The sequence below is a fragment of the Dermacentor andersoni genome, chromosome 8, assembly GCF_023375885.2.
Source record: "Dermacentor andersoni chromosome 8, qqDerAnde1_hic_scaffold, whole genome shotgun sequence".
In the NCBI taxonomy this organism is placed as follows: domain Eukaryota; kingdom Metazoa; phylum Arthropoda; class Arachnida; order Ixodida; family Ixodidae; genus Dermacentor; species Dermacentor andersoni.
Window position 1 is genome coordinate 11,321,941 of NC_092821.1, and position 243,793 is coordinate 11,565,733.

At 46.7% G+C, this 243,793-nt stretch overlaps 1 protein-coding gene, 1 long non-coding RNA gene and 1 pseudogene across 2 annotated transcripts; all 3 read left to right on the top strand.

Moving 5' to 3' along the window:
* The first annotated feature begins 15,280 nt into the window (after positions 1–15,280).
* LOC129383618 (uncharacterized) lies at positions 15,281–17,991 on the top strand. The gene is made up of 2 exons (XR_008611483.1): positions 15,281–15,515; positions 16,929–17,991. It is a non-coding gene; the product is annotated as an uncharacterized lncRNA (long non-coding RNA).
* Positions 17,992–72,736: 54,745 nt separating this feature from the next.
* On the top strand, positions 72,737–73,666 carry LOC140219972 (uncharacterized; annotated as a pseudogene).
* Positions 73,667–117,919: 44,253 nt separating this feature from the next.
* LOC126526664 (dermonecrotic toxin SPH-like) lies at positions 117,920–240,883 on the top strand. Its single transcript, XM_050174529.3, has 7 exons — positions 117,920–118,038; positions 138,197–138,297; positions 183,703–183,934; positions 202,006–202,137; positions 204,180–204,305; positions 215,548–215,776; positions 240,483–240,883. Exons 2-7 carry the CDS (start codon positions 138,217–138,219, stop codon positions 240,613–240,615), a joined length of 933 nt encoding a protein of 310 aa, XP_050030486.1. The 5' UTR covers positions 117,920–118,038; positions 138,197–138,216; the 3' UTR covers positions 240,616–240,883.
* The last annotated feature ends 2,910 nt before the right edge of the window (positions 240,884–243,793 follow it).

A 243,793-nucleotide genomic window follows, 5' to 3' on the forward strand; every position in this document is an offset into this window, starting at 1 on the left:
GCGTACATTTGAGCCAACTTTTTGTACTGTTGTCTAGAAGGCCTGCAGTGACAGCAATGTAATCAATGTCTAGCTGGGTATAAAGCATTTATATCGAAAGCAGCGTTTTAGGCTCACTCTTTTAGAAAAAGAAAATGTGCCTTAGAAGGCGGCATAAAAGAGTACATGAAAAACGCATCTTTCACCCTCTGGATAAACAATGCCCCTTGTAGATTTCACTGTTGTGCGCCATGGTGTTTGTGGACGGGCCAATTTAGTTGACGTTGAGGTAAAAGCGTAAAAATATAATTCTATATCAGCAACGCCAACGTGCACTCCATCCTTCTGTGTTTGACAGACGCTTGACTTTCGGCTTGGTAACCTCCCCCGAGGGTAAAAATGATGCAGTTGACGTGATGTGCCTATTTACGTTTCAGCTCCTATGTGTTAGCTGCAGTCCACAATATGCAATCAAATAAATATACATAGGTGGGCACACATGAAGAAATGCGCTTGCGCTGCGTGTAATCTATTATTTTGTCATGTTTTGTTTTGGACTTTGCGCAGAGCTTAACTTGCCACAGCTGTCACGCTGTGCTATCGTTGAATAAGCAAATTTTTTGCTGTTAAACTACTCAGTCATTACAGTTGCACTGTGCGTAGGGGCGCTGCTGTCCCACCTTGAATACACGATTGTAGATTATTCTTAAACGAATGTCATCAGGCATGCTTTTAAAGGGGCAATGCAAGAAATATAGCTATCGTGCATTACATAAAATTCATGTTTCCTGCTGCCAAAGTCACGCTTCTCCAATCATCAACTGAGCAGGCCGCTGTTGTTCATTTGATGCTACTTATACGTAGCAAAACGCCCTTTTCCAAAGGCAAAAGAATTGCTGTTGCTATTCTTGCGACTGACTATTTTACCCATTATTTGTATTTGTATCAATAAAAAAGGTTATCGAGACAACCTGCAATAGTAACAATAGCTTTAACAAGACGACGATGACAAGCTAGATAGATGACAGAGTAAATTTAGAGCATACAGCCGGCTAACATTGTGCCAAGGGCAAACAAACAGGACACCTGTTTCTGCTGCTGCTGTATGAACATTTCTTCAATTCCAGCATTGTGTGTACGGATTCCAGTATGCCTGAATCACGATTACTTGTGAATCTACGCTGCTGATGATAAATGACACAGCAGATGGTTGAGCACCTTAATCGAGAAAGCGTATAAGCTGGGTTGGAAACAGTGTGCAGAATAAAAAGATAATGTTCAACAGTGCAAGAGACCAAGCATTTCGAATTGATGAACAGCTTCAGAATCAGTGCATGAGCGCACTTATGTGTGAGTGGGCATCCGACCAGCTATAACAACATGGCTGAAAGGCTGCGTTTTTTTGTCCTGGAGGTCGTGCTTGCGATAATCACCCCATTGTCGCCCCTTACATCTGGTGGCCAAGCCTACTCGCCTACAGCGTCGTACAATCCCACCAGCGGTCAAGGCAAGTGTGGCGACATCTGCTTGCACTCATACCTGAAGTTTCTTATTCCGGAACAGTTCGTCAATTCAATACTTTTTTAGGCAACGGACAGTAAGCGGATCGGTCTATATTTTTTAGTCTTTGGCGTACCCTTTATTATGGATTAAGATTATGTTGGCGTTCTTCCAAGATTCCGGTACGCTCGAGGTCATGAGGCATTGCGTATGCAGGGTGGCCAGTTTTTCTAGAACAATCTGCCCAGCATCCTTCAACAAATCACCTGTTACCTGATCCTCGCCAGCTGCTTTCCGCCTTTGCATAGCTCCCAAGGCTTTCTTTACTTCTTCCGGCGTTACTTGCGGGATGTCAAATTCCTCTAGACTATTCTCTCTTCAATTTTCGTCGTGGGTGCCACTGGTACTGTATATATGTTTATAGAACTCCTCAGCCACGTGAACTATCTCATCTATATTAGTAATGATATTGCCAGCTTTGTCTCTTAACGCATACATCTGATTCTTGCATATTCCTGATTTCTGCTTCACTGCTAAGGCTTGCTCCGTTCCCATTCTCCATTAAGGGGCCCACATACACAACTTCGCTGGTCATCCTTCTTGACGGAGGGGAAGGGCACTGTTTTCTTTTTTCATCTGGAGTGAAACTTGAAGAAAATGTAACTGTTTTCGGTTCATTCTGGCCATATTTTATAGTTTTTCATCTATGTATTGCCTCCACTTGTGCCTGAATGTTGCTAACTCATTTGTAGATACACATCTTACTCCGATTTTAGAAGCGACAATAAATAGTAGAGTTTTAAACGTATCTCATCTGGAGGCAGAAATGTAAGCAATGTACTCGTAAGTCTCTGAAATGGTTCTTTCTTTTCTTTTCGACGTATGTTTCGCTGTCAAAGTAATGGATCTATTCCTATCTCTGTGGTCACATTTATTCGTACTTGTTGACATAGGTGTATTCTAAATGATATATTGCTTCTTGCATGTACTTCCGCAACGTGAATGTAGATTCATGGATATACATTTCAATCCAAAGGCTTTCTTACTACTACAGTGGTTTGTTACAAGCGTTTTATTTATAATAAAGGGGTATAGATGAACCGTTGTTCATGAGGCGCTGGGCTGTGTTGCGAGAAATTGGGAACTAGCATAGGACAAGTTAAAATCGAGCGGAGGAAGACGTCTCAAAAATAAATTATACGAACTTCCCCATTCCCTTTTTCCTCCACGGCTCCTCCTATACCTCTTCAATTAATGAAACATTGCGGGACGTATAGCTGCGGGTTGACTGGTTATGTTGTTACGCCAGTGCTGGAGAAAGGCTCTCAGGTTTATGTGGAGGCGAATCGTTGACTCCCGTTCCGTTGTGGCATCTCAAACAGCCATCAATAGATGTGTCTCGCCCGTTATGACAAGAAATGTTCCTTTTGGAAAAATGTGCCCAGCTCGCAGGTATCAGGCCAATTCCCATTATTATTCGCCTTAGACAAACTTCAGCCTTTGGCATTGGTGGGCCGCCTTCAGTATCATAATTCTAAGCGTCAGAATTGTCTGACACTTTTTCTTATGAGCAATTCTAGTGGAAACGCTTTATGTAAATATGGGCCCACTGCCCATATTCACAATGCCTCTTTTTAGTGCAAATTGTTTCGCAAGGCAGCTGAGGAAAACAAATGTTACTGGTACTGCCCAACACATTAGAGCCCTCTGAGTTTAGTCAACTAAATATTAGCCTCTGAATTTTCAGTAAACGTTGTTTATGAGTTGGCCATTAAGACAAGCACGCGCAAAAATACCAAATATCTTTTAGGTGCAAACAAGAGACACTGGAGAAAAAGAATGCCATACATAGGACTGGTGCTACTTTCAACTGTTTATTCGACAACTTCGACATGAAATATATAAGAGAAAGGCACATAGGCAGATGCGTTTATGAAAGAAATACAATATATGGGTATGTAAATAAGAAATGTCTGACTACTTCATATGCGCGTCAAGGTATACTCTTTTGTATACATACCTAACAAAGGCTCGTTGATGGAACCTTCGCCCCTCTTATGTGATGTGCTTCCAGTATCAAGCGGGCCTGTTCACTGTAGCTTTTACTATGAGTGTGCGTTACAAATAAGCCCTCATATATTGCGCAACTGTTCACGTGATCTGCCAAATGCTCCGTCTTTTTATTATTCAAAGTGTGCTCTCTATATTGGTCATTCACACACCTTCCTGTTTGACCTTTATATATTTTTCCACAGTTCAAAGGAACATCATACACAACTCCACTGGTGCAGCTTAGATAGGGCAAAAGATGATTCTTTCAGCAACCTCGTTCGTTTCAGCTGCTGTGGCTATGCAAGGAGAAAGTCGGTAGAGTTTGTTGAGCGCAGAGAAAACCACTCCAACGTCGTGCGTATTCGAGACCTTCATGTGTATTTCATGTGGACGTTGTCGAATATACAGTTGAAAGTGGCACCTGTCCTGTGTAGGACCTTCCTTTCGTGCCATGTCTCTTGTTGGCGCCTTAAGATTATTTGTGAAGTATGCATTAACTAGGTCCACAGGTAATTTTTCTAACGCAAACAAATACGGCGTTTCAGTAAGTCTTTGCAGCATAGTCAAGGCTACGAGACCTGCAAGGTCAGATTATGATTCAGCGAGATATAGTGCCACATCTCATTACCCGATCCTTGACTAAAGGGCCTTAACAAGTTCTCTAGTCGGCAGTTGCACGGCCACCGGACCTGCTGTGGTTGCTTAGTGGGTACGGTGTTGGGCTGCAAAACACGAGGTTGCGGGATTGAATCCCAGTCATGGCGGCCGCATTTTAATGGAGGCGAAATGCGAAAACACCTGCCTACCTAAATTTAGGTGCACATTAAAGAACACCAGGTGGTCAAAATTTCGGGATTCTCCCACTACGGAGTGCCTCATAGTCAGATCATGGTTGTGGTAAGTAAAATGCCACAATTTAAATTATATAACGTCCGCCGGATACAAAAAAACGGCCGTGGCTTAGCTTGGTTAAGCCTGGTGATTGCGAAGCAAAGGTGTTATTCTCGGATCGGCTGGTAGTAATTGAGTAAATATACTCAGTAATGCCTGAGAGGAGCGGGAGTTAGGCCGCCGTTGGTGGCTACCGCCTCGCCTCGCGACGGCGTGAGATGGGGTCCCGTTTTTACACAGCTGGTGTGATGTCACACCGACCGTAGCGCCCCTGGTGAGAGGAGCAGGAGTTAGGCCGCCGTTGGTGGCTACCGCCTCGCCTCGCGACGGCGTGAGATGGGGCCCCGTTTTTACACAGCTGGTGTGACGTCACTCTAGGTCACGTGGTGTGACGTCACGCAGCGAGGTCACGCTAAAGGTCAATGGTGCCTACCACCGCCTGGCCACGGAACGGGCTGAAGTGCGACCTAAAGTAGTACTGCTTCGCAATAAAAAATGTGCGGCCTACCGTGTGCATCGAAAATGATGTCTTCTGCCGTGGCGCCACCATCAGGGACTGTTGTCTGGGATGGGCGTGGCGTCAGGAACGCGCTTCGAACGCCGTCGCCCGTGGAAGCCGACGCATCCCATCCCCGAACACTAGCGCCGTTTGGCCCAGCCAAGTGGCCGAGAATGCAACTACGGCTGTCACGTTGGCTGCCATTGCGGCCCGCCTGACGCGACAGGCCAGACGTTTTCCAGTGGCCGCAGCAGTCACTAGAAGCTTCTCCGTAGAACGCACCTACGGTTGTCTGCGCGATTTTGCTTCGTTATTTATCATTTGTACTGAGGGCCTGAAAATGATGTTCTCGACTTCTTCGAAATAAAACATGCGAACAACATTAAAAAATAGCACATCGCAGCCGATAAGAGAATAATTTGTTATTTAAAGATGTACAAAAAATAAATTCTTCTGGCAGTGAAACTAAACTCATACATGTAGTCGGCACAGCCTGAACAACACGGAGGACTCCCTCCTGGGTAGAGTTTCGTCCTTCGCGACAATGGCGTCCGCAAACTGGCTTGTGTGGTATCGTTCTAAGCTGACCTGTTATACGAAAGTACGAAACAGTCGGCGCTCAATAACGCTGGATCAGTTCCGAAGGAGTGCGATAAATATGCGTGAGATCTGAATATAAAAATGCCTGGACTTACTCACACAGAGAGCGTACCGTGTACAAGCGGTTGTTACTAAAGGTATCGAGAGATGACCTCCCCATCCTGGGCGACACACTAGCCGAGTGCCCGTTCTGAATTCAGCGCTTCCGCCCCCTCCGCCAACCTGCTACACCTCCGTATATTCGAATTGCTTAAAGACACCTACTTTTTCGTTGTCGTGGAGTGAGTAAGGAGCGACTGTTCTACCGCTGCCAAAGCGGATGTGGAATGGAACGTGCACAGCGTTCGTTTGCGGCCGTTATCTGTCCTGCAGCGGTCACCATTAATAGTCGACACGGCGCTGAAAGACAACTTGCGATGTCCTCACCCCCCTGATTGGTCGACGAAGCCTGTAGCGTCTAGAGCGCTGCGGAAAATTACTGAAACTGAATATATTAGAATTTTACACCATGTGGCGAAATGGTCTCGGCAAGATTTCTGCGCAGCCTGCGCCTCATCATAGTCGAACCTGGCGAAGCACGGCGGCGTGCTGCACTGCGTTGCCGATAAAGAACACGCCACATCAGCGGCACCGCCTAGCGCCAGCGAAAACGAAGCTAAACAAAGCGGAATGCGTGGCTTGGAAAACACACTTGCTAACTTGAAGTACGAGGCGTCAGTACGACCAAGTGCTCATGCTGCTGCGGCAAAAAATCGCCCTGCTTTTTGTATGTTGCGATTCGTTCCTCAGTTAAAGCAACATCCCACTTTAGTGACCCGGACGACGGACATAACGCATCGCCATGGACGACCGGGAGGCCCTTCAACAACAGATCGAACTACTCCAGGCAGCTGCAGAAACAGCAGGAGATGATCCAAAATCAACAGCAGCAGCTTAAGGAGCAGCAGTACCAACTCAATGTTGCCATGCACCAGCATCCTGGCTACGCCAACGCAACACCGACCACGCCTACTGGCACCGCTGAAGACGTCAGAACCCTTGCAGTCAGCATCCCGCACGCTGCTTCGCTTGGCGTCTGCCGTGTCGCCGTCAAGCTCTCGCCGTTTTGGGCGGACACGCCTTAGGTATGGTTGGCGCAAGTGAGGCCCCTTCTCCCTGGCGCCAATCACCCAAGACCGAATGCGTTGGGATTACGTCGTCACCCACGTGGAAACCCGCTACGCCAACGAGGTCTGGGATATCATCGCCAACCAACCAGTGGCAAACCTTTATCAGCGCCTCACAAGTGAACTCACCCGCCGCCTATGAGTGTCGGAAGACCAGAAGGTGCGACAAATTATGGAGTCCGCACAGCTCCCCGAGTGCAAATCTTCGCACTTCCTCCGTCACATGCATGTTCTTGCGGGCAACACGCAATGGCACGATTCTCTCCTGCGAACACTATAGCTTCCACGATTGCCACCACACGTCCAGGCCATTCTGCACGCCCAGCTTACGCTACCTAAGACAAGCTTGCCGAGATCATTGACTGCGTCATCAAAATCTCTTTGCCGCCGCGTCGCCCCCATCCAGGGCGTCTCCGCACCGCTGGATACCACAGAGCTTGCGCACCGAATCGACGATATCAGCCGACAGCTAAACTCCATTCAACGGCGCCTGGATCAGCGCCCACCTGCGCGCCCCCACTGCCGCGCGCAGAGCCGTTACTGTAAAATCGGCTAAACGCAGTAGCCTGGTCAAACCGGCCGATGCTACTACCATCGATGCTTCGGGGACAGTGCCGGGCAATGCGGACCACCCTGTTCCGCAGGATATCACTTAAACGCCAACGGCAGCTCGTAGGCACGGCTGCGAAGTGCCAACCTGGAGGCCACCGCATCTTCGTCACCAATCATATCACAAGGCAGCGGTTCCTTGCCGACTGCGGCTCTGACACTAACTGTTATCCACAAGCTCATCTTCAAGGTCCCCTCGATTTACGTCTTTCGAGCACAGCGTGGCAAACCGGTGCAGTTTGAAAACCTGCGGCTCGCTCCGTCGGCACATCCAAGATCCTACGCCGGGACTTCCATTGCAACTTCTGCATCGCCGACGTGATCGAGCCAATCTTCGGCTCAGACTTTTTGGTACACTGCAACCTCCTTCCAGACTGCTGCCGCGACTGATTCATCAGCACGATAATGGGGCTTCCTTCGCTAGCCCTGCGCATGACCACCCACCAGCCCAGCATTAATAATTCGGGGTCGAAATTACTTAGCCACACCACGTCATTCCCGCCGAATTTCCCGGTGTGACGCCTCGCGTGGGGCTGCCACGGGATGTGCGACTGTGATAAGGAGATGTGGGCCCAGGCCTCAAGCACACAGGGATGGCACAATGAACACAGAGAAGCTTTAATAACACGGGGACGGGACTAGGATAACGTACACGATAACACACACACAGTTCCCTTCATGAGTGTCTGTCACTTAGGTATGGTCAAGCTAAGCGTCAATATAGGAAGGCGTCCGATAGCGCGTCGGTATCACACACTCACGGCACGAAGAGGCGCAAAGATGAGTCTGGAGCAGCGAGTCGCGCAGGGGCTGAAGGCCGGGGCGGATGCCCGGCACACGACGAGCCACTCGCGTGACAGCTGGGTCGGGACGTCTGCCCGCCACAGGGTAGACCGTTCGGAAGGCTCAGCTGCACCGGAACATGCCGGCGTCGGATGCTCGCCCAGCAGTGGAGCAGGCCGGTTGAAGCCCAAGGACAGCCCGGCCTGTTCTGCCAGCACACCCAGGAACACCGGCCTTGGGTAGATGACTGCTCGGCTCGTTCGGAAGGCCAGCCCACGCAGCTCAAGCAGCTCGCATGGCTGCCGTCTCCGCCCAGACACCGGTCCTTCTCTTTCTCTTCGCCCGTCGCCGCCGCACAGCAGTCACGCGCATTCGGCAGCGACATTCAAATAGTCCAAACTCCTATCACATTTCCCCCCAAGTTCAAGAAGTCGAGGAGGGTAGCACTACGGAGTATCACAAGTCACACAGTTCAAATTATTACTCTCATGACACATTAGTCCGTGTGCGTAGCTGTTCTACTTAGATAGTCTGCACCCACATTATCACATCCACGAATATACTCCACATGAAAGTCATAATCCATAAGGAGTAAACTCCAACGTAGTACGCGACTGTTGACGTGCTTCGCCGAATTTAGTATCGCAGCGGTTGGTGGTCGCACTGCAGGGTGAATGGTTTACCGTAAAGGTACACATGAAATTTCTGTACAGCGCCCACACTATGGCGAGGCGCTCCCTCTCAATTGTGGAGTAGGCAGCTTCACGTGGCAAAAGCTTCCGGCTAGCGTAGGACACGGGATGCAAACGCCCGTCGGGTGCTTGCAAAAGAACTGCTCCGAGACTTCTCGACTTCAACTTTGAGCCGCTGATCCATAGTCAGTTGATTCGAAATGGCAATGTCTTTTGATGTCTGCGTTCCGACGAGTGAGGGGTAAAGCGGCGTTGTCTCTCCAAGCTTTAGACCTGTCGCGTCATCTCTACCCAGTGGGGCGCGTCCGACTAAATGGCGCGGCACCGTTCGTTGACAGACGTCGCACGATTTAACAAACCGTTTCGTCTCCGACTGGACCCCTGGCCAGTAAAATTCAGCAACAATTCGATCCACCGTTCTCGTCGCACCCTGGTGACCGGCGAGGATCCCTTCATGAGCGAACTTCATGACCATCCCCCTGAGATCTTTTGGCACCACTAGCTGATCTAGTATTTCCCACCTGACGCTGTGTGCTTCCTGTATAAAATGTCATCATTTAAGTAATATTCGCTTGCGCGGCCATCCGCGACCATAATCTTGCCGACCTTTTCGAAGCATCTCCTCAGAGACCCATCGTTCCTCTGTAAAGCTTTTAATTTGCCTTGCTGTATTCCAGTGACTGCGGATGGCGAGACTGGCAGTGTAAGCAGTGACCGTATCTTCATTTCCTTTGTCACAGCAACGAGCTCGGTACGAGACTCGTAGTCTTCTGTATGTCTCGAGGAGGCGACTGTGTTTTTAGCTGTGGACAACGTTTGGCCCTCTACGTCTGGTAGCTCTGCTTGAGCGGTGGATGACATCCGGTTGGCAGGGTAACTCGTCTTGTCGCTCTTATGTTTCAGCGGAGACCATGAATTGGCCGGGTCATCAGGTGCACGGGCACCTTCAATGTTTCCCAATACCACATCATACAGAGGGTCTCGCATACATTTAACTCGCGCGACGCCTGTAAAGAATGGACTGTCTAAGTATACTATCGCTTCCGGTAAGTAGTGAATTGTGCGGTCCAGCAACATTACTGGACTTTTTGTTCCTGTCATTTTGTCCTCAGGTACCAAAGAGAGTCGCACGACCACGGTATTGCAGCCAGTGTCTCGTAAGACAGACACCGGTTGTGATTCGAGAAAGCCTCTTCCCACTGGCAGATTTCCACTGTCACATCTGGGGCCTTGTCGCATTAACGTCATGGTGACTATTGGGACCGTTTCGCCACCTTGAAGCACTACGTATCCGCCACCATCTTCTGTCGGCTTTTCGGCTTGCGACGGAGCCAGAATACACGAAGCTTTTCCTTGATTTTCCCTTCTTGAGGCTTCACCTCCTTGTCCCTTTCTGCTGGACCATCCGCGACCTGTAGAGTTCTTTTTAGTCCGGGACCAGCACCCCGAAGCTCGATGTCCTGCTTTATCACAAAGGCAGCACCGATTAGTTGCGCGCGGCATCGCCGTTGGAGGCTCAGTCTTGCGAGCAGAGTCTAACACGGCCTCCTTGGATAACTTTTCTCTACCTAGATTGGTCAGGTTTTGCGCCTCTGTAAAACAATCGGCATTCTTTGACAACATAGCGAGAGTCTTACAGTTCCTTTCTTTCAGGAACACTTGCAGCGACGCAGAACATCTTCTCAAAAACTGTTCAGCAATCATGGTGTCCCTGAGGGAGTCGAAGGTCCTCTCAATATGGGACATTTCAAGCCACTGGTCAAAGTAGCCCGATATTCTACCTACATATTGTAGGCCAGTCTCATTGTCTTCGGGCTTTGCGTTTCGAAACTTTTCTCGGTATCCCTCAGCGGTGCACCGAAAGCGCTGAAGGAGAGTAGTCTTCAGCTGGTCGTAGTCTAGGGCTGCATTAGAATCAAGCCGTCCTATGACCGTCAACGCTTCTCCTGTCAGGCAGAGGCTGAGGGAGAGTGCCCGTTTTGTGCGGGGCCATTCCTGACTTGTTGCCACTCGCTCAAAACGTTGCAAGTAGGTGTCTAAATCATCCCGGGCTTCGCTAAACGGCGGGATCAACTTATGAGGACTGAATAGCTCAGGAGCCGCCCTAGTAACCGACTGTTCCGTAGTTCTGTCACTCTGTGTGCTTTGTGCGCCAGCAGTCTTTTCCTGGAGCTCGATCTTGAGCTTTAGCACCCGTTCTTCCGCTTCTAATCGTAGACGCTCTTGTTCTGCCTGCGCTTTCGCATCCTCCCGATGTTGGGCGCGCTGGTCGCGTTCCCTCACGATTTCTGTATCAATCCAACGCTTTAACTCTGCTCCTGTCATTCCTAGCTCTTTCCCTATGACGTACAACCTCTCAATCTCCATCGCTCCTCCTGTGCGTTTGAAAATCCTGGCAGGCTCGCCAAAATTTGTGATAAGGAGATGTGGACCCAGGCCTCAAGCACACAGGGATGGCACAATGAACACAGAGAAGCTTTAATAACACGGGGACGGGACTAGGATAACGTACACGATAACACACACACAGTTCCCTTCATGAGTGTCTGTCACTTAGGTACGGTCTAGCTAAGCGTCAATATAGGAAGGCGTCCGATAGCGCGTCGGTATCACACACTCACGGCACGAAGAGGCGCAAAGATGAGTCTGGAGCAGCGAGTCGCGCAGGGGCTGAAGGCCGGGGCGGATGCCCGGCACACGACGAGCCACTCGCGTGACAGCTGGGTCGGGACGTCTGCCCGCCACAGGGTAGACCGTTCGGAAGGCTTAGCTGCACCGGAACATGCCGGCGTCGGATGCTCGCCCAGCAGTGGAGCAGGCCGGTTGAAGCCCAAGGACAGCCCGGCCTGTTCTGCCAGCACACCCAGGAACACCGGCCTTGGGTAGATGACTGCTCGGCTCGTTCGGAAGGCCAGCCCACGCAGCTCAAGCAGCTCGCATGGCTGCCGTCTCCGCCCAGACGCCGGTCCTTCTCTTCCTCTTCGCCCGTCGCCGCCGCACAGCAGTCAAGCGCATTCAGCAGCGACATTCAAATAGTCCAAACTCCTATCACAGCGACACAACACTGTACACTACAGCCGGACCACTCTACGGCCTCCGGTTTTCTGCCGTACTGGTCACATTCTTCCAGACCGACTGGGCATCGCCAAAACAGAGTTCGAAGCGATGCTTCGCGAATGAATCGCCTGCCCCTGCGCATGCCCGTAGGCCTCGCCGCTCTGTCTTGTTCTGGAGAAGACCGAAAGGTGGCAACCCTGTGGGAAATACCGTGCCCTATGCCGAAAGGTACCCCATTGCCGAAAGGTACCCCGTCCACCGCATACCGGACTTCGCCCACCGCATACATACATGGCTGCCACGTCTTATCCGTGCTAGACTTGGTGAAAGCCTACATCCAGATACCCGTCAATCTGCACGATGCACCGAAAACTGCCTTCATTACCCCCTTCACGGACTTCTCCAGCTTCGCTTTTGGGACCTAGCTTACGCGACGCGTAGGCAACACCTGGCGTCCCTTCACATTCTTCTTCGAGAAACTCTACAATCGGAAGGCGTTTCTGTCCTCGGTCAGCTCCACCGACAGAACTACGACTTCCAAGTAGACAAAACGGGTAGCTTGCTACAGAGAGCTTCCCGCCGTATACCAAAGTAGATCAGCCATTTCGCCACATTCTCGAAGCACAGCACTGCACAATTTACGACCAGAAACCTCTAACCTACGTCTTCTCGCACCACCGTGACAATCTTCCGGCGGTCTGGCACAACCAGCTCTCCTTGATGGTCCAGTTTACCAACGACATCCAGCATATCAGCAGGAAAGTCAAGGTGGTCGCCGACTCGCTTTTACTTCTGTCAGCTATGAGCTTTTCGTCGATAACAGCTGACATCCTCGCTAACGATCAAACGGCGTACGCCGCTTGACCCTTAGTGTGGGTATTCGCTACAGTTGGAACAAGTCCCCATACCTCGGTCGGCAACCGCTATCTACTGCAAATTGTCCACAGGACAAGCTGGTCACTACCTGCCCCCGTCCGATCGCTGAGGCCTCTTCAATCGGCTGCACAACCTGAGCCATCCCGGCATCCGTGCCTCTACATGCCTTGTGGCCGACCGCTACGTCTTGCCCTATATGCAGCATGACTGCTGCACCTAGGCACTCTCCTGCATCCAATGCCAATGTGCCAAAGTCCCCAGGCACGACACTTCTCTGCTCGGAGCATCCCCTCAGACCTCTGGCCGGTTTCAGCACGTCCACGTCGACATCATAAAAACGTTCACCCAGCCGGACCTTTTCGCTACTGCCTCATTGCCATCGATCATATACTCGATGGCCGAGGCAGGGCCCCTCGAGAGAATTACCGCGGAAGACCTCGCGTTGGCCTTCTTCACTGGCTGGATCTCTTGCTTCGGCTCCTCTCGGCGCGTCAGAACCGATCAAGGATGACTGTTTGAATCTCAACATTTCAGGCTACTCGGGCTACTCACCATCGGGTGTGATCACTTGAGGACCACCAGTTACCACCCTTGTGCCAATGGGATGATGGAGCGCTTCCACGAAGAACTCAAACCAGCTATCATGTGTCACCGGGACCTCAGCTTGGCTCGAGCTATCCCAGCCATCACCCTAAGTCTTCGTGCCACCTTCAAGGCTGGACGTTCAGGCTACAACCGCAGGGCTAGGCTTGGCCCGCAGGAACCACTCCATCTCCCAGGTGAATTGCTGAGTGCACTACTGTCCAACACCGCCACACCAGATCCCACCGATTTCGTCGGCCGGCTGCGACGCACCAGCACCGCTCCCCGCCCGTCACGTGCAGTGCATCACTGCAAGCCTACGCCCTCCGCTATTAAGGTGCTGGCAACAGCACACATGCTTCACTGAGCGAAGACACAGTCCGCCGGCATTTTCAGCCACTTTATAACGGACCCTGCCGGGTTGTCCATCGCGACTACAAAAATTTCGATCCTGCACGTGAACTGGAAGGACGTCCGCGTCTCTATTGACCGGCTGAAACCAGCTTAGGTTAAACTTCTGACGAACCAGGAAATCCCAGCGCGCCGTAAGGCATGCATCCACAACAGCGGACATCGCAACCTGCTCCAGTCACAAGACGTCATTGACATCGGGTACGCTTCATGGATTTTTACAAGCCCTCAGGGCTTTCTACTACGCGGGAGGGGGTAGTGGGTGATGTGGCGGCGCGCTCTCCACAACATTTCTATGCTGCCTACACCTCGCCATGGTCCGCGCCGGAGAAGCACGGCTGCGTGCTGCACTGCGTGGTCGTTAAAGGGACATGAAAGCGAAACAATAACTCAGTTTAGACTAATGAAGTATTGTTTAAGAACCCTGCAGGGAGTCATTTCAGAAAAGGAGTTTGATTATTAGATGAGAAAATGAAGGTCCAAGTATCATTATTTGAATTTCGCGCCGAAACCCCAGCCCCGCTACGTCATCGTGACGTCAGGTATTCCAAAGTATGTTTTCGCATTTGGGCCGCGTTGGCTGAGTAAAGGTTCCCGAAACTTGTCATGTTTGATAATTGGTTCCTTTAGAACACAATGTAGTAAATGTGTACCGCTATATATAATTAGCAGGCCCTAGAAGATGCCATCAATATCCAAGACGTCACAGCTCCCAGGTGGGGAAACTTAAGTAGGCGTCGCCACCCGTATTTCATTCTTCCGCTTTTTCTCGTTTACCAAACGTCTTATCGCTGTATGAGTGGTGTTTTTGGTGTTGTAGAACGGTAATTTACTGATGCAGAAGAAATCATTTGTCACTTTAGTGTCCCTTTAAGGAACAACGCTACCGCCGCGGCACCACCTAACGCCGCTGACACGAAATCTACAAAAGACAGGCTGCGTGGCTTGAAAAACACACTTGCTAGCCAGACGCTCAAAGTGGCGGTACGGTCAGCTTCCACTGCGGCTGAGGCAATAAGTGCCGTCCTTTTTCTATGTTAGGATTCGTGCGTCAGTGATCGCAACATCCAACAACCCTATCCTCATTGTCAATTCTTAGACGCATCCTTCCCTCAAATTTCTTTCCCTCAGCAGAGCAGCAGGCTAGAGGAGTATGGGCACTTCCTCAATAAATTATCATATCTCACTGGAGCTTCGCTACAGATTATTTCCAGAATTTGTTTAAATCTGTACAATTATTTTGTAACTATTGACTACAAGGGGTCCATAGTACTTTTATTATGCAGCGCTGAGGTTTTTGGAAGTTATGCGTTTTCTCGTTAATTACTGTCCAGTTACGCAAATGAACTTCAAGCGGTCCGTACAACTATGAACCTTCATTTTTTTCCCTCCGCAGTGGAACCGGAAGGAAAACGGGAAAGAAAGTTTCCGTTCAACACTCTAGAGGCATAGTGTTCCTGTATATGCTCCAGGAACACTATAGAGGCAAGGCCCGGTTTGCCACCTTTTCGTAAGGAAGCGAAGTTTCAGGGTGGGGATTGCAGAATTGGTCAACAGAGGCCGCTAAGAGCCTGGCAGGGAGCCCCGATGTTCTCGCGCCGCTCCCTGCAGGCGCACTACAAAATTGGATTTACCTGCACTTTATTTACATCCGTGAGGAGCTGTGGTTACGAGTGAGAAATGTGCGGACGTTCGGTGCTTTGTCTTTGCTAAGGTACTACGAGGGAGAAAGTTGTTTGCTCCGTTCGGCCCTAGCCGAGCCCGCAGCACATTATCGACAGAATGCGTGGCTGGCGCGGCGAAGAAGCCGTGGCGGAGGTGAGTTTGTTGTGTTTTGTGGCGGCCGTAGCATATGAAATTCTGATAGTCGCAGGGGGATACGTTTAAAAGTGAGATGTGTTTTCGGATTGCATTAAAGACGAAGCGTTACTTCGTGCCGATGCATTGGTCATTGTGTCGTTGAACGTACCGCACAATTAAGGAGGTTCGTGCGAGCACGGAAACAGTTTAAAAGTCCAGCTCTTTGTATGTAAAAGTCAAAAATTTAGAGGACGCTTAAGCTTCGCCTTTAAGAGTGCAACGTGGTAGCAGTGAAATATCCCTGAGTGCTTCTCACATTTCCCAGCAACTGCAGCGTATGTAGCCGTAATTTTTACCGGCCAACGCTCGCGCCAAATTTTATGCGCGAAGGCGTAGAAAGGCGGCCTGTTGCGTAGGATACCATCGGCGGTCTATGATTGTCGAAACGCTGGAAAAGGGGTTTGTTTGAGTTTTGGCGTAACAGAACTATGTTTTCTCGTATAACGAAATTACAATCCTAGAGCTATCATTTCTGTAATTTGTGTGTATGTCATACTTCACTATTTTCCTACGTATGTTAGCTTGAAAGATACAATTAGTTCAGTAAGTTCTTTGCGCCACATGGAGGGCCTCGGTATGTGTGGTTTGCCGAAATGACGTCTGATGCCAACACCGGATTTCCTGCGACACCAGCTCCTTAACGCTAAAGCGTTAAAACTGGCCCTCGCTAAGCACTTTATTACCCGTAGGTCATTGTGATAGCTGTACAATACTGGCAAAGCGTAACGCCGTGCCGACGCTTCGATGAATTGAAACACATTGAAACACCTCGCCATGTACTATTTTATAGCGGTTTATAGACTCTTGTCAAAGCTGTCAAGCAACACCACTAGACTACGTGATACTGATTCGTAGTTCGTCTGAGGCGTGTGCGTGTTCGTATATAATCTAGGAAGGCGTATCCAATTCCCGTTACAATATTGTATGCGGGGCGTGCTATTGTTGGGAAACAAGCGCTCAAATTACCACAGCTAGCTCCGTAATATCTCTGATAGCCTGACAGTCCATTTATTAGGCGCCTCTGTGTTTGTAGTGCGAGAGGAGACGTGATGGCAGGCGCTGCGATTATCACACAGTGACAATGGCCCCTTTACACTTTTGGTATGGTTCACCGCCACTTTTTGCGTATTGTCAACCTCATAACACTGCTGCATTGCGGAGAAGTTTACAGTACGGAACAGCATTATACCGTGCTCGAGCCCTCTGTTCAGTGACGGCGGATAAACTGATACACGTTCAGTAGCTTTTGTCGATCTTTACACCTCTTTATTGAATGAAAATGATAGCGTACGCCTGTGTCCGTGAGTTAAAAGATTGGTAAAAACCTCGTGCACTTGATGTGCGTAAAAATAGGAACCTTTATTCATGCAGGTGTCCATGCCCCTGTAGGAATCTACCGTTCAGTGGTGACTCTTTGGAGCTGGATCCAGCCTTAAACACCGCCGTCCCATGAGCCGCAATGTTGGAACTGAAAAGAACACTCCAATGCTGATATATACACCTTATTGTCAGTGCGTGATTTGTGGTTAGCCAGCACTGCACTAAACAATGAGTCCTAATACGCAGCCTTTTGTATTTTGTTTTTCTTTATGCGCAATAAAGGCTGTATTGTATTGTATAGTATATTACGAGGCGAACAGGAGAGCAAAAGGTGAGAACGAGATGAGGCAGTACTGCCTTCACCTGTTTATTGAAATCGTGTTTATTGTTTGTGTACCGTCCGTGCACTCACTTTGTTATTTCAAAGTTTTGTTCCCTTTGGTCTTTTATATTATTTCGAATCTGTAAAATCTGGCCGAATGCATGTGTATCAGAGTTTTTCTTCCATAAGATTGAATCGTACATTTCACTTCGATATAGCCGGCACACTTCCCAAACCACAGGATACTACTCGTGTTTCAATGCAAACGGGCACTGTGGATTCACATATTTTTATGAGACACCTAATTCTTCCTTCTGCTCGCTCTTGTTACTAATGCATTCTCCAGCAGCTACTGTACTTGTTTCTCTGCACATGTATCCCGATGCAATGGCAAGAGCCAGAACAATTCGTGTGATGCTCGCCCTTCAGACAAATGCTTGGTGCGACACACACTAGCGTGAGAAAAAAAATCACATCATGGGAATTGTTTCCTTTCATGCCATATAGCACTGTGCCTGGCAGGCATGAAATATTGCCACTGTATAAAGGCACTAAGCCAAAGCAGTGAAGTTGGCATGCGAGTTCTTTGTTTTAGTCGCTCCTGACATCTAAATTGAGCCTCCCCTTGTGCACCAATAAAGGTGCAAGCACCGTCTCTGCGCCTACTATCCACGTTCACAACGAAGGCGCGAAATCCAACTGCAAGGCACCAAATCGCCTACCAGCACCTGCTCAGTGCCTACTATACCAACTGTGTCATTCTGGGTGACATAAAATTTTTAGTATTCTTCATTACTGTAGAAAAGTGAATATCTTCACGTCCTAGAATACTACTAGACCTTTACTTTGACACTGTTCGTCACTGTGCAAAGCAAAAGCTCTTGAGCCGAAAAACATGTATAGCGCAAATGTTAACGTGCTCAGGTGGGCAATGTAGTGCGTTTGATTTTTCCGATGCTCCACCCCATTTGTGGTATGCTTGCACTATAACATGCACAAAATGACAAGCACAACCAAACAAGGAAATAGCTAGCCTATCACAGTTGTCTATAATATCACGGTATTTGAAAACTTGGGACAATTTATTTATGGGATGGCTGATGGCATCCCGGCTCATCATATCACCCTTGTAGTGACAGCAGTGATGCTACATATGTGTACAGGAAGAGTAGTCTTGTCGGACTGTGGTGCTTTACATGCACCCATCTTCAAGCACACATATGTCATTGCACGTCACCTGTGTCAATATAAAGATACTGCAGATGGTGAGCAATGTGCATGCATATGGCACTGACTTCGTCCCTTTGGGAAGTCGTCTTCATATTGTATAATGTGGTGAAGGTAAATGGCTTTAAAGCAATGTCTGTATTTGGGTTTTTTATTTACTTGCGAAGTGATTTTTAAGAGAAATGGAAGAGATAAGTGCAGTGCCGTAACTGTGTCTCACAGGAGGACACCCCAACAGCACTGCACGGGGAAGGGGTATGGAGAGAAAAAAAAAACACCTACTGTTGCTAACAGAAATAGTGTCTTCTGCTTAGCCAAACGACTGTGAAGGTTGCAAGGGAATGTTGGGCAACTTTTCATAACGGTCAGCATAAAACTGTAAAAAACTTTTTTCTGGTTTGCATACATGAAATCAACAACAAAAAAGCTACACAGACTCAAGGCTAGCTTATTTTACAGCTCTACATAGCCTTTACTGCTTAGACCAGGCAAGTCGCATTGGTCATGCGACCTATAGCTGTGGCATGCATTTTGCTGTAGTTATTACTTGTGTGCCTATATAACCTTTGTTTGAAAAATATTTTTAGTCGCCTTCTAAGAAGTTTACGTTGTCGGTACATGCATAATCACTAAAATTGCTTGGTCTTCAAGTAAAACAAGTGAAAGCTTTCTGAATAGTAGCATCTATCCACATGAAATATGTAGTGGTGCTGACCTGTAGAAGACCACACAATAACGAAATTATTGAGGCTGTGAGAGAATGTTGTGTGAGAGATATTTTGAATTTTGAATAGATGATAAATTTAGGTGGACTGACAAGCTGAAGCTTGTGCAACACATACAACATAAGGTATTTGCACAAGACTTTCATGTTGGCCTAGTTTCTACTCGGTATTCTAGAACGAAAACAGTGCAAACTTATTGGAAGAGGAAACGAGACAAATACGGCACTGACTTGTGACTTAATGCAGTTAAATCTCGATATAACGAGGTCGGTAAAATCAGCAATGTGCTTTGTTATATCGAAATTGTGTTGTATTGAAATTTGGCCTTTTATGCAAGCACAGTCACCGATTGACTTGTCTTACTCGGAAAGGGGCCACAGAATTTTCCGAACAGACAAACGTAAAAGGCAAATTTGAATGAGACAATAATTCCTTTTGACAATTTAGGGAGTCAGCGACAAATGACATGGTATTATGCCACGCAGACGATATCTTCACATTGGCGGTACAGATTAAGCGAAGCCACCCACGCTTTCACGCGCAATCCACCCAAACAGATGATATCGTCGACCGGACTGGCATGACGCTATAATAAAAAGCGCCGGAGGCGGAGAGCGAATGCTTCGTCTGCATCTCGCTCCAACGGGTCACCAAAACTCGAAATTATGCAGATTCAGAAGTGGTTTTATTTAGGCATGAAATGAGTTACATAAATTTGTCCAAACAGGAGGAGGGCCCTTAGTCAGAGAGTGAATGGGGACCTCCTATGGTAGTGAATGTAGGAAATTTAATTAAAGCAGCAAACACCGGTCGCGAAATCAAACAATAAGATCCATCGCAGGCAAAAAGAGAAACAAAGAGCAGCAACTAAACGCCACAATTAAACAAGGCAAAAAGCAAATGTATTTCAACACTCCTAAGCAGTTGTCGGGTAGTTACAGGGTGAAAAATACTAAAATCAAACGAAAAAAAGAAAACCTACAGAAGTCGCATCCATTTTCAGCAACGTAAAAGAGCCCCTGATGAGATGCACTTCATCAAGAAAAGGTTGTGTACAGGCAGGTATGATAGAGAGCAGGACAACAAAAAGAGAGAGAGAGAGAAATAAACTTTATTGTTAGACCAGGCTTCTTGAGCCCAAAGGTGGGTGGCCTCCTAAGTCCAGGTAGCCATGGCTCGCTGCCGCCGCCCGAGCCCTGTTCACCAACCGCAGCTTCAAAACAACAACAAAAGAAATAACCACAATTATGCAGAATATGGCATGGGTGCGAGGAAAGTTTTCAGTTATGTTTTGAATTTGCCATTTGATGAAGAGCTTGTGATTGGCGGTGATATGGTATTCTAGAGACGGATTCTGGTGAAGTATGTTTGTTGCCATAGTTGGTACGAACAGAGGGTAAAATGAAATTCTGATTATGCGCAAACGTTGTCAAGTCAGTATTCCCTAAGCTGGATTGAGTGATGATGAGCAGATGAAGCTTATTGTTGATTTCATTGAATACTAATTATACGTGAACTCGTTTATATATCACGGGCGAGCGCTTTTTACCGTCTAACAAATGGTATCGCTCAGCGCACCACGCGCCTGCATGTATCAGAAGTTTCTGGAATGTTAACGAGGCTTCCACCCGCTGTCTGTTATCACCGAAACTTGTGTAATCTTATTTATTTATTTATTGCATGTATGCGCGACGCGAATCGTGTAGAACTTTCTGGACAACACGCGGGCACCAGCGATTACTCTGGAACGTCCGATGGCTAATGTATAAAAGCTGACGCGGTTGACCCGCAGATCACATTTCGACGATCCCCGACTTTGTTCGCCGCTGTCACCGTTCTTTTAGTGTAGCCTTTTGTTGAAGGCACAGGTTCGCAAAATAAAGTTAGTTTCGTCTTTCACAGCGTTGCTACTATGATATTTACGGTCACAACCACATGACATCTGGTGGAAATGCTTTGCGTTCATTTACCGGACGCCCCCTCAAAGCCCTTACCCAAGCCCGAGCGCGGAAGGCAACACCAACGTCGCCAAGTATCAGCTAGGCAGCCGCAGGCTGCAAGGACTGCCCCCGGAGCACGGACTTTTGCCTGGGACGACCAGAAAGATCGTCGCCACGTCAACCCCAATGGCAGCCCTGGCGTCCCCCATCGTGCTGAAGCAGCCCAGGGAGCCTCCAGCCTTCCGCGGTCAACATTTGAAGATCCGGAAAGCTGGCTTGAGACGTACGAGGGGGTCGCTACATTTAACCGCTGGAACAGTGACGACAAGCTGCATCATGCCTTTTTCGCATTAGAGGATGCCGCCAGGACGTGGTTCGAGAATCGAGAAGCCACCTGAACGAAGTGGGAGCTGTTCCGAAGCGGCTTCCTGAAGACATTTACAAGCGTCGTGCGAAAAGAGCGAGCCCAAGATCTAGAAACCAGAGCGCAGCTGCTCAATGAGACGATCGCGATCTTGTCGGAGGAGTTGGGCCAACTATACCGCCTATACCGTCTATACCGCCACGTCGACCCGGAAATGTCTGAAGAGAAGAAAGTCCGCCTACTCATGCGTGGTGTGAAAAGAACTTTTCGCAGGAATGGCACTTAACCCACCGATGACCGTTGACGAGTTTCTTTGCGAGGCCACGAGCTTCGAGACGATAGTGTAAATGCGGAACCGGCAATTCGGCCGCCGCACGGACTCAACAAAGTACGCCGGAGTTCAATCACTGGCCACCGACGACCTACGCGAGACTATCAGAGCGGTGGCGAGGGAGGAGCTTCAGCAGCTGTTCCCTTCATCGCAGCCTCAAGTGTCCTCAATAGCCGAAATTGTCAAAGAAGAGCTTCAGCGATCGCTTGAAGTTCCTGAGGTGCCACCACGATCACCGCAGGGCCAGCCGGGAGCGATGGCCTACGCGGCCTTCGCCCTCCATCAAGGTCCTCCTGCGCGACCGCACCAGAGCCCTTTAACGCCGCAATTTCGTCGTACACCACCACCGCCGCCAGTACGCCCACCCGTTGCCCAGCGCAGCTACGCGTCGAAGACGGACATTTGTCGCACCGCTGACCACATCCCGCTCTGCTACCATTGCGGCGGAGTCGGCCATCTTAACCATCCGTGCCCATACCGCAAGTTCGGTTTGCGAGCGTTCGCCGTCAACGCAGCGCGCTCCCGCGAAGGTGAATGCCCTCGTGACATGGCCGACTACCTCGCCGCTACTCAGTGGAGCCCTCAACGACCATCCCGTTTGCCGTCACCAGGCCGCTACCTGTCGCGGCAGCGCCGTCCATACACTGGCTCAGCCCGGGACCGCTCAGTGAGCGCATACCCGGAAAACTAAAAGCAGCAACCGATGGAGGTGAGGTTGCTCTTCATCGAACTGATGAAGATCCACCACCGCCGACGTAGACGCCGAAGTGACTACGTCGAAGAAATAACAACGAAACTACGCCGTCCCGACGAAGTCTGGGAGCAAAGGACACTTAGAATTAGTCCATCAGCATGTTCCACTCCAGCGCGTTTATTCTCATAATCAAGCCCCCTGGTATAACAGGTTTCTTAATATGCTCTCAAATAGGAAGAGACGCCTTTTTCGCACCGCTAAACGGACGAAAAAGCCTGCACATTGGCTTGCATATAAAAACGCTGCCTCTAACTACTCAATTACAGCTAAAAATACTAAGCACACATTTTTTAGCAAAACCCTGCCATTATTACTAAAAACCAATCCAAAGTGCTTTTGGAGCATAGTAAAATGCAAACGTCGAAATAAGATTGCATTAACACAATCTGGTAGTCAGGTGTCCAGCTATCTTCGCGCAGACGTCTTGAACAGCGCGTTTGTGCAATCATTTTCCTCTCCCGCACCTAACAACGAATGTCCCGTCCTACAGGACTGTAACTTTCCTCCTATGGACCCTATTATATTTGATGCAACAGGAATTAAAAAAATAATCGAAAATTTGAATATTACTTCCTCCTGCGGTGTCGATGAAATCACCACCAAATTTTTAATTAGCACAGTTGAATATTCGTCTATCATATTGCAATATCTATTCTCGCAATCGTATAACTCTGGGATGCTTCCGCTAGATTGGAAAACAGGAAAAATCATTCCCATACACAAATCGGGTGACACTCATAATCCATTTAATTATAGACCGATTTCTCTTACCTCAGTGCCTTGTAAAATTATGGAGCATGTAATCTACACGCATCTCATTAACTTCCTTGACGACAATAATTTCTTTACTCCTCACCAACATGGGTTTAGAAAAAACTTCTCTTGCGAAACACAGCTTGTGACATTTACAAACGATTTACACTCTAACCTTGACGCAGGCTTCACGACGGACTGTATTTTTTTGGACTTCGCTAAGGCATTTGACAAGGTGTGTCACGCTCTACTCTTACACAAACTAAGCATTTTAAACATGGACCCTACACTACTTAAGTGGATCTGTAGCTTTCTTACATCGCGCGTTCAGTTTGTTTCTGCTAATGAATGTACTTCCTCTCTAGTCCCTGTCGGCTCAGGCGTCCCTCAAGGATCTGTCCTGGGCCCACTTTTGTTTCTTATATACATTAATGACTTACCTATTAATATTTCATCAAAGATATGTTTATTTGCAGACGATTGTGTGATATACCGCAAAATTTCCAATAACTGCGATGTAACAGCTCTACAAACCGACTTAAATAAAATAACTGATTGGTGCAGCACGTGGAAAATGCAACTTAACATTAAGAAGTGCAAGACTATGAGGGTTTCTCGTACTAACTCTAGTTCTCCAAATTATTCTCTCACTAATATATCACTTGAATGTGTCACCTCGTATCGTTATTTAGGAGTGACCATAACTAACAATTTGTCTTGGAAAACGCATATTGATATCATAGTGTCCAAAGCTAACCGTACTTTAGGGTACCTGCGCCGAAATTTTTCTCGTGCACCATCATCATTAAAACAATTACTATATACCACTTACGTTCGCTCGCAACTTGAGTATGCTTCATCAATATGGGATCCCTGGCATTCAACACTAATACATACGCTGGAAGCTATACAAAACCGTTCAGCCCGTTTCATTTTAAATAACTTCAATCGGACAGCAAGCGTAACACACATGAAATGTTTATTAAACCTGCCTCTCTTATCCGACCGCCGAAAACACTCACGCATTTCTCTTTTTCGCAAAATCTATTATCATAACACCTTTTTACACACTCTTTGGATCAGGCCAGCACCCTTCATTTCTTCTCGCCGTGATCATAACCAGAAAGTTAGCATATCTCATTTCAATACTATCATGGGCGCAAATTCATTCTTACCAAAGACTAGCAAAGACTGGAACAGCTTATCCCCTTCATTAACAGGTATAATTAATCCACTTATGTTTAGAAAAGCACTTGAAAACGAACTTTTGTAATATACTTACCATTTGTCTTGCCTATGTGTATGTACCTTTCTTTATTGCAGCGTTTTCATCAGTTTTCATCAGCATCATGATCAAAAAGTTAACAATGCATTTTGTAAATCTACTGTACATATTATGTTTTTTTTTAATCCCTTTACCATTGTGTACATCACAGTTGTATTTATCTTTTGTACCTCTGCTTATTATCATCGGATGTCAACTCAAAATTTGGAATTGTTACTGCCGTTATTTATCTTTCTTTGAGTTACTTTTACCGATGTTTACTTTGTACTTTCTTAGCCCCTCCCCTCTATAATGTACTATGTACCTTGAGGGTAAAATAAATGAAATGAAATGAAATGAAAGGATACGCTGACGAACGATGACCTGACGACGCCACGTACAAGCCACAGGTCAACCAGACGCAGCCATGTTCGGACAGCAAGACCTAACTGTAACGCAAGACAAAGAACCACCGACCTTGACGTGCTTCTCGACGGCCACGCAGTCACTGGTTTAGTAGACACAGGAGCCGATTACTCCGGCATGAGTGGACCCATCGCAGCCCAGTTGCAAAAATTAAGTCTGCAGGGGAAGGCCCTCAAATTCGGACCGCTGGAGGACACCTCATCACGCCGACTGGAATCTGCACGGCACGAATTACCCTTCATGACTGGATCTACCCTGCTACCTTCGTTATCCTCCAACACTGTTCATGAGATGTCATTCTCGGCATGTACTTCCTGAACCAACACGGTGCAAATCATCAAGTTGAAGCCGAAGTCGATAACGCTGTCAGAAGATCAAACGATACTGCCGGGGAGCTCTCGTCGTTGCCACGCCTTGAGTGTGCTCGAAGACCAAAGGAGCATCTCGCCTCGCACCACCATTTTTATTTCCTTGGGCACCAAAACATCCGCTGACATAGAAGGCGTCGTTGAGGGCGACGAACGTCTACTGCTCGATCTAGAAATTTGCGTCGTAAAAAGAATCGCTCGACTCAACGGAGGGAAAGCGGAAGTGATGCTAAATATTTTCAGCCAGGATTTTAAGCCCATTAGCAAAGGCGCGATAATCGCGTTTACCGAGGAAATTGTGCAAACCAGCAATGCCTTTGTCCTCACGGATTCTGCCGCATCTACCACGATGACCATAGTTTCCGAACCAGACTTCGACATTAATCCAAGTCTCCCCATGAGCAGGGAGCTACAGCTCAGAAGCCTTCTCCGACGATATGAAGACGGCTTTTTGACGTCATGGAGGGCCCGACGAACACCAGTCGCAAAGCACCGCATAATAGCCGAAGAGTGTGCTCGACCATTCTGCCAGAGCCCTTAACTAGTTTCGACGCGAGAACGTGAAGATATAAGACAAGTCGATGAAATGCTGTGCGACCACATAACCCAGCCGTCGAAAAGCCCGTAGGTATCTTGTGTTGTCTTGGGGAAGAAAAACGACAGAACCCTACGTTTCTGCGCCGATTGTCGTCGACTGAACAAGATCCCTAATAAGGACGTATGCCCCCTCCCAGGTCATAGATGGCGCATTGGAACCGCTCTGTGACGCTAAATATTTGTCGTCAACGGATCTCAAGTCTGGCTACTGGCAATCAGAAATTCAGGAGTGAGATCGCGAATAGAACTCCTGCATCACGCCAGACGGCCTCTACGAGTTCAAGGCCATGCCATTTGGACTGTGCTCGGCGCCTGCAACGCTCCAGCGCACCTTGGACTTGCTGTTAACAGGGTTAACAGAGATTGGAAGCAATTATCAGTGTTAACAATTGTTTCGTCGCCTGCATAAAGTAAGCATTCTGAACTCGTAGTAGAAGCTCACCAATCATTTATTCATTATGAAAAGAAATGGGCCCAGAATGGAACCTTGGGTACTCCTATACTTGTTACATTAGGTCTCGACTTATAACCTAACAGACAAACAGCATGACTTCCGTTGAGCAAGTATTTTTTGTTAATGAGAGTGCGGGACCAATTATGCTTATTGCGTCAAGCTTGACAAAAAAATCTGGTTATTGATAGTGTCGAATCCTTTGGTGAAATCTACAGATCATCAGCCATTATCATCATCAGCCTGGCTACGCCCCAGGGCAAAGCCCTCTCCCATACTTCTCCAACTACTCTGGTCATGTGCTAATTGTGGCCATGGTGTCACTGCAACCTTCTTAATCTCATCCGCCCACCTAACTTTCTTCCACTCCTTGCAACGCTTCCCTTCTCTTGCAATCCAGTCCGCAAACCTTAAAGGGACACTAAAGTGAAAAATGATTTCTTCTGCATCAGTAAATTACCGTTATACAACACCAAAAACACCACTCTTACAAGGATAAGACGTTTGGTAAGCCAGAAAAAGCGCAAGAACGAAATACGGGTGGCGACGCCTACTTAAGTTCCCGCACATGGGGACTGTGACGTCTTGGATTTTTATGGCATCTTCTAGGGCCTACTAATTTATATATACCGGTACAGAACAACTACATTGTGTTCTAAAGGAATCAAATATTAAACACGGCAAGTTTCGGGAACCTTTATTCCGCCAACGTGGCGCAAATGCGAAAACATACTTTGGAATGCCTCACGTCACGCTGACGTACCGGCGCTGCGGTTCGGCGCGAAATTCAAATAGTAATGCTTGTACCTTCATTTTCTCATCTAATAATCAAACTATTTTTATGAAATGACTGCCTGCAGGGTTCTGAAACCATGCTTTATTAGTCTAAACTGATTTATTGTTTCGCTTTAGTGCCCCTTTGATGACCATCGGTTATCTTCCCTCCTCATTACATGTCCTGCCCATGTCCATTTCGTTTTCTTGATTTCAACTAAGATGTCATTAACTCACGTTTTTTCCCTCAACCAATCTCCTATTTTCTTATCCCTTAACGTTACACCCATCATTCTTCTTTCCATAGCTCGTTGCGTCGTCCTCAATTTTAGTAGAACCCTTTTCGTAAGCCTCCAGGTTTCTGCCCCGTAGGTGAGTACTGGTAAGACACAGCTATTATACACTTTTCTCTTGAGGGATAATGGCAACCTGCTGTTCATGATCTGAGAATGCCTGCCAAACGCACCCCAGCCCATTCTTATTCTTCTGATTATTTCCATCTCATGATCCGGATCCGCCATCACTACCTGCCGTAAGTAGATGTATTCCCTTACCACTTCCAGTGCCTCGCTACCTATTGTAAATTGCTGTTCTCTTCCGACACTTAAACATTACTTTAGTTTTCTGCAGATTAATTTTTAGACCTACTCTTCTGCTTTGCCTGTCCAGGTGAGTGAGCATGCATTGCGATTCGTCCCCTGAGTTAATGAGCAACGCAATATCATCAGCGAATAGCAAGTTACTAAGGTATTCTCTATTAACTTTTATCCCCAATTCTTCCCAGTCCAGGTCTCTGAATACCTCCTGTAAACACGCTGTAAACAGCATTAGAGCGATCATATCTCCCTGCCTGATGCCTTTCTTTATTGGGATTTTGTTACTTTCTTTATGGAGGACTACGGTGGCTGTGGAGCCGCTATAGATATCTTTCAGTATTTTTACATACGGCTCGTCTACACCCTGATTCCGTAATGCCTGACTGCTGAGGTTCCGACAGAATCAAACGCTTTCTCGTAATCAATGAAAGCTATAATATATATATATATATATATATATATATATATATATATATATATATATATATATATATATATATATATTGTCACGTGGTGGTGACGTTAAGAACACAGTAGCAATACTGTGAAAGGCATAACAAGATTTTATTGGGCGAACCTGTGCCCACAAAACAGGCTTCACTTATAGCACAACGAAAGCGGCGAACACAGTCGGCGATCGTCGAAAATCTGATCAGCGGGTCAAGCGCGTCGGTTTTTATACAGCAGTCGTCGAATGTTCCAGCCTAATCGTCCGTAACCGCGTGCCTTCCACAAAGTTCTACACCATTCGTGTCAGGCGAATAAGCCAGATAACACAAGGTTCGGCGACAACAGACAGCCAGGTATCGATAACTTTCCAGAAACTTCGGATACATGCAAGCGCGTCCCGCGCTGCACGATAAGATTTGTTAGGCGGCGAAACGTGGTCGACCGATAAATATAAGTACACGTGTCAATACCCCCCTCCTAAATAGCATCGTCCCGATGCTACAAATATAAGAGAGCGAAACACAAAAGGACACTTATTAAACACAATTACCAAAACAACGAAAAGAAATCAAGTCCAAAGGTCAGTTACGCGAAGTCCCAAAGTTCGTCAACGCTGGTGGTACGGCTTGAGTCGCACAACGTGGAAAATTTCAGGTCGTGAGTGGCGCCGCTGTGACAGCGAAATGCCGTCTGGCACGACCTCATAGTCCAGTGCGCCAATACGTCGGATGATCTTGTACGGTCCGAAATAGCGACGCAAGAGCTTCTCGCTCAGTCCTCGTCGGCGTATAGGGGTCCAAACCGAAACACGGTCACTGGGCTGGTATTCGACAAAGCGTCGTCGGAGGTTGTAGTGTCGGCTGTCGGTCCTCTGCTGGTTCGTGATCCGCAGGCGGGCGAGCTGTCGGGCTTCTTCGGCGCGCTGGAGATAGCTAGCGACGTCAAGATTTTCCTCGTCAGTGACGTGCGGCAGCATGGCGTCGAGCGTCGTCGTCGGATTCCTGCCGTAAACCAGCTTAAACGGCGTGATCTGTGTTGTTTCTTGCACCGCCGTGTTGTAAGTGAATGTTACGTACGGCAGGACGGCATCCAAGGTCTTGTGTTCGACGTCGACGTACATTGCTAGCATGTCGGCGAGGGTTTTGTTCAGGCGCTCCGTGAGACTATTCGTCTGCGGATGGTAGGCAGTTGTCCTTCTGTGACTTGTCTGGCTGTATTGCAGAATGGCTTGGGTGAGCTCTGCTGTAAAAGCCGTTCCTCTGTCGGTGATGAGGACTTCTGGGGCACCATGTCGCAGCAGGATGCGCTCGACGAAAAATTTCGCCACTTCGGCTGCGCTGCCTTTTGGTAGAGCTTTAGTTTCAGCGAAGCGGGTGAGGTAGTCCGTCGCCACGACGATCCACTTATTCCGGGATGTTGACGTCGGAAACGGCCCCAACAAATCCATCCCAATCTGCTGGAATGGTCGACGAGGAGGTTCGATCGGCTGTAGTAATTCTGCTGGCCTTGTCGGTGGTGTCTTGCGCCGCTGACAGTCTCGGCATGTCTTGACGTAACGGGCGACGTCGGCGGTGAGACGCGGCCAGTAATACCTTTCCTGTATCCTCGACAGCGTCCGGGAGAATCCGAGGTGCCCAGCGGTTGGGTCGTCGTGTAGAGCGTGCAGTACTTCTGGACGCAGCGCTGACGGTACAACAAGAAGGTAGCTGGCGCGGACTGGTGAGAATTTCTTCTTCACGACCAGGTTGTTTTGTAGCGTGAACGAAGACAACCCGCGCTTAAATGCCCTAGGGACAACGTCGGTGTTCCCTTCCAAGTACTCGACGAGGCCTTTTAACTCCGGGTCTGCTCGCTGCTGTTTAGTGAAGTCTTCCGCGCTTATTATTCCAAGGAAGGCGTCGTCGTCCTCGTCGCCTTGCGGTGGGGGATCGATGGGGGCGCGTGATAAGCAGTCGGCGTCGGAGTGTTTTCTTCCGGACTTGTATATTACCGTGACGTCATATTCTTGTAGTCTGAGGCTCCACTGGGCCAGCCGTCCTAAAGGGTCCTTTAAGTTAGCTAGCCAACACAACGCGTGATGGTCGCTGACGACTTTGAATGGCCTGCCATAGTGGTAAGGGCGGAATTTTGCTGTAGCCCAAACGATGGCGAGGCATTCCTTTTCAGTCGTAGAATAATTGCTTTCCGCTTTTGACAGCGACCGACTAGCATAATATGTCACCCGTTCAAGTCCGTCTTTCCTCTGGACTAGGACGGCACCGAGGCCTAGGCTACTGCCGTCAGTGTGGATTTCAGTATCGGCGTCCTCGTCGAAGTGTGCAAGTACCGGCGGCGACTGCAGGCGTCGTTTGAGTTCTTGAAATGCGTCGGCCTGCGGCGTTTCCCACTTCAACTCGACATCACATTTCGTTAGATGTGTTAGCGGCTCCGCGATGCGTGAAAAGTCCTTGACAAAGCGCCTATAGTAGGCACACATGCCAAGGAATCTGCGCACTGCCTTCTTGTCGATTGGCTGCGGGAACTTTGCGATGGCGGCTGTCTTCTGCGGGTCGGGGCGTACTCCAGATTTGCTGATGACGTGGCCTAGGAATAGAAGCTCATCGTAAGCGAAGCGACACTTTTTCGGTTTCAGAGTGAGCCCTGATGACTTGATGGCCTCTAATACTGTCGCAAGCCGCTTAAGGTGATCGTGGAAATTTCCGGCGAAGACGACGACGTCATCCAAGTAAACAAGACAGGTCTGCCACTTGAATCCTGCTAAAACCGTGTCCATCACGCGCTGGAACGTTGCAGACGCCGAGCACAGTCCAAATGGCATAACCTTGAATTCAGAGGCCGTCTGGCGTGATGAAGGCGGTCTTTTCGCGATCCCTTTCGTCGACTTCTATTTTTCAGTAGCCAGACTTGAGGTCCTTCGATGAAAAGTATTTAGCATTGCAGAGCCGATCCAATGCGTCGTCTATCCGTGGGAGGGGGTATACATCTTTCTTCGTGATTTTGTTCAGTCGACGATAATCGACGCAGAAACGTAGGGTTCCGTCCTTTTTCTTCACTAAAACAACTGGAGACGGCCACGGGCTTTTCGACGGCTGGATGATGTCGTCGCGCAGCATTTCGTCGACTTGTTGTCTTATAGCTTCGCGTTCTCGCGGCGAAACTCGGTAAGGGCTCTGGCGGAGTGGTCGAGCGCAATCCTCGGTAATTATGCGATGCTTGGCGACTGGTGTTTGTCGAATCCTCGATGACGTCGAAAAGCAGTCTTTGTATTGTCGAAGCAGACTTCTGAGCTGTTGCTGCTTAATCACGGGGAGACTTGGATTTATGTCGAAGTCTGGCTCGTGAACTACGGTCGTCGGGGTAGATGCAACAGAATCCGAGAGGACAAAGGCATCGCTGGTTTCCTGAATTTCCTCGATGTATGCGATCGTCGTGCCCTTGTTGATGTGCTTGAACTCCTGGCTGAAGTTTGTCAGCTTTACTTTCGTATTTCCTCCGTGCAGTCGAGCGATCCCTCTTGCGACGCAAATTTCACGGTCGAGCAGTAAACGTTGGTCGCCTTCGATGACGCCTCCTACGTCAGCGGGTGTTTCGGTGCCGACCGAAATAACAAGGCTGGAGCGAGGCGGGATGCTCACTTGATCTTCGAGCACACTTAAGGCATGGTGACTACGAGAGCTCTCCGGCGGTATCGCTTGATCTTCAGACAGAGTTATCGACTTCGACTTCAGGTCGATGACTGCACCGTGTCGGTTTAGGAAGTCCATGCCGAGAATGACCTCGCGTGAACATTGTTTGAGGATAACGAAAGTGGCAGGGTAAGTCCGGTCATGAATGTTAATTCTTGCCGTGCAGATTCCACTCGGCGTGATGAGGTGTCCTCCAGCGGTCCGTATTAACGGGCCTTCCCATGCAGTCTTAACTTTCTTCAATTGGGCTGCAATGGGTCCACTCATGACGGAGTAATCGGCTCCTGTGTCTACTAAGGCGGTAACTGCGTGGCCGTCGAGAAGCACGTCGAGGTCGGTGGTTCTTTGTCTTGCGTTACAGTTAGGCCTCGGCGTGGGATCACGGCTGCGTCGAGTTGACCTGTGGTTGGTACGTTGCGTCGTCAGGTGGTCTTTCTTCTGCGTGTTCTTTCCTGCCAGACTTAGTCGGGACGGCGGTGTGACGTCGTTGTTATGTCGTCGATGTAGTCTTTTCGGCGTCTTCGTCGGCGGCGGAGGATCTTCGTCAGTTCGACGAACAGCAACCGCACCTCCATCGGTTGCTGCTTTTAGTTTTCCGGATGTGGGCTGACGGACCGACCCCGGGCTGGGCCAGTGTATGGTCGGCGCTGTGGCGACAGGTAGCGGCCTGGTGACGGCGAACGGGACGGTCGTCGAGGGCTCCACTGAGTAGCCGCGAGGTAGTCGGCGATGTCACGAGGGCGTTCACCTTCCCGAGGGCGCGGTGCGTCGACGGCAAACCCTCGCAATCCCACGTCGCGGTATGGGCATCGGCGGTACACATGGCCGGCTTCGCCGCAGTGGTAGCAGAGCGGGCGGTGGTCGGGGGCTCGCCAAATGTCCGTCTTCCTCGCGTACCTGCGCTGGGCGATGGGTGAGCAACAGTCGCGTCTGAGCTGCGATCGGAGAAGGTCACGTTGCTCCTCGCTCTGACGACTTCGCCTCGATCGCCACCACGTGTTTCGGCGTCGCACATGTTTGCGCCCGCTTAGGAGCACGTTGCCGCGCTTTTCGCTGCTTTCGGCTTTCTTCCCGCACGCGAGAAGAGGCCTCGGCAGCACAATATGGAGTTTCGGCCACCAGGCGAGCCGCCGCCACGCGTCCGCCATCGACGCCATGCCAGCTTGAGCCGGCTCACACTCGGCCCCGCGACCCTCGATGAGCTCCGGGCAAGGGAGGACCTCGAGCGTCGCGCCACTCGCATGCTGGGTGAGTGGCTACGTGTACGGGCCCCCTCGTTGAAGATCCCTGCAGTTCCCCCCGTGCCTACGACCGCACCGGCAGCCCCAGCGGCAATTTCGGCGCCATCCGAGAACGGCCCTTGCGTGCAGGAAACCCACGCTGAGGTACCGCTTCCCCTCTCGGAAGACGAAGAAATGGACTTGACCAGTTCTCGGAAACGCGCCCGCGAGAGCGAGGATGACGAACCTGCCGGGCCACGCAAGCAGCCGCCGAGCGTTCCCCCCTGCACCGTCTCCGAGCTCCAACTTCCATCCGACCCTGCCACCCGTGTAACAGCCGTCGTCTCTAATGCACCACTCCCCGTCGTTGCACCCCAACTGTCACAGACGCCAGCTGCCGCAGACGAAAACGCCGCCGCAGTGCTCTCTGAGCGTTCAGTCCCTACTAAGCCCGGCCGAAAAAGGAAGCGACGCTTCCGCCAGTTTGCCGAGCTCATCACGGATGCGCCGCAAAACGCACATGCCTACCCTGACAATGCCGCCGACACTGTGCTCTTCCGTCCCATCGGCCGCAAAAACAACTTTTTGAAGCTGTCTAGTGACCTTATCGCCGCCCAACTTTGCCGCATTGATGGCGTCAAACGCGTGCGAGTCAACTTTCGCCGTAACGTGGTTGCGGCAGACTCTGTGCCCGGTGCGGACCTGTCCCGCTTGCTGGATGTACGGGCCATCGCGGACATACCAGTGAAGGCGAAAGCTCTCGGCAAGCACTCTTGCGTCGGCGTCCTTTTCGGCGTGACAGCTCCTTTGACAACGACACACTGAGGGACAACATAGAGGCTCCCGTTCCCGTTCTCTCCTGTTCCCGCAACGGCGCAAACGTGAGCGTCACCTTTGCCGGCAACGTCGTCCCCACGGACGTACTTCTCTTCAAGCAACGACGGCTCGTGCGACCTCGTCTGCCACGCCCACTCCAGTGCGACCGCTGCGGTGTGTACGGCCATGCCGGCGCCACTTGCTCCTACGACGCCCGTTGCCTCCGCTGCGGAGGTGGTCACGCGACAAGCGACTGCGCCGCGCAGCACCCCGCGTGCGTAAACTGCAAAGGCCGCCATGCAGCAACCGAGCCGCGCTGCCCACACTGGCAGCTCGAAAGGAAAGCAGCCATCCTGCTAGCCTCCTCCGAGCAGCCCATGACTCGGAAGAAGGCGCTCGAGCTGGCCAAAGCTCGCGTCGCGCAACCTGAGCATCGTCAGCATCAGCAGAACGTGCCCCGCCCTTCAGCGACGGTACAAGCTGGCGTGTCGTTCAGCGATGCTTTACGTGGCCGCAGCGTCAATCCCGCCGCGCCGGAAACCACGCCGCCTCCCGCAGTTGCCCCTGTTGGCGACCCGAGGGACGCCCTGATCGCGGCGCTCGCAGCAGCTCTGCGGGCGCTCATGGAGACCGCCCCGCACATGGACGACGCGGTGCGACAGATGTGCACCGCGGCCCTGGCCGCACAGCAGTCCCTGCCTCGTCATGGCTAGCCGAGCAGCGAAACGTCGGCCGCGCATACTGCAGTGGAATGTCCGCTCGATGCGCCGCCGGCACCCGGAGCTTTGCCAGCTTCTTCTCCTGCACGAGTACGATGTGCTCGCGTTGCAGGAGACACACGTACGCGACGGGGAGTGCAACCTTCCGGGCTTCGTCGCCTACCACAGTGCCGTCACGTGCGAACTTCAGTCTTGTGCCGACGTTCCGTGCCGCGATCCACTCCACCCCCCCGGCCGCTCTCGAGCGTCTGTTTATGTGCGTGCGCGCCTTGGTCAAGCCGCCGTCTCTGTGTCCGACATCGTTCCCACCTCCGTGGAGTGCGTGGCTGTGACTGTGCGCGTTGGGGGGGTCGACACTTGTGTCGCCAGCGTGTACGTCCAGCCCGTGCAGCGATGGGATACCTCTTTCGTGGAGAGCCTCGCCGCGCGCATCGACGGTGACTGTGTTGTGTGCGGCGACTTTATCTCTCACCACACGGCATGGGGCAGCAGCCGCTGTGAGCCTAACGGCAGGAACCTGCTGAACTCTATCAACTCCTCTGGTCTGCTGATCATCAACTCCGGCAGTCCCACTTTCGTGCGTCGGAATGTGCGCGGGAGTGTGATAGACTTATCGCTGGTGAGCGAACGGTGCCATTACGAGTGGGTACGCAGCCCTGACACGCAAGGATCGGATCATTATCCGATCTCGCTTGACCCTCTCGGCCTCTGCCGCGACCGGATCCGCACCTACCGCATCACGGACTGGTCTCTCTTCAGGACGCTGTGTGCCACGCCTCCTCCTGTCAACACTGACTTCCTTTCGCACATCTCAAGCTGCGTTGCCGCCGCGACCAAGTCATGTACGGTGCCCGCTGGAACGCCGGCGCCCGACATGAAACTTTTGAACTTACGCGCGGTACGTCGACGCGCCGAACGCCGCGCCATCAAAAGCGACAAGGTGGAGCACTGGACTCTTTACAACCGCCTTGACGCCGCGTGCCGTCGTCATGCCCGGCAGCGCCGCAATCAGAGCTGGCAAAGTCTCTGCCTCTCCTTGGAGGACACTCGCGATAAAGCCCGCCCCTGGCGCATCCTCGCCGCCCTGTTCAGTCCCAAGATCCCCCGCCGCCCTGCACTCTCCATCGCAGTGGCTCAGGGCTTGAGTGCCGAGCAGTTGGCCGAACTGTTCGCGGATACGTTCGCCCCGCCGTCTGTGTGCCCTGTCACAGCCGCCGTCGAACTTCCGCCGCACAACATGGTTGAACGCCTCGCTCCTATGCGCTACTTCCCAACGAGCGCAATTATGGAGCATGTAGAAGTGTTGTGTTCTGCTGAGTTCACGATGAGCGAGTTGCGCATCGTCTTGAACAAGCACAAACGCCGCTCCGCTCCCGGTTCCGACGGCGTTACTCATCAAGTGCTCAGGAACATCGACGCAGCTCAACTTCCCTCACTCTTCGAGGTTTTCAACTCCGTCTGGCGCAGCGGCATCATCCCCGCCAACTGGAAAGAGGCGATCGTCGTTCCCATTCTGAAGCGCGGCAAACCAGCCTCGAACATCAGCTCCTATCGCCCAGTATCGCTGACCTCGGTACCCGGCAAAACGATGGAGTCGATGGCTTTGAACCGACTCGAATGGATCGCCTCCGCCCTCGACGCTCTTGCCCCGGAACAGAGTGGCTTCCGCCGACTCCGCTCGACAGCTGATTCCATCGCGGACGTTGTCGCCACTCTCGAGCACGCTGCGAGCCGCCACGAAGCCGCATACCTGGTGCTGCTCGATGTCGAACGCGCGTTTGACGGCCTCCCGCACGGCACCATCATCCAAGCGCTTCGCGAGCTGCGCATCACCGGCCGCCTACTGGACTATGTGTCGGCCTTTCTTAGCGACCGAACACTCAGAGTGCGTGTTGGCAACGCGCTCAGCACCCCCCGCAGCGTGACCGCTGGTGTTCCTCAGGGCAGTGTTCTTAGCCCCTTTCTATTCAACTTGGCGCTTGCAAGGCTCCCCGATTTCATCCCGAAGCTGACAGCCTTCGAAGTCCGCGTGGCGATTTACGCCGACGACATCGCTCTTTTCGCTTCCGGGCCCACGGACTATGGCTACCAAGTGCGGCAATCACTGCAGTCTGCTATCAACGCCGTGGACGAATACCTCACCAGCGTGGGGCTTCAGCTCTCGGCGTCTAAAACCGAGGCGCTAATGATCCACCCCCGTGCTAGCCGTGCTCGCTCCGAAGTGCCCACGCTCTCGCTGCGCGGAAGCCCCCTCCCGTGGCAGAGAAAAGTTCGCTACCTGGGCCTTCACATCGACTGCCGCCTGAACTTTAATGCGGCAACCACACAGCTCTGCAGGGACGCCAGGAAAGTTGCAGGCGCCGCACGCTCCCTGCTCGCCCGTGGCCGCGGCTGCACACCGCATCTTGCGCTCCGAGTTTATAACTCGATCGCTACTTCGCGAGCGCTCTACGCACTCCCGCTCACCAATGCCAGTGCAGCCAACTGGAGGGCCGTTGACGTCGAACACCGCACTGCAGTTCGCCAGATGTAGGCGCTTCCCCGCTTCTCGCAAGTGGGGGCAACTCTCGCCGAAGCGGGAAACTGGCCGCCCTCACTTCGTGCGAGGAAACAGGCGCTTCACCACATCGAGCGCCTGCAACGGTCGCCACAGGGCCAGTCTCTCGTGTGCCGCCTCCACACCCTCGAGGGCTCGTGCATGGGTCAGCATGCCACCGACTTCAGCGCCCGCATCGCGTCTCTGCCGCAACTGCTCCCCTTGCCGCCATCGCCGCACGCCTCCCCGCTCCTTGACGTTAACACCAGCGTCCCGGGCGTCACGAGCAAGCGCCGAACAGCACTGTGTGCCATGCAACAGGAGACGGCTGCATTGCTTCACGAACACCTACGTGATCGCCTCCTGGTCTTCACTGACGGCTCTGTCTCCAGTGATGGTTCCGCTGCTGCCGCGTGCACGGCACCGGACATCCCTGCGTCGCGTCAGTGCCGCCTCCGTTTCCCTGCCTCATCAACAGTCGCCGAACTCGCGGCCATTGACCTCGCGGCTGACCTTCTTTACGAGTGCGGTGCTTCGTCTGCTGCGATCCTCACGGACTCGCGCGCGGCTCTGTACATGCTGCGGAAAGACTATGCCGGTCTCCCACTTGTGCAGCGCGTGGGATCGAAACTGCGCCATGTCGTTAATCAGGGCTGCGACTTGGTTTTGCAGTGGGTCCCCGCGCACATTGGCCTGCCCGGAAATGAAGCAGCTGACGCCCTCGCGAAGCAAGCTCTCGCGGCTCGCTTCCCCCTCGCCACCTCTGTCTCCCGCTTCGACGTGGCCAGGACGACTATCACGCGCACCCTCCGCGCGCATCACCCTGACTCACGTGTTGCGGCGGGGACACCCCCTCGCCTCCTCCCCCGCGCCGGCCTCTCCCGCTGGGACCGCTCCTTTCTTCTCCGTCTCCGCGTCGGCTGCTACAGCACGGCCGCCCGATCGTACAGACTGCGCGGAACTGGCAGCCCCGCATGTGCGGAATGCGGCGAGGATGAGACTCTCGCACATCTCCTGCTGCGATGCCCATCGTTCGACGCTGAGCGCACCGCGCTCTGTACATCCTATCGTCGAGTGGGTCTACCCTGCAACACGGAGACAGAACTCCTATTTCCCGCAGCCCACGCCTCCATCGCCAAGAGAGCGTTTGCTGCCCTTCTCGACTTTTTTGTCGAAACACAACTGAGAGCGCGGCTATAAGCCCCGCATTGCTTCTTCTTTTTCAACCCTCTTGTCTTTTTTTTTTTTCCGCTCTCTTTCATTCTCTCTCTAATCTTTTTCTCCCCACTTCCCCTACCCTGTGCAGTGCTGTTGAGGTGTCCTCCTTTGAGAGACAGTTACGGCACTGCACTTCTCTCTTCCCTTCACCTAATAATCACTACACACACACACATACACACACGCGATGGGTGAGCGTGCTGGCGGCGGCGGCGGTGGATGACGGAATTGCGGCGTTGCAGGGCCCTGGCGCGGTCGCGGAGGGGGACCTTGACGGCGTGCGACGGCGGCGTAAGTCATACCTTCTGGCTGGGGCTGCGGTATTTGTGGTTGCACCTCAGGAACACCAAGCGATCGGTGCACCTCTTCTTTCACGATGTCGGCGATTGAGGCCACTTGAGGCTGCGACGATGGCAAGACCTTGCGCAGTTCTTCGCGCACAATGGCCCTGATGGTCTCGCACAGATCGTCCGCGGCCAGTGATTGAATTCCGGCGTAGCTTGTCGGCTTGGTGCGTCGGTCGAATTGCCGGTTCCGCAATTCCAGTGTCTTCTCGATGCTCGTCGGCTCACGAAGAAACTCGTCGACGGTCTTCGGTGGGCTTCTTACCATACCGGCGAAAAGTTCCTCCTTTACACCACGCATCACTAGGCGTACTTTCTTCTCCTCGGACATTTCTGGGTCGGCGTGGCGGAACAGACGGCTCATTTCCTCAGTGAAGATCGCGATCGTCTCATTCGGCAGCTGCGTTCTGGTCTCCAGTAGAGCTTGGGCTCGCTCTTTTCGCACGACGCTTGTAAATGCTTGCAGGAAGCCGCTTCGGAAGAGGTCCCACGTCGTCAAGGTGGCTTCTCGATTCTCGAACCACGTCCTGGCGGCGTCCTCCAATGCGAAATAGACATGTCGTAGCTTGTCGTCGCTTGCCCAGTTGTTAAGCGTAGCGACCCTCTCATGCGTTTCCAGCCAGCTTTCCGGGTCCTCAAATGTGGAACCACGGAACGTCGGTGGTTCCCTGGGCTGCTGCAGCACAATGGGGGACGCTGGGGCTGCCATTGGGGTTGCCTTGGTCACAATCTTCTTGGTCTTCTCCGGTAGAAGTCCGTGCTCCGGGGGCAGCTGTTGAAGACGGCGGCTTGCTCGATGGTCCGGGACTACGTTGGTGTTCTCTTTGCGGTCCGGGCTTGGATCACAGCTTGTCGGGGGCGTCCGGTACATGAACAAATAGCACCTCCACCAGATGTCACGTGGTGGTGACGTTAAGAACACAGTAGCAATACTGTGAAAGGCAAAACTAGATTTTATTGGGCGAACCTGTGCCCACAAAACAGGCTTCACTTATAGCACAACGAAAGCGGCGAACACAGTCGGTGATCGTCGAAAATCTGATCAGCGGGTCAAGCGCGTCGGCTTTTAAAGAACAGTCGTCGAATGTTCCAGACTAATCGTTGGGACCCACGTGCCTTCCACAAAGTTCTACACCATTCGCGTCAGGCGAATAAGTAAGATAACACAAGGTTCGGCGACAACAGACTGCGGATAGAAGCATCGATAACTTTCCAGAAACTTCGGATGCATGCAAGCGCGTCCCGCGCTGTGCGATTAGATTTGTTAGGCGGCGAAACGTGGTCGCCCGATAAATATAAGTACACGTGTCAATATATATATATATATATATATATATATATATATATAGGTGTTCCTGATCCTGTATGCGATTACCTACAGTAAGCTCATCGGTCTATATTTCTCCGAGTCATTGGCTTCCCCTTTCTGATGGATTAAGATTATGTTGGCGTTCTTCCAAGATTCCTGTACGCTTATGCTAATGAGGCATTGCGTATACAGGGTGGCCAGTTTTTCTAAACAATCTGTCCACCATCCTTCAACAAATCTGCTGTTTCCTGATCCTCCTCGGCTGCCTTCCCCCTTTGCATATCTCCCAAGGCTTTCTTTACTTCTTGCGGCGTTACTTGTGGGATGTCAAATTCCTCTAGACTATTCCCTCTTCGATTATTGTCGTGGGTGCCATGGTACTGTACAAATCTCTATATAACTCCTCAGCCACTTGAACTATCCTAACCATATTAGTAATGATATTGCCGGCTTTGTCTCTTAACGCATACATCTGATTCTAGTTTCTTCACTGCTGTTAGGCTGCCTCCGTTCCTGAGAGCCTGTTCAATTCTTTCCATATTATACTTCCTTATGTCAAATGTCTTACGCTTGTTTCATAACTTGGAAAGTTCTGCCAGTTCTGTTCTAGCTGTAGGGCTAGGTAGTTTCATACATTGGCGTTTCTTAATCCGATATTTCGTCTCCTGCGATAGCGTACGGGTATCCCGCCTAACAAAGTTACCACCGACTTCCATTGCATACACCTTAGTGATGCCCATAAGGTTGTTGTTCATTGCTTCAAAGCTAAGGTCCTCTTCCTGAGTTAAAGCCGAATACCTCTTCTGTAGCTTGATCCGGAATTCCTCTACTTTCCCTCTTACCGCTAACTCATTGAACGGCTTCTTGAGTACTAGTTTCTTCCGTTCCCTCGTCAAGTCTAGGCTAATTCGAGTTCTTACCATCCTATGGTTACTGCAGCGCACCTTGCCGAGCACGTCCACATGTTATATGATGCCATGGTTAGCGCAGAGTATGAGGTCTATTTCATCTATTTTTTTATGAGGTTTTTTCCTGTCTCGCCATTCGGGCTCCTTCACATCCACTGTCGGCTGTCGCGCTTGCGCAAGAAAGTATTCATTATCCGGATATTATTTCGTTCAGCAAACTCTACTAATAACTCTCCCCTGCTATTCCTAGAGCCTATGCCATATTCCCCTACTGACTTTTCTCGAGCCTGCTTCTTGCCTACCCTGGCATTGAAGTCGCCCATCACTATAGCGTATTTAGTTTTAACGTTGCGCATCGCTGATTCCACGTCTTCAAAGAAGCTTCTGACTTCCTGGTCATCATGACTGGATGTAGAGGCGTGGACCTGTACGCCCTTCAATTTTTACCTCCTGTTAAGTTGGGCAACAAGACCTGCCACACTCTCATTAACGCTATAGAATTCCAGTATGTTACCAGCTGTCTCCTCATAAATCAGCAATCCAACTCCTACTTCTCGTCTCTCCTCTAATCTCCGATAGCACAGGACGTGCCCGCTTTTTAGCACTGTATATGCGTCTTTTGTCCTCCTAACCTCACTGAGCCCTATTATATCCCATATACTGCCGGCTAATTCCTCCAATAGCACTGCTAGACTCGCCTCAGTAGATAAGGTTCTAGCGTTAAACTTTGCCAGTTTCACATTCCAATGGCGGCCTGTCGAGACCCAGAGAGTTTTAGCACCCTCTGCTACGTCAGAGGTCTGGCCGCCGCCGTGGTCAGTTGCTTCGCAGCTGCTAGGGACTGAGGAGCGGGGTTTGATTGTTGTATTCATATAGGAGGTTGTGGCCAAGTACTGCACCAGGGTGGTCAATCCTGCTCTGGTGAGGGAGGGCGCTGCAGATTTTGGTCACCGGGATCAGGCTGCTCTCCGGGCCTGTTTATGCAATTTTATCAATACGCGGATTTTTTTTAATCCGGTGGAAAATAGCGCGGCACCGGGATTTGAACCACAGTCCTCTTGCACGCGAGGCGGATGCTTTACCCTACGCCACCGCTGCACCTGCATAGAAATGCATAGTAGCCACCATCAATTGCTTTCTTTAGCACTTCAGTTAAAATGCAACCTCCAATAGTAAGCGCTCGGGAAGATAGCTTACATGATACCGGGCCGTTTCGGCGCGCCGACTCTTTGCATACGCCGTAGATTACCTCTCAAGCAGACTGCGCGGCTGCGCATCCACTCACTCGCACTCACAGCCATGCACCTCCACGGCCAAATGCGCGCACATTGAACAAGGCTAAGAAACCGAGACGCGCGCCAACTTGTCTCCCACTCCGCCAGCCCCTTCACTCGTTACTGCGACCTCGCTCCCCTCCCCTGTTTTCATTTGCTCGCGCGGGAAAGCGGCACCCGTGAAGCCAACGTCTTTCTCTCACCATTGCACGCTTTCACTCGCACCTAAATCACACCGCGGGTGGGGCGGGACGCAGTTGGTGCGGCTCCACTTCAACGTTCGCTCGTGTTCCGCGGCGCGCGAGTTGAGAGGTGCATTTGCGAACAGCCATTTGTAATTTAATCCTTTGACCATCTGCGTCCGCAGATGTTTCTGTTTATTGTCTAGGTATTAATTTGTGGCGTCAGTGAAATTTTGTTATAGTGAAATCACATAAAACGCACTTCGTTATATTGAGGTCCTAAATACACCGTGTTCTATGGACAAGAGGTTAAGAAACTTGAAATACTTGGTTATATTGAGAATATTGTGATATTTAGGTTCGTTATATCTAGGTTTGACTGTTTTTCTTTTGTATGTGGTCAAATATACGCACAAAAAAGATGGGGTTCAAGGCAGGGGCAACAAGAACACAAAATTGAAAGTGGAATATAAGACAGGAGTGAAATACCTAAACCGAGGCAGCAAACCATATTTGAAACAATAAACAGGAATGGTAGGGGAGCTGTGGTGCCCTTGACAGGTGCAACAACCACTCCAATGTTGAAGTATCTTTTGAATGTCTTAATAACTTCCGCTGTTTTCATTCTGAATGGGCAAATGCAACTCCATTCATTTACGAACAGACACGCATTTTCGCCAAAAGACAAAGCCCACTACTTCTAGTTCTTCCTAGGTGGCGGAAACAAAATAGCATTTCGTTTAATTAGTATTGAAGCAGAGTTCCAATAACTGCACCATGAAATAGTTCATTTGTTCACCTTGAGCAAGGCAGTTATTAGCTGGTATATTGTCAATATTTGTTTATCATGTACCGGTGATAACCTGCTGATCGTGGTGATAATGGAGTTAGAAAGTTGTTGCGACAACTCACAAAGCTTGAAAAGGAAAATAGTTATTGCATTGTTTCATGCACCATTTCCACACTCCGAGTCTTTATTCCAGACATGCATACACATGAAAACGCCTGAGAAGGGAAACAGCCACCAATTTGAAGCTTGAGGTTGCTCCCTTCCTCCATGTGTACATTGCTGCAGCGGTACGCATAAAAAACAGACAGCACAGAGCAAATATATTATGCTGCACGCCGTGCAGCATAAAATGAACCATAAAACAAATACAATAACATTTCATTGTAGACATTTATTTTAAATAAAAGAGAAGTAATGACAGGGCAATGCGCAAAGTTTGAATGTAACGATAGATATCTCCAAGGAAGTTATAAGAAATTTCATGCTAAGGCTAAGTCACACCTGTTTATAAAGAAAGCAAAGTATATTTTAGAGTTTTGAAGAGCGTAGTTCGTACGTGGGTGAGACACAGACCAGTATTCGTGGCTTCCTGTAGGGTAGCAGTGAATGTTCTTGGGGAAGTTAGCAACTTCGGATAAATATAATGTTACGTGTGGAAAGACACAGATGAAAGAGGCTATATACAGGCTATTTACACTGGAGCCAGACCGCCAGGCCGACACTCGCTCGCGCCATGGGCACATACCCACTTCGTCGTCCTTCTCGCGGCGGCTCATCCCTCGAGCATCGCTCGATGATATCGTAATACTACCCCCCGGCGGCAAAAGCGCCGTCACGGTGCTGGTAAATATCCAAGGCGCGTGGAGACTTGTAGGGTTTGAGTCGGGCGACGGCGACAATGTGACTGGTTGTCACAGCGGAGGACGTAGTGGCCGTAGCTAGAACGATTTCATAGGTGACATCGCTCACTTGGCGGAGCACGCGATATGGGCCTGTGTAGCAGGAAAGCAGTTTTTCACACAGGCCAACTTTACGCGATGGTGACCAAAGCAACACGAGGGTGCCGGACACAAAATGGAGATCACGGTTACGGAGATCGTAGCGTTGCTTTTGTTTTCCTTGAGGGACTTGTAGACGAGCGCGCGCAAGTTGGCGAGCATAGCCAGCATGGGCGATAGCATCACGGGCATAAGCACTAGTTGAAGCTGTGGTGGACGGAAGCACAGTGTCCAGTGGTAGCGTCGGTTCACGGCCATACAAGAGGTATAAAGGCGAAAAGCCAGCAGTTTCGAGACGGGAAGAGTTGTACACAAAGTAATCTAAGGTAGAGCCTGGTCCCAGTCACGAAGGTCATCTGAAACATATTTGGAAAGCATGTCTGTAAGGCTGCGGTTCAAACGCTCACTGAGGACGTTCGTTTGAGGTTGTTAGGAGGTGGTAAGTTTATGCTGTATTGAGCAGGCACGCATGATGTCGTCAATGACTTTGGCTAAGAACGTGCGGCCACGGTATGTTAGCAATTGACGCGGAGCACCATGTTACGTATTGATAATGTTACGTGTAGCTGAAGCCCAATGCTATGTACAATTTATTTACAGGGATGCTAACGGAAGGCCAGAATGGCGACGATATATCAAGCGGACCCACGCCGTCTTCCTCATCTTCAGTGCAGCCACACTGTGGCGGCTGTTCCGTAGCATCACCCCCGGCAGTAGAAGCACCACCCCGGTGCTTAATCTACACATCCGCGGTGAAACGTGTGTGGTATGGCTTTAGTTTCGCCACGTGAACGATGTCACTTGCAGCCGACGATGACGCTGAGAGGTCGGCGGGGATGACTACATACGTGACATCGGTCACTTGTCGCACCACACGGTATGCGCCAGTGTAGCGCGACAGCACCTTTTCGGAAAGGCCCACACGTCGAATGGGTGACCAGAGACGCACCAGAAAACCCAGAGTAAAGTGCACGTCGCGATGGTGGTAATCATAGAGGCGTCTCTGATGCTCATGTGAAGCTTCGAGACGGGTGCTTCGAGCCATCACCTTGAACTGATAAAGGCCGTCAGGGGTAACAAATGCAGTCTTCTCTCTGTCCATGTCGTCGACGGATATCTGCCAGTAGCCGCAGCGCAAGTCGATAGAAGAAAAATAGGTGGCACCGTACAGGCAGTCTAGAGCGTCATCAATACGTGGCAAAGGGTACACGTCCATTTGTGTGATTTTGTTCAGGTGGAGATAATCTACACAAAACGCCACGTTCCAGCCTTCTTTCTCACAAGTACGACGGGAGAAGCCCAGGGTCTACAGGAAGGCTCCATAATGTACTTTGCAAGCATCTTTTTGACTTCCTGTTGGATAACAGCTCGTTCTGACGCAGAAACACAATATGGACGTCGGTAAATAGGGTCCGCATTGCCAGTGTTTATGCGATGGGTCACGACGGACGTTTCACCTAAGGGTCGATTGTCAAAGTAAAGAATGTCGCGTTAGCCTTCAAGAACGCGGCAAAGAGCTCCAGCTTGAGCAGGTGTAAGGTCAGAGGAAACCATCTTCTCAATGTCGACGTCAGTACCCTGCGATGACGTCACGGTATGGGCTGAGCTGTGACGATCTTCCACTGTGAATGGCTCGATCTCATCATCCTGCAAAGCGCTAATTATAGCCAATGAAATCGCCTGAAGCAGAACTTGCGTGGTTAGCGCGAAATTGACAAGGGGAAGGCAGGCGCGGTTGCCAGTAATTGTCAGCACAGTGTGCGGCACGGTAACACCATGTGCAAGTATAACTGCCAGAATTGGTGCGGCAACGTAATTACCGTCAGGTACAGCTGGTGAGGACAAGTAGACGTGTGTCAGAGAGTGAGGCGGTAGGCAAATAAAATCCATGCAGCTCAAACGGCTTGGAGGCGGGTCCACAGGGCCGGCAAGAAGAGGCAAGTCAAGGCGAAGGGAGCCGGCCGAGGAATCAATGAGGGCAGAATGATTGGCAAGAAAATCCAGAACGAGAACGAGTTCGGGAGGGCTATGCTCGATGACGGTGAAGAGAACGACGGTGTGTCTGTCAGCAATGGTGAGTCGGGCAGAGCACATGCCAACAATAGCGACAGTCCCTCCGTCGGCGACTTGTACAACTCGGTTAGGGGCGGGCGTCAGAACTTTCTTGAGCCGGCGGCGAAGAGCAGCACTCATAATGGACACATGCGCCCTTGTGTCAATCAACGCGCACACAGGAACATTGTCGACGAGAACGTCCCAAAGATTGTTGTTCGTGGGTAATGTGAAGCGAGGATTTCGTGCTAATGTCGTCATTGCAGTTTCACCTCCAGAAGCTGCACTGTCTAGTTTTCCGGTCGGGGGTGCGGCGAGTAGGTCGGAGAAGGAGCATGGCGAGACGGGGGCGAGCGAGATTGACGACGGGAGAGAGAAGGCGAGCGGCAGTAGTGGGGTCGTCTCAAAGGTGTCGCAGGGTCAGATGATGGAGCGGGCATAGAAGGGGCGAAGGAAAAGGATGCGCTAGAGGGGCCAGGGTGGTAATTAGGAGAATAGCGTGTCGGAGAAGTTCAGCGGCTGCGGCAGTGGCGAGCGACATGTCCAATGCGCCGGCAGTTAAAATAGATCGGCTTGTCGTCGACGGTTCGCCATTCGGAGGGGTTGCGCTGTCCATAAGAGTAAGAAGAGCGCGGTGGGGCCGTGCGTGGAGAGAGAGATTCCGAGCATACGGAACGAATGGAGTGCAGGCCGACGTTGGACAACTCTTGACGGACGACGGCCTGGATCAAGGAGATTGTGACTGGAGAATGATCAGGTGGCGGGAATGAAGGGGCCGCCGGTTGTGCCACTTCGACCTCACGACGAATGATGCGGGTCAAGTTGTAACATCGCGACGGCTGGTGGAAGAGGTCCTCACAGGATGACGTAGCAGCTGTGTTGGGAAGTCGCGTGATGTACTGGGATACCCGGCGGCTTTTAGCATGCTCGAAACGGCGGCACCCCTTGAGGATCGTATCGATGCTGGTGACGTTCGTAAACACCAGTAAATTGAAGGCGTCGTCAGCAATGCCTTTGAGAACGCGATTAACCGTATCGTCCTCAGACTGGTCGGGTCAGCCTTGGCACAAAGGGCCAAGACGTCGAGAATGTACGACATGTAGGACTCGGTGGACGTCTGTACACGTATGGAAATGGCTTTCTTGGCATTGACTTGGCGACCGAACTAATTGCCAACAAGGTCGCGGAGCTTCTCTTCGAAGAGATCCCAGCGCGAGATCTCCTCTTCGTGAGTCTGGAATTATGCATGTGGAGCTCCGTCGAGGTAAAAAAGAACGTTCGCAAGCATAATGGTCGGATCCCACCTGTTACTGGTGCTGACACGTTCGTATAAGCGGAGCCAGTCGTCAACATCAGGACTGCCGACTCCGTTGAAAACACCAGGATCCCGAGGGGGGGAAACGGCGACGTAGGTGGGGGCTGCAGGCCTAGACGGTTGTGTAGATGAAGTGCCGCCAGCAGGAGCCGAAGTTGCACTGTCGCCGTTGCGACCGCTGCGAAGCTCCATGACGGGTACGGGGAACGTCCGCCTCCACCAAATTTATGTTACGTGTAGCTGAAGCCCAATGTTATATACAAGTTATTTAGAGGGACGCTAACGCAAGTAAAAATGGCGACGCTATATCAAGCGGGCCCACGTCGTCTTCCTCCTCCTCCGTGCAGCCACACTGTGGCGGCTGTTCTGTAGCAAAATCATGCAGGGGGAAGTCCGCAGCATCGGTTGCGCAACTTGTCGGAAGAGTGCGGGTTACGGCGTAGCGGGTCGCGTAGTCCGCCGCCACTGCAACCCACTTGTTGCAACCAACCCGAGAAGGTCTAAGCCGACACGATGGAAGGGCTCGGCAGGGATGTCGAGCGGTTGCAGGGAACCAGCGGGGAGCTAGGAAGGCGACGTAACGTCGTCCGGAACGGGCAAGGCCCGGCCAGAAAAAAACGGCGGCGTACACAACCATGGGTTCGAGATACGCCGAGGTGTCCTGCCGTTGGTGCGTCGTGAAGCTCTTCTAGAACGGTTGAGCGGAGGTGCTTAGTATGACAAGTAGGAAGTCGGAGCCATCCGGATGAAGATTACGACGGTACAGAGTACCGTCGCGGAGGACGCAGAGGCTTAGAGTGGCATCGGCCGGAGAGTGTTCAAAACGGTCGATGAGTGCTCTGATGTAGGCGTCACGACGTTTCTTGTGGGCGAAATGATCAGCTGCGATACAGAGAATACGCAAGCAGCACTGGTAATATTGGAGGAGTCAGGGTCGTCAACAGGGTAACGCGACAAGCTGTCAGCGTCTTGGTGCAGGTGGCCAGACTTGTAGACCACGGAATATGAAAATTCTTGTAGCCTCAAGTCCCATTGACCAAGCCGGCCTGTAGGATCTTTTAGCGATGAGAGCCTGCAGAGAGCATGACGCTCAGTGACTACGCAAGAAGGGCGAACGTAAAGGTTAGGACGGAACTTGGCAACTGCCCAGACTACAGCAAGGCATTCTCTTTCCGTAATGGAATGGTTGCGCTCCGATGGTGTGAGGAGGCGGCTCGCATAAGCAATAACGCGATCTTGGCCACGCTGACGCTGGGCTGACGCTACGTCATGACCGCTGGCATCTGTGCGCAATTCTGTAGGGACATGATGGTCGAAGTGGGCGAGGATGGGTGGTGAGGAGAGAAGAGTGACGAGACGAGAGAAGGCATCGGCTTCTGCTGTACCCAACGAGAATTGTACGCCTTTCTTCAAAAGATTAGTGAGGGGTCTAGCAATTGCTGCAAAATCTTGAACAAAACGACGGAAGTACGAGCATAGGCCTACAAAACTTCGAATGTCTGCGGCTGTCTTCGGAGCCGGAAACTCTCGGACAGCGCAAGTTTTGTCGGGATCAGGCTGTACTCCGGAAGCGTCAACGAGGTCGCCCAGAACAACAATTTGGCGGCGGCCGAAACGACATTTGGACGAGTTAAGTTGCAGCTTCGCGTTTCGAAATAGATTAAGTATAGCTGCTAGACGCTCAAGGTGAGTGTCGAACGTGGGCGAGGAGACGATGACGTCGTCGACGTAGCAGAAATATGTGGACTATTTGAAACCTCGGAGCAAGGAGTTCATCATGCGCTCAAAAGTGGCAGGGGCGTTGTATAATCCAAGTGGCATTACATTAAATTGGTATAGGCCACCAGGTGTGATGAACGCGGTTTTTTCTCTCTACCATATCGTCAACAGCAATCTGCCAGTATCCAGAACTATGATCAATAGAAGAGAAATAGCTGGAACCGTGTAGGCAGTCAAGGGCGTCGTCGATACGTGTGAGCGGGTAGACGTCTTTCTTAGTAATGTTGTTCAGAGGACGGTAGTCTACACTGAAGCGTCACGTGCCATCCTTCTTCTTAACCAACACTACAGGTTACGCCCAGGGACTCGAAGAAGGCTCAATGATGTTTTATTTAGCATTTTGTTCACTTCACTTTGAATTACTCGGCGTTCCGACGTAAAAACTCGATACGCTCGTCGGTGAAAAGGAGTAGCATCGCCACTAAGAATCCGATGCTCCGTAGGACGATAATACTTGGTAAAGGTCTTCAGCCTGCGCAGAATACAGGTCCGTCGCAACCATTTTCTGTATCTTGGGATCGGCGGCCAAGGCTGGCACGATGTGCCTGTTAAGCTCGCAAGAAGCATCGGTCGATAAAGTTGCCACGTGATGGTCGCCGAGAAAATCAGCGTTGGTAAATTCGTTGGCAATTCGTTGGCAAATTCTGCCTTCCGTTAGAATTTGCTTTCCCAATTCAAAGTTAAAGATCGGCAGGAAAGTGCGGTTCGCAGTAGTAGTAAGTATACTGTGAGGCACGGTAACGTCATACGGTAGTGGAATGTCGGGCAGAGGAGTGACGAGGTACTCGCCATCAGGGACTGGTGGGGAAGACAAGAGCTCAATATAGGCTGTTGATTTTGGCGGCAGGCGAATAAAGCCGGTGGCGCGTAGGCGGCACTGGAGTGCGTCAGAAGGTTCTGCGAGAATCGGCAACTCAAGGCGAAGGGTACTGGCAGAGCAGTCAATAAGAGCAGAATGCGCGGAGAGAAAATCGAGGCCGAGAATGAGGTCGTGGTGGCAATGAGCAATCACGATGAAGAAGGCAGGAGTGTGGGGGCCGGCGATGCTAACACGTGCCGTAAACATGTCGATGATAGGCACAGTACCGCCATCCTCAACGCGGACGACGCGTGCCGACGGTGGGATGAGGAGCTTATTCAGTAGTCGTCGGAAGGCAGCCCTCATAATAGAAAGATGTGCACCTGTATCGATGAGTGCCGTGACAGGATAGCCATCAACGTCAATGTCAAGAAGGTTTTGGTTCGTATGTAACGTGAGCAGAGGATTTGAGGGCAGGGTGGAAAACGCAGCTTCACCTCCAGAAGCTGCAGTGCTTAGTTTTCCGGCTGGATCCGGGAGGCGATAGGCTACGGAGAGAAGCGACGGGGTTGGGGTGAACGAGACTGATGGCGTCGAGGTTAGTGCGAGCAGCTGAAGCGAAGGTTCGGGGCAGTAGCGTCAGCGGCAGTAGGTTCATGGCGCGTGTCATAGGGAACAGAAGGTCCAAAGGGGCGGGAATGAACGGCGGTGTTTGTCCGAGGAGGTGGTGGCCATTGCTTGCGGCAGTGACGAGCGACGTGGCCGATGCGACAGCAGTACAAGCAGATTGGCCTGTCATCAGAGGTACCCCATTCGGACGGGTTCCGGCGAGATCTTGCAGAAAAGGACTGCCGGGGACGAGGAGGGCTGCTAGAGAACTGGGGAACCGTGGGTGGACACGATGAACACACGGAGGTTGAGACACACATTCTCAAATTCTTGTCTGACGATGGCCTGAATCAACGCAATCGTGGTTGCTGGTGGATAGGGAGGCATCGCGGAGAAAGCTGGCGAACAGGCGGCTTCGAGCTCGCAGCGGACAATACGGGTTAGGTCGTCGTAGGGGGTGGTCTGACGCGGTCGACCCTCACATGTCGACGTAGCAGCCGTGTTGGGTAGCCGCGTGATGTAATGTGTGATACGGGGGCTCTTAGCTTGTTCAAGGCGACGGCATTCTTTGTTGATGGCGTCGATAGTCGAGACTTGGCCGAAAACAAGCAAACTGAAAGCATCGTCGGCGATGCCGTTTAGAACATGTGACACTTTATCTGCTTCGGACATAGCAACGTCAGCTTTGCGGCATAGAGCCAAGATGTCGAGGATGTATGAAACGTACGGCTCTGTAGATGTCTGAAGACGAGGCGCAAGAGCCTTTCTCGCGGTAGCCTTGCGCCCAATGGAGTCGCCGAACAGTTCTCTGAGCTTTTCTTTGAAACTGTCCGAACTGGTTATCTCGTCGTCATGCGTTTGGTGCCACACGCGTGGGGTGCCGCCGAGATAAAGGGTGACATTGGCCAGCATGATCGTTGGGTCCCACCTGTCATTAGCACTGGCGTGTTCATAGAGCTTGATCCATTCATCAACGTCCTCTCCCTTCAGGTCAGAGAACACACCAGGGTCGCGATTTTGCGCAACCCTGATGATTGGAGCAGTCGGACAAGCCGAAGCCGTTGCAGAGGCTGTCTCGTCACCGGGAGGCATGGTGACAAGCTCGATGTACCGACCACTCCGGCGTTCCGTAGTGAGGACGGGGATCGCTGACCTCCACCAGAATGTTAGGTGTGGAAAGACACAGATGAAAGAAGCTGTATACAGGCTATTTACACTGGAGCCAAATCACCAGGCCGACACTCGCTCGCGCCAAGGGCACAGACCCACTTCGTCGTCGTTCTCGCGGTGGCTCGTCCCTTGAGTATCGCTCGATAATGTCGTAATAATATTATGCTGCGTTAAATCTGTCGTTTGTGTAGCTGTAAAAGATGGTAATGACACGTGTTGGATAATCGCATGATGCGAGAGGTGGTAAGCAGTGATTCCTATTTTGTTCTGTAAAACACGGCAGCAACTGGTTTAGGCGCAATCTTCTGCATAACCGAGACCTTCATGATGCTTGTCTGTGTAGTACTGCTTCACACCAAAGTACAATATTACAATTGCAATTCAAATATTACTTCATAACTCAAGCTTTGCTTTTACGTGTAATAAATAAAAAAAAAACATTTCTAATGATTCCCTACACGGGCAAGCTTACCCTCCAGGTACTCAGTGTGAGCTTCACATAACATAAATTCATTGAAATGTAAACCCAGCGTATTGACTGCCTTTGCGACTTCTAAAGCGCTTCCTTCTAAGGTATGAGTAGCGCTTAAAGAAAGAGCTTGATTTCTAGCTCTGAGAATATGGCTTTTGTTTTGTTGGAATTTATAAGTAGATAACGTTTCACAGACAAAGAGTGCAGCTTGTCCAATAGATAACTGCCTGCCGCCAGTGTAAGCAACCACTCTTTCCAATATGCATATTTTGTGCATTTATTATTTCACATTTTCTGTGTTGCCTTTGGTTGGTCATTATAGTTTAAAACGCGAAAATAAATAAGAGTCACACCAGCATTGCCGCTGAAAAATGACATCACCCTGGGCTGCTTATGATAAACAAACGCCTCTGGGGAACACAAATTGCAAATCTAACACTCTACCGTCGCCTACTTTCAGAATAAACAAAGCTGACCTTCAAATGCATCGTCTGCTTGTTTCTGCTAACTGTCACCAAATATTGTACATACATGCTCAACATTGTGCTCCCACGAATAGAGATGTCTTGAAGAGAAGAAAGCCCGAAGGTTGTTACTCGATTGCTACTCGATTGCCAAATATATAAATGGTTCGCCAATTATTGTATGCTAACAATTAAAGAAAAATGTTCAATGTAGTTAGTGAAGCCCCGCGTGATTGTCAACGCAATATAATTTATCAGTTGTTTCATATAACAGGTGCAATAAATCTTGGCAATTAAGGGACAGGCTTTAAAGCACAGGGTCGAAATTATTTACCTACCATCGAAATATACAAAGCAAGGTGTTCATGCAGCAACGCTAATAAATTTTGCGTTTCAACGCCTTAAACTGCAGAAAATGCTAAATGCGCAATAAAGTCCAAAGCAAAACAGCAAGTTGCATTGTTAGTAGGGCATGAAAGATAATTATAAAGGCTCAATTACAGGCAAGAATTGGGGCTCGTTCTTTTTAAATTATTTTATATTAAAGAAGCACCAAAGAAGCAGCCTACCGTCTTCTTTGGTGAAGATAGCCTTGGCCCGACCGCCGCCGATTTCAACTTATCTCCGTTCGACTACGTAATCACGGACTGTCCAATCCTACTGGTATCCAACGCTGTGACGTCAGCGCCTGCGGCTATAAGAGCAGCACCGCTGGCCGCTTTCTTCAGTGGGCAAGGTGACAGCAACGCCGCAACCATGCTTAGACGAATTCTGCTCTTTGTGCAGGTGTGTCACTTCAATAATGCTTACTGCATTCGATCTGACGACCCCTTTTTGTGGCTGCTGCCCTGCCTACGATGCTGCAATTCCTGTTTTGAGTACATTTCGAAAGAGCTTGTGCATCTTGTTAGTAGCCTTTTGTTGAGTGGTGATTTTGAGACGAACCCAGGACCTCCTTGAAGGAACCCTCAAGCCAACACAGAGCTAAACTCGCAATCCGGATGCGCCCCCTACCCTCGATAGGTCGCCAGCAGCGGTTGCTGACACTCACAACGTTGGTGATATGCTTGCTCAGCTCCTCGCTGGCCAGAACCGAATTGCGCAAGATATTGCTAATCTTAAAACTTCCGTTGACTCCCGTTTCAAGGCCTTTGAAAGCCGTCTAGCTTCACTTGAATCTTCATCCTCGGCCTCTGGCTTTGTGTCTGATGACGTGCAAAATAAAATTCTGGCATTAACAGCCACAGCGAACAGGCTTGTCACGCAGAATGATGAATTGGAAGCATGTCTCAGTCAAAACAACTTCAAGGCTGTTTCTTTACTTCTCGAGGACTTAGACAATCGCATGACGGCAGCGGTTAACGCCCCTGCGGTCAGCGACCTGTGCACCAAACTACAGGCAGAGGTGACTTCGCTTTCGACAACTGTGACACGGCTACTTTCCAAGAATGATGAACTAGAAAACAGGTCCCGTCGCAACAATATAATTCTACACGGTCTTAATGAACCGGCTGGCGAAACTCACGAAACATTATTAGGTAATGTTTCACGGCTATATTCTGAGACATTAATGATGCAATGTCCGTCCATTGAACGGTGTCACAGGATTGGTCGGCCTCGGGAAGGCTACCGGCGCCCCGTAATAATGAAGTTCTTGAGTTTCCAGGAAAAGCTTCAGATCTTCAAAAATGCCACTAAACTCGTAAATTCCGATCTGCGCTTCACCGATGACGTGTCTTCAAATGTGAGATCTGTTCGCAAAAAGCTCTGGGAGGCCTCTGGTTCATTTGGCGACAAAGGTTGTGTTGTAAAAATGCGCTATGATCATGTCTTTATTAACAAGATTCGCTATCACTGGGATCACTTGTCTAACTCAATGGTGAAATTTTCCAGTAATTCCTTTCGCTCCTCATCTGTGCCTTTAGTTAGCAACTGTGCCGATGCCAGCAGCCATACGGCATCACCGTCATCGCATCTTTGACCAGCTCCCACATCGCTTGATTGCCTTCGTTTACTCAATCTTAATGCACGAAGTATCACCAATAAATTTCCTGCCTTCTTATCTCTTATTCACTTGTACTTTCCTCACGTTGTTGCTATCACGGAAACGTGGCTACACAATGGGATTTTCGACTCGCAATTCACTCCACCGGACTATATCGCAATTCGGACGGACAGACAGAACAGCAAGGGGGGCGGCGTCGCCATTTTGCTTCGGTCTGTTCCTAGGATTTTCCGTTCTTCCAGCTCCTCTAGATACGGAGTCAGCCTGTTGCAAACTTTACTTGGAAAAAAAGCATTTTGTAATCGGCGCTTTCAATCAGCCCCCGGTAACAACGGTGGACTCGCTTCAAGCAATCGAAACGTTCATGCACATGCACAACCTAGGTCCTTCCAACTTTATTTGTCTGGGCGATTTCAATGCACCGGGCATTCATTGGCCCTCTCTATCGACATGCGGTCATGGTGGCTCTTTTGATAAAGAACTTTTAAATTTTAGCCTGAATTTGGGGCTTACTCAGATCGTTTGCGAGCCTACCAGGCAGAATGCTCTTTTGGACTTGGTCTTTCTTAGCTCGAACCTCACCGCGAATGATTACACTTCTGAAGTGGTAGAAGGCATTTCTGATCATAAGGCTGTTTTTGTTTCCCTTCCGTGCATTGTTCCTAAACCATCCTTCCTTCTTACTACATTTCGCGATTTCAATCACGCTGACGACACCTCTATTTTCGATACATTGGCTGATGCCTTCGATACCTTCGAAACATTCAGCATATCAAGTGACGTGAATGTTCTCGTCACATATTTTGAAGATATTGTCATGTCATGTATCGAACACTTCATTCCCATCAAAACAAAAAATGAAAAATGCTAAAATCCCTTGGATGAACAGAGATATACTACATCTTTCACGTCATGTTCGCAGGCTTAGACGCTTGAAGGACTCCCATAACCCCGTACACACTGCTAGGTTAGCTAAGGCGAAGGAAGATCTTTGTGCAAAAACCAAATCAGCCAAAGATTTTTTTTTTATAGCGTGCAGCTACCGCTTCTGTTGAAAAGTAACCCGCGCAAATTCTGGGGATCCATTTTTCCTCGTGACAACTCTTGTACGTCCTTATGTCTGAAGAACGAAATGACTAGTGATTCACTATTAATCTCCAACGCCTTCAACGCATACTTTAAGTCCGTTTTTATTTGCGATAATCATATTGTTCCTCCTTTTCCAAACATTCATCAAACTTGCCCCATTAATGATGTCTTAGCGCAGAAGGTGTCTTAAACCTCATACTAAATCTTGATACAAAGAAAATTGAAGGGCCTGATGGAATCCCGAATTTGTTTCTCGTTCGGTATGCCTTATGGACTTCACAATACCTTACTCTTATCTTCAATAAATCACTTACTTCCGGCATAGTACCTTCATCATGGAAGATGGCTAAGGTGCTCGCATTAGATAAGTCAGGTAGGAAGCAGCATCTTCCTAACTACCGGCCAATATTTTTAACACCATATTCATGCAAAATTAAAAAAAAAGTTAAATTAAATTATGGGGTTTTACGTGCCAAAACCACTTTCTGGTTATGAGGCACGCCGTAGTAGAGGACAACGGAAATTTCGACCACCTGGGGTTCTTTAACGTGCACCTTAATCTAAGTACACCGGCGTTTTCGCATTTCGCCCCCATCGAAATGTGGCCGCCGTTGCCGGGTTTCGATCCCGCGACCTCGTGCTCAGCAGCCCAACACCATAGCCACTGAGCAACCACGGCGGGTATTCATGCAAAATGCTAGAGCATATAATATACAAACACATTATGGAATTCCTTGAATCAAATAACATTCTCTCTAATGTACAACATGGATTCAGACGCGGTTTTAGCACCATAACACAACTTCTCGAGTTCACGCATGATATAGCTTCTAACCTGGATAAGGGATTTCAAATTGACGCTATATTCATAGATTTTTCCAAAGCTTTCGATACCGTACTTCACTCAAAACTACTGTCCAAAATAAATGCCATTCTTAACAACCCTCAATTAGTGAACTGGATAGAAAGTTTTTGGTCTCACCGCACTAAATTCGTAAGCTTTAACTACATCAATTCTTCGGTGGTGGATGTGTCATCAGGCGTCCCTCAAGGCTCGATCCTCGGACCTCTACGTTTCTTACTATATATTAATGATTTGCCACACGAGATATCTAAAATTCGAATGTATGCAGATGACTGCGTATTGTATGACATCATTTCATCTCCCTCTGAGCATGCTCGCCTTAGTGAATCATTCGTCAGATATTCTAAATGGTGTGAAACATGGCAAATGAATATTAACTTCCGTAAGACTGTCGTTATGTCCTTCTCTAATAAAGCTAACCCGTTCCTTTTCAGCTACGGATTTAATGATAATTTAATTCAGCGCGTTTCTGAATATAAATATCTTGGTCTCACGTTCACCACTAACCTGTCCTGGTCAAAGCACATTGATTCCATTACGACTAAAGCTCTACAAAAACTCGGTTATTTACGTCGTACTCTGTCTAATTCTCCGCGCGACACTAAATTACTGTTATATAAAACTCTTGTTCGCCCTATACTTGAGTATGATAGTATCGTTTGGAATCCCTACAAGCAGTACGAAATAGACAGAGTTGAGGCCATACAAAGGAAAGCCATTACATTTGTCTACCGACGTTATGACCACCAGTTCTCACCATCGTCAGCCATGTCTTCACTCAACCTGACATCTCTCGCCGACCAGCGACACGTTAATTCTTTAAAATTTTTTCATGGCATTATTCACTGATCTTTTCGCCTCTCCAGTAATGAATATATCACCTTTGCAAAAATCTCTTCTAGTGGGAGACATCACGCGCTTAACATTACACCGTTTTTTGCACGCACTAATACTTTTAAGTATAGCTTTTTCCCTAAGACAATTGAAGCATGGAATTCGCTACCAGGAACCAACCGTTCTCTCCCATTAAATGAATTCTTGTCTGTACTCCCTCAACACTGCGCCTAAACTTTCTTTGTTGCCTATTGTATTTCTTTCTTGCATTGTATTATCCACTCCTGCTATAGCCCCAGCAGGGGCTGCAGTATGTGTAAAAAAAACAAAAAAATAAATAAATATTCACTCTACAATATGTGCATTAAACAATATGAGGGAGTGGCAAGGAAAAAAGAGGGGAGGGGCACGATCAGCGGTCGCCCCGGCTGCCGGGATGCCAAGGGATGCCACTGGGTGCGCGTAAGGTTATAATTTCTCTGAAGAAACTTTCTGGTCAGAGTTTGTCTTGCCGTGCAAAGAAGGCTATGTGCTAATACAGATTGCATTCTGTGTTCCGAGAGGCTAGGCAAATTTCATGTTTGGCAACTTTAAACACACAATTACTATGGCTACGAATGTCTTGTGGACTTGTGTGTGTTGGTCACTGTGTCAATGCAGAGATAAAGAAACACTTGTCATCTTTGGGTGCTTTTGGGGCAACTGCCAGCGCATAGAAGGGAACGTAGATGCTATCTAAACAGAGAGATACCGATTTTGTTCAGTCAGCACAACCAGAACAAAATGGAAATATTTGAGGCAATATGTTGAAGGGGAAGAGGACAACTACACTAAATCCACCAGCTACATTTAGTGGAGAAGAATTATGGTTTATACAAGAGCACACCGTTCTTTTGTTTAGATTCCTCGCGAGATAGTTTTCTATTTGCTAGTTTTTGTTACTTCAGTTCTGTGACTTCTTACAAGGTACCCCCCACAAAAAAAAAAGAAGAACACAGGCTATCTTGAGAAGCATGATGAACATCACAAACACCAAGATGGCAGTGAATACCACCCTGAAAGAAATAAGCAATAAGTTCAAAGAAACACATGGTGAACTCATAGAACACCTAAACAAGGCTTATGTTAACACAGAACAGACATCAGATACATCACATACGGACACCGCTTCGTGGACATACCGAGGTATATAAAACAACAAACTCGATAGCCCCATAATGGTGCCACAGGCTTTGATTCGCAACCTAAACCACGACACATTCGCTCAACGGACGGACTTTTTTACCGACAACGTATGGAACCCTGGGTGAGCTATAGCCTCCCCTTTCAAAAATTCCACGTCCGCCGCCAAGGTCTGTGAGGGGTGGCGCTGGCTAACACTCCCATGATTCTACTAGGAAACATAAATACACAAGAAAGTGGATGGGGAAACGGTGCCGCGGTGGCTCAATATGTAGAGCAACGCACGCGAAATGCGAAGGTTCTGGGATCGTTCCCCTCCTGCGGCAAGTTGTTTGTCGCCCACTTTCATTTCCATTGATTTATCGCTTCTTTATTTCATTTATTAAGCAAAAGTAATTTGCCCTGTGTTGTCATTGCTGTCATTGTTTGTTGGCTTCTCATGATATTGTGACATGCTGACGAAGAAGATGTTTTCATCTTGGTCGGAAGAAGACGACGCTCTGTACTTCACGCACTGTCTACCATCTTGTCAGCTGCTACAATTATTATAAATATCCTTTAAATATACGTCTCACTGTTTTTAACCCCGTAACGTTTTTGGTGGGGGTTGCGGGATAATTATCAAGATGGATTTACGCAGCGGGAGCTCCTTGTCTGCATCTACAATGCCAGCTCAAGGTGAGGATGCTTTAGGCTAGTCGGCACCCACGCGCACCGTTATTCTAGCACAACCCCGCGACCCAGGAACCTTTTCTGGCACCGACGATACTGATGTTGAAGACTGGCTTCAGCTATATGAGCGGGTGAGCGCCAGCAACCACTGGGACCAAACCATCAAGCTCGCCAATTTGATATTTCACCGCGCGGGCACGGAACGCGTCTGAATTCAGACCCACGAGGAGGAACTTACCAGCTGGGACATTTGTAAACAAAAGCTCAAAGATTTGTTTCGCAAGCCGGTTGGACGTCAGGGCGCCGCCCAAAAAGACCTCGCTTCGCGTGTCCAGACGTGCACTGAATCCTTCCTCAAGTACATCCAGGAAGTGCTCCGTCTGTGCCGCAAGGAGGATCCGAAGTTGTCCGAACCTTCTAAAGTTGCACATGCCATTAAGGGCATAGCAGATGATGCCTTCTATCTCATTGTATTCAAGAATTCTTCGACTGTGCACGCCATTATTACCGAATGCCGGCGGTTTGAAGAAGGCAAGACCTGCCACATTGTCCAGCCATTTCCCCGCCTTCCCGACACGGCTGCTACGTCCACCTGTGAAGTCCCCCGCAGTATGCCAACGCCCAATCGCTCTAATGACATCCTACATATCATCCGACGCAAAATAGAAGCCGCATCTCCTGTCACGACCCCAACCCACGGCCCCGACAATTGCCAGGCGACCGTGATCCAGTCCGTCGTGCGCCAAGAATTGGCCAACGTTGGCTTGACCAACGTCTGCTCAGTAAATAGGCCTGACTACACTGCGTCCAGCACTGTCATATGCACCCATAGCCTGAATGCCTCAACGCCGTATCACAACCCGGCAGAATGGCGTACTCCAGACGGCAGGCCTCTATGCTTCACTTGTGGCCGTATGGGCCATATTTCACGTCACGGCAGTCTTCATGGAATTCGACCCCCTGGTCCTACCTCCCATCCCACGGCCCTCATGCTGCTCCTTGGTTCTCCCCGCAATACGCAGCCAGTAAATGCTGGCGACACTGCTCTGCTTACCCACTCTAGCCGCTCTCCTTCGCCACGTGGCCGCTTCTCCCGATCACACCCATCTCGTCGATCACCGTCCCCTAGCTCCTTCCGTCGCAACCTTCCGGAACACTAACGGGTGCAGCACCTGGAGGTGATGCTGCCAAGCCGACCAGACGAAAAAATTCTCTTCTCACCTTGCCCACACATCAAAACCTTATTAAAGTGAACGTGGATGGTGTACCTGTTACGGCTCTGACTCACACTGGCGCGCACGTATCTGCGATGAATGCTCAGCTTCGGAATCGTCTCAAGAAAGTCCTTACTCCAGCCCCGTCGCGTGTGGTCCAAGTCGCCGACGGTGGAACACCAGCCATTATTGGCATATGTCCGGCTCGCGTGAGTTTCACCGGACAACATACTTCTGTTTCATTTTATGTTTTGCAGCACTGGCCCTCACGACCTCATCGTGGGCCTTGACTTCCTGTCTACGCATTCCGCTTTGATAGACTGTTTTACTGGTGTTGTGAAACTCGATGTACGTGGTGCTATTGACCCTCCCGATATTCCTCCAATACGGCTATGTTCCACTGATCATATTCGCCTCCCTCAGAGTGCCGTTACCTACATAGGTGTCTCCCCCGTTCCACCTGTACCAGACGGTGACTACATCGTATCCCCTAATCCGGATGTCCTGCTCTCGTACAACGTCGCTTTTCCTCACACCCTCATAGCATTTCGGATATGTCCAGCCTTCCGCTTGTGAACTATGGACTTCGGACTTTGTACATAAGTACTCCCGCGCGGAATATCCCTGGCGCAAATAACGCCAGCTAGAGACTACCACATTTTGGCTTTAACTTGTGACAGCTCCTCGCGTACAACTCTTGCTTCGCCCCCTCTCCCTGCAGTCTTGAATGCCCCAATAAATATGATTGCTCCCTACCTTCCGCCCCAGCGTGCTCAAGAACTATGTTGCCCTCTTGCCTCATACTGGGACATATTCTTCCTTGGAGAGCGCCCTCTATGACGAATATCGGTCGTAAAACATCGAATAAACACTGGTGATGCAAGCCTGATCCATCGGAGACCCTACCGCGTCTCGCCTTCTGAGCGACACATCATCTAACTTGAAGTTGACAAGATGCTTTCTCGAGACATCATCGAACCTCCTTGCAGCGCATGCGCATCCCCTGTTGTAATACTTAAAAAGGACAACAGTTGGCGATGTTGCGTCGAGTATCGACACCTCAACAAGGTAACAAAGAAAGACGTCTATCCGCTATTACGCATTGATGATGCCCTGGATTGCCTGCATGTAGCACAATAATTCTAGTCCATCGGCCTTAGCTCCGGATAGTGGCAAATTGCCGTCGATGAAGTGGACCGCGAGAAGACACTTTTTATTACTCCCGATGGCCTGTATTAGTTCAAAGTGATCTCTTTCGGTTTATGTGATGCCGCGGCCAGATTTGAACGAATGATGGACGCCCTCCTACACGGTCGCAAGTTGTCCATCTGCCACTGTTACCTGGACGACGTGATCGTTTTCTCTGCGATTTTTGCGACACACCTCGAACACATATCGATGATCGTATCTGTTTTCTGCCGGGAGGGGGTACAACTAACTTCGTCCAAGTGCTACTTGGGTCTTCGTGACATTTCTGTGCTCGGGCATCTCGTCGATACTTCTGGTGTACACCCTGATCACGATAAAATAAGGGCAGTGAAAGACTTTCTCGTACCAACCTGTGCCAATGATATTCCCAGCTTCTTGGACCTTTGTTCCAACTTCCGTCGGTTTGTCCGAAATTTTGCGAATGCTGCGCGCCCCCTCAATCAGCTCATCAAGGAAGACGCTGCATTCATTTGGGGCCCTGAGCAAGTTGGTGCTTTCACCAAGCTGATTGGGCTGCTTACGTCCCCGCCCATTTCCTCTCACTTTGATGCGTCAGCTCCAACAGAAGTCCGTACCGATGCCAGTGACCATGGTAATGGAGCTGTCTTAGCACACAAACAAGAGAGAGAACGTATTATTACCTACGCCAGCCGCCTTCTTTCGTATGCTGCGCGCCATTATTCTATCACAGAACGCGAGTGTCTGGCTCTCGTTTGGGGAGTGGGGAAATTCCGCCCCTATTAGTACGGCCGCCGATTCACAGTCATCACTGATCACCACGTTCTGTGTTGACTTTCGTCCCTCAAATATCCTCCAGGCCACTGGGCTCTGCACCTTCACGAATACAACTAATCAGTTGTATACAAGACCGGCCAGTTACATCAAGATGTGGTGTGCTTGTCGCGCCATCCTGTCGATCCTTCTGACTTGTCTGTGGCCGGCATACCTGTCGCCGCTCTCTCTGGCTGGTTTTCGCGATATTGGAGCCGAAAACCGTCGGGAAGCCTCCTTGCAACACCTTAGTGAACAGCTCACTTCAACGATGTCCGATCCTTTCATTCGTACGTTTGAACTTCAAGATGGTATATTGTGCCGCTATAGCATGCGCCCGGATGGCCCTGACCGACTCTTCTTTGTGCCTGAGCATCTGGGTAAGACTGTTTTCGCCCAGCTTCATGATGTACAGACTTCCGGCCATGTTGGCATGTCACGGACTTATGACCCCGTTCGTTGGCGCTTCTTTTGGCCTGGCCTATACCGTGACGTCTGTCATTCTGTCGCTGCGTGTGACCTTTGTCAAAGACGCAGAAAGCCGACCACACTCCCGGCTGGTCGCCTTCAAGCATTGACGTGCCATCAGAACCATTCTTTCGTGTAGGTGTTGATCTTTGAGGCCCTTTTCCTACGTCTGCTTCAAGAAACAAGTGGATTGCTGTAGCAACAGACTACGTCACCCGATATGCAATCACACGGGCTCTTCTGACAAGCTGTGCAACCGATGTCACCGACTTCCTCCTAGAGAACATCATCCTTCACCACGGCGCCCCTCGACAGACCCTCACCGACCGACGCCGCTACTTTCTTTCTTGTTTCTTTGTGCTTTCTACTTTGCTTCGACGCGCTACTTTCATGCGCGACTAAACACCAAGCTTGCTACTGCTTACCACGCACAAACAAACGGTCTAACCGAGCGCCTTAACCGCACCTTGACATGCTGTCCGCCTATGTCTCCGCTGACCATCGCGACTAGGACGTTGCGCTGCTGTTCGTTACTTTCGCCTATAATTCCACCCGCCATGATACCACAGGCTTCTCTCCATTCTTGCTCTTGTTTGGCCGCAACCCTACGCTACCTGTCGACACCGCTCTGCCTGTTACTCGGAATTCCACATCCTAGTACACCCGTGAAGCCATACTGAAACCAAAAGAAGCACGCCATATTGCCCGACGTCGACTTGTGGAGTCGCAGGACAATCAGCGGCGCTTATATGACGCCCGCCATCGTAACGTCCATTACACACCGGGCGCCCTGATTCTCCTTTGGTCGCCGTCGCGACGCGTTGGCCTCTCGGAGAAGTTACTTTCCCGCTACTCTGGCCCTTACCGTGTCTTGCAAGTAACCGACGTCACGTACGAAATCGGCCCTCTTGAGCCAACCGTGACTCTGCATCGTTTGGACGTGGTGCACGTCGCGCGTCTTAAGTTGTATCACTCGCCCGTTTCCTAACCAGCCCCGAGCCGGTGCTTCAGCCGTCGCGGGTCATGTGACACGCTGACGAAGAAGATGTTTTCATCTTGGTCGGAAGAAGACGACGCTCTGGACTTCACGCGCTGTCTACCATCTTGTAAGCTGCTACAGTTATTTTAAATATCCGATAAGTATACATCTGACTGTTTTTAACCCCGTAACAATATGATTAATAAAAAATCAGGCCCCTCGGTTAATCCTCTTTCTTCTCCTTTATTACCTAATTCTTGTCTCATTTAGTGTGGTTTTGTGCGCAATGAACTTCCACCAAGTGGCCCAAATTTCCCTGTTGCAGCATTGCCTCGTTATTTAAGAATGAGTTTTGCCAGTTTTAGCGAAGCACTCATTCCACCTCAAGTCCAGCTGTAACATGATTGTGCAGACAATGCTTGATAGATCTGTAAACAGGCCAGAGCTAGTTGCTTCGAATAAAGAGCACAAACGAAAACACGGGGACAGACAAGATGAAGCACTGGCTTCAAACTATTTGCCGTTGTGAATTGGTAGACTTCTACCTCCTGCCTGCACTGCTTTGTTATTCCAGGCAATCACAGTCACTGTTCTCTCCGAGAGCACGCACATTCTTTTTCTCTTGAAGCTACACCATTTTTGTAGCCTCATTAGTTTTGACAGCAGGGATGTTAAGGGGTACTTCACGGTGGTGAAGCCGACGGCTTGTGGCAGCGTTACCGGTATTGAAAGTCAATTAATGAACCAGCAATGCATCTTGCATCAGTATCCCTGAATCTCCTTTGAAATGCTATCTTGAAGAGTTACAGAAAAAAAGTTACCTTGCATTTGCCTCACGCGAACAGACCTGAGCGTTTATCTTGGTTCGTTTCCCCCGTCCTCCAGTTTGGTGGTCAGCTAGGAGGCACAGAAATTGACAAACATATTGCCCATTTCGCATACAGGCCTTTTGGCTTAAATCAACTTTAGTTTTGGCTGAAATTGCACAACTAGCGTCTCGTCCGCGATGGCTTCGGCGTCCGTGGGCCTGCAGGGGATCCCTCTTTCTGCTAATATAGGGGGTCTCATTTCATCATCGCCAGTGCGTCCAAGCGTCCTGCGAGTCTGCTGTTGTTGCCGGGTAAGAAGGACCACTTTACGTTCAATTTACCACAAGGCACCACGTCTATTCGTGAAATTATTGGTAACGAAAGGGCTTAAGTTTATATAATTTTAAACCGAAACACAGGTATCTGTACAAAGCTAGAATATACTGAAGCACATGAAAATGATCAAGTAAAGCGAAGGAATTGTACTAGATATAGCGAAAAATTTGCAGTCTTGGGCAGATTTCAAAGAGTTGCAAGAGATGATCCCTAGTAATTCCAAGTGGTGTGAAAACTTTTTTATAAGCATTGATGTCCTTGATGTATAAGCTGCTCAGATTAGGACACATCTGCGATTCTTTATATTTTGTGGAAGGGTTGTAAAACCTTGAAGTATGGAGCTGTTCTATGTGCGCCTTCAATTTATTTAGGCATGTATGTTTATTTAGCCTGCTCAATGCTAAGATCTCTTATCCTCGGAACAGTGCATTCAGGCATGCCTTATGTCACGCACTACTGTAGCCCTCAAAACAGTGTTTTGAACCGTGTGCAATACAGGCGCGATCGTACCTACTCGCCAACATTCCCCCTCCCTTCTTTTTTTTTTTTCAGCAGAGAGGGATAGAGGTGGAGCTTTGATGAAGAATCATGTCCTTCACTCTTGGCCATTATCAATTAATAATTTTGATAGAAAAAATGCATGTTGATAAAGTATTATGTCGTTTGTTGATTCATTCAGTTCTATGCATACACACTTGTTGTATGTGCTATCCCCACATGAATAAAGGGATGCTGAAACGATTTTTAGCATTGTGTACAAATGCATCGAGTTGGTAGGGTAAGTCGTTCTGATGAACCAGAGAAAGATTTAAGTTCTCTGAGTAAAGTGGATAATTCATTATTGCGATTTGAAGGTCTGCATTGTTAAGAGATGAGAGCATCACCACTTTCAGTGTTTTCAGCTGCCTTTACTCAATTTAAGCAGAACGGGTGAGTGATGTCACTCAAGTGAGCAATCAGATTGCCTCCCCGCACGACATCATCAGGAATTCTTAAAACAAGCAGCCCCATCAAGCTAAAATTTAATAACATACTCACACATACTAATTTGCTCACTTATAAAAATAAATACAATAAATACATAAAGCAGAAATAAAGAAGCTCGACATATGGATGTTCATTGAAAGCAATGACACACTTGTGCCTCAGAATTCAAATCATCTGCTAAAGCTGCAGTTGTCTGTACATGTATGTTTGGGCATGCATGCGAGAGAAAGAGGGGAATATTGAGTTTCCTTAAAAAAGTTGGCTCTTTTAAAGATGTGTGAAGCAGCAGGTGAAGGGGACAATGAATGCGACAAAGGTTAACGATATTACAGCGCTGATAGCAGCTCATCGAATGTGTAGGGGTTCCACATGAAAAATAGGTCTATTAATACATATTATTTTGCAAGCAGAAAGATTGATGGTACCAGCACTGCGCAGTGCTCATCTTCATGCATTACGGACGTGTGCAGAGAGTAAGCTGCAGCGAATGCACGCATGAGAATAGTGAGTGCATCCATATAAACTTGTTGAGGCTGCAATCACCGCAATAACGTGTTGAAATGTCTGAGAGAGAGATGCGAAGACACAATGTTCACATCAACCGCCCGACACGTCTCTAAGGAGGCAGGACATCGCCATGGCATCAGAATAGAAAACTGGAAGGGAATGCCACCGCATGAGAGTAGGGATATTTTTTGTAACTGATCTATTAAAATGCACTCACACAAAATATTTGAGATAAAGCACTCCAGGCAATATACCCTTTATGTGCAGGCAACAATTTGGGGCTCAACAAAAACCATTTCAGGGACTATGTTTGACAAACTTTGTCTCTTTGAGTAGGATGTGTAGGGCCTGCTCAACTATTACAAGCATAGTCAAATGGAAAGCTAGCGTTTTCAGTAAATGAGAAAAATGTACAAAATGCATACATGTAAAGTGGCAGTAAATTTGATTTCAGTGTGGTAAAGTCGGGAGGTCCGAACGGCCACAAATGTGCTATGGTTGGTGGCATGCCGCATATCAGGAGAAAGTGAGGTCTAAAGTGGCGCCACACAGACGTGAAAAGGGGTTTATATATAAATTTACATGAATTACAAGAAGGGCTCTTTGGCCAACTATATCTGTCTTTTTATGTCTGCACCTAACCCACAACACTCGAGCTCCGTTTTCTGTCGAGTTCATTTCCTCTTGCAGTCGTCGAGGGCATTCACTGTTCTTCTCTGCCAATCAGCAGCCGTTGAACCATTTGCAAAATCCCGCTCACAACGTCGCATCATTCTGTCGGATTCCGCCTAAAACTAAAACGTTGCGTGATTGCCCCCGCATACGAGGTAACCACGTGGCAATTTGGGAACCTCAAGTCGACGCAGTTCCGACGGAAGTCCTCGACGTTGGTGCCTTTCATCATTTAGTGGGCTCATCACTACGGCCAGGTTGTCAGCTCTGCGTGGTAGAACAGACGAAGATACAAACAATGACTGCACCTTTAGTCTCCAATAACGCTGATTTAGTTTTCAGCGCCCTGGCCTTCAGAAAACGACGTAGCGTGAATAGCGCTCCAATGCTTCACATCTGCCGGTGAAGCATCCTTTGTCCCGAGAGAACGCCAGGCATAAAGCAGAATTATTGTGTTTAGTAAACATATTTTAACCGACTGCATCTGTTCATTTGGCCGTGTTCGCAACCTTTGAAGCACGACCTACTTATACCTTTTCAGAGGCACACATCGAGAGAGCTTTTTACAGATGGTCTGGAAGGGTGTGCACATGTGTATGAGCTTGTACTCGCAAGTTGTTCCTGAAAGGGAGAAATCGCCATGCTCTTTACTAAAATCTTGCAAAAAAGGAAAATTGTACAGGTTTTTTAAAAAGAATGCTTCATAGTTGAAGAAAAATGCATTCTCGTTTTGGGTTTGAAGTTGCAACCAAGGCTTTTCCATGGTGGTCGCTCTACCAGCTGAGCTAACCAGGAAAGTGGCAAATTATAGAGCACGGCCTAATAAACACACATCTTTAAGTCAAGGCACGTATAATATGTCAAATCAGTTCTGCAGAAGGCCGCAAGGCAACAGGAGATACATGTAAAGGAAAATTGTCAACTACCCCAAAGAAATAGCAACAGAACAGGGGTTTCGAAAGCTGCAGGACAGAGCAAGCAATTACGCGAGTTTCCAGGTTTCCTGTGGCATGCAATGTAATATTAATTAGCTTGTAGCTGGAAGACAGAATTATCCACAGGCAAGGTATCTTACCGTATTCAAAGGGGCCCTGAAGCACTTTCTAACAAATCGTAGAATGAAACCATTATTAAACTACGTCACCTCATGAATCTGCTGCCGCAAAACTTTTCGTATATTTCAAGCACAACTTAACTAAGACACGGTTGTCAGATCGATGAGTCGCTTGCTCTATTCCTTCAATTACACTAGCATGCTGGAAGCTACATGGGGGAGACAGCAAGCTAGTACAATAGAGCAATGCCGCACCCAGTGGTTCAATGACACAGTGGCGAGACGACTCATAGCGGCTTCGGCATCTATGCTACGCTTATTTCCTCAATGCCACACGCAACAGACACAGAAATACTCAACTGTCGTGTGTAGATGGAGTATGCAAAGATGAACCGGCTTTTCTGTCTTTTTGAGACTGCAGACCTATATATTTTTCATTTATTTACATCAAATAAGCAACAATTGTATTACTGAAAATGTTGTCGCTATTGCGAAATCAGTCAATAGCTGTTTTCGGTGCTGCTGCTTGCGATGACAATGCATGAAGACATTGCGGAAGCGACAGCAAGCGATTTTTTGCTATCTTTAACATGAGATTCTAACTTACCTTGTGCATGCACTGTAATAATATTTGGCTCGCGTGTTTTCAGGGGCCTCGTTACTAGATCGAGAATGTTTTCTTATTATCGTATTTATCGCATTTCAGTACCCGTTTAAGTCGTAGGGTTATATGCAGACTTGCACATGGTACAGAAGAAACGTAACCAATTTCAAATAATAGAATTCTGGGGCTTTACGTGCCGCAACCTTTATCTGTATATGAGGCACGCCGTAGTGGAGGACTCTGGAATCATTTTGACCTCCTGGGGATGAATGTTTGCTTTCGTGCCCCTAATGCACGGGACATGGCCATCTTTGCATTTCGCCGCCATCGAAATGTGGCCGCCGCGGCCGGGATTTGATGGAGTGACTTCGTGTTTAGCTGCGCAACTTCATAACCACTAAGCCATCACAACGGGTACCAATTACAATTATCTCACACAACAATGTTTGATTAGTTATCAATTACTGCCCAGTGAAAGTAATTGAATTGCTAAACATCAGCCAATTATTTGGAGTCTACTATCCTCTTAACTTTGATAACATTACACAGGCACCGTATGTGAACCAAGCTCGGCTGGCGCATTTATTGTGTCCTGTGCCCTTCATACATTTCTTATCTTTACTAAAAATCGTTTAAAAAATTGCACATTCCCTAGTTTTTGCATTAATACATCAGCAGTGACGCGGATAACGTGCTCTATGCTGGCTCTGGGGAGCGAGGCGGCGTAGCAACGTACGGACATATAGCACACAAGGCTGCCATTGCTCATTGTCTGGGTCCTCTTTGAAGCGCCGGTCTTGAAGAGGGCTTCTGTATTGTTGCGCTAATGAAAACCATTAAAAATTGTCCATAGCTCATAGAGCAGGCAAAGATGAAAAGAAACCGTTTCTAGGACTGAACCGTTTCCTAGGACTGAACAGTTCAATTTTGTGGCATTAAAAGAGAGCTTTGTCGGTGTTTAGCTATGAGAAGAAAAAATGGCTCTCACATTGGTCTTTGTCTTGCCTGTGGCTTTTTTTCCTTCATAGGCGGCATCAGCAATGATACAACAGCAGACGTGACAGCCCATAGACAGTAACCATTGAGTGGTGGTTTGTGAACATGAATTGTGCTCACAAATGCACACTCTTCCGGAAATTCTAAGAAATATTGAAGCGGTGGTCGTTAAACAGTCCTTGCCCTTCAAGCGAGGGCATCGTTTAGTACTGCGACAGATATACATAAATTTCGCTCGCGTAGCCTGTCAATGCACAAGTACTGGTAGAGAGTATCTCTAGATACATCTAACACCATCTGGAAGCCCGTAGGCTGTTTTAGCAACTATCGTTCCAACAAAAAGACTACCTCTAGCACAAACTATTGCACTTGAGGCATCGTTTACCTTAGACCAACCAGAATTCATCTAATATGTTAGCACTAGATATTTATAGCTGTGTTACCACGGATTTTACAACAGGTGAGTGTCCGCATACATTATTTCAGTCTGGGAACCACAGCCTTTCGCCGACTGCAACCGACAACACAACTTTACCTGCTGCGTGACTGTGTCTTAGAATAATTAGCTACCTTAGAGTGCTTTTGCATCAAGATTGTACTGTCCAGCCAATAGCGCCTTACTACAAGAAACTACTTAGAAGCTACCAAGTCCACGCACGGGGGTACGAATACATTGCTGAAGAACATTTTATGCGTACTCCACGCAGACGTTCAATGGGCAGCAAAAACTGCACACGCACCTGCAAGCTTCTCCGATGGCATTGTGTGCGGTAGATGGCGATAATTTTCTTAGAAAATCAAACAAAGCCAACGTGCTTAGTAAATACCGGGCGATGCGAACCGAAATCAAACGAGAACTGCAGCAATAATTCTGGTTTGAATTTAACTTTTCGTCATGGTCCCGAGTGCAAGACGATGTTGATCATATGCAGCCGTATGTCGATAAAGCATGTCGTCAGTTGAGATTAACAATAAATATTGGCCTTGCGACGAAAGTCGCCGCAAATTGGCGCAGGGGCAGTAACGGTTTGCCTACCTCTGGGTATGACGCGTATACAAACATTCGCACCAATATATGTTGAAAAATTTCTAGAAGTTCCCAAAATACTTGTAGCTTAGACAAATATATTTGTTAGCACTGCGTTATGAATAACAGCACAAGAAAGCTTCGAGCTCCAACTACTTCAACATTGAAAGCCAAACAAGAAGCCACCATGAGACCTTTCCTGCAGAAAGCAGGTGGCGTTTCGAGCAGCGAAAAATAGAAACAGAGACTATTTTTGCATCATTTTGCAGTATAGTGAACTCGAATATTCTTGTTCACTGTAGTTTGCAGAAAGTATTTCAATACGCTGCCACTGCGAAAGCGTCCAATGTTGGCGAAGCGTTCACTACGGGCTGTACTTTGCCGAGCAGGGGACGATGCCGGCAATCTGAAATGTTCAAACTAGCCGAGCTACGCTGCCTAACTGGTGAGAAACTACGATATAAATAAGCCAGCGGGGCGACACGCAAAAGTGAGGTAAATATATTTATTGCTCGCTACTTTAAGCACATAATCACGTATCAGTGACGAAGGTACATGATGTCAGATGGTAGTTGCACAGTGGAATCTGCCCGAGGAGGCATGCACGAAGTAAAGACGAGTTACATTACAGCCTTGGCCTCAACGCAGCACACCTACAGAGCCTATACCTCTAACAAATTTCTTTAAAAGGTAATAAAGGTAGAAAACAATAAATTAGAAGCTCATTCAACACGCTTGAAGTAAACCTTTGTAGTAACTTGAATAATATTGTTGCACGGTGCTGTGGAATCACACTTAACACTGGTAAAAACATATTACCTCGCAGGACACGTAAGAAATCAATGCTACTTAATACATATTACTTAGAATCATCACTTTATATAAGAAAAAGCAGCTGCTAATGTCTAGAGAAAAGCGGCTAGATTAATACTTAACATCTCTTTCCCCTAACTAAATAAAGGCAATTAAGGACATGCAACTGTTCAAGCTAAGCATAAAGGAAGATCCAGAAAGCTTATAATACTTATGAGATTTATGATGTGTCCATCACCATAAATGCTAACATTCTTAATATGCATGCTCAACCTGTTTGCCACAGAAGTGTCTCTTACTGTATTGTGATCCCAGTCCGCAAGCATTATGTCATTGGTACATACCTCTTCGCTGGTGAAGTCAAAGGGGAGCTAAGCACCCAAGTAAAGCTTTGTTTGGTGATGTCTCGCTGAATTGTGCAAAGCGAATGAACTAATTAGACTGACGCCATAGCAAATACGAGCACAAGTACACAACAGGAGGGCCTGTAAATTGCCGCAGGTTCACAAAAATCATAGGACATCAGGTGTTGTATCGTCATGGCACCGCACGTGCCTATAAAGCTGGGCGCACCTGCTGTAATCACTTTCTTCCCTTACTCTCTATTTGTTCCTTCCCCTCTTTCTTGCTGTGCGCTATATATTGCACGCGATACCCGTCATAAACGTTCTTTGCTCGGTTGATGTTCTTGGGAGTACGTGGTCAATTCAGTGGCGACGAGGATGGGCTGAGCCTGCCGACCCACCAGCAACACCCCGGTAGCCATGGCCGGATACGCAAGCCCACCGCAGTTCGAGAAAGCCACGGACCACTGGCCGGCATAGCTAGTGCGGCTAGAAGCTTTCTTCGAAGGTAACGGCATCACGGAAGAAAAGAAGAAGCGAGCATTGCTCGTAGCAGGGCTGAGCACTCACACGGTGGCCGTCGTTAGTGGACGCTGCGCGCCAACAAAGGTGAACGAGCTGTAGTACAATGAAGCACTCGACATACTGCAGAAGAATGTTTGGCCCAGGCCGAATGAAATAGCCCAATACTACAATTTTTTCTCACGCAACCAGATGCCAGGAGAGCCAGTCAGATATTTTCTTGTAGCCATTCGGCAATTGGCGGATACCTGCAACTTCGGCACTTCACTTGACAGGATGCTCCGGGACCGTATAGTTTGTGGCTTGCAAGACAACTCGGTACGTTATCAACTGCTTTCGAAGGCATCCTTAACAAGAAGCGAAGCAGAGGAAATCGCCTTAGCAGTGGAAATGGCGGAAGAAAACGTGAAGACGTTGAAGAGTGCGCCTGAAGACGAAGGCGTACACATGTTCAGAAACATGTATGCACGACGTGAAATTCGGCCACCATGCTTCAGGTGTGGAAAAACAGGGCACGACCCCAGAACCTGCCGGTTCCGCTCGGCGAAGTGCTACCGGTGCCAGCAGCGCGGTTATGTTCGCAAGATGTGTCCCGGACAAGCAGACAGCAGAACGAGGGAACCGTTCACGTGGCCACACCAGCAAATTATTGTCGTGCATCCGTCAGCAGGAAACTGCAACGATTCGGGATCAGAAGCTCTGTTCCTCGTTGAAACGGCAGATAATTTCGTTGGAAACACTCACACCGTAAGGGCACTAATGTGCACTCTGTTTTGGAATGCAATAGCGATCAAGAACCTGGCAACGAATGAACCTGGCAACGTTTAACGCTAGAACGTTATCTAGTGAGGCGAGTCTAGCAGTACTATTGGAAGAATTAGAGGGCAGTAAATGGGATATAATAGGGCTCAGTGAAGTAAGGAGGCCAAAAGAAGCATATACAGTGCTCAAAAGCGGGCACGTCCTGTTCTACCGGGGCTTAGCGGAGAGACGAGAACTAGGAGTCGGATTCCTGATTAATAAAAATATAGCTGGTAACATACAGGAATTCTATAGCATTAACGAGAGGGTGGCATGTCTTGTTGTGAAACTTAATAAGAGGTACAAAATGAAGGTTGTACAGGTCTACGCCCCTGCATCTAGTCATGATGACCAGGAAGTCGAAAGCTTCTATGAAGACGTGGAATCGGCGATGGGTAGAGTGAAAACAAAATACACTATACTGATGGGCGATTTCAATGCCAAGGTAGGCAAGAAGCAGGCTGGAGACAAGGCAGTGGGGGAATACGGCATAGGCACTAGGAATAGCAGGGGAGAGTTATTAGTAGAGTTCGCGGAACAGAATAATATGCGGATAATGAATACCTTCTTCCGCAAGCGGGATAGCCGAAAGTGGACGTGGAGGAGCCCGAACGGCGAGACTAGAAATGAAATAGACCTCATACTCTGCGCTAACCCTGGCATCATACAAGATGTGGACGTGCTCGCTAAGGTGCGCTGCAGTGACCACAGGATGGTAAGAACTCGAATTAGCCTAGACTTGAGGAGGGAACGGAAGAAACTGGTACATAAGAAGCCGATTAATGAGTTAGCGGTAAGAGGGAAAATAGAGGAATTCCAGATCAAGCTACAGAACAGGTATTCGGCTTTAACTCAGGAAGAGGACCTTAGTGTTGAAGCAATGAACGACAATCTTGTGGGCATCATTAAGGAGTGTGCAATAGAAGTCGGTGGTAACTCTGTTAGACAGGATACCAGTAAGCTATCGCAGGAGACGAAAGATCTGATCAAGAAACGCCAATGTATGAAAGCCTCTAACCCTACGGCTAGAATAGAACTGGCAGAACTTTCGAAGTTAATCAACAAGCGTAAGACAGCTGACATAAGGAAGTATAATATGGATAGAATTGAACAAGCTCTCAGGAACGGAGGAAGCCTAAAAGCAGAGAAGAAGAAACTAGGAATTGGCAAGAATCAGATGTATGCGTTAAGAGACAAAGCCGGCAATATCATTACTAATATGGATGAGATAGTTCAAGTGGCTGAGGAGTTCTATAGACATTTATACAGTACGAGTGGAACTCACGATGATAATGGAAGAGTGAATAGTCTAGAGGAATTCGAAATCCCACAAGTAACGCCGGAAGAAGTAAGGAAAGCCTTGGGAGCTATGCAAAGGGGGAAGGCAGCTGGGGAGGATCAGGTAACAGCAGCTTTGTTGAAGGACGGTGGGCAGATTGTTCTAGAAAAACTGGCCACCCTGTATACACAATGCCTCATGACCTCGAGCGTACCGGAATCTTGGAAGAATGCTAACATAATCCTAATCCATAAGAAAGGGGACGCCAAAGACTTGAAAAATTATAGACCGATCAGCTTACTGTCCGTTGCCTACAAAGTATTTACTAAGGTAATCGCAAATAGAATCAGGAATACCTTAGACTTCTGTCAACCAAAGGACCAGGCAGAATTCCGTAAAGGCTACTCAACAATAGATCATATTCACACTATCAATCAGGTGATAGAGAAATGTTCGGAATATAACCAACCATTATATATAGCTTTCATTGATTATGAGAAAGCGTTTGATTCAGTCGAAACCTCAGCAGTCATGGAGGCATTGCGGAATCAGGGTGTAGACGAGCCGTACGTAAAAATACTGAAAGATATCTATAGCGGCTCCACAGCCACTGTAGTCCTCCATAAAGAAAGCAACAAATTCCCTATAAAGAAAGGCGTCAGGCAGGGAGATACGATCTCTCCAATGCTATTCACAGCATGTTTACAGGAGGTATTCAGAGACCTGGATTGGGAAGAATTGGGGATAAGAGTAAATGGAGAATACCTTAGTAACTTGCGCTTCGCTGATGATATTGCCTTGCTTAGTAACTCAGGGGACCAACTGCAATGCATGCTCACTGACCTGGAGAGGCAGAGCAGAAGGGTGGGACTAAAAATTAATCTGCAGAAAACTAAAGTAATGTTTAACAGTCTCGGAAGGGAACAGCAGTTTACGATAGGTAGCGAGGCACTGGAAGTGGTAAGGGAATACATCTACTTAGGACAGGTAGTGACTGCTGATCCGGATCATGAGAGTGAAATAATCAGAAGAATAAGAATGGGCTGGGGTGCGTTTGGCAGGCATTCTGAGATCATGAACAGCAGGTTGCCATTATCCCTCAAGAGAAAAGTTTATAACAGCTGTGTCTTACCAGTACTCACGTACGGGGCAGAAACCTGGAGGCTTACGAAAAGGGTTCTACTTAAATTGAGGACGACGCAACGAGCTATGGAAAGAAGAATGATAGGTGTAACATTAAGGGATAAGAAAAGAGCAGATTGGGTGAGGGAACAAACGCGGGTTAATGACATCTTAGTTGAAATCAAGAAAAAGAAATGGGCATGGGCAGGACATGTAATGAGGAGGGAAGATAACCGATGGTCATTAAGGGTTACGGACTGGATTCCGAGGGAAGGGAAGCGTAGTAGGGGGCGACAGAAAGTTAGGTGGGCAGATGAGATTAGGAAGTTTGGAGGGTCAACATGGCCACAATTAGTACATGACCGGGGCAGTTGGAGAAGTATGGGAGAGGCCTTTGCCCTGCAGTGGGTGTAACCAGGCAGATGATGATGATGAGCGATCAAGATGCAGCTGGACACAGTGTCCCCGGTTTCCATCATCACTTGGCCCACCTACGTACAGCATCAAGATGCCTGGCCGAAACTACAAGAATAGCCGCTCAAGTTGTCATGCTTCCTCAGACCACTGCCTGTGCGTGGCCAGTTACACCTCGACGTTTCCTTGGGTTCGAAGATTACGAAAGCCACATTAGCGGTGCTGAGTTGTTCCGGGCGGAACCTGTGTGGCCGGGACGTCATGACAGCGCTGGACCTTCTTGGGGAGCCGGTGCTCAGCGCAACGCAGGAAGGTGAGAGTGCAGCGATTTGTGATGTTGGCAGTGGCGTTCAAGTCTTGTTAGAAGAATTTTCCGACGTGTTTCGACCCGAGTTAGGGCTCATAAAGGGACCGCTCGCCCGTTTGCCATTGCGGGAAGATGCTGTTCCTCGGTTCTGTAAGGCGCGGCCAGTGCCGTACGCGTAGCGCTCGTAAGTGGAGGCCGAAATTGATCGGTTAGTTGAAAATGAAATTCTTGCCCCGGTCGCACACTCGGAGTGGGCGGCACCCGTGGTGGCGGTGGTAAAGCGTAACGGAAATATTCGGTTATGCGGCGTTTTCAAAACTACTGTCAACCAGGCCTGCCATACGATCCAGTATCCTCTCCCGCGCATAAAGGACATCATGGCGACGTTAAACAGCGGTGAAGTTTTGCAACTATCGATCTCCGGGACGCCTACAATCAAACTGCCTTAGACGAAGAATCGCAACTGCTCACGACGGTGAATACACAGAAGGGCCTTTTTTGCTTCACACGCCTTCCGTTCGGAGTAGCCTCTGCGCCAGCGCTATCTCAGCAACGCATGGAAACAATTTTGCAAGGACTGCCCGGAGTACAGGTCTATTTCGACGACGTAATCATTGCAGAAAAGCGGAATGACGTTGCCACCTTACGCCGAGTTCTGGGAAGGTTCCGCGAGTTCGGGGAGCGACTGAATCGGGAGAAGTGAAGATTTCATGAGAATGAGGTTGATTTTTTAGGTTACAAAATCAACGATAAGGGCGTGAATGCCAAAAGGGAAAGTCTTGAGGCAATTCTGGACGTCCGCACACCCACGGGAGTGCCCGAGTTAAGGTGATTTTTGGGTCTGGTCACCTATTACCAAAAGTTTCTACCGCAGGCAGCCACGATCCTTGCCCCTCTGTACGAACGATTGCACGCCAGGACGGAGTGGAAGTGGGGCATTGCTCAGCAGCAGGCGTTCCAAGAGGTCAAAGCACTGATAAGTAAAGCAGAATTTCTTCCCCATTACGACCGGGACAAACATTTAGTACTAGAATGTGACGCTCCATCAGTCGGCATTGGAGCCGTCCTTTCTCACGGCACAGCTGAGGGGATGAGGCAACCCATTGGATTCCGCTCCCGCATACTGACAGAAGCAGAGCGGAAGTATTCGCAGCTTGAAAAGGAAGCCCTGGCATTAGTGTTTGGAGTGGCGAAATTGCGGGCATATTTGTTGGGTAGGAAATTTACACTTCTGACTGATCACAAGCCATTAGTCAGTATTTTCAATCCAGATAAGCCGGTTCCAGCCATGGCAGTCGCTCGCATACAACGGTGGGCCCTCCAGTTGAGCACCTACTCCTACATCGTCCAGTTCAATGACGGCAAGGCAAATGTTCCGGCTGATACACTCAGCCGCCTGCCACGGGCAGCACTGTGTGCATCAGCTGAGTGCACCTCTTATTCCTTTCGGAACGCGGGAGCCTGTGGCAATTCATAAAAAAATTCAGTTGCGTTCGGCATATTAATGCATCTTTTAGGCGGTCACGTAACTTTGACGCGGTCAGTTTTCGAGGCTTTTGTGATGTCGCGCGACACGCAGGTGAAGTGGGTGCAGCCCGAATATTTTTGATCAGTAGCCAAGGGATAATGGGGAAAAGGCGTCGAATCAATAATAATTATTTTTCTTTTGTTCGGTCAGTTTTCGAGGGTTTTGTGATGTCGCGCGACACGCAGGTGAAGTGGGTGCAACCCGAATATTTTTGACCAGTAGCCAAGGGATAATGGGGAAAAGGCGTCGAATCAGAAATAATTATTCTTCTTTTGTTCGGTCCAATCATATATAATCAGTGTGTACGCGTCAGATCAGATGGGGAGCTATCGCGGTTTTACGTGACGTCGCGTGACAGACAGGCGAGGGGGACCGGGGTTCAAAAATTTTTGACCAATCGCACAGGGCTGATTGCAGAATTGGAATAGAAAAGTTTGAAATAGCTTTACGTTATAGCGCCCAAGAATTCGAACACTTTTTTATTATGGTTGACAATTTACATACTGCTCGCTCCAGGTTTGTTCAGCGTCGGCAAGACCATGAAATATCAAATTTCACGCCTCAATATATACCTGCCAATTCACCAAGGAGTGCTTGAAAGTATTACTGCAATCTGTTAAACTGCCAAATAGGTTCTGCATTTCTCAAGCACGTCCGCAGGATTTATTTTCGCGGTGTGTCCAACCCAAAGCAACTTTTCTACGCAAATGAGGGGAATGAGGTACCGTTACTGGTAGAAATGGGAATAATACCCAAAGACGTATAAACCGGCAAAAGAAAACCTAAATAAGGTGTGCCTCGCAGGCACGCCTGTGCGAAACACTTTTACTTGACAAACAAAGAGCCACATCAAATGGACTCGCGCAGAAAGAAGCAGGAAGAACACTGTCTTGAAAAAGTAAGCAAGCGAAAGTGTAAAATAATGACCTAGTAGCGTTTTCTTTAATTAACTTTGGAAAAGTTATAGAGAAATGTATATGTGTATGTAGTTTTTTTATCATTCGTTTACTGCTCTACGAAGTTGACTGCGAAAACCGACTTGTATTGTTATTTGGGAAGTTGCGTAACCATGCGTGGCCAATAGTCCCATACACCCGTGTAGAGCTCAGGACCCTGCGGTTGTAGACGTACGGCGCTCACCGCGAAAGGTTAGAAAAACATAGTCACACCATACAAGCGGCCGCGTAAGGCGGCTCGACTGGTAACTGTAGCAGCCTCGTTAAAAACATGCAGAGTCATTCTCCATTTCCGGCAGCATTTTGTCCACTTCCTTTTAAATAAAAAGAGGATGCTCTATAAATATTTTCGCAAACGACATGTAACTTTGTTAATTTTCGCTCTTCCTTTCTGCGTAGCTGTTGCCTAGGCTTTCTCCCTTACTGCATCGCTTAATTTCTCAGGCAAGGAGGCAAGGCCCCCTCTGCGCACTTGCCTGCTATTTCTGTCAACCGTTTGCAAAGCTCATCGAAGTTGTCTGATTTTTCTTCAAGTTTAACTAGTCTTTCTTTATACCGCTGATCTTTCTTTCCTGTTCTTTTGCCCATTTCTAATAGCCTTCACGTCAGCATCTAGCTGATTTCGTGCATTCGAACTTTGGAGGGAACGAGCATGTACATCTTATAGTAATTAATACAGGATTTTTATCTCTTCTGCAGGATTTTCCAGTAAGGTTTCCATGTCAATTGAGTTCTCTGAAAGCGTGTTAGAGTCGGGTTCAACTTCAACATCACCGCTTCGTAAAAGCGATAAAATTATACAACAACAATCACACACTATTTCGCACAACACTTGTGGCCACCGTAGTATTAAGTATAGGTCATCAGAACCTTGTGAGGTCCAGAGTAATGCTGTGTGATACGAAATAGCTCACTGGGCCCCTCGGTTAACCCCTTTCTTTTCGTTTATTACATAACGAGGGTTTCGAATCCGGCAACATTCATGCCTTCAGGTAGTATGTGTGGGTTTTTTGACCGCTTGCCTTCACCTAAAAAGATCACGTTCTCGTGACGCCTGCGGCAGAAAAGGCGTTCTATGTCCGCCGCCAAGGTCTGTACAACCTTCGCGAAATGCGAAGGTTGTGGGTTCGGTTCTCACCTGCGGCAAGTTGTTTTTTCATCCACTTTATTTCCCTTAATTTATCGTTTCTTTATTTCATTCATTAAGCATAAGTAATTCCCCCCTATGTGGTCCTTGGTGTCAGTGTTTGTTGGCTTCTTAAAATAGCTCACCAGTATTATGCACTTTTGAAAGATAGTCAATATTTATGGAAGGCATATCTTAAGGTCTTTCATGATTATATACGTTGATATTCGACACAGCTTCAACAACATATATATGTGCTTTCTATAACGACGTCCATACCTTTTAAGAATTGGTCTATGGACTTTTAATGTAGACAATAAACATAGGTTCAACAACGCTCCATTCAACATTGATTATTGACATTCAACATGAATCCAACAATAGACCAATGACTTCTACGATTAGAATGCATCAATGATGTTTATTTTTTTACAATACCCGACTTGCCCAAAGGGAATTAAGTAAGGGGGTTTAATTATTGCAATCAAAGTGCAAGTCAATTCGCAAGCAACAGTGCCACAAAGCAAGTGAACAAGAAACGCAACACAAGAAAATCTTTTAGCGAACTAAGCAATAAAAGAGCGTTAGACTGCAAGTGGTCAAGAATACACAACACATTGCAATATCAACAAAGAACCTAAGTGACAAAACCGTGTTACAGCACCTTTGAAGAAAAATCAACTCAAAGTTGTGGTGACTGTCAGACTGCAGACGGATAGTGTCACCATAGGCAGGACCACGGTCCAATCCCGGTGCTCAGCGGAAGTATGCATCGACAGCGTGTCAACTAGCCTGTCAACTAGCGTGTAATTGATACTTCATTAAGGTCGTTGCGTGTTTGTGTTGTGTCTAGCAGGAGCGAGTAGCGTAAGAGATGACACTGGAGAGAAAGCGGTGAGAGAAGTCCGGGAAAAGTAATTGAGGATAGCCATATTGAACGTCGACGCCATGTTGAATAAAGCCTGCAACTTCAGTTGCTCAGCCGCCAAAAAGGCTTGAGTAGTAGCATACCGCTGGGCCTATTTGGTAACCACAGCGATAGACACACACTTTGCGGAAGTAAACAGAGGAAAAGGACGTAGTGAGTTGGCTGCCCTTTTCGAGCTCTGGCACAGTTTGAAAAATGAATGTGGCGAACTATGATGCACAAAATAGTATATGTCAACCCAAATGAATCAGCGTGGTCATACTTGCGCGACACGCCATGGAGGCCTGCCACCAAGACATCATGAAGTTGCAGCGATGAGAGTTTCCATTGGGTACTTGAGAATAAAAACGAGCACATCAGAGACGTCCGAGGGACATTTCTAGGGTTCAAGAGCACATCCCCCCCCCCCCCCCGACAGAAAAATCACAAATGTAAGCTTACGAATAGGGACATCATAAGATCGAGCACGACGGCGCTTGTTGATCTTGTTTAGGATGACGTCAGCATTTCATTCAGCGTTTATTTCTCAGAAAATGAGTTGAAGTTCCGCTTATTTGCATCACAATGGCAGGTGTAATCAGGCAAACATTGACAGCATTTCATTAGAGAGCACCTGTCTACTCTGTGGAGATTACGTATGACAATGACAACAAACACAGAAAGCTTTGCTTACATCGATTCGCACATACATGGGACCCACATAATTTTTTTTGCTGTCAATTTATATGCTTAAGAATGGCGCTCATTGACGCAATATTTCCATTCATAGTGAGCAAAAACGGCTGTCGTATCCACAGTAGATTTGATTTAAATGGCTTTAATCCCATGGACATTATATCGTTGCCAACTTCCGTGGGATTGGAGTCGTCAAAATGGGATACAGTTGACAGGGAAATCAGGAGGTTGATGAACGGCAAGAAGGCGGAAGCTTGCACAAGACCTCAGGGATATAAAATGACTTTTTGAGCAGCTTGGTCAGGGGGCCACGCAATGGTTTCCACGTCTATTAAAAGTCCTCCAAAATATGAACAGAGGCCGACAAAAATGCGGGTATTTTAGGAAAGGTGAAACCGCTGGAAATTTCAGGACAGCATGAGCCTTAAGATAAAGGATGACCTAAAAATAAGAAAACATAACGCTGACAGGGTGGCCAAATTCTGGCCCAAATAAATCGGCTGTTGAAGCAGTTCAGCTGAAACGCAATGGTGCGAAATAAGGCGAGAATGTCGGCAAGTGTTGAACAAAGGTCCAGTATGTCATGTGGCCGACGCCAGCGCTCGGCAGCTGTCAAGCGACTGCACGTATTAGCGAGATGCCTGGTCGTCAGTAGTTACAGTATGATTCGGGTCTGGAATATTGGACACGGACTCCATCACATTGAATACAGTGCATTCTATGGTGTAATTCTTCGACAGATGGTACCGATTATCGCGCAATGAGGATGGGAACAAATGGTCTCACGTGCCGGCTGTCACCTTCCTCCTACTGCCAACATTCCTTCCCCTCCGTAGTTGCTCAGCTTTTATTGGATTCGGCTGCTAATCACGAGGTCTCGGGATCGAATCCCAACCACGGCAGCCGTATTTCAATGGGTGTGAAATGCGAAAACCCGCGTACTTAGGGTTAGGCGCACGTTACAAATCCCAAGTGGTCTATTATTCCCGAAACCTCCACTACGGCGTGCCTCATAATAAAATCGTGGTTTTGGCAAGTAAATCCTCGTAATGTGTTATGTAACATTCGGTAAGGATGTCCTGGGCAGTCGCACAGCACTTGAATACAATGAAGTGTCAGGAGTTGCGCGTGAGGTCTTTGAATATGTCATCATCATCATCATCATCAGCCTGGTTACGCCCATTGCCGCGCAAAGGCCTCTCCCATACTTCAACAACCCCGGTCACCTACTAACTGTGGCCATGTCGTCCCTGCAAACTTCTTAATCTCATCCGCCCACCTAACTTTCTGCCACACCCTGCTACGCTTCCCTTCCCTTGGAATCTAGTCCGTGTATAATAGCTGTGTCTTACCAGTACTGACCTACGGGGCAGAAACTTGGAGGCTTACGAAAAGGACTAATTAAATTGAGGACCACGCAACGAGCTATTGAAAGAAGAATGATGGGTGTAACGTTAAGGGATAAGAAAAGAGCAGATTGTGTGAGGGAACAAACGCGAGTTAATGACATCTTAGTTGAAATCAAGAACAAGAAATAGGCACGGGCAGGACATGTAATGAGGAGGGAAAATAACCGATGGTCATTAAGGGTTGAATATGTGGATAGCCTTTAAAGCATTCGATAGCTCCCAGTCTACATTGCGGCTATATAATAAAGGCGGAACGGCAACATGGTACTGAATGTGGAGAACATACAAATCCCGCATATATTACTGCACAATAGTTTTAAATAGCGTTCTTGCTTCATGCACGTGGATAACCGCCATAGGAGACTACTTTGGAAACTAACTGCAAGTACGATCTATGTCGCACCCAAGGGTGTACCTAGCCTGGTGGCCAGTAAATGTGGCCTAATATTGCGAGCAGCTTCGGCCATAGCATGCTAACGGATGACGACACAGACTGAAGTGACTAGCGCAAGAGTGGACAGGGGACACTAAAGACGCTACAAGGACAAGCGCCCAGTTGGAAGTTTGCGCTTATTCTTGTCGCCTCTTTAGTGTCCCGTGTCCACTCTTGTGCTAGTCACTTTAGCATGGAATACCAACTAGCCCGGTCTCACACCCTGCGACCACACAGGGATAGTTTGCTCAACTCTTGTTTCGTGACTTTTGTGTCAAGGTGAAAAACCAACATATCCCTCTATATGTCTTAATACTTAAGCACATCTAGATTTGCAGCTGCGGCGGTAGCCCATGAGTGCGCATTGGAAAGTCGCTAGTGAAATAATTGTCTGCACCTTAACGAATTCGATAGGGGAAAATCAAAATCCGTCCACGAAGAACCGTCCATGAAGAAAAAGAAAAAAAAAGAAAAGGAAAAAAAAGAACCGCATCAAAAGCCCAGAATCAACAATTGCTCGTCGCGAGTAAACGCTGGATGACGAGTAATTTCCAGGCGACGAGCGAACACGCTTGATCAAGAACACTGATAACGCTGGCGCGACAAGCACTGTGGCGAAATTCAATGCGTAGGGATAGCTTCTACTTTTTAAATTTTTGTTCGGTTGACGTCATCACGCGTCACCGCGGGAAGTTTGAAAAGGATGAGGTGAGTACGCCACGTGGTGGCACTCACGTGAACTAAACCCTTGTGTCCAGAAAAGCTGGATAAGATATGATTTTCGAAACGATGTTGTACGCTACTAAACTATGAGATGGATTCTAGAAAGCTAGCCAGGTTTGTGAAAACTACATGCTCTAATAATTTACATCAGCTACTTGTAAATGATATGAGGCGATAATTAGGAGGTGAATTCCTGGGGCCAGATTTATAGATTGGAACCACCTTCCCAATTTTCCATTCCTTTGGAAGCTCACATGTGTTAAGGGATTGTCGGAACATTTTTGTTAGTATTATGGAACTAAAGAGGCTAGTGCTTTTAAGGAATTTGCTGTTAATGCAGTCGTAGCCAGGTGATGAATGCTACGATAAAATATATATTAACTTGTTCATTCCGTGTACCTCAACAATCACTGGATGTATTGGTAAGTATTCTTGTTGGTATGCGATAGGAAATTCAACATTGGCAGTTTTCGAAAATTGACCTGTGAATTATTCATTAAGAATGGTCGCGCATATGTTCTCAGGAGCAACATTTTCACATAAATCTTCTAATGAAATAGCATTGTTATTTCTTGAGTTTACTATTTGGCAAAACTTTTAGGATTTGTTTTTAGTATTTCAGGTAGTGTGCTGGCTGAGTAGTTGTCTTTAGCAGTTTTTAAAACTGCTATATAAATATCTGAGGCGGATTTATAAGTTGCCCAGCGCGCGTCAGCAGGGGATGACTTTGCTAAGTTGTAGAAGTGCTTTTTTTGGTTGGATAAGCGTTTTAGATGACCAGAGTACCATGGCGCTTGCGCATTTGAAGTGATTGTCCGGTTTGGGTCCATATCTCAGTTAATCTGTGAACTGTATGTGTGAAGAAATCCCAGTTAGATTCAACTGAAAGATCATCAAAGTTTTTTACAAAAGTGGCGACATGGCTTCAACCCTTATGTATTGTTGACTGCTGACGCAGATTGGCCTCATTGACGTTCTTGTGTCGGCATCAGCATACGCAGGCGGCGAAGCCCGACTGCAAGTGCACTGTGATGTATTGCCTTTTACGTGGCTCTGGGACCAGCAGACGTGCCCGGGGCTCGCTGAATGTGACTTCTGCCCACTTCACGAATGGCAACTGTGTGCCCTGGGAAACGCTGGTGGTATCCTTCAGCTACAAATGCCTCGAAGCGGCACTACGACGACGGGGCGCGGAACCGGCGACATGGCATCAACCCTTATATATTGTTTACTGTTTTCGCAGGTTAGTCACAAGCACTATTCTTCGATGAGTGTTTGCATTGCTTTGCCGGTTCCACCCCAAACTCTGTTTTTCTTGAGTTCAAAGCAGTGTGTTTTTTTGAAGTCGCGGAGGGTGCTCGTACGACGTAAGCTTGTTTGGAGGCGTTCCGCTTTCTATTTACTAATTTTGCTGCTGTGCGGAGGCAATATAAAGCCGAATCTAGGGCCCGATACTGCACAGTTTGAACGAATACTTGGAGGCCAAAACAATATTTAAAAAGCTGTCAGCAATGGAGAACAAGTTCTCTGCTGAAATAGAAGAACTGAAAGCACGTATTGTGTCATTAGAAGAAACAACCGGACGAGTGGATGATATTCGTTCTTCACTGGCTAACGTTGAGGCACAGCAGCGTCAGAATCAGGCAATATTGTCGGCTTTTGGTTCAATAATTGACGATATTCAGAATCGTCAAAGGCAGGATAATCTACTTTTTTGTGGTTTCAAGATAGTGATACTGACGAAAACTCAACTAAATGAAGTGAACTTTTCTGAAACCTGTGCACCACTTAACTGGAACTTAATGCTGTTGGAATTGCAGGATAGGAACCTATCGAGCAGATAAATCACGCCCAATTATAGTGAAGTTTTCCTCTTTCAAAGGACGCCAGCAATTGTTACATAATGCACGCAAGGTAAAGGGCACGAACTATAGCAATTACGAAGATTTTCCACGCGTGGTGAGGAGTAAAAGAAGCTGTTTAAGGAATTTTGCGAAACAGAATCGGCACGAAGGTATAAAAGCAGAACTAAAGTTCGATACCTTGTCCATGGACAACAAACGCGGTCAGATTGATAGCGTGACCAGCAAAGTGGAGCAGATGTACCATCACCAGTGACTAACATAAAAGAAATGCTCAGCGTTTTGGTGATAAACTGCAGGACCATAAGAAGTGAAGTCGATTCTTTCGATATGCTTCCTAGATCAGTTGAGTCATCAATAGTTATTGGCACCGAGTCATGCTTGGACTCGAGCGTCTTAAATTCTGAAGCTTTTCTAGATGGCTATCATTGTTTCAGACGCGATCGAGGAGCAAGAGGGGGAGGGGTATTTATTATTGTTAGCTCAAGCTTATCGTGTGTACCACTGGAAGGTTCTAAAGCCAATCGTGAGTATGTTTTTTGCAACGTGAGGGTATCATCATCATCATACAACCAGCTTCTTCAGCTGTCTGCTTTCCTTCATACGCTTGAAAACGATATTATAATACTAGGGGCAGATATTAATCTTCCGGGTATAGACTGGTCGTGCGATGACCTTGTGGCGTCGCTCACTGACCATGTGTATTCTGCATTGTTGGATCTCGTCTGTGATTTTACGTTTCAACATTAAATTCGTGATCCATCACGGAGCGACGGCACAGGTCACGTACTTAATCTGCTCTTATGTAATGTCCCGAACATTTTAATAAATGTGAATGTACTTCTCGGCTTAAGTGACCATTGTGTTTTTACTGCTGATATAAATGTTCAATATGTGTCCGTGCCGAAGAAGGAACCCAGAAATATTTACGTGTATAACAGGACTGATTTTGGAGCTATAATTTCGGCGTTTGAGTCGTATTTTCCTACCTTTGATGCATTAGTTCATGAATTGAGCATTGAAGAGTTACGGAAGCTGTTTAAAGACAAGCTGTTTGAATTGCGCGATAGATTTGTTCCCACTCATGTTATTTCATCTAAATGGTCAAAAGATAAGCCTTGGTTTAATCATCAGCTGCGCCACTAATACAAAAAATTGGGAGAGCTTATCTTACGTTTCAGAAAGCGAAGTCCCAGAATACTTGGTTAGAACTAAATGTTTGAAAAAAGCTTTCAGAGTCTTGCTGAGCAGGCCAAGCATACTTATTTCGAAAACAATCCTTGGTGTGAAGTTGCTCAAAGATTCCGGCGAGTTCTGGAGATTTGTTAGGTGTAACGGTAAAGAAAACAATTCTATGCCCCCCTTCAAGAGCTCTGAAACCGTAATTAATGCTGATAAAGAAAAGAGAAACTTTTTAGAAATTTTTTCTTGTCAGTGTTTAGACTAAAGCGTTCTCCACTCTTAATGTGATATGCCAAATGGACATTAAACAAATGCCTGAGGTTATATTTGGTGTAGGTTTGCGTAAATTACTACAGAAGATGAAGCCGACGATCGCTTCTGGCCCTGAAGATATTCCGGCAGCGATTCTTAAAAACTGTTCTGGAATGTTGTGCTTTTACTTTTCTCGGTTATTTACAAAGTGTTTATCTGAGTCTTGTTTACCGCGTGAGTGGAAGCTGGCACGGGTTGTACCCATTCACAAATGCGGATCGAGAAGTGCCGTTGAGAACTACAGACCGGTATCTTTAACAAGTACACATTGAAGGTAATGGAACATATAATTTATACTCCAATCATGTCGCATTTAGTAAAGCACAATATTCTAAGCTCTAGTCAACATGGTTTTCGACAAGGTTTTTCACACTCTACACAGTTAGTAGAATTCTTTCATGATCTGGCCTCGGCAATAGACAAAAATAAAATAATAAACTGCATATTTCTAGATTTCAAAAAAGCCTTTTATGTCGTTGCACATGATCTTCTCATCCGAAAACTTAGGGCTTACAAATTGGACAACAGTGCCATAGCTTCGATTGCCGAATATCTTCGTGCAAAAGAGCATTCTGTGGTGCTGAACGGTTTTTCTTCCGTATATGTTCCAGTTACCTCAGGTGTTCCTCATGGATCAGTTTTAGGTCCCCTTTTATTTCCACTCTTTATTAATGATATTGAAAGTGACCTTACGTCTTCATTTAGAATGTTTGCCGATGACTGTGTCATTTTCAAAGCGAGAGATAACGCAAATGACATTTCATTATTATAGACAGATTTAGACCTTATAGGAAGATGGTGCAATGCGTGGGAAATGTCACTAATTGTTGAAAAATGTGTTGACGTCACTTTTTTAAGTAAGCACGCATTTCAGTCATGCACTTATACCTTGAGTAATATGGCATTAAAACGCTTGACGAATACAAATATTTAGGAATTTTATTGATGCCTGACTTCAGATGGAACAGGCACATTGCGCATATTAAGAATAAGGCAATACGTTCATTGGGATTCCTCCCCCGTAACTTCAGTCAGATACCGAATAAATTAACATAGCAATTTTATTTCACTTATGTTCGTAGTTTAGTTGATTACGGTTGTAATTGTTGGGATCCGTACACGGCTGATCTCACGGAACAGCTTGAAACAGTGCACAATAGAGCAGCTAGGTTTGTTCTTAATAACTACAGTAGAAAATTAAGTAGGACAGAAAGTAAAATTAAATTATCGTGGCAAGCATTAAAACAACGGCGAAAAAAACCTGAAGTTGAAATTTTTTCACGCTGTTTATTATTCAAATACAGGGTTTGTGAGAGATAGATATATTAAGTCGCCTGCTTATACGTTGTCGAGGCGCGACCCTGCGCTGAAAGTCCGCGAGTTTCCTTTCAGGGGTGACGTCTCTAGGTATTCTTTTTTTGTTCAGTCTATAAGAGAATCGAATGCTCTTTCGCCTGACATTGTTAATATCGAAAACAATGAGGCGTTTTATCGCGCTTTATGTATTTATGTATTTCACTTTGCAGCAGGCTCCCCGCAGGGGCGTCTGCGTCAGCAGGCGTTTGGTGTGTTGCGACACCACGTACCCGAGCACACGAGGGTTGGACCCTCCCGCGTGTAGCCGTGCGCGGCTTAGCCGTGTCCGGGGAAAGGGGGATCCTGGGGGTTGAGCCGATGCCGGGTGTTTGGACCTTTAAGGCCCCCCGGCGGAGGCAACACACCTCTTTGGCCTCTGCTTCACGTAGACGGCACCCCCGGACTGACCCACCCGGGGGAAATCGGTAGTTGCCTTTTCCTGTCTCTCTCTCCCTACAACCTTCGTCTTTCCCTTACTTTCCACCTTTCCTGTCTTCTTCTGGCTTCTTTTCATTCCGATTTTCCAGGCAGCAAGGGTTAACCTTGTGTGAATAGCCAACCTTGGTTATTTCATATTTGGTTATAGTGGTAATGTACAGCTGGCGTTTGCAGGCAGTGTTTCACAGGTCCTGCAGCGTCCCCTTGTAGGACTCCATGGTGGGTGGCTGGCGTTACTGCCGAAATATCACATATATTTATGGATAGCTCCTTTCCTCAACTCCCTGATCGCCCTCAGAAAAGAGGGCGCACCGATGAAGTCTTTCAGTTTTTCGGACGTCAAGTCCACAACTTCCCACGTTTCCATGTAGTTCACTCGGAAACACCAGGCAAACCAGTACGCACCATTTCACCTTTCATTGTATCAAAGACCCTGACTGATGTTTTTGGAGCCGGTTATAAGGCGACCAGGATGGCAAGCGGTGATCTCCTCCTGGAGCTCCGCGATAAGAAGCAATACGAGAAACTGCCTAAGCTAGTGTCATTTGGGGATCACCAACTAACAGTAACCCCGCACCGTACTATGAACACCACCCGCGGCGTTGTGTCGGACGATGACTTGCTCGAGCTCACTGAGGCTGAACTCTTGGAGGGCTTCAGTGAACAGAATGTAATCAATGTCAAAAGAATTAAGATGAGGCGAGATGGCAAAGAAATCCAAACCAAGCACTTGATAATCACCTTCGGATCAAGTGTCCTGCCCGAATCAATCGAGGCAGGGTATATCAAGCTCCGTGTTAGGCCATATGTGCCAAATCCGCTCAGATGTTTCAAATGCCAACGTTTCGGCCACAGTTCGCAGAGCTGCCGAGGCCGTCAAACCTGTGCAAAGTGTAGTGCCCATGAACATACTTCCGAAGCTTGCAAGAACACTCTCTATTGTGTAAATTGTGAAGGGGAGCACGCCGCGTACTCGCGTGCGTGCCCATCCTGGAAAAAAGAAAAGGAAATTGTAGCAGTTAAAGTAAAGGAAAATATAAGTTTCAAGGAGGCACGAAGGCGGGTAGCATACCTGCCAAAGAAAACCTTTGCCGATGTGGCGCGTCAGGGGGCAGCGTCACAACGGCCTCCAGCGGCTGTCCGACCCACAGTCAGTGAGTCGGCAGTCACGCCATCTGCCCCCATGGTGGTTGCAGCTAGCGCTGCTCCGCCAACCGAGCAGACGCAGCCGTCGACCCCAAAGGTGGGCGCAGCCGAGGCTGCCCCAACCTCCGAGGCCCCCTCCAGCGCTGGCAACGGCCAGCGCAGCCAAATCCCTCAGGGAGCCCCATCGACCTCCGGGATGGGGGGCGCAGGGGTCTTGCCTTCCGGGGCAGGACTCTATCAGAAAACATCTCGCTCGCAAGAGCGCTTGTCCGGCGTCTCACAGGAGGCAATGGACACTACACCTGTCCTCAAGGCGCACCAAGCGCCTAAGGAGCGCCGAGGTTCGCTCAAGCGCTTCAGAAAGAGCAAAACCCCTATTACAGGGCCTCGAAAGGGCTCTGTAATGTAAGACATCCCTTCCGTTTCCGTAAACACAGCACCAATTTAATTTAAAATATGGATACACAAATCATTCAATGGAATGTCAGAGGTCTTCTTAGGAACCTCGATGATGTGCAAGAGATTATACACAAACACAATCCAAAGGTGCTGTGTCTACAGGAAACACACCTAAAATCACAACATACAAACTTTCTCCGACAGCATGTTACTTTTCGCAAAGATCGCGATGATGCAATCGCATCATCGGGAGGTGTTGCAATTGTAATCCAAAAGAGCATAGCATGTCAACATTTACAGCTACGAACGGCCCTTGAGGCAGTGGCGGTTGGAATTGTTTTGCTAAACAAACTTATCACTATTTGTTCGATTTATATACCCCCACAGTACAAACTAAGCAAACATGAATTTCAGTCCTTCATAGATGAATTGCCAGAACCTTACGTTGTACTTGGAGATTTCAATGCGCACAACAGCCTGTGGGGCGACTCTCGTATAGATGCGCGAGGTCGTCTTGTTGAACAGTTCCTCTTCTCTTCTGGGGCATGCCTGCTGAATAAGAAGGCACCCACATATTATTCTCTCGCCAACAGAACATTTTCAGCAATTGACCTCAGCCTAGTTTCCCCGTGTATACTGCCTGAACTCGAATGGGAAGTTATGAACAATCCTTACGGGAGCGACCACTTCCCCATATTGATAAGAACATCTAAAGAAAACGAATGTCCTCCACAAGCTCCTAGGTGGAAGATAGACACAGCCGACTGGCAGAAATTTCGAGCTCTCTCTAGCATCTCATGGGCTGACCTGTCTTCTTTAGAAATCGATGCTGCTGTGGAGTACTTCACAGCCTTTATAATAGATGCCGCATCTAAATGCATACGTGAATTAAGCGGCTCGGCATGCAAACGGCATGTCCCGTGGTGGAACAATGAATGCAGAATCGCACGTAGGAATCAGAACAAAGCGTGGGAGATGCTACGCGCTTCGCCCACTGCAGAAAATCTTGTCAACTTTAAAAAAGTAAAATCCCAAGGTAGGAGAACCCGCCGACAGGCCAGAAGAGAAAGCTGGCAAAAGTATCTATCGAGTATTAACTCGTTTAGGGATGAGGCCAAAGCCTGGAACAGAGTTAATAGGATTAGAGGTAGGCAAACATACTCAGTCCCCCTGGTAAACACACAGGGCGATACACTGCAAGACCAGGCCAACTCACTCGGGGAGCACTTTGAGAGTGTATCAAGCTCAAATTATTATTCGCAATCCTTCCTAAAATATAAACAAATAGAAGAATGCAAGCCACTCATCAATAAATGCCGACAGAATGAACCGTACAATTGCCCTTTTAGTGCTGCCGAGTTGAAAGCTGCCTTGAGCGCATGCAAGTGTTCCGCACCAGGATCTGATAGAATCATGTATGAAACGCTCAAAAACTTACACAATGACACGCAACTTACACTACTCACACTTTTCAACACCATCTGGGATGCAGGGTACCTTCCAACCGCGTGGAAGGAAGCCATTGTAGTCCCTGTTTTGAAACAAGGCAAAGACCCTTCCTCAGTGGCAAGTTACCGCCCGATAGCCCTCACAACTTGCATTTGTAAGGTGTTCGAAAAAATGATAAATCGGCGACTCATACATTTCCTTGAACAGAGCAAAATGCTTGATCCTTATCAGTGCGGTTTCCGAGAAGGGCGCTCCACAACCGATCATCTCGTGCGTGTTGAAGGGAATATCCGGGACGCATTTATACATAAACAGTTCTTCCTATCGATATTTCTCGATATGGAAAAAGCGTATGACACAACGTGGCGTTACGGAATCTTAAGAGACCTGTCAGAAATGGGCATCCACGGTAATATGTTTATTATAATAAAAAGCTATCTGTCAAATCGTACCTTCCGGGTAAAAGTCGGCAATGCACTCTCACGTCCTTTTACGCAAGAAACGGGTGTACCCCAAGGAGGCGTGCTCAGCTGCACGCTATTTATCGTGAAGATGAACACGCTTCGTGCTTCACTACCACCCGCCATCTTTTACTCTGTCTACGTGGACGACATTCAAATAGCTTTCAAATCTTGTAACCTCGCAGTCTGCGAGAGACAGGTACAGCATGGCCTGAACAAAGTGTCAATGTGGGCAGACAAGAATGGGTTTAAGATCAATCCTAACAAAAGCTCTTGTGTTCTTTTTACAAGAAAGAGAGGACTTATCCCAGATCCTTGCATAGAACTGCGTGGACAACAGATACCTGTAAACAAAGAACACAAATTTCTAGGTGTCATACTTGACTACAGACTCACCTTCGTCCCCCACATTAAACATCTCAAAGAAAAGTGTCTAAAAACAATGAACATAATCAAACTTCTATCCCAGACTACGTGGGGTAGTGACAGGAAATGCTTAATGAATCTCTATAAAAGCCTCATTCGATCACGACTAGACTATGGCGCCGTGATTTACCACTCTGCCGCCCCGAGCGCACTAAGGATGCTAGACCCAGTCCACCATCTAGGAATCCGACTGGCCACTGGCGCTTTCCGAACGAGTCCCATACAAAGTTTATATGTAGAATCAAATGAGTGGTCACTTCATCTGCAGAGAACATTCATCAGCCATACATATTTTCTGAAAGTCCACTCAAACCCCCAACATCCCTGTTTTAGTACCATTAATGACATGACATGTGCTACACTCTTTCGCAATCGTACGTCCGTAAGACAGCCTTTCTCGCTGCGTGTGAGGGAGCTTAGCGAAGAAATGCACGTTCCACTCCTCGAGCTTCGCCTAATGCATCCAGCCAAGCTGCTACCTCCTTGGGAGTGGCAGCTCATACAATGTGATATATCGTTCGTGGAAGTCACAAAGCATGCCCCAGAGATTGAAATAAAGATGCATTTCCGGGAACTCCAGCACAAATACTCCTGCACGGAGTTCTACACAGACGCATCAAAGTCACACGACTGGGTATCCTATGCAGCCGTCGGTCCATCCTTCTCGGAATCCGACGCACTGCACCCGGAAACTAGTATCTTTACGGCTGAGGCCTACGCACTGCTGTCGGCCGTAAAGCATGTAAATAAATCACAACTCCAGAAATCAATTATATATACGGACTCCCTGAGTGTTGTGAAGGCCTTGATGTCTTTCTGTAATCAGAAAAATCCAGTATTTATTGAGCTCTACTCCGCACTGTGCAAAGCATATATATCTAACCAACATGTGATCATATGCTGGGTGCCTGGACATAGGGGCATCGAGGGAAACGTTCTAGCCGACCAGATGGCCACATCAATCTCATTGCATGCAGTTAATCCTACTGCTTCGGTCCCTGTCACAGACCTGAAGCCTTTCTTAAGAAGGAAACTACGAAGCCACTGGCAACGTATGTGGGACGAAGAAATAAATAATAAACTGCATGTAATAAAGCCACAATTAGGTTTCTGGCCTCTTGTAACAAAATGCCGCCGGACAGATGTGCTATTCTGCCGCCTAAGAATAGGACACACTTTTGGCACACATAACTTTTTACTCACGGGAAACGAGCCTCCAACCTGTGGTAGATGCGGGGAGAGGCTGACCGTCCTCCACGTCCTACTGGAGTGTCGGGAAGCCGAACCCGAAAGAAAAAAACATTTTCTCTTAGCATACAGGCACCACATCCCCCTTCATCCTGTTATGTTACTTGGTCCAGAACCACTCTTTGACACCAACGCCGTCTTAGGTTTTTTGAAAGATGTTGTGTTGCATGTTATTAGCCCCACACGTTCGTAGCGCTTCCTCTCTTCTGAGGATGTCGCTGCGATAATTATTTTGAATAAGCACATGCCTCTAGGCCCTTGTGGTTCAAGGGCTCTGGCGAGGCTGTAGTGCTGTAAGCAATTTAACGTCTCGCATATTTTAAACAATGCATCATTCTTTTACGATGGATTTTAATGTTCATAGTATTCGTCATTAGTCATCACCATAATTTTATAGTACATAGATTTTACGCATTTACAGCGACTATTTTTAGGCCACTTTACAGCCAAGTCACATCTTCCTTAATACATCGTTAACACTACCACCTGTCATGGCGCTCTTTGGCCAAACCTGGCCCTTGCGCCACAAAACACCACACATCATCATCACTTTGCAGCAGGCTGCAAAGTGAAATAATATTTTCTTTTGCCTTAAAGCTCGCAAATTTGGCTACAGTGGGAGGGCATTTGGTCGGTAAAAACAGACCGAGATGGTGCGCGCGATCAGTCAAGTCGGCGCTGAAGGGTTAGAAAACTTTTTTAAGCGCTGTTAACAATTTGCGTTCTGTTTCGCTCCAGCTTTCTTTAGCGTCGGCAAGAGCATGAAAGATTAAGTTGTCACGCCTACATCTATCTTCAAATTCATCAAGCTATGCTAGGAAAAAATTACTGCGGTCTGTGAAACTGCCAAATACGTCGTGCATTTCTGTTAACTCTTTGCCGAGATGGTCGAAGTTGTGCAATTTTTCTTCAAGTTCTAATAGCCTTTTTCGTATAATGGAGATTTTTCTTTCTATGTTGTTTTCCCACTTCTAATAGCTTTCGCCTCAGCAGCTAGCTCATTTTATGCTTTCGAACTTTGAAGAGAACGAGCATATACATCCTGTAGTACTTAAACAGGACTTTAATATGTGCTGCGGGATTTTCCGGTAAAGTTTCTATCTCAATTAAGTTATCTCAACGCGTGTAGGGCCTGGGTTAGTTTTAACAACACCGCTTTGTAAAAGCAATAAAATTATAGAACAATCACATAGTATTTCTCACAGCATTTGTTGGCACGGAAACAGGATTAGGTATGGGTCGTCAGACCTTTTAGCGTAAAGAGTAGGCGTAATACACATCTGCATGACAAAAAGTGAGTGATCAGATTGCGTGCCACACGCACTTATTCCGTGCCCACTGAAAGACAAGTCAATGTGCAAGTTTCTTAAATGGACAGGGACTGTTGACGATGTCGATGCGGTTGGCAGCCAGAAGATGAGCCGCACTGTCGCATCCACGCTGTAGAAATTTTCTTGGTCATGCCCGTAGTCGAAGATTCGCGCTGGCGGCAACATCATGGGAATACTTGATGAGCATCCGTGTACAGTCGATGACCAGGTGATCAGTGGGGTTAGCAAATTCTGCATGGCAAAAAGTGGGTGATTAGATTTCGTGCCACGCGCACTGTTTCCGTGCCCACTGAAAGACAAGAAGATGCGCAAGTTGGTTAAATGGACAGGGACTGTTGACGATGTCGATGTGGTTGGTAGCCTGAAGATGAGCCGCGCTGTCGCATCCACGCTGTAGAAATTTTTTTGGTCATGCCCGTAGTCGAAGATTCGCGCTGGCGGCAACATCATGGGAATACTTGATGAGCATTCGTGTACAGTCGATGACCAGGTGATCAGTGGCGTTAGCAAATTCTGCATGGCAAAAAGTGGGTGATTAGATTTCGTGCCATGCGCACTGTTTCCGTGACCACTGAAAGACAAGAAGATGCGCAAGTTGGTTAAATGGACAGGGACTGTTGACGATGTCGATGTGGTTGGTAGCCCGAAGATGAGCCGCGCTGTCGCATCCACGCTGTAGAAATTTTTTTGGTCATGCCCGTAGTCGAAGATTCGCGCTGGCGGCAACATCATGGGAATACTTGATGAGCATCCGTGTACAGTCGATGACCAGGTGATCAGTGGGGTTAGCAAATTCTGCATGGCAAAAAGTGGGTGATTAGATTTCGTGCAACGCGCACTCTTTCTGTGCCCACTCATTTGATGGCGAATGGCCAATCGTTAAAGGGAATGATGAATGATCCACTTTAAACTAAGTGACACTTGAATAAATGTCATATTTACTTGAAACGTAACAGGCGGCTCGCTTTCGAACGGCTTTAAGGATGGTAATTTAATAATTAACCGAAGGGTACAAAACCAATGGGTCATAGTTGGGTTGTGGGCGGAGGAATGTTAGATGGGATAATTTGCGAGCACCAAAGGGGCAATTACTGAGTTGCAGTGTAAATGCCCTAATGTCTCGGGGCTTTCGCGCCGGCAGCAGTGATTTGGTCAAACCAGTAGAGGCCTGCGGTGAGGTGAATGCTAAGTTTTTTATAAGATGCCCGGTACAGCATGTCACCTCGAATGTGGTGGAAAAATGGGAAAGTTCATGCGCACCTCCAAATAAGTAAATTTACATTTGTTGACACTTCGGGTCATGAGCCGGGTGCAACACTAATAGTTGAGAATAATAAGAACGTCTTGAAGGATAAAGTGGTCAACGGGAAAGTTTACTGGTCTGTAGAACAAGCAGGCAACGGCGAATATTCTAATATTTGATCATATGTTATTTGGCAGGTCATTTATATATCTCACGATAAGTAGCAGGCGTAGAACTCTGTCCTGTGGTAGGCCAGAAGAGACACAGGAAGAGTTAGAGGGAGAATTATTAACCCTCGTGAACGGCTTGCGAATAAAAAAAGGAATTCCAATGCAATGACAGAGAGAGGGAACTTATTGGAAGGGCAGATAATTTCGAAATAAGGTGGCAAGGGCAACACAATCTGAATCTTTGGCAAATTCAAGAAAGATGCAGTCGGTCCCAAGACTCATGTTGGACTGAAGGTCAGTGTTGAATTAAAGTAGCTGAGTTTCGCATGGCGTTGCCGTTCCTGAATCTGCGCTGTTTCGGAGAGAAGTTGTTAGTTTACGGATCACTGTAGACGTGTTAGGCGATTATATGCTCAAGCAGTTTACACAGATGAATGTGAGTGATATGATGTCAGACAGTAGTTTCAGGTGAGTTCTTATGTCTTGATTTAAAAATAGCCATTACTTTAGCAATTATTTAGTCTTCTGGCAGTTGTCCTGACGACAGTGACTGCAGAAGGGTATGGTATTATATATTCCTGGATAAGAAAAGGGTATTTTAGCCTCTTGAAGTTAATATTATCAATACTGGTTGATGAACATGCCATGAGCTGAGTAATTTGACATGCGATGCCATCCACAGCGATTTCAATAGGCTTCATGTACTGTTAGCTCTGTTGAGGGGCTTGTGGTATGTCGGAATGAACTTCCCGAGTAAATGCGCGTGACAGAAATTCCCCGACGATTACAATACTACCTGATTCAAAATTTAAGCGCAGCCATATACGTGTTTTGAATTCGCTGTATATTGAGTCATCGAACCGATCACCGCTACGATAGGGAGAACCGTGGCATGAGTCGCTATACTAGAAAGGCCGGACACACAGCTTCTGCTTCCCGGCAACCACAGCTTATGAAACCGTAATCTTTACCGGGAAACGCTAGTGACAAATGCTAGGCGAGATGGCGAGCTTTGTGGTTCATTTGCTTCTTTCCCCCGCACGGCTGGCGCCGCCGCTGGCCCGCAAGGAAAGCTTTCTGCTTTTTTTTTCTTTCTCCCTCTCGACCGGTGCAGCCGATGCCCCGGAGGCGCGGTCGTCTTTCATCAGCCGCAGCGTTCCGCGTTCGCGATTGTATTTTTCGCGCCGTTTTTTCGCTCAATTACGCGGAGAGACAACGCTGGCCGCAGAAACGAGCGCTTAGGAGCTGCGCTCTAAAACGGTATAAAAGTAGAACACACGTAATCTGAAAGAGGAAGGCTGTTTTCGTCCATTATTGATAACTGGTTTGACACTTGGTTAGGAAATATGAAACACCAGAACTGCTTTGGCCTATTTTTCAAATTGAAAGGCATATCGTTGTGAAAATATTTGTGATTAGCTTTGCCTATTGCCGTGCTGTAATTTGTCATGGACTGTGTGTATTGCTGTCAAACAGGAAGTGTACAAGCACGCGTAACATTACAAATCAAGCGTGTTCTTCCTGTTTGTCTATCCACGAAGGTACTTGCGAACCAGAGATTTGGTGAACTAGAAAATGGGGATACACAGCATCAGCGGGCCAGTTAGAAGCATTCTAAAAAACTTCCTTAATAATGATTTGCGAAGCCTCACTGTAATTCCCATGACATTTCTTGATGTAAAACAATTTCTCTTCAACAACTTTCCAACAATATCTTCTAAGGATATATGTCGGTAGCCTAGCATATTATTACCATATCATCGAGCGATGCTCAAGGGACGAGCCGCCGCGAGAACGACGATGAAGTTGGTCGGTGCGCTTGGCGCGAGCGAGTGTCGGCCTGGCTGCCTGGCTCCAGTGTAAACAGCCTGTAAATAGCCTCTTCTGTCTATCTTTCCACATGCAACATTCTGGTGTAGGTCAGCGATCTCCGTCCTCACTACGGAACTTCGAAGTCGTCGGCACACCGAGCTTGTCACCATGCCTCCCGGTGACGCGCCCACCTCTGCGACGGGTTCGGCTTGTCCCACTGCTCCAATCGTCACGGTCGCCCCACATCGCGACCCAAGTTTGCACTCTGGCCAGGAGGGACAGGATGTTGACGACTGGATCAAGCTCTATGAACACGCCAGTGCTCATAACAGGTGGGACAAAACGATTATGCTCGCCAATGTCTTCTTTTATCTCGGCGGCACCCCACGTGTGTGGCACCAAACGCTTGACGACGAGATAACCAGTTGGGACAGTTTCAAAGAGAAGCTACCGGAACTGTTCGGCGACACCATTGGGCGCTAGGCTGCGGCGACAAAGGCTCTTGCGTCTCGTGTTCAGTCATCTACGGAGCCGTACGTTTCCTACATCCTCGACGTCTTGGCTCCATGCCGCAAAGCTGATGTTCCTATGTCCGAAGCAGATAAAGCGTCACATGTTCTAAAAGGCATCGCCGACGATGCTATCAATTTGCTTGTTTTCGGCAACGTCGCGACTATCGACGCCATCATCAAATAATGCAGTCACCTTGAACACGCTAAGAGCCGCCGTATCACACACCAGATCACGCGGCTACTCAACACTGTTGCTACGTCAAGATGTGAGGATCGACCACGTCAGACCACCACCTGTGACAACGTCACCCGTATTGTTCGCCGCGGACTCGATACCGCCTGTCTGCCAGCTTTCTCCACGACGCCTCCCGATCCACCAGCAACCACCATTCGGATGATTCAGGCTGTCGTCCGACAGGAATTTGAGAACATGGGTCTGAACTCCGTATGTTCCACGTCTCAATCCAGCGTTCCCCCGTTCTCTAGCGGCCCTCCACGTCCTCGGCAGTACTTTTCAGCCACATCTCGCCGCATCCCGTCCGATTGGCGTACCCCTGATGACCGGCTGATATGCTTCCACTGCTGTCGCATCGGCCACGTCGCTCGTCACTGCCGCTACCGATGGTCACCACCTCCTCGGACATACGCCGCCGCTTATTCCCGCACCTTTGCACCTTCCGTTCCCTATACCACTCGCCATGAATCCGCTGCCGCTGATGCTCCTGCTTCGAACCTTCGCTGCAGCCGCTCGCCCTCACCTCGACGCCATCAGTCTCGTTCACCCCAACCCCGTCACTTCTCTTCGCCGCCTATCGCCTCCCGGATCCAGCCGAAAAACTAGGCACTGCAGAGTCTGGAGGTGAAGCTGCGTTGTCGACCCGGCCCTCAAATCCTCTGCTCACGTTACCCGCGAACCGAAACCTTCTTGACGTTGACGTTGACGGCTATCCTGTCACGGCACTCATCGATACAGGAGCACATCTTTCTATTATGAGTGCTGCCTTCCGCTCCTCAGCCCAGCGTCGGCACGCGTCGGCGAGCGTTGCGGATGGCGGTCCTGCGCCTATCATCGGCATGTGTACGGCACGCGTCAGCATCTACGGCCGCCACACTCCTGTCCTTTTCACCGTAATTGCTCATTGCCCTCACGACCTCCTTCCCGGCCTCGATTTTCTCTCAGCACATTCTGCTCTTATTGACTGGTCTTCCCGTACACTTCGCCTTGAATTGCCGATGCTCGCAGAACCTTCTGACGCATCCCACTGCTGCTCACGTCCCACCGGCTTTCTTCGCCTGCAGCCAAAGTCAATCGCCTACATTGAACTGTTGTCTTTCCCACCAGTTCCTGATGACGAGTACCTCGTCACTCCTCTGCCCGACATTCCAATAAGGTATGACGTTAGAGTGCCTCACAGTATACTTAATATTACTCGAAACCACACTCGCATGCCTGTCTGTAACTTTCGATTGGAAAAGCAAATTTTACCGCAAGGTATTTGCCTTGCCACCGTTGATTATCTCGGCGACCAATACGTGGCAGCGTTATCGACCGATGGTTCTCGCCAACTTAGCATGCCCCTCACGCCAGCCTCGGGTGCCGATCCCAACCTAAAGAAAATGGTTGCGACGGACCTGTCCTCTGCGCAGGCTGAAGAGCTTTGCCAAGTATTATCGTCCTACCGAGATATTGTCGACTTCGACGATCGCCCTTTAGGCCAGACGCACGCGGTCAAGCATCGGATTCTTATTAGCTATGTTACGCCTATTCACCGACGACCGTATTGAGTTTCTTCGTAGAAACGCCGAGTAATTCAAAACTAAGTCAACAAAATGCTAGATAAAAACATTGAGCCTTCTGCGAGTTCCTTGGCGTCACATGTGGTGTTGGTTAAGAAGAAGGACAGCACGTGGCACTTCTGTGTAAACTACCTTCATCTGAACAACATTACTAAGAAGGGCGTCTACCCGCTCCCACGTATAGACGACGTCCTTGGCTGCCTGCACGGTTCCAGCTATTTCTCGTCTATTGATCTTCTTTCGGGATACTAGCAGATTGCTGTTGACGATATGGACAGAGAAAAAACCACGTTCATCACACCTGATAGCCTATACCAATTTAAAGTAATGTAGTTTGGATTATGCAACGCCCCTGCCACCATTGAGCGCATGATGGACTCCTTGCTCCAAGGTTTCAAATGGTCCACATGCCTCTGCTACCTCGACGACGTCATCTTCTTCTCGCCAACATTCGACACTCACCTTGAACTTCTCACAACTATACTTGATGTATTTCGAAAAGCGAAGCTGCAATTTAACTCGTCCAAGTGTCGTTTTGGCCACCGACAAATTACTGTTCTGCGCCACCTAGTTGACGCTTCCGGAGTACAGCGTCATCCCTACAAAACTCTCGCTGTCAGAGAGTTTCCGGTTCCGAAGACAGCCGCAGACGTTCGAAGTTTTGTAGGGCTATGCTCGTGCTTTCGTCGTTTTGTTCCAGATTTAGTGACAATTTCTAGACCCCTAACTAATCTTTTGAAGAAAGGCGTACAATTGTCGTGGGGCACTGGAGAAGCCACCGCCATCTCTCGTCTCGTCAGTCTTCTAACCTCACCACCCATTCTCGCCCACTTCGACCTAGATGCCCCTACAGAATTGCGTGCAGATGCCAGCGGTCATGGCGTAGGTGCCGCCTTATCCCAGCGTCAGCGTGGCCAGGATCGCGTTATTGCTTATGCGAGGCGCCTCCTAGCACCATCGGAGCGCAACTATTCCACTACGGCACGACAATGCGTTCCTGTTGTCTGGGCGGTTGCGAAGTTCCGTCCTCACCTATACGGTCACCCTTTTTCCGTAGACACTGACCATCATGCTATCTGCTGGCTCTCATCGCTAAAAGATCCTACAGGCCGCATTGGTCGATGGGCTTTGAGGCTACTAGAATCTTCATATTCCGTGGTGTACAAGTCTGGCCGCCTGCACCAAGACGCTGACAGCTTGTCGCGTTACCCTGTTGACGACTCTGACTCCTCCAATATTGCCAGTGCTTTTTGCGTATTCTCTGTATCACAGCTGCTTCATTTCGCCGACGAGCAACGCCGTGACGCCTACATCAGAGCACTCATCGACTGTTTTGAACCCTCTCCGGCCGATGCTACTCTACGCCTCTTCGTCCTCCGCGACGGTACTCTGTACCGTCGTAACCTTCATCCGGACGGCTCTCAGTTCCTACTTGTAATACCTAAACACCTCCGCTCCACCGTGCTAGAAGAGCTCCACGGCGAACCAGCGGCAGGACATCTGGGCGTATGTCGAACATACGACTGTGTACGTCAGCGTTTTTTCTGGCCGGGCCCTGCCCGTTCCGTACGACGTTGCGTCACCGCTTGTGAACTTTGCCAACGATGAGTGATCGGCGTGTGTTGTTTTGCGGTTTTCGGAAAATAGAAAATATCGATCACTACTTAAAGAATAGCTGCTTACGCATGGGTGCGAAGTTATACTACAGCAGGCACGTTTACGCAGTAAAAGAATGATCGGTGAATGCAAGAGGCCCGTCGGACATCTTCGGCAAATGTGTCGCTCAGATTAAAAGCGTGGAATACGATGTGCGTCTGAAGGTGAGCCAATCCTTTCTTCAAAAAAAAAAAAAATAGGTGCCTCAATATCGCTAACCGCTGCATTTTGTTTTTCTTTTTTAGTTGTCAGATAATTGCAGAAAAGCTGGCTGCGGAGGCTGATGCAAGCAAGCCGCGGCCGTGGCGATATTCGTAAATGAATACGAATATACATCGTGCGCGGCTGTTCCATCGGCATGGAAGAAGCAGTCATTGCGTCCCAACGTCGATGTCAAAAAACCAATCGGGGAACTCTTGTCCCGTACGAGAAGTTCGTGTTTTGCTTTGTGTGTGTGTGTGATGCGACTTTGCCGCTGAGTGATGCAATCAATTTTGCAGGTCGACCTTCGCGAAAGCCGATTCTGCAGATGGTGAGCCCTGCAGCTCTTTTCTCGCAGTTTCCAGCTGTAAATTGTGCCATTAAGGAGCTTGTGGAGCGCGGGGACATGATCCAGGTGTCGGCGACGGCACATCTAGCAGACGCAGACGACAGCTTCGACCGAGAGTTTCTAAAAAAATACTAGGTAAGGAGAGCAGCATACACAATGTGCTAAGAGTCGCTCCGACCTCTCCTTTTATTCTGAAGAGGGACGACATGGTCGCAAAGGTGTATATAGTTGAAAAAAAATTTCTACATAAGATTTTTCAAAAAGACATTGACCAAATATGAGAGATTGCCGAAATCACCAAGGGCGAGGCTGCCGTGGGGAGGTTTGATAATTTTTTATTAACATACAACTCTAATTTTAAATACATGTGACTTGTTTTAACTGAAACATGTTTTCTTCCAGATGGCACAAAGAGCGCCGCATCCGCTTGACAAGTTCTAGTGCCCACAAGTTGAAGACGAGGGGAAGTGATTTTGATCGTCTGGCCGAAGCACTATCTGCACCGAAGTTTATTTTTTTTTTTTGAAGCTGCAGCTTCATATGGTAAGAATTAAAATAAGAATAAGCTGTATGGGCACCATGAGCCTCCCTGCCCTTTCTTCTTTAAATGTGTCTCAGTAGGTGCAGAACATGCACTCGTGCAAAAGATTGCAAATTCTACTCTGCACCAGTGTCTAAGTGCAAGCATCTTATTAGCAGCCATTTTATTGTAGTACAGGCAATTATGAACATTTTCTGCATGCAGGAAAGAACACCGAAGAAACAACAAGAGAAGAACTTGAGGTTTCTATGGGACTTCGCATACAGAAGGTATCAAATCTGTATAAATTCCATCAATGCGTGGAAACTACAAGATATGTTTTGTTGCAGATCGGACTTGCCGTATCAGAGAAGCAACCGTGGTTGTGCTGCAGCCCAGATGGCATCATAGATTTCGGCGACTCGATTCATTTAGTCGAGATCAAGTGTCCATTTTCACTACGGGACAGCCCAAGTATTGATCCCGTGAATTAAATTAGCTTTGTCCCTTACATTCATTATGTTAATGGGCAACTTACTCTAAAGAGCACTCATGCGTATTTCACACAGGTGCAGCTCATGTTGTACATATTAATGCTCAAGCATGCTTTCATTTTTGTTTACTCGAGCAACCAGAGTTCGATAGTTCACGTCAACCGTGATGACGGCTTCCTCGCTGAATATATTCCTAAGATGGAATATTTCTATTTCACATATTTTTTTGAAGTGCCTCGCTCAGTGTTATCACTCTGTGCTCCGCTAAAAGTGTAGCTCGGCAAGTAGACATGCACAAACCTCAACAAATACTTCATTAGAGACAAGTGCTCATATTTATATGCATGTATATCCCACCAAAAAAGTTTGTTTTGCAAAGCTAGTGTAGAAGTACTCATACACGTGCTTTTGTCACTGCTTCAGGAATGAGCCTAGTGAGTGAACACAACAAAGAGTTTCTGAAATAACAGCTCACAATCACACATGCTAGAGTGCAGAGCCACTCACATCCTTTCTTCAGATTGGTGCTATGTTCTCTTGATTTCTTACTTAGACACTGACCTCTAGGCTGATCCTTAACCAATCAAAAATGGCAAGTTGAAAACCCAGTGTGTGAGCACGATTTAACTAGCTCTCTCAAAAGGACCTCTTTTAATGCGACATAGAGCACACATGACATCTTAACATCCATGTTAGCGTGATATATACGCATACAAATATGTGCAGGTGTGTCTAAAAGCCCGCATTGAAGTTGGGGCTTGCGCATGTCTAATTCGTTCTGTCCATCCTTCACAGTGCTTACACACTCACAAGTATGTTTACGAACAAGGCTAAAGCCCAATGATCAGCTAGTTTTATGTTTTTCTGATGAAATTGTCAAAGCAATCAAGGACCTGTTTTTTAAAGGTTTGTGGCAGGAAGGTACCTGGCACATTGCTAGACTGAAAAGTTGCGTTACTGACAGGACTGTTATGTGTAAATATTGTCATGAGGTGGGATATTCAAAAATTTATTGTGTACGTGCTTTTTCACATAGCCGAGTTCTTGACCACATGTAATGGCTCATAAGCTGTTGTAGTATGGTGCGGCGAATGGCATTGTCAAAACCTTTTTAGGGGTTAATGGCTAGGACAACTTTGAGTTGTGCTAGTCGGAGGTCGTTAATTATGTTCTCCTGTAGTTGAGCTAAAACATCCTGTGTGGACATTTTCTGCAGCCAATGAGTGTGTGGGACGCGTCACATTAATATGTTTGTGATCTGTTGAGGGCCATTTTCTCAAGTTTTCCTACACATGAGGTTAGTGAAGTGGGGCATAAGTTCTCAGCGGAGTCTGTTTTGCAAAGTTTCATGTTGGCGGTTTTCTGTTTAAGAGCTGTGTGTCGTTTTGCAGCATTTGTTTCCTTTAGCAGGAATTAGTAATCAGTCCGTGTGGGCTTGTATAATGGTTAGCTATTATTGAATTTGGCTGTTATTTTAAAAGGTGTGAGTAAGCAGCTGTGAGTAGTACTTTGATAAGTGTAAGGTCAGGTACTATGTCATGTTTTATAGGCTCTCTGTGTTGAGTTGGTCAGTCTTTATAAATCAGGAATGTGTGTTCGAAAGCGTTGCATTTGTACTGTGCCTTTGTAAGTACATTTGAAGACCCAGACCATACTGGGTGCTGAAATTCCACATTGTGATGCGCATGAAAGACTGTATGTGTTGGCAATGTTCGGCTTAATGCTTTGAGAAAGTCATTGTTTTACTTAAGTGGGCTGCATATGTTAGCAATGTAGAGGCGATATTGCATGTGGTATTGTCTTGTGCGAGTGACCACAGGTAGTGCTTCTGGAAGGGTATGTGGAACAGTTGAGTGTATTACTCCTATGCCCTCCTTGGATCATTTTGCTGCTGAGGTTTCAGTTCATATGATTATCGCAAGGTTTTTGTCTCTACATATCTAGACTGTGTAGTATTCTATGCCGCTACATTTTTCACTAAGGCTTGCTCCTTTTTGCATCTGATCTGAAGAAAAACTGACTAAGGAAGAGTTGTGTTTTGGCCTCATGAATAAATGGTTCAGCTGGTGTGGTAATTTCTTGAACAAGGGTGGTGTTTGTTTCCATGATCCAGGAAGAAATTCGCACAAATTTCAAGTTTCCGTCCCAGTAATTCAGTGGCATGTTTGCTTGCCACGACAGTTGCAAGCAGGCATAACACAGTACTTCTGTGAAGTTGCAATAACCAGTCACGAAACTGCCTTTCTTTACGTGAGGCATATAAAACAGTTGTTTTATTGCACAGTGCTATTTGCACAGTGATATTTTCTAGTTCTCAATGCAAGCTAATAACAGTAATACTTTTAGTTGGAGCTGAAAAGTCAATAGGCATCCTCAGAGAACGGAGGCATGTAATAAAAGTTGACCTAAAATGAAGGAATACCTGCCAACCTTTGAACATTAAAATTCTTAACAATCTTGCCAATATAGCACTAGGGAGAGTGGAGAAGGCATGTATCCCTATTTTTTAAAAAGTTTGCCTGGAGAAATGTTCTGTGAGAAACATCCACACTTTCTTAATGATAATTTATGAGTCAGCGGAGAGTGACAGATGGCGTTCAGTTTAGTTCACAGAAACTGGTTTATTTTGTTTGTGCTGTTCTTATCTGCATAAAATGCTGCAAAACAGGTATTCTTCCACCATCAAGAGTATGGTCATAGATTGATCAGTGAAACATTTCAGCGAACAGAATTTATCATAAAACTTCACATGGCCTTTGAAAAATTTGCTAAATTTTCTAAAAGTTACAGAAATTCGGTAGATTTGACAGATACGTAAAGGTCAATAAAAGCGATGAGATCCTGTACAATTGCAATGTAAAAACAGCAATCAAGTACTTCACACACAACACAGATCACACTCAATGTTGATACACTAGTTACAGGTGCCAAAATATCAACTATCACAGTGAACTTCACCAACATGAAGTTGAATTTTCGCAAATCGACACACATTCTGTCTCTTTATACTTCAAAATTAAATTCGGGGCTTATGGATAAATGTCTTGGGCCAATACTGAAGGATGAGCAGCGTCCTTCTTGGGTTACAGGAGGAACAGAGCACAGGGATAAAGCGACGCTTTCTTTTAAAAGCACTGTCCGAGGAGAAAGAAATGACAAATCTCCAGCCACAGTGGTATCTTGCAGGTAATGCAGAGAAAATGCAATCTACAGCCCTGTTTCAGATCTGATGAGAAAACTGTGCCAAGCTATTTCAAATGTTGGACAATAGGGTAAAACAAATGCAGCTGCAGTCTTAAAAAAGATCAAAAATTCACAAAATGCAGAATAGGTGTTGTGTACCGGCTTCCGTTAACCTATGGCAACATGTACATAGCACAAACCGGTTGGTGCATAAACACCCGTATAAAAGAACATGAACGTTCTCTCGGTAAAGAAAACTATTTGCACTTGTCGAGCCACTGTAATCTATGTCATTATGATCCGGTATTTTCCGACACCGACATTTTGTTTTCGGATAAAAACAAACACGTGAAATTACAGAAGCGTTTCATATCAAAGTGTGCGCTGAAAAATACATAAGCCAACCATCAGTTGCAATCACTGACAAAGAATTTGCTTTTTTAATGTGTTTTTAATCTGTTTCTGTTTATACTGACGACTCTTGTTGCCTAAGCTCAGTGCTGATAGCTGGGGTAATTATAGTCTATATCTTTCCGAAAATAAAACAGTGGTGAGTAAGTGCTCGTATGTCCCCCTTCATTGTGTCCTTGTCAATTGTGTGTGCCAAATATTTCACTAAGAAATATCTGTACGAGTTCCACACAAGGGTATTGGTAGTTTTCTAGTGATATGCCTAGTGTTGCCTGCAGGCCACGAACCTGTTGCTTATATAGTTGACTTTTTCCTTTCCATTAAATATTCTAATTCTTCGCAACATAGACATTTCCTTTAAATATTCTTGTGCTTTGTCTGTAAGCGCGAGTGCAAAGACAATAAATGTGAAACAACCTTGGTGTTATTACAACAGAGTAGTGCAAATGATGCAGCTTGCATTCACTGAGTTGCACTTTAGCCAAATCATATCAAAAGAAACCTCATTAAAAGTACTGTACACAGCACCATGTGCACTATGTCAAGTCAAATTTTGTTATTCTGCACACAACGTAGATCATCATATTCCAGCTGCTTTTTTCAACTTTTCAACTCTAAAGCATGATTACTGAAGCTCTGTTAGAGCTATGAGACACCATGGGCAAGACACCAATTTTGACTGCCTGGGTCTTCTAATGTGCATTAAATTTACCTACACAGGTCTTTTGCATTTCTTCCCAAGGCTACAGCTTGTTCCATTGTTAATACCAAGATGAAAATTCTCAAACTCAACGCAGTTCCTATAAAATCTGTACACAAGAAGAATGATGGACCTAGCTCTCACAATTAAGTACTCCTTGCAAAACACGCCTGAGGTCATATGCAATGGTTCCCTACATGATAAATGCTGGTAAAACGACTAATGCTGTCCTGAATTACCTGCAAATGCATATAATACAACAGTGAAGGTGAACCTTTCCACGCCATAGTTTCAATTTGAAGGAGTAAATTTTTGTGGAATTTCTTAATTTATTGTAGCATGTACATTACCATATAATATAGGCTGACAGTGTGAGAAGGTTCATTTCCTAATTTAAGATGAGTAGCACGATGCTCTACGGTATTTGTCTATGATTGTTCAAGCTTTTGTATGTTTAGAATTGGCGGTTGCAGATTCACCAGGATGCAACACATTCGCATGATTTCACTCATGTAAGGAATGAGATTAGGTACTCGAAAATTAATAATATTAAACATTTTATACGTTGGATAGCTCTTTCAACATGGTTGCGTACTTGAGCAATGTGGTAACTTTGCTGGAGCTCATCATATGTAAATTGCATGTTTCCTTTAGAGAAAGGGGGCAAGACAACAATGCCCTTGTTTCCTTCCACTGGTGCTTTTATGCCTGGAAAACCTTTGCCGGTTAACACAACATAGCCTGGCTCAATTCTATTGAGAAAGCCTGACTCTAGAGTTATGTGCGTGTCTGAAGCTCGACCTCCATAACCCTCTGATACAAAGGTCACTGAACCATTGGGCAAGATTCCAATTAAAAACTTCAGTGTGTAGCATCCCTTGTAGTGCGAAAAAAAAAGATTGACGCTGTTCTACAGTAGGTGGCTCTTCCGTTCTTACTTCAGTGCAATCTATAATAAAACGACAGTTCGGGTTGTGTACCTTAAAGCATGCTGGAAGTTGCCTAGACAGCAGCTAGCGACGGTTCAGGAATGAAGTGTTGCATTGAGTAAAGAAGATTCCACAAAACGAAAAAGAAAAGATGCGGCTAACAGCTGTACGATACAGGCCAAAAAGAACAGCCATGTTTGCAAATTAAATGCCAAGTTTCATCTTTATTCGGAAGATCACCATATTTTCAGGGATAGGGACATCAACACACCTTACTACAGATGAAAAAAAAAAAAAAACATTAGCATGCAAACACATTTGCACTGACTCCACATAGTACTGTGAATGCATCTTTCCTTTCGCAAAGAGAGCTGTATCCGAGGAAAACGCAGCTTCGCTCTTCTGGCCCAGTGGCGGTAGACCTCACTGTAGGTTCTGCTTGCACGCTGTTGTCTCTAGTTTCAATATAAGACACTTGTGTCGATGCATCACACTGTGACACCACAGAAGGAAACAAGCTGCATGGCCCCTTGAAAGAACTTTTCCCTATCTGAGTCATCTGAAAAATTCAATATTAACAGACATTATTGTCATATCTCATTATTGTGTTGCCATGAAAATGATCAAACAGACCAAAAATATAGGCGTTGTAAGTTGTCTGGAACACTATGCAAGTCACGAAGAAAAATCTCTGAACCTATCTGTATCAGTAGCAACTAGTTAGGTGCAGAAAAATATATTTTGTAGAACAGAAAATTGCAAAAGAACGTAAACAGCACAACAGTTCATGTTAGCCCATAAGATTTCAAGATGCGCCTGCTTGGAACACAAACCGACTGTGTACTGTGTAAAAATACGAGCGTCTTACCACGGACGCAAACTTGTTACATTCTTACGACGCGGATGTGCCCTGTGCCAAGTGTAGGAGTTTGGAACGGTCGTTGTCGTAGGGAGGAACTTGGGGCGACAGGATTTATTTGCAGGATTTACATTTAAACAGGACATACATCGACAGTCTAGCGTGACTCCCAAATGGAACCCGCGAGACGACGCATACAGCAAACAGCTTACGAGCACACAGCTCACTTGTACATTTCTAGCATGACAACGAGCACTCAGCTCCCGACGACGAGCACACAACGAGCACTCAGCTCCTGACGGCGAGCACCCTCTAGCAGCCGACAATCGCTGCTTATAAGCTCTCGCCCCCTCCCCCCCCCCCGCCCCTTGATTCCAAGCGAACGGAAACGTTCGTCCAGTCATCGTTCGACGTCACCGAAGATGACCCTCCCTTTTGGAGGAGCGGGCTCACATACTCGTGTTGCACACACACAAAGGTGTAAAGGTCCGGAGCCGACGTCAGAGGGGCGTCGTAGAACTCTGCTCCGTCAAGGGTGGCGCTGGCGGGTAGCACATTCCTGAGCTGACCCCGCGCCACGTGGCTGCCGGTTATCCGCAGTTCTCTGAAGTGTGCCCCGTCTGGTTGGATTGGAACACGTGCAGCGGGCTGAAATAGCTGGCACGTTGCCACCCCGTACGGCCATTCCTAACAGCTCCTCCATGTCCCGGAAAACATCGCCTGGCCAGTGCTGGCAACCGCTGGGCAGGAAGAGAATGGCTGGCGAGCAAGATGATGGCTTTGCTCGCTGGAACCCCTGCCTACTTGGAATGCCTTCAACCATCTCACAACAACTGGCACAGAAGAGTCGATCCCGGCAACACAATACCGCTCAGCGTTCAAACGCCCGGAATTAGCTGTTAACCCACCAGGCCTCCTATCAAAATTTCAATGCAAGGCACTCAACTGGGAAACCCCAAATTTTGCCCCAAAATTTTGTGCCGCCGAAGCGAGCGTTCACGTTCGTCTTAAGTTCGACCAAACCCGACCGTCGCGCTGCACAAGAGTAAAGGTTTACGCAGAACTGAACCGAAGGCTCTCAAACACCAATACCCAAACATAACTTAAGCAGCCTAGCTTCACGAACAGCCTGTTCTTATCCTATCACAGTGGCGTACTTATCTCATGTACTGTTGCCACCGAACCGTCTGGCCAACTCCACAGGTACGTCATCACAAACGCGCTAACTTAGTGGTCCCTATTGCGAGCGCGTACTTGCGTCTTACGCAAACGTTTCATTACGCTTACTAACATTTGTTCCTTTAGTCCACACAGGACACGTTCCTTAAACGAACAACTACCTTGCGTAACTCACGCACACCACAGAACCCTTAACAAAATGCGTCTGCCAATAACTCCTTCTACGCACGCTTACTAAAGAAGTCAGAATACGGCTGCCCTTAACACACACGAGCAACGCAGCCATAAATCTTCTGCTTCCCTCCGTCCACACAGGACATGCGCTAATGAAACTACGAACTCAGTGCAAATCACGCACTTACTGAAAACTCACGCGGTTAACCTTAGAAAATAAAAAAGCGCTTATAAAAAAAGAAGGTTAACTAATACACACGCGCGCTACGATAGACCTCTCACCGATAACCTTGACCTTCAGGTTACTCACGCGCACACAAAAAAAGAAAGCCTATCTCCTCATTAACTAACTCGCGAGACTACGGGTTTACATAAAACGCATCTTTCAAACCTCCGAGCTTCTCAAACAAAACAAAGCTCATACTTTTATTTATTGAAAGAAATTAGTCTCAATTCGCGAAAATCTTCAAAATACTCAAAAAATAAAACAGAACAGAACGTTTTACTTCTACGGAAGCTCTGCTTGCCTCCCGTTCCAAACGTTTTCGACTGACTCACTTTTGAGCCGTACTCGAGGCGGTCCGGTTCGAAAGCTATTCTGGCTACCGAGGAACAACAAAAGGGCTGACTCACTATCAGCTCCTCCAAGACGTTACCGTCTCCTGCCAATATGCGTCCTGGCGCCCTGTTTTCAGCACGAACTCGATTAACCGCGTCGTTGCTCCCTCTCTCCTCGTCCCGTCCTGCCACCTTGCGCTTCTTTGTACTACACGCTGAACTTCGGAAAGAACGACGGACCGACAAGGAACGTAGCTGCCCCGTACCATGTGTCCGCGTCCGTGCAGAACATGCTTCTCGGTCACTTTTTGACCGGTGGCCCGAACGTTTTTGATGCGCCCACGTCGTCAACGACGACCGCACTTTTCCTTTTCTCGCGCCCTGCCCTTTTGGGTCTCTCGCCGTCTTTGGCGGCGCTACATTAGTCACCATCTTTCGGTCTTTACCCCGCTTCGTTTTACGGCGCTTTCTCTTAGCATTTCCTTTCGTGCCGTCTTCTCGCGCCTCGTGCTGGCCGTTACACATTTCGTCGGTCCGGATCGGTCTCTTACCCGCACAGTCTGAGTGATTAATGACTAAATCACCCCTCTCTTGGCTAACTAGACTGGCGGAGAGCCGCACCGATCCCTGAACAATGCAGTTGTCTTCTCTTGAGCTACGGAGCTCGCCATCCTGAGAACTACTCTCAACTGCATCGTCCAGCTCGCACATCACTTCGGCACGCAGACCTGACTCGACATGGGTGCTCGCGTCTGTCAAGTCCGTAGTATTCTGTACCTCGCTAACGACCTCGCTACCATGAGATGCGACGCACACGCGCGGTAACTGTGCCAATTTGTTCGCAGCTGGCCTAGCTGTCTCTACAGTCCTCTGTTGGCACAGCACATCGTCGCTCTCACTCTGGCCTTTAACGGCCTCTGTTGCCACTAAGGCATCGTTAGCTGCTAGCACTTCGAGTTCACCTGTGAACGTGCTGCTACTCTCACAGGTACTACTACATGCCTCTGCGTTCGACTGATATATGCTATTTATTTCCCACTTTCGCTGCGTCCAGCCGGCAGATTTCTCAAGCCGCTGTTGACTTCGTTCGTTTAACTGTTGCAAATTTTGTATCTCTTTGTTCACTGCTGCCATTTCTTTTTCAACCTCTTGCCGTTTTTGCTCACGCTGTTGGCGTTTTCGCTCGCGCTCTTGGCGTTCTTGCCGAATTGATTCCTGCTCCTGTCTTTTGCTTAGAATTCGTTTGCATATATGTTCGATTAATTTCAAATCACTGCTACTTTGCAGAATGGCCTTATGAATTTCTAATTCCGTCAAGTCCTTCTCTACGTCTACCTCGAGCTCTTCACACAACCACAACAGGTCAGCTCCCGTCAAACACATTAGGACCATGGTCGCTACTTTAAGCTTTGGCTCTGCTGTCACACAATACTTGCTGCGATACCTACGCAAATCAATATACAAGTAAAAGATCCACAGCGAATCAAATTAAAAAAACACAGAGAAATTGAATCCTGGGAAATGTTACAGCCAAAACCAAACGCTCACCCACCGAAGCAGCACCATATCACCAGTCCTTCTCCGCCGTATCCAGTCAGTTGCAAGAGGTGGTCAATGACAAGTCGCCTCTAACTTGATCAGGATGCCGGTCGGTCACCATGTGCCAACGTCCGTCAGCTGCCGTTGCTGTCTCCCGAGTCGTAGGCCGATTTATGAGCCGTAGGCCGATCTCACCGCTGCCAACTAGATATTAGAGTTGGCAGTCGTAGCTGTAGAAAGGACCTTGAGGTGGCAGGACTAGGCGAGCAGGATTTATTTGCAGGATTTACATTTACGGCAAGACATACATCGACAGTCTAGCGTGACTCCCAAATGGAGCCTGCAAGACGACGCATACAGCGAACAGCTTACGAGCCCACAGCTCACTAGTACATTTCTAGCATAACAAGGAGCACTCAGCTCCCGACAACGAGCACACAACGAGCACTCAGCTCCCGACGACGAGCACCCTCTAGCAGCCGACAATCGCTGCTTATAAGCCCCCCCCCCCCCCCCCCCCCCCCCGCCTGATTCCAAGCGAACGGAAACGTTCGTCCAGTCATCGTTCGACGTCACCGAAGATGACCCGCCCTTTTGGAGGAGGCGGGCTCACATACTCGTGTTGCACACACACAAAGGTGTAAAGGTCCGGAGCCGACGTCAGAGGGCTTCGTAGAACTCTGCTCCGTCAAGGTGGCGCTGACGAGTACCACACTCCTGAGCTGACCCCGCGCCACGTGGCTGCCGGTTATCCGCAGTTCTCTGAAGTGCGCCCCGTGTGGTTGGATTGGAACACGTGCAGCGGGCTGAAATAGCTGGCACGTTGCCACCCCGTACGGCCATTCCTAACACAAGCCAGGACCGAAGGAAACGGAGGCTTCCAAGTTTGACGTTTCGTTGCGTTCTTCCAGTGCCGTGTGTGTCGTGCTCTAAATTCAAGGAGCCGGCAGTTTGACACGTTGGAGGAATCACTGGTCGCAGCGCGTTCCGTCGCTGAATCCTAGAAGAACATGACAGAAAGCATGAGTGTTACTGCGTAAAAAGGTGCCCGAATGCGCCATCGGGGAAAACTACGAAGTTTCACTTTCAAGGTTCCACCAAGTTCGTTTCAAAACTTGTACTCAGAAAATTTGCGTTACGTAGCACTGGCCGTGATTGGTCACCGGCGCTGCGATTTCGCCTTTATCATGGTGATTATTATCACGTGTTGCGCGCCCGCGCGCCGGCCGAACGCTCACGTAGTTTTCCAAACAAGGATTCCGAACTTCCGATGATCATGTTACACTACTAAAAGTCGGCACGAGACTAACCTCTGCTTACCTTTCAAATCTTCCAAGTTTTGTCTGGGGCAAAACGGCATCCCTCTTTTTGTAGCAAGGTGGAAATATTGTTGGAACGTACGCTGGGTGCTGAGTGATGTTGCTTCTCTCGTTTCCCACGAAGTGAGCACTGCATATTCGCGTTTTATTCCTTTTCAGTTGCCACAGCTCTCCCTCTGAGCTTTTAGAAAGAAAGAAAATAATGTGTCTGAATACATAAGGCGCACAGACTGGCATTATAAACGCAAAAGGCGCAGCCCATCAGAAACAGGTGAAAAGAAAACAGACGACACACACATTTGGCTCTTTGGTGTGTGTCGTCTGTGTTCTTTTGTCCTGTTTTTGATGCGCAACTCCTTTGCCTCCATCATGATACACAAAGAAGCCCAACGTGCAACATCATGCCCATTAATCGATAGTAAGACATGTTTACCTTGCTAGGCGGACAGCTCCGATCCAACTCTGTCTTCCTTCAGTCTCGTACGGTTTCCAAAGAAAACGGTAGAATTTGATCGGCGGCAATTTTCCAGCAGTGTTCCTGTAGCTGTTGTGACAGCCATAAACGCAGCAATACGGCAAATTGTCTTTCCTGGACCCGGTTTTCACAACCACGCGTCGAGGCGCCATGCTCCCCTACGTCCACTTCGCATTCGCCCCCAACCTATAATCGCCGTCACTCGCGAGAGAGGGCGCTACGTGCGCGGCTTGAAGCTGCAGAGCACGAGCCCCATAGGCGTCTGGATTAAATGGAGCTTCAGCAAAAAATTCGTATGGCAAGTGCTCGAAAACTTTCTACAGCGATTTTGCGCAATGTTTCTAGAATTCCTGAAGCAAGTCAATTTGCACCAAGTTTATGTTGGCCGAAAATAAGGGGCACGGTATGGTTATTGTAAACGCGAATTTTGAAGTGTGTGGATACTTTACGGCATTAGCAATGCATTATGTACACAAGTGCCCCGGAGCATTGTGAGTTTTATGAGTGCACCAGATTTCGCACGCAGACATGGCATGAGCACTAATGCCATTGAGAGATCATCACTATAGCGATTCTGTAAGCGAAGCTAATTCTATGCGCATAAAATATTGCCTCTGAGAATAAATTTCTAAGCAAGTATAAGAAATTATAAAATGATCATTATTAGCTATACTTCACAATGTCCCGAGATAGAAAGTTTACCGTTACATGGAGTTCAACTTTGGTGGCAAAAGAAAATGTCATAGTTGGGGTAAGCGATGAAATTCCATGTTTTATGTCAAGTCAAGAAGTTTCCAAACAATTACTGAACATGGTTTTTAGGTATTATCATGCATTGGACGAGGTTTCTGGAAGGCGTACGCGGTGTCGTCGGTGTGGCACAACGACGACATAGATGACGCGCCTTCTTTATGCTCTGTAAATATAATACCGATGTTATGTGTAATGTGTAAGCTTAGTTAAATAAGGGTGAGTTGTTTGCGGCCTTGGGAATAAATCAAGTACGTAAATGACCTGGAGCATTATGATTGTTTCCTACGAGGCAACAACCAGTAACTCATGGAAAATTATCAACGCAGCTAATATCAAATTAAGCGATAATTTATACAATACGACAAATGGTCTATCGAAGTTAATTGTGTCTGGATGATTGCATTTGTAGAAAATTCATTATTAAGTGCTGACAACCGCTATATGCGGGTAAGGCTTCAGACACGAAGTAACTTACTAGCAATGTTTTATATGCAATTTAATCGCGCTGTTCTTATTCCAACTGCTCAAAAGAACCAGCTTCGCCAGATATCTGAAGGAATCAGCAATGTCGCACAAGTTAACTGTCTGTTTTTTCAACAGCAGAATCGTATACGCGCTGGAATCTCTGTGAAAATTTTTTGTGAGCAAATAGGTAAAAAATATAAGCCAAAATGGGTCCGCAATATCTGGAAAGAGCCTGCTGTTCTGTGGTGCGTCCAAGCTGAAAAAAAATATAAATATCAGTTTTAATGTCAACTCAAAATTCTGGAACGACTACGCGAGTGTGACTCCTACGCTCAAACGTCTGCCGTTTCCGGCGCACGTGGACAGGAAAGAAGCACCGCATCGCTTTACGCTGCAGCCTGATAGTTTTACTTTTTTAACCTGTTTGACGCACACCGTCCCTGAATTGGACATTCAGAGCAGCTGCAACAAGGGTTGCGTTTTAGATCAAGCGCATTCTATTGGTCTAAGCATGTTGCTAGGTTAAAATTCGTTCCCGCAGTAGGTTCTAGAATAACGAGCGTGACTTCAAAGCAAACAGAAGGATTTCAGGTATGCAATATATTTCATTATGCAATTTACAGTTTTTACGCAATAATGTTTTCGGGGAAGCTATATCGAATCATCTTATCATAGGACTTTTCATTTTAACACATAAAACATTGCTTCTGGTCGCAAGTAAACGCAATAGCTTGTTCATATGGTAGTTGTGTATGTAGCTATACTAAAATGAAACATGAAGACCTTACTTCTTTATTTCTAGTACATCAAAGAGAGGAGTGGGCCAGTTCTTCAGTGAAGCGTTTAAAGTGCGCCGGGTTTGATTAATCCACTGTGTTGACGGGAAGGTTATTGCAGTCCTTTGATGCCTACACGAATGAGCAATCGTGCGAAACAGTAGGGGCTTGAGGTGGGTATCCGTTCTTGTCGTGGTTGGTCAGACTTGAGTAGCGGTAAGCTAGTACGATACCTGTTGGGGGCTATGTGTGAAATAATTTGTGCAAGACAGAAAGACAAGCGACTCGGTTGCATGATGCACGCATAGCAATATTGGCTTGGTATTTCAGTTATAATCAGCTAGAGGTGCAGCACTTGTCCCAAAATATAACTCGTACTTCGGGGCTAAGCACAGATTCAAGCATATTAAACTCGTTATGTTGGTAAGGAAGCCAAAGGGCACATACGTATTCGAGTGTAGGCCTGACTAGGCAGCCATAAGTCAGGATTTTGACAGGTGGGGGACGCTAGTCGGATAGTACGAGAAAGAAAACCAAGAACGCGATTAGTTGCATTCCGAATGTTGCCTACATGCTCCGGGAAAGGTAGACCAGGGAACAGAGCAATTCCTGAGTGCTTTTAGGTGGTAAGATAGGAGATCGCAGTGCCAGATATTGCGTATTTATAAGTAGCGTAGGACTACTGGCGATGAAAACTAAGAAGGGAAGACTTTTTGTGTTCAAATAAATTACGCTTACAGGACAATGCTTGGATGAGTCAGATGTCAGACAAAAAAGATAAAATTTCTTTATTTATTTTATTTCGTTTTACCCTCAAGGCCAACTTTTTACAAAGCGGAGTGGGTAAGAAACATATAGATAAGTAACAAAGCAGCAAAAGGTGGTTAGTTTTACAGCAAAACTGATTAGGTAATTGTATCCGGGAGTGATGATGTCTGATGACCGATCGAAACTTTGAATTTTCCTTGATTACGACAACTGTGCCGGGAAGGTTGTTCCATTACTGAGAGGTCCTAGGAATAAACGATACGGGACAGCTCCTGCTATGCTATTCAAATATTACAACCTTATGGCTGTGATGAACGCGAGAGGAAATGTAGGTCGGAGACCGTATATGATTATCGCGCAGGCAGGCAATGTGGAAATATATTTTATGAAATAAATAAAGCAAGGCGAAGGCATTTATCTCGGGCTGACAGTGGAGCAAGCAGCAAAGGGTTTTTCTTTGCAGTTACGCCTGACTGCGACTATAACTGCTATAAATAAAACGTGTGGCTTTATTTTGGATTGCTTCAGTGATTGAGTAAGGGTTGAGTAAGGATTCAGTAAGAGTGGCTGGTGGAACCAGATACATGGGGCAGTGATCATATGCCAATAATTATTGGTTTGCACAGAACGTGCATAACGAAAATTTGATGACGAGTAACAGTCCCGCATTGGGATAAGTTTCGGGAATCATCGATTGACAAAGTACCCTCAGAGCCCTCAGAAATTCTTCCTGCTTTGCAAGAACTGCTACGGAGGAACACCACTGTAACCACAGTTGACGAGGAACAACCTCAACCGGACCTCGCCCTTTTGCAACTTTGGGCAAAGCGACGTCGGGCAGAAATGTATGCGTCGAGAAATCCCGATGCACCAGGTAGCCGTGCACGTGCTAACCATATAGCGGCGAAGGCGCGTCGGCACGAAAAGCAACTTTCTCGACGACGATGGTATGAGTGGTGCGAGAATCTTGGATCGGGCATTGGAAACAGAGCCCTTTGGCGTACGTTCAGGTCAATGGAACGCGGTCATAAGCGACCTGACCCTGCAGCGAGCGTTAGGTTAGCGATGCAGAGTTCGCCACATCAATTAGCAGAACACGCTGCTAGAGCGTTTTTCCCGAAATACGATCAAGCGTCACCTATAAAGTGCCCCGAAATTGATGAGTCTGACACAACTTCCAAATCCGAAATATCCAGCCATTTCAGCCTGGCCGAACTAATAGCGGTGATTGAAACTTCGAAGCAACGAACAACACCTGGTCCCGATGGTATTCCTTATGAGGTCTTCAAGAACATGGAAGGAGCAGCTCTCGACGCACTTCTTCAGGCTATTAATAAAGTATGGGAGACTGGAAACGTTCCACCTAATTGGAAGCATTCAATTGTTGTCGCGATTCCGAAACCAGGAAAGTCTCCAAATAGCCTGCAGTCTTTACGCCCAATTTCACTAACCTCAACTGTCTGCAAGCTCGCTGAAAAGATGCTGGCCACACGTGTTTCCTGGTGGCTTGAACGCCACGATAAATATCATCCTGCTCAAATTGGATTCCGTTCTTACTTGGGAACTGAAGACGGACTTTCTATCTTATGAGACGAAGTTTTACAGGTTTCACCACGCAGTCACGCTGTGCGCACGGTAGTAGCAACAGACATAACGAAATCTTATGACAATATAGACCGTGAAATCATTATAGCCAACCTCATCGACTTGGGACTTCCACCGCGGGTGATAAGATTCATCTACTGATTCCTTCAGAATCGCACGTTTGCGATTAAAGAAGATGCAAGGCAAGAAAGATACTTCACATCGAACTGAGGAGTCCCACAAGGTTCGGTTTTGGCTCCTCTTCTCTTCAACGTTGCTCTAATACCCTCAGGCCTGGCGACTACATCGGATTCCAGACGTGAGGTTCTTACTCTATGCGGATGACGTCACTTTGTGGTCCGTGCATGAAGATATATCTAGACAAACTCAACAGCTTCAAGAAGGCCTTGATGTTCTGAACAACTACGCTCGGAAAGCAGGGTTGGACATTTCCGCCAAAAAATTCTTGAAAGCAGAACAGATGAATAAGCAACAGCATTATTCAGAAATGTTGCGTCAGCGAAATCAGCACCAGGACTTGATGACAACTTTAGGTCTTTAGTTACATTTTTGACCCCAAGAGGTTCAATGATAATGAAGTCCATAGGTGCGTAATTGCAACCCTCAAAAGTTGGAAGCACAGGGTCAGTACACACGACAAGGTTGTTAAAGAACAGAGAATTAAGAACATGGGGACATACACAATCAGATACCGGTGAACCACCGAAATCAATCAGCGTTACCCAATTAACCATGGAAAGGTTAATAACACGTCAAAACGCTTTAGGGCCATTCGCAAGCACTGTGGGCGAAGTGGGTACTTGGAATGTGTTTTGGCAAGTTTTATAGCCTCTGTGTGAATGTTCACCTGCTTATAAGCATCCTATTTTGATGTCAGTGCACTTTTATTCGCTGTTCAATACAGTCGTTTTGTTTTGGTTGGAAAGCCTTTTTGACTTGGAGGTTCAACAAGGGCTTCTTAACATTGGCGGATTTTACACTTGACGGAATAAACTTCTTAGTGAGCTCATTTATTTTATTTTTGAAACGATGAAGTGTTTATTTATTTATTTATTTTATAATACGATCCATAATACCATCCGATATTTCATAATACGATCATAAACGATCCAGTTTTTATTTATTTCAGTTGTCATCTACCGTGCGATCAAATTGACTTAGGACATAGTCAAGAAATTTAGCCAGCTCGACATTATTCGCGTCAAACTTTGCCCTGTCACAGCGCTAAATTATTTTATTTTAAACAACTGGCTTTAGCACAGGAGGTAATAGGTGGAATGAAACACCCAGGTGATCGCTTAAGCCCTGTGAACATAAAACATTCGTAACTATGTAAGGATGAGAGCATAAGATTAAGTCAAGGAGGTTAGCAGCGGTGTCTGAGATCCCAGTTGGTTCCAATACTAATTGTGTAAGGGAAAACAAAGAGCAGAGATAAAGAAAGCCGTTATATTGTGAAAAAAATTGATAACAGTGCGGAGAATCAGTAGTCTAGCATATGTTGGGAAGTTGAAATCCCCCACTAATGTAATGGGTTTAGAAGGATGCCGCTAAGTAAGGGTGTTAAGCACATCGTTAAGCTCAGCGATTAAAGTGGATGGGGAGTATGGAGTGCGGTAGCAACGATCGTAATTTTACCTTAACCGATGTCAATGCAAGTACACACAACATTCACTACCCTATTAATGTTAATAGGGTAGTATAATACCAAGTCACCAGAAAATAGCCGAATCATCAAAGAAATCTTTATTGGGAGATCGTTCATGTTGCTACGGAACAGCCGCCACAGTGTGGCTGCATTGAGGAGAAAGAAGACGACGTGGCCCCGCTTGATATAGCGTCGCCATCTTTGCCACCGTTGGTCTACGTGTAAATATATTGTAAAGAGACTTGTACATCAGCTACACGTAACATTTTGGTGGAGGTGGACGTTCACCGTGCCCGTCATGGAGCTTCGCAGCGGTCGCAACGGCGACAGTGCAACTTCGGCTCCTGCTGGCGGCACTTCATCTACGCAACCTTCTCCGCCTGCAGCCCAGACCTACATCGCCTTTACCCCCCCCCCCCCCCCCCCCTTGGAATCCTGATGTTTTCAACGGAGTTGACAGTCCTGGTGTTGACGACTGGCTCCGCTTATACGAACGTGTCAGCACCAGTCACAGGTGAGATCCGACTATTATGCTTGCGAACGTTCTTTTCTACCTCGACGGATCTCCACTTGCATGGTTCCAGACTCACGAAGAGATCTCGAGCTGGGATCTCTTCAAAGAGAAGCTGAGCGACCATTTTGGCAATCCCTTCGGTCGCCAAGTCAATGCCAAGAAAGCCCTTGCCACACGTGTACAGACGTCGACCGAGCCCTACGTGTCGTACATTGTCGACGTCTTGGCCCTTTGTGCCAAATTGTACAGGATACGCATGAAACGTCACTGAACACATTCAATTTATGCCACATTGGTCAAATTAATACAGTTCCATAGAACAGAACTAAACTTCAAGCGGACAAAAGAAGAATGCAAAACAACAACGGCGTTAACATTCGTGAACTTTTTTGCCATCCTTGACGCGACACCAAACTTTCTGTACGATGCATTAACAATGTTTGAAACGTTCTTCTAAAGTCAGTCGGCAGCAAGCCAATATTCTTAAGTCGCGCGTACAACTCGCTCTTTTCAAGTGAATGTTATCAAGTGTGTATTCATATGCTAAAGTGGACTTACGTACATGTACCCAACCGTACTTTGTACTTCGAACTTTGTACCGATCGTACTTTGTACCCGACCATGTCTGAGGACGGTAGGGTTAATCACGTCCTCAAAGGCATTGCTGACGACGCCTTCAATTTACTGGTATTTACGAACGTCACCAGCATCGATATGATCCTCAAGGAGTGCCGCCGTCTTGAGCATGCTAAACGCCGCCAGGTATCCCAACACATCAGGCGACTTCCCAACACAGCTGCTACGTCATCCTGTGACGACCTCTTCCACCAGCCGTCGCGATGTGACAACTTGACCCGCATCATTCGTCGTGAGGTCGAAGCGGCACAACCGGCGTCCCATTCATTCCCATCACCTGATCATTCGCCGGTTACAATCTCCTTGATCCACGCCGTCATCCGTCAAGAGTTGTCCAATGTTGGCCTGCAATCCATTCGTTCCTTAGGCTCGGAACCGCTTTCTCCACGCACGTGCCCACCGCGCCTTTCTTACTCCTCTTATGGACAGCGCAACCCGTTCGAATGGCGAACCGTGGACGACAAGCCGATTTGTATTAACTGCCGACGCATAGGACATGTCGCTCGCCACTGCCGCAGCCGCTGGACTTCTCCGGTGCACGGCGAAAGCGCTGCGGGCAAGGTGCTCAAAATGCTACGTCTTTTCCTCGTACAGGTCCTGCTGTTGTCAAGTGCGCATGCATCTTCGCAGACTATCGCCGAGCTTCATCAAGTTTCAACAGAAGAATTCGTCACCAAAGATAGCACATCTGGCAGCGCCGTCACCGTGGGGACGCCACAGGTACATGGATATCGGACGTCATCGACCGTGACGTCATCAGCCCTTGGCCCTATAAATTCGGCACCACACCCGTCCGTCTTCAGTGGGCACGGCGAAAGCGCTGCGGGCAAGGTGCTCAAAATGCTACGTCTTTTCCTGGTACAGGTTAGTTATGTGTGCACCATACGATCTGACGATAGGTTTCTTGTTCTCCTGCCGTGCCCACGCACATGTCTAGGCTGTGCTTATAGCTGCTATTGCTCATGTATGCTGCTTGTTTGTGGAGATATAGGAATGAATCCAGGCCCAACAGTTGACGAAATGTTTCAGAGACTCATTGAGGGGCAGAAAGACATTAGGACTCGTTTAGAGGCAACGGAAAGGGCACTGGGGAACTTTGGTGATCGCTTGAATAAGATAGAGGCAAACATAAAAGATCTACAGATGAAAACAGATGGGATTGACAACATAAGCATAGCTTTAAATGGTGTGCAGGATGCCCTTACACGGCATCAAGCCAGACTCGATGATTTGGAAGATAGAAGTCGGAGGTCAAATTTAATTGTTTTTGGCGTAAAGGAAGATCCTATTGAATCAAAGTCAGACTTGGAGAGAAAAGTTATCGATGATCTCTTTTCTGCTAAATTGGGAGTACAGTGTTCATCTGTAGCTCGAATCCATAGACTGGGGAAAAGTTCTTCTAATCGACCTGTCATAATGTACTTTCAGGACTATAGAGAAAAGCAAGCGGTCTGGAGCAATGTATCTAAACTAAAGGGAAAAAACATTAGAATTGATAATGACTACTGCGCGGAAACGTTGTGCAAACGAAAGCATCTTTGGCAAAGTGCAAAACTTGAAAAAAAGGCTGGAAGTAAGATTTCCTTGGTTTATGACAAGTTGAAGATCGATGGGCGGTACTATAAATGGGATGCTGCTCTAAACTCTAGAACATTGATAGAACGCAACACCAGATCCTTATTTGAAAGCTAACGGCCAGATACGTCCGATGTGCGGTTAGTTTCTTTCAATGCAAGAAGCATTGTGAACAAAAAAGATAAACTGGAAGATTGTTTGCACTCTTTGGATCCGCACGTGTGTGTCATAACTGAAACCTGGCTACACGACCAAATAAGTGACGATGACATAGTCCCACCAGGTTATCGGTTATATCGGCGGGACCGAGGATCTAGAGGGGGTGGTGTTGCTGTGGTTGTTAAATCCTTTGTCGATGTTGACGTAGAAAGCCAGATTGCTGAGCATGAAAGCCTTTTTTTGAAAATCAAAGTGAAGGAAACGGCGTTTTATTTGTGTGCAGTTTATCGTGCTCCAGACACTGATGAAAGCTTTTTGAGTAAATTGTATGACCGTTTGTTGTTGTTACGAAATAAGAATGTTATTGTAACGGGTGCCTTTAATTTGCCTTTATTAAATTGAAACAATCTGTCTTTTGGGTTATCGCATACGAGCGATAGAATCCTTGATGTTATGCTTGCTCTTGGTCTTGACCAAATAGTTACTGAATGTACTCGCGGAACATCAATTCTTGACCTGCTGTTCATTAGTGAAGGATTTAGACAAGGAACTGTTACAATTGAACCCGGCATATCTGACCATAAGTTAATTTCTTTTTCCTGGAAGGTCGAAAAATCAAAAACACGTGCGCTTGATGTCGCTACAGTTAAGGAATTTAGTAGAGCTGACGATGTGGCGATTATTGACCATATTGAAGAAAATGTTGGGATTACATGTGATGATGTGGAAAGCTCTTGGCAAAGGTTCGCTAATGTGCTTAGGCATTGCATTAAAAAATACGTTCCAAACAGAAAAATACTTAAAAAGCGCAAACATCCATGGATTACTCGTGAAATTATACACATTAAGCGTAGACTTAAGAGATATCGTAAGAAGCAAGGGACGTCAACGCCACTGTTTATAGAAATCAAACGTGAGCTATTATCAAAGGTGAGCTGCGCCAGGACTAAATATTTTACACACACATTAGCAGAGTTTCTAAAGACTGATCCGCAGAAATTTTGGCAGCATTTGAGTAAACCCAAAGATGCACTTACTAAAATAAAAGTTAGGGACAAGATTATCACTGATGCTGCCGAAATGGCTGAGAATTTTAATCAGTATTTCTACGAGGTGTTTTCAGAATTAGATGAATATGAGATAAAAGCAGTGGCTGCACCAGAGGATGGCATTAAGGTGTTAAGCTGCAAGGGTGTTCTGGCAATGCTCTTGAAACTGGACACTAAAAAATCCGTTGGACCCGATGGTCTTCCGAATGTATTTTTGAGGCGTTACGCAGAACAAATATCAGGCTGCTTCACAGACATCTTTAAACTCTCATTAGCAAACGGAAAAATTCCTTCACAATGGAAAATAGCACGGGTGGTTCCCGTATATAAAAAAAGTGATCGATTGTCTGTTTCAAATTATCGGCCTGTTTCCATAACATCCAGTTGCTGTAAGATGTTGGAGCATATTGTAGCCGGTTACCTGCGAAAGTTCCTGAGCGATCATAATCTTTTGTCGGATAACCAGCACGGGTTTCGGCAGGGGTTATCCACAGTTACTCAGACTGTTTTGTCTGTACATGAATTTGCGTGGGTGCTTGATATGTCCGGGCAAACGGACGTGGTTTTCTTTGATTTTAGCAAGGCCTTCGATAAGGTGCCACATGGCAAACTTCTCTATAAGATGGAATGTATGGGTATACCATTTTTTATTATTCGATGGATTCAAGATTACCTTACAGACAGACGGCAATATGTGGAAATTGATAAGACCGCTTCTAGTGTTGTTAATGTTCATTCAGGAGTTCTTCAGGGAAGTGTGCTGGGACCTTTGTTGTTTTGAATATATGTAAATGATTTAGTTGCGGTTGTTCCTAAAGATGTCTCTGTTAAGTTGTTTGCAGACGACTGTGTTGTGTTTAAACAAATTTCATCTGAACATGACCACATCTCTGTTCAAAAAGCAGTTTTTGCTGTTGAAGAATGGTGTCTGAAATGGGCTATGGAACTTAATAGTGAAAAAACTGTTCTCTTACGTATAACTAGAAAGAAGTCTCCCATTTTGCTTCCTTACTTTCTTCGCGGCAACGTGATTTTGGAAGTTGACAAATATAAATATTTAGGCATAACACTCGACAATAAGTTAAAATGGTCGGCTCACATTACTAATATTTCTACATCTGCATTTCGAAAGCTATGGGTTTTACGAAGAAAGCTAAAAACTGCCCCTGCACACATAAAAAAATTGGCTTACGAAACTTGTGTGCGGTCTTTACTTGAATATGCTTCAGTAGTGTGGGACCCATACACAAAAAAAGATATGACTCTTGAAAAAGTCAATAGGAAAGCGGTTAGGTTTATATACGGAAAATACAAAAGGGAAGACTCTCCTTCGCAGTTAATGATCTCAAATAACATTCATACACTAGAAACCCGCAGAAAAATTAATAGATTGATATTCTTGAACAATAGTTTAACAGGAAAAAATAAGCTCCAGCTTCCAGAGTGCATTAAGCGTCCTCTAGTGAGAAGGACTCGGAGCGTTCATGACAATTCACTTGCTCCCATCTTCGCCAAAACTAACAGCTTTAAGTAGAGTTTTTTTCCCAGAACAGTACAAGATTGGAATTCGTTACCGGCATCTGTTTTTTCCTCACAAAATTTCTCTGATGCGTTACATCGTCTCCTTACCTGATATGTATGTTTTGTATCCTTGTGCTGCTAATATTGTATAAATTTTATTCTTTTGGTATCCGTATGCTGCTAATATTGTACAATTTTATTCTTTTGGTTTATTCTTTTGATATATGTGTGCTGCTAACATTGTATAAATTTTATTCTCTTGGTTATGTAACAATGTAAATTCATTCCTGCTTGGGCCAAGCAATGGCCTGCAGTATTCTGAAATAAATAAATAAATAAATAAATAAATATTCTCCTTATTACCACCCTCGCCCCTCTAGCGCGTCCTTTTCCTTCGCCCCTTCTGTGCCGGCTCCATCATCTGACCCTGCGACACCTTTGACACGACCCCGCTACTCCAGCTCGCGTTCTCCGTCCCGTCGTCAATCTCGTTCGCCCCCGTCACGCCGTGCTCCTTCTCCGACCTACTCGCCGAACCCCCGACCGGAAAACTAGACAGTGCAGCTTCTGGAGGTGAAGCTGCAATGATGAAATTCGCACGAAATCCTCGCTTCACTTTAACCATGAACAAGAATCTTTTGCAGGTTCTCGTCGACAATGTTCCTGTGTGCGCGTTGATTGACAGCGGGGCGCATGTGTCAATTATGAGTGCTGCTCTTCGCCGTCGGCTCAAGAAAGTTCTGACGCCCGCCCCGGACCGCGTTGTACAAGTCGCCGACGGAGGGACTGTCGCTATTGTTGGCATGTGCTCTGCCCGCCTCACCAATGCTGACTGACACACCGTCGTTCTCTTCACCGTCATCGAGCATTGCCCTCACGAACTCATTCTCGGTATGCATTTCCTTGCCCATCATTCTGCCCTCATTGACTGTTCGGCCGGCTCACTTCGCCTTGACTTGCCTCTTCTTGCCGACCATGTGGACCCGCCTCCAAGCCGTTTGAGCTGCATGGATTTTATTCGCCTACCGCCTCAATCTGTGACACACGTCGATTTGTCCTCACCAGCTGTACCTGACGGTAATTACGTGGTCACACCAATTCCGGCAGTTATACTTACACATGGTGTTACCGTGCCAGACACTGTTCTGGCAATTACTGGTAACCGCACCTGCCTTCCCCTTGTCAATTTTGCACTAACCGCACAAGTTCTGCCTCAAGGGATTTCATTGGCTATAATTAGCGCTTTGCAGGATGGTGAGATCGAGCCATTCACAGTGGAAGATCGTTACAGATCAGCCCATACCGTGACGGCATCGCAGGGTACTGACGTCGACATTGAGAAGATGGCTTCCTCTCACCTTACACCTGTTCAAGCTGAAGCACTTTGCGGAGTTCTTGAAGGCTATCGCGACATTTTTACTTTGGCAATCGACCCTTAGGTCAAACGTCCGTCGTGACCCATCGCATAAACACTGGCGATGCGAACCCTATTCCCCGGCGTCCATATCATGTTTCTGCGTCCAAACGAGCTGTTATTCAACAGGAAGTCAAAAAGATGCTTGCAAAAGACATTATCGAGCCTTCTTGTAGTCCCTGGGCTTCTCCCGTCGTACTTGTCAAAAAAAAAAATGGATGGCACGTGGCATTTCTGTGTAGAATATTGCCACCTGAACAAGATCCCAAAAAAGGACGTGTACCCTCTGCCACGTATTGATGATGCTCTAGAATGTCTGTACGGTGCCAACTATTTTTCTTCTATCGACTTACGGTCCGGCTACTGGCAGATATCCGTCGACGACATGGACAGAGGGAAGACTGCATTTGTTAGCCCTGGCGGCCTTTATCAGTTCGAGGTGATGCCTTTCGGTCTCTGCAACGCGCCCGCCACTTTCGAACGAATGATGGACTCTTTGCTTCAGGGGTTCAAGTGGTCCACCTGTTTGTGCTATCTGCACGAAGTCATCGTTTATTCGCCCACATTTGACACGCATGTAGACCGTCTTTCAGCGATTCTTGACGTGTTCCACCACGCCGGTCTTCAGTTGAACTCGTCAAAATGTCACTTCGCTCACAGCTAAGTCAGCGTCCTTGGCCACCTCGTGGACGCCAGAGGCGTGCGACCTGATCCGGACAAAATTCGCACGTTACGAACTTTCCTGTTCCGAAGTCTTCCAAGGTCGCTCGTAGTTTCGTAGGGCTGTGCTCTTATTTCCTAGGCTTTGTGAAGGATTTTGCGTCCATCGCGCGTCCCCTTACCGACCTCTTGAAGAAAGACGCCCTATTTTCTATGGGACCTAACCATGCCGCATCTTTCTCGCAGCTCACTACTCTCCTTACCACGCCTCCATTTCTGGCCCATTTTGACCCGTCTGCCTCAACGGTAGTTCAAACTGATGCCAGTGGCCACGGCATAGGAGCAGTGTTAGCACAACGCCAGCGTGGACATGATCGCGTTAAAGCCTGTGTCAGCGGACTTCTATCACCCGCCAAGCGCAATTATTCAATCACAGAGCGCGAGTGCCTCGCTCTTGTGTGGGCTGTTGCCAAGTGTCGTCCATACTTGTATGGACGCCCCTTCTGTGTCATCACTCATCACCACGCGTTCAAGTCACCTTGAACACGCTAAGAGCCGCCGTATCACACACCAGATCACGCGGCTACTCAACACTGTTGCTACGTCAAGATGTGAGGGTCGACCACGTCAGACCATCACCTGTGACAACGTCACCCGTATTGTTCGCCGTGAACTCGACACCGCCTGTCTGCCAGCTTTCTCCACGACGCCTCCCGATCCACCAGCAACCACCATTCGGATGATTCAGGCTGTCGTCCGACAGGAATTTGAGAACATGGGTCTGAACTCCGTATGTTCCACGTCTCAATCCAGCGTTCCCCAGTTCTCTAGCGGCCCTCCTCGTCCTCGGCAGTACTTTTCAGCCACATCTCGCTGCGACCCGTCCGATTGGCGTACCCCTGATGACCGGCTGATATGCTTCCACTGCTGTCGCATCGGCCTCGTCGCTCGTCACTGCCGCAACCGATGGTCACCACCTCCTCGGACATACGCCGCCGCTTATTCCCGCACCTTTGGACCTTCCGTTCCCTATACCACTCGCCATGAATCCACTGCCGCTGATGCTCCTGCTCCGAAACTTCGCTGCAGCCGCTCGCCCTCACCTCGACGGCATCAGTCTCGTTCACCCCAACCCCATCACTTCTCTTCGCCGCCTATCGTCGCCCGGATCCAGCCGAAAAACTAGGCACTGCAGAGTCTGGAGGTGAAGCTGCGTTGTCGACCCGGCCCTCAAATCCTCTGCTCACGTTACCCGCGAACCGAAACCTTCTTGACGTTGACGTTGACGGCTATCCTGTCACGGCACTCATCGATACAGGAGCACATCTTTCTATTATGAGTGCTGCCTTCCACTCCTCAGCCCAGCGTCGGCACGCGTCGTCCGCGTTGCGGATGGCGGTCCTGCGCCTATCATCGGCATGTGTACGGCACGCGTCAGCATCTACGGCCGCCACACTCCTGTCCTTTTCACCGTAATTGCTCATTGCCCTCACGACCTCCTTCCCGGCCTCGATTTTCTCTCCGCACATTCTGCTCTTATTGACTGGTCTTCCCGTACACTTCGCCTTGAATTGCCGATGCTCGCAGAACCTTCTGACGCATCCCACTGCTGCTCACGTCCAACCGGCTTTCTTCGCCTGCAGCGAATGTCAATCGCCTACATTGGACTGTTGTCTTTCCCACCAGTTCCTGATGACGAGTACCTCGTCACTCCTCTGCCCGACATTCCAATAAGGTATGACGTTAGAGTGCCTCACAGTACACTTAATATTACTCGGAACCGCACTCGCATGCCTGTCTGTAACTTTCGATTGAAAAGCAAATTTTACCGCAAGGTATTTGCCTTGCCACCGTTGATTATCTCGGCGACCAATACGTGGCAGCGTTATCGACCGATGGGTCTCGCCAACTTAGCATGCCCCTCACGCCAGCCTCGGGTGCCGATCCCAACATAAAGAAAATGGTTGCGACGGACCTGTCCTCTGCGCAGGCTGAAGAGCTTTGCCAAGTATTATCGTCCTACCGAGATATTGTCGACTTCGACGATCGCCCTTTAGGCCAGACGCTCGCGGTCAAGCATCGGATTCTTATTGGCTATGCTACGCCTATTCACCGACGACCGTATTGAGTTTCTTCGTTGAAACGCCGAGTAATTCAAAACTAAGTCAACAAAATGCTAGATAAAAACATTGAGCCTTCTGCGAGTTCCTGGGCGTCACATGTGGTGTTGGTTAAGAAGAAGGACAGCACGTGGCACTTCTGTGTAAACTACCTTCATCTGAACAACATTACTAAGAAGGGCGTCTACCCGCTCCCACGTATAGACGACGTCCTTGACTGCCTGCACGGTTCCAGCTATTTCTCGTCTATTGATCTTCTTTCGGGATACTGGTAGATTGCTGTTGACGATATGGAAAGAGAAAAAACCACGTTCATCACACCTGATAGCCTATACAAATTTAAAGTAATGCAGTTTGGATTATGCAACGCCCCTGCCACCTTTGAGCGCATGATGGACTTCTTGCTCCAAGGTTTCAAATGGTCCACATGCCTCTGCTACCTCGACGACGTCATCTTCTTTTCGCCAACGTTCCACACTCACCTTGAACTCCCCCCCCCCCCTGTAATGCTCTCTGAGCGAATGTGCGACTGCATAATAAAAAAAATGCATATGTAGAAATCAGGCAATACGCCTCCAGAGCATATTAAGTCACGGCACCCTGAAGGCCGCGCACATGCACGTGGCTGAGTTTAGATACTCCCGGTTACGAGGGGAGTTCAGGATGTTCGAAAATGAAATAATTTCTTGCTAAGAGCTGTCAGGCAGAAGAGTTGGTTCTAAATTGGCCTTTCCGTAAGTAGCAGGCACGTGGTTGCTCCTGAGAGCCCGGTATCAAGTTCAGATTGGTAACAGTCAGTTCCACGAAACATACTAAAGATAACACAAATGGTAGGCCTCTTACGCATACCTTAGGACTGCAAGTGTGTGCGGTGCAGTTTACATAAATATCTCCGAAAACATGAAGCCAAGTACGCACGAAATGGCTAAGGCTATGAAACAGGTGCGAGCCGCCCGACAAAAGCATATCGGAAACTATTGTGCATACCTAGAGCAAACGACACTGACAAGAGCTCACTGTAAAAGTCCAGGGGGAAGCGGTGCAGTAAGACACCGACGATAGTGCACGCTGCTGCATTGTGCCACGGAGCATCGTTTCTTCAATGGCTTCTTCAATGACATAAGCTCGTCTTGGAATGAAACGCTAAGCGCTTCAAACGAACAACGTGAAGCGCGATACAACGATGGAAAATGACTTCGCTTCGGCCACGCGCCGGGGAAGACGACCGGGGCAAGAAACTTGCGGCACCGGTGCAGCGGTGCGCAAATCTTACCAAACTGTGACGGAGAAGTGACGAGCAAAGACGACAGAAACTTCCCAAAAGGTGCAGTTTGAGACCGGCGAGCTCCATTTAAACAGGTTCCCAGGCGCGCCTTAGTAGGCGGCTGGCGATAAGGAATCGCTTTGTAAGCTCCCGACATTGTGGCTGGAAACAGAAACAAGGCCTGCAAGGTAGCGCTGCCAATGCACCACACACTCATACACAGGGCGCGCAACAAGGCTGTTGAAAAAATTAATTTGGCATAATGTTCTGAGAAAATAATTTACCTTTTCATAAAACAACATTCTAAAATATTTATTGCTTCTATGTTAATGCATAATATTGCAATTTGTAGTTTTATATTTCTTTATATGAGATTTTCCTCCCAGCCTGTGAATCTGGTGCCGTCGCGCTGAACTGCTTTTGGGCCCAGCCTTCGCCACCACTCTGAATCCATCTTGACATGATGGGCGGCAACGGAGCCAGCTGCGGAGAAGACGACGGCGATGAACGCACGAGCAGTAGCAGGAGCCATTGCTGCTGATGATAGTTTTTACTGGCTCACATGAAAATTTTACGCAACCATAGCCATAAACACCTTCGCTGTAAAATGTAGCCTATCCTCCTCCAGATTGTAGTTTTGTGCCCGTTCTTTTTTTGTTCTCATTGGAATTTTTCAATTGTAAAAACAGAAAATTTTAACAGCAAGAAATCGTCCATGTTATGTCTACGTTCCACGCGACTACGTTCCAGGGCACGCTTCTTTTGCAGATTAATAAAGGTGCGCGTGAATATCTCCGTATCATCTCTCGTTGCAGAAATACGACGGCAGATCAAATATCAGCGAGAACATTGTTGTAGAGCGCGTTATTTTAATTTGTGCGCGCTATCGTTCTAAGCCATGTAAGGTACGGGAAACACGAGTCATGGGAGCACACGGAAGTTCTATGTAAAAAAATATTGGGTTTTTATGTGCCAAAACCACTTTCTGATTATGAGGCACGCCGTAGCGGAGGACTCCGGAAATTTGGACCACCTGGGGTTCTTTAACGTGCACCTAAATCTAAGTACACGGGTGTTTTCGCATTTCGCCCCCATCGAAGAAGTTCTATGTTCCTTCCTTTAGTAGTCCATATACGATGTCTGAGGAAGCAGTGCACCACTGAATGGCGCAGTGTAATATTGTAAAGGTAATACGTAATTTCGGTTGCCCTGGAGGGCAACCGCAGTTTTCATGCAATTTGTTCTATGGTGGGAATAAGTTACGGAAGCACCCAATCTATCTTAACAGAGGACTTATAGTGTCTACGCAATAGGTTCCGCATCTGCTTACTGCAGAACAGAAGTTGGCTCGTTTGCGATATTGTGATCGCCTTTCAGCGCAGTCGAGGCAAGAAAATGGCGCATTTTTGAGCCGTATCATTACCTGCAGTGGAATTTGTGTAAACCATTACCCAGCTTAACTGAAGCAAGTAAGTATAAAGTGGAGAAAGATAGGTAACAGAGAGAGCCGCCAGGATTTGTAACATGCCCCATTTTATATTTCTATAAATCAGATGGTAGTTGGCGCTCTGTGCGTCTGTGTGGGCCTCTCTCTCGCCCGTTTCCTTTAAGCGCCCTAAAATCATGTTTTCCAAAGAACTGTGAGGCAGCACCTTCTAAAGCTAAGACCCGCCTCTGAGCTATCAAGGCGCTTGCAACTGTTTTAAATACGATTAACGTTATTTGCCTACTTCAGGCATTTTCAACATATCTATCTATCTATCTATCTATCTATCTATCTATCTATCTATCTATCTATCTATCTATCTATCTATCTATCTATCTATCTATCTATCTATCTATCTATCTATCTATCCTTTTACACCGACCCAGTGACCTAAGATGTTATGACTGACTTCCCAGCAACTCGAGCCATTAGGTACGTGCGCATGGTTGTCATGACACTGTGGTCTTAGGATAATCGTTATTCCAGCTTCGTCATCTGACTCTCGCCAAGAAGATATCGTCATGCCTTCTAAGCCATTGGCCAAAGTTGCCTAAAGCTTGGTCCACTAGGTATCTCTTTGCTTGTGGTCTTGCTGCCATCTTGGCCGTGGCCTCATTGTAATTCCCGATGTGTCATACTGCTCTCATCATGCCGTCCCCGTAGCGCAATTTTCACACCCTCGTAAGCTATTCGTTGTCATGCAGTCATCGTGATCGTTATATAGCTGTCACTCGAGCTTTGTCATCTTTCTTAATGCGGTCGTCATCACGCCTTCACCGTGATCAACTCGTCGTCATCACATTGTCCTCATACCTTGTCTTGCAATTGTCGTCATTGCCTCGCGGTAATAGCATCGTCATCATGTATTTGTTGCCAAAGTCATCGTGTTGCGGTCGTGATCGTTCCATCGTCATCATTCATTAAACTTCTTCATATTACTCTCATCATGTCCTAGTCACACAGCCATCGCCCTAGTATTGTCAGCTTGGCTCGTAACTCGTTTTAACACTACCATCACTTCAGAAGAGTCATGCCATCGTCGTCATGCATTCGGCATCATTCAGCCTTCGTGGTTATATCAACAGTATTTCTTCTTAGTCATTCTAGCGTAATGTTACCGTCGTCATCCAATCGTGATTATGCTACCGTTGTCATGTCATCGTCGTCATGTCGTCGTGGCCACCATTCTCACTATACTGTCGTGAGAAATTCAATGTCATACCGGCGCCATAATGCAATCTTGACTGCTCTATCGCTGTCGCTTTAACTTCGTCATCTGATTCTTGTCTTGCCATCGTGATCACACCATTGTTGTCACACCGTCGTTGTCATACAAATTTTGAGACAGTTGTCATCGCGCCAGCTTCGGAATACCTTCGTCCTAATACCATTGTGAGGCTATCGTCATCACGCATTTATTTTCATTTATCTTATTCGTGCGGTCGTGCTGCTTCTGTCGTCGTCATTATAACTTCCTTATTCCTCTCTCCTCACGCCGTCGTCGTTAGTGTATCGTCGTCGCACACTCGTCATCCCACTGTCTTCATGCAATGGTCGTCGCAATATTGTTTTACCATCATCAGCACTTCAGAGCCACTAGCACCAACTAGCACTAACAAGGCCAACAAGAAGTTCTGTTGTGTCAGAACCGTTGTTTCATAGTCGCCCTACCATCGATATCGTTACTTCGTCATTCTGGCTTATTCATGCTGTCGTCAACCATTCGTAGTTATGCCACTGTTGTCACGTCGTTGCTGTCATTGCGTCCTCGTAAGACATTCGGTGTCACACATACGTTGCCATGCCGTCTTGATGGCACCATCGTTATCACTCCAGCTTCGTCATCTGGTTGTCTTCATACTCTTTTCGCCACCCCATTGAGCTCATGACTTCGTTGTCACGCTGTAGCCCCGTCATCATTTCAGAATTGTCATGCCAATATTGGCATACCGACGGCGTCACACCACCTTTGGGGTTGCACCGACGGCATTCCTTCTTCGTCATTGCGCCATGCATATGGGCGTAACCTTGGTGAACGAGCACCGTACTAAAGTAACCTGATGCCGCAGGCAGTGAATGTCGCATATAGCAGAAGCAACGGGAGTCTCAAAATGAAGACTACAGAATTTAAATAAGCTTGAGGAATACCGTGTGTCACTACATTGATTGAATGCTAATCGCATTACCATCGACTGTCAACGCGAGATGGGTACTGCCGTAATTTTCGGGGACAAGCAGGACATTTAGCACGTTGATTGTTTGGAAAATCGTCGCGCTATCAATGCTGAATATTACTGTTACATACTGAGTCCGTTTCAAATTGCTTATAGCCGGAAAAGGTGAAGCCAAGCCATATGTAATGCGATTCTTCTCGATGACAATCCGAGATCGCTCACTGCTGCTGTCAGATGCGCGAAATTGAAGGAAATGGATTCGATACCACAGGAACATCTACCTTATAAGCCTCATTCATCGCGCCGCGACATTCATCTGACGCTCAAAGAATCTAGGCCAACAATTCGATGGCGACGCTGCAGGGGATCAATATGTGAACATTTGACCGCTTTCACAGCCCATTCACTTTTTTAGAGATGAATCAAAAGCCGTTGATACGCTGTAAAAATGCATTGCTGACTCAGCTGAATTATTTCTAACGCAATTTGCACTTGGTGTCATTGTTACTGCAAATAAAATGATATTGAATTGTCATGTCCGCCTTGCAAAAGTGGATGACCAGGGCTGCTATCTTGTACACGTTCGAAAAGCCAACGTTCGATGTCGCCTCACGCGATTGGACTGGATTGGCCTAGGCCGCGATATCGGCGCAACCTGGAAAATCGCGCGAGGCGAAATCGAACGTCGGCTTTTCGAACGTGTACAAGATAGCGGCCCAGCGCAGCTGTTGATAACGACCACTCTACTTAATAGGCTCGGGCTCGTACCCACAATAATATGTGCCTCTTTCATCCTTTTGTTGTGTATTTTTACAAAGTGCAATACCTCATGTGTTCTGATTTTATACGTGTTATTTCTGAAAGCAAAATTTTGCGTAGTAACAGATCTCGGAAAGCCGTATGATAACACCAAAGCATTCGGACTTGAGGACTGAATAACCAGCGAAAACATTCAGTGTAACTTTATACCACAGACAAACAACTCAGGAAGATAATTCGTGAGCTCGTGCTATAGTTTAATATGCTCTATTTCCTAACACGCGCTAACGATAGGATTGGTACGTAAGTACCTGTCGGCGTAACGCGAATAATAAACTGGCATGTGGCTACGGAAACATCCTTTTCGGCGCAAGTTTCTATGTTTCAAAAAAAGCGTCTTACACTTACGGGGTGAAATAGGCCTCGTAGCAGTGGCCATTGCATAAGTACGTTCGAGAAAGCAATTCTTTTTTATTTTTGAGTGCTCAACGCAGAAAAATAGCGTCATGCTCCTGGGAAGGCCAGGAATCAGTCATATGTAGTCAATCCACTTGTAACGTGGCACGACAGTTGTGTACTTTATTGCGGTATAATCGCGATTGCTTTGTTTCTCAAGTGCAGGTGGTCCTGATTTCGAGGTCATGGCTGTCCCGCATTTCAGTAGACATCGCTTCAGACGAATGATTGCATGTATAACTCTTCTACATGTGGCGGGCAGTGAGGTGAGTTACATCGGTCTACTAACTTGCCATGTGGTATTTGCCTCGGGATACGCCTAAAAGGGTGCATCTGGAAGCCGCGAATTATTATTTAGGATCACCTCGTCATTTTGAACAATAAAATATTGACGGTGTGTGTGGCACACAACTAAATAATTAGTTTATTTTCTCGGCAAGAGTAGTCCTACGTAAAAGCATAAAGACGTTCACATAAGTTCTTCGCAGAAATACGCTTCTGCATTGTCATGAGTTTTGTAAAGGCTTTGTGAGATTTGAGTGAAGCCTGGTACATAAGTAAATACATCTCGTCATAAATTTCCACAAAATTTACAAATCATATCTAAATTTCACCTTTAGAAAACATTTTCGGGATACGATATGTGTACGTGACACTTCCACCTAAATTAGTGTTCTACGTCCACCGCCTCGAGAGTGAGCGGCATTGACTAACACTCCCGGGCTAAACTTGCACACAGATACCAGAAGAAAACGTGGGCGTGATGGACCCGGCGGACGCTTAAATGGTGAAGCAGCGCACGCGTCATGTGGATTATGCGAGTCTGATGTCATCGTTGACGCTGGTTTCCATTTTAGTTTTTAGTTATATATTTCAAGTGAAGCAAAACAAACAACTTCCCTTACGCTTTCGCTGGTTTCAACGTCCTTGCCTGCGTAAGACTGACTTACACATTTATTGTTTTGTTGTATATCATGTTTACAATAAAGGATTTAAAATGTTTTAATTGTTAGGCTCAATCACACATTCATTGACTTTGGCCGAAAAGAGAAAATCTCGCGCCACTCGTTTTGCAGAGTAAGCAGTTAATAGCATAGAACTGGCAAAACAATTGCATACACAAGGACACTTCTTTGTCTTTGTTGCTTCAACGTTATCCGTACTTTGTATCATCTATACTGCTTCTTTTACCTTTTCCAGTTTTTACTAGTAATCACTATTTTATACACGAATTCTAAACTACACACTCCCATTTTCGTTAGATTTCACGCACATATAACGAATTCAGTTTTACAGACGGTGCACGAGTTGGAGTCGGGCATGTCAAAAGGGGTAGCTGCCCCATGCCGTCGTCCGACTCATCCACGTTAAGGACGTTGTCGAAGGAAGGAATATGTTCTCACTGACAACGAGGAGTACTGGGTTTATTTACTATATCTACGTGAGCAGTGGAGAACATTACTTCTCATCAGTCTAGCATGACTGAATTGAAACAGACTGAGGAATCGAAAAGTCTGCTTAAACACGTTCTGTCCTCCCTAGATACCTAGGTGAGGGAAATCTGCCACTCCACCTTCATCCAATCAGAGCGTCGAAAGTTGTCGAAGGACCCGCGTTGAGAGCGAGTTCACAACCGCACCTTTGTTCAATGCAGTGCTGGATTAAGGGGGCTGCAGCCCAGGGCCTCACCTCCGACAGTAGGAGAAGGAGGCCCATTTATTCCCACCTGCTTAGTATATGCAACCATGGGCAACGAGACTTCGAGCGACATGTATGAAGCGAGAAAACCAGAACGAGCAGACGCCCCTACCCCCCCCCCCCCCCCTAATGTAGCAGCATGCGTTGAGCCTGATCATTTGGGGAGAGCTTGTCGAGCTGCAAAAACAGGAATCCCCCGCCACTACGGCGGGGCCTTCTTAGAAAGCCAAGTGCGTTTGCATGGAAGAGTTTTTGTGGTTTCCTGTCAGTCCGTCTATCCAGTGCTGTCTGGAGAGGAGGGTCAAGGGGGAAACAACTAAAACACCTAATGTGGGATGAGGACCTAAATCTCCCTTGCCCCTCGTCACAACCACGCCAACCTCCGCCTCTCAAATAGTTCCGCCGCTGTCCTTCTCATAGAAAGGATGTGCTGCAGTACCCAACAGTGCCTCCCATTCCGTGATGGTAATTTGGGCGCGGGAGGAGGAGTCCGATAGCAGATGATGTTGAGTCTGATGGCAGAGTCTAGGCATGAAAGGAAACAAGACGTCACATGTGCTTTTGTCCCCGTCCCATGGGGCATTGAATGTTCACTGTTCGGGCTAGGGTTGTGGAAGAGTGAGGGGAGAAGTTGAAGAGCTGGACACACAGGCCTGTCTCATGGTACCATTCCTGCCTAGTGGCTGCGCACCCTCGCGCGCGCTCGACAAAAAAATAGGTCAGACTGGCCGCCGAACATTCCAGAAAGAAGTAGAAAAAAAAAGACTCAAAGGCAGCGGTGGGTGCGTAACTGCGCCCGCGCTAGGAGTCACCCTCTCCCCTTCATCTCGCGCTCGGCTTCGACGGGGCGAACGAAAAATCGAGAACCTCCCAGAAGAGATGATCGCTCCTAGCCAATAGGAAGACGAGACTGGAACGGGAGAAGGAGTGAGTTTGTACGGAGAACGAGTGAATTTGTAGAAGGAACTCTATGCGTATGTGAACGCCTGCTTTGGCGCTAGTAACTGACAGACACGGCGCGCGTCTATAAACGGAATTTGATCGCGGGAAGCGATTCAGCTCCGAGCCACCGGTTAAGCTTGCACAAGCCCGCCCGCTGAGGAGCTCTCGGGGGACGCAACACTCTCGGCCAGCCATGGACTATCCAGGCAGCGTGCGCCAGTCATCGAGACGGCCACCGTTGGACACCTGCGATCGCGTCGGACTGACGAAGTGCCCGGTGAACAATTAGCATCTATTCATGGGAAAACGCTCGGTCGGAAGCATCAAGATGGTGCGTCCAAACGAAAGGCGAAGTTAGAAACAGAAGAGCGTGAAAAGAAGCTACCAAAGGTGACAAAGTACCTACTGAAGGCAGGTTCCGTGGAGCAGTATCATCGCTCTACATAGAGTCCGTGTCAAACTCCCAATAGTACCGACTTTGCTTCTGTGGAGGACTTGCCAACTCCATCACCACGGTTTCCTGGCAAGAAGAAAGGTTTGACTCATATTGGTTGTCTGGATCCTGTAAAAACGGTGCCAACCTCGGTCGTCCATATTTCTGGGCAACCGACACTAACCGAGTCCTGTCCTGTCCCGGAGTCAGCAACGTCTATGCTACTCGGCCCCTGCCACAGACCTTCAGGTGTCCGGTCCGCCAAGCCCGATTTCTACTACTGCTGATCAACAGGTGTCAAACCTCCCCGATGAGCCTCCTTCTACTCACAAGCGCCAGGAAACAACACTCCAAGAACCGACTCACTTGTTTCCTGTTAGCTCGGCTTCAAATAATCATGTTCCCACCCACAAAGTGTGCCTTGAGAGGATGAAGGCGACGGCTTCTCGTTGCGGCAACAGAGAAGTACATACACCCCTGCAGCAAGAGATACGTTGCGAAATTCTCCGAAGTGACCCTGCTAAGTGGCCGGACGTTGTTACTGACAGCTTTCGGAGTGTATGCCTTGAGAAAGGGTCATTGTATATTCAAAATCGGGCAGAAAATCTTCCGTCTTCCGAAAGGTAATACAAAACTCAGAAACGCTATATGTCACCTCATCTTTTCGTGCGAAAGGATGTAAATGGGGAGGCGTACGAGCGACACTGGTTAATGTACTCGGAGTCCAAAGGTTCCGTTTACTGTTTCATGTGGAAACTATTTTCGATTTCAAGCAACCCCAGTGCTTTCACCACACGCGACTTTTCTGATTAGAAAAGAGCAGAAAAAAAGGTTTGCGTACATGAAAATAGCGTCGAGCACCGGAACTACGTGGCAGCATGGCTCGCCCGCTCAATTGACAAGGAGCTGGTTAAACATCTTGTTACATAGACCGCTTACTGGACAGAGGTGTTGAAGCGCGCAGTAATTGTCGTTAAGCTTCTAGATGAGCGCAGCCTAGGGTTTAGGGGTAGTGAGGAGATTTTTGGTTCACCGAGAAATGGCAATTATGTGGGAGTGCTTGAGGTCATTGCGAAGTTTGATCCCTTTCAAGAGGAGCACATCAAACGCTACGGAAACAAAGGAAAAGGTCACCCATCGTATCTGTCAAAAACCATTTGTGATGAATTTATCGAGTATATGGCAAAGGCTGTCAAAGGACGTCTCGCTGACGAAGTGAAACGCGCAAATACTTCTCTTTATTTGTTGATTCGACTCCAGACCTTACTGACGTTGATCAGGTGTTTTACGATACTATTTAAATGGGAAAGTGTACGAACGCTTTCTTGGATTTGTTCCAATTGAATCGCATACCGGCTTGTATCTTTTGGATACCGTGATGTCCCTCTTGGCGACCAATGGCATCTCAATTGGTGATTGTAGGGACCAAGCTTATTATAATGCTAGAAATATGTCAGGAAAATCCAAAAGACTGCCGGCTCAAATGAAACACCTGAACGAATTGGCAGTCTACGTCCCGTGTGCTGGTCATTCACTGAACTTAGCAGGCGCGTGTAGTGTTGACAGTTGCCTTCAGGCATTCAAATTTTTCAACGGTGTTCAGAGACTATGTGTTCTTTGCTGCCTCACCTAAGCGATGGAGGTATCTGTTGGACAGCATGGGCGGCACTGGCCAGCAGCTTGTTTTGAAAAGTCTCTATGACCAGGTGGTCAAGACACGCTGAACCATATAAGGGCATTTTGAAAATTTTCAATGCAGTCTTGTGTTGCCTTGAAGCTATATCAAAGAACGAGGAAGAAAACAGTGCCACTAGAAACGAAATGCACTCTTTCTTCAAGAAAAGGACAAAACTAGAGACTGCATTCATGACGATTTTCGGGAATGAAATCGTGGAGCGCTTTGACTAAACAAGCGTAGCACTTCAGAAACCAGGCCTAGACATTTCAACTGCTGTAGACCTGCTGAACTCTCTTGGAAGCTTTGCTAATTCTTTGCGACCTCTCTTCGATACCTTCGGAGAGAAAGCACGCACTCTAAGTACCAATCAATATTATCAGGATGAGGGCAAACGCATCGCTTTGAGTAAGCACCCGGAGGGAAAAAGCGACAGTGCGCTACAAGGTAGAAAAAAGTTTATCGTAGAGACCTACAATGTTGTGCTTGACAGTCTAGGCTCTGCTTTGCGAGTGCGAAAGGCCGCCTACACTGAACTCTGCGAAAGGTTCGGTTTCTTAAAATTGACGACAGAAGTTGGGAGCGAGGCCTCTCTGGCACAGCAGGCTGAGAAGTTGGTGAAAACCTGCAAAAATTATTTGGAGCCAGCATTTCCCGCTGAAATCGTTCAGTTTGCGAACTTTCTGCACAACTCTGTGTGCCAGGACACGAGTACCCTGGGAATAATGAAGTTCCTGTACGAAAAAAAGCTTATTGATGTGTTTCCGAACCTTTCTGTTGCGTTGCGAATGTACTTAAGCATACCCGTGGCGAGCTGTGAGACCGAACGATCGTTTTCCAAGTTGTCGCTGATAAAAAAGCGTCTTCGTTCGAGCCTCATTGATGACAAGGTGAACTCTCTTGCTATCATGTTCATTGAAAGCGACCTCCTCTGCCATCTATCCTTTGAACAGACTATATCTGATTTCGCCAAAGCGAAGGCGCGAAAGATGCCATTTTAAAAGAGGACTGTTTGCCCTATACATGAATAGTTCCAATAAGTTCGTTGTGTCGCCTCCCAGCCTCCACGTTGCCAATGAAACGCTGAGCAGTGTAATTCAAGATATGCAAATCTTCGTTGTTCATTTCTTGTTTGTTCTTCTTGTGATACTTAGCGTGCTTATAAAGAACTGTATTTTTGTTGTTTTTGATAGTGCCACGTTTATTTGGTGTCGTCCTTGCTTGTCTTACCTGTAACGAACATATTTTTAAATAATGTTTTGTAATTACAGTTAGTAATTTTCATCTATATTCTAGTGCATTTTTATGGTGGTTGTATTACCTTAAGCATTGTATATATCTATTGCATACTTATAGAGTAGCGTGTATAACGATTACTGCAATCTGATGCTTTAATATTACTAAAGAATGTTTTGGATGCAAAAATGCGTCTCCTCACGAGATTAAACTTAGTGATGCAAACAAAGCCTAGCTTCAGAAGGATCGACATCTGAGCTGTGTTGTCTTTTCTGTGTTCTTGTTCGTCTTGAATGCACCAAACTTTTCCTTAAAGCCTAGCTTTTGCTGAAAACAGAATGCAGAGGAATCACAAAGTGAACAAATGTGTTGGTGTTTACAACAGCACGCATGTCAAGGAAGTTTTTTTGTTTTCCTTACAACAATAACAATAATATTAATCCCGTAGATCGCACTTCGTTCTTTTTCATTTGGTGGAATTAAAATGAAACATGGCATATTTCCAGTAGCGTAGCAGGCGAGAGGGGGGGGGAGTCAGTATAGGGAAAGGGGGCCTTCATGCGCATTAGCCCCATTTTCCTTATTCCGGCCCTGGTTCAATGAATACACAGAAAGGAGAGGAGCTTCCTAGACAGGGATTGTCATGCTTGACACAAGCTGGTGCGTCTTGGTTCCTGGGATGACCCAACAGTAAGCTTAAGCGTCTGTCAAACAACCGTGCCGTTCACCGGAGTCCGTAAGGAAACACCGTAGAACACACTTTTTCAGGAGTTTCTTGCTCCCATTGGTTCGTGACAGCGACAGTGAACCACCAAACAACACTCGAACGGTCAAACGTGTCTCGCCTTGCTGGCGCCGCAGTTCTGTCCAAGGGGGGCGCATTGTTAGCTTCACGAAGTGATTCGTCAGAGTGGGAGAGGGGAAGCTAGAAAAGTCACTACCCCCGCTGGCTGATCATAAGAATGGTTTATATCATTTCTATCATCACTACTCACTACTTATGATTACTTATTTCACACTTTCTGGCGATCCCTGCATAGTGCAGAATGTAGAACTGTTAGGTAGGGTAAAGTGCAGTGACCATAGGTTAGTGAGGGCTTGGATACATCTCAATTTGAAAAAAGAAAGAATAAAATTGGTCAATGAGAAATAGGCCAACCTAGATGCAGTAAGGGTAAAGGCAGAGAAATTGTGGTTGGTACTTGCAAACAAATATGCAGCTTTAGAAGAGAGAGATAAGATGACATGAGGTAATGAATGAAACCGTAAGTAGGCTGGCTTAAGAGGCATCTATAGAAGAGGGAGGTAAGGCGCAAAAGCCAACCAGTAGGCAAGATCTCCCATATAACAAAGGACCTAATAAAAAAAACGACAAAGAATAAAAGTGTCAAACTCCACAGATAAATGGAATGCACGGAATTGTCAAAACTGATCAAGAAGCCGAAAATAAGGAATATTTGAAATTATAACGTGAGAAAAACTGAGGAAGTCGTAAGAAAATGCACGCAGCATGACATCAGTCCGAAGGAACTTGGTATAGGACAAACCAAGATATATGCACTGAACTATAAGCAAGGTAATAAGATCGGCAATCTCGAAGGTATAGTAAAAGCAGCGGAAGAATTTTGTACTGATTTGTGCAGTACCCAGAGACGCCACGCTACCTCCATTCAAAGCAGTTATGAGCAGGTTGTAGAGATGATCTCTATGACTAGCGATGAGGTCAGAAGGGCATTGCGAGACATCAAACGGGGAAAAGTGGCAGGAGAAAATGGAAAGTCCATTTAATGAAAGATAGAAGAGACATAATGCTTGACAAGCTGGCGGCTCTCTATACGAAGTGTCTATCGACTTTGAGGCTCCCAAAAACTGGAAGTATGCAAATGCTACACTAATCCATAAAAGGGAGACGTTAAAATAAAAAATATATATATATAAGCCTAATAGCTTACTGCCAGTATTATATAAAATATTCACCAATATAAATTACAATAGAATAAAGGCAAGAGTCGACTTTAGTCAACCCAGGAAACAGGCTGGCTTCAGGATGGGATACTCTACCATAGCTCACATCCATGTCAATAATCAGGTTATTGAGAAATTCGCAGACCACACTCAGCCTCTCTCTATGACTTTCACAGAACAGGAAAAGGCATTTCAGTCAGTAGAGGTACCACCAGTCATAGAGGCGTTCGTATAAGGGGACATTGCACTAACGCGTAAAAGGGAGACGGACAGGAACATGAAAACATAGAGGCATTATTTAATCAAGGAGTACTAACCGCTAACGTAAATATCTTCAAAAACATCTATACCGATTCCATACATACATTATTTCTACACGAGAAAAGTAGGAAGATACCTATGAAGAAAGGCATGAGGCAAGGATACACAATCTGTCCAATACAGTTGACTGCGTGATTGGAGGAAGTATTCACGCTACCGAACTGGAAAGGCCTAGTCGTAAGGATCGATGGCGAATATCTCAGCAACCTTAGCTTTGCAGATGGCTTTGTCCTGTTCAGCAACACTAGAGACGAGTTCCAAAAGATGATTGAGGACCTAGCAGAGAGTGTAACAGTGCGGTTAAGGAATATATACAGAAGACAAATAACCTGGCAAGCCAAAAAAATTTCATGATCGCAAGTCAGCCTCCAGAGTGTGTGCAAGAGTAGGTTTACATAGGTAAATTACTCCCATGGAACCCTGATCACGAGAAGCAAATTCCCAGAAAATGGGTTGGAGTGCCTATGGCAGATATTGTCAGCTCCTAACTGGAAGCTTACGATTATCATTGAACAAGCAGGTATACAATCAGTTAATTTTACCGTTGCTCACATGTGAGGCCGAACCTTGTAGACTGACGAAGAACTTTGAGAAAAAGTTAAGGTCCGTGCAAAGATAGTTGCAACGAAGAATGCCGAAAGAAGAAGGCAGAAAGAGAGCGTTTTGTTTCGGAGAGCAAACAGGTATAGCCGATATTCTAATTGACATTAAGAGAATCAAATGGAGATGGGCAGGTCCTGTAGTACGCAGGTTAGATAACCGGTGGCCCATTACGGTTACAGAATGGGTGCCAAGAGAAGGGAAGCGCAGTCAAGGATGGCGGAAGACTAGGTGGTATGATGAAATTAGGAAATTCCCGGGCGCTGGTTGGAATCAGTTGGCGCAGGACATGGTTATTGGAGAACGCAGAGACAGGCCTTCGTCGTGCAGCGGACACACAATATACTGCTGAGGATTTCTGTGCTACCAAGGCTCGTGCAATTTGTAATTTCATTTTGCGATTTGAAGATGCAAATCCGTGAACGCTCGATGACCGTCTGTATTATTTGTAGTCAATGTGCTGGAAGTAATACACCTTTTGCGAGAGAGAGAAAAATGTTTATTTATTTATTTATTTATTTATTTATTTATTTATTTATTTATTTATTTATTTAGAATATGTTTCTCTCATTCAAAAGCGTGGCAGTGCCGCAATAGAGCATATATTCATATATGTAAGTACACAGCATTTAGGTATAGTCATATTGCGACGGTGAAGAATACGACCACGGCACAATGTCCGAGTTACAAAACTAACTTTATTGGGTGTGCCCACAAAAGCAAGCTACACTCGGGCAAAACGGCAGCGACAAGCACGTGCGCCGATCATTGGAATCTGATCTGCGGGTAAGAGGCGTGAATAATTCCAGGGTAATCGGTAGTGCTCATGTGCTTTCGAGAATGTCCAACACTATTCGCATCGTGCATGCGATGTGTTTACAGGTTCAGCGAAACATACGGGTTGTTTGCATTTACCTGAAAAGAGCAGGTCGAGTCGGCTTGCCCTGCTAGATGATGTCTGTCGAGTTCAATTACAAGCAAGGTTGTCAGGCTCAACGAGCATTATGTCAGGCGGAGTTCAGCGGATTGCGTCGGGTAGGTTGGCCTAGCCCCATTAATTCGCGGCGCGCTTGTAAGCGCAGATGGGTCGGGCCATTACCCCCTGAACAGCTTTCAGGCCTGCGCGTCACGTGATGTGATGTCGACGACGTCACTACGCGCCGGCTGGGAGGGCCGCGAGCACTTGCTGCGCGCTCGCCTCGCAAGAACTGTCATCACACACAGGTTCCTCGACCGCCAGGCTCACGCGATTTATCCGGGTAATTGTAATAATTAACACAAGGAAAGGAATAATACATATTTATTGATCACAGCATACGTAGTCTGTAAAGTTATTTACCACTACAGAATGTTCGCGGCTGAAATGGATGACAGCAAATGATATCGCGCTGTAATATAGGCACATGTTGCCTTTTATACTCTGTACTATACAATCATAACTGATAGCCAAAAGAAGCCATTGCAGTGATAAGAAGCACGCACAGTAACAATACCCGAGAATAGCCATTTGTTTATTAATGTACGTACTTCAGCCTCAATATAATGACAGAAAGCAGAACATAGCACACTGCAATTCCAAAGCAATGTCAAAAACTGGAACACTAAAACCGTACTGTCATTTTAATTGTAGGTTAGACAAACACATTATTTCACTCATTTATGAGATTGAAAAATACAGCTTTTCAAAGGCATAAAACACAACACATTGCATTTCAGAGTCAAAGACATGCGAAAAACACTCTGTCCATTAAATACACTGGTGGCCAAATTCTGGACTATAGTAGGATAAATAAGTGACGCAAAGAAGAACTTACTGCACTGTACAGGTATAGACATCCACAAGACACGCCAACCGACAAACTAAATTACACAATAGCTCTGTACGTACTCTGCACAAGAAAAGCACACACAGCTTCAAGTTATCACAAATAAGTCATTCACCCACCACAGCTGATGTTTAATTCAATAAGAAATAAAGAAACATGTCGCATTGACCTGCCAAAAACACTACAATTTCAAATTTCAAAAAAAAAAACTGCCCTTTAAATCGAGGCTGGAAAATATGAACGAAAAAAACAAAGGAAGGCTCATTGCATAGCAAAAGGCAGAAGTTGGCCGAAGAAATCACATCAGAAAACTGCAACAAAATACCTGCAGTGCAATTTAAATCAATTAAATGTCCATAGCACAAGTATTGAAAATTACATTTCAAGAAAGATTTGAGCTTTTCGCTTTTTTGCCCTCTGGTCTTTTCTAATATTTAGATGATCATTCCTTTGTTTGCACAAGTTGCTCAGCATTATGCTTGCTGCACAGTTTGCAAACAGTGCGACAAAGAGCTCGTAGGCGTGCTCATTTTCACATGCATCTATGTGCTCAACCCTCAGCAGAGAGTCTAGAATCAGTTGCTGAAGGACACTCCTTTGGTTGGGCCATGGAAAAACTGTGTGCAGGCACTTTGTGTCAGCACCTTTTAACTACAACCTTCGTGTACACGACTACTGTAATCACAGGGCAGAGGGAAATTTGAGGCCACCTCGGTCTGGTAGGCCGATTAAGGAATGGGTGTCCATCCATTTCGGTCTCATTTCCAGTAACAATCAAGTGTCCTCGGCAACTTTAACACTTCAGAAATTTCATTGTAGCATGCGCACAATACCCACCAACATAACCAATACCTGGCATTCGTGCTCTTAGCGCATCAAGGTCATCGTTGCTAACATAAACATTAAAGGAGGTGCCTACATCTCTGACACTGTTTCTTCGATGCTTCTGAGGTCATCAGTGTTCATCCTCGGGAGGGCATTTTGAAAGGGAATCCTGCCCTCTGTTTCATAGAGTTGTCAAACGGATATTTGGTACTGCGTACCATTCATCTGCCTGTACTGTCCAAAATTACACTCGAGAGGATCCGTTTAAACTTTCCCTAGTAGGAGTTACTGAAAGAGAAGCTCACTCATGCACTACTATACCAATTCCAGCAACGATTGAGCAGAGAGCCTTAGGGCGCTCAATGTCGGCTTGGTGAAGACTCCAGTGTCGTGGCCATTAAATTCCCAGACGTCGAGCCATGTAATTAAAGCATTAAGAAAGGGTACTTTTCGGTCACCTGTTTGGTATGACATTGGTTCTTCATAAACATTACGATGATGAAAGCCTTCATTGGGTGTCTTTACGTTGACAATACCCCACCAGTGAAAAATCGTTTTGATAAAGTATGCTGTTGCTGACACATGCTGAAAATTGGCTTCAATACTGCGAGCTGCCAGGGCTGCGGCTACGTGTGAATTAAAACCTGCAGTACCCGCATAACATTCTGCCTTACCAAGTTGCTTGGATTAAGTGCCTTCGACGTCAAGCCATACCCATACTTTAGCAGCAGAAATGATTCCTTTTTATGTAAATGTTTCAAATGCCTAAATTAGGCAGTCATTTGAGTTCAGGACGAACATCATTCTTTAAAAGCTCGAAGCGTGGGTAGAAAAGCAAGTGCATGCATTTTTCTGGTTCAGCCAATTATTTATTATGCACTTAAAGAGGTGCACAGGATTTACCACGTAAAATAGCGGTCTATCTGGGTCTGCCGGGTGTAGGCAAACATGACGAAGCATCGGCTTTGGCAGAAGTATATTCATTGCCTTCCTCTTTAGTGAGTTATTGTCACAAACAACAGCCCTGACCCTGTACCCAGTCTCTTCCAAGCGTAAGATTGCCTTCTTCAGTATGCCATGAAGTTGGTCAGCCTGTATGTTTTTTACCGGAAGAATGTGTGCTACCCCCTTGAATGAGCCCATCAGACTTTGAAACACAAATACGTGTACTGATGTAGCTGCCTTGGTGGAATTCACTGCAGCACCACATATGTTCCCACCCTTGTAATCAAAACAAGGCTTGATATGAATTGCGTCAAATATCAACGTGGCGGTGTGTTCATGTGGCTGCAGATGTTTAAATTTCTGGGAAGCATACTGAAGGAAAGTTTCATCGCAAGAATTAATTTCTGAGCAAATTTGAACAAATGAGCACACTTTCCTGATAGTGCTCGGATGGGGCAAAGTTAGTGTACTTGCTCCTCTCAGAAACATATAGGGATACGGCCATATTGTGTGGAGAATGCATGCAAACACAATTACATGTGTGCTGTACTGAATGCGCTCTGCAGAAAGCAGTAGTAGCTGTTCCTTTATAAACCTTGCAACCCCTCTCTTGTCTTCATTAGGGCTTCTTTCCAATATGTCTAGAAGGGAATCTATTGTAAGCGAAATGTGGCGAGAACTACAGCGCCCCTCTGACAGCGTGCACACGTTGCCGAAAATTTCCAACAAGGAGCTTACTTTACGAACTGAGTCCGGTACAAAAGCGTTACCAAGGTTCTGGATCGCGGAGCCTGGACAGCAGGCAGACACTTGAATGTTTCCGAACATTGTCAATGACGCCTTCAACAAAGGTTCATGATCGTCGGGGATGTTCAAAAACATCGTGCATATTCCTTTATGGATCACAGTCCACTTCACCGGCACTCATGGCACTTGCGAACGTGCCTTGAGTTCTTCGAGGGGTGAAAAATGGTTTCCCTCCTGCTCCGCTTCATGTGAATCCGGCGACTCTTCAACAGCATGAGCCAGTAGGGAAGCTATTAGTCGGCTCCTCTAGGCGTCAGGTGCTTCTCTTGTGCTTTTGTCTGGTGCTGAAAGGTAAGAACACTCGGAAAAAAACTGTAGGCACAGATCCACGGCGCAACGACGGTACTGCCAGTGCAACTGTAAGAACGTTTCCTGTTCTTGGATCCGTGTATGAAGTCGTGCTCTCGATGCATGAAGCGTGGAAATGATCCGCGCATGCCTGCAGCAACGTACAATCGTCTCGTAGACGCCTGAGAAGCTACGTATTAAAGTAACCTAATGCTCTCCCCTTTGTGTAACTGTGTTTACAGTCTGTGTGGGCACAACAAGTCTATTTGGGCTTCGCAAGTATCACAGTACAAGTGCTTAACAAGTACGAGCAACTAGGAGCACCACAACAGGATCATCAATAATTCTTACCTTAGTGTACGAAGTGGGCGCGAAGTCCTTCCTAGGAATGGCGCGTAGCCACTTCTTGAAAGTGTCGTCGTCTTTAGGGAAAGAAAACACTTGTATCCTCTTCCCCGTATGGTAGTTGCCGTTGCACGCCGGCACACAACACTTATTTGGCATTTCAGCTCCCACTGCACGTCGTGCACGGAAGAGAGAGAGAGAGAGAAAAACTTTATTGCTGCTATCAAGGGGTTTAGCGGTGAGCCGTCTTGCGCGTGCTGCCTGGCTCTTCAGCACGGGTGTGCCCCTATTCCAGGGCTCCACTGAGCCTGGCCACTTCGCACGCGTGCTGCACCATTGCCCTTTGGGCGGTGAGCTCGCTGCTGGTGAGCAGGCCCTCCCATTGCTCCACACTCGGGTTTTTATGTTTATGGAATGTGTAGTTGTGCTTACATTCCCATGTTATGTGGTAAAGAGTTGGTATTTCTCCGCACCATGGGCAGGAGTTTCTGTATTGTGTCGGGTACATTTTACTTAGTATGTGTAGATTATCGAAAGTTCCGGTTTGTAGCCTTCTCCAGTCGGCTGCTTCCTGTTGTGTAAGTAGTGTGTGTGGCGGAGGATATTTGATTCTCTGCCCTCTATAGTAGTTTAATATTTCCGCACACGTCGGCTCCACCGTTGTAGGGTTCTCGAGAGGCTCTATCTGTCCAGCTCGGTATGTGATCTCGCGAACTAGGCTGTCTGCTCTCACGTTCCCTTCTATCCCGGTATGGGCCGGTATCCAGAAAATTTTGTGTTTAACTTTATTTCCGAGGGTTCCTGCTCCGAGGAGGATTCGCAGGGCCTCTTTACAGACTCTCCCCTGCATGTAATGCCTGCATGCAGCTTTGGAGTCTGTTAATATGGTTAGTGATCTGTTACTTCGGTAGCCTTCGGTCGCTGCAAGCGCTATGGCGACCTCTTCCCCCTCCGCTACCGTGCAATTCCTTATGGTTGCGCAGCTGATTGTCTCTCCCATGTAGTCTACTACAGCCGTAGCTACTCTGTGTGTTCTAGTGTGCTTGTGCCACGGGTATAGCCCTGCATCCGTGTACACCGTGTTTTCCTGTGTTGCCAGGTGGCCTTTCACGTAATCTGCCCTTGCCTGCCTTCTGGCTGCGTGTAGGTTCGCATCCATGTTGCGTGGAATTGGACTTATTCTGAGGGTTTGTCTGACGTTGTCTGGGATGTCTGCCTCTCTATCTATTGCCCCTTTCGTATCGTATCCTAGTCTCTTTAGGAGCATTCTTCCTGTAGCCGACTGCCAAAGTCTCGCTATTTGTGTGTTTAGTTGCGCTTCTGCCAGCTCGCTGAACGTGTTGTGTATTCCTAGCTGCAGTAGCTTGTCGTTTGAAGTATTCCTCGGTAGGTGTAGTGCCGTTTTGTACGCCTTCCTTAGTATGGTTTCTGCTTGTTCTCTTTCTAGCTTGTTCATCAAGTGGTAAGGTAGCGAGTATGTGACTCTGCTGACCACTAAACTTTTAACCAACTTGATCGTGTCTGCCTCTTTCGTGCCATGCCTTCTATTTGAAACTCTCGTAATCATCCTGCTTACTTGATCTGTCGATTTTTGGAGTAAGCTAATTGTGTGACTGCATTTTCCGCTGCTTTGCAGCCACATTCCTAGAATTCTTATCATGTTCTTTTCCGCTATAAGCTGGCCCTCTAAGTTTATTTCGATTTCGGCCTTGGTGGGGTTCTTTCCAATTCTGAGTATTTGCGATTTCTCTGTGGAGCAAGCCAGGCCTCTTGCCTTAACATAGTTTTCTACGCGGTTTGCTGCCTCTTGCAGTTTCTCTTGCTTTTGTCCTAGCGTTCCTTGGTTGGCCCATATTGTGATATCGTCCGCATACATTGCATGTCGTATGCCCTCGATTTCGCCTAGTTCCCTGGCCAGGCCAAGCATCGCAATGTTAAACAGTATGGGTGAAATGACTGAGCCCTGTGGGGTACCTTTGCTTGGGGTGACAAAGGTATCGCTTCTTATATCCCCTAGTCCTATTGTGGCCGTTCTTTTTCCTAGGAAGGCTCTCACGTACTCATAAGTCCTTTTCCCAGAATTTATGTTTTGAAGCCCTTCCATTATTGCCGCGTGGCTGACATTATCGAAGGCTCCCTTGATGTCTAGTGCCATTATGATGTTTTCTCCTGTCTTGGGTGCTTTGCTTAGGACCTCTTCCTTAATCTGTAGGAGGACATCCTGTGTTGATAGCTTTGCTCGGAAGTCAAACATACTGTGCGGATACAGTTCCTTGCCTTCCATGAGTTGCTGTATTCTCTTTGTGATTATTCTTTCGTATAACTTTCCCAAGCACGAGGTGAGGGAGATTGGTCTTAGGTTTTCTATCTGTAGTTTCTTTCCTGGCTTCGGGATCATTACGACCTCGGCGTGTTTCCATTCCTCCGGGATCGTTCCCTCGTTCCACAATTTGTTTAAGTAGATTGTTAATTGATCTATCGCCTCGTCGCTTAGGTTGCGAATGAGGGAGTTGTTAATTTTGTCTGCTCCCGCTGCTGTGTTTTTGGTTAGGGACCCCAGAGCTGCGTTCACTTCTTCTCGTGTGATTGGCCTGTCCATATCTGCGTTTTCTTCCCCCTGGTATCCCCTTTATATTCTTCGGGTCTTTCCTGTCCGTAGCATTTGTTTTTCATGGCCTCCATTAGCTGCTCTTCGGTACCATCGTACTGGTGAATCAGCCTCTGGATTGCCTTGTTGCTCTCTGCCTTTGTTTTCCCTGGGTTCATTAATGCTTTCAGAATGCGCCACGTTTTGGCCGTGTTGAGCGTACCTTGTAGCGAACTGCTAAACTGTTGCCAGCTTTGCCTGGCCAGTTGCGTTGCATATTCCTCTGCTTTAGCTGTGATTTCTGCTATTTTCTTTTTGAGTTTCTTGTTAAGCTTTTGTCTTTTCCATCTTTTAGTGAGCCCACGTCTCGCTTCCCATAGCCCAAGCAGACGTTTGTCCACCTCCGGTACTTGCTCCGTCCTATCTATTTCATGCGTATATGTTTCCTGTATTTGTTTGAGCTGCCGACACCATTCTTTGATGGATGTGATCTCTCCCTTTAGTTGTTGACTTCCTTGTCTGAACGCGTCCCAATCTGTTAAATGGGCCAATCCTATCTTTCTCTTGATTGTTCCTGCTTCTATTGACGTTCTTATGATGTAGTGATCGCTGCCTAGGTTTTCTAGCGTGTTCTCCCATTCGACCTGGCTTGCTCCTTTCAGAAAGGTTAGGTCTGGGCAGGTATCTGGGCTTACGCTATTCCCTAGTCGCGTAGGTTGGTTTTCGTCTGTGAGTAGCTCACATCTTATCCTTTCCGCCGCGTCAGTTATCTTTTGTCCTCTTCGTTCTGCCTTCTGGTAGCCCCAGTTCGGACTTTTGGCATTAAAGTCCCCTGCTATGATGAGCGTGCTCGATCTGGCTAGTTTGTCTGCCTCGGCAAACAGCTTCTCGAAATCTCCATCTTTTTGTCTAGGGGGCTGTATAGGTTTATTACGAACGTGCTTCTCCCTTTATATTTCTTTTTGGGTATGATTTCTGTGATCACGTGTTCGATTTTTGTCCCCTCAATCTCCTTGTGTGCTATGGTTACTATCTTATTGCTAATGAGGGTTGCGGTCCTTCCGCTCTCTTGGCACGTGTATCCCCTTAGCGTGGGTGTTATGTTGGTTTCCTGTAGCATGATTATGTCTGGTTGTGCTCCTTTAGTGTTAATAAACTGCTCTAAGAGGCCCTGCTTCCTCCGATACCCTCTACAGTTCCATTGCCATACGTTTAATTGGTTTTGTCCTGCCATGTTGTGTTGTTATTGTTTGCACTTTGGCTTTCAGGTCCGAAACGCCTCTCATTGTAGAGTCTATCTCTGGCGTCGTTAGTGGTTCTTTAGGTATTTTGGTTTTTAACGTAGGTGCGGAAGCTCTGTTCCTGCAACGCTTGCTTTTGCTGCATTTCGTGCATCTGCTGCTGTACTGTTATCATGAAACCTTTGATCTCGTCTCTGAAGTTTTGCTCTTCTGTCTGTTGCGTGTCCCCAACTGATGGAGCCGACGTGTTTGTCACGTTCCTCCCCTGTCTCTACCACTGCAACTCTTTGATGAGCTCGTCTAGTTTTCTTTTAAGTTGCCTAGTCTCTTCGCGACATTGTTCTAACTCCTTTCTTAATGCCTTGTTTTCCTCCTCTAGTTTCTTTTCATTGTTTGTCTGTGTAGTGTTGGTATCCGAGTGCGGAAAAAGTGATTTGGGAGGGCCTGCTCTCCAGCTCACCTTAACGCCACCGTTCGTCTGCTGTTGTTTTGGTCCGGGCCCGTTCTGCTTCCCCAGTGGCGGGTAGGACTCGTCCCGGCGTCCGTCCTGGCTCGTGCTTCTTCCTCGGCTCCGGCTCCTTGACTTGCTTCTGCTTTGGTCCCGGGAGTCGTCTTCTTCTCCGAACCACCTTGGTCTTTTTCCTCGGCTACGGCTCCTGCTCCGGCTCCGCCATTGCTGGCCCTTTTGGGCGGATCTGCCGCGCAGCTCCTCCGCTGTCTTTAGTCGTTGTTTGCAGTCCCTAGTGCCCGTCTTGTGGTCGCCCCCGCAGACTAGGCATTTGGGTGTGCATTGATGCTCTGTAATTGGGTCTTGCTCTCCGCATTGCTTTCAGGCCTTGATGTTCGGGTTTGGGCAAACGTCCGATCGGTGTCCTTGCTGGCAACATTTGTAGCATATCTGTCTGCTCGGCCTGTAGGGGTAGCACCACATTTCTCCCCCGTAGTATAAAACTTGCTTGGGGAGAATGGGGCCTTCGAAAGTAATGAGAGCCGTGCTCGATCGGCCCAGCATTCTGGCTGCCAGTATCTTCACTCCCTGCGTTCGGGTTCGTAGGTTCGCCTTGAGCTCTTCCGGCGAGGTTCCCGCGTCCACCCCGTGGATGACCCCCCGCAACGTGCCCTCCGGCGCCGCCACGTGTGCGTTGATGGCGTAGCTGCTGTTCCCGAACGTTAGCTACGTGATGCGCCGTATACGTTGGGCCGCCTCTTCATTGTCGGTGCTTACTATTATGATGTTGGAGCCATTGCGCAGCCTGATGATCAAGTCTTCCGCCTTGCAACCGGATCCGGTGGCCGCGACCACCGCTCGCGCAACCTGGTGTGTCTGCAAGCTCTTGACTGCGAGTCCCCTCGGCCTGAGCACTATCTCTAAATCGTCCTTGGGGAGCGGAGGCAGTCTCCTCCGCGGCACCCCCTCTCCTCCTCCTCGCTTCGGCGCAGCTGGAGCGCCGTCTGTGTTCTTTGCGTCGCCTAGGGAATTTCTGTTCCCTAGCGCCGTTCCCGCCAAAACTTGGCTGCTCGATCCTTTGCCGTCTCGCTGGCGCCTCTTCTGTCTCCTGGACATGGGGATCTCCCATTCCGGGTCCGCGTCGTTATTGCTTTCTGCCTGTGGTCTTCCTGTCATTGGGGTGCTGCCTCTGGGGGCTTGGGTGCCTGCCGCGGGCCCGCTTCGATCTTGCACGAAGACGGGCTCGGTGGCGTCGTGAAAATTTTCCTCCATGGTTTCCTGGGTTTCCGCCATGAAACCTGTCGGTCCTCTCGTCGATGATTGCTCAAAGTTGGTGTTGGGTATTCGGGACTTCGCTCCGGGTCGTCTCTACCTCGGGCCGAGGTCGGGGAGCCCGTGGAGCCCCGCTCTCGTGCTAGGTCTCGTTAGGCCTACCGTCCGGCCGACCACGGGGGAAATTCAAAGTCCGATAAAATCCAAAATATTGGACCCACCGGTTTGAATCTGGGGTCCTCGTGGTCCTCATCAGTTCCGGCGTCGATCCCAGCCAAAATATTGGTGGTCCAATAGGGTTTGACGGGTCAAAAAGCCCAAAAACTGCGGAGTGCATGCGACCACGGCGCTTCAACCAACCGGTCCGTGCGCTGGCAGGAGTGTGAAAGAACAAGGGTAAATTCAATTCGCTGACGCTGCGGCTTCTAGAAGTGTCAGCGTGCCAGGAATAACGTCAAAATTTTGGGCGCTGGCCTGAAAGATGTTGAGAGGGTAATGGCCGGGCACACCAGCGCTGAGACTTCCGGGACCACGTCGCGATAGATACGCTGACAGCGCCAATAGTATCAGTTCAAGTCAAAGATCAGCATTGTGCAGTGCAAACTCATCGTAGTGATAACAGCAATGAAATAGTGTTTGTGCAGGAAGCACCGAGAACGGCAATCACAGTTAGAGCACGTAATGTCTTGGCTCGAAGCAGTGCCGTCGTTATTCAGAGTCACCATAAGAAAGTTCATAAACGCAGTAGCGTAGGGCTCGGCCAATTACCTTTCTGACCCGATCCACGATCGGATACATGCGGGTGCGCCTGCGTCTAGCGATAGCTTAATCAGATGTTAGCAGGTGAAATTGCGGTAACCAGAGAAATCAGAAAACGCGTGTTAGTTCTCCGTTATAAACCATTGTACTAATGCTGCAAACTAAACATGAAATTCTTCAAGAAAACTAAGATAATGTGCAAAAATTAGTTTTCGCAGTTCCGTAACGTAATGGAACACTGACCTGTGAATGAATGCTTTCTGCATAGCCATAAAAACTAAGAAATTATAGACACATGAAGCTAACTGTAGAGACACACATACCGCGCTTCATGTGTGCCTAATTAGCTCTGTACGTCCGCGTAGAAAGTACTATACCGTAGTGCAATACTCAAGCATGTCACTGAACCATCTGGCCCCTCACCCGCCGTGGTTGCTCAGTGGCTATGGTGTTAGGCTGCTGAGCACGAGGTCGCGGGATCGAATCCCGGCCTCGGCGGCCGCATTTCGATGGGGGCGAAATGCGAAAACACCCGTGTACTTAGATTTAGGTGCACGTTAAAGAACCCCAGGTGGTCGAAATTTCCGGAGTCCCCCACTACGGCGTGCCTCATAATCAGAAAGTGGTTTTGGCACGTAAAACCCCAAATTTAATTTTAAAAAAGAAAAATCTAGCCCCTATACGATGCTTTATTTCTCGGTTCATTATTGCCCTTACAATGGCTGCTGGCGTTCTGCATAGACGACTTCAAGCCATGCACGGTACCACTGTGGTTGAGTAATGCCGTCTGGCACGACCTCATAGACCAGTGTGACAATATGATGGAGGATTTTGCATGGTCTTAAATAACGTTGCAGTAGCTTTTAATTGACTCCACGTCGATATATTGGGGTCCGCACCCAAGCACAATCGCCGGGCTGGTACTTCACGTAACGTCGTATCAGATTGTCGGCTGTGGGTCCACTGCTCGGTTTTGGACAGACCTTTTGGTAACGAATTGCATGTAATCATTTACTTATACTTCATTTCTAGGTATATATGTACATTAATGATTACTGTTCTCAATCGATAACTATCGCTGTAGTTCAGATACATTTTCCAGCAACCTATTGCTTGTAGCCAGTTACTTTCTTGACTAGACAAACTGTAACAGGTGACGCAGTTTCCAAAACCTGAATTTGGCGAAAACTACGGTAGAAATCATCACACTGTTCCGCGCAGCAGTCTCACGAAAGCAGATGTTCGGACGGACAGATCCAGAGACTCAGTATTTGGTCCTCATGGAACCGGTGCTGGTATTTCTCCGTAATGAATGCCTCTTAGATGTTGATGCCATTAAACACAACACGGATTATTTTTTAAGGGAAATCAAGACTGCAACGCCGAACGCTATAACTGTATGGTGCCTTCTAGAAACGGTACAGTGAAGAGGTAGTCTACCAATTCAAGCGTAGAATATTTACTACAGGGAACTGTGGTGCTTGTGTCTACGAGAGTTGCAAGAAGGCAATTCAGATAGCATGGAAAGCATGGCCATTACATGGAGTTCCCCAAAATTCATCCTTCTGGGGTCAAACGGCGTTATGAATCTGTCACACTACTAAAATTGTGCGGTGGCAGAATTTGATCACAGGATCTCTAGAATACAAGCCTAATATTGAAATCAGTAGGCCACAGACCCATGTGTCGACAAGCGGCATCGAAAGCCCTTTCTCTGGGCAAGGCAGGCCGTTGAGTCACTTGCCGCACTTCGATACGCATTTACAGTAGAAAATAATCTCTTCGTATTACACGCTGTCCTTTAATACTAATGTTTACGCCCAAAAACTCACTACTCCTTCCAATTCGTGAAGATGGTCGAACAGCGAAGCTGTGCTGTGATACCTAGTGTTACACCATGCACCTCAAACTTTGAAAGCAGTCTATATTTGAAATCTTTAGTTTCAGCATTCTTTCGCCAGATTTTCACTATCGCATGCTTCACGTGGTGAGCATGCTTTCATCATCATCATCATCTTCATCATCATCATCATCATCATCATTGTCATCGTCGTCGTTGTCGTCGTCGTCGTCCTCGTCAACGTCGTCATCGTCGTTGTCGTCAAATTTTGTGTACACTGCAGGACGAAGGTCACTCCCTGCGATCTCGAATTGCCCCTGTCCTGCGCCAACCGATTCCAGCTAGTGCTCGGGAATTTCCTTATTTCATAAACCCAACTAGTCTTTCACCATCCTCGACGGCGCTTCCCTGCTCGTGGCACCCATTCTGCAAACCTAATGGTTACCGGTTATCTGACGTGCGCATCACATGACCTACCCAGCTCCATTTTTTTCTCTTAATATCAATTGGAATATCGGCTATACCAGTTTGCTATCTGATCCAAACCGCCCTCTTTATGTTTCTTAGCGATAAGTCTAGCATTCTTCCTTACATCGTTATTGCGCAGTCTTTAACTTGTCCTCAAGCTTCTTTGTCAGTCTCCAAGTCTCTGCCCGATATGTCAGCACTGGTAAAACGCACTGATTTTACACCTTCCTTTTCAGTGATAATGGCAAGCTTCCGGTGAGGAGCTGACAATGTCTTCCGTATGCGCTGGACCCCATTTTTATTCTTCTGTAAATCCCCTTCTCATGATCAAGGTACCCTGCGAGCAATTTACCTAGGTAAACGTAGTCCTCCACAGACCCAAGAGTCTGATTGGCGTTTCTAAACTCTTGTTCTTTGCTCGGGTATTTATCATTATCTTTGTCTTCAGGAGTGCTTTTTTCTGGCATTATTGGTAACTGGCTTTATACATCTCTGGCGCGCAGCCAGGCGTTGGCCCTACAACGACGAGCGCGTTCACGATCCAACTCTTGCGGACGCTCGCGTAGGCAGCTTCTTCCGCAGGAATACGCGCTACTCGTTGTCTTCTCACAGTTGTAGCTGGGCTGGAATGTGCGGAACCACTAATCCAATGCGGGCCTATAGTACGCGCAAGGACCACCACTGGAGATGCGGATGCTAGAAATGTTTTGGTAATTGGTTGGATTGTTTTGACGAGTGACGTGGCTGTCGGCACTTTTTGCTGGCGCAAGAAGTACCGGCAGCCACGCGCTCCCAGTATTGCGTTTAAATCGCTGGGCACTGTTCATTGGCCACCTACTGTAAGCCTAACATTTGTTTCTTTCGCGGCAGGGGGGCATCAATAGTCTATAAATTACATGCCGATCTGGCTCGACCATGAAACAGCCGTATCAGATTCGCGTATAAGATAGGATTCTCGCAGGGGAAAAGAGTTACTCGACGCCCTTTCCCCCTATTGAGCTTTTATTTTTCTCACCCGCTAAGTCATGACACACTTTTAGCGAAGTACGACAACAACTGCATAGCGTCCGGCTGAAGATCTTCACCGTAAAAGCACATTTCATGTACACACAGACATGGTTCATGAGCCAATAACGCCAAGAATGCTTCGCGTTACGTCGATGTCAAGTAGAATTGAGTTTGCTTGTTCTTTAGCTTTTCATTGCCTCAAACGGAAGCTGCTGCTCCAAGTCCCAGCAACATTGAAGCGCTGCGCTTTATAGAGCAACGAGAAGCCGAATAACGACAATCTTTTTCCCAGGGCCGGCACACCTCACAAGAACGCCGTACCTCCAATTGAACAACAGGTTTTAGTGGCGCCAGTTCTGGCCGAAGACTGCCAAACACATAGTGGAATGCGACAATGGTGCACCATTTCAAGATTGTAACATGGCTGTACAGGGACGCAAGATAACTTGCTGCATAAAAGCAAAAACATATATGCACTAAACACATAACAACGCCAAATGCATAGTAACAAAGCGTCAAGCGTCGTCACAGGGTTCCTTCAATAAACCAGTTGGAAAAGCGTCATCTGTGTTGTTTGCTGTACAGCCGAGTTGTAAGGAAACTTCACGTCGACGTTACGTCGACGTACATTGCCAACATGTCGTCGAAAGTCTTATTTCGGCGTTACATTAGGCCTTTCATCTCCAGATGCTAGACGCTCCTCCTCCGTTGGCTTATTTTGTTTTCACTTGTTTTGCAACGTGACATAAGATATACTGGAGCTAAATATAAGCATGCAGCCTTACTTCGTAAAGTTACTGCAACACTGACTTACAATATATGTTGCGCATAATCGAACTTTCATAGTCTTTAACTTGATCGCTGTTCAATTTCACACCTTCAAGAACACTTTCCCGAATTGTCTTTGTCCCAGGGCGCATACAAATTAGATGGTGGGCAACTGCTGCAGACGCAGGAGCAGATCACTTCGAACACTTTGCAATGTCTTCATATAGTTGAACACATATGGGCGACGACATTGTCCTCTTTTCCCACCGTAACATGATCCCCAGCAGAAAAAGCACCGTCCCGGTGCTTCAGACGGGGCTCTCGATAAGGGCAGTGTAAGACTTAAGCCGAGACACGTGTACGGCGTCAGGTGATGTGGAACCGGGTGGCATGTTGGAGGTTACGGGGAATAATTGTAAGTTACATTGGTCACTTGACGTAGAACGCCGTAATGCCCTTTGTAGCATGGAAGGAGTTTATCGAAGAGCCCCACTCGGAAGCAAGGGGACCAAAGTAGCACGAGAGAGCATGGTGAAAAATATGTGTCACGATGGAGGCGATACAAGGGGGGGGGGGGAGGGGAGGCAAGGTAAGCGTGTCGTTGAGATTCCTGTGATGCCAACAAACGAGTACGGGCAAGTTCGCACGCATGGTCAGCGTGGGCGATGGCGTCGTGGCCATACTCGGTCTTCGAATCCCGTACCAATGGGAGTGAAGCATCCAATGGGAATATAGGGTCACGACCGAAGACCAAATAAAAGGGGGAATACCGAGCAGTATCGTGGTGTGATGAATTATAGGCGAAAGCAACATCAGGTAACGCCACATCCCAGTCCTTGGGGTCGGGTGAAACGTATTTCGATGAGATATCAGTAATGGCCCGATTAAGTCGCTCAGTAAGGCCCTTGGTATGGGGATGATAGGAGGTAGCCAGTTTGTGCTTGGTAGAACATGAGCGTAGGATATCGGCGATGACTTGGCAGAGGAAAGTGCGGCCGCGGTCAGTAAGGAGCTGTCGCGGGGCGCCATGTACTTAAATGATATGCTGGATTGGAAACCTGCGACGTCAGTTGCGCAGCTCGTGGGAAGTGTCCGAGTGATGGCATAGCCTGTCGCGTGCTCAGTAGCGACAGTGACCGAACTATTGCGGGAGCTGGACTCGGGAAGAGGGTCAAGGAGATTCAAACTCACGCGAAAGAATGGTTTAGGTGGAATGTCGACCGGCTGTAAGCACCCAGCGGTAAGCATTGCTGGCTTCTTGCGATGCTGACAGGGCTTGCAAGCTGCTAGAAAGCGCCATACAGAGAGTGTGAGGCCGGGCCAGTAGAAACAACGGCGCACGCGGTCGTAAGCACGAGAAAATCCAAGGTGTCCGGCAGTTTGGGCGTCATCAAGCTCCTGAAGCGCGGTTGAGCGGAGGTGTTCAGAAACGACAAAGAGAAGAGGAGGACCGTCAGGATGAAAACTGTGATGGTACAATATTCCACCATTGAGGACGAACGACCGTAACGGTGGATCAGTAGAAGCAGATTCTATTCTGTCAATGAGGGTCGTCAAAGTAGCGTGATGGCGTCGCTCGTGGGCAATCTCCAAAAACTGGGAAATGGAAACAACACTTGCGGAAGCGTCCGTGTCAGCGTTGGTGGGCGTGTGTACAAGGTAAAGGGACAAGGAGTCGGTGTCCTTGTGTAGGCGACCAGACCTATACACCAACGAATAAGAATACTTTTGTAGCCGCAAAGCCCATCGTCCAAGCCTCCCTGTGGGATCTTTTAAGGACGAAAGCCAACAGAGGGCGTGCTGGTCCGTTATACTAGAATCGGGCCTGCCGTATAAATAGGGGCGCAGTGTCGCTACTGCCCACACAAAGGCCAAACATTCGCGTTCGGTAAAACAGTAGTTCCGCTCCGCAGGTTACAAAAGATGGCTAGCGTATGTGATTACGCGTTCCTAGCCGTGTTAAACTTGTGCCAAGACGGCACTGATTCCGTGACCACTGGCATCGGTGCGTACCTCTGTAGGGGTGAAGAAGCGAAGTGTCCTGGAATCGCTCGGGTGGTGAGCATGATGGTAAGGCGAGAAAAGTAGGTGGTCTGAGAGGATCCCCACGAAAGCGGCAGACTTTTTTTCAGGAGATATGTGAGAGGGCGTGCTACGGCGGCAAAATCTTTAACAAAGCTGTGGAAGTAAGAGAGAACGCCCACGAAATTTAGGACATCTTTTGCGGACTGTGGAACAGGGAACTCTTTCACGGCGCGAATTTTCTCCGGGTCCGGCTGGGTGCCAGTCGGATTGAAGACATGTCCAAGAAAAGTAATCTCAGGGCAGCCGAAGTTACATTTCTTGAACTTGAGCTGTATACCGGCCTTGCGACAAAGAGCAAGTACAGCTGAAGTGCGCTGAATGTGCGCTGAATGAGGGCGACAACACAATAACATCATCTGCGTAGCAGAGACAAATCGACCACTTGAATCCTTTGAGTAATGAATTAATAGTACGCTCAAAGGTAGACGGAGCGTTGCATAGCCCAAAAGGCATAGCATAGTAATGGTAAACACCATCAGGCGTTATAAAGGTGGCCTTTTCACGATCTAGATCATCGACAGCGATTTGCCAATATCCGGACCGCAAGTCGGTGGACGAAAAATACTGTGCTTCTTATAGGCAATCAAGGGCGTCATCGATAAGTGTTAGCGGGTAGACGTCCTTTGTGATGCGGTTGAGGTGGTAGTAATCGGCGCAGAGTCTCCATGCGCCGTCCGTCAGGTGACACCCAGGGACTTGACGATGGCCTCAATGATGGTTTTCGCTAGCATCTTGCCTACTTCTCTTTTGATGACGGGGCGCTACGAAGCTGAAACCCGTTAGGGTCGCCGATGGATGGGTGGATTGTCGCCTGTATGCATACGATATTTGACAAGTGACGTTTGGCCTAAAGGTCGGTTGTTCAGGTCGAATATATCCTTGTACGAAAGCAATAGTCTGCAGAGCTGCTAAGCCTACGCAGGAGTGAGTTTCGGTGCGATCATTTTCCTAATGTTGCTGTCAGTACATCTGGCAGATCGGAAAGGCTTACAGGAGGCGTCAATGGCAAAAGTCTCAACGCCACTCGTTTCTAAAGCAGCCTGAAATTCACCAAAGGAAGGTACGTGCGATGGTCAGTGATTCATAGAATTTTATGCGGGACAGTAACGTTGTGGGTGAGAACGATGGAAGTTATCGGAGCGGAGATGTAACCACCATGGGCAACTGGTGCAGAAGGCGACACTTCGATGTATGTCAAGACCTGTGGTGGAACGTGAACAAAATCAGTCGGTCTAAGGCGAATTTTGTGTGGTGTCGGAGGAACGTCCAGTAGAGGCAGGTCAAGACGCACGATACTTAAGGAACAATCAATGAGCGCTGAATGGGCGCATAGGGAGTCTAGGCTTAGTGTGAGGTCATGGGGGCACTGCTCAACACAGCGAAAAGGGCGAAAGTATGGCGGCCGGAAATGCACACGTGCTGTACACATTCTGACAATGGTCGCCGTGCTACCGTCGGCGATTCGAACGAACCAAGTAACGGCACCCATAACAATTTTCTTTAAATGGCGGCGTAGGCGGCTGGCCATAATCGATATGTGTGCTCCGGTATCTATGAGTGCTGGGACGGGTGTGCCATCAACTTGGACGTCTAGAATGCTATGTCTCGTAAGCAGCGTCAAAGGAGCATTTTGCGGCGAATCGGACATTGAAGCACCACCTCGAGGTGCCGCATTGCGTAGTTTTCCTGCTGGGACGGGCCTGGGTAGGCCGGGGACGTCGAGCGGTTAAGCTGCGGCGGACCGGGCTGGCGACGTTGACGCAAGGTCTAGCGAGCATAGCGGCGAGTCGAGGTAGTGGCGCCGGAAGCATCGTAGAAGCGACGGGGTGAGGAACTTCGGGGCGAACTTGAATTCCGGAAGGTGTTTAGAGGAGCGGACGGCCAACGGCTCCGGCAGTAATGGGAAACGTGACCTATTGGGCCGCAGCAGAAACACATCAGCCTCTCGTCAGATGTACGTCAGTCCGAAAAATTCCTAGTAGCGTAGGGATAACGGACACTGCGAGGTGGACTACGATAGGGCCGAGGCATAGGAGCAGGGCGGGTGTCAGGGCGTCTCAAGGAGCAGGCGCTTGGAAGACCCATGTTAGCGATTTCCTGACGAACCACGGACTGGACCAGCGATATCGTATCAGCAGTGTTGTTCTAGGACGTCTGTTGAGGTGAGGCAGTTGAGGTGAGGTGAGGAGTTGTGGCAACGTGTACCTTGGACAAACAGGCCGCTGCATTAATATTAGATTATTAGAACATGCCAATTCACTAGATGATTCTAGAGGACAGCATCTTCCTAAGCATTGCAAGACCTGCAGGCATGATTGATTGATGATTGATGTTTAATGGCGCAAGGGCATCTAAGGCCAAAGAGCGCCAGTACATGTGTTATGGACCTGCAGGCATGATGGCAAAGTTTGTACTCCACTTTTTGGCAGGACTAAGATTGTCGGACGCGCAAGTGACAAGAAAGAGCGTGAAGTAATCGAAGCTTTAGAAATCGCGAGATTAGGGCCGGATAAATGTGTTAGTGAGGCTTCCATACATTTGTACCGCAAGGAGTTGGCGTTTCTAGGCTTGACTACATGATAGCGGCATTGGCCTTTGCGGTTGGTGCGCATGCGTTCTGTTGTTGGTAGGAAAGTGGCGTTGGAGCATTAAACCAGTAGTTAGTCTGCGCCTGTGTCGTGTGGTTCTTTCTCTGTCGTGTTCTTTTTTGCGCAGTTTTTCTTTGTTCTCATAATGTCATACCAACTAGCCCCTCACCGTACGCTTCTAAGTTTCTGAAGAAGGAGAAAAAATGAATGCATCGTCCGCGGTGATTTTGATAATGTGTCCAAGCTTATCCGCCTCTGGCATGGACGTGTCGATTTTATGACAGAAGGCTAGGACGTCCTGAATGTAGGAGCCATACGACTCGGTAGCAGTTTGGGCACGCGTGGCGAGTTGTTGCTTGGCGGCTACTTGTCGACCACTCGGATTGCCAAAAACGTCGGACAACTTTTCTTTGAACAAGTCCCAGCTGGTTAGCTGTTTCTCATGCGTATAAAACCTCGTTCGCGGTGTTCCATCGAGGTAGAACACGACATTGGCCAGTATTATGGTCACCTTGCTGATGCGCTCATACATCTTCAACCGTTCTTTTACTTCAACACTATCTAGGCCGGTGAACTTGCCGGGGTCATGCGGCTGACGTAGAGCAACGTACTGGGTATGTGTAGTCGACAGTGCAGCTGCAGACGCGGTGCCTTCCACTAAAAGCATGGTCCCAGGCTGGGTGAGACGTACGCTGCGGAGCACCGTGGCGAAGATGCGTACCCCGCACGTCCACCAAAATGTCACGGGTATAAAACAACTTGTACGATGCATTTACAAGGCATAAATAAACAGCAGCTCAGAATCCCGAGAGGCTGTTGCCACTTCATTGTCTTGACCGTCGACAACATTGTCCTCTTTTCCCACCGTAACAACATGGCTGAACCCAAGCACAAGTAATGGCCGGTTTAAGGACTGTCCCTGTTCAAAATCTCCTGAGAGGCATCTTACACCCGAGAAAAATTGTGGGAAAAGGAGGACAAACGCGGGGGGGGGGGGGGGGGGGGAGAGCACGCGTGTCCCGCCGGTGGATGGATTTTCGGGCAATGAAAACAGAGCGGGGGTCAGAGGGAAGGGAAAGAGGATGCGTTACGGGTGTCTAGAAAAAGTGAGCAATAAGGTCCACAAGGTCATTGTGGTCATGATCATGTGCCTGCACCTAGTGGACAGTAATGTTCACAGGTGCAGAATGGTGAATTTCGTGTGTCTGCGCACAAATGAGCAATGTTTTCATTACTTGTTTAAGACGCTTAACTGCGCCGAGGCATGCAATATAGATGTGGGCTTCGTTGATGATAGGCAAGTTGACAAGGGTTTCTATCGCGTCCTGTATAGTGTGCAGCTTAAATTATATGGAGTCTGAAAAGTGTGTTGCATAGCTGAGAGTAGCTTGGACCTCAGAGGGTGTCGCACTTGAGAAGGCCATTTGTCATCTTTTTCAGTTAACCGCCACGTCCGTGTACATCACACAGTGCTCCGCAGGTACGGTCGTTTCAGTTGTTGCAAACAGCTGAACCCGCCAGCGGAGCTTTGTCGTCTTGTTATTGGTTAGGGATGTGCACTTCCATGATGGAAGATTGTGCGGTGCGTATTCATGCCACAATTTTCCCTGAAATAAGAATGGAGCGCCGCGACTGTCGTGTCTTTTAAGCTTTCTTGCTTCCTGTCGCTGTTCAACTAGCTTAGAAATGGTATTGAGTTCTGCGTGCTCTAATAGCGTTGGTGTTAGACAAGGAAAAGCTGTCATTGCTCTCATGCCACTTCTATTCATAACCTGACGTTTGTCCCACTGTTGAGCAGTCAATCGTGGAAACTGCGCTTGATGTATAATGTGAGGTTACAGGTTCCATCAGTGCGAGCCCCACCACTACATGGTGCAATTCTGCAAATCAGGTGAGCCGTTTCTGGTAATGTTTTCCTTATCATCTTGATCCACTTCCTGGTAGACACTGACTGGTGAATCTCCAGGCTAAGTACCCACATCTCTTCAGTCTCAGGAATTCTTCATGAGCCAATCATGAGGCGGAAGTCGCTATCGCAAACTGAATTTCTGACCGCTTTGTTGGCAGCGCATATGTATGGAGATTTATGTGTCCATACCTGGAGTCTAGTGGACTTCACGTACTCGCGTAGCACATCAGGACCTTTCTGCAGTTGTTTACAATGTATTTGAGGGTCTCTGTGAGTGCACCACAGTGTGACGTCGTGGTCATAAATGAGAAATTTTATATTGTCAACATCCTGTAGTTTATACGCTACAGGCATGAAGGCAATATTATATAATAACGGTGTCAGAGCGGAGCCCCACGGTTTGATGTGACCGAACCAAATTCCTGCCCTTCTACACGTACAGAAAATTTTCGGCGTGTTAATAACCAGTGTAGAAATTTCTTCAACTGAAACGGAAAGCCTAGTATGCCGATGTTTCGTTAAACGGTTTGACTTACCATATTGTACGCTTACGCCATGTCAGTGGCCACCACAGTGCGCACCACATGACTGTAAAATGATATGGGCAGGGCTTCATCTCCTAATATAGCTGGGCCATTTTCTGTACCTGAGTACGGCTTTATTACGATTTGCGCTGGGTAGTATTTACAGTCGTCTTCAAGCCACCACGAAAGCTCAGTAGCCAGCATTCGCTCAAGCAATTTTGAGATTGTCGGTGTCAACGAAATTGGCCGGAAAGTCAAAGCTTGTTACCGGCTTTCGTGGTTAACGTATGGGAAGCACTACGGAGAGTTTCAACTGAGGTGGGAAAGATCCATTCATTCAAACGCTATTGAAATCCTGGAGTAAACTGTCAATGGCTTCACTTCCGAAGCTCTTAAAGAGCTCATACCGGAGACGGTCATGTACAGGCGTTCAATGTTGCGTCGTTCCTTCAATTGCAGCAAGTATGTCGGCTTTTGTGAAATATATCGTAAAACCCAAACTATCATGTGAATCAAATGAAGGAGGGTTTGCCAGTGATTGCTGTTTATTAGGAATAAAGCTGACAGCTACTGGATTCGTAAAATCTTTTGGCGTAAGGTTGAGAGCCGATTGTATTCCTGACGGTGAGTCTGCATGACAACCATTGCGTTTCATGGCCCAAGATGTGCACCATAATGTTTTATTTCCTGCTTCGGAGCTTCAGTGCTCACACCAGTGGCGCCAACGGTTTCCTGACAGTTGCTTTTCATAGCGCCGAGCATGCGCAGTGATGCTGCTAGCCAAAGCGTGGGCAGTGTATTATAATACGTCACGATAAGCCAGATGTTCGTCCTGGCGGCGCTGCGCCCTAAGGTTGATATTTAGGTCAGGGGTCGCTTGATCCTCATTCACTGTCGTGGAAACCGTTGAGCCGTGCAAGATTGTTTACAAGGTGTCGATGACCGTCATTGCATCAAATGTATTTGCTCTGTCATCTTCGTGGACCTTGCCCCAATCAGTTACCCTTTTTTTGCGACGAAGTGTATTTGTGTATTAGTATGCACGCCAATCAATACAGGTGAGTGGTCTCTACCGCATGCGTATTGCTCAGCCGCCCAAGTAGCAGATCGACAACCAAGCCGCCAAATGACGTACGCTGCGTGAGATCTAGTTGCCGTGATGGTTGTTGCGCCTGGATAATTCAGAAGTCAAAGTTTGAATACTTGAAGACTTAGTCGACCTGGATGCCTGTTTTTGAGTCATATTCATTGCCCCACATGGTGTGCGTGGCATTAACATCACATCCAACCAAAATCAGAATCCCTGGATATACGGAAATAACGTGGTGCAACCAACGAAGACTGGGGCGTGTGCTGCGTGGTCTCCCGTAAAACTAGAAAACTAATAATGATTTTTTTTCTCCGGACCGGTTAAAACCACAACCACTCATTATGGATGTGTGCATCATTTAACAAGGTTGATTGGTGTTTCATGAATGTCTGAATTGATGTATACGGCAGCCTTTCTAGGTTTTTCTCTCTAGGAAGGTCCCTGCTTATCTGGAATGGAAGGGGTATGGTAACCATTGAAATGTGGGATTGCACAGAGTTTATTCGATTCCTGTAGAAACAACGGCCTCACATGATCTTTGCCGAACTGCATTTTGGACTTTAGGTTTCCTAATTTGCAAGACAGACAAACAGACAGCGCAAGAAGCCACATGGTCGAATCGGTAGTGGCTTCCTTTTGCACTGGCAACAACCACAAAATAGGCGTGGCACTTGCAGGTGGAAACGTCGCTGCGAGTTCCTTCCGGTGGGTAGATATCCGTGCTTTCCTTTCGCGCAACAGCTCTAACTGCCGGGACAGCAGCACTATCTGTGTCTCCAAGTTAAGAGTGCCTTGCTGTTCATCTATCTCGGCCTTATCGAGTGTGTTCCCAGGAGAACGACAAACTGATTTGCTTCTTTTGAAATATTCAGCACCTTAGGATGGGCCTGGCTGAGTGGTTATCTTTGGCTCTGTCTGAGTATCTTCTGCCGGTGTTTTTTTTCCTGGAAGCAATTGTAAAGCAAGACGGGCTCCATCACTGTGTCCCGTGTAGCGCTGCGTATACGTGCACGAGCAGAGGTACACCACTTGGTTGGGCACGTCAGGGACGTGACGTCATGCTCATCTGACTTGAAAAGTCCGCATCGATAGCAGGTGCTTTTCCTCCGCTGTCATTCGATCTGGGTCAGGAGGCGTTGCCGGAAAATAATTTTTCTAGTATCCTAATTTATATCATCCTTAGCACGTGGCACGTGGCATATACTACTTTGGGCGCACTGCCCAGTCATTGTAATAGACCTTTACGGGTAATGCCAGCGGACCACCTATGGTGAAAAGTAAGTTTCGGCGTAAGCGAGATGACGAACAGCGATTACATTATGGGAACCAGATTGCAGTTTCTGAATAATTTGCACGGGGGAGTCGTTTGGATCCAGGCCATCAATGGCACATCGCTGCACGTTACGACCTGAGGAAAAGTATGCCTGCACTGCCACCCCCCATATTTTTCAGTTGTCACTGGTATTTTTTCTATATGTCATATATTTTGCGCCTCATCCAGAGAGGCAAGGTGGCCTGTTGCAGAGATTTATGCAGGACGAACCCTTGACAGACACAAGTGCAAATACACTGTTCATTAACATGCTGAATTGCTCGTATGTGGATGGAAATAATATCCAGACCTAAGGGTTGGCCTCATGTGAACACGGAAAGATTGTCCAGAAGAAGGAGTGGGATAAGAAATGGTAGCGGCTAGAGGAGCGGCCCTTAGCTTCGACAGCATCACTGCAGCAGCATCAGGTGTCTCGTGAGTCCGATGACTTGTCCGGCTGTATAGCAGGATCGCTTGCCTTAACTCACGTGCAAAAGCCATTCCTCTGTCTATGACGAGGGTTTATGAGACATCATGTCGTAGCCGGATGCTCTAGAAGAATTTCACCGCTTAGACCGCACTACCTAGCGGCTGTATTCTTTTTTTTTTTTTTTTGGACAGCGGCTAAGTTAGTCGGTAGCCACGATGATCCACTTATATCTGGATGTTGGCGTTGTAATTGGTCCCATAAATTATTTCCCGTCTACTAGAACGTTCGGCAAGGAGTTTTGATTGGTTGTAGCCTTCCCGCTCGGCTTGCAGTGGTGTCTTGCGTCACTGACAGTCTCAATATCTCTTGACGTTATGGACCACAATGGCTCTCAGAAGCGGGAAGAAATACATCACATGAATCATCGTGAGCCGATGTGAGAAATCGAGGTACAATGTCATTCAATTATGATGAAGGGAGTGCAACTCCTCTCGCCGCATTTTCAAGGCACTACCAGGAGGTAGTCGGCATGGATTGGCGAGAAGTTGTGGAACATGAGGCGATGAGGCGCTTATTATTCATCGATAAATGTCTTCGCCCCATACGTCTTGCGGTGCCCTTCGAAAGGGGTACGGGAGTGGAAGTCGTAGTTGGAGTGATTCCGTGAGGACTTCGAAAATTCTCCGACGATTGCGATACTCCCTAATGCGAAATTTGAGCCCAGTTCTACGTCTGTTTTCATTTCGTGTGTGAATACTTGGTATTATAATTACATAGGCTCATGGTTTATGTTAGGAAGAGAACGCTGATAGTAGCGCTCTTTGTTTCCATACAGACGACACGCGCTACTCTGGCGCCATAACGTTGCCATCGTCGCCGCACAGCACCTCTGGCGGGGCACTGAGCTTTTCTTCTCACGCTTTCACTCTGACAAGGACGACAGCGGCCATTCGTCGTGGGGAAATTGTGCCAGAAGTGTCATCGGCGACAACACGCAAGGAAACGCTACATCGAGCCTTACTCGTAACCGCTCGCCATTGTCCCCTTGCGGGAGCAGTGATCCCCGTCACACACTAGTACCGCGGACTGACATCAGCAGCTGATGCCGCGGACGAGTGTAGCCATTCCCCCCTCGCGCCACCCTGGCCCCCTCGGAAGCGCAGACAAGATCGCCCATGCCGTAGCGGAACTCCTCAAAGCTCGCAAGTCAGCGCATGCGCAGACCATCTCCCTTCCGCTCCTCCTCCGCTTTCCGCGTCATGCTTTCACTGTGACCTCCTCCTGCACTTTCCTCCTTGTGCGCTCTTCTGTAATCTGCCGCTGCGCTCAGCGTTCACTTTCATCTTTTGCTGAGCTTGCTTGCTCGGTTACGCCGATGTATAGCGCCGAGGTAAGCCGAGGCACGCCGACGCCCAACGCAGGAACGCCACCTAAGAGTTCTGCCGTAAAATCTATGTGAACTCAAATTCTTGCAATCTGGAGCGCCAGCGTACTACGCGTCCTGAAGTGTAGGGTTTGACGAAAACTCGTCTGGCGAGGAAAGGGCATGGCTAAATAAACGTACACTCGCCAACTGAAAAAATTGAAAACACAGATTGACGTTTCGGCGCCCAATACGGGTGCCTTGTTCACCTTTTTTTTCGGCGCCCAATACGGGTGCCTTGTTTACAATGAACGAATGCATGGTGGTCTTTATTATATACGCGTGGGAAGACGTAATGCGCTTGCGTACAACTCAGGGAGGGGTCCCCGTGTCCGGTTTATCGTGTTAGTAGTAGATTGTATGCAGAATGTTTCAAGGAGCAAACGGGATGATAATTTTTTCTCTCTTTTGATGATAGAAGCCGAATTCCAGTTAATATTGTGTCCAGCCTTTTCGTGATGCTCTGCCAGGGCGCTGGAGACCGTGTGTCCTTTGGCTAGATCATTGCGATGCTGCTGTAGCCTTCTTTTTACAGTTCCCCGTCTCGCCTACGTAGCTCGCATGGCAGTCCTGGCAAGGAATTTTGTAGATGATACCCGGAAATTTTTCTTTTCCGAGGCTGTCTTTCACTCGGACGAGTTGTTGTTTTAGCTTGCTTGAAGGGACGTGGCAGATATGCGCATCATAATCTTTGAAAATTCTTGATATTGACTCGCTCACGCCTCGTGCATAGGGGAGAGACGCCCGTTTTCTTGTTGTCATCGGCCTTACAGCGGGTTCAGCTGCATGCTTTTCTTCAGTCTTTATAATCTGGCGGGGGCAGCCATTGCTGACCAAATCCTGCGTCACTTTCTTCAACTCAGCTCTGCGTGCGTCAGTAGGAGAGCACAATCGGAATGCACGGGTGAACAATGTGGAGGCAACAGATCGTTTTTGTCCAAGTGGATGGGCCGAATAAAAGTGCAGATATTTCCCTGTGTGGGTAGGCTTTCGGTAAACACTTGTGGAAAGGCCGGATCCACTGCGCATGACTTTAACGTCAAGGAAGGCCAAGCGACCATTAACTTCTTCAACGGTGAATTCTATTGTGCTTTGGAAAGAGTTCAGGTGCTGTAGAAAAGGTACGACGTTTTCGCGGCGGATAATAGAAAAACAGTCGTCGACATACCGCAGGAACAATATTGGGGTGGGCTGAAACGTCGTGAAGGCTTTATCTTCGAGGGCTTCCAAAGCAATGTTGGCACAAGACACTGACACCGATGCTTCCATTGCCGTTCCAAACACCTGCCTGTAAAATGATCCATTAAATGAAAAATATGTGTTGCGTAAGCAAAAATCCAAGAGGCGGCACACGTTGTCGACATCGAATGGGGTGCGCAAAGGCAGAGATATGTCGTTTTGTAATGCTGTTCGGCAGCAGTCAACCGCATAATTCACACGTATGCGTGTGAACATAGACTTAACATCAAAAGGGAACCATGACGTCTTCGCTCCCTAAAGTCACGTTCCTGACGTTGTCGACAAAATCAGCGGAGTCCTTTACGTACGTCGGCGTTCGTCCAACGAGGGCTCGCAGCACACCATGAAGATAGGCAGAGAGACGATGCAACGGAGAGCGAGTGTAGTCTACTATAGGCCGCAGCGGGACATTAGGTTTGTGAACCTTGGGCAGGCCGTATATTGCAGGAGCTGAGCCGTTGTGGCACAGCAGCTGGTTATACAGATGCTTCTTTTCGGGAGGCACAAACTTGAAAACGTCAGTCAGTAGCTTCTGAAGTTCTGACTGACGTGAACAAGTTCTGATTGAAGTGAACAGGGCACCCGTATTGGGCGCCGAAACGTCAATCTGTGTTTTCAATTTTTTCAGTTGGCGAGTGTACGTTTATTCAGCCACTACGCGTCCTGAAAGTTCTTTAAAACTTCGTAGCCAACACATTGCATGATCGTCACTTGCGACTTTGAAGGGCCTGTCATGTAGGTAAGGGTAAGATTCCCCCTTGGTCCAAATAGGTGCAATACAATCTGGTTCCGTTGTAGAAACTGGCTTCTGCTTTCGATAGCCAGTGGCTAGCGCAGCCTATGAACTTTTTAGATCAGCGTTTCTTTAGGACTATCACGGTGCCGAGGCGTACACGGCTTGCGCTGGAGTGCACATCGGTATCTGCATCTTCGTCGAATGGTGCAAGTGCTGGCGGCGACTGCAGGTGCCGTTTGAGCTCTTGAAATGCTGCTACCTGCAGCGCTTTACGCTCGAACTCCAGGTCTGACTCCGTGAAATTAGTCAGCAGCTCGGCTATGCGTGATAAATCTTTGAGAGAACGCCTATAATAAGCGCACAGACCAAGAAATTTACGTAGTGCCTTCTTGTCAGCGGGTGGCGCAAAGTTGGTGCTGGGAGGTATCTTATGAGCATCAGGAGGAACTCCAGACTTGCTGATGACGTGGCCTAGGGACAGCAGTTCCTCACACGCTAAACCGCACGTTCCTGGTCTTTGGGTGAGTTCGAACGACTTTATCACTTGCAGGACAGTTCCAAGTCGCCTCAAGCGTCGTCGAAATATGCCGGAGAAACGACGTCATCCAAATAAACCAAACATGTCTGCAGTTTTCGGCCCGCCAGAACTGTGACCATCACGCGCATGTGTCCTCTCTATCAAGCGATCACTTCGGTTTCAATATCGATACAGTCAGCTTAAGGTTATGGAGTTGGTTTTGCTGTTGCTGTGTTGCTCAGTTTATGCGAGTACAGCAAAACAAAGGGCGATTTCACACGATGCTGTATCCGCCAATGACTGGAAGTGAAGGACGCGGGTCGGTTCCGCGAAAAGGGGACGCGGGAGACGCCCACGCGTGCGATGAAGTGCGGCTCAGTGCTTGTGCCGTAAAGGAGCCGTCAAGTCTGCACCCTCGCTCGGAAGAAAAAGGAATGCGGTTCGACTTGAATGGGATCGTTCGGGAAGACGGGCGTACAGTAAAAGGTAGGGGTGCGCTTGAGGTCACCGCCACCGCTAACGCCCACGAGCTCCCCACATGTCCCGTTGAACTTCCCAGTCACGACTGAGTTTTTTTTACGGGCCTCTCCTCCGGACGGGGAGGCGTTGTCACGGAAAGTAGGCGACGCGATACATGCCCATCCAATTTCTCTGTCATTGTTTGGCTTCCACGCGCACCTTTGGTGAGTGCCTTGTGAAGATGGCGGCATTTTTATGACCACTTAGCCGGCTATGACCGATGGATGCTTTTGTGTGAAACCGCCATCGGATCCCAATTACGGTGTTTAGAGCCTTCAAGCGAATCAGCCCACAGCTGCACGGGCGGCAGGGCAGCCCACTGTCTGGCAGACATGCCGTCAATAAGCCGTGGTTACGTGGAAGCATTCTCGAAGCTTGCGTGGCGGCTTCTTGCAGGAGAAAAGGAAACGACATGGGCAACTTATAGTTACATTTGCGAGCTTGAGCCAGGCCTCCAGTAGAGGAAGACATCAAGGCCGATACTCGGAGCCTAACGCAGGAGAGAGGGTCGTGAGAGGTGTCTTTGAGCAAGCTTATGATCTTGCTTGTTGTAAAGTGTGCCACTGTTTCCACCAATTCCATGTGCGTCACGAAGGTTGTTGCGCTATTGGTTGTACTGGTGTGAACCCGCCTGTGTGATTGGTTCGTTTGTGACACTTTTGTGCAACTGAGGATTTAAAAAGTAATGTTTAGGTACTGTGGAGAGAGCGGAGGTTGGGGCTTGGACCCGGAATGGCACCACGGCGTTTGATTAAAGCGTCTCTTTACCGTACAACGGCTTTTCCTTCGTGCTGCCACCGTGCACTCGATTCATCGAGGGGCGCCGACTTGGGACCTCAAACACCTTCCCTACTTGACTAGTATTGAAGCTAGCAGAGGATGAATTGGAAAATAAATGAAGTTATACTATAAGCACAGTTGATCGGAAATAGGCGAACCCACTACGCTGCTTTAATTGCGAGTGTCATTACTATCACAAAATTTCAATGCTTTATTTGGCAACGTTACTTGACCCCCACCATAACCAAAATGAAAGTGTACATATATTCCGGTAGTTATCACCACCACCTTTATGTGCACCAGGCAGTTTTTTACACCATGCAGAATTTGCCGATACATACGCCAGCTAGTCACAAATTAGTATTGGGACAAATATAGGGCAGTGCGTACCTATAGTTTCGAAATTGAAGCTCATATATAATACAACAAGGACGTTGACACAGAATGCAGTAATTTATTCTGATTGCTTATGCCTGTAATCAAACGTAGTCAGACATATAAGAAACACCGTTCTTAAGGAAAATTGACGCTATACTAATGGCTCACAAATGAAATACTTTTACGATTAAAATAAGATTATCATTGATGTGAAACGCCGACAAAGAAATGATAATGAGTATTATTTACGTCAGTTTTACTGGTACGAAATCAATCTGCTTCATATATGAGAATAAAAAAATGGAATATTACCCTGCTATGATTCATCAAGCTAATGGAAATAGAAAAATAAGTTAGAAAATCAGAAAAGAAGTGGTAGGAAAATTCAGATCTCCGCGCGTTCTACCCGATGTCATGCATGAAGAGTTAGTAAATAACTCCCGTACACATTTTGCTAGTGTAGATGCATGTCTTGCTCATAAGTTTGAGGAATCAGAACGGCAAGCTAGGCCAGTTGGTTGGGATTCATGGTAAGGTTTGTAACAGCGCAGGAATGTTGCTCAGAAATGTGGTTTTCTCATTCGTATGAAAACTCTTTTCTAGCTTGTGCCACTGAATTAAAAGATCTAACCATTGTTTCGAGCATATTGTTGAACAAAGCAGTTGTATCATATAGCATCACGACGCGCATGATAAAAGTTAACAATGCTATGTCGTGCCCTCTTTTACGTTGTATTTTAAATCAATCACTGGAAAAAAAATAATATATACTCCTTGCTTAAGGCCAGCCAAAGTAGTGCCAATGTTTAATTTTGAAGTTCACCCGAGGGCACCCATATAGCTATAGACAATTTCTAGCGTCAGCGTTAATGGGACAATATTTGTAATTTGGAAGCATACATTCTTGTATTGATGTCAAATACAATGCCCTCAGCAGCATGGGCTCCGTACACATTTTTCAACAGCATCTGCAGTGTTATTCACCCGTGTAGTCGCTTTTATTATTTTTGGTGACCGCATTTCAGCGACTCACAAGTGGTAAATGTTATCGCCGAGCACGTCTTGTGCTCAGCTAACTTTATCTGTAACTGAAGCTTCTGGAATGGTATCGCTGCTTCTATCTGCTGCCTCTGTTATCACTGAGACTTGTTTAATGAGATCACTTGCGCGACGCGAATGCTAGTGTAGATATTAGAGCTCAAGCAAGTGGCAGGGGTTACACTGGGATCATCTGCCTGGAGTTGGGAATGGCCGAGGCGTCTCATCCGGATTCAATAATCGGCGCATGTCCTCCTCACTACCGTCCTGCGCCAGTGTAATTTGCTTCTAGAGCGCAGCTCTTAGGCGACCGTGCCTTCGTTGAGCGACAGCGTGCCTCGGCCTACCTCGGCGTTGTACTTCTGCGTAACGGCACGAACAAGCACAGCGAAAGTTGAAAGCGAACGCCGAGCGCAGCCGTAGATGAAAGAAGAGCGCGAGGAGGAGAGTGGAGCAGGTGGCTGTACCGAAAACATGAGGCGGAAAGTCGAGGAGGAGCGGAGGGTAAACGTTCGTCGTATGCTCTAGAGCGTACTAGAATACAGTTGAGTGGGACGGACGGCTGGGGCGGCGCATGCTTTCCAGTGAGACGCGCGAAGACGAAAAATACTGGGGCGGTGCTGCAATCCGAGTGGATTGGGCCGTATGAAGGTCGTGCCATTGGAAACTGCTGTCGATACTTCTCGGAAGGGTCATTCGTACTATTACGCGCGCCGGTATATGCATTCAGGCAGCTCAAACGTTGTTTATTACTATGATATGACATGTATTTATGCCTTAGGAATAGATGCCTCTCTTTCTCTTCTTTATTTCATCTTATTTTTTTAATGTCGCTCGGTGATTCCACGTGCATTGCGGCCGCAGTGTTGGCTTTCATTGTACTATGGTACTGTAGGGTTCCCTTTGGGGAACAAATATTTTCGTCGATCTTCAAGAAGCGTGTATATTTTGTCTGTATTTTTGCGCATATAGTTTTCCGTAAGCAGGTCTTGCGAAACGTAGAGAGCTAAATATATCTGACTTCCTGCCCCTTGCCGCTTCAAACAAATAAACACATCTTCCCCATCCGGCATCCTGGCTCAGATTTACGGAAAGTATTCTTATATAAAAATCAACATAAAACTGCAGCGCAACATTTCATTCATGTTTCCGTTTTCCTCGCCCAAGAGAACACAGAGTAATTGGTACGGGTTCTTTGTTAGTGGTCGGGCCTCGGGCGCCGAGAACAATTTTAGGTAGCCAATTCATAAGCTAACCTTTGGCCCGTACGCAAGGTGAACATTTTTGTCCAGTCTGTGTCATCATCATCCCTCATGACACCTTTATTTCCCTGTTCCCGGCTCCCTGTGCAGAGTAGCAGGCTAGAGCGCTTTAGCACAGGCCGACCTCTCTCCCTTCTTTCAAATAAACTATCTCTCTCTTTTGTCCAGTCTAGGCTTAACAGCAACAAAAAGAGAAACAAGAAAGCTTCGCGGTAGCCTAATAAGCGGTTACGTTGCGGATATGACGTTGGACTGCTAAACTGGCGCTCACGGGTTCAAAGCAGGTCGCTAAATTTGATGGGAACGATGTGGAAAAACTCTCGTGTACTTCTGTTTAGGTGCACGTTAAGAAACCCCTAGTGGTGAGAGCTTAACAGGGCGCCTCATAACCATAGCGCCGGACGTAAAACGCCAGAATTTGTTCCATTAAAAAAAAAAAGAAGGTACCTGCATCCTTTGGCTTTTTTCTAGAGGTGTACACGAACGAAATTATTCTCGAGTCTGATTTCCGAAAAAGCCATGTTACGCTTATATTTCATACCTAAATGTAATGCCCTTCCCAACTTTACATCCGCTAAAGTAAGCAGCTTCTTTATTATAAATGGCTGCGTTCAGTTATCCGGTGCAGTATCACAGGGACAATAATGAAGCAATTAAAATAACGGCATGCCCCACGTAACATAGAGATGTTTGTAGATCTGCTGTGTTCGTTGAGGAAGGTAAGTGTGGTACTGCATTGGGCACCCAGATTTGATCGGTCGCAGACATGGTGATACTGTCAAAAAACATGTTTTCCTTGCCTCAATCTACTTAGAAGCGTTACCGGCTGGCCCAAAACATGGCGTTTATATTGAATGACAGCTGCCAACTTCTTCAGCAGAACTGATTAGCACCCGTGCGTTAATTCTCTCAGCAAAAGGTGCGCCTCCGCGCAACAGCCACGACTCTCCAGCAGCACAATCATTTGGAGTAAGCATCGGCCCCGTGCCTTCGAGAATTTAGAAGTGCTGTTATGCGTTGCATTCGAACAGAACCGGCTATTTTATCATTTTTAATAGTGAAGTCTGAAGCTGAATACGGTCTGAATAGCACGCACCATTCGATTAGACTACATATGTCTACTTGTACTTCATTTCGCCTGCTGGCACGTTGAAGGATATCACCAGACAAGCCACGGAGATTACATTGGTAAAGACTTCCCGTTCTCCCCGATCAAGCCTGCGTACATATGCAATATATCTTCCCTAACACTGTTGTTCAGATTAACCTCTAATAATTACCTTGGTTCCTTTTCCCGGAAAGTCGATTGGTTCACCTGGGGCAGGTGCAACTTTTAAAGGAAACACCCTTTTTCTCTCGGGAGTTTTCACTTTTTCAATCAGCGCATTTAAAAAGTTGCTAATTTTTCGGTTACCAGTATGTCGTGATATGCATGTTAATATTCTTAACGCAAGGAAACGCACGACATGAGAGAGGGCACACAAAAGGCACACAAATGAAAAAATAACCAAGTACAAAATATTCCATGCTCACTCATGCGAAACTGGTGTCATATGTATTTACTTAATTGTTGTTCACGGAAGTGCACACCTATCCGCCGTTTACATGGACGTGATCGAATTAACATTGTACGTGGGTGGCGGTCATCAAGATGATATATACATTTCGAAGGCCGAAATTCCTTTGACGCCGGTGTATTGAGCACTCTGTATTTCACAATCCTAAAAAATATTTAGCTCTGCTGCGTTGAATCCAGTACTTGGACTATAATACATATTTATATATATCACGTAATAATATTGCGAGAGCGAGCACTCTGAATAATTACGAAGTCTAGCCAATGCTATCCCCTAAACAACTCATTGCTAAGTTAAAGGTTTCGACATTTGACTCTTTCGTCAATTGAAATCACTTTTGGTCGTAGCCTCTTTTACGTATCTTGTGCACTGATTTCATGTCTCAATATTTAAGTCCTCAGGTCATGGCACCAGACGTGCTACATCTTGGAACTTTGCCCAAGGCAGTTTCATGGAGCCATACTTTCGAATAAATGTGTGTAGTAAATACATATTGAAAAGCATTTGTGTGCATTGCCCTTCAAAGTTATTTAGTCGTGCTGCTATATAATTTGGGCCAAATCAACTTGAGAACGTTGACAAAAAAAAGTAAGAAAGCTTGGTAACGGTTGAATAAAACATAATGTCCTTACTGACATAAATTGAAGACAGAGGCGCTCGAAATACGCTCCTCCGTACACCTACTTTGCACTTGTGAAAGGGCAACATAAAGAAAATATATGTGAAGATCCTGACACAATGAAGATGCATAACAGAAAAGCAGCAAACATTCACAAAGCCTAGAGTAGAGGCATGTGGTTTTTAAAAAGTCAACTAAGCCCTCGATTGCCTGACAGCTGGGTCTACTCACGCCAAACGTGCAGTAAAACTTCCTCTGAAAACGGTTGCTGTCAGGCTGGCAAGACAATCTATCAACCCCAGTCACACTTCCATGTGCTGAGGCCAGTGACATAGCACATGTTTTACATACTTACGTATATGGCACATCTCGGAGTCTGGAGATTCTATGAGTCACATGAGGCGTGCGTAACCACGCATAAACGCCACTGCCAGCCTGAGTCTGCGCAAGAGGCTGGCACAGATACGTGAAATTTTTTACTGAAGCCTATAGTTTATTTTGGGGTCCAGTCTGTGGAGGAGTGTTGATTTCTTCAATGGTCTCAGCTCTTTTCTGTAGCGTTTTGTATAGCGCTTGGCTGCAGGTAAAGGGCATCCGCTCATGAAAATGTAATCGCAAGAGGTGACTCTGAGTCTCCGAAAGACTTCTTCACTTCGGCATTGCCATGTTCGTTGCCATGTGTACCGCAGTCACTGGAAATCCATTGAAATGCCATGCGGTGGTAGTTTTCTTCGTCTAGAGTGTGCAGCTCGACAGCGTCGAGAGCTAACATTATCTAGGGACTTTCTTTCATTACATCCTTAAATTGCTGCAGAATTGACTTGTCATTGGTACCGACTTGAGGAGGTTGTCGCTAATGTGGAGAACTGCCGCTGTAATTGCCACTAGTTCCATGGATGCCGATGTCTTGTTATACAGAAGAGCCATATTATAATTTTTCCTGTTGTTGTTTACACTGGATAGTTCTATTGTCCAAGAAGGATGACCAATGTAATGTTTTAAGTCAACTTTGTGGCAATGTAGGCGCAATAGGAGCAGCAAAGCACCATTCAGGTACACGTGCATTTGGTTTTAAAAATAATTCTAAGGTTTTGCGTCGCAATACAAAGATATCATTACAAGGCATGCCGTTGTGCAGGACTCATGGATTAATTGTGCTTGTATTTTATCCACGGCGTGGTGATAGTGAGCACGTCTAGCAATAGTTATTGAACAATTTGCTGTTCGACTTCAAAGAGGCACAATAATAGGTTCTCACCTACCAAACATTATCAACGTCACTGAAACCTACTAAACAACACCAAGAGCAGCCAGACGCTTGATATTAGCGCCTCCTCTGCAATTACAGGAAGCGGACCGAAGGCCATTTTTTATTATAGGCCATATGGCGAACTCCATAGCAGACGCAGAAACACTCATGACGAAAGGCGCCAACTCACTCGAGGTGGACGTTCGGTTCTCAAACAACGGCACAGCGAGCCGCGTCTACCACGGATTTCCCTGTGACTGCTTGCGCAAGTGCGATGGCGAGACACCCTTCACGGACTATTTGGACTACATCCGCAGTGTGACCAGCGTTGGTGAGCGTGGCTTTCAAACATTGCTGCCTTGGGCCGTAGATGTCAGTTGTTACATCTGACGTTATGAAAAAAAAAAGCGCTTTCCTTTGACATTCCTGCACTCCCGTAAACTGTTTCACGGAATAAATTAAAGCATAAGCCTTATAATAAGACATTTAAACACTTGTTTACCTCTTTATGTTTCATACAACTAACTTTATTCACGACAGCGCTTGTACTTTAGAAGCGGTCCCGTGCACATAAAGAACATGGTGAAGACACTTCTTAAATTTTTCACAGCATTCGTACAGAAAACAGGCTGGCAACTGTAATGCATTTAATTTCATTTTATTACGTCAAAAACCCAATAAAGCACTGCATAGGGGTGAGTACACAAACTCATCATACATTGGTTAGGAATAACAAAATATGAGTGAATTCTTAAATAGATAAACATGAAATCGAAGGTTCGACGGAAGCCTGTCGGTCGTTTTATTGCTTCATTGCATGAACATGAACCACATAGTTATATAAGTTCAGATAGTGCATACGTGAACAGCACAAATGTTAAACGTGAAAAAACAAATCCTTCAGTTGTTTATTGTCAAAGATGGTGCATTATTTTTTACCTGAATTTAGTTACACAGCAACGGCACATTTGTTGTAGGGGTGAATCCAGATAACAACAGGCAGTCCTGCTGTTCCTCCTTGAATTTGATAAGGTTTAGTCTTCGGGCAGGTATCGAAGATTTAGGTTTCGAACCCTGGACTACCATTCTGGGCCTCCATGAAACAAAAAATTTGACTGCTGCCTGAACAAATATAATAAACTTTCGGCGGCCGAAAGCCCCTTTTCGGTGATTATCATAGTTTCACGCAAATTAGTTATTCATTACTATATTTTTACAGCAATAAACATGTGAATTCAAACCTCATGCAAATTTCACTTTAGTTCTTCCGGGAAGCAAGTATATGTTGAACATCGCAAAAAAAAAAAGAAAATTAAAAACGGCCAGAAATACCTCTAATCTAGGAATTGATGTCCAGTGACGTTAGAATAAAAAAAATAGAACTCTGCGGATTTGGACTGATTGATCGAACGACCGCGATGGCATGAAGACTACAGTATTACAAAAACACATGACGACAAAGTTATGATGGCCTGACAACTGCATTTGTACAATTTTATGATTACGAGTGTAGGGCGTCGATGGCTTGACGTCGACTTTATTACGAAGCCTCTAGGAAGAAGGTGGCGTGACTACGACGGCATCACGCCGGCGATGAGGCAGCGAATGCGCGGCGAATATCAACGGTATCACGACGATTTTATGACGAGAGTCACTTGATGAAGTCGGAACGACGAAAGCATCATACTACAAGCGTACATATACTGGCGCAAGCTATTACACTACTAGGGACTTTGCGTTAGCGTTGACGGTGCGACGATGACGACATGACGAAGGTCTGATAACGGAGATGAAGTGACGACGTCTTAATGACAGTGATGGCATCAGGATCACGAGCACACACAAAGTGACCCGATCTGACAGGAAAGTTGTGCCACTAGGTAAGCATTAACAGATCGATCGATCTATAGATAGATAGATAGATAGATAGATAGATAGATAGATAGATAGATAGATAGATAGATAGATAGATAGATAGATAGATAGATAGATAGATAGATAGATAGATAGATAGATAGATAGATAGATAGATAGATTCAAAACGTCCGAAGGAGGAAAAGAATGTTATTCGCGCGAAAACATACACTATCTTATTGTTGTAAGCGATGACTTGTCATCGCAGTGGCATGACTCGGCACACAGATGCTATGCCGTAGCTAAGGTGCACGAGTGGCTCGAAGCGACCATCGCAGTGTATGATCAGGTCACATCCATGTGTGATGCAGCTGCAATTCAATTGAAAGAATTATTTTTAAGCATCCGCCAAAAGAATATTTTTTGCGCTACTGGACACTAGGAAACTGCCCGCAATATAAACTGGGTCATTGTGAAAGACCAATGGCAATATGACGTAACGTTCTTCAAAACTTATATTCCTTTCCTGCAATCAGCGTTCCACGACTGTTCAAAATTTTTTCGTGCCACCACTACTTCACATGTCTGTCCCGCAACCGCAGAAAAACAACCGCAAAACTGACAGCAAACGTCAGGAAAACCGGTTTGACATTGCCTGTACACACTGAATATGCCTGGTTAGACTGAAGAAATGGAAATAATCATTTCGGATTTTATGGCTTTTTACCATCAGCAATGCGCAATTGCTCCAATGCTTCAGGCTGCGACTTGTCTGTCTCGGGGCGTTACAGAACAGCGAAAACTCATTGCCTGTAAATGACGAGTACGCATTGAACATGTTTAAATCTGCCGGACAAAACTGATCTTTCTTTCTTTCTTTTTTCTAGAACAGAATCCCACAGCATTTTTTCGAAATGACTAGAAGATGATTACCCGTTGATCGCTCTCGCACTTGCTACACGGAGCTTCCCGGGAGAATAAATTGATTTGAAATTATTAATTCGGAAATGAACGTATATTATCATCATCATCAGCCTCGTTACGCCCACTGCAGAGCAAAGGCATCTCCCATACATCTGCAATTACCCCGGTCATGTACTAATTGTGGCTATGTTGTCCCTGCAAACTTAATCTAATCCGCCCACCTAACTTTATGCCATCACCTGCTACGCTTCCCTTCCATTGGAATCCAGTCTGTAACCCTTAATGACCATCGGTTATCTTCCCTCCTCATTAAATATCCTGCCCATGCTCATTTCTTTTTCTTGATTTCAACTAAGATGTCATTACCTCGCGTTTGTTCCCTCACCTAATCTGCTCTTATCCCTTTACGTTACACGTATCATTCTTCTTTCCATAACTCGTTGCGTCGTCCTCGATTTAAGTAGAACCCTTTTCGTAAGCCGCCAGGTTTCTGCCCCGTACGTGAGTACTGCTAAGACACAGCTGTTATACACCGTTCTCCTGAGGGATAATGGCAACCTGCAGTTCATGATCTGAGCATGCCTGCCATACGCACCCCAGCGGATTCTTATTCTTCTGGCTATTTCAGACTCATGATCTGGAACTGCGGTCACTACCTGTCCTAAGTAGATGTATTCCCTTACCACTTCCAGTGCATCGCTACCTGTCGTAAACTGCTGTTCTCTTCCGAGATTGTTAAACATTGCTTTAGTTTTGTGCAGATTAATTTTTAGACCTACCCTTCTGCTTTGCGACTCCAGGTCAGTGAGCATGCATTGCAATTGGTCCCCTGAGTTGCTAAACAAGGTAATATCATCAGCGAATCGCAATTTGCTGAGGTATTCTCCACTAACTTTATCGCCAATCCTTCCCAATCCTGGTCTCTGAATATCTACTGTAAACACGCTGTGAATAGCATTGGAGAGATCGTATCTCCCTGCCCAACGCCTTTCTTTATTGGGATTTTGTTGCTTTCTTTATGGAGGACTCAGATACTTAGATGGAGCCGCTTTAGATATCTTTCAGTATATTTACATACGGCTCGTCTACACCCTGATTCCATAATGCCTCCATCACTGCTGAGGTTTCGACTGAATCAAACACTTTTTCGTAATCAATGAAAGCTATATATAAGGGTTGGTTATATTCTGCAAATTTCTCTATCACCTGATTGATAGTGTGAATATGGTCTATTGTTGAGTAACCTTTACGAAATTCTGCCTGGTCCTTTGCTTCACAGAAGCCTATCGTCGAAAATCTGGTCAGCTGGTCAAGCGCGTCGGCTTTTAAAGACCAGTCGTCGAATGTCCCAGAGTAACCGCTGGGACCCGCGTGTCATCCACAAAGTTCTACGCTATTCGCGTCGCGCCTACATGCAGTCAGATTACGCAAGTTGCGGGGAAACACAGCGGATGGAACCTTCGATAATATTCCAGAAACTTCTTTTACGTGCGGGCGCGTTCTGCGCTGTGCGAGAACATTTGTTAGGTGGTGAGAAGTGGTCGCCCGATAAAGACAAACAAGTACACGTGTCAATATATATATACATATATAGTAAAAGCGTTTATTAGTCACCGGCGTTTGGGACTGACCGTTAGAGCAGGGCACGGACTCGCAGCACGAGCGCCATTCACGAGCACAAGCGCTGAAGAGGACAACCCACTAGAAGGCGCTGGAGCGGTCGACGCACTATATCGTTTCAATCCTTCTCTACAAGTATAATAAACAAATTGCGTGGTAGCATAGCGTTGTCGAGCCCTTTCGAGCCGCACGCGACCTCACTCTGCCAACTACTCTTCGCTGTGGATCCGGTTCAGCTGCATTGTTAGCATTCCGCTCTACGCGGCCACAATTTGCTGTAAGACACCGAACGCTAAGCAAGAAGAATCGGGCCAATAACAGATGCCGGCCCCACCCTCCTCATCAGATAATCTACTGTCACGTCAACGGCCCGGCAACACCAAAACCTTCTCCACTTCTGCATGCTACTCGACTCTGGCCGGCCCATTAAATAACAAAGTCTGTGAAGTAAGGCAATGCTTTTCGCTTTGAAAGCAAACAGGTCTCCTATAAACGAGGGGAGCGTTTCATTGGCCTGTGGAAACAATGCTGTCCGGTAATCGCACGATAGTTGCGTTGACGGTTACGTAAGCTTGACGCCAGATGATTGGAGCAGAGGCAGATTGGAATATTTTTACGCTATAGGGCCCCAGAGGAGGCTACACAATCTTTGAGTTCGCGGAACATCTAGTGTAAACTGTTCTTTTGAAATAATGCAAGTTCTGTCCCCTAAACGGGTAAAGGTGACAATAATTTATGTTCCAAAAGCTGACATTGAAGCTTTCGGTGAGTTGAAGGAGAGTGAATGGGCTTCCGTTCCTGCAAGGTCTGGTATTCGTGGTAGCTGGTGTTGGATTGCAACCAGACCCATACATCACAAGTACAATACCACAGTATACGAGGGTAGCTGTATGGGCTTGGTGGTATGGCATCATCTATTTTGTTGTAGCTCAAGCTGAACGACAGAGACAACAGAACGGCACAGCGGTGTCCTTGTGAAATGTGCCTTTCTGTTGTCCCTGTCCTTCAACATGCGCTACAACAAGATAAAAGATACCACATTATAGTAGGCTACATGAAAATGACGCCGTCGAATTTATCTACATACACAAACCTGCAAACATATTACCTGCCATGGCTGGCCCAACGAGAATTATCGAGGTACATGCGCAGTAAAAATACAGAGTTCTAGAAAGAATTAGGGGCAGCATAAAAGTATAAAGTACATATAAGTGAATAAACACGACATGTTCAATTTAACATAAAGAAAAGTACCATAATTACCACGGATGTTACGAAAATAAGTTTCGTCATTTAATTTCACACTGAAATTTTATTGGCAAGAACAACAAAGATACGGCTAGGCATCATGAACTATACACTTTGCACTATTTGTCTTAGCCTTCAATCAGTTCGAAGAAAGCACTCTAGTATAAGTCGGTGCCTTGCGATGAAAGGAATTGTCGCAAAACCTGCTCCGCCTCAGCAGGGAGCAGGTGCCCATTAGTACCGGATAACATGACGCACTTCCGTTGGCGACCACGTTGTGAGCACAGGTCTCTGTGCCATCATGATTTGTTCACGAATAACCTCGGGCACGCCGGTCTGCTGCTGGTCTTTCTTTTTCGGTGCACTGGACATGCCTTATTCCCCCTCCACTGACGCTGCTGCTGTCGTTGAACCAGCAACGGGCATGGATTCTTATAATGATTGTTTGTTTCAGCTAGTGTAGCATCTTCTCCTTGAAAAACAACATGACGGAACTCACTTTCAGAATGGTCCTCTTACAAAGTAAAGCACGCTGTGGGAAGAAGACATCAAAGGAGCCCTCAATGGTGATTGATGCCTAAACGTCAGTATGAATGACGCCTTTGAATTCGCCTGGGTTATTTTCAGTAGCGATACATGGTGGCTACTTGGAACCATGCATTTATACCAACCGCGCGCGGATGAATATGAACCAGAGATGTCTTTATGCGGTATTGCCGCCAACGCACACGCGTATTATGGCCGAGCAGAGCGCAAGCTGCTTTCGTTTACTGTGTTGCGTCGTTTCTTCTGTTTTGCGTTGTCAAAATGGCTAGTGGTACCCAGTTCAAACAAACATGTTGCATTTTAGGTTGCACAAACACTCATATATGCATTAATATGCTAGGCCTACTTCACTGGTAGACATTTCCGTCCATCTGTCTGTGTGTCTGTAACGCGTGACACGATGCGTTCCGACGTATCCGTGGGGTCCTATGGCGGTATGCCTTGTGACTAGAATGTAGACTGAGATTTATGATTACGACTATATGTAGCGATTGCTGAAGAGGTAGCAAGAGTAATTATGCTTATAGAAATGAAAAGAGATTGTTTACATGAAATTATTTGACCCTAAATAAGACTGCTTAACTAATGAAGCTGAAGGAAGCCTAATGAAGACTAATTATGATGAAATTACTTATGCATTATGAAGGTTATACGCCCTGTTTCCTTTTATTTTCCAACTTTTTCTTGCACTGGTATACGTTTCTTACCAACTTATCGAATTGTTTTTTCTATCGTTCGAATAGAGAGTTGTATGTCGATGATATGTTCCTGGAAGTTTAGGCTGCCCACCTGTATGGTGTTCTTTTTTTGCTACGTTGATATTGCCACAAGATTGCCACTTTTCTGTGCATAGTTAATTCTATGCCCCCTTACTCAACGCCCCATGTAGGAACCTTTTAAGGTCTTTTACGAGTAAATAAAATAAATACAGGTAAATACTCGAGGGCAATTAGGACTAGTAAGCCTAATAAATATGATCTCGGTTCTAATAATCTGCCTATTTAATAAGAGTAATCTAAATAGTCTAATCAAAGTCGCGTATACTCTGCTGGAGTATACAAGCTGAATGAAGATACAGGCGGTTGCACTTTACAAAAACGTAAGCGGCGACGCGCGATGCCGAGACGAACCTCGTTCTCCTCTTCTTCAGCCCCTTGCTGCGTCACAACATGTAGCAATACCCCATCTTCAAAAAAAAAAAAAAAAGAAGAAGGAAAGCTTACGTAGGCTTGACCTGAGAGCGCCGAGATGGTCTAGGAAGAACACATAGGCTATAGCCACAATCACTGTGGTGTGCGATATAGTCACAAGGCACTGATGGACGAGTAACAACAAAACTAACCGAAGCGGCTGAAAACGTCGAATATTAAGAGCTATAGTACGTTTTCAACCGCACAACGTGCACAATCTCAGATTGCGGTTGTCGACGACGGGGAGGCTGGCTCCGTTAGGAAGGACTTCGTAATTCACGTCACTAATTCACTGCAACACGATGTAAGGTTCGAAGTAGCGATACAAAAGCTTCTCGGATGGCCCTTTTCGGCGCACGGGAGTCCAGACCAAAACTTGATCACCAGGTTGGAACTCGACATGTCGACGGCGGAAATTGTAACGGTGCGCATCGATGCTCTGTTGTTGCTTTATGTGCACTCGGGCAAGCTGACGGGCTTCTTCCGCGCGTTGCACGAAAAGTTCGGCATGTTGGGCGAGGTCGAGATGATCGATGTTGTGGCACGGCAGCATAGCTTCTAACATAGTCGGCACTTCACGGCCGTAAACGAGGTAAAACGGAGTGAAGCGTGTTTTTTCTTGCGTAGCAGTATTATAGGCAAGCGTTACGTAAGGGTGTATCTCGTCCCACGTCTTGTGCTGTACGTCTACGTACATAGACAGCATGTCAGTCATCGTTTTGTTCAGTCGTTCGGTCAAGCCGTTTGTCTGCGGACGATAGGCAGTTCTCATTCGATGGGGCGTGCAGCTGAGTATAAAAACGTCTTCAATGAGGTGTGCTGTAAAGGCTTTGCCTCGGTCTGTGATGATGTGCGATAGGGCGCCATGCCGTAGGACGATGCTCTGTATGAAAAACTGGGCAACCTCGGAAGCTGTGCCTTGAGGCAATGCCTTTGTCTTAGCATACCGCGTTAAATAGCACGTGGCGACGATTATCCACCTGTTGCCAGAATATGACCGTGGAAACGGGCCCAGAAGATCCATGCCAACCTGGTCGAAATGTTTGCCAGGTCGGTCAATCAGATTCAGCAATCCCGCAAGGTTCACAGCTGGCGACTTTCGGTACTGGCATTCACGGCAGGCTTGGACATACAGCTTAACACACTCGGGAAGTTTCGGCCAGTAGTAGGATTTGCGCACTCTATCAAGCGTTCGCGTAAAACCGAAATGGCCAGACGGAGGCTCGTCATGACAGCCGAACAAAACTTCGTCTCGGAGGTCTGCTGGAACGACCAAAAGTTAGGTCTTCTTGGTGGCAGCGGAGTTCTTCTTGTACAAGACGCAATTTTGTAAACAAAAACACGATAATCCTCGAGCGATATGCCGGGGTATTGATGGGTTTCGCCCATCCAGATGTTTGAATATAGGTCATAGTGCGTCGTCTGCGCGCTGATGTGTGGACAAATCAGTAACGCTTACGGCCCCAAGGAAAGCGCCCTTATCCTCAATGTCGTGGTTGGTAGTGTCGATAGGGGCGCGCGAAAGTGCGTCAGTGTCTTCATGTATGCGGCCCGACTTGTACACGATGGTTACGTCATACTCCTGCAAACGTAGACTCCACCGTGCCAGTCGTCCAGAAGGGTCCCGGAGATTTGCAAGTCAACATAATGAGTGATGATCAGTTAGGACTTTGAATGGGCGGCCGTAAAGGTAAGGTCGAAATTTGGCAAGCGCCCATACGACAGCGAGACACTCTTTCCCCGTTGTGGTGTATTTCGTCTCTGCACGCGAAAGTGTTAAACTTGCGTAGGCGATCACTCTTTCAAAACCTTCCTGCCGTTGTACCAGCACCGCACCAAGACCAACCTTACTGGCATCTGTATCAACTTCTGTGTCCGCCTGCTCGTCAAAGTGGGCCAAAACTGGTGTTGACACCAGACGTTGCCGAAGCTCGGTGAAAGCAGTCTCTTGCTCTGAGGACCAGACGAACGATACATCGTCCCTCGTTAGGCGAGTCAGCGGCTCCGCCATCTTCGAAAAATTTTCGATGAAACGCCGGTAGTATGCGCAGAGGCCCAGGAAGCGTCGGACACCTTTCTTGTCGGTCGGTGTTGGAAACGAGGCTACAGCGGCTGTTTTCGCGGGATCGGGGCTAACGTCTTTCGCGCTGACCACATGTCCGAGAAACATCATCTCCTTGTAGCTGAAATGACACTTCTGACGCTTAAGGGTGAAGTTAGCCTGTCGGATGGCTTCGAGAACTTGCCGCAGTTGTTTCACGTGGTCGTGAAATGTCGCCGTAAAAACAACCACGTCGTCGAGATTGACGAGGCAGCTTTGCCACTTCAGACCAGCGAGAACGGCGTTCATCATTCGCTGGAAAGTTGCTGGTGCCGAACAGAGACAGAAAGAAAGTACTCTGATTTCGTAAAGGCCATCTGTAGTGACGAAACCAGTTTTTTCGCGGTCTCGTTCATCGACCTCAATTTGCCAGTAACCGCTCTTTAGATCGAGAGACAAAAAATACTTAGCTCGCCGTAACCTGTCTAAAGAGTCATTGATACGTGGTAGTGGGTACACGTCCTTCTTGGTCACATCGTTGAGGCGTCGATAATCAACACACAAACGAAGCGCTCCGTCTTTTTTTTTTTTTTTTTTTTTGTCTAGAACGACCGGGGAGGACCATGGATTGTGCGAAGGCTGAATGACACCATCACCTAGCATCTCCTTGAATTGGGCTTGAATTGCCTCACGTTCTTTCGGCGAGACACGATAAGGCTGTTGTTTAATGGGACGTGCGTCGGCGGCTGTCGTTATTCGGTGCTTCGTGATTCGCGTTTGGCCAACCTTAGTAGCCCGAGCGAAGTACGCGCGGAATTCGTTCAAGAGTTCCTGCAGTGCGCTCTTTTGGTTGTCCGTAAGCTGGGAGTTTAGATCGATGTCTCTGAACGAACTTGTCGTCTGTGTCCACTTCAGAAGCAAAGCACTCGACGATGTCCGTTGATGGTTCGGCGTAGGCGATGGCAGTGCCACAAAAAATGTGCCGATGCTCACAGGCAAAGTTGGTAACGAGGACCGTTGTCTGCCTATCACGAAGTTCCATAAGGCTTCGCGCTACACAAATACCTTGTGCCAGCAACAGACAAATGTTGCCTTCTACAATGGCTTCACCGTCTTGTAGCTCTTCGGACTTGACCGGAACCATAACACTTGCACGCGGCGGAATCGTGATGCTCTCGTTCGAAACGCAAAGTGCGGATCTGTGTCCAATGGCGTCGGTCTGTGTTGCCCGTTGTGTCGAGAAAGTGATGCTGCGCTCGCGGAGGTCAATAATGGCGCGAAATTCCCGGAGAAAGTCCATCCCAAGAATTAAATTGCGGGAACACTCGCGTAGAACCAGACAAGTGGCGAGAAAAGCAGCACCGCGAATTTCTACTCTGGCCGTGCATAAGCCAAGCGGTGTCACGACATGGCCACCTGCCGTACGAAGTGGTGCCCCGTTCCACGGCAACGTAACTTTTTTCGGAACGCTCGCCAGTTTTCCACTAAGAATAGAGTAATCGGCGCCGGTATCTACAAGTTCACTCACGTTTCTGCCGTCGATCAACACAAGTATGTCCAGTGAAATCTTGTTTGCGGAAACTGGTTCTGGCGTCGTCGTGTTTTCGTTGTTCCGTGGTCGGCACGATACGAGGTATTGAGCGCGTCGAGTATCAGAGGCCCCGCCTCGGAAGGTCGCTGACGTCAGTTTTCCCGGCGTGGACTTGGGGATCGCCCTTGCGTCGTCCTCGAGGTGGTATCGCGAGCATGGAAATATCGCCGAGGTGAGGGTGACCGTGACTGCCGCTGCGATGGGCCCGGCCTGCGCTGCTGTTCGAGGAATTATGCGATGTCGGGTGGCCTTTGGCCGAATCTAGGTCGAGGTGAATCGATAGAAAAACCGAGTCGAGTCTGAGTCGTCGGTAGGGGCACTCCCGATACACATGGCCAGCTTCGCCGCAGTGGTAGCACAGCGGTCGTCGATCGGGCCCTCGCCAAACCTCTGATTCCCTCGCGGGTGTTCGGCGATCGTCGAAGTACGGCAGCGGAGTTATCGGAGCGCCTTGCGCCTATTGCAACGGAAATGGCGGCGCCACATAAGTAGGTGCGAAAGCTTGGACAGGGCTCAGTCATGGTTCTGCGTAAGCCTTGCGGCGGGATTCGCTTGGCAGAGGTGGTGCTTCACTGCTGGAAAGAGATGCCTGCAGTGCCTGCTGTACTTCGTTGCGTGCGACGCTGCCGGGGGAGCTGACTGGAGGTGGCGACGTACCGTGGTGCTTCTGCAGCTCGTCGCGAACCACTGAGCGAATCAGCTCGCAAAGCAAGGCGATGTCGCACCCGAACCCTACCGGCGTATCCGGAGTGCAGGCGGCATTTATTTGTCGGTTGTACAAGTTCGACCATTGCTGAAGGGCGTTCTCCATCGCGGTGGCTTCGGCGAGGAACTCCGCAACAGTCTTGGGCGTATTTCGAACAAGACCGCCAAAGAACTGCTCCTTTAAGCCTCTCATCAGATGGCGCACCTTCTCTTCCGACATGCTCGGATCGGCACGCTGAAAGAGACGCGTCATGTCCTCCACGTACATTGTGACGCTCTCGTTGGGCTTTCGAACGCGTGACTGAAGGGCCCGCTCCACTTTTTCCCGGCGATCTGGACTGGAGTAAGTCTCCAGTAGCTTGCGCTGGAACTCAGTCCAGGATGACAGGGCACTTTCGCGGTCCATGAACCACGCCCGAGCACCATCCTGGAGGCTGAAGTAGACGTTCCTGAGTTTGGCGTTGTTGTCCCATTCGTTAAACGCAGTCACGCGCTCGAACTCCACCAGCCAGTCTTCCACGTCTTCAAATGTGTCTCCATGAAAAGCCGTCGGCACTTGGGGGTTCTGCAGCGTTAGGTAAGTCGGTGTCACCCGTTCCGTACAAGTCGCAGTGGTCGCAGTCATCACTTTTTCCTGTAGGTTTCCAAATTCTGTGGCGTGGCCTCGGATTCGCCGGCTTCTGCGGTCAATTGGAGTCAACTCCAACTGTGGGGCGAAATCCTTGCTGCCCAGTGGGGTATCCTGCATAAGTTGAGGGTACCCAGCAAGCTCCACCAAATTGTCGCGTATACCCTGCTGGAGTATACAAGCTGAATGAAGATACAGGCGGTTGCACTTTACGAAAACGTAAGCGGCGACGCGCGATGCCGAGACGAACCTCGTTCTCCTCATCTTCAGTCCCTTGCTGCGCCACACCATGCGGCAATATTTAGGTTACTTTATTTTATTGATTAAGCCTAATTTCAAAAAGATCTAAGTTAATTGATTTTAGTCAATAAATAATAACTGGAAGCTATTATGATGAATTATGCTGAATTCGGATGAATAAATGAGTCATATAGTTGCCTATTTATTAGTTAAAATACTTTACTCAACAACTAACGAAATAGTAATTGTGCTTCATTAGCAAAACTAAAATAAAAATAAAACAAGCAAACGTCCTCATCATAGGAACAGAAGCGTTAGAATTCATCAGAGGTGTGGGTGTGCTAGCTGAGCGACTGGAAGTAATATTTGCGTACAATCTGAAAAGCCCCACGAGGGAGTTTCTGCATTAATTCTCAAACATGGTTAATACATCAGAAGCCATTCTGCTTCATTGCTTGCTATCACTGCCCCACAAGCACAAACGGAGGCAAGTATGCTTATAGCGTTTAACTATAGTTGCACATACATTTTCAGAATTGGTGTATTTTTTTAGTTTCTTGAACACAAACAAAGAAACCGTTGATTCCCAACCCTGTAACGCATAACTTCCCAGCTAGTCGCGTTGTTCTCGTGATCTGGTCAATCATTTGTTTCCGCTGGTATTTATTATCTGTTTCACAATGTAACAATTAGCCAGGTTTACCGCTTTGCTACTGCAAGCTGTTTTTATTCTAATCTCTTGACGTAAGAGGTACGTAGAGTTACGTGGAGTGAGTGTTGGTGTGGCCAAGCCAGCATAAAGAGGGCGGTGCCGGTGTCTGTGATTGGTCCTATTTCCCTTGCTTAGCTTGGGTGGCTGATTGAAAATCACGATGACGTGCAACGGAAGATTAAAAGGCCAGCTAAACTGGAGGCTCAGCAAGTCATCTTCAGCAGCCAATTTTTTTTGTCCACTGCAGAACGAAGGCCTCTCCCTCCGATCTTCAATTATCCCTGTGTTATGCCGAATCACAGTTGCGCCTGCAAATTTTCTAATTTATCCCCTCACGCAATATGCTGCCATCATCGACTGCGCTTCCCTTCTCTTGGCACAAATTCTGTGATTCTAATAGTCTATCGGTTCTCCACCCTGCGCATAACATGGCCTGCTAATGTTTTTCTGCTAATGTCAACTAGAATACCGCCTATCCCCGTTTGCTATCTGATCCATACCGCTTACTTCCTGTTTCTTAACGTTACGCCTAATATTTTCTGCTCCATCGCTCTTTGCGTGGGCGTAACTTTTTGTCGAGCTTCTTTGTTAACCGCATAGTTTCTTCCCCTTATATTAGCAGCGGTAGAATGCAGTGATTGTACACTTTTCTTTCCAACGAGGGTGGTAGGCTCCCAATCTGGGTTTGGTAATGCCTGCTATACGTGTATGCTCTGCAACTCAGTTTTACTCTGTCAATTTCCTTCTCGTGATCTGGATCCCTTGTTAGTAATTCACCTAGATAAACATATTCATTTACATACTCTCCTTATGGACCCTTCTAACTTAATATCTAGTTATAGGAGGAGCCTCTGTATCTTGTTCACCTCTACTTCCAAAGAAGGTAGTATGGCTGCTCTGGGTAATGTATAAGTGAGTATAGAATTTTTCTGCTCTTTTTACGATATCATTGAAATTTTAGATGACATTACCCACCTTATCCTTCAGTGCGTACATCTTGGCATGTGCTATGCCAAGTTTTCTTCTCATTGATGTGATGCTGCGACCATCTTTTACAGCTTCCTCAATCTTTCCCACACTATAATTTGGATATCCCTTGTTTCTTCTTGCTGATCAGTTTTACGATTCAGCGAATGTTATCTGGTCTCTGGAGTTAGACACTTTTATTCTTTGTCGTTTCTTTATTAGGTCATTGGTTACTTGAAAGAGCCTATCCAGGGGTAGCCTTGGTGCTTTACCTCCCAGTTCAACTACTGCTTCTAAAATCAGCCTAGTTATGGTTCCATTGATTACACCTATGTTGTCTTCATCTCCTTCTTATAAAGCTACATATTGGTTTGTGAGCGCCAGCCTGAATTTGCAGTTTTGACCAATTGTGTGTCTAGGTTGGGCTGTTTTTTCTTGACTAATTTTAATCTTTCACTATTCAAATTGAGAGAAATACAAGGCCAATCCAATCCAATAGAAAGCTCTCGATATGCAAGATATAAGCATGGAGTTGCGGTGTCTGGCCGTACAGGTGTGATGGGGGCTCAGGCTGTGCTGACATTTTTGACGCATTGGCGCGCGCCGAAGCTTGCCGACGCTTGCCAGTGGTATGGTCCTAAAGCCCAGACCACATGTACGCTTGCGGACTCGCGCAAGCTCGCGTGCGCGCGCCCACGTATGCGCAGACGGTGCGGTATGGCTCGCATGCTTCGAGACGTGGCGTAATCTCCTTCCTGTTATCGCGCGCTTGACTGCCTCGCGTAGGCGCGCCTGGCTACGCAGCTACGGCGCGGAACGTTCAACTCTAAGTGAAACCGATTTATATCATGCAAGAAAGTGCTTTTTTTTTTGTGCTGACCTAACATCTACAAAAATATAACAGTTGCGTTTATAGATATCGAAGCATTTTGAAACACTGTCAATAACAAAGTACGGAGCGGCGTCTGCCAAGGCGTCTGTGAGTGAGCCCAGTGAGCACGCGCTGTAGCGCGTCTTTGTGGATGCATACCGCCATTTATCGTTAAGCGTGGCAGGCGCAAGGCGCGCGGACGCGAGCTTGTGCGCGTCTGCAAGCATATGTGTCGTCTGGGCTTAAGGGTAGCGCCGCGCTCGCCTAGTCAGTGTGAGCTTGGCCATGGATGAGAGCGAGGCCTGGCCGTGTTTTTTGTGTTGCGTTGGAGCGGGAGGTTTTGAGCCGTCGTCGCCAAGCGGCGTCTGATAAACCCGCGGATATCGCCCGGTGAGCTGCAGCACTGGAGAGGGTTCGAAATGCGACAAGCGTCGCACCGTCGAGACGGCGTTGGCTCCGTGTCCGTTCTTGCTTCGACACTGCGCATGTCCGCGGCGTCTCTTTGCATGTCAAGCACTTGTGACTTCCCTGTGGCACAACAGGCCTCGCACCGTCGAACGATGCGTGTCTGCCCGAGCCTGATCACAGTCATGTCTAACCACAGACCTAGGCACAGCCGTCATGTCTGGCTTAACGATGATTGTATACTTAAGTATAATAATTACAGCTATATCAAAGGTTAACCAAGTGAAACCAAGACTTCACCAGGCTAAGCCAACCTTTCGCTTTGCATATTCAGGGTTAGCTGAGCTAAGCCGCAGCCAATTTTTGAAGAGGCGGAATTGACAGGTGTACTTATTCACCGTTCTCGGGCGACCAATTTTCACCGGTTCACAAGTGTTATCGGTCCGCGCAGGACGCACCTGCATGTATTCGCAGTTTCTCGAATGTTATCTATGGTTCTATCCGTTGGCTGTCGTCGCCGGACCTTACATAATCGGATTGTATGTGCGATACGAATTGTGTAGTGCTCTGGAAGGCCCATGGACAACAGTGATTACGCTGGAACCTTCAACGAGCTATGTATAAGAGCCGACGATCTTGACCTGCTGATAAGATTATCGACAATCGCCGACTGTGTTCGCTGCTATCGTTGTGCTTGACCGTTGCTTATTTTTTCTACACTCTAAAACAAAATTACACTCTTTGGGTCGTATCTTGCCACTCAACAATAATCGTCATCTGTCTTTGCGTATTTCCTTTCTTTAACGATGCGAGCCCGGTGCTTCCCAGTAGCGAACGGCATGCGCGTTACCAGCTTGACATAGCATTCCCAACAGGAACGTAGCGGGCGCGGCGTTTTCAAGAAAGGCAACGCAAGCACGGCAGATGACGATTATTGTTGTGTGGCAAATATACAGCCCAAACGGTGTACCTTTGTCTAAGAGTGTAGACGCAGCTTCGCCTAATAAAGAGGTACTTTGGGAATGCGTAGCTTTCGCTATTGTGTGTTTCATTGTCGCCAGAACATGACAGCATATACATATTGTAACGTATGCGCGCAAGCAAGTTCCTTTGAAACCATAAATTGATGGACGCTTGGAGAAACACCTGCACTTAAAGCGTAATCGTAATCCGTAATCATGCGTCCAATGAACGCCTCTGAACTAGGCCCACTATGTTATTTGGAGCTTGCCGCAATCAAAATTGTTATATTAAAGCCCATTTACAATTGCACTTTTTTAGGAACACCTTCATTTTCAGTTTGTTGACTGCCTAGTTTGCTTTCTACCGAACGGAAGTGTGTGATTCGCTTCATCACTGCAATCAACCATTGTGATAATTAAGCGTAATATAGGTTTTCTTAACTTGTCGGCATAAGTATGCGTTGGCATGAATGGCGCGTCAGCCTGCACCACATTTCACCACGCGTCATTAACTCGCGTTTCTTCCCTCACCCAATCTGCTCTCTTCTTATCCCTTAACGTTATACTCATCTTTCTTCTTTCCATAGATCATTCTGTCGTCCTCAATTTAAGTAGAACCCTTTTCGTAAGCCTCCAGGTTTCTGCTCCGTAGGCGAGTGCTGGTAAGACACACCTGTTATACACTTTTCAATTGAGGGATAATGGCAACCTTCTGTTCATGATATGAGAATGGCTGCCAAATGCACCCCAGCCAATTCTTATTCTTTTGATCATTTCAGTCTCTTGATCCGGATCCGCGGTCACTATATGCCCTAAGTTGATGTATTCCCTTACCGATTCCAGTGACTCGCTACCTATCGTAAAGTGCTGTTCTCTTCCGAGGCGGTTAAACATGACTTTAGTTTTCTGCAGATTAATTTTTAGACCCACCCTTCTGCTTTGGCTGTCCAGGTCAGTGAGAGTGCATTACAATTGATCCCGTGAGTTACTAAGCAAGGCAACATCATCAGCGAATCGCAAGTTACAAAGGTACTCTCCATTAACTCTCATTCCCAATTCTTCCCAATCGAGGTCTCGGGATACCTCCTGTGAACACACTGTGAACAGCATTAGAGAGATCGTATCTCCCTGAGTGACGTCCTTCTTCAGTGTGATTTTTTGCTTTCTTTATGGAGGACTACTGCGGCTGTGGAGACGCTATACATATCTTTCAATATTTTTACATACAGCTCGTCTACACCCTGATTCCGTAATGCCTGCATGACTGCTGAGGGTTCGACTGAATCGAACGCTTTCTCGTAATCAATGAAAGCTATATGTAAGGATCGGTTATATCCCGCACATTTCTCTATCACCTAATTGATAGTGTGAATATGGTCTATTCTTGAGTAGCCTTTACAAAATCCTGCCTTGTCCTTTGGCTGATAGTAGTCTAAGGTGTACGTGATTATGTTTGCGATTACCTTAGTAAATACTGTGTAAGCTATGGACAGTGAGCTGATCGGTCTATTATTTTTCAAATCTTTGGCGTCCCCTTCATTATGGATTAAGATTATGTTGGCGTTCTTCCAAGGTTCCGGTACGCCCGAGGCCATGAGGCATTGTGTACACGGGGTGGCCAGTTTTTCTAGAATAATCTGCCCACCATCCTTCAAAAAATCTGCAGTTACCTGATCTTCCCTAGCTGCCTTCCCCCATTGCGTAGCTCCCAAAGCTTTCTTGCAAAAGGGGGAACGCAGCTGGGGAGGATCAGGTAACAGTAATACAGTATAGAAAACCACAATATTGTTCTGTCCTGCACATAAAAATTTGCATGTTAACTTACTAGACAATTTTAGCTACTTTGTTCCCAACTATGAATTTCTGATCTCTTAATTTTATTCCGTGGTTTAAGATTAGATGGGGCGAAGTACAAGGACAAACTGCTGTTGCTGTATCTTGATTTGAAGACGTCAGACATTGCTGATAACCGGAAGTATGACGCTGGGACAGACGTCGCTAACAAGCTTATTCGACATCTGTGGGTAAATGGTAAGCTAATATTGAACACTTTTAAACTGCATCCCTGAAAGTTTACATGAAACAAAGAGTGCAAGTTGGCCAAACAGATAAAGACTGAAATATAAAACAGCAATAACCTGGGACTACAGTTTTATTTTAAAATGCAATGTAGCACAGTTTTTCATGTTAGCAAATAGCATGTACAAGTAGGATATCACCAAATTTCAATTTTTTCGTTCCTGCCGAATATGTTCTGTGGGTGTTTTCCTGAGAAGAAAGAAAACTAATTATAATAAATTTTGTTGTGCCATGGCAAATCCATGGTCATAATCTGAGGCTTGTCATACTACGAGGACTGCTCCAGATAAGATCAGTTTTGACTTTCCGGGGTTCTTTGCTGAGTGCCGAATGGACGGTACGCAAGCGTTTGTATTCGCGTATAAATAATGGGGCCGCCACTGCTAAGAATCCACCCACGACCTCGAGCTCAGTAATGCAACGCCATGTCCACTGGGCTGCCAGGGCAGAACCGGAATAAAAACTTCGAAGAAAGCGCAATGGCACTGTCCTCACCCTCTGCAGCTGAGAATTTGTTGGCATCGGTCATGGGTTTTTCCAAAATATCGGAAAGAAGATGTCCACGAAGTGATATGACCGATATTGTGCACGACAACGTGAAATATATCGTTTGCTACGCCAGTTCCCTCTAAGCAGAAACAGTTTCGTTTATGATACAAGAAACGAGGATAAAAAACAATGACGTCTAGAAATAATAAAGTATAAGTCAATTTCTTTTGTCCAAATAAGCAGTGATGTTCCTGCGACGATTGTTGTTTATTTACTTGGTTTGCCTCATTTTAGCCACTGGGAAAATGGCGCTGGAATAGTTTTGTCCTAATGCTTACAAACAACCTGTTGGGTGCCATTCTAGTCCCAAGTTCTTATTTCCTATTCATCGAAATAACGCTATTATTCGTGCTGCTTGAAGTTGAGGACCTTTGCTTTCCTAAATATTCATGTTCAGACACACACGTAATGAATTAGGGCCATTTTTTGTGCAGCCTATCTTGTGGCGAGCTTAAATCAATGATCCAGCTCCGCTGACAGCCACCAAGGCACTCTTAACGGAAAGCGGCATCTTGTTTTGTACGTTTAAGTGGAGACCGTACCTTCACGCGTTGGCAAGTAATGTGGAGGTTCTCCAGCTCATATCCGGAATGCGACAATCAGACCGGTTGCGCGACGCTCCTGTTCAGCACACTCCTGAATGCAATTTGATCCAGATCGGACATAAGTCGCGTTCTGCGCAGCATGTGTTATTTATGTAATTTGAGAGTTAGTCCTTAACCCCCAACGGGTGTTCCCGTTCACCACTTGCCTTATGCTGTGTACTTCTTAAACCCTATGAATAAACGACTTGTAAGTTCATCATGGGCTCCCACCACTTTTTTAGTTGGTGCGTTTCGCCTCGGTATCCTTCGATTAGTTCGTTTAAGCCATTTCAAACATCTAGGGCTGATGATAAAGCTTGCTATACATGTTCTCTACCGTGCAAATAAATTTATTTCGTCATGCACCCATAACTGTTCTATAAATCTTGCTATAAATGATATGCCGGCTGCGTCAATGCAGTAATTGGCTGCAGTGGTCTTTTGTTAGGTTTTACTTTTTGATGCAGGCAAAGCTTAGCATAAATTTTTTGCCAGTTTGTGATCATCCTGCTTCCACCATGGTGACAACTTTCTTTGTGCGCCCTATATCTTCATTGTTTTAATTTACCAAATGACCTTGCGATTGTTTTCGAAATTTGATAAATGCGGCATGTTTTATTTGCCAAAGATGTGTCACCACAGCTAACTACCCAGGCATATTTTCTGACAATTTTATGCCAGGTTTACCCGGTGGCACAAGGCCGTCCCTCAAGGGAACATCACTGTGAATGCGCAATTTTTCCTGTGTTATTGGGTATATGATATTCGAACGCATTAGGTTTCAAGCCTACACGCCCACATTTTTCATGTAGTTGTGATCCTTCCAAATATTAGCGTTATTCATCACACCTAATGTCCCAGTTTCAGACACCAGTGCTCTCAACGTGCTGCTGTACGTAAGCAGCACTGATGACAGCGAACTCTTTCATGGGGCCTTAGACACGTTGGCCAAACAGGAAGACGCAGAGCACTGGATCGAACTAGTTGGTAAGTGTCCATGTCAGGGGGGCTTTTTAGAGTCATTTCTTATGTGCAGGGTTCTCTTTTGCTCTCTCATTTGTTTTACCATACTGCAAAGTGCCATTACTAAAAAAAAAAAAAGACACGTGCCGGCAACACTTTGTGGTCGTTGCGACATTTGGTCGAATGTATTTCTCCAGTTGCAGAAGTTCAGCTGTGCACCTTCTATTAACCGGATTTATGTCATCCAAAACCAACGCACTTCGCTGTCATTTTCATTAAAAAAAATTGTAGGCTAGATACACGATGCATGCCTAAATGTTGCGCATGTTTGTAGGATTGTAAACTGGCAGCCGACCAGTTGAAGCCAACTACATCTGATTTGATGGTCAGATTTACCTGTTAGCCTATTGAGAGGCCACATCTACTTATGTTCGGGCGTACAGACCGCCCTTTGTGTGTTTATTGCGAAACTATTATGTTTGAGCAGTCAACTGCTCAGCATCCAGCTAAATTAGGAAACATTGCTACAGCATAATACATTTATACCGCACCTCCCAAATTACATGTAACGCTCGTTAAAAGTTTTGACTGCGTTAGTGTAGTCGTGTACACGTATATTTATCTACCCGAAGCGTTGCAGAAAACGCGAAGAGCTCTTTGCATCTTCTACACTTGCGGCCGCAATGAATGAATAATATGTGTCACTGTTGGTGCTATGAAATTCAAACGCAAGTCCAAACCAGACGTTTGTGCCATACAGCCTCCTTTGGCTGGCTAGGAATAAAACTTTGCTACCTTGTGTTTTAAACTGTTGGTCTCATGATGCTTCACTGGCGCTCGAAATGCTTCACAGCAATTCAGGTAAATGAAGATCGAAATACACGGTGCGACTGTAGCGCAAGAAAGGCATGCATAATGAGAACCATGGACAGCGTTTGCCTTGTTTTAAATATGTGTAAGAGCAAAACGTTACAGTGAAACTTGCATCATAAACAAAGAACCTGAGCTGTAGAGAAGCCCTACTCTGATGTTTCCCTCAAAGGCGTGTGTAGAAGCACTTGACTCTCAAAGTAACGTGCAGCGCTGTGAGCCAAGCTCTCACGCTTTATGAAGTGCGACCATAGTCCCCGCTCTTGCGGTCACTCTTTCTGTTTGATATTGGCGAATGTACTTTAGGAAAACAGGAAATGGGCTAAATAATATTGCTCAAGTGTTTTTCATGAGTCGATACCGTACTCAAAAGCTCAGCCCTGGGCAGTTCATTTTCTTGAAATGCAAGAAACCTCTCATGCCATTGACGACACAAAATACGAAATCTATTCACTTCGATGGCGGGCATGTGACGGCGACTGCGACCGATGGCTTATCTGGGCGCCTGCTCCGCAGCCGCATCGATCATTTATGGCGAGAATTGACGGCGTTGAAACGTGTGACCAATTGGTGGAGTGGCAGCGAAGTTAAAAGCTTTGTATTGCTTTCCAACCACCAGTGTGACTGTGGTAACTAAAGCTTCGAGCAATATCTGGTCGCGCTTGGTGGAAAGTGTGACGACACAAAGTTTTTACACAGTGGTACGTTTACTGCAGCAAATCTCACTCGCTGTCACTTCAATGTTCCATGCGTCAAATTGCCTTTATAGTGACACCAATTTTATCCGCGTCTTTCTCAATACAAGGGCGTTCAACTTATTACAATTATTTGTCGAATGATACGATGCTCATTTGTTCGTCCTCACTACGTTCTATCAATATCTCTCTATTATTCTTTTCGTGACACACTGCACTCGTGTTATTCTCCAGCTTGTATAACTTCTGCTATTTAGATATGAGTGAGCTTCTATATTCTTTCGTACTTGTAATCTCTGATTTTGCCTCCTCTTTTGTAATCCATTGTTCAAAGTGATGGTCATGTAAACGCTTGTGTAATATTGTGTAGACGCCACTATACGTGTGACATTTTGTTTGCCTGATTTTATTCTATGTGCTGATAAGTTTCTCTTTGTTAATTGCAATAAAAATGCCCTTATTCGATGTTTTTACAAGGTTATGTCAGGTATTTCAGACAAACAAGCAAATAAAAAGCAGCACTATCAGTCAATCAAAAAGCAGATCTTTATTACATAATTAGGAAAGTTAATACAGAAGTATTTGGACCAATAGCCTAAATGGCTGGTTACCAGTCCCATACGAAAATGAGTAACAATTTCGTACAACTGTTACTGGTAATAAATAAAGATAATTGCAATACATGGGTACTGTTTAGCAACGAGCTCTAATTTTACAAGATGAACAGCTATTTATTAATCTACATACACTAGGTCTGAAAGGAAGACAACAGTAGAGCAAAGCAAAATAACTTCTTCCCCGTGTGGTTACTTAGGTGCGCTAAATAGTTTTACAGCGTACACTGATGGGTGCCATCACTGCAGGGTCGCCGCGATGACCTCCGGCTGAGCAGTAGAAATGCGTCCTGAAAGCACCACGATGACGACGATGACGATATTTTACAACGGTAGCCTGAAAGGCTCCTTGTCTCAAAAAACCCTGTGTAGGTGTCGGCTGCGTTCTTCATACGAGAAAAATCAACCCGAACCACGCATCCCGGACCACGCAGGCCCTCCACGTGGCGCATAGGCGTTAGTAAAATAATTGAATTTCTCAAAGTAAAATACGAAACGAAATTCCTAAGGTACGACTTCGACACAAGCTACAGACATGATAGCGTGTAGACTTTGCATATAGGAGAAAATATAATTCTGTTACGTGGAAGCTCAGACACACATCCCTTTTCCAACTGTAGTTTGAGGTCTGCCTTCGCAGGAGCAGCGCGCCCTGCTCGGTCCGTCGCCTCTCCATCCAAATGGGAGCCGCAGTCGGGGGGGACGGGGCGCAGGACGACCAGGAAACTCGCCTTCGTGCATAGTGATCGCCCCCGGCGATGCCAGGAAAAACCGTCGGCGAGCAGTATGAATGAATAAATAAATTACGGTTACATCAACGTTAGTTGCCGGAAAGCGTGAGAAGCAGCCAATGATCTTTAAATGATACCGCGTTCCACTCTTAAAGGCGAAGCTTAAGTGTTCCACAAGTTTGTGTTTTTTTTAATTTCTTCTTGCCAAGAATTTTTTACAATGTTTACCATCACTCCTTAATACTGAAAAGTTCAAGAAAATAAAAAGTCACATGTGTGACCCTAACTACGTTTTCTTGAAGGATGGAAACAGCACTGGTATCCCTGACACTTATTATCCATATATTCTTATCATATTCTTTTCATCTGTTTTCCCTAATAAAAAGGTCCTTCTTCCCGAAATGCTCGAACAAGATTACTTTTTTATGCAACCCGTTTATATTACACTCCTTTGTATTTCTAAAATAGCAGAAAAGTTCAAAATGTCTTTTTCTTCTCGTATTGACAATAAGTCCAATGTTTTAAAGTATACTCTCTCAATCTCGAGGATAGTTTTATTCCGCATCTTTCGCTAGTCCTTAACTGCTGGAACGTTATCTACTAATTTGAAGATAACAAAGGCGGTGCCAGTATATGCAAGAGGAAATAAAGATTCGCCTGGAAGCTACCACCTCCATTTACTTGACATGCATTTTTTGCAATATGCTCGAGTACATCATAGCTTCTCATATTTACGCTCACCTAGAGCCTAACACTTTCTTTCTTTTCTAATCTGCATCGGTTCCCAAAGAGTTTTGCTGGCGAGTCTCATCTATTTGAATTTGCTGATGACTTGGAATTCAACATCAACAGTAACGTACCAACGCACCGACAGATTGCTTGTCCCTTGTCTTTACTGAGAATCAATTTCACTTGAGTTTTAAAAAATCATTGCTAAGACTACATTCGCTTAGGTTAGCATAGGTCCATGTTTTCTGAAACTTCCAGAGAAATTTACAGTATTTAATAATAATTCATTGCTCTGATCTAGGTAGTGCAAGGAAGCGTTCTAGGCCCCCTCCTTCTTCTAGTCTAGAATAATGACTTGCCAGACAACGTATGACGTGTATGCGCACATTTGCCGATGACAGCACAATTTACCGTATAATATACATTAGTGACCACCTAGTGATTCAACAGGACGTGGAAGGCATTGGTGGGTTTCGTAAAGCACGGTTAATCACTGTAAACATTCTAAGGGCAAACTTAGTCACCAGTCACCAGTCACGATTATCCATTACCTTGACACCTGGGGTGGCCTATATAATGTTGGTAACGGCACTGGGAAACAAACTATGCAGTACAAGTACATGGTCATACACTTAACACGAAATCTTTCTTGGTCTTGCATCTGTGCTAGGCATCAACTTTATTTACGCGCTAATCTACCTAATTTTTTCTTCTATTGTATTTCAGAAATTCATTCGCACGACTAACACCCTTTGTACACCGTAATGCCTGAGCACGTGCTCGTGGGCGAGTTGGTTATTCATGATTACAAGGAAGGCGCCTAATAAAAAAACGGATGAAATAAGGCGGCACGGGAGAACCTTGCAGGCGCACTAACAACTGAGCGTTTGATTTCTTGACACAGATATAAATAGCTGCTGCCAAGAATCAAAACAACGAGAAAAAAAGACAAAACAGTGCCGTCATCTTCATCGCGCAACGAAAACACGATACACAACAGCTTTTAAGCGCCGCTCGCAAGATGCGCCAGTTCGTTTGTCGATAGAGAAACTGAGGGTTAACTGATACACGCATCACCAGGCCTCTTGATCTCAAGCGCATCCAATATCTCCCTTGTCATTAGATCATCAGCTCTGTTCAAAACGCAGGTTCTCTTAAAATCTGGAATGCACCTGTGAGCCTTACACTGAGCACTAATGTGACCGGGGAGCTGGTTTTCCTTCCTATATCGATGCTCATACAATCGGTCATTCAGACATCTGCCCGTTTGGCCCAAATATAATGAACCACACGATAGGGGAACTGAATAAACTACTTTCTTTACACATCCGACATGCTTCTGTCGATTTTTTTTTTGCGCACACCTGTTTGTTTTCCCGCTTTCAGAATTCACCTTGGCACACATGAAACAAAGACGTTTCGGAGTGGACATAAAAATCCGAATACCAGCTCGTTTGCCTATCTTTTTCAAATTGTGAGATATGCCGTGAATATATGGTATGACAGCGCACCTAGTTCCAAAAGGTCCTGCTCGACCCTGGTCTACAATGTTAGGTTCCTTGAGCTGCCTGAGGATTTTTTCTGCTACAGAGATGATCTTATGATGGGGATAATCTGCCCCTTACAGGAGACTGACCTGATAATGAAAACTCCTTTGCAGCCGATGCGCACATGACTTGTTAAGTGCGTTGGTTCGACATTACTGAATGATGCCTCTTTTTACTACATTTGAGTGAGCTGAATTGAAGAAGAGGATGGGTTTGCTAGCCCTTGACTTGAACTGCCAGCTCATAAGACACGATGAGAAGGTGATTTCTAAATATAAAAATCTTAAACAGTTATGGGCCGGAAGTTCGTGAGTCAGGGTTAGCGGATGCAAGTCTGTTTTAAACTCTGCCAGTACTAATGATGACTGCGTCTCCATTTCTGGAGGGTCACAATCTAAGAACACTAAAAAATCATCCATCTAAAGATCTGCATCATATTTGTCGCTGCTAAGCACTGCTTTAACAGGTTGTCTATTGAAGCTAAAAAGAGGTCTCTTAAAACAGAGGCTATACATTAACCTATACACACGCCCTCTTTCTGCAGAAATATGTCATCATTCCATTTTATGTGCGCAGACTTCAGGTACAAGAACAACAGTTCAAAAAAGGAACCTACTACTATGCCAGAGTTGCTCTGGAAAGCAACTGCTCCAAATCTATCGATACATTCAGCGATGCATTCCATCAATTCCTTTGGTGGTATCGAGTAATACAAGTCGCTTATATCAACTGAAACGCGGATAGCATTTTGCTTTCATTCTGTGCGAGAAATTTTTTGACATGTTCAGAATTCTTCACGCGAAACTGGTCGTCAACGGGTAGTCTACTCAAATTTTTCTGCAGAAGCAAGGAGACCTGTTTTTGCCATGACCCGTTTTCTGAGACTATGACCCGGAAGGGGCAATTAGATTTATGAGTTTTTGCCGTGAAAAGTACATCAAGGCTCAACTTTTTTCCGATTCTATTGCGGCCATCAGTTTTGTTAAATTCATATTCTTACAAAGCTTCTTGGCGTTGCTGTTTACTTTTACAAGAGACACTTTTCTGCACTTCTTAAAAAACGCCGTGAGGGCTTCTGAAGCTTTAGATTCAAACATTTCTTTCGGCAATACAACAAAGCCACCTTCCTTATCATAGTTAAAAAGAGACAAAGATTGTCCTTTCAAATAACTAACTGTTGTAGCTAGGGGAATCTTTCGAACAGATGTCTTACAGCGTGCGAGCAAATCCACGCCTCCAGAAGTGCACCTTTGCTGTTCTAAAAAAATTCGATCCCCCTTTTCAGTTGACACAAAAGACTTGTATTACTCGATACCACAAAATGAATTGATGGAATCTGTTACTGAATGTATCGATAAATTTGGAGCAGTTGCTTTTCAGAACCCCTCTGGCATAGGAGTAGGTTTCTTTTTCGAACTGTTGTCCTTGCACCTGAAGTCTACGCACATAAAATTCGATGATGACATCTTTCTACAGAAACAGAGTTTGTGTATAGGTTCATGTATAGCCCCTGTATTAAGCAACATCTTTTTATCTTCAAAAGACAACCTGGTAAATGAGTGCTTATCAGGGTCAAATGTGATGCAGATCTTTAGATATTTGGATGATTTTTTAGTGTTCTTAGATTGTGGCAGCCCAGAATTGGAGACGCAGTCATCATTAGTACTGTCAGAGTTTAAAACAGCCTTGCATCCTTGGAAATCACCTTCTCATCGTGTCTTATGTGCTGGCAGTTCAAGCCAAGGGCTAGCAAACCCATCCTCTCCTTCAATTTAAGTCACTCAAAAGTAATAAAAAGCGGCATCATTCAGTCATGTCTAACCAACGCACTTAACAAGTCATGTGCGCATCGGCTGCAAAGCAGTTTTCATTATCAGGTAGATAGACGGATAGATAGATAGATAGATAGATAGATAGATAGATAGATAGATAGATAGATAGATAGATAGATAGATAGATAGATAGATAGATAGATAGATAGATAGATAGATAGATAGATAGATAGATTTCATTAAAATAATAGTCAGAAAAACTGCTAATGGTCGGCAGCCCTAGTTCATGACTCCGCTGGTTCTTGCCATCTTCTTAGCTCTCTCTATCAGCTTTAGCTGGTCGTCGAGGGCCGAGCTGGACAGCAGTGCCTCCCATTGCTCCCTCGTGGTGTTCGTGTTGGCGTGTTCTATGTTGTGTAGTGTGCACTCCCACGTAATGTGTTATAGGGTTGGTGCGGCCCTCATCACTGGGCATTAGTCTCTGTAGGCAGTGGGGTGTATGCAATGTAATATGTGTAGGTTCGTGTATGCGCCTGTTTGGAGCCTACGCCAGGCAGCGGCATCCTCTGTCTTTAGATATCGATGGGATGGTGGATATCGCGAGCGACGCCCTCTATGGTAGTTCACGACCGCTGAATGCTCGAGGTCAACAGGGTCTGGTTCTTCTGCAGCCGGCGTGATGATTGCTGGGTTATGTACGAATCCTCGAGCGGCTCTATCGGCCTGCAGGTTGCCCGTGATGCCAGCGGGGCCCGGTGTCCCGTGGATGGTGTGCATGGTGAAGTCCTCAGGGCCCTCCTTGAGTATGTGGGCTAGGACTTGTGCAGCAGGTCTTCCAATTGTTTCCTGTAGGCAGTTCCGGCAGGCCTACTGGGAAACCGTGAGGATCGTCAGTAGCTGGTTCGCGTGTTAGCCTTCGCGGATGGCTAGCGCGATGGCCAGCTGTCTGTCTTCCGTAATCGTGCAGGGATGGGTCGACGCAGCGGTGGTAACGTGGCCTCGGCGATGGCATGCCACTTCCACTGGCCCTTGTTCTTCTTCCCATTCATGGCGTCCTCCGTAAAACAGACCGTGGTATGGAAGCTGAAAGTTTTCTTCATGTATTGGGGCCTCGTTCTCGTGCTGCCGGAGTGTAGCTTAGCGTATATGTTTCCTGGTACCGGGAAAGTGTGATACCTCTCCTGGACGTGACCAGGTATCGAACAGGCTTCTTGGGTTCGTGTTGCTATAGCTGGGAACCCCAAGTTTTGTAGGACCTGCCGGCCCGTGCGAGTCCGCGCACGGGCCGGCCTGTTGTTGCGAGACGTAAAGGGCTTCTGTCAGTTCGCTGAGGGTGTTGTGCAACCCTAGCGGAAATAATTTTTTAGTCGATGTACTCATCAGCAGGCCGAGAGCGTTGTTGAAAGCCATCCTTAAAAGTGTGTGGGCCTGCTTCGTCTCGGACTGTGTGAGATGGTAGTAGGGCAGGCTGCATGTGATTCTGCTTACCACCAGGCTTCTGACCAGTCGGAGGGTGTCCCTTTCCTTCATGCCTCTGTTCTTGGATGTTATGGGCGAAATCATGGGCGATACCGCCTTAGCACTGCTTTTGAGGAGTGTAAGGGTGTGTGTGGCCCGCTGGTTGGACTGCAGCCACAGGTCCAGCAACCTGAGCAATGGCTTCTCTGGTATGAGGCCCCCGTTAAGGCGTACCTCGAGTTTTATTGTTGGGCCTGTGGCGACTGTGTGGTTACCCCGCCCTCGCCAGACTCGTAGGAGCTCAGATTTCTTGGGGGACCATTGTAGACCTCACTGGCTGACGTATTCTTGGACGAGATTTGCTGCCGTTTGCAGCCGTTCTTCTTTTCCAACGGGGGACCTTGTTGCGGTCCTGAGTGTTATGTCGTCTGCGTAGGTTGCGTGCCGAAGACCTGCTACGTCCTGCAGTTTGCTTGCAAGGCCGATCATGGCGACGTTGAACAGCGTGGGTCAGATGACAGCACCTTAAGGTGTTCCCTTGCTGGGAGGGTGGTACACAGGGGTCTGGATCTTTTCCATCTTCAGCTCCGCCGTGGCTCAGGAAGCTCTGACCATACTTGGACGTTCGCTCACCGCAGTTGGTGTTGACCAGCCCTTCTAGGATTCCTTCGTGGCTGACGTTGTCAAAAACAGCTTTGATGTCGATTGCTAGAAGGACGTGTTCGCCGCTGCCACAAACGTTGCTGAGGACTTCTTCCTTGATTCGGAGTAGCACATCTTGTGTGGACAGGTCTCCGCAAAACCGAACAGCGTGTCAGGCAGGTGTTTGCTATCTTCTAAGTGTCTCTGTAGCCTCGCGGTTATAATATCCTCGAACACCTTGCCGAGGCAGGACGTGAGCTTTATGGGTATGAGGTTTTCCATTGCCAATTTTTAGCCCGGTTTGGGGATCATGATTATTCGTGCATGTTTCTACACCGCCGGCACCATCCTTGTTCCCAGTCTTGGTTCAGAAAGGCGGTGAGTGCGGAGATAGAGTTGTCTCTCAGGTTTCTGGTCATAGATTTCGTGACTTGGTCCGTTCCCGCGCAGTGTTACGGGTGCTGGCTGCGATGACCGCTCACATTTTGCTTTCTGTGATGAGTTTGTCCATTAGTGGGTTGGGTTGTCCTGTGTAGGGTGTTCTAAGTGGTTGGGTGGGAGCGGGATCTCCACAGCACTTGGTCTTAATGGCATTGATGAGGACTTGTTACCTACCTGGGTAGGTGTGCAGTAACCACTCCAGAGCCCTGTGTCCTTCTCCTTTGGATTTGGTGGGGTCCAGGATGGCTTTGAGTATCATTATCAGATCAGCCACCTCAAAGGGGCACATTATCCTGACCATGTGGTCAAATCTGATGCAGAAGAAATTCTCAGGCAGCTCAAGGAACCCAACATTGTAGACCAGGGACGAGCAGGGCCTTCTGGAACTAGGTGTGGTGTGGTACCTTGTGTTCATGGCATATCTCACAATCGGAAAAAAGTAGGCAAATGAGCTGGTGTTTGAGTTTTATTTTCCGCTCCGAAACGTCTTGGTTTCATGTGCGCCAAGGTGAATGCTGGACATCGGAAAAATAAACAGGGGTGCCCAACAAAACATGGGCAGAAGCATGTCGGGTGTGTCAAGAAAGTAGTTTATTCAGTTCCCCTGTCGTATGGTTAATCATGTGTAGGCCAAACGGGCAAATGTCTGAATGACAGATTGTATGAGCATCGGTATAGGATGGAAAACGAGCTCTCCGGTCACATTACTGCTCATTGTAGTGCTCACAAGTGCATTCCAGATTTTAATAGAACCTGTGTTTTGAACGGAGCTGATGATCAAATGACAAGGGAGATATTGGATGCGCTTGAGATCAAGAGGCCTGGTGATGCGTGTATCAGTTAACCCTCAGTTTCTCTATCGACAAACGAACTGGCGCATCTTGCGAGCGGCGCTTAAAAGCTGTTGTGTATCGTGTTTCTGATGTGCGATGCAGATGACGGCACTGTTTTTTTTTCTTTTTTCCTTGTTGTTATGATTCTCGGCTGCAGCTATTTATTCCTGTGTCAAGATATAAAACGCTCAGTTGTTAGTGCACCTACGTGGTTTTCCCGTGTCGGCTTCCTTCGTCCGTTATTTTGTTTGGCGCCTTCGTTGTAATCACCACAATCTCGCTCATAGAACTTCACACAGACTGTATAACTACTTTGGCTTAGCGCGCATCTACGGTGATACTCACGCCGTTATGATACTGACGCAGATATGACGAACATATCGGCTCTTCCAGAGCTATCCGTTTGCGGAATGACCCTCCGTATAACCTTGTGTCACAGGGAGATCACGCAAACTTTGGCGATAATTTCAATAAATATTAAGGCTGGAAACCTCATGTTTTCCATCTGCCACATCGACCATTGCCTTTTACTAAAGTACTGTTGAAAATTTTACCGCCTTCTTATTCGTTTCTTGGTGAGAACAACCTGTTGTGAACTGTTTTTATTCGTTGTAGAAATCTTTCCCTTGAGTTAAAATGGCATTTTCATTAATTGTTGCGTTTCCTTGTTTGTCACTTCTGAATACTATTGCTCCTCATTTGCTTTTATAGCACATCTTGTTAAGTTAATGGACTCATGCGTGTCTTTCTGCACTGATGAATAGTTTACTTTGTTAAGGTGTTAACGTATATTGTTCTTTCAATAAGTGAAATAAATAAATAAATGAATTGTTTCTATGCTTCTTTTGGCTATAACATGCAACAGTGCACGTGTTCGCTGTCTTGAAGCGTTTATTTTACAATTTTTTGTTCATTTACGCATGCTATATCTCAGGGTTTGATTTTGGCACGTACCGACACCCGGATGAAATTAGCAAAGCATTCGTCCAGCTAGATATCAACGGCCACTGCTGGCAAGGTGGCGGAATTACCAACTGCCTCGTGAATTTCCTGGGGAACTTCCAGCTGCCGGGAATTGTGGCGGCCCGTGACGGCGATGGCTACGTCGACAAAGCTTACGCGTGGACAGTCGACGACTCTCCTACTATCATACGCTTCATCAAGTACGTAAAAACGGCCGGAGCAACGGCCACGAATTTGATGTTTATTTTTGAGATAATAACTACGAGCTCAAAGCAGTGAGACTAACAAATATCTGATAAAAGATTATAACATATTCCGCTGAATATTGACACGTGCGCTTGTTTATATTTTGGGGGGGACCGCTTGTCGCCGCCTGACAAATGTCATTGCTCAGCGTGGGACGTGCTCGCATGTTTCGGAAGTTTCTCGAGTGTTATCGATGGTTCTATCAGCTGTCTGTTGTTACCAAAGCTTGTGTATTCTGATTGTATGTACGACGCGAATTGTGTAGAATTTTCTGGAAGACTCATGCGCACCAGCGATTACCCTGGAACCTTGGATGACTCAATTATGAAGGCCGAAGCGCTTGAACGGCATATTAGATAATTCGACGATTGCCGACTGTGTTCACCGCTATCGCTGTGCTTTCAGTGTAACTTGCTTTTCTGGGCGATAGTTCATCCAATAGGAAGTTGCTTGCGCCATTCTGTTCTACCGCTGTATTAATCACCGTCACTGCCACGTGAAAATATATTTGCGTCACGTTTTAAGGCACATCACTTGAGGCGAAGTTTACCAGAGATCTGGAGAATCCTAACGTAAAGCAGACTGACGAACACGAATATATCGACCTACTAAGAAGTTACGCACTCACTAGCGCTTTTTATATATTTTTGAATAATTGATAGCATTCTATTATTGTGAAGAAAGCTTTTCTGTCAAGCAAGTGAAACGGCCGGCTTTATGAGTCATGTTCAATGAAGTAAACTAATATTTTCAATAATCCGAATTTTTTAGTCCACACCGCAAAATTTCGATGCACTATGAAAGCACATTCAATTCAATAGAGATTATAGCAGTCATCGAGGCACTAAGTGAAGTTGTAGCAGAGTGATCTCCTGCTAATATAAAAAAAAAACAATTTTGCGTACAGAATGCAAGATGTTTGTTTGTTCGTTTCAAAACGAAATTTAAAAGTGGGAAATAAGCGAGCGGGAAATTAAAAGTGGAAATAAATAGCCAGGCAAATCGACAGATTATATCTATCGCTTTTGATATCACAAAAAAAAGTACCTTTTCCTAATACTGCACATGCAAATTTAGGAAAAGTAGCGTAGACACAAAATGTCATCATGGACTCATTTTAGTTTCACTAGAGAAGAAAAATCTTTCGAAATAGTTTCAAATTACCCTGGCCGAGATTTAGCTGACTCCGTCCTCAAACCACGTATGCTCCGCGTACTTCACTTGATAGCCTGTCATGTTGGACTGGTTGGCACGCTTCGAAAATTGAAGGTACATGGACTGACTAACAATAAATTTTACTGCGTGTCGTCGTGGATATATACAGGGAGTACAATCAGTAAAAGTTGAAAAACAAGGTCATATGACATCACTTATTATTTGTTGTCACGTGCTGGAAATTATGCATAACTTTTTAGGGATATAGCAATCACACGCTGACGCAACTTTTGCCACTGTAATGGGAGGCGAAGGTTTAAGAAATTTGGCGTTCGTGTTGCTCAATGAGTTTAAATTTATTTAGTTGTATTTATTTAGCATTTACTCAGGACCAAAGGCATTATAGAAGGGAGTGGTACAAAAGAAAATGTGAAACTTGGAAAGTAAACAAAACGGAAATTAATATGAACGAAACACGATGCTAGAATACAAGAGGTTTCTTTGTATAGAATGTTAGCTGCTGTATCACATGAAAAGAAGTTCTTGGTTATACAATGTAACCTAACTTTTCACGAAAAAGGCTGTTATCAGTAATATTTGCGATATCAGTGGGAAGGTGGTTCCAATCTATACATATTTGAGGGAAAAGAGACTGTGAAAAATGCTTTGTGAGGCATAGATAGGCCCGAACTTTGCGACAGTAATCAACACGCTGTTAAACGTAATGGGGTCGTGAAAAGAATTGCGTGTGCAGTGTAGGATGATGATAAATCCTATGAAACAGTGCTAGACGTGCAATTCTACGGCGAACAGACAGCGAATAAAGACTACGATTAGGTTTCAATGAAATGCTCGCAGGTCTATTAGAATTAGAAAAGGTAAAGCGAACTAAGGTATTTTAGAGAAGTTCTACAGCCGTTTTCAGGTCATCTAGGCCAGTACCTCATACAGAAATAGCGTATTCCATTTTAGGACTTCTTACAATTTTTTAGAGAAGGTGTTTTAGGTTATAAGGGGAGCTAGCGAAGTTAAGGCGCAAGTAGCCTAACATACGGTTAGCGTTATTAATAACATGTTCGGTATGAATTGACCCTGACAGGTTTGTAGTTACGTGGGCACCTAAGTACTTGTAAGAGTTATCCGTTTCTAAAGGAACGCTGCTTAAGTGGCAAGTGACATCTTAGCGAAACACACGGGATACATGTAGTACTCTACATTTGTTAATAGTTGAATTAACTACGAGTTACGCCTACTGCATATTGCGTCAAGGTCGAGTTGCTACCTGTTAACGTCGGCTTCATTGGTTACATTGCGAAGAATAACGCAGTCATCAGAGAACAAGTGTACGTCGAAGACAGTGTAGCAGGATCGTCGTCAACATAATTGAGAAAAATGAGAGGGCCCTGAACTGAAACTTGTGGTACCCAAGAACGTACATCGCTGAAAGAAGAAATAAAACCATTAGCTGTAACAAACTGAGTGCTAATTGTTAGAAAGAGCTTAATCCACGTGAGAAGGTTAGGATCTAGATTTAGTTTATTTCATTTGTACAAGAGCAAACCTTGACAAGCGCTTTAGAGGAATCTAAGAAAATACAGTCGGCAAAAGAAGAACGATCCAAAATTTTATGTAGCTCGTGAGTGAATGAAGCCAGAAGTGTTTCGCATGGGGAAGTTTGGTGACAGCCATGCTGAGAGGGGGTGAAAAATGAAGTAAATTCGAGGAACTTAACAAGGTAAAAAATATTATGTGTTCAAGTAGTTCACCGCATATACTTGTCCACGAAATGGGACGGTAGGTATTTGGTGAATTTTTGTTACCTGATTTATGTAGAGAATGACCTTCCCGATCGTCCATTCTTTAGGTAGTGTGGACGTGTCTAGGGACTGCTGAAGAAGCTTTGTAAGAATAAGTGAACTAACATCATTAGTACTTACTAAGAATATTGTGTTAATTGACTCATAGCCGGGAGACGAGGTAATATCGTTAGAATTATTAGTTTTGGGACACCAGAAGTTTCAACAATAATTGGAGGCATTTGTATATAGTCATGTTCACCTGTGGCAGGTAGAACAATTTTACACTGGGTGGAAAAGTTTTCGACGAAGGTATCATTCAAGAGAGTAGCACATTGCTCGCGTGGAAGGCGGGAACCTGAAGAGCCGTCCAAGGCGATGTGGTCACTAGGCGCGGGGGGGGGGGGGGGATTGATAGTTCTCCAAAAGTTTTAAACATTATTTAATACCATTGATGGAAGAGCACTAGACAAAAATTTATGGATTGCAACCATTGATGTAGTTATGTAAGTATGAAATGCTAATTTGTAAGTAGCCTTTCTCGATTCGGTGGGCGAGCTTTTAGCCAAGCGAAAGAACGTTTCTGTTGGCAAGCCGCTTGGTATGGCCACCATACCAGGGCGCTTGTGGATTTAAACAATTTTGCCAGTCGGTATACGTTTAGGTGGGTAATTCATTTATTTTAATAACGAACAAGTTTCAGTTAGTTTGGACTGTACGTTACGTTTCTCAAAATCAGGAAGGAAGTCGTCTGGAAATGACGTTAATTCTCTGTTAATTGCGACAAAGTCGGACTTTTTGTAATAGTATATAATCTTCCGTTGTTTAGTGGTCTTGGGACCAGTTAAGTTAAAACCGAAATGAAAAAGACAATGATCGCTTCTGCCAGGTGAATGCGTGATTGAAGATATCAGGTCCGGATGAGAAGTTAGAATTAGGTGACGAAAATTTGCTACAATGTCAGAGCACCGCAAAGTATCGGCAGCGAGTTGTGAAAACGAAAAAATCAGAACACACGTCTAAAAACTCCTTAGATTGTTGAGAAAACACCGACAGCGAGGGTTAGCCACTGTTCCACACGTAATGTAAAGAAAGTTGAAGTCGCCAAGGCCTACTATGGACGATGACGGAGAGTGATTGCTACATGGTAAATATTGTCACGGAATTAATTGGCAAATAAACATGACGTAGAGGGTGGGCGGTAGAATACAACTGTTATTATGGCTTGATGACCAAGGGTAATGGAAGCCCAGACAGTTTCAAGAGCCCTGCTAACGCTGATGCGCAATGAAGGTATGTCTTTTGATGCCGTCAAGAGAACACCGCCTCCTCAGTGCGCAGTGCGATCGCAATGGTGCAAAATGTAGTTCTGTGCGCAATGAAAAAAATCAACCTCATTGACATTAGGCGGCAACCAAGTTTCGGTTCAGGCAACGATTTGGGCGTCGCAGGAGTCTATTGCGGATGATAAGGGATCGTATTTATTAAGAATTCTGTGGACGTTGGTAAACAGGACTGATATCGGAGGACGTAGAGACTAGTTGATCATTTTTTCAGCATGAGCTCACGGTTAAATTTATCATATTGTTAAACTAGATGGCTGCTGACTGATCCTTTCAGCCAGGTACCCCTGTTCTCAACATTTATCATTATTACTCAAGTTTGTTTCACCGACGTAGTAACACCCACAGAAAAATGATATCATGCAGAGCACGGCACTCTAACATTTGAGAAATATTTTTCCACAACCTTCTCTTTGGAGCTTTGTTTAGAAAAATTTGCGGTGTTCCTCCTGCAAAGAAGATAGCTTTTCTCATGTGCATGGAAGAGACTTTACACGCCCACTTTTTGTGCAGCTATATTGAGCGTACACGTGACTTTGTGAATGTAGAGTGATGGGTGACGTGGGTGCCTGTAAATGAATCGTTTAGTTCATTTCATTCGTCGGTAATTTCAGAAGTTTCTGCAATTTTGAAGGCCTTGACAACAATCTAAATATACCGCCTGTGTGATTTCCATCTACGCATAGAAAGTTGGCACTGACTTGGGTATAGAAAGATATTGAAAGTCCTTCTCAAGGATACGACCTTGCAAAGCAACATTTTGCTAACATGGAGTGTGGTCACCTCTATGCGAGGAGGCTATTCAAAGAATAGCGTTCTTAAGCTAGCGCATGTTGTCTATACTAAAATGAGATTTCATGTGTAAAAACCGCATTCTATTGTCATGAGGAACCTCAGACGTCTGAAACAGTATCTTTTTTCTAAAGAGCCAAACGCATCCAAAATCCTGGCAGAATGTTTCTTGTCGTCCGGTTCGCTATAGTTATATAGAGCTCAAAATGAGCCACACATCAACATATTCCCCAGTGTTTGTCATTTGGAAGCTTGCCATTAGTATTGGTCGCATCCTACCAATAAATATTTGCAAAGATCGACGCTAAGCATGCTCCTAAGCATGACTAGTAGGTGCAACATGGCTAATGCTGTGAAACTCTGCAGGAAACGCACACAGATACATACACACCAATGCGTTGGATCACAATTGAAGCATTTATTGGGATGAAAGAAAAAAATAATAATACCAACAGAACACGAGAACGCAAGAGTGCACTGGCGTGCGAACAGGACGCATCAGAGAACAAAGTAGAATGCCCGATTAACAAAAGAACGTACAACACAAGAAGAACAAAATATGCGCAAATAACATCTAGAGAGCGCGAAGAACGGAAGAATTAGGAAGAAACAAAGCGACGAAGCGCTTATTTGCAAGTAACGTTTATTGCATGCTTCGCATGGAATATAAATAAGGAATAATGGAAAAGGAATCACGACATGATTACAACCGAATTCGTATCAACTGTATTCAACGAAAAAGCCAACTGCTTAATTAACCGGTACATCCCGCATCATCATAATCATCATCAGCCTGGTTACGCCCACTGGAGGGCAAAGGCCTCTCCCATACTTCTCCAACTACCCCGGTCATGTGCTAATTGTGGCCATGTTGGCCCTGCAAACTTCTTAATCTCATCCGCCCACCTAACATTCTGCCGCCCTCTCCTACGCTTCCCTTCCCTTGGAATCCATTCCGTAACTCCTAATGACCATCGGTTATCTTCCCTCCTAATTACGTGTCCTGCCCATGCCCATTTCTTTTTCTTGATTTCAACTAAGATATCATTAACTCGCGTTTGTTCCCTCACCCAATCTGCTCTTTTATTATCCCTTAACGTTACACCTATCATTCTTCTTTCCATAGCTCGTTGCGTCGTCCTCAATTTAAGCAGAACCCTTTTCGTAAGCCTCCAGGTTTCTGGCCCGTACGTGAGTACTGGTAAGACACGGCTGTTCTAAACTTTTCTCTTGAGGGATAATGGCAACCTCCTGTTCATGATCTGAGAATGCCTGCCAAACGCACCCCAGCGTATTCTAATTCTTCTGATTATTTCAGTCTCATGATCCGGATCCGTGGTCACTACCTGCCCTAAGTAGACGTATACCCTTACCACTTTCAAATTTCTGTAGCTTAATTTTTAGACCTACCCATATCCTTTGCCTCTCCAGGTCAGTGAGCATGTATTGCAATTGCTCCCCTGAGTTACTAAGCAAGGCAATATCATCAACTAATCGCAAGTTATTAAGGTATTATTCATCAACTCTTATCCCCAATTCTTCCCAATCCAGGTCTCTGAATGCCTCCTGTAAACACGCTGTGAATAGCATTGGAGAGATCGTATCTCCCTGCCTGACGCCTTTCTTTATTGGGATTTTGTTGCTTTCTTTATGGAGGAGTACAGTGGCTGTGGAACCGCTATAGATATCTTTCAGTATTTTTACATACGGCTCGTCTACACCCTGATTCCGCAATGCCTCCATGACTGCTGAAGTTTCGACTGAATCAAATTCTTTCTCGCAATCAATGAAAGCTATACATAAGGGTTATTTATATTACGCACATTTCTCTATCACGTGATTGGTAGTGCGAATTCGGTCTATTGATCAGTAGCCTTTACGAAATCCTGCCTGGTCCTTTGGTTGACAGAACTCTAAGGTGTTCGTGATTCTATTTGCGATTACATTAGTAAATATTTTATAAGCAACGAACAGTAAGCTGATCGGTCCATAATTTTTCATGTCTTTGGCGTCCCCTTTCTTATGGATTAGGTTTATGCTGGCGTTCTTCCAAGATTCCGGTTCGCTCGAGGTCACGAGGCATTGCGTATACAGCGCGGCCAGTCCTTCTAGAACAATCAGCCCACCATCCTTCGTCAAATCTGATGTTACCTGATCCTCCCCAGATGGGTCGCAAGACTTTCTTTACTTCTTCCGGTGATACTTGTGGGATGTGAAATTCCTCCAGACTATTCTCTCTATTATTATCGTCGTGGGTGTCACTGATACTGTATAAAGCTCTATAGAATTCCTCAGCCACACTTAACGGGGTTCAAAACCCGATGGTGGCCTTTGAGTACTCGGCTTGCCGCTTCATTGACATGGATCGGGGGCCGCCACCCTGCCTGGGCTCCAACGCACACTCTTTGAATTGACACACCTCGTAAGGAGGGTAGCCAACCGGTAGAGTGGCCTTAAGGAAGAAGACACCCTAACACTCTCCGTGAGAAAGGGGGTTAACCAAGGGGCCTGATTTTTATTAGTCACATCATAAGAAGTCAACACACTGACACCAAGAACAAAATAGGGGAAATTACTTCTGCTTAATAAATGAAATCAAGAAATGATAAGTTAATAGAAATATAAAGTGGATGAAAAAACAACTTGCCCCAGGTGGGAACCGAACCCACAAACTTCGGTTTCGCGTGCGATGCTCTACCAAGTGAACTACCACTGCGCCGTTTTCACATCCACTTTCTTGGGTATTTATGTGTCCTAGTAGAACCTGGGAGTGTTAGCCAGCGCCACCACTCAAAGACCTTGGTGGCGGACGGGAACGTCCTTTTTTCGAGAAATGCGAAGATTGTGGGTTCGGTTCCCACCTGCGGCAAATTGTTTTTTCATCCACTTTAATTTCCACAAACTTATCGCTCCTTTATTTCATTTATTAGGCACAAGTAATTTCCACTATGTTGTACTTGGTGTCAGTGCTTGTTCGCTTCTGATGATATGACTAATAAAAATCGGGCCCCTCGGTTAACCCCCTTTCTTCCCGTTTATTACATAACGAGGGTCTCGAATCCGGCAACATTGATGCCTTCAGGTAGCGTATGTGGGTTTATTGACCAGTTGCCTTCACCCAAAGAGATCACGTTCCCGTGACGCCTGCGGCAAAAAGGACGTTCAACGTCCGCCGCCAAGGTCTGTGAGTGGTGGCGCTGGATAACACTCCCAGGTTCTACTAGGACACATAAATACCCAAGAAAGTGGATGGGAAAAGGGCACAGTGGTAGCTCAATCGGTAGAGCATCGCTAGCGAAATGCGAAGGTTGTGGGTTCGGTTCCCACCTGCGGGAAGTTGTTTTTTCATCCACTCTAATTTCCATTAGCTTATCGTTTTTTTATTTCATTTCTTAAACACAAGCAATTTCCCCTATGTTGTCCTTGGGGTCAGTGTTTGTTGGCTTCTTATGATATGACTAACGCCCTCCGAGTGGTTCAAGCTCTGCTAACCAGCAGAATAACGTATTGAACCCTGTATCTAGCTCTCAAGAGCTCTGAAGTCAAGCTAAATGCGCTCATATGCATAGTTACGAAGCTCGCCATTGGACAACCAAACGTGGCGTCAACCACCCGACTCATCAAAATGGCACCCGTTGTTGAAAGCACAGAAGACCATCCAACATGAGAGGCTGAAGCTCGTGCCGATAGGAAGATCGGTCTTTGCATGCCTCGGCTAGGGGAGATGCTACATCTACGACGCGAACCGCAAGGTCAAGATACCGCCAGAATCCGTGAGAATCGTAAAACTACGGCACAACATACATCCCTAGCATCATAGGCGACGCCTACTCGTTTGAGGCGGTGCCATTCGAAGACGAAGTAAGCACGATACATGTGTTGGCTACGTTGACGCGGCAAAATACTCGGCCAAAACCACCCACGCCCTGAAACTGGTCGACTCCAGAAGCAAAGAACTGGCGCCCGTCACCGTCACTCTCCGAGACCAGGGCAGAAGCGCCAATTGCTCTCGCCACCCCTACGAGCACGCACTCGGTCGCAGCTTGCGTGGACTCCCAATTCGCAGCTCGCAACTATACGTTTGGTTATTGATTTATAACCGCTAGAAGATACTATTTAGTGGGTACTACGCATTAGGAAAAGGATAAAATAAGCGCATTAAGTATGAATATTTCCATTTGAAATATTTCTTTGAAGCAAAACTCGCGCATATCACATGTAAATAACTTTGTCTCACTGAATTTCTCCTCTTTTGTTTACTGAGAACAGTCGAAACAGATAACCCACTTTCTAGCTTTACTGGCAGGCGCTAGTTATTTCCGTTTGCTTATGAATTTATGACAGCTAGAAGATCCTTTTTGCTGCGTACTACGCATTAGGGAAAGAATAAAATAAACGTATTCAGGATGAAAAATTCATTTTGAAATATTTCCTTTGAAACAAAAGTCGCGGATATCACATGTAGACAACTTTGTTTCACGCAAACATATGCATTGGACACTCACAGTTGCTACGATACTGTGCACTCGATATTCGTACCGTATTTTAGTGTCCACAAAGAAACGTCGAAACAGGCGTTGAAGCGATGAATCACTGATTTTCATGGCTAAAAAATTCCTCTGCGTGTGAAGAACGCCAAAACGAGTCAGGTAAACGGTGTTTTTGTATAGGGCTTTCCGTATGTGAAGTCCGTTTAGTAAGTTTAATAACATCTTTGCCGTCGTGGCTGCATACGAATGTCGGGGCTGACACGCCCAATACGTGCTGCTCAAATGTACGCTTTATTGACTGGTTTCTTCGGATACCACACGCTCATCTGCAATGCAATATTTTTGCTAAGTGCATGCACAGCAATTTAGCAGCTAAACTCACATCACAGAAGCCATGTTTTCAATACTATTTACTCGAATGATGAAGTGTGAGAAATTCTGGGAGGGAGACGTTCTACAAGAGAGGAGAATAAAAGGAGCCCACGAGCACAGTAAATAATGCTTTAAAACTTTAACACGAACGATAGATATAGGAACCACCATGAAGCGGTGAATTCTGTTACAAATTAAAACAGAAAATGACGAGGACAGCAGACGCGCGCCTCACAAGTTTGGATTATTATAAAACCTTCCTCCGTGGTAATTCTCAATGGGCTTTGTCAGCTTGTGTGGTCCCATCCGCTACATCTGGTGCAGAAACTTGGGAACGAAACTGAGAATACGGGTGCGAACTCTGGTGTGAGCTTTCGTATTCTGCAAATAATACACCCTCTCTGGGCCAATTTCGCAGCTACGTGCACCTTCGTTTTTCTTTATAACACGCTTCCACGACCGACAAAATTCCTAGGCCCTGCCGGCTTCAAGATAGCAAACTTTCGGACCTTATCACGGAACGGGACCGTCGAGACCACGAAGCCGTTCCGTCATCCAGGCCAGCTTCCACACGATAGGCGGCAAATTGTCGTCGTCCGCCAGGACATCTCCAACTCGAAGTCATGGCGGCAGCTTGGGTGCCGCCTTGTGTACAGAGCCTACAAGCAGTAAGAACTTGCACCCGCCTGTCCAAGATGGTCTGTTGAAGCTTCTCAATGTATGCCTTAAGGTCGCAGGTCGACGATTGCTGATTGGGGTGAAGCGGCGTGCAAATCTTGAGGCAAGCATTTTGCGCAGTTGAAAAGTAAGAAGTGTGAAAGCCTGGACGAGGCATCGCTCGTCGGGGCCTAGACGCAAATCTATTAAGGGACCGCTCTTGATATACAACTCTGCTTTACACAGAGCCGTTGTCATCCCTTCAAAACACGGAGATTGGGGGCCTAGAGCGCGCTTCAATGGGTTCCTGGAGATGCGGCGGAGTCGTTCCTACAATCTTCCTACTAAGGCGCTTGCTGGGCGGTGAACTTCCATTCGATGCGACGTGCTTAGCAGAAAACTGCTTAACTAGATGCGGCATGATTTCCGAGTAGTCAAGCGCTATGATAAAAGTAGGAGGTGTCGTTCGAATAAATGGTTGAATGAATGTCACGACGAGAGATTAAACGCCGAAAGGTGGCGAAAATGCTAGCGGCTCTCATGCCAGATGTGAGCTCGAGATGCAGAGCACGCGTTTCCGCACGGGAGAAGACAGTGATGAAGGCTTTGGCTGGTTTGCTGTGTTCAACAACAATAAAATGGTCCGCAGAGGTCAACCCCGACGACAACTGCAGATGGTCTCGCTTATGAACACCGGTGTCCTCGCAATCGTGATATGGGTACAGACTCTTGTGTGTGCTTGCGTCTTTTGGAAATCAGACAGCTTCGCAGGGCGGACTTCACAGTTTTGCACCCTCTTACCAACCAGGGTCACTCTACCGTACAGCTATTCTAATCTGCTTTTCTTCTAATTTGCCGGCGTCAAATTTACGTAACCACCGATGCAAGCACCGGGCGGTGACCCGCAGCATTGTTTGAACCGCCAAATCAAACGCTCCGCTCGTTTATAGGAGGTCACAACTGTTTGCTTTTAAAAAGAATAGCATTGGCTACATTGAACATTTTTCTTATCTAAAATGCTGACAAGAGGCAAGGAGTGCGCAGCCGGAGCGAGGATTTCGCTTGAGCTGAGCTTGAGCAGTGAAATCATAACCGGATGAGAAGGCTGGTGCTGGCGTCTACGATTCTACCGCTTCCCCTTGCTTAGCTTGCTGTGGTGGGTCGAAAATCGTGGTGGCTGTATTTGTGGCATTGCTTTAGGGACGGCTGGACGGGAGACTTACGGTGTGAGGCCTAACGACTGGGGCGCAATGCGCTGCAGGAGAAGAGCCGGACTGCTCCAGTTGGGGATCAGACAAAGAATTCGTTTATTCCAGGGAGGCGAAAGCAAACACCGCACGGTACACTTACAGCCTTCGGCGCGGTGTTGCGCTAGCGGTCATAACCATTGGAAATCGAAACTGGGTATTGAAACAGGATATCAAATCAAAATCAGAATCATAATCAAATTTTATTACTATATACGAGGTTATTACAACATGTAGTATATAGGATGAGGCCCCGGAGTCGGAGACTGAATTGGTACCTCCTGTACATGACATATACGAAATAAAAAGTAAACTTAGTTAACGCAGCTGCAGAAATAAATACAACTATAAAATCAAATGAGAAAGGTAGCAATTATAAAAAGAGTATAACGCGAATTAAATCAATTCAGCAACATATGGAAACATAAACAAATTGAACAGAAAATGGGCTTGTTTAAACAGTTTCATACGTGATTAACAAGCATGATATAAACTTCAGTATTAACACATGAAAATGCAAACGCATGCGTTATGAGCCATATACAAAAAAATAATGCAAAGCTTGGCTGGTTCAAAAGGAACTTTTTGAATTCTGTAATTAATTAATTTAGTTCCATTAATTTTAACACAAATGATAGCGAGTTCCATAATAAAAAAGCGCTGAAATGAACAGATTGCTTGCCGTAGTCTGTTCGATTTTAAGGTAAGATAAGACTTTTCTTAAGAGCAAATCTAGTGCTGTTAGTGTTGTCTAGGAAAGAAGAGCAATTGAAAGAAAGGGCCAATCGATTGCTGATACGTTTATATAGCCAGACACCTATATTATATTTAATTATGTCGGATACTGTAACAATATTATTCGCTTGTAATAATTGTTCGGCGTTGGTGTAGTATGAGCTAAAAGATATTATTTTGATTGCTCTATTCTGGACGATTTGTAGTGGCGCGAGATGAGTACTGTATGTATTACCCCATTTAATTATACAGTTGTTAATATGTGAACGAATGATTGCATAATAAAATGATAACAGAATAGAATGCGAGATAAAGGGACGACCTCTAATTAGGATGCGTATACCATGGGACATCTTTTTTTCACGTTTGAAATGTGGTGATAAAATTTTATGTTTCTATCTAGTCTGATGCCCAAATACATGCAGTCATGACTAGCCGTTATCGGGCACTGTGGCATGGAAATTGAAGGAACAGGAACTAATGACCGTTGATGTTAAGTAAAGACAATGAACTAAGTTTCAGCTGAATTAAACTGTAATCTGTTTAATTTACACCAGTGTAATATGTCGAGAAAGTGCGCGTTAATTTTGTGCACTAGGCAGTTCATGCTTTTATCCGAGTTAAATATTGTAGTATCGTCAGCATACAGCAAACAACTGCAGTGCGTGATGAAATTAGGCATATCGTTAATATAAATTAAAAAAATAAGTGAGCCCAAAATGGGCCCTTGTGCTACCCCCTATATTAGTCATTATTTGCTTTGAGTAAGTCCCAGAAACACTGACCACCTGGTTTATATTATGGAGGTAACTGCGGATTAGTAGCCAGGCAGGACCAGCTATTCCTATTGATTCTAATTTTAGAAAGAGTATCTGGTGATTTATAGTGTCAAAGGCTTTAGTTGGGTCAACAAAATTAGTGCCGGCATAGCCACCATCGTCAATAGCTTTCTTTACATAATCTACGAGAAACATTAGAGCGAGATCTGTAGATTATCCTGGTCGAAAACCGAACTGATAACGCGTAATTATATTAAATTTGTTGAGATAATTTCTTAGGCGTTTCTCAGTTCGCTTCTCGATTATTTTACTGATGAATTGCAGCACACAGATGGATCTATAGTGCGTTAATAATGACCGATCTTCTTTTTAAGCACTGGGGTAACTTTGGCGCCGCTTTAGTTCACGAGGAAACATCACTGTTTTAAATATTAAATTAATAACATCCGCAAAAATATTAGATATTGGACAAGCAATTTTTTATATGACATGGCCTAATATTGTCAAGACCGGCACTTGTGACTTAGATTAATAATTACAGAGATGACTTCATCAGGAGTAATAGTAAACATGTAAAAAGATTGTGGGAGGCATGCCAAGTGATCATCAAAAACCTTGTCTGAAGCCAAGTTGTTCGAGGAAAAGTCGTCACTGAAGACATCTGCTATTTCACGAGGGTTTGAATATTCATTGCCACAGCGGTTTATTCTAGTTACGGTTTCGTTGTTGCTGTTTCTGTTTAGGAAAGAATTTACTATTTTCCATTTTCTATCAGAGTTGTTCCCGTACTCCAATATATTCTGTTCAAAATAGTTTCTTTTTGGCCTTTTCAGCTGTGGACAGATATGGTTGGAGTATTTTTTGTACCGGGCTATCAGTATAATTTAAAGGGCTGCTTTCTTTGTTTTTTTTTTCTAAATGTTCTCTCGTCTTCGCATTGCTTTCAGTAATCTATCAGTAAACCACGGGTTTTTTTGGTGACGCTAGTACCTTCTTTCAGTTTTTTCTTGTCGGAATGGAAATGGAACTTGTGCGATAGTATAGACAAATAGAGCGAGAAAGCTAGTTGAGGGTCGCTAGTTTCTCTTACTGTGAGCCAGTCTACCTTTGTTACGGCTTCGAAAATTTTTTCTTTATCAAGAACAAGTTTGTTATAGTACACGATATGGGAAGAAAGAAAAGAATTGATCTTGAGAAACAAGAGGTAATGGTCTGTGATGTCACTAATAAGAATGCCTGCGTCAGGTGGGAAAAAAAGTAATGCGTGATCAATCAATGAGCTTCCGCCACCGTGGGAGCAATTGTTGGTTCAGCAATTAGGCATTCATACCCGAAACTATGATAACAACTACAATATGTCGTGTAGTTAACGGACATTCTGTCAATCAAATTCATGTTCATGTCGCCCATAATTATCACGTTCTTGTTTCCAGATAACAGTGATTCTAACACATCATCTAAGACACTACACAAATCGCTGACTGAAGTGGAAGGTGAACGATAAATGCAACCCAAAATAAAATTCTTGCTGTCAATTTTAAGGAACGAATGATCGAATTCAATCCAAACAGAATCACAGTTAGGTAAATTTAGCGCAGGATCGTGTCGTTGTTTGAACTCTGACTTTGCCGAAACATAGATGGCTGCTCTGCCATGGCTACTTGATTGTCTATGTGTGTATTCTGACGTGTAATCGGGGAAGCATTACAGATCTTTGGCATCGTTACAGAGCCAAGTTTCTGTGACACAAATGACGGAACATGATTTGGTCAACCTAGAAAGAACATTAGGAATATCGCCATAATGCTTTCGCATACTACGCGCATTGAAATGAATAAGCGAGCAAAAGCTGTGAGAAAGAAATTGTTCTAAATCAGTTGTTGTAAGGTACGATGACATACTGGCTCAAAATCAGTAAAAAGCGAAGAAAAACAGGTGTCTACATGTTAAAAGAGAGGTCGGGTTCGCTGGCAATGCGGCAGACTTGGCTATGGGTACTTCCCCTTGCTTTGATTAGACAATGGTCAGTTCACAGGAACTTCGAATTGTTGGCTTTCTTTAGAGCCAGAGCCTTAGTGAATAATGACTTGCTTTGCGGTGTCAAGTGGTCATTCACGTTGACTGGGGTGTTGATTGAAGCTGTGATGCCAAGATCGCCGAGACACAGCTTAGCCTCACACGCCTTACCAATGAATTAGTTTTTCTTTTAGCGCGAGCAGAGCCGAGCAATGACGTTCTTTTTGTCCCTTTCGTGGGAGCGCGGCGCTCAATGTCAAGTTCGGCAGCCTTAAGAGGGCATTAAATTTTTCTCCTAATTTTGTGATCCTGCTACACAGTTTACCTCCTGCGTGCAGGGACTGCCCTTGATTTCTACTTTATTGGTTCTTGAGTACTGCTCGAGTTCTTCGACCTTCTTCGAGAGTGCGCACTTCTCACTCTTCAGTTGTTTTGTTGTCTGCGGCGAGCACAGCCTTTACAGAATTTAATGTTTCCAAAACACCGTTCAAGATTTCCATAATCTGTTTGAAACCCTCAATATCGTTTTTGAGTTACTTGACATCAATCCCTCAATGCTGCATCCTTAGCAAAACCTTGCCGAAGGCACCGTGAGTCAAGCGATCAGTCTCCTTGCTCAATTTCACTTCCATTTCCTCAATTTTCCGCGCGAGTTCGGCATTCGTAGGCACATCTTAGCAGGTCACTCTCGCACACCAATGTAAGCATAGTGAAAACATTGTACTGAAAGAGCAGCAGCGACAGCGAACTGTACAACAGGGACAACTTTGGAGGTGGTACCACAAACCTGCACAGAGGAAAGGGATTTGTGTCAAGATATGTCCGTTGCATCGTCGCTGCTGCTAATGGATCCTTGTCGAAGTCTGTAGCTTTATAAAATGGCGCTTCGGATTGTGAGCGACACACAGCGGGATCGCAGGTGGCGCCGGGTTCCCTTCCACGTGTCGCAGATTGGCTGGAGCGATTCGATGCGATATAGCGGGACCGCAGGCAGCTCTCTCTGGTGGTGTCGGGTTGCCTTCCGCGTGTCGACAGATCGTGCTGGAACAATGCGATCCCGTATCTGCACAGAGGAAAGGAATTTGTGTCAAGATGCGTCCATTGCATTGTCGCTGCTGCCTCTGCTTTGAAAGAAAATGCGCCACTCGCTCTCCTCGTTCAAGAGAAGCAAGAGCCATGAAAGAGGCAGAAACGTCTTACAGAAGAACACAGAATAGTAATCAGTTACACAATGAACATATAATTAAAAAAAAAGCATGCGATATAAAGACGCCTAAAATGAACACATGTTCATGAACACAATTGCACTGAAGTTCGCAAAAGCATCCCTCTTATGAGGACAAAGAAAGCAGGTGTACTAGCAAATACACTTCATACATGACAAAATGAATGGAAAGAATACAAGAGAAAACAGACAATTCAAACATCCTTATACCCCCTTGGACAACGCGGATGGTGGGCTCATTCACTCTGAGCCTGAGTCGGGGCAACTCTGTAGCCGTCGTGAATTGAAGAATATGCGTAGTGCACATTTATATTGTCAGAAATCGCCCCTCCTTTGAAGGATACTACTTTTATACCATCTACCTCACAAACATGGTAGAAATTTTAGGCGTAAGAGCCGAATTTGCACTGTGGAGCACTATCAAGAGGACCTATTATGCCTATGGCAAATTTTTTCCATAGTCTTAGCGGCCATTCGACAGGTTGCAGCGCAGAAAAAGAAGGTTTGGCATATTTATCTGCTTGTTGACACCTAAAGCAGTTTCTCACAAGTTCGTCGACTTGTCTATCCATGTAAGGCCACAAGTAGGTGCTTCTCAGTCTTAGCTTTGTTTTAGTGATGCCTAAATGAGCCTAATGAGCAATACACAGGAATACCTGACGCAAGGACGCCGGAAGAACAATACATTCTCCTCGCAGAAGAAGATCATCCACGCCGAATAATTGAGACTGTACGAAAGCATATGCCTGTAACTCTTGCGGTAGATCCGCAGCAATTCTCCATCCTTTGACTATTTTTTGCTTTAACGCATGGCAAACAGGAACAGCTTGTTTAGTTGCTTGGAGCACTTCCTTTGTTATGCATGTTGAAACCAAAGAAACCATTTTCTCATCTAGTGCTGGTTCAGATTCGGGAGAAGTAGGTAGCGCGACAATGGATCCGCAATGAGTTTTTGGTCACCTTTGCAGTAGTCACTGGTGAAATTGAAATACAGCAATCTTGCACTCCGCCTTGAAATCCTTAATGGACGCTTTCCAGAACCCCTTGAAGACAGTAATGTAAGCAGAGCCTGGTGATCAGTTCTCAGAGTGAAGCGTCTACTCCACAAGTAAACATGCCTATGTTCACGAGCAAAAAGACATGCCAATGTTTCTCGTTCGCCCACGGAGTACCATCGTTCAGCGGAAGATAACGTTAGAGATGCAAAAGCCACTGTAAAGCTCTCATTTCGGCATTGTCGCTGAAGGACTGCCCCTAAGCCAACGTCAGATGCATCAAGAATTACAACAATAGTAAGATGCGTTTGAAACATGCGTGCCAGTAGACGTAATGCAAGAATGTCTCTAATTGCTGGAAAGCTGTACTCAGTATGCCGATCACACGCAAAGACATGTCCTTGCCTTAGAAGTTTCCTGAGTGGGTCCGCTAAGTCCGTATATTGCGGGACACATTTTGCATAATATCTCGTGAGGCCCAGAAACGAATGTCGAGCTTTTTTGTCATTAGGCTGTGGTGCCTCCACTATTGCCTGGATTTCGCTATCAATGGGCAAAATGCCGTTTGCAGAAATTTGATGTCCTAGGAAAGTTATTTCTGGGACACTGAATACGGCACTTTGATTAAGCTGCATGCCTGCATTACTTATTCTGGACAGGACAGTTTGAAAGGTTCTCTCGTGGTCACGTTGCGTATGACCCCACACAAGACCATCATGGTAGCACAAGGTACCTGGACAGTCTTTTAAACAGATGACATTAGCTGCTGAAAAGCGGCAGGCGCAGATGCCAATCCGAAACACACACGCTTAAAGCGAAAGAGACCGTCATGAGTGATGAAAGCCGTAATCTGACGGCTTTTCTGGGACCATAAAACCTCGTGATAAGCGCTGTAAGTCCAACTTACTGAAGACAGTAGCATCAGGGAGTCGATGCAACAGTTCGTCAGCCCAAGTAGCGGAAAGCCGTCGATGCTCTTGTTGGATTCTCTAAGATCGACGCAAAGTCGAATGGAATTGTCTTTTTTCCGATCCACGACGAGCGGAGAAATCCATTCGGACACTGAGACTCGTTCGATGATATCAGCTGATTCCAGCAGTTGCAGTTCGGCGGAGACTTGCCCACGGAGCACTAGAGGTAGAGGACGCAGTTTCTCTGAGACTGGTTGCACTGAAGCTCGAAGACGAACGTCATGGATGAAGCCCTTTACAAGTCCCAATTGTCCTGAGAACAGATGGGCGGACTCCGGTGGAGCGTTGTGCGGTAGAGACGAAAGCTGAACGCTTGGGTCAGCTGGATCTCCTGGCATTTGTTCACATGTGAGCGAAGAGCTTTGAATGTCAATGCCCAAAGCTTGAATGGCGTCTAAGTCCAGAAGAGAAGCGCCTTGGTTCGTGACGTGAAATGTCACTACTGCAGCCGTGTTGCGGTACTTGAGGAGCCCGGTGAAGTGTCCTGAATGCAAGATTTCTTGCTGAGAAGAATTCTTGAGCCGAAGACTCGAAGCAGATAAGGGCAAAACCTTCAAATGTTCTTCGTACAGGGAGCTGTTCATCAGCGATACCGTAGGTCATGTATCCACGAGCAACATCAGTGTATTATTCGCAATGAGAACTTCGGCGTAAATTGTTGCCGGACAGAAATTCTGTGCTTGAATTGTAAGCACAGACGGGACTTTAGTGGCCGATTCTGCATCGGCGGTAGCAGAGACAAGCTGCGGTAGAGCAGGGGACTCTCGATGCGTTCGGTTCCTCGAACGGCAAACTGAAGCGTAATGTCCCACTTTTCCGCACGCACGGCAGGTAACTTCCTTGGCCGGACAGTCTGGATCGGTTGCAATGTGCTGAGGTGAACCACATCGGTAGCAATGGACTGCGATGTCTCGACTGACTTAGCGGAATTCGGGCCGGGCGCCATGTTGTCCGCCCGCCCCAGGCCGCCATGCTGTTGAGCGCCATTTTGAAGCCGCCGGGTCGAGGGAGAAGGATCGCGGGGACCGCCATCTTGCGCGCGCGGGCGAGGAAGGCGATGGCTGTGGACGCCATCTTGGCGTTGTGTCGAGACGTGCCGGACAGGCCAGCTGTTGAAGACTTGAAGTTCCTTGTCAACTTGCTCCACGCTTCGTCCGATTTCCTCCGCTTTCTTCAGCGTGAGGGACGATCCTTCGTAGAGTAACATTTCTCGTATTGTTGCCGATGCGACGCCTTGCAAGATTTGGTCGCGAAGGGACTCGTCGTACCAAGCGCCGAACGCACAAGCAGGCGCTAGCCTTTGTAACGCGGTGACGAAGTCCTGAAAGGTTTCCCCGGGTTGTTGCTTTCTGTCCCTGAAGATCATACGATGCACCGATGCACCAGGGCATTCGTGTTGTCTTCATAATGTTGTTCGAAGAAGCGAAGAATGTCTGCGAAGTTGCAGTTGTCAGGTCCGTTTCTGACGCCAGTTCGTAGTAGAGGCGCTGCCTCTCGAAATCTAAGTTACGGAGTAATATGGCTTTCTTCCTCTCGGCTTGTAGTGCCTCGCATCCGGTCGCCTGCAGAAACATGCAAAAAGAACGTTTCGACGCGAGCAGCCGCCGCCATGTTGCGTTAGCAGCAGTGGCGGGGGAGGTGGCCACCGATTCCTTGACCGCATTCCCTTGCAAGCTCCCGCCGGCAATCGGGACGAGCGGATTCCACGTTTCGAAACGGCGCGCCGCATAGAATCACCTGCCCATCGTCTCTCCTCCTCGCGCCCTGTGCGGGTTCTCATTGATTCGCACTAGATTGATTGCAGTTAATTTGTCAATTACAATATTATGAACAATTGAATGGAACGCTCTTGCTAGGTCAATAAATACTGCGCGTGCGTATTTACTTTCGTCAATGTAGGGCTTAATTCGATCAGGGAAACAAAGAAGCGCAAGATTAGCAGAGTAGCCTGCACAAAAGGCAAACTGCATGGTGCAGAGAATCTCAAACTTGAAAAATACTTCGGCACTTTCCAAAACATTTCACTGTAATTTTGCTGAACGCGGGTGTTTAATATAGGGAGATATTTATAAATCAATCCCGTAGCGCTTTTTCGATATAGAAGCATGATTTTTTAATGTTTATGTGAATGTGCACCATGTTTAAATGAAAGGTTAATTACGTGTAAAAATGGGTCAATAATGATATCGGCAACATAGTTTAGGCGTAATGGTTGACTTTTACCAAGACCCGGATTTGCTGGCTTTAATTATTGTATAACATTGTATATTTCATTATTTCATCAGAAATGACAGGATATTAAAAAAAAGGTTGTCCCTGGGATATTATTTCAGTCTCATTATTAACTGAAAAGAAATTAATAAGTTCATTTTCGATGTTTGATGGATGGTGGTGACTATCACTAGAGCTTGGAGTTTCGGTTAAAAAAAAGAGTACAAACTCCCACTGTTAAATGATCCTTTCAGCTTCATTTACATTATTTTCTTAGCACCTCCTTTTGGCATTGTTCAACACATTGTTTCGGATATTTTCGCAGAACGAATACCGCTTCTACATTTGAAGTAATATGGGCAACGTTTTGTTTATTTAGCTGACAACCGCACATCAACCGCAAGATGATGTGCGGTTGCACGCGACCAGAAAAGTGCGGTGTCTTAGACAAGATTTCTACCGACCCCGAACGCAAGTTGGCGTTGACTTTGCAAACAAACCTGATAGTTTCAGATGTCCTTGCCTGGTGAGACGCAGCTCCACCTTTCTGGCCATCACACAGATCTAGCACAATGACCTAAACGGGAACTGATTGGAGGCGCTCAACCTAGAGAATATCTTAGAGCGCTACGATGCGCACTGCTGCGAGCCAAAGTATAAACCATCTCGTAATGGGCAAGCGAAGTGAGCACGATCCGAATTCCGACGATTGTGCACCTGCGGCTGATCTGCATCGCCCCTGGCCAGCACTGTCTACAACTGCCTTCTTTGCGACTGAAACCTGGAGCGCCTAGAAAAGAGGCTATGGTACAGCAACAAGAGAGAACCGTCACAGAACTTTGTACACTTTGTAGCTCTGTACATGAAAGACAGTTTTTCTGATGAAATACTTCCACAGTGCAAAGTTTTGAGCCCTTCCTATGAATCACTTTTTATTCAGACAAATGCATTCATCTTTGGCGTAATTTATCGGCCGCTCTTCTGCGTCTCTTCAAGAGTTTAGCAGAGCAGTTCGCTGGGCCAGTTGGTGCATGGTGAACGTATAATGGTTTCCAGCAAGTACGGACGCGAGCACAAGTAGAAACGGACAGGACAACGCTTGACTTACAAGTGAAGTTTAGTTTAGTGAAGTGAAGTTTACGTCTCTCATTCGGACTGCCATATAATGGCTAGACAGGTTGTTGCATTAATGACCACACGCGTGAGCATCGCTATTTGCTACCTACAGGTACATGAGGGACTTGCCATCGCATTGCAAAAAGCGCGATTACCGACCAGTTTTTGATAGTGCGTGGATAGTGGGGAGAGAGCGCAGTAAACTGGAAAGAGAAATTAGCGAAGCGTTGCACATGAAAAAGTTGGGCGCGCATACATCTGTGAGTGAACCTTCGGGTCACATCAATGATAAAGAACTTCAATTTCTAAATTAATCATGTTATTCCAAGTGTTGTTGCCTTTGTCGGGAAGGGGTGCGACTTGGCTTTTGTGTACGTGTATATCTTTTGTTGATATTTGACTACAAACCTCGTTATTGTTCTTGGTTGTATACGCATGCTTGGCGGAGATTTGTGGAATGTATTCACAATAAACTTCATTTGTAAGTCCAGCGTTGTCCCTGTCCGTTTCTACTTACTTGTGCTAACGCCCGTCCTTCCTGGAAACCGTTATACGTTCTTCAAGAGTTCTTCAACTTTTTATATATGGCATTGGGCGACCTCTCCTTACAAAGCAGACCTGTGGTAACAATGGGTAATTTTAATAATAAGCTACTGCAACAGTCACATTCTGTCAATGAATTTGTTGATATGATGTTGGCCAACGGCTTTTCTAATATAGTCGCTACGCCTACTCGTATCACAGGGTCCAGCGAAACACTTATTGATCTAGGCCTAAAAAACAGTGATATTCGTAATACCACGGCATGAGTACTGCTCAGTGACATCAGTAATCACCTGTCAACCTTCTGCTTTACGGAAAAGTAAACTAAACAAATATTCGAACCTACTTACCCACCAAATAGTTACCGCGTTATTAAACCAAAGCGAAATTGAATATTTTCATCAGCTCTTCTCTGTCGACTGGACCCAATTGCAGCGCGACGAAGATCCTAATATTTTATACGACCTATTCTTGCACAACATAACAGAGTTGTATGAATGCGCTTTCCCAGTTAGAACAATGGCAAAGTGCAGAAAAGTAAGGAAGCCTTGGATGACACGTGACCAGCTTAGGCAAGTCAAGGCACGAAACAGAGATTTCCCCCAGTTTGTAAAATGTACACTTGGCAGTTCTAAAAAAGTATAAAAAAGTTAGAAATCAATTAGGTGCATATATCAAAAAATCTAGAATTCAATACTACGCTCATAAATTTTCAGATATCTCCTTCGACCCCCAAAAATGTGGCGTACAGTCAAAGATCTACAGAAATCCGAAAAAAAATTTACCTGCAGAAATGACAATTGGAGGAACGGTCCTGAGTGGTAAAGCGCTTGCCAATGTTGCCGATGCCGTAAGAACCTTCCAGGGCTTGTTTATGAGGGATTCGTGCACCACTGCACGATGCACGAGCGGTGGGAGTCGTGAAACGGTTGAAACATCGCGGAGCACAAGCACAAAGCTGTCTAGGACCACAAAACTGAAGAAACTTGCCACGCCCGTCAACGCACACCAGCGCACGCTTCCCGATAAACGCAGATAACGAAACATGAAACTTCATGTTGCGGGCTAAGCTGGTGCCGGGCCGGCGGGCGTGCGCGGGGACAGTCGAAAGTGAGGGAGTTGCAAGGGAGGGCAAGGGGAGAGGATTTAAGAGGATGCCGTGCAAGGGAAGCGAAGTTGCTGTCCCGCCGTCTTGATGCATGTCGCCAATTACCTCTGCCACCGAAGCGACGGAGTTTCCGAGGCCGGACTGTGGCTGATCACCTCGACAATCAAGTCGCGGGCGGGAATGCGTCCCAAGTTAGAAAAGGAGGGGGTGGCGAACGCGAGCATGGCACGCTTGGATTCATCTTAACAACAGCAGCCGTTCGATGGTCTTCATTGATGGACCTTCTGAAATGCTGTTTCCAACGCTACAGTTTATAAAAGAAAAATAGGTTATATTTTATTTGCGATGTACAAAAATAAAGTAAACCATAATGAAAACGACGAAAATGCTAAATGAGTTCTTTTTTGAAAAAACTTCATTCATTACTGTGCAAAGATTCGCATCGTCCAATTTAGAACTATTGGGAAACTTGCTGGACTGTCGCGTTAGGGTCAATGGTGGAATTTTTCTGTTAATTGATAATTTTCAATTTCTCATCGCTCCTGAAATTACTACTCCGCGATTTTAGTAATGTTTTCTGAAAAACTAAAACAACCCCGAATAAATGGTTTTAGACCTTATCCTCCCTATCTTAATTGAGTATTAGCGGCATTTTGTAAAACACACTGTACCTTCATTAATGCCACCAGGACACCAGCAATGATATGAACGAAGTATTTACATCACAAAAGACGAGAATTGTGCTTAATAAAGCGCACATATACAGCTAAAGGTAATCCTTCTTTAAGCCTTAGGCTATATCCCACTTGTGATTGTGGCGCTTTGGTATTTCTCTTGGAACGTCCTGCGCTTCAATAACAACGACATCTTCACGTCTATGACCTCTGGTAATGGACAGTTCTTGTGTGTGTATGTCCTAGAAATTAACTAATGAGAAACGAACGTGATAAGGTTGGCTATGGTTTCGAAGTTTCACCTCACGCGGCATCGGCTATCAGAAAAAAATGTTTGTGCGCTACTTCCCAATGCACGAGAACACATTTGCAATACTGAGGCTATATGTTGATGGGGCGTTGTTTTAAAACATGCTTTTTTTTTCTTCATTGTAGGATTGGCATCGATGGAATGATCACGAATAGACCGGACAATGTGCTCAAAGTCATCGGAAAAAGCGACATCGCCCCTCTGGTGCGACCGGCAGGACCAGAAGACAGTCCCTGGAGTCGCATACGAGTCAAGTAATAAGCTGCAAAGAAATCATGTTGTGATTTACGGCACTCTATTGCCCTTGGTAAATCTAACAAAGTATATCCCTGGGAATGTGTATCGTATTATGTTAGTTCCGGGATCATGCGCTATTGACTGTAGGAGGGAGCGAAAAGAAAAGGTGAGAGGCAGAGATGTTAACCAGATTAAGAGTCCGGTTGGCTTCCCTGCACAGGCGTATTAGGTAACGGGAAGAAAAGATAAAACAAGAGAAGAATAAAAAAAAGGAATGCAACCATTCAAACATTCTTTTGATTTTCCTTGAGTCAGGTTTCTTTTTAAAAACACACTAACACTTTTAAAGCAGTTATATCTCAGTTGTATCTAAGCAGTTGTAATTTTAAAGCAAACTGTATCTGAGCAAGGCTATAAATAATGCATGGTACAGCTGTAGCTTCAATCGCACAGATGCGCCCCAAGGTTTTACTATTGGTTGGAATATTTATAAGGCTTGGAAGCCGCAGAAGTGTTGAGGATAAATACAAATACAAATACAAATACCTTTATTTCAACATCAGGGATGTTAGGGGTGCACCCAAAAAGCCTATGACTGGCTTGACAGGGGGGCGCACCCCCGTACATAAAAACCGGCAGCAACAGAACACGGACAGAACAATAGTAATAAAAATAGACTACAGTGCATAGGTAAACATCATATTCAATAAATATTAGTGAACATCCTCTTGCAATAACAAATAAATGAAGGCGGTAGAATTCACACGAAACGCTCAGGAACACTAAAGAATGCAAAACGAAGAATAACAATAAGAGAAGAAAGAATAGGAAGGAGGCGCAAACTTGCAGTAAAAAACACCCGTATCGTTAGGTTTTCAGTGTTCATTGCGCCGATTAAGAAGAGTTGGAATTATATGTCGGAGCATTTGAAGACCGTAATTAGTACGAAAGGATGGCACATGCCAGACGTCGTTGTTACGTGTTGGGTAGTAATTAGCTTTGGGCCGTAAGTTAGCTGTGTCATGAAAGAATGCGTCATGATTTTTCCGTTTTCTTTCATATCGTTTACTTAGCAATAAATTATATACGTCATTAATTGGTGTTACTTTTAATGATGCGGAAAGAGGTTGAGTGTGAGCAGTAAACGGGGCATTCGCAATGATACGAATGACCTTTTTCTGTATTTGCTGTAACCTATATGTATTTGACCATATTGTTGTACCCCACACCAGATGACAATATGAAAGGTTAGATAAAAATAGTGCATTATAAACTAAAAGTCTAACACTCAGAGGTAGTAGAGAGCGGACTCTGTATAACATGCCTGTGCATTTTGAAAGTTTTTTAACCAGATTGTCGATGTGCATGTCCCATGAAAGATTGCACTGCAGTGTCACACCTAGACACTTTACTGACTCCGCTATTTCAATGCTTTGAAAACCAAGCGTTAGTGTAGGTAAGTGTTCGAGTGGTTTGTTCTTAGGTTTCAAAAGTACAGCTTTAGTTTTGGTAGCGTTAATTTTCAATAAAGATTCAGTACTCCATTCGACCAATTCGCGCAGAGTTTCATTAGCGTTTAATGCCAAGTCATTAAGTGTTTTAGCCCTAAAAAATATGCTGACATCATCTGCATACATTACACATTTAGCGCTGTTGTCAATATTCACAATGTCGTTAATTTAGATGTTAAAGAGTGTAGGTCCGAGAATACTGCCTTGCCAGAATGAATACTGCCAGAATGAATGGATCTAAAGTGCGATGAAGAATTGTTAATTACAACCCGCTGCTGGCGATGCTCTAAATATGTTATTAAAAGCTGAAGGAATGTGCCGCGAAATCCATAGTGTTCAAGTTTCAGGAATAATACTTTGTGATTTATGGAGTCGAATGCTTTGGAAAAATCCACGAAAACCCCGAGAGTTAGTTCTTTTTCTTCAAAGGAGAACCTTAGCGATTGTTTCGCTAATATCAAGTAGATGTTCGTCGCATCCTCGTGTCAAGCGTCTCATAGTAAAATCACTGCGGTAAATTGAAAGTAGTTTTCAGCAAGCAATAAAGTGCAAAAATTAAACTGAGACCAGCTGGCCAAGCAGTCGAGTGAACCCGCCTAATTGTGACGTACACGTCAGAGGGCAGACACCTCGAAATGCCGGACTCATCAACGTAGGGAACGAAAGTAGGTGAAGAGTGTTATGCGTTCGGTTGACTCGTTATCGCGCCGGACAGTTTGCGTTATGCCTGCGGAACTGTAAAACAACAGCAGCTGCGATACCGAGCAACTTGAAAGCCATGAATTGCCGTTATCATTCGGCCAGCCGCTCGCGTTCGCAGCCTATTGCTGGGACCACCGGTCGCCTAGCACATCACATTGTGCTGTAACCTGACGACTGAGCGCAGCCATAACCACGAATTTGGTATGTGCTACTTGCTATTTACATGTTTTAGCATCCTCAACAAAGTGTTTCTTAAAATCACTATAAGAGATCTTTGATCGCTGTTGTTCACATTAGCATATTGCAGAGCTTAGTGAAACACGCAGACTTTGCACAGGTAAGCACCATCGCATTACTTTGCGTCGTGCTGCTATAAGTAACCCAACGCCGGGTCACTTCGATTTTCTCCTTCTGGCTACCTTCGGGATGCCAGAACCTACCGCCTTCGTTTTACTCGCACGGCTCCGCCCACCACACGACGCTCTTCGGCCGCGCAATCGTTTCGCTCCGGCTGGATGGGTCTGGCTAACCGCGGGGGGCCAAACAAGCGAGGCTAAATTTGGACTGGCGGAGCATGGAAGCTCTCTGGCTAGAAGAAGACAAAAAAGAGTGGATTAGCCTCACCGCCTTCTTTGTGAGGACTTGATTGATTGCAACGCGGGTGCTCGAGCGTTTTTACCTTGCTCAGTTAACTGGTTACGTTATTTTAAAACACTTCGACGCACCGTTTTGCCTTGTGGGGTGGTGCGGTATGGGAGGCGGCGAACAACTGAAGTTTATTGTTTTGGTCCCGTAAACCTTCTTTCTGCGAACAGCACTTCCATGCATGCTGCTATCTGCCACTCTAAAAAAATCTAATTTAAAAAGAGCAGAAATTTTCTGGAATTTTCAGTAGTGTTCAGTAGTCAACGACCGGTTTTCCGGATGCCCGATTTTTCGGACCTGCCAGAAAATGTCTATGTGCTGTGTTTTCTACAGTTGATTTA

Coding starts and splice junctions, on each gene's coding strand:
- LOC126526664 (XM_050174529.3), top strand. CDS start 138,217: ATGGCTGTCCCGCATTTCAGTAGACATCGCTTCAGACGAATGATTGCA. Junction 183,935..202,005: donor CCGCAGTGTGACCAGCGTTG/GTGAGCGTGGCT, acceptor GTTTAAGATTAG/ATGGGGCGAAGTACAAGGAC. Junction 215,777..240,482: donor ACTATCATACGCTTCATCAA/GTACGTAAAAAC, acceptor TCTTCATTGTAG/GATTGGCATCGATGGAATGA.